This window comes from Zootoca vivipara, chromosome 9 (assembly GCF_965207765.1).
Source record: "Zootoca vivipara chromosome 9, rZooViv2.hap1.1, whole genome shotgun sequence".
Classification (NCBI taxonomy): Eukaryota; Metazoa; Chordata; class Lepidosauria; order Squamata; family Lacertidae; genus Zootoca; species Zootoca vivipara.
Genome location: NC_142592.1, coordinates 63584899 through 63814578, shown reverse-complemented (window position 1 = coordinate 63814578; position 229680 = coordinate 63584899). Strand labels below are relative to the sequence as shown.

Below are 229680 nucleotides of genomic sequence, written 5' to 3'. Positions count from 1 at the left end.
AAAGTTGGCCACCCCTGATGTAAAGTAAGGCTAAGGTGGTGCCTTGGTGCATGTGAAGGGTGCTGTTATCCTTACCAGACAGTCCCCGGATTGACAACTCTGTCCCCGGACAAAATCTGTCCCCGGAATGTCCCCAGATTTCATTTAACGTCCCTGGATTTATATTTTAAGTGTTATAGATTTATTAGTAGGGAATGAATGTTGCGTGGTTGGTTCAATGGCACAAGACACATCATATGGGGACTTCTGGCAAGGCAAAATGGCGGGCGCCACGGCAGCGAGCAGCTCCTGAAGCCATCCAGAGCCAACTGCTCTACCAGGCTGGCTCTGGGCTGCTGAGACTGCCGCTGCCGAGGGGGAGCCGGGGATGCCCGGTGCGTCAACTGGGGGAACCGGTGACTCCACCCCACGACCCAAATTGAGCCGGGAGCGAGAGAGCGCGGCCACCGGCTGACTGCCCAGTGGCGCTCCGGGGCCAGGAAAGCCCCGGAGCTGATGCAGGGAGAAGGAGGAGAGGAGAAGGAGAAGGGAGAGAGAGAAAGAGGAAGGAGGGGAAAAGAGGGGCGCCCCAACCTTGCCGTGCTGCTGCTGCTGCTGCCGCCACCGTGGCTGAGCCTACTGCATGGGCCCAGAGGAAGGCTGCGCAACAGAGGAGACCACAGAAGAGATTACTTCTTTTTTAATAAAAACAAAACAAAACTTTTTTTTCTCTTTTCAAAAAAAAAAAAGCGTCCCCGGATTCTTTGAAAAAAAATCTGGTAACCTTATGTTATCACTTACTTCGCCCTGGGATTACAGGCCACAGCTTCCAGCAGAACTGAGCCCCACCGCCTATCTTCATGAAAATAACTAGGTGGCCTTCTGTGGGAATTAATTGTGGCAGCCCAGCAGGTCCTAGCCTCTCTCTTCTTCCACATCCACCAAACATGGCAGAAGGGAAGGAAGCTTTCTGCACTGTCGGCTCAGAGGAGGACTGGTGTATCATGACAACCAATTCTCGCATTCCCCTAGAAACATAGGAAGCTGCCTTAAATGGCTTAGGAACCTCAAGGACCTCCTCCCCACCCTATAAACCGACCCGGACTCTGCCTTCATCATCTGAAGCCCTTCTTAATGTGCCTCCTTCATGTGAGGTCCGGAGCGTGGTCACATGATAAAGGGCCTTTTCTGCAGTGGCCCCCTGTTTGTAGAATGCTCTTCCTTTTCAACCAAGCTTTTGGCTGATAAATATTCGACAGCCTTTCAAATGTGTTTGTGGCAGGAGGGTTCTTGTATTGTTGTTTCTGTTTTATTTGTGCTTTATCTCGTGTTTTTATCTTGCAAACTCTCCTGAGATCTTTTGATGAAAGGGTGGTAAATAATAATAATAATAATAATAATAATAATAATAATAATAATAATGTATACCAAATCAGACTGTTGGTCCATCCAGCTCAGTAACGTCTTCACTGACTGGCAGAGGCTGTCCAGGATTCTAGATCAGGATCTGTCCTAGTTCTGCCTGGAGTTGCCAGGAATTGAACCCAGGATCTTCTGCATGCAAAGCAGATGATCTGCCACCGAGAGCTACAGCCTTTCCTCTTCTCCCTCTCATCTCCCTCTCTCCTTTTGATAGCCAAGGACAGCTTTCGAGTGGCTGTTTTGTTTGGCACTGCACGCTTCACAATGAGAACATGCGGATGTGAGCTTGTTTCTGCTTATTGGCGGCTCCCAAGGAACAAACCTGTGCCCAAAACAAACAGGCGTGTTACATGAACGGGTACATGCTCGGCCGTGTGGCTTGTCTGCAGGGCTCGATGCGAGAGGTGTGCCCTGCAAAGTGGCGCGCACGCTCCAGAATGAAAGATCTGAACACGTCTCCACTCCAAAGCGACAGAGTGAGCTGCTTAGGCCAACACCTGTCTTTCCACATTAGTCGTTGGCAACTGGTCAGTCCTGGGCCAAGGCCAGCCCAAAAGAGGTTGCCAGCTCTCTCGGAGGTCAAATAAGAATACACACCCACACACACTGTCCTGACTTGCCGGCTAATCGTGCAACCAGCTGTTATTTCTGCCTCGGAGCCAATTCCTTACCAGCAGGGGAAGCAACTGCAGGAATTCCTCTTGTGAATTTATTCCCAGGCTTGCATGAGCACCATTGCCAACTGACCAGATAACCCCCAACTTGGAGGGTTCTGGTGTCCTTAACAGCAGTCGGAGGTGGCAAAAAATCAGTATGAGGAGCATGAAACATGATTGCTAAAGATTTTGCATTTGGTGGCATGTTTTGCTGCTGAAGTTTCTTGCTCCTGTTTTTTTTGGGGGGGGGGGTCTGTTTGATTGGTTTTTGTATAGCCTGTATTGTAGTGTAATTTCCCCCCATAACTTAAAAAAATGACTGCAGTATTCACCAATTCAAAACAGATTTGTGCAGGAGACAAAACTGTTCTCTGAGCTATGCTTGAAAGCAGGGCCGTCTTTAGCAGATGAGCGCCGAGTGCAAATATCTACCCAGCTCCCCCAAATTACCATGGATAGTGAGGGGGGGGAAGCTGCGCACTGCCTGCCATGGGGGGGGCAACTCTCCCCTGTGCCGCTGCAGGAGAGCAATCCCATGGAGGCTTGGGAGGCAAGCTGCATGCCCACCAGCCCTATGGTTGACGGGGCGCAGCTGGCGGGCGTGCAGGGAAAGGGGAGACGGCCGGCAAAGCCGCGCAGCTCCCCTACTTGCTGGGGCGCACCTGAGAAGCCGGCGCCCTGGTGCAACGCACCACTATGCACTATGGGAAAGATGGCTCTGCTTGAAAGTACTCGCAACGTTTGCAACGGCACATAAGAGAGCAGTGTAGCTGGAGGTCTCCTCGGGAGTAGGGAGTGGGGAGGAATTTGATTCCGTTTGTGTTCAAAGTGAACCTACCTAATCCACACTTTCTGACCAGAGGAATGACCACTGGCAGGAACACAGAGAGAACAAATGCAACGGTGTATCTGCAGCAGCACAACCGGACGCCTTTGTCTGCCCCAGCTGGAACAAAACATGTCTCTCCCATATCGGTCTCTCCAGGCACAGCAGGTGCTGCAACCTTCCAAAAGTTTGACAATGGCACACTCCTCCATTGTCTCCCGAGACAGATGGATGCCAGCAAGGAATGCAAATCTAAATTGAGCCATCCTTTGAATTCCACACATCTTCAAATTTTGCAACGTATGTAAAAAACAAAACAAAAAGTATATCCTGAGATGTGCATAAGTATGTATAAAATGCATCTGTTAGTGAACAGACCAGAAAGAATGCATTATATTAGGGGAAATCGCTTTGCAAAATGTCTACGTTAGGCAAGATTGCATAAACAAATGTATATAAAAGGAGAAAAATGTGTTTTTAGGACACATCTTATTTTTATGGTTGTAAGTCAAAAGTTGTTTTAAATGGTTTTTAATACGTATTGTTTTTTAATGTGTGACCTGCCCTGGGAGCTTACAGGGAAGGACAGGTAATAATAATAATTTTTAAAAGCCAGTGCTTTGCCACGAGGACATTTATTATTTAAAAAACCAAACAAACCCACAGACTGATGTGGAAATGAGAAGAACCGGACTTGCGGTCGGAAAAATGACAAATGCAGAGAAACAAAAACTGGCAGATTTATTTATTTCTTACTCAGGAATCTGGAGCCAAGATCATAGAGGGGAGGTTTCTGGATTCACGGGTGTGGGAGCTTGAGAGTCAGGGTGCGTTGTTTGTTTATGCAAGTTCTGGGAATGCCGTATACAGTACTGGGATCAAAGTGAACAAAACCCGGAGCTAGATGGCTTTATTTGCAAATAGGAGTGTACAAAATGTGAAAGCCAAATTGTTTTCCCCGCCTTTGAACTATAACTGAGCACGCCCTGCCACCTAGTGGTGCCCTGGGTAAGTACCGCCATCACACACAAATAAGTTTGCCTGATGGCAGTTGTTTTGCTAAGTTTCCCTTGGGACTTTTCTACCTTGTAAGGCAGAGGGCAGGGACCTGCGGCCCTCCAGAGACCACAACTCCCACCATCCTTGCCTATTGTTGATGCTGGCAGGAGCTGATGGGAGTTAGAGTCCACTAATCTCTGGAGAACCACAGGAGCCCCCACCCAGATTTGCCTTTGATAACCCGGTTCTCTTCCACTTTTTAGGTGATTTTAAAATAACAACAACAACAACAACAACAACAACAACAACAACAACAACAACAACAACAACAACCATGATGAAAGTTCAGGAAACCAAGCCTTGTGAGAGAACAGTTGATGGAGCTGGGTATATTTAGCCTGGAGAAGAGAGGACTAAGAGGTGATATGAATGCTGTCGTCAAATATTTGAAGGGCTGCCACATGGAAGATGGAGCAAGCTTGTTTTCTCCTGCTCTGGAGGGTAGGACTCGAACCAATGGCTTCAAGTTACAAGAAAGGAGTTTCTGACCTAAGAACAGGAAGAATGTTCTGAGGGTAAGAGCTGATTGACAGGGGGATGAACTCCCTTAGGAGGTGAACTCTCCATTCCTGGGAGATTTTTAAGCAAAGGTTGGGTGGCCATCTGCCCTGGATGCTTTAGCTGAGATTCCTGCATTGCAGGGGGTTGGACTAGATGACCCTTGGGGTACCTTCCAATTCTACGATTCTATTATTCCCTGCCTACGGGCCCCACCAGCCCCTGGTGCACCTGCAATTTCTGGTTCCTTCAAATATCTGGAGGAAGAGGGTTTTTGACACTTAGGGGCTGTCTGAGTCGGAATTCCCACTCCCCCCACTGAGCATGCTCAGTGGCCACTGAATGTTGACCATCTACTGCAGGGGAGGGGGAAAGAATGGAGTGGCTGGGTTCTTGCACAGGGGAGCACCCCGCGCTGCAACATTCTGTTGCAGGTCCAACTGATGTCTATTAACTAGAAGATCCTTCCATGGATGTTACCAGCTAGGCCACCCCTGTTCTTTGCTGTTCTCCTTTGCAGCATGTCCCCCCCCCTCTTGTTCTCCCCTCTCCATCCCATGGCCAGGCTGCTCTCCCATAGCACGTGACTCAGTCCGGAGGCAGAGGGCAAAAGCTACAAAGGGAAGCAGAGCAGAGCCTATCCAAAGCCGAGCCATTATCAGAGGATGCCGGTATGGAGAAGCCACTGTTTGCACAACCCCCTAACCTGTGCCCCAACTTGCAAATATTTGCCCGAGTCCAACCAAAGTTAGCATTTCTAAAGAGCCTTCAAAATACTAGAGAGCCTTCTGCGGCTGTTTTTAACTCCTCCTTGAACTTGGTTCGGCAGAGCAGAGAGACCCGCCACCCGGCCTTTATGCTTGCCGTTCCCAGGAAAGGGACAAAATGAAGCCTCTCGCTCGTTTCCTAGTCTTGCTCTTTGCTTTAGAAATATGGGGCTTTGATTTCATCGTTGAAGAAAACCCAGAGGTAAGTGTCCGTTTCCATCCCGGGCCACAACCTTCTAAATCTATGGAGGAAGACAAAGAAAGGGTTGCCTTCATTTCTCCCTCTGCTCTTTCTTTCTTATGAACTTCACGGCACAAGCCAATTGCAGGTCTACACAGAAGTAAGCCCCGTTGAGTTCATTGGGGCTCATTCCCCAGCTAATAGGAACAGGACTCTGTTGCCTTAATCAGCACCATAGCTGTCAGGTTTTCCCTTTTCTCGCGAGGAAGCCTATTCAGCATAAGGGAATTTCCCTTTAAAAAAGGGAGAACTTGACAGCTATGATCAGCACAGTTGCTTTAACTAAGATGTAACCAATTTAACCAGCTGGCAGTGTGATTCTATACATATGCCCAAGCTTGCTTTTTACCCTCTCCTTCTCCTTCCCTTTTCCTCTTGTCTCTTAGGTCAAGTCTCTTTGGTTGTGAGGTCGAAGGACCTCAAAACGGAATACAGGGTCCTCCTTCCAACAAGGAGGTAGTCCGAGGTAGGCCGAGAAGTTAAGATTAGCCCGAGATCACCCTGCAGAACGACAGTTCTCGGAATGCTTGAAAAATCAATCCCATCTTCCCAGGGAGCTCTGGGAATTATAGGTCTGTGAAGGAAATAGGAGTCTCCCAACAGCACCCTGGATGAACTACAGCTCCCAGGATTCCTTGTGGGAAGCCATGGGCACTAAAGTGGTATAACGAGGCTTTAAATGGGGCCTCAATCGGATGGGGATTTGTGCTTCTGCATCTGCGTGTTCTTGGTGAGGGTATATTCTCTTGTTAATAGCTGACTTGTAAAGTTTCGGCACCATCGCAAAATTCGGATATGTGCAAATTTTGAAGTTTTAGATGTGTTTCAGTTTGCTCATCGTTTTGGAAAGCGCAGATTTGATAGATTTTAAATGTGCGCTGAACCAAATGCCTCCTCCATCCCAAATCCCAGAACAACACTCTCTGATTCTTGATAGTGTATCTACGCATAACGTTTCACAGATCAGTCTGCAACGGGAGTAACAAACGCACATCAATTGTACATCCTGCGCAAAGCAAATTGCTGTTGCCTAGTCATCTTGGGTTGCTTGCTGCCTCAGTTAGCTTGACCGTCTTCACTCGCTTTCGGGTGGTAAGTTCACCATTGGCGTGTCTTGAACCGAACACACAACTTGCTCCCCTGATCTTGCCATTGGTTTTCTTTTAGGATCTCCTTGATGTAGAGATTGGTGCGTTCTTTGCGAGATCCCCTCTGCGCCATGGCAGATCCCAGGTACAAGTTGCTCACTTATTTACTTATTTTACAAAGCACAGAAGGGAAAGAAGTATAATGAGGAGGAGGAGAAAAACAGAATAGGTACCTGGCAAAGCAAATAATTTATCTTAGAAGAAATCTGAAGGCAGCCCTGTTTAGGGAAGTTTTTAATGTTTGACGTTTTATTGTGCTTTTAATTTTCTGTTGGGAGCTGATTCCCCAGAGTGGTTGGGGAAACCCAGCCAGGTGGGCGGGGTGAAAATAATCAATTATAATAATAATATTATTACTTAAATCCTGCAAGGTGATCTATTCTTGGAATAAAATAAAATAAATTCCTTCCAGTAGCACCTTAAAGGTAAAGGTACCCGTGACAGTTAAGTCCGGTCACGAATGACTCTGGGGCTGCGGCGCTCACCTCACTTTACTGGCCGAGAGAGCCAGCGTTTGTCCACAGACAGTTTTTCCGGGTCATGTGGCCAGCATGACTAAGCCGCTCCTGGCGAAGCAGAGCAGCGCACGGAAATGCCGTTTACCTTCCCGCCGCTTGTTGTTTAGTCATTTAGTCGTGTCCGACTCTTCGTGATCCCATGGACCAGAGTACGCCAGGCACTCCTGTCTTGCACTGCCTCCCGCAGTTTGGTCAAACTCATGTTCGTAGCTTCGAGAACACTGTCCAACCATCTTGTCCTCTGTCGTCCCCTTCTCCTTGTGCCCTCCATCTTTCCCAACATCAGGGTCTTTTCCAGGGAGTCTTCTCTTCTTATAAGGTGGCCAAAGTATTGGAGCCTCAGCTTCAGGATCTGTCCTTCCGGTGAGCACTTCCCGCCGGAGCGGTACCTATTTATCTACCCTGTTTCTCATATTTTAATACATACCCATAAAATAAGCCATAGCAGGATTTTTAAGCATTCAAGGAATATAAGCCATACCCCGAAAATAAGACATAGTGATAGGCGCAGCAGCAATGCCGGCCGCGGCAGGAGGAGGAGGAAAAAAATAAGACATCCCTTGAAAATAAGCCATAGTGTGTTTTTTTTGAGGAAAAAATGAATATAAGATGTGTCTTATAATATGAGAAACACGGTACTTGCAGTTTGATGTCTTTTCAAACTGCTAGGTTGGCAGGAGCTGGGACCGAACAGTGGGAGCTCACCCCATCGCAGGGATTCGAACCACCAACCTTCTGATTGGCAAGCCCTAGGCTCTGTGGTTTAAACCACCCGCATCCCAAAAGAGACCAACTAAGTGGTGCTACTGGACATACCAATGACAAACATAGTTGGTCTCTAAGGTGCTACTGGAAGAATTTTTTTTATTTTGCTTCAGCTACGTCAGACCAACACGGCTACCTACCTGTAATTGTTCTTGGAATGTTGCGCTCTCTCCAGTGTTTTTTATTTATTTTTACAAACTTTTTTTCTTGGTTTTTAAACAAATGCAAATGCAATAACCATTAAACACTTTTCCAGCAGTTCATCCAATGATGTTTGTTTTATCCATTGTCTCTAGACATACACTCACACATTCAGCATTCAAACATATTACTCAATGTAACCCCTCCACTGAGAATATTAAACGTCTGGTAGAAGAAAGTCTTGATATTTTGGTCATTAACATAGTTAAAGAAAGGGGTCTGTGTTTCTTGAAAGGTGTCTCTAGTCATTATGCCTTTAATTGCCCTCCTGTGTCTGGTGAGACGCTCAGACATTGCTATATCCCAGATATTTTTTTCCCATATAATCAGGGGTATTTCAGGCTGGTTCTTCCGTTGCTGAGCTAATTGTGCTGCGGTCACTTAGAAGCCGACTAGTTTGCTGTGGTGCAGGCTGGAGCCTAAGTCTATGTCCAAAGACAGTTGGGCTAAGCCAGGATTTGGAGAAATGGGTTGGCCTGTAATTGCAGGTAAATTGGAGAAAGGTTGTTTTCTGCTGCTCCAGAGAAGCGGACACGGAGCAATGGATTCAAACTACAAGAAAGAAGATTCCACCTAAACATTAGGAAGAACTTCTTGACAGTAAGAGCTGTCCGGCAGTGGAATTTGCTACCAAGGAGTGTAGTGGAGTCTCCTTCTTTGGAGGTCTTTAAGCGGAGGCTTGACAGGCATATGTCAAAAATGCTTTGATGGTGTTTCCTGCTTGGCAGGGGGTTGGACTGGATGGCCCTTGTGGTCTCTTCCAACTCTACGATTCTATGATTCTATTCCAAAAGTTTTCAACGTAAGGGCATTCCCACCAAACACGAATAAATGAATCAAGCTTGCCACCTCCAGTGTTGCAGGTTAACTGTTTCCTCAATGCCAGATGCAGGTCAGACGGGCACTATTGTTTTTCTGACGTACTTTGGGGGCTTCCTAGAGGCATCTGTGTTTCTTTTGATGTTCTTTAGGTTCTTCCTCCTAGTGCCCTCAATCTGGGAAAGATTGAGAGCACTAGGAGAAGGGGACGACAGAGGACGAGATGGTTGGACAGTGTTCTCGAAGCTACCAATATGAGTTTGTCCAAACTGAGGGAGGCAGTGCAAGACAGGAGTGCCTGGCCTGCTATGGTCCATGGGGTCACGAAGAGTCAGACACGACTAAACGACTAAACAACAACAGGTTCTTACATTCACGCAAGCTTTGTGTGCCGGAGGGCTCTGAGTCAATTCCGGCTATAAAAAGATAAGTTGAAAGACCTTCCTCTCCCCGAGACTCTGAACTTCTGCTGATCAGTGTGACAGTGTAGACCAGTGTATTACTGGTCTAGGTATAAGACAGCTGTGTATGTTCCTATTCATTCAACAATTTTTCACCCAAGGTATTTATACAGGGTCAGATTTAGGTTTGATGAGTCCCTAAGCTACTGAAGGTAATGGGGCCCTTTATATGTCCAGCTGTCCTTTGTCAACAACCAATTGTCACTGTTTTTTGTGTCGAATATATGCTATATGGTAATTTATAGACGTATCTAAAGCCATTTGCACATCACAAAAGATGTATTTTATCAAAGTAATTGTACAATTAAGAAGAAGTATATTAATAGTAAAATACAATTAAGAAGATGTATATAAATAGTGAAATAATTATTAAGCTCTAACTTAAAATGATTTTTTACTCATAACAAACTTAATAATGCAAACACATTGGCATTTGGCAATAACACAAGTTCCTTTAGAAACACAATTTACAAAGACTCATAATCTAGTCTCTAGAAACTTGCTATAACATGAAATAATAATAGCAAACCAGTGATATTTTAGGGAGCAGGCTAGCAGGCGGGGCCCATTACTTACATCATAGGAGCCTACACAACACAAAACACTGTTGCTGCATGTAGATTTTATTTTGTTTGTTTTTTTAACTTATATTTTGGAAATGTACATCCAGGTGGTTTTTTTTTCCTTTAATTTTTTTGGGGGGCCCGCTCTCTTGGGGGCCCTAAGCTATAGCTTGTTTAGCTTATTCATAAATCTGGCACTGTATTTATACAACACAGAAGTATGAAGTCTAAGTCTTGGTTCTCATTTCATTCAACTCCCCCACCCCACCCCCAGAGAAGCACATCCGGTGGTGACGACTCAGGAGAATTGGTGAGCTTGCATATTGATTTTTTTCTCTCTTTCTCTTCTATAATTTCCTGCCCCCACCCTCAACCCAGTTAACCATTAGCAGGAGATCAATCCCACTGTTTGTTCAGAGTCCCCCCACCCCACCCCTTGATCTAGGTACCAGAATATTAACCAGCTGGGGTTTGGAAACAGTTTCACAATATTGTCCCAGGAGGCTGGAATGCAGATTGACAAAGCGCCTCACTTGGGGAGAAGTGTATTTTTCTTTCCAAAATATAATTACAGGATATTACAGTCTTTTGTCTACCTGTAACTAGTCTTTTGTTATTAGCCTGCAATCAATATATTTTTATGTGCCATTTTATTTTAATATGCAATCTGTTGTGTGATATGTTTATAAGATCACTGATTTTATTGATATCTTGCAAAACAGTAGGTTAACTTGCGGGTTGTTGGTTTTTTCACCATCTGATTTCACCCGTAATTGTAACATACGTTCTATATTTTATGTAAACAGCTTAGAGGTTTAGATGATTATGCCTGTTAAATAAATAGGCACCTGGGGTGGCACTGGCTCAATTTGGCTCTCGGCGCCTTCTCATGTGGCTAGTCCTCATTTCGGGATCCCTCTGACAGCAGATCCATCTGTGTCTACTTTCACAAACCTTCTCATCAGGCCCGGCTCGCCCATTGACTCTAGTGGCGTGTTGCACCACGGCGCCTGGGCGATCAGGGGGCACTGAGGGGCGCCCCAGCAAGTGGGGGAGCTGTGCGGCAGCCTCCCTTTTCCCTCCACCAGCCGTGCTGGAGAGCAGGGAGGTAAGCGAGCAGAACAGGGGCACTAGGACCCTGTTCCGCTCTGCAGCGCCAGGGTCATCCCTCACCCTGGCGCTGTGTTTCATTGGTAGAGGCGACGCCACATGGCAGCACCTCCCAATGAAACACAGCGCCCTGTTGGCGGGAAGGAACGCAGCCCCTGTTGGCGCAAGGAAACGGCCGTGAAACCAGCAAGCGCCGGAGTTGCGGGAGACGGCCGGGAAGGCCCCAGCGCAGCGCGGCCTGCCCAGGCACCCCAGCCCGCTGGGAGAAGGGAGGAAGGCCGCGTGGAGCAGCGGCACCCCCTCCCCCACTCAATCTGGCATCGGACAGGCGGCTTCTCATGATCATTCATTGCTGGGGCTGGTGGCAGTTGGATCTGCCATGGGTTGCTTACCCCCTTCTCAAGATCCTCAATGAAGATCGGGGCACTGTCAGCTCAGATGATGATCCCTAGGCTGGGCTGATTCAGGAAAGGCTTCTCAAAACAAGTGCATCACTTGGCAAACCTTCCCCGAATCTCCCCACCCTAGAGATAATTAGCTGAGCTGACCATTCCCCATAGTTTCCATTTGCCTTTTTTCTATGCTGCTTTTGCTTCTCGCTCACCTCCCACCCACTTCTGTCTGGGTCATCCAACGTAGACCGAGAATCCTCCGACCAAGCGAGATCTTTGTTCTCTACGCCAGTGGTCCTCAACCTTGGGCCTCCAGATGTTTTGAGACTACAGTTCCCATCATCCCTGACCACTGGTCCTGCTAGCTAGGGATCATGGGAGTTGTAGGCCAAAAACATCTGGAGGCCCAAGGTTGAGGACCACTGCTCTACGCCACCAAGCACCCCGACAGATTTAAACAAGGGAACTACTTGCTCAACCATGAGAGAATCAAAACATCCATTGAGGAAAGTTCTAGAGATATGCATATTTGAAGTTGTACCAATCGCTTCTCTGGCTCCTGCCCAAATATGTTGATTCCTCCAGGTGGCGGGCGATGACAACATAATCCTCCATAGCTACAAGGTCCGGTCCACCATCACATCTCGACTGGCCAACACGATGGTGCAGACCAAAGTGGAAAACCGAGCCAGGCACCCACAGAACCTGGTCTTCGATGTCCAGGTCCCCAAAGGGGCTTTCATTCACAACTTTACCATGTAAGTAAGAGCTGGCCTGATTCCACCAGTTGGTATATGTGCAGGTGACTGTCTAAAGCAGGAGTGGGGAGACTTGAGGGTATTATTATTATTATTTATTAAACTAGCTGTACCCAGCCACGCGTTGCTGTGGCTCATCCCTGTGACTCACCCCACCCTGTTCCATCCCGACCCATGACCCGTCCCAACCCCATTCTCCCACCACCACCCAGGCGAGCCCTCACCTCCACTCAGCTCAGTCTGCAGTTTCGGTCTTGTCCAGCAGGGGTTCCTTGCAAACCTGAGCTGAGCTGCTTTGGAGAGGGAAGCTTTGGTAGCTGCAGTACCAGTGGAGTCGTCGCTAGAGGGCGATGTTTTGCAACCCCTCCTGTTCCTGTTTTTCTTGTTTTTTTCCAAAAAAGCATGTTTTTACCTGTGACAGGTGTGACATCTGTATAATCTAAGCATATGCAAACACTCCCATATTCACATGGAACGTTGTGTCAAAATTTCAACGCAATCGGTCAAGGGTTTTGGAGGTAGCTGGATGTGTACGAACAGGGACCTTTTACATTTTTATTTATATAAATTCTTTATACCCTGCCACTCTGGGCAGCTTCCAGTGCCTACAAAAAAAATTTAAAAAGGTTTTTTATGTATGCTACTACTGCGGCCTGTGTTTTGTTAGCCCAAAAATGGAAAATGAGCGGTATCCCAGCTAAAGAAGAATGACAACTTAAACTGATGGAATATGCACAGCTTGCAGACTTAACATATAGAATAAGAGAACAAGAAGAACATATGTTTAAAGAATATTGGAAAATATTTATTGAATATATGGGGAGAAATTGTGTACACTTGAAAACGTTGGCAACATTAAGATAAATTCAACAGTGTAAATAAGTTTTGATGGATGTAATAATGGAATACCGAATGGTTTAGTTTATGTAAAATATGCAGGGATTTATGGCATGCAAAATGAACCATGGAAAGAGAAGAATGGAAGTCATTTATATTTTAAGGTTGTTTAAATGAATATTCTAAAATGTAAAACAGAAAAACTTTTTATTAAATTATACAAAAAACTTTAAAAAAACTACTAAAAAAAACCTTGAACCAGGCATGAACTAGAGGCTCCTGCAGAAAAACAGACACCAGTTTTTAATTTTATTAATTTATTTGTGTACATACTGCCCTTCATCCAAATATCTCAGGATAAAAAAATACGAAATACTGTACAAAAAAAACCATAATAAAAACAAGAACAAAACAAACCCATAACCACCACCTCCTCCCACAAGCACATTTATTGCAAAAAAAAAATTCTGATGGCACATTATTCCACATCCTGGGACCAGGGCATCACCATTCTCCTTTCAGACCACAATCGTTCTTTAGAGGTATTTCTCGTGCTGCAGTGACAAAAGAATTCTCCTGCATTCCTCACACCTCCAAGTACCATTCCCCATCAATCAACGAGAAAAGAAATCACCTTTGAGAACTGTCAAATTATTGTCAGAGAAATTTTCATGGGTTTTACAGGGTTTTTGTCACGCTTAGCTTATCGTTCCAGGAGGCTGAGGGACGCTTGGATGAAATTATTTTTGTGTGTTTGTTTGTGACTGGCCTTCTGCCTCTCAGGAATGTCAACGGCATCACATTCACTAGTTCCGTGAAGGAAAAATCTGCAGCCAGAAGTCAATATGCCCAAGCGAGAGCGAAAGGCAAAGCTGCAGGAATATTGAGGTATGGACCTGACTTTCTATCCTTCTATCTATCTATCTATCTATCTATCTATCTATCTATCTATCTATCTATCTATCATCTATCGTGATGGACTAGGATCTGGGAGCCCAGGGTTCAAATCCCCACTCTGCCATGAAACGATGCCTTATGAGGAACGGCTTAAGGAGCTGGGTATGTTTAGCCTGGAGAAGAGAAGGTTAAGGGGTGATATGATTTGCTTAGTCGTTTAGTTGTGTCCGACTCTTTGTGACCCCATGGACCATAGCACGCCAGGCACTCCTGTCTTGCACTGCCTCCCGCAGTTTGGTCAAACTCATGTTCGTAGCTTCGAGAACACTGTCCCACCATCTCGTCCTCTGTCGTCCCCTTCTCCTAGTGCCCTCAATCTTTCCCAACATCAGGGTCTTTTCCAGGGAGTCTTCTCTTCTCATGAGGTGACCAAAGTATTGGAGCCTCAGCTTCACGATCTGTCCTTCCAGTGAGCACTCAGGGCTGATTTCCTTCAGAATGGATAGGTTTGATCTTCTTGCAGTCCATGGGACTCTCAAGAGTCTCCTCCAGCACCATAATTCAAAAGCATCAATTCTTCGGCGATCAGCCTTCTTTATGGTCCAGCTCTCATATGATATGATAGCCATGTTCAAATATATAAAAGGATGTCATATAGAAGAGGGTGAAAGGTTGTTTTCTACTGCTCCAGAGAAGCGGACACGGAGCAATGGATTCAAACTACAAGAAAGAAGATTCCACTTAAACATTAGAAAGAACTTCCTGACAGTAAGAGCTGTTCAACAGTGAAATTTGCTGCCAAGGAGTGTGGTGGAGTCTCCTTCTTTGGAGGTCTTTAAGCAGAGGCTTGACAGGCATATGTCAAGAATGCTTTGATGGTGTTTCCTGCTTGGCAGGGGGTTGGACTGGATGGCTCTTGTGGTCTCTTCCAACTCTATGATTCTACCGTATGATTCTAAGTTCACCGGGTGACCTTGGGGCAGTCTGTGTCTGTTGGCCGACCCTACCTCACAGGGTTGTTGATTTGAGGGTGAAATGGGGAGGAGGGACCTTGAGTTCCCTGGAGAAAAGGTAGAAGTCAAAAGCAATAGTGAATAAAATTGAAAAGGATGAATTCTCTCCTTGAGGGCCTCAGTCTCCAAAGCCCGAACGCCCATTTGAAATGGATGGAGAGATTGGTAGAAAGGCTTAGCTCTCCCAGAAGTATTGGCCTCTGGGGGAGGAGGGGGGAATCTGTTGCCGATCAATGCCTTATAGAACATATTTCTGTGGAATGTCATAGTGAACCATCTGCAGAAATGGCTTTTGAATAAAAAGTATTGGTCACATTGATGAGAGATAGGTGCATCTGTTAACATTAGACATGGCAAGCTGAGCCTGCAACAAATAAGTACTAGTTTATCCTCACCTTTGAACTGGTGTGCAGACTGCCAGCCAGCCAGGCATTCCCTATTCCAGGATACTCCATTCCATGCCCCCTTTCCATGGCTACTATGCTCAGTTTTGGGTTGGGGGGGTTGCCCCTTAGGGCTTTTAAAAACATGTCTTGTAGTTCTGCAAACCTGCCGGAGCGATATTTAGGTCTGTAGGCTTCTTGTTCAAAGAACTACCACTATTATGAACTGTTCAAGAGATTTCTAGGGACAACTGGCCAACCACCGTTGGAAACAGAATTCTGGCCAATATTGGTCTGATCCACATAGGCAGTCCTTATATTTGAATGCCAGAGGGATGACAAAGAATCAGCTCATTGATTCACAGTTCACATAAGCTTATTTTTAATATGGCAGAAGCACAATATGTTGACTTGTCAGGGGACTGGTGAACCAGTCCTCCAAAAGTCTCAGAGGATGATGGGAGTTGTAATCCACCCAATCAGCTGAGGATGGTGGGAGTTGTAGTCCGCCAAATCAGCTGAGGATGATGGGAGTTGTAGTCTACCCAATCAGCTGAGGATGATGGGAATTGTAGTCCGCCAAATCAGCTGGGGATGATGGGAGTTGTGGTCCGCCAAATCAGCTGAGGATGGTGGGAATTGTAGTCCGCCAAATCAGCTGAGGATGATGGGAGTTGTAGTGCACCCAATCAGCTGAGGATAGTGGGAGTTGTAGTCCGCCAAATCAGCTGGGGATGATGGGAGTCCACTTCCGGGGAACTCTGACAACGAACACCTATCTAGAGGATCTTGAGATGCCTGGAAGCTTTCCCAAGCCTGGTGCAACATAAATGATTAGCAGAAAAAGGTTAAATTGGTTATCAAATAAAATAAAATGGTTGTGTGAAAGATTTGTTTTCTGATGAACTAAATGGAAAATATTTTGAAATGCGGAGATTATTATGAGATGTTTGGGGTCCTCTACCTGCCCCTGTCTCAATTTACTGCTGGCGTTTCGGTGGCATGTTAAGGGCTAGAGTGTTTCTCCTCCCCTGTGTGTGTTGATGGCTGAATTCAGGAGCAACACCCTGGACATGGAAAACTTCAAAGCTGAACTCAACGTGCCGGGAGGAACCAAAGTCCAGTTTGAAATCCATTACCAAGAGCCAATTCGGAGGAAACTATCAACGTACGAGCATGTTATCCCCCTACAGCCGGGCAGGCTGGCCAAAAACTTGGAGGTAAATCAAAAAGACGGGGCTGAAATTGTGGGTTTAGAGCACCACTTTAAAGACCTAGTTAATTTAACTTGCTGTCATGTTTCATGAGAAATCTCTCAGCAGTTTGCAGATCTCAACAAAAAGGAATCTGTGTAAAACAACACGAATTCCCTGTTTGAACCAAAGGAGCGCTTGTGCTGTTCCTCTTCCTAATTCTATAAAATGAAATTTTAAAAAAACTAATTGCAATTCCACATTTTAAGTGCCACAAATAAGCATCTCTGAACAATGTACACGAAACAAAACAACGAAGAACCACAAATATAAATCATGCACTAATTATCAGAATATATTAAGATGCATCAAAACGCAGTGTAATTTTGAAGCCATCCTAAATCGAAGATTCTTCCTGGCATGCTTTGGAAAGATGCGCCGCATTTTTCTAGAGATGTTCCTGTTATTCCATTGTTTCTGTGTGTTGCTTCTAACCTCCTCTGCGCCGTGTGGCCACAGGTGGACGTTCGCATCATCGAGCCTCAGGGCCTTCACTTTGTCCATGTCCCCAGTTCACTTGGAGACCAGTTTGAAGGTGTCCATACGATCTCCAAAGGAGAGAAAAAGGTAATGCAGACAGTCTCCCTGTGGGGAGAAACGGAGCTGCTGTTGGGGCAGGATTCTGGGGGCAGGAGCGCAGGGCCCCACACAGCAGGAGAAGCAGGAGGGACCCACAAATGCAAATGGGTGGCTTTCCACGTTTTAAAGGAAGTGTAGTCCCCATCTAAAGAGGAAGCTCTCCATAAGACCACAAAATCCAGACTGGCGAACCTCAGAAATGTTAGAAACCTCAGAAATGTTAGAAACCTGGAAGGTTCAGGGGCTGGGTTTTCATGCAGTACACAGTTAAACTATGGAACTCCCTCCCTCATGAGGCAGTGATGGCCACCAACTTGGATGGTTTTAAATTATGTTTAGGCACATTCATGGAGTTTAAGGCTACCAGTAGCTATTAGTCATGGTTACTAGTCATGAGGGATGCGGGTGGCGCTGTGGTCTAAGCCACTGAGCCTCTTGGGCTTGCCGATCAGAAGGCCGGTGGTTCAAATCCCCGTGACGGGGTGAGATCCCATTGCTCTGTCCCAGCTCCTGCCAACCTAGCAGTTTGAAAGCACGCCAGTGCAAGTAGATAAATAGGTACCACTGCGGCCGGAAAGTAAATGGCGTTTCTGTGCGCTCTGGTTTCCGTCACTGAAATATACTCAGAGTCCTGCAGTGACTTCATGCTCTATTGCAGCTTGTAAAACAGTGAAAGAATTGCCCTCCAAACCTCAGGCTTTTATATACATTTGTCTGATTGGCAGATTCTGCTTCCCTCCTGGGGCCTGATTGGTCTTTTCCTGCAGACCAATCAGTTGTTGCATTCTACGATCCTACCAGCCTAATAGGCTGATTCACTTCTTCCTGGAGCCTGATTGGTCTTCTCCTGCAAGCCAATCAGTTGTTGCATTCTAGGATCCTACTTGCCTATTGTTCTAGGAGCCAAGCTTAGTACATAACAGTCACAGTGTTCCATTGTGCCAGAAGCGGTTTAGTCATGCTGGCTGCATGACCTGGAAAGCTGTCCATGGACAAACGCCGGCTCCCTCATCCTGAAAGCGAGAGGAGCACCACAACCCCATAGTTGTCTTTGATTGGACTTAACCGTCCAGGGGGCCTTTACCTTTTTTTACAAAAAGTCATGGTGGCTATGTTCACTGTAGGAGGCAATATGTCTCTGAATACCAGTTGCTGGGAATCTCAAGTGGGAAGAGTGCTGTTGGATTTGCAGGCTTCCCATAGGCATCTATTTGCCAACTGTGAGAACAAAGTGTTGGACTAGAAGGTGGACCTTCCACCTGATACAGTGGGGCGTTTACGTTCTTAGGGAATGATTTATTTACACGGGGAGTGTCATTTCAGATTGGGGCGAAGCAGATTAAAAGGGGAAGTTTCAGCAAGGCCCTCAAACAATACAATTTGGCCTCTCAGAAGAAGGGATAGGAACCTGAGTCGGCAAAATCCCTTATTTAAAAAGACCATCATTGGCACTGTTTGCAAATGCAGGGCCGGTGCTAGGGTTTTTGGTGCCCTAGGCGAGGTCACCTTCTCCCCCCCCCCCCCCAGTGTGAATGGCAGGAGGGATGAAAAGGGGCACAGAGCCCATGTTGCTGGCCTGGGCAGCAGACACTGTCTCCATGCCGCTGCCGGCGCCGCTTCCTTCCTGCTCTCGGCCGCTTCTGGCCGCTTCCTCCCGCTCGGCCCAGAGGTGCCCGCAGCTTCTGATTGGCTGCTCTTGCAGAGCAGCACACAGAAACGCGGTTTACCTTCCCGCTGTTTATCTATTTATCTACTTGCACTTTGACGTGCTTTCAAACTGCTAGGTTGGCAGGAACTGGGACCGAGCAATGAAAGCTCACCCCGTCGCGGGGATTCGAACCGCCAACCTTCTGATCGGCAAACCCAAGAGGCTCTGTGGTTTAACCCACAGCGCCACCCGCATCCTGAAAAGGCACCTAGGGAACCTTTAACTCTATATCCTCCCAAACTGTGCTTTGCAGTGGAAGGGAAGATTATTTTGATGTTAAAGAGCCTAATCCAGACTGGGACTGCAGCAGGAGGGGGAGGATAAAGCCCCTATAACTCCACTGAAATCCCAATCTGGATCAGCCCACTTTATTTAAACACATGCATGCATAAAATTGTTCGTTTATGCGAACAGCACTGCATGAAACCATCCTGGGAATATAACCAAGGAGCACTGTAAAAACACTTTGGATTGACAGATAATTTTTTTAAACCTGTGTCAAATGCAGGACTGAAAGGGGAAGGGAGAGCTTTTAAAACTGCCCACCGAAGGCCGGTTTGGCATTCAAATTATAGCTGTGGTTTATGCAGATACCATTGGTTGCATGAAAATGCCTCACTTGTGCCATTGTGATCTTCCTTCAAGGCTCATGTATCCTTCAAACCAACAGTGGCCCAGCAACGGAAGTGCCCCACCTGTTCTTCTACAGCAGTCGACGGCAATTTTGTGGTCACTTACGACGTCAACAGAGACAGCAAAGCTGGCGAACTGGAGGTACTGTACATTACCGTGTTTCCCCTTTTTTAAGACACCGTCTTATTACTTTTTTTTCTCAAAAAACCACAGGGTGGCTTATTTTTGGTGGGATGTCTTACTGGTATTTATTATGAGTGAGGGACGGGAGGTGTGTGCGTCCCTGGCCCAGCCCTCTCTCCCCAGCCCTGGGATGTTCGCAAAGGGCTGCTCTCTCTCTCCTCTGATGTGGGGACTCACTTAATAGCAATTTGCTACACTGGAGCTTCTTAAATCTAAACCAGTATAATGGAATCTATCTGTGTGATACAGTCCTAGCAGTAGCCTATACGTAAAAGCAAATAAGAATCTCTACTAGCCAGCTGCCCAAGACTTAAGTTCCAACAGTCTGAAGTTCCAACAATGTACATAGCTGCCAAGTTATCCCTTTTTTAAAGGGATTTTCCCTTATGCTGAATAGGCTTCCTCGCGAGAAAAGGGAAAACTTGGCAGCTATGACAATGTAACACTTTGTAGTGCTATCACTGATAGCAAAGAAGGTACCTGCTGAGAACAAAGAAGCCAGCTAAACAGCAATTAAGATTGCTGACTTGGTAAATGGTAGCAATTAAGAAGCAATTGAGCTAGCGAGGTGAGTTAAATTTTTGTGGGTAAAGGAAGCTAGGACCGGCAGTTTAACTTTTGTGCTCGCAAACAGCAAGACGGAAAAAGTCCTTGATTTAAAAAAAAAGTCCCCAAGGCAAGGACTGCGATCCAGACTACTTACAAATCCTTAAAGGGGCAGCTCCACAGACAAGCAAGCATAAGGTAGAAAGGAAGGCTGCTTTATTCCATTCGGTAAAAGCAAGGAGACAACAATCAGACACAGGAGACTGCCGTCAAGAGGAAATCAACAGGCAACTCATGGGTGGGCGCATAGAATGGAAGGGAAAGGTGGAGGGAAGCGAGAGGTGGGTTCTGTGTGTGTGTGTGTGTGTGTGTGTGAGAGAGAGAGAGAGAGAGAGAGAGAGAGAGAGAGAGAGAGAGAGAGAGAGAGAGAGAGAGAGAGACACGCACACACACGGAGATCGTCCTTAAAGGGAAAACAGCCTTTGCATTCGCGAGGCAGCGGCTTCAAAAGCTCCTCTCCCGTCAAGAGGAAATCAACAGCCAACTCATGGGTGGGCGCATAGAATGGAAGGGAAAGGTGGGGGGAAGTGAGAGGTGGGCTCTGTGTGTGTGTGTGTGAGAGAGAGAGAGAGAGAGACGCGGGGGGGGGGTGTGGAGAGACAGAGAGACGCTCACACGTAGATCTCTTCCTTAAAGGGAAACAGCCTCTGCATTCACGAGGCAACGGCTTCAATCGCCCCTCTTTTCTTCCTCGTGCCTTCATCTCCTCCCCACCCCACTTTTCTCCTCTTCACCAAGTACAGCTTACACAGGGGGTTATTGCTACTGGGTGAAGGGTCTATCAGTATGTCTTATTTTCGGGGTATGGCTTGTATCGCGCAATTGCTTAGAAATCCTGCTATGGCTTATATAATGACTACGTCTTAAAATAGGGGAAAGACGGTAGCTATGCAGGTGGGGAGCACTTTAAGGAGCATGCTTAGAAATGTGGGCTAGATAGTCGTCTATCAATTGGACTCTCTGGCACCAAAGCAAGCGGCTTGGGGAGACACATGCTAAAATATTCCATAGGGAATGAGCAAGTCATAACTGCTTATTACGGTATTTCGATTTCATGACCTGTGAGGGCCAAACCCGGCTGGTTGCCAGGAGTCCTGCCCATTTCAGAACTTCCCAAAATAAAATACCTTCTATGTTCCTTTTCTAGGAAATGAAACATCCAGGTTCCTTCTTTTTATTTTGCAGATCTTCAACGGGTATTTCATCCACTACTTTGCTCCTGAAAACCTGGCTCCTCTGCCAAAAAACATCCTCTTTGTGATCGATGTCAGCGGTTCGATGTGGGGATTGAAAATGAGGCAGGTAAGTGGCAGAAGGAACAAGACATCAATTGTGGGAAGGTTTCATCCATCTTTGGATAGGAGATGGTTTCATTCTTGCTGCTTTTTTAAGGCATCCATTTGTTTCTGGCATAAGGTAAAGGTAAAGGGGCCCCTGACCATCAGGTCCAGTCGTGTCCAACTCTGGGGTTGCGGCGCTCATCTCACTCTATAGGCCGAGGGAGCCGACGTTTGTCCGCAGACAGCTCATGTGGTCATGTGGCCAGCATGACAAAGCTGCTTCTGGCGAACCAGAGCAGCACACGGAAACACCGTTTACCTTCCTGCTGGAGCGGTCCCTATTTATCTACTTGCACTTTGATATGCTTTCGAACTGCTAGGTGGGCAGGAGCTGGGACCGAGCAACGGGAGCTCACCCCGTTGCAGGGATTCGAACCGCCGACCTTCTGATCGGCAAGCCCTAGACTCTGTGGTTTAACCCACAGCGCCACCTGGGTCTCTGGCATGGCCAGAGGCAAAATTCGGCAGAGCTTCATGAAAAAGACCAATGGAATCCGTTTGACCTGGTGAAAGATAATGTGTGTTTGGAGGGGAATAAAACACTGCATGTCCAGATTATTTAAATAAATATTATTATATGATGAACACGCAATCGGGATTTGAACTATGAGCAACAGAAGGGATTGACAGGACAGGTAAAAGTCTCTTTTAACAATGCAATAGCTTGATACAGGAGTTAAGATAAGGAGCTGTTAACCGTTCAGGGCTGTTTATTTTTCCATGCCTCTAAGAGGTTTTTAATGGAAAGGGAAAGTGCGCGTCGGGGTTTATGAGATTCCATAGGAGTTAACACTGGGGGACCAGGGTCCCATCTCTGCATACCTGTAACCCTGAAATATAAACAGATGCCAGAGGGTTTGCTGCATGTCAGGTGTCGGTACATCAGCCAGGGTGGGCTCAGACCCATTAAAACTGAAATTTATCCCATAATAATGAAAAATGTAGTCCATAATCTTAAACACCCTTACGAGGGAGAAATCTCCACTGAAGATGGTGGGGCTTACACCTGAGGAAAATATGCAAGGGATCGCATTTGGGTTTTTTTAAAAAATAAATAAATAAATAAACTTTATTGAGATTCAAATTAAAATAAACACACATATATACTCACACACACACACTTGAAATAATAATGAAAACATACAAAATCATAATAAATAAGAGATCTAAAATTAACAATATTAACAATAAAAATATAAATTGAAAATTAAATTCATACATACAACTTAAATCCAACTCAGATTGTAATACTTGTGACTCTGAAAGAATTACGAGTAAAAGCAAGACAGAAAAAAAGAAAAAAGGGGGGGAAAGATGAAGAAAATACAGACAAAAATTATTCAATCAAAACCAAAATTATTATAGTCATAGTATTCCAAGTACACTCCTCCTATAATCTCCTTTAATTATTTCCCTTTATTTCCACCCCTCCTATTTGACTTCCACTCATCTCTATCTCAGGTTCATCGGATACTATGTTACAATGCTGCTTCCCCATATTTCAACTAATATATACCCTTAAATGTCTTATATGTAGAAATTCATCATCTATCAACTTTCTCAACTTGAAATAAATCTAAGCTATTCAATACGAGATCTAAAAATAAACCCAGGATTTTACCATGGGGCAAGGGATTGCATTTGAGGTCACCATCGCCGCAATTGTTTATGGCCAGATAGCTCACAAGATGAAGAAAATTGCACAATTCGCTAAGTTGCAAAACAGAGCAAAATTTAGTACCTGCCAGTCATTTTAGGCAACGCAGTGCTACAATTGTGAAATGGATTAATGTCCTGTGGCTTTAGGTTATATGAATGGAGAGCGGTAACCATAGTTCTATCTGCGACTGTTCATTTTACAGACGGTTGAAGCCATGAGAACCATCCTAGGGGAACTCCGCTCCGAGGACCAATTTTCAGTCGTCGACTTCAACCACAACGTCCGGAGCTGGAGAGACCAGTTGGTGCAAGCCTCCAGATTGGAGACAGAAGCTGCAAAGAAGTACATTGAGGGAATCCATCCCAATGGGGGTGAGCATGGTACCAAAGTAGGTTTATGGAATGCATCATAGAAGCAATTAAAAGTCGAAGGGAATCTTGCAGATCATCGTGCACAAGTCCTTGCTCAGCACAGGAAGCTTCAAACTACAGCATTGCTGGTAGGGGGGTAATCTATCGTCTGCTTAAATGCCTCTGGTGAAAGAAACCTTCACCTCCCAAGGCAAGCTTTTGCTTTTAATGTTCAGCTGAAATCTGTTTCCATTAAATATGTATTACTTAGATCCCTGGAGAGACAGAGAACTGGTCCAATCCATCTTCTCCATGACATCCTTTTCCGTTTTTGAAGACATCTCCCTTTAATCTTATATTCCCAGACTAAACACGCCTTGCTCGCCCCACCATCTTGGGTAACCCCCTTTTGCAGGACATGCTCTCGTTCAGCCTTCCCCAGCCTGGTGCCCCCCCCAGCTGTTTTGGGCTACAGCTCCCCTTATTCCTGACCATTGGCAGAGGACGAGGAGGAGTAAACTATTGTGCTCAGAATTCACTGATCCAAAATTAAGGGTCCAAAAGCCCCACTGAATACTATGCCTGCAGTACTACGCTCACTTACCTGGCAGTAAGCCCAATCGAACTCAACTCAACTCATTGAAGCCACATTGGACTTGGGTTTACTTTTGAGTAAACATCTATAGGACTGCGCTGCAACTCTCCCATTGATTACTGTGGGGGAAATAGGGACGTCTTTAAATTCAATAGGATTTAAATGCGCCTACTTCCCTCCGCATCTGTCGTTTATTGCCTCTTTCTCATTTTTTGAAACAGGAACAAACATCAACGACGCCCTTCTCCGGGCCATCTTTATTTTAAATGAAGCTACAAGTCTAGGATTGTTGGATCCAAACTCTGTATCCATGATCGTGCTGGTGTCAGATGGAGATCCCACCGTTGGTAAGGATCCTGCAGCTACAATGAATAACTAGCTAGCAGCACCATTGAGTTCAGTGAAACCTGTTGCATGCATGCATGTGCACACACACAATATCCTTTCCATTGCCTATTCATAATTATTTGTGCTCATTCATAATTATTTGTGCTCATTCATAATTATTTGTGCTCATTCATAATTATTTGTGCTCATTCATAATTATTTGTGCTCATTGGGGTGGTCAAGTGTTTGGGGGCGGTTTGGGTTGGGAGGCCAATTCATCAGGGATTCTTTAGCTGTGATTGCAGGGGATCGGAATAGATGATGATGATGATGGTGATGATATTATGATTATGATTTTTATTTTATTTATACCCCGCCCATCTGGCTGGGTTTCCCCAGCCACTCTGGGCAGCTCCCAACAGAATATTAAAAATACAATAAAAGATCAAACATTAAAAACTTCCCTAAAAAGGGCTGCCTTCAGATGTCTGAAGTTGTTCATTTCCTTGACATCTGAGGCGAGGGTGTTCCACAGGGCAGGCGCCACTACTGAGAAGGCCCTCTGCCTGGTTCTCTGTAACTTGGCTTCTCGCAACGAGGGAACCACCAGAAGGCCCTCCGCGCTGGCCCTCAGTGTCCGGGCAGAACGATGGAGACGCTCCTTCATTTGGCACCAGCTGTCAAAGGGGAGAAGATAGCTCTCCTATAAACTACAGTGGTACCTTGGTTCTTAAACTTAATCCATTCCGGAAGTCCGTTCTGAAACCAAAGTGTTCGAAAACCCAAGGCGCGCTTTCCCATAGAAAGTAATGCAAAATGGATTAATCCGTTCCAGATTTATATATATATATTTAAAAAAAACCTAAAACAGCAATTTAACTTTACTATCTAACGAGACCTTTGATCCATAAAATGAAAGCAATAAACAATGTACTGCAGTCACACACAAAATCAATCAGTAGCTGAACTGGGTTCCACACAGTCACAAAAACAAAATGAAAAGAGCCGCAAAAACAAAAATGCAAAATAAATAGCAAAAACAGACAGACCTCAGCGTAACACTCAAAACAGAAGTGTGGCACTCAAATCAGAAGCATAACACTCAAAATGGAGCACATTCAGCTTCCAAAAAAAAAGTTCACAAACCGGAACAGTTACTTCTGGGTTTGCAGTGTTTGGGTTCCAAGTTGTTTGAATGCCAAGGCGTTTGAGAACCAAGGTCTGTACCAAGAAATAGCATCTTGATTTATTCTTTTCCTTCCTTTTTGGACTCACATGCAACACTTTAATGGAACAGTCCTGGATGAATGTGACCATTTCCTTCCTTTCCATTCCCCATCAGGAGAACTTAAGTTGCCTACAATTCAGAAGAACGTGAAGAAGAACATTCGGGACGATATCTCTTTGTTCTGCCTTGGTATCGGATTCGACGTGGATTACGATTTTCTGAAAAGGCTGGCTCATGAAAACAATGGAGTTGCCCAGAGGGTTTTTGGGAACCAGGAGACCTCATCTCAAATGAAGGTGAATTTTCACCCTCTCTCCCCATTATACAAAATTTCATGGAACACAAAGGAGGGTGAGAATGAAAGTTAAACATGACACATCCATCCTCTTTACAAAAATTGTCATCATCTTATCATCTGGTTATCTGTTAAATTCTCTGAGTTTAATAGAACCAAAGACTTGCAAGGGTCATTGGAGGACATCTAAACTAACTTCTTGCAGGTGCAAGAAGTTCAGGATCCCCGAGTAGATGGCTATCCAGCCTCTGTTTAACATACATCCTGTTAAAGTGACCCCGTAAACTCCCAAAGCAATCTGTTCCACTGTTGAACAGCTTATACAATTAAAGGTAAAGGGACCCTTGACCATTAGGTCCAGTCGTGGACGACTCTAGGGTTGCGGCGCTCATCTCACATTATTGGCCGAGGGAGCCAGCGTACAGCTTCCAGGTCATGTGGCCAGCATGACAAAGCCACTTCTGGCGAACCAAAGCAGCACATGGAAACACCATTTACCTTCCCGCTTGGAGCGGTACCTATTTATCTACTTGTGTGCTTTTGAACTGCTAGGTTGGCAGGAGCTGGGACTGAGCAACGGGAGTTCACCCCGTCGCGGGATTTGAACCGCCGAGCTTCTGATCAGCAAGCCCTAGGCTCTGTGGTTTAACCCACAGCGCCATTTTAGCTTGAGGGGCCAGATAACTTTGACAAGTTGGTGAGGCAAACCCACCTGTCCATCACATGACATTCAGGTGTCTCACAGTTGGCAGGTGGATTGTCCCACCTATCTGTTGAAATCTCTTGCCTATGGTTTTCAAACACCCAGCAGCCAGCCAGTTGGCCATTGATCACTTAGGAATCACGGCGCAAAGGGCATTAGCAGCCCTAGGCTTATTGCTATGGGAAAGTGCTTCTTTCTCACGTAAGGGACAGGAGAGAACAAGAAGCAAGCAGTTGCCCTTACCTGGTTTAGCTGCACACTAAAAATAGGACACCTGGAGGAACCCCTAAAAAAATAACTTTTAAAGAATGAATGTAGAGGGTCTTTACTAAAGATCTTCGAATCCCATCTTCTCCTCCCTGTCCCCAGTTTCCCCACTGTTGTTATGTCCTGTTCCTCTTAGGATACCAGACTCCAGCTTTATCTTGCAAGTTTCCCTTAAAAACCAAGCTGTCCTCACTTCTCTTCCTCCTTGGAATTTGCAGAAATTCTACAACCAAGTCTCCACGCCACTTCTCAAAAAGCTAGAGTTCAACTACCCTCACGGAATGGTGTCCGATGTCACCCACAACACTTTCCAGAACTATTTTGGAGGCTCAGAGATTGTGGTAGCAGGAAAAGTAGACACTGAAAATGTGCAACACTTGCAAAGTATGATTACAGCCACTGCTGTGAGTACAGCGTTCGCCCATTTATCTCTTTCCCCAGTGGTTTATGCCGTTGTGGGGATCTTTCTCAGTAGGGGTGGGGGTGAAATTCGAATTAGTTTGTATTTACCAAGTGAACTTACCTAATTCATAGTTCCTGAAACTATATGCAAACCGAATTGCAGTCATCTTTCAAAATTCACATCTGCAACGCAGTTCTCCAGCTGTTGCAACGTGTACAGAGACTAGGTAAAAAAATATTAAAAATTATTTAGGTAGAACATATGTGAGATACGTATCTTAGTGAAAATAATGTGCAACAGATGCATTTTATTCGGGGGAAATTGCTTGCAAAATTAAGTATATTGGCCAAAATTGCATACAAAAATGTGCATTTATTAGGAGCAATTCTCCTTAAAATGCTTTTGAATTTTATTGCGGGCTTTTGAAATCAGGAATTCCCAAACCAATGTGGAAATGTGAAGAACTGGAAAATGAAGAAACTGAAATGGACCGATTTTCCCATCCCTATTTTTGAAGGGTGGGTAAGAAACACCTTAAATGCATCAACATAGCACCTGAGGGGGAAGTTTCTGATATAGGTCTTTGCATCTCTCTCGTTTCCCTTCCCCATTTTTAGTCCAATGCACAGCTGGTCTTGGAGACTCTGGCCGACGTTGAGGGACTGGATGAGTTCCTGAGCAAAGATAGTCATGCAGACCCAAAATTCACTGAAAAGCTGTGGGCCTACATTACCATCAACCAACTGTTGGCTGAGAGGTGAGAGCACTCCGTAGATTTCTTAGAGCCTTCCTGGAAGAATTCTAGCTCTGAAATAATGCTACTGGGACCCAGTGCTAGTGATTCTGTGTACAGTTAGTGCGCATTCTATGGAGTGGGATTGTGATTGACTCTGTTTAAAGGCAAACTTGCTTAAGTCACCCTTTAAGAAGCGGTGTGCAAACCGAAATGGTTTGAGAAATTCTTTTTTTAAAAAAAAAAGTTCACAAATGGATATGGAAATGGAAATGTGGAAAACCGAACAAGATCTGAAAAATACGAAAGGGAGAAAAACAAAATTTGACAGATTCACTCATCCCTTGGTAGTGGAGATGGTTCACAGAATCATAGAAGGGAAGGAACCCGCAAGGTCATCTAGTCCAACCCCCTGCAATGCAGGAATCTCAGCTAAAGCACCCATGACAGATGGCCACCCAACCTCTGCTTTAAAATCTCCAAGGAAGGAGAGTCCACAAGCTTGTGAGGGAGACTGTTCCACGGTCAACAGCTCTGTGAGAAAGTTCTTTGCGATGTTGAGTCGGAATGTCCTTCCTTGTAACTTGAAGCCATTGGTTTGAGTCTACCCTCCAGAGCAGGAGAAAACAAGCTTGGTCCATCATCCATGGGGCAGCCTTTAAGATAATTTGTTTTTATACCACCTAGAAACCTGGCCACTACGGCTGCCCTGAAAAGGAACATCACAAAGAAGATCTTGCAGATGTCTTTGGACCATCACATTGTGACCCCATACACTGCGATGTTGATTGAGAGCCCAAATGGAGACGAGCTGATGTTGGCTGACTCGCCCCAAGACCGCAAAAGAGGATGCTGCCCAGGTTGGTTCCACACTATTCCCGGTTGTCAGGGTACTACACAAAACTACATAGGTCTGTAGGTAAAAGACGTGGGTGGCGCTGTGGTCTAAACCACTGAGCCTCTTGGGCTTGCCGATCGGAAGGTTGGCGGTTCGAATCCCTGTGACGGGATGAGATCCCATTGCTCCGTCCCAGCTCCTGTCCACCTAGCAGTTCAAAAGCATGCCAGTGCAAGTAGATAAATATGCACCTCTGTGATGGGAAGGTAAACGGCATTTCCATGCGCTCAGGTTTGCGTCACGGTGTTCCGTTGCACCAGAAGCGGTTAAGTCATGCTGGCCACATGACATAGAAAGCTGTCTGTGGACCAATGGCGGCTCCCTCGGCCTAAAAGCAAGATGGGCACCGCAACCCCATAGTCGCCTTTGACTGGACTTAACCATCCAGGGGTCCTTTACCTTTATATAGGTCTGTTGTAATTTCATTCCTTTTTTTCTTACAGGTGCTTTAGCTGTTGGCCACCCCAAACCTGACAATTCTATCCCAGCTTGGGCCAAGCCCACATCCAGGGCAAAAGATCCTTCATCTCTCCTCATGGGTCCAACTGCATCAGCCATACATGCTGGTAAGAGAAGATGCGTTCCTGTGTTGTGATCACTCCCCACCCACCCACCCCAACAGTAGTGATATGGGTGAGGAGAATGCAAAACCTAAAGACAGGGGAGGGGAAGCCATTGAAATTTATTAAGCCCCTTGTTATTTAGCCTGGAGAAGAGAAGGCCGAGAGGTGATCTGATAGCCATCTTTAAAAATTTACAAGGCTGTCAAATGGAGAAAGCTTGTTTTGCACTGCTGTAAGGGGTAATATGTGAACCAATGGATTCAAATTGCAAGAAAGGAGATTCCAACCAAACCTTAGGAAGAACTTTCTGATGGTAAGAGCTGTTCACCCTCGGGAGGTGGCGGACTCTCCTTCCTTGGAGGTTTTTAAGCAGAGGTGGGGGGGGGCACCTGCCAGGAATGCTTGAGTTGAGATTCCTGCATTGCAGGGGGTTGGACTAGATCAGGCATCCCCAAACTGCGGCCCTCCAGATGTTTTGGCCTACAACTCCCATGATCCCTAGCTAAGAGGACCAGTGGTCAGGGATGATGGGAATTGTAGTCCAAAACATCTGTAGGGCCGAAGTTTGGGGATGGATACCTGGACTAGATGCTCCTTGGGGTCCCTATGATTCTGTGACTTTCTTTGCTGCAGAGTTTTGTCTGTGGGTTAAGGGGAAGGGGTTGCACTGTGACTCCGTGGCCGACCCAACGCACAGCTGAGGCAGTAGATGGGCAAGGATGGTGGGCAGGGGGGGAGACTGCTGAGACAGTCTTGCAGCAGATTAAAGGGCGGCATCCACGAAAGGGTTCTTGCTCAGTACCAGCAGGAAGCAGCAGGAAGAGGGAGATGGAGTGAAAGTGAAGGTAAACAGAGGAAGCTTGGAGAAAGTGAGAGTGAAGAAGGAGCCAGGAGGAGAGATGAAGGAGGAGGTGGAAGGGAACCGGACAGGCTGCGAAAGAAATTAGGCTGCCACAAGGAGCCTACTGGAAGGGAGGAAGGGGGAGAGAAGGAGAAAAGGGAGGTCTGTGATGGCTAGAAGCAGACGTTGTGTAAAGAGGAGAAGTCAGAAACTGAACTGGCCAAGAAGGCTGGATGAAAACAAATGAAAAGAGTGGTTCCAGCAGTGAAAAGGAGTAACAAAACTCTTGAAATAAGACCCACCCCCACCTGCTGGTTCTCTGAAGGGGGAGAGACCACCTGTGGTTCTCAGGGCTCCTGCAACCTTTGCCAGGTAGCAGCTGACATGGGCCTTACAATGCCTGGGTATTTTATTTTTATTTATTTATTGCATTTCTATCCCAGAGCTTTCTGGGGAGAAGGAGTGGTTGTTAATCCACTCTGGGAACTGTAGCTCTATAAGGGGAAAAGGGGGTCTCCTCACAAGTCTCAGCAAACCCTCCGCAAACTACAGTTCCCAGGGTGCTCTGCAGAGACGACTCTTTGAAGCGTTATATTACCTCTTTAAATGTATAGTCCAATCCCACACAAAGTAAGAAACGGTGTCAAAATAAGTATTATTCAGGACAGCGTGCTTATCTTCTGATATTGGAAGAGAAAGAAAGAGAGAATTTGAGCAAGCAACATCTACACTGCCCTGTGCTCAGGAATGAACCCAGGCAGAATCTGGCATTCATCGGCTGTTCTTCACCAGATATTCAACCTGGTTTAAATCCTTTTCTGAATCTTGGGGGGGGGGGGTGTTTGCAGGGGAAATGGAAGCGAGAAGCTGAAGTGGCCTTGAAGTGTAGAGTTTGGGGTCAGTCACCTTACTGACTGCGAGGAAGAACTCAAGCCGGGTGGCGTAGGAGTCCCATTTCCCTGGAGCCGTTGTGTCAAATTCCTCGATGTGGCCCTGGGTGGCCATGACTTCCCCTCTGTGATCTGCCTAGGGCTGGGGTCGGCAACCTGAGGCTCCGGAGCCACATGCGGCTCCTTTACAGCTTTGCCGTGGCTCTCTGCCCCTGCCTGGCTCACGCAGCCTCTTTAACCCTATCGGGGCTTCCTACTCGCCGGCTCCGAAATGGTGGACATGCCGAGGCTGGAAGAGTTGGGTGACGGAGGCACGGATAGCCCAGCCCTGATAGGGTTAAAGAGACACGCTTGCTGGGAAAGAGAGAGGCGGGCGCGGCTGCGAGAGGAGCCGCTGAAATGGTGTTGTTGCTGCTGCTGCTGCTGCTGCCGCCTCCTCGGGAGACGGAGGTGGGGCGAGCGGGAGAGGTGTGTAAGGGGTGGGGGCTCGTCTCTTTCCTAGGGGGGAAAGAGGGGTAGGAGGGTGGTCGAGTGCTCTTGGTTCGCTTTATTTATGAGTTCTGTGTAGCAGAGGGGAGCTGGCACTGGAATTTTGTGAATCGGTTAAAATCTCAATTTTATATTAATTGTTAAAGTAAAGCCTCCTTGCTGGCTGCTTTTCGTTGATCAGTCCATTGTAACATCAGCGGGTTTGGAATGCACACCTATTGTCTTATCTGATCTCTCCCAATTGGGAGTGTCAATTGAAAGTGTAAACACATAGCACCTTTGAAGTCAGGAGCTGAAAAAGGGGTTTCCTCAGTCTTAGAGTCCCATCTGTTACTCATTCATAAAATGTATAAGGTCCTTTTTCCTGCCCCCTTTTGATGACAGGACGGAGGAAATAACAATTAAATGTTGGGGTGTTTTGACCTTTTGTTTGAATGATAAAAAAGTGGTTTCCTTTAACAAGATCTACCATTTGAAGTGTATTCCACAGGATGCAAGGCTGTTTTCCAATCCAAACCTGATAGTGACTTTTCTCTTTTATTTTCTCTTTCCACCCCTTTCCCCATGCTTCTCTCTCTTTCCCCACACTCCTCCCCCCCAAAAAATTCCTTTTAGGATTTTCAGTTTTCGCTTCACTCCCCCCCTCACGGTGTTTCTCTCTCAAACTGGTCCTCCTTTTCTTCTATCCCCCCCCATCCTCATTGCATCCTTCTTCTCTCTGCCCCCCTTTGCCACACACACACACACACACACACACACACACACACACACACAGAGAGAGAGAGAGAGAGAGAGAGAGAGAGAGAGAGAGAGAGAGAGAGAGAGAGAGAGAGAGACTGTTTGTTCCCCTGCCCCCTTTCCTTGCATGTCAGAACTGGAGCTTGAATAAGTTCTTCTTTCTGCTCTGCTACAATATAAACCTACCCTTCACATTCTTGAGCACTGTTCTTTCATTCACCCCCCTTTTTTGCTTGCTTCTGTTCTATAGCTGCAATATCAGCTCTCTCCCCCTTCAATACATACTTCAATACAGTAAATCTCTTGCTGATTGGTGCTGATTCAAAGTCTCTTGGAGGGCACCAGGTTGACAAAGGCTGCTTTACACAGCCAGCGTTCTACACTTCCCCACCTCTACTTGCTCCCCTGTGGTTTGTGTGTGTGCCCCGCCCTCTTCGCCCGCTCTGCCTTTCCCCCCTCCTTCCCTTTGGAAAAGGGAATACTCTTCCATGCCTTTTTTCCTGCTCTGTAACTGGATTAGTTTTGAGCATGGAACAGCTGTATTAAAAATCCAGAGAATGCAATAAAGCATCACTTAATATTTGGTTAAAGGATTATTTCATACAATCAAAGAATTGTAGAATGGGAAGGGTCCCGAGGGTCATCTAGCCCAACCCCCTGCAATGCAGGAATCCTGCCCACAGCTGTGAGCCATCCCTGGGTAGGCTCGAACCACCAGCCTTGTGGTTAACAGCCAGACGCACTGACCCATCAAACTGTAAAGAGCAACTGGTTCTTATTATTAAACAATTCCTGCACCCGACATACAGAGGAAATGAATCATAAGCTATCTCTGTGCTGTGAAAAAACAACAACACCTCTACAGTATTGATTGTTAATTTCTGCCAGGCCAGACTGTTGCTCAAAGGAGCAGGAGTGGTGAAAGAAGTTTGCAACCTTAATTTCATATGAAAACAGCTGTCTGGCAAACTGCTTTCTGAAGCACTTTCCCCCTCTTTTGAAAAGGCATGGGGCTTGGGCCAAGCAGGGAGGGGAGGGACTTCAGGCAGGGAGATGGGTGAGGGGCTGGGTGAGGTGCAAAGAGAGGTGGGTTTCGGTTAGGACCGTTAGGTGTAAAGGGGGCAGGGTTTGGTGAGCTGTGGGGGAAATAGGGTTGGCAAAGGGGATGGCGAGTGGAGCAAGCAGGGGTGGCAGCCTGTATAGGATGAGAGGCTTACATCTAGGCATGCTAGGAAGCCGCTACCCCTTTGGACAGTTTTAGAAATGGAGTCAGGGAACTAGGCTGGGAGTGGAGAACAGTGTGTTCTTTAGAGGCTGCTGGATCAGGCCAATGGCCCATCTAGTCCAGCATCCTGTTCTCACAGTGGCCAGCCAGACGCCTGTGGGAAACCCACAAGCAAGACCTGAGCACAAGAACTGTTAAGTGAAAGTCCTTTTTTTCTTCAGATTGACAGCTGACTGCACGATCCTGTATATATAGCATTAAGTTAAGAAACAATATATGCAGTGTTATATTTGTTTTAAATGTCGCAATGGTTTTGCGGCTCCCAGTTTTTTTTTTCCTTCAGAAGCGGGTCCAAGTGGCTCTTTTTGTCTTAAAGGTTGCAGACCCCTGGCCTAGGGGCTGCAGTCAGTGATTTCAGCTCAGCTGAGGCGACAGCTCCCCAGCAGTGATTTCAGCATTTGGAAGCTAGCAAGGGCTGCATACCTAGCCTAGCACCCCACCTTCATCGCCAGTGAAGTGTAGGTGGGTTCTCACGAGGCAAGACACAGCAATAACAGCAAGACCCTTTATTGAACTAGGGACTGGGAAACAGGGGCAAAGCAACTGCTTATATACATTCCGGAAAGCCTGGGCGACCCCCACTCCCAACGTGATTGGCTGTCTCAACTTCCAAGCTGCGAATCACGACTCAGAGTTCAAGGGCCAATGGCAGAGGCCCAAATCCTGAAATGTTCTGTGACTGGACATCATGTACCGAATCAGAACACAGGAGCTCAGTATCCTTAGTCCAGACTCAAGCTCAGGCAAACACAGACCACTGAAGACATAACAGGTCTGGTCCCAGTGGCTCTGCTGCTGGCTGAGCTTTGCAAGGTGTTGTCTCAGCAGGGAGGTGGGGCCATCTGAGAAATGTAGGAACCAAGGGAGCTGGCAAAAGAAGTCTGATCATTGGCCCATTCGGTTCAGTGATGTCTACACTGACCGGCAGCAACTCTCCCCAGAGTTTCTGCAGGTACAGAACAGTTTCTCTTGGAAGGTGATGGACCCTCCCTCCTTGGAGCTTTTTGGATGGCCATCTGACATGGATGCTTTAGCTGAGATTTCTGCATTGCAGGGGGTTGGACCAGATGGCCTTTGGGGTCCCTTCCAACCCTGCAATTCTGTGATCCTAGGCACTGACTTCTGTTCAGAGTTTTAAACAGTGCAGAATCGGCACCATTACTGATGCCACAAAGTCATACGTAGGAAATCGATTCTTTTAATGTGGCAGCGCCTGCACTTTGGAACTCCCCGCCTATTGATATCCAGCAGGTGTGTTCACTGTACTCTTTTTGGCGCGTTTTTGTTTTAGACAAGCCTACCCAGGCATCTAGAATGCTGGTGTGTTCTTTAGTTTATTTCTGCTTTTCATTTTTTGAATGTTTTGTCTGTTTTGAATGTTTTGTCATAAACTTACTGCTTTATCCTTTCTGAGAACTGCTTTGAGGTTCTTGCTGTTGTTTACAATCAAGCAGTACATAATTTTTTATGAAATTAAAGATGAATAAGCAACAGAACCCAGCTTTGCCCACAATGGGGCACCCAGTTTTGTCCGAGTACTGCTGTTTAAAAACAAATGAGAAAAGCCTGACTAATTATATGCAAAATGGTACAGGTACAAAAGTATATTATATGTATTGAAGATTCAAGTCCCATGTAGCCCTGCAGTCCTGCAACATAATTTCACAAGTATTAACACATATGTGTTTTATACGTGTATATGCCTTGTTGTTATGCATCTTTCAAAGTGCCGGTTTCTTTCGGGATAACTGGAGTATATAATATTATATGTATCATAAAAGGTATGGCGATGCATGAAATATGCCAGAATTGTTCCTATTTCTAGTAGAGGTGATTTAAGAAACACACGCATTAAAAACCTTGTTTCTTATCAGGTTCTTGGGTTGCGATGGGAATTGGAAGGGGGGAGAATAATTGACAACTTAAGTGCATTGTCCTATATTGTTTTAGAATGCCTTTATAAGATGGCTTTATTTATTTATCTTGTAAAATGTGTAGATTCATAGGTGTATCTAGGGGGGCAGGGGGGCAGCTACCCCCCAAAATCAAGTAAATACTGTATTTACTCGAATGTAATACACACCTTTTTTGGCCAAATTACATCGCAAAAATTAGCACGCACATTAGATTTGATGGCGCATTAAATTTGATTGCAAGCTTGAAAAACACCGCTGACATAGCAAAAGCTTTCTTGGTTTCAAGGTTTTGAAAACTGAGGTGCGCATTAGATTCGATGGCGCATTAGATTTGCGTAAATGCGGCTTAGCTTACTGATCAATCACTTTGCAGATAGCTGCGTTCTGTTCCCCACCCCAACATAAATCCTGGCTGCTATGCTCATGTGTACACTGGTCAACTGCAAAAAAGAAAGAAAGAAAGAAAGAAAGAAAGAAAGAAAGAAAGAAAGAAAGAAAGAAAGAAAGAAAGAAAGAAAGGTTTATGAAGCACAATTCTTCCTTTTCTCCCTGTCCTGACCAGGGTCGTCTTTACCCAGGGGTGCAAGGGGTGCGGGGCACCTGGGCGTCAAATTTGGGGGGGGGGCACCAGGCGTCCGCTGCTGAATCGGCCTAAGCTCTTAACTATCTCCCTCCGGGATGTCCAACTGGTCAACCGCGATCGCCGAGTCATTTCTGTTCTCTTTTGCGGAAGAGCTGCAGAATCAATGTATCTGGCGTCCACTCTCAAATCAAAATTTGGGGGCATTGGGTGGATCTTTGCACCCCAGCGGTGCATATGCTAAAGACGGCCCTGGTCCTGACACACCCTTATGGTGGAGAGAAGGATTCTCTTGCCAGGTGTCTCTATGGCCATGCGTCAAGGCAGTGATGGCCGGTACCCTTTGAGGCTAGTTGGGCAGAAGGCAGGGAGACCAACAGCAGCTGGAGCCAGAGGCAATGTCTTAATTCTAGTGCCCCCCCTTCTGCCCTGCTGAGTTCCACAGGAGCCGCACTGAGACTTAAAGGGGAGGAAGCCAATAAGCAGTGCAAACCCTCCATAGTGGTTGCAAGGAAGGAGGCAGAGCAGGTGAACCGAGGGAGGGTTCCAAATGGACCAGCCTCCGCTGCTTCAAAGTTTGCACCATTAAAGCGAAACCCAAATGCTCTATGGACAATGCGCTAATTGCACATGACAGTTATCTTCTGGTTTATCTGAACAGGATCCTTAGTTATTGGCCCAGCACCGACTGACAATTCCATCCCATCTTGGGCGAAACCTACGCTGAAACCTCAGGGTCCGTTAGCTGCTGTCATGGGTCCAACTATTTCTGCCCTACATGCAGGTAACAGATGTTGGACTCTCTCCCTCACCCCCTTTTTATTGCCATCTGGGTTTCCTCACTTTCAGGTGGCCGTGTGTCCTCCTTTACAAAAGGCAGTCCTCTGTCTGAAGGGTTGTTGGCCCAAATCTAGTTTAAAGATACAGGACCAGAGAGAGCATCAGGGGTGTTAAAACTTACTCCTCTACCATTAGCATCTGCACAGCAGTCTGAGCATGTGCTAATTTAGAAATCGTTACTGTGATTTAGATGCATCTTGTCATAATGGAGGAAACTGTGACGAGGGGCCTTGTCTAAGCTGCTCAGACTGCAGATACGTCCCGGTTTTCCAACACATTTTGCTGCCCAGTTCCCATGTGTTCAGGAAAACCCATTGATTGACCATTGACACTTAAATGATGCATTTTGTTCCAGTGATATAAACATGGGCCATTTTAATGAGCATGGGGCCATTTAAAAAAAAAGACACTTCAAGAATTAATTGCATTTGTTTAGGTGTTGTTGTGTTTGTTTGTTTGTTTGTTTGTTTGTGTGTGTGTGTTTTTAAAAAAAGAACAACAGCAGCCATAACTAAGAAATATGCAAGAATTATGCCTGCATTGACATAAGAACATCCCCCTTTATATTGTGCAATAAGGAAATTTTTATATTGGCAACATAAAACCAGGGTTTGTCGTTGTTTCATAGAGACCACTGATATCCTTGAGATAGGACGTTTTATTTTGCATATTTCTTACCCTGATATAACCCCCATAATAAAGCATTAGCTTTTAGGATAAATCAAGACAACAATGCCCAGCCATGAATGAAGATGGCAATTAGTGCGTTACTAACGATGCGGTTGGTTCTAAGTCATCGTTCTATGGCCAACACCTCCAGCATTGCCAAGGACACCTTTGCTGCGATGAGTAACTGAAATGCAGCTGCGGTTTCCATTCTGACAATATTTCCTTCTTCCAAAAAGAGATTGCTGCTGATCAGAAGGGTAATTATATTTCCCCGATCTTCTCCCACAACAGGACCTTTACTTTTAGGCCAGTCCAAGCCTGGTCATTCCAACACTTCCTTGGGCACAAAGAACCTACCTCAAAGCGGGATACATGCAGGTAGAAGATTATTGTGCTGGATTTCCATCTTACTGTCTCTGAACTCAGCTGGGAGGAGGGCAGAGGCAAAACTAGAAATAGTTGCCTCTCTGGCTCCACCTACTGTCAGTCCTCCTGCTTTCTGCACTTGGCTCTGGCTCCACCTACTGTTGATCTTCCTGTATTCAGCCACCACTGTACAGGGGTGAATGTGAACATGGGAGCGACATAGTTTTTAGGGGGTTACATTTGAGTAGGGGTAAGAGTGTCCTTGGTTTCAGCCTGGGGTGTATATGTTCTCTTTTTATTCTATATCCTCAGCTAAACCAGGGGGCGTCCCGCTGACATGAATAGAAATGATGCAAGGAAATCGGATCTTTCCATGTGTTGCAATAAATCTGTGCTTTATTTAGTAAATCTATGGGGTAAGAGTGTGGAGTTTCAGCTAGTCCAGCAAAGATGGATGTGCTTTGTCTGCCAAATTGTCTAATCCAGGCATCCCCAAACTGCGGCCCTCCAGATGTTTTGGCCTACAACTCCCATGATCCCTAGCTAACAGGACCAGTGGTCGGGGAAGATGGGAATTGTAGTCCAAAACATCTGGAGGGCCGAAGTCTGGGGATGCCTGGTCTAATCCAGCACTGATGGGTACACAGAGAAGAAATATCTAACCCTCTTCCTTTGACAATGAAGCTCTCCCCCACAGCTGCTACTCTCGGGCAGGAAACTTCCATGGGGGTGGGTTTCAGAAGCATGGAAAGGGTTAACTCCTTGCATGCCACAATCCCAATTCTTTTTGCATCTGTGGTTGCATATTCTAGCAATTCGAAAGAAGGAAGTCCATTGCCACTTCCGATAGTTTTGTTTTCAGAGGCACCACAGTGGTGCATAGACAAGTCAATTGACTCGAAACTGGGTGTTATTTGTAAAGCGTTGGAGCAAAAAGCTCCAAGATCAAGTTGATGGTTTTGCAAAGTTTCTTTTCTCTTAGAGCTTCCTTTGGTGTGGGGGTGGGGATTGTTTTCAATTAATGCAGTTTTTGAAAATAGCAAAAACCCATTTGCAGGTGCGATGTGTGTCTCACAGGGCCTGATTTAAGAGTGGCGTTGCGGGGTGATAATTCACAATTGCTCTGTGTATTCTCTTTTGCAGTTCAGCCTTGAGATCCCCCTGCCTGATTCTCGCCTCTGTCTTTGCCCTTTCGCCATTGCTTTGGGCAGTGATTCCCAAAGTGGGGGGGGCGTACTGCCCCCCCCCCCGAGGGTCAACAGAGTTACAGGGGGGGAGCGGGAGGTGCCAAGAGGCAGGACGGATGGCAGGGAGCGCTGCACATAACAGACTTGACAAAGGTGGCACCGCTGATTCAAGTTCATCAGTTTTGTTGACTTAATTAAATTAAATGGCTTTATTGCAGCTGACGTTCGGGGTTGGTGGTCGTACGACAGCACCCAGAGTGAAACAAGGACTGAGAGATTGCCGGGGGGGGGGGCGGACATGGGGCTCGTTTAATCTCACTGTAAACAAGTGGTACAGTGACAATAAAGTACATTTATTATTTATTTTATTTATTATTGACTGGATTTTGAATGAATGGCCAATTGATTGTTACTGTTTGGGGCTTTGTTGTGTTATTACTGCGGCTTGTGCAAGCCGCTATTCTAGATAAGGCTTTTTACAGGGTAGGGGGCGCTGGGGATGAGTTCATGGAACCAAGGGTTAGGTGGCCCCCAAAAAAGGTTTGGGAACTATTGGTTTAGGAAGTGGGTGAGGTTTAGGATTTAATAGTAATAACCATAATTCCAAAATGCAGTATTAGATAATAAGTGGGGAAACCATTAGTTGAGGAAGCGGGAAGTCTTAGGCCAGGCATCCCCAAACTTCGGCCCTCCAGATGTTTTGGACTACAATTCCCATCTTCCCCAACCACTGGTCCTGTTAGCTAGGGATCATGGGAGTTGTAGGCCAAAACATCTGGAGGGCCGAAGTTTGGGGATGCCTGTCTTAGGCTGTTGTAGCCAAATGCTTTCTACATTATATATAAGTTGAATGTCATGTTTGAAAAGGAAATGGGTGAGGAACTTATTTGCAGGCGATTGACAGCTTTAGGAAGGACCTCAGTGGAAATTGTGGCTGGGGAAACCAAGCCAGATGGGAGGGGTACAAATAAATTATTATTATTATTATTATTATTATTATTATTATTATTATTATTATCATCATCTACATTCTATTGCATAAGCAATGGAAGATTTTTTTTTACTTTGCAAATGCTTTTGGTATTCACCCATGCATCAGTCATACACCATTTGTTTCCGTCTGCAGTGGACAACGACCCCCACTTCATAATCAACCTCCCAAGGCAGCAGAAGAACATCTGCTTCAATATAGACTCCGAACCCGGAGCGATCCTGAACTTAATTTCAGATGCCGAGTCCGGTAAGGGAGAAAAAGCACCATTCTGTGGCTATTTTGCGCATTTGGAAACAGTCATAGAAACGGGGGGTTGAAACGGTAAGAGACCCAAGAAAGGCCAGCCTGGATTGCAGTCCGTCTGCAGAAACGCCAACACTGCTTCCCTTCTCTTTCTCTTTTATAGGGATTGCTGTCAATGGGCAGCTGGTTGGGGCCAAGAAGCCCTTGAACAACAAGCTGCACACCTATTTTGGCAAGATCGGGTTCAATTTTGAAAAGAAAGGCTTGAAGATTGAAGTCGGCACCGAGGGCATCAGCCTGAAGGACGGCTCCTCCAGCACATCCCTTTCCTGGTCCAATTTAGGAAGCCTCATTCGAAGGAGGTAATAGTACAGTATAATATAATATAATATAAAAGGATGTCATATAGAGGAGGGTGAAAGGTTGTTTTCTGCTGCTCCAGAGAAGCGGACACGGAGCAATGGATTCAAACTTCAAGAAAGAAGATTCCACCTAAACATTAGGAAGAACTTCCTGACAGTAAGAGCTGTTCGGCAGTGGAATTTGCTACCAAGGAGTGTGGTGGAGTCTCCTTCTTTGGAGGTCTTTAAGCAGAGGCTTGACAGACATATGTCAAGAATGCTTTGATGGTGTTTCCTGCTTGGCAGGGGGTTGGACTGGATGGCCCTCGTGGTCTCTTCCAACTCTATGATTCTATTATTCTAGTAGAAATCGGATGAGCATTAGGGCTTCCCTAGACTTGTTGATCTCCCTATGTGGGGGAAGAGTTATTTTAGGCTCCTATTGGAGTATTTGTGTTTCAACCCACACCCACCTGCCCTACACCTGGTGGTGTCATAAATGGCCTCAGGTGTGGGGCAGGGAAAGAGACTTCCATGGCACTATGCGAGCCCCCCAAATCAGCAAGTATTAATGCCACAATACAGCTGGGGAAGATGTCACAAGGAGCATGCCAGTCTGTAAAAACACAGCTCAAAGATGCAGTTAACTCTTTATCAGCGAAGCACCATCTCCACAGTCTTGGTTGAGTGTCAGGCCTAGTGAGCAGAGCAGCTCATTCCTGGTGCTCTTACTGCATGAAAATCAGCTGCCAAGGCCGAAAGTCCCATCCTCCTCATAGCTGTTTAAGTTCACTACTCTAGCCACTTCCCCAAGGGTAGTCAACATGCAATCCTCCAGATGTTGTTGGACTACAATTCCCATCAGCCTCAGCCATCGCAGCCAGGAACGATGGGAGTTGTAGTCCGCCAAAAGATATGGAGAGCACTGCATGGGCTATCCCTGCTCTACACCAGGCACCCCCCCAAACTCGGCCCTCCAGATGTTTTGGGACTACAATTCCCAGCATCCCTGACCACTGGTCCTGTTAGCTAGGGATGACGGGAGTTGTAGTCCCGAAACATCTGGAGGGCCGAGTTTGGGGGTGCCTGCTCTACACCATATGGCCGAGACTGCTTCTTGGATAATGACACCATGTTGCAGCCAAGACGGCGTTTGACAGGTTTGTGGGACACGACAGCTACATTTTGTTTGGTCCACAATGAGACGACCAAAGCCCAACCAAATGTGTATCTGAGTAGAGAAACTCAGGACAAACTACTCATTTGTTTCTCCTAGAGTGCTGGTCTCTGTGAAGAGCGACAACAAAGTCAATATCACCGTGGATGGGGACCTGTCCTTTGTGGTTGTGCTTCACCGTGTATGGAAGAAGCATCCAGTCAATGTTGACTTCCTGGGAATCTACGTCCCTCCTGCAAGCAACTTCTCCTCCAGTGTGCACGGCCTGATCGGTAAAGTCTCCTTGGAGGCAGGGAGTGGGGCTCGGTGCTGCTTCTTGCTGTGTATACATGGGTCCTTGTGAAAGCGATGAGCTTTAGGGAAAATAGGAAATGCTCTTTTGGGTGTGGTGGGCGGAAGTTAAAGATGGTGGTTGCCCTTCCGAAGAACAGAATTCTCACCTGAACCATTCTGAATGTTGTTACTGTGGTCATAGGAAACCACAGGAGGGGGGAAGAGTGCTCTTGTGCTCAGGTCCTGTAGCAATAGAATTGTGGAGTTGGAAGGGACCTTGAGGCTCATCTAGTCCAACCCCCTGCAATGCAAGAACTGTCCCAGCCATACGAGAAAAGGATGCTGGAACAGATGGGCTGTTGGCCTGATCCACAGCATGCTTTTTTAGAAGCTGCCTTCTACTGAGCTAGTCCTTTGCATCTTAGGATTGTCTACACTGGCTGACAATCTTTGCACCTTAGGATTGTCTACACTGGCTGACAGCTCTCCCGGAATTGAACCCGAGACCTTCTGTGTGAATTATGGAACCTAGGAAGCTGCCATACATATACCAAGTCAGATCACTGATCTATCTAGCTCAGTATTGACTGATTGCAGTTCTCCAGGGTCATTATTATTATTATTATTATTATTATTATTATTATTATTAATTTCATTTCTATGCCGCTTTATATTTTTTAGAAAAACCTCAAAGCGGTTTACAGCATATTAAAACATCAATAAGACAACCCAGAATCAAACATTTCTGAAGAAAGTCAAATATATACAGTCAAAACAACACAATTAACAGAAAACTAAAATATTATCTTAAAGATTTCAAAAGAAAACATTTTAAAGGAGGTAAACTACAGAATACATATTTAATATAAAGAAAGTTAACCAAAAAAATCCTTAAAATTAAAAAAAACAACCCAACACATTTGCTAAGTGAAGTCGAATATAAAATGCACATTTAAAACAGCATAATTAACAAGAGAATAAAATATTAGAAGCATGACACGGCTGTTTGGCAGGCACAAAAAATGGGGCAAAAGGATCCAAAAGTTAGGGTTTGGTGTCAGGCAAAGGGCCTTGCAGGGAGTGGCCTCCACGACTCAGAGCACGTCTCCTTGTCCCTACCTAGAGAAGCCAGGGATTGAACTGGCGACATTCTGTGATCCTCAGCCACTGAGCCATGGCCCTTCCCACCTGTCATAAGTGTATATGGTACAGTACACAGGCAGGACCAAATTCAGGTTTGATGAGTCCCTAAGCTACTGAAGGTAATGGGGCCCTTTATATGTCCAGCTGTCCTTTGTCAACAACAAATGGTCACTGTTTTTTGTGTTGAATATACGCTATGTGGTAAATATGGACCTCATGGGTATCTAAAGCCATTTGCACATGTTGCCATGCAGCCAGTCCATGCAGAATGTAGGCAGTAGAAATGAGCAAACCAGTGATATTTTAGGGAGCAGGCTAGCAGGCGGGGCTCATGACTTACATCATAGGAGCCTACACAACACAAAACACTGTTGCTGTATGTAGGTTTTATTTGTTTTTTATCTTATATTTTGGAAATGTACATCCAGGTTTTTTCCCTTTAGTTTTTTTTTGGGGGCCCCCAAGAGAGTGGGGCCCTAAGCTATAGCTTGTTTATCTTACATGTAAATCCGGCACTGCGTCAGCCACTGAGCCATGGCCCTTCCTACCTGTCGTAAGTGTATATGGCACATGGGTTAAATTGGCAACATTTCTGTGTCCAGGGCAGCTGTCTACCAGCTCCATCTGGTACGCAGGCTGAGACCCTACCTGCCTGCGGACTGTCTCGCCAGAGTGGTGCATGCTCTGGCTATCTCCCGCTTGGACTACTGCAATGTGCTCTATGTGGGGCTACCTTTGAAGGTGACCCGGAAACTACAACTAATCCAGAATGCGGCAGCTAGACTGGTGCCTGGAAGCGGCTGCCGAGACCACATAACACCGATCTTGAAAGATCTACATTGGCTCCCAGTGCGTTTCCGAGCACAATTCAAAGTGTTGGTACTGACCTTTAAAGCCCTAAACGGCCTCGGCCCAGTATAGCTGAAGGAGCGTCTCCACCCCCATCGTTCTACCTGGACACTGAGGTCCAGCGCAGAGGGCCTTCTGGCGGTTCCCTCACTGCGAGAAGCAAAGCTACAGGGAACCAGGCAGAGGGCCTTCTTGGTCGTGGCACCCGCCCTATGGAACACCCTCCAATCAGAGGTCAAAGAGATAAACAACTACCTGACATTTAGAAAATACCTAAAGGCAGCCGTTTAGGGAAGTTTTTAATCTGTGATATTTGATGTATTTTAATGTTTGTTGGAAGCCGCCCAGAGTGGCAGGGGAAGCCCAGCCAGATGGGAGGGGTATAAATAATATGTTGTTGTTGCTGTTGTTGTTGTTGTTGTTTAGTCGTTTAGTCGTGTCCGACTCTTCGTGACCCCATGGACCATAGCATGCCAGGCACTCCTGTCTTCCACTGCCTCCCGCAGTTTGGTCAGACTCATGTTCGTAGCTTCGAGAACACTGTCCAACCATCTTGTCCTCTGTCATCCCCTCCTCTTTGTGCCCTCAATATTTCCCAACATCAGGGTCTTTTCCAGGAAGTCTTCTCTTCTCATGAGGTGGCTAAAGTATTGGAGCCTCAGCTTCAGGATCTGTCCTTCCAGTGAGCACTCAGGGCTGATTTCCTTCAGAATGGATAGGTTTGATCTTCTTGCAGTCCATGGGACTCTCAAGAGTCTCCTCCAGCACCATAATTCAAAAGCATCAATTTTTTGGCGATCAGCCTTCTTTATGGTCCAGCTCTCACTTCCATACATCACTACTGGGAAAATCATATCTTTAACTATACGGACCTTTGTCGGCAAGGTGATGTCTCTGCTTTTTAAGATGCTGTCTAGGTTTGTCAATGAGTTATTCAAGCCCCTTCATGGATCAATGCCTTGTCGTGGTGAAGGGGCTTGAATAACTCAGAGAAGCTATGAGCTATGCCATGCAGGGCCACCCAAGATGGACAGGTCATAGTGGAGAGTTTTGACTAAACATGATCCACCTGGAGAAGGAACTGGCAAGCCACTCCAGTATCCCTGCCAAGAAAACTCCATGGACAAAGACAACAGGCATATTATTATTATTATTATTATTACTACATTTACAACAGGTCCCCGATCCCACACCATTTTCAAAATAAAACGAGTTGGGGAAACAATGTGTATGCTAGATCTGCAACCGTTATGACTTCCGCCTCCAAATATTTGGGGCAGGCATCCCCAAACTTCGGCCCTCCAGATGTTTTGGACTACATTTCCCATCATCCCTGACCACTGGTCCTGTTAGCTAGGGATCATGGGAGTTGTAGGCCAAAACATCTGGAGGGCCGCAGTTTGGGGATGCCTGATTTGGGGTTTATTATTGTGCAAGGGGTAATCCCCTCTTTAACGAGTGTTTCCACATATACAAATGCACTTGTGGGGGGGCACACCCAGCCCCCCCAGGACCGCCTAATGTCATGTGATGATTCTCCTCTACCAGGGCAGTTCATGCTGGAGCCGGATGTCCACATCTATAATGAGCGGCCTGGACAAGATCCGGGGAAAGCTGATGCTACCATGGAAGTGAAAGGCCACAAACTCACTGTCACCAGGTAAACGAGGCAGCTGACACAAAAGCCTCTCAACCCTGCTCAGAAGAGAATGTAAAGATGTAGTTTTGCTTACAGTGACTCTCTTTGTTCATGGTTTATTGTGGAACAGGGTAGGGCAAAATTTCACACTGCAGCGAGGAGGAAAGCTGCGAGTGTGTACAATATAAAATCCAACCAAACAGCAGGTTTCTTTCAGGGTCCTCCAAGCTTTGGCAAACACGTAGTTTATGAGTTCTTTTTTCAGCTGAACTCGACATATTTTTATACTGAATCGAAAGTTCCAAATCCTGCAAGGTTTCCCATTTCGGGGGAACGGAGGTTCTGCCAGCCACTAGCACCCTTGTCAAGAGTTCATGAGAGCTGACACTTTTCAACCGATTGTCCCATAGATTTAGTAAGTAAAGCTGCGGTGAAGTTGGAATGGGACATTTTGAGTATTTCGGTCATTCCTTGACCATCCAGCCTCCAGACCTGGGCAGCCCCACCACAGGTGGAGAAAGATTCCTCTTTTTCGACACATTAAAATGGTTCAGTATACCTGAAGGAGTGTCTCCACCCCCATCATTCTGCCCAGACACTGAGGTCCAGGGCCGAGGGCCTTCTGGCGGTTCCCTCGCTACGAGAAGCCAAGCTACAGGGAACCAGGCAGAGGGCCTTCTCGGTGGTGGCACCCGCCCTGTGGAACACCCTCCCACCAGATGTCAAAGAGATAAACAACTACGACTAGGAGACATCTGAAGGCAGTCCTGTTTAGGGAAGCTTTTAATGTTTAATAGATTATTGTATTTTAATGTCTGTTGGAAGCCGCCCAGAGTGGCTGGGGAAACCAAGCCAGATGGGCGGAGTATAAATAATATTTATTATTATTATTATTAATTATTAATTATTATTATTATTATTATTATTATTAAGGGACCCCTGACCATTAGGTCCAGTCGTGACCGACTCTGGGGTTGCGCGCTCATCTCGCATTATTGGCCAAGGGAGCCGGCGTACAGCTTCCAGGTCATGTGGCCAGTATGACAAAGCCACTTCTGGTGAACCAGAGCAGCACATGGAAACGCCGTTTACCTTCCCACTATAGCGGTTCCTATTTATCTACTTGCATTTTGATGTGCTTTCGAACTGCTAGGTTGGCAGGAGCTGGGACCAAGCAACGGGAGCTCACCCCGTCACAGGGATTCGAACCGCCGACCTTCTGATCAGCAAGCCCTAGGCTCAGTGGTTTAACCACAGCGCCACCTGGGTCCCATATTATTATTATTACTATTAAACTATTTCCCCCTAACAAACAGCGTCCTGGCAACTGCAGATTAGTGAGGGCAGTGAGAAGACTTTCTTCCATTCTGCTTTGTTGCATACCACAGTGGTTTTATTTATTTGGTTTTCCTTTTCCTGCAGAGGTGTGCAGAAAGACTACCGCCTGGACCGTGTGTTTGGGAGTGGCGTTCGTTGTTGGTTCGTGCACAACAGCGGGAAGGGCTTTCTCGACGGTCACTACAGAGATTACCTCGTCCCCACTTTATACAGCTATCTGAAGCATCCTTGAAAGGGTGGGCGAGCCTAAAGCAGAGGCAGGAGATGCCCACCATCTGATTGGCCAAGGCTCTTCTCCACCCGCCCCACTGGTGATATGCTTGTGAACCTGACTTTCCAAGAGAAAAGCCCTGGAAGGCTAGATGCAGCCTGCAGATCCCGCACTGCCTAACCCAGCACAATGAAACCTTCTCCCCCCTGAAGACAGCAAACATCTCTCTGCTCATATCTGGGTGTCTTGGAAAAGCAGAAAAGCAACTGGCATACATTGTGGAGTTTGAAAATAAGAGATGGCCATCATATATATGAAGATTTGCCGTCCTGGTAGGAAAAATATATTTTTCAAAGAGAATAAAAAGCTTTCTTTTTGGGATGATGATGTCTGTTTAGTTTCTTTGGCATAGCCTCCAGGGTTTCAATGATGTCAGGGGGTTCTTGCGACTACTCTAGAGTAACGACGCTCCTCAGGTTACTTTTCCATAACGTGTTTATTGGTGCTGCTATGTACAGTGAGGAAGGTGCAGAAACATGTCTTCTTACTCCGATGCAGAATCCGGAAGTGCCCCTCGGCGCGAACGTCCCCAACATAAAAGTCACGGGACACTGAATCTCCTCCCCTTTCTTCTTTTACGTAATTCCGGAACCGGAGGAAAGGGTCTGCGTTCCATGTTTTCCCTCTCCCCCTTGTCCCCTTCTCTCTCCTCCCGTTAGACTGGGCTCTTTCATCCTGCCTGAGCCCGGGCACTCTCTCTCCGTGTCCTGACTTCCCTCCCCCGAGCCTGTGCTTCCTTCGCTGCTCGGGGAGGAGCTACTCTTGATGATAGGGGGAGGTACTCTGTACTCTCTGCCCCTTACAAATGAGGTCTCGAGCAACCTCTTGGGAGCCTGGAGCCGAATGCCACCACTACAGCTGGGACAGAAGTCACACGGTATTAGCTACAAATCTAAACTAAAACATCCATTAAATCACTACAGGTATGTTTCCCTGCTGAGAGTACCACACACACACAGAGGTCCCCAGATGGATCTCTGAGCTATGTCTGTGTCCCACTTCCCACACCTGACACATGTACACAAATAGCGTCTCAGGGCAGCATTTGCTTCAGGAGGACTTATGTATGTTTAGCAATTTGGGGACTGAATTTGTGGGGAGTAAACACAGGCCCGCTTTCTGAAATTAGACTTAGGCTTGCCCAGCTGCTTATTGGAAAAGAAAACCTCCAATTATTTCACACTCTCTGCTGTGGCGGAAATATATATTCTTAACTCGAGGAGGTCCAATCGTCGTGAATGCATTGAGGAAAAAGGTCACACGGTCAAATATCTTCTTTTATTTTTAAACAGCAGTAAAAAAAAAAATCACTGTACAAGTCATTATACATTTTTTACAAATCTACTAGAGGTGACAGAAGAGCATTTTGAAGGGAGGGTGGAGGGCTAGATGCAGAAAACAGTGTGGAGATAGTCTGCCGTATTCCCTATTTCCAAAAAAAAAACCAAAACAACCCACGTCTGTATCACTGGTGTTACACCACCCATTTCGTTCAAGGATGGGGTTGAGGTTGAGACGAGAGGATCCAAATGGCTATGGGGTGCCCCCTTCTGGGGGAGGTTTCGAGGATGTCCCCCATCTACACCTCAAGACCTCCAAACAGCTAACTGAGAGACCGCTTAGGAGCCAATGTTGCAGCAGGAGGAGGGGCTGTAGAAGCATGGACCCCGTGTGTTTAACCACTTGGACCCTAGGCAGGCTCTCCCATGGTCCTCCAAGTGTACTTTCATTAATCACAATAGGGCGGTGATGGGGGAACATGGCAAAATCTGAAGTGAGGAATGAGCCAGCACCCGAAAATGCCTCTTTCCTAGACCGCTTAGCCATGAACTGAGCTGGCTGGCAGGGAAAGCGAAGAAAGAGGGAGCAAACCATCAGAGAGAGCTTCTTCCTCTTCTAACTCAACTATTCATGGGTGTGACAGCTCGAGAACAGACGAGGTGGGTCATCTACCTTGATATCAACTTGCACAAACGGTGCATAAGGAAGTCCAGCCCTTCCCAGGCAGGCCAAAATCTGCACCAATAACCTTTAACCCTGTTGGCAGATGAATCACTCCTTGTTGTTCGTTTCGCCAAGGAATGTTAGCTACCAATAATTCTACAAGTCAACTGGAAGGTTGCAACTGTTTATAGCTGGCGGCAGATTATAGAGAGGGCTTAACGGAACGACTGCTTACCATCAAATGCACTGGGCAATTTGAAATTAAATATTACACTGTTGCAGAGCTTTGATATGTAAGGGATTTAGGCAAAAACCCTCATCAGTTCATTGCATAAAAATAAAATAAAATTCTGGTTTTTTAAAACACAAATTCTAAAACTCCGACACAGTGGAGTTGGATGCATCAGGGCATCCTTAGGTAAGGTTCCTCCCAGTTCGTCTGCTCTTCCAATCATCTCAGGCCAACTTGGAAATGTCTTCATAGGGAATGCCTTCGACTTGACGTCCTTTCAGAGGCCCCTGGGAAGGGAAGTCAGGCAAAAGGAAACCTTCAGTCAGGCAGTTGCTAGAGGGACTTGCTTATGTGGAAATGCTATGACATCTGGGGCTTCCTAATTTGAAAATAAAAGGTGAGTAAGGGGGGAAATGAGAGAAGGATATGAAATTCTGCATGGTACTGTATAGAGAAAGCGAAGGTGAATAGTGGGAGATTCGGGGCAAAGAAGAAGAAATACTTCTCCATGCTGCAGGTAGTTGAACTATGGGATTTTCTCCCACAAAATTTGGTGATGGTCACTGACCTGGACAGCTTTAAAAGTGGATTAGAAAAAACAATGCCGGATAAGGCCATTAGTATACCACCCTTGCAATCAGTTGCTAATGATGCTGAATAGGATGTTGGGCTAGATGGGAATTTGGTCTGAGCCAGCAGAGCTATTTTCATATTCTCTCCCTGTCAAACTGCACTGCTTACTCAAGAGGAAAGCTCACAAAACTAAAGTGATCAGAGAAGGGAAAATAGGATAGCACGACAGGCAAGGAAAGAGATTCTTTTGTCCATTAGGCAAACAGTACTGATGACACACACATCTTAAACGACATTAGCAGTAAATAGAAGCTGAAATGTTAGGAGTTTGCCAAGCTTTGGAAAAACGCACAGGTTAGGCAACCTTGGCAAAGCGTTATGCAGGATTAGTGAGAAGATCGATCAAGAGCTCTATTTTAAAGGGGGGGTTGCATTATGGGTTGTGGGAATATTTTAATACAGTATTTCATTTACGGTGCCGAAATACCCAAAGCGAGGCTTTGGCAGCATTCCTGTGCAATATTTACCTGGGAGTAAAACCCTCTGGACACAGTGGGGATTACTTCTGAGTAAGCGCAGGACTGCCTTGTTAAAGTCCCAAACGACACAGCATGAGACAGCAGGGGTTAAAAGATACTTACAGTTTCAATGAGTATCGTTGCCGAAAACTTTTTCTCATGGATGCTCTCTAAGGTAGCTTCGTTTCCTCTATAGCCCCCGTTTAGAACCAGCACCCTTTTGCCTGAAACATGAATATGTGTGAATCTGCTTTAGATCGAGTGAAACCCTGGGTCAGCCTACAGCATACAAATCAATACTGCTAACATGATTCAAAAACACCCACCCCACTCACACATGAAAACAAAGTTCACCGCAACCAATCACAAACAAACAACCTTCTTATTTGGCGATCACTCGTAACCAAGTAAGATTGTCTTCCATAAACACAGTTTTAACAATGAGTCCGTAAGTGACTGTGGAGGCCAATTCTGGATCCACACGTCCTTCCACAGTGGGGACATTGGTTTCTGGGCGGGAGTTGATCACGGTGTGGATTTGCCAAGCGTGCCTTCCTCTTAGCACGTTTCTCCCTTGCGTCCTGAGATTGAGTGTCTTCAAAGCCCATGACACCTTTGGTAAAGGCTGTTCTCCAACTGGAGCACTCGCAGGCCAGTGTTTCCCAGTTGTCGGTGTTTATACTACATTTTTTTTAGACTGCCTTGAGATAGTCTTTAAACCTCTTTTGTTGACCACCAGCATTACACTTCCCATTTTTAAGTTTGGAATAGAGTAGTTGCTTTGGAAGACGATTATCAGGCATCCGCACAACATGACCAGTCCAACAAAGTCAAACAACCACATCCAAGGCCAACCCCAACAACCTCTCTCACCACCAAAGGAACACAAGCGAATAGTAAAAAGAACCCACACAAGCGACGCTACGCTGACACAAAACCCCACACATACATTAAGTAGAATAGAAAAATCGCCACCTGACCCCACCCCCACTCACCAAGGCCCCCTCCACCTCTCTCCCCCTTTTCTTCCTAATGTAACACTAATGTCTCAACAAATGAAACTGATCTACCGTATAGAAAATGTAACTTGAAAAATGAGACATTGTACATACTTTTGTAAACCAAGAAATCTTTAATAAAAAATACGTTTAATTTTTTTTTTAAAAAAGAAGAAGGTGGGATTTGAACCCAGAGCCTGAGAAGGAGAAGCTAAGGGCAACTAGGGATGGAGGAAAATTTTGCTCAGTCCACATTTTCACGTGAACCGACCTAATTTGCACCCCCTGAATTAATACACGGACCAGAATAAAGAGATGAGATACAGTCATACCTCGACACCAGAACACTTCGACTTCAGAAGGTTTTGACTTCTGAAGTCGACAACCCCCGGAAGTCTTTTCACCGTGCGCCTGCGCAGAAGTGCAAAATGGATCAACTCATAAGTCGAGGTACCACTGTAGCTCATTCCAGAAGATGTTTACAGAAATCTTGGGCATTCACTGCAATCCCACAGTGGTTTACCTGGGAGTGAGTCTCATCACCCTCAGAGGGGCTTTCTTCCAGGTAAATGTGGATTAGGAATGCAGCCTTAATATCCTGGCGGATTTTTTTGGGGGGGGGGGCTATGTACACTGCTGACCTTGCTAGACAGAAGAAAAAGGCTCATCCCCGAAATGTTAGTTGGGGTGCCTGCAGCAGCAGCAGCCTTTTAAGTGTTTGCCAAGAAATTGTGAGGACTAGATTTTTTAAATAAAAAAGGAAGCGATATTTCAGGTTCTCATTGCTGAGCGCCGACCCTGCAGGCCGGTGCTGCTGGGCGCTGACCGGGCAGGCCGTCGGATCGAGGAGCGCCCAGCAGCTCTGCACAAAACATCGCCTCCTCAATCCAGCATCGCGCTGCTGGGCGCTGACTCTGCAGACCGACTCCTCGATCCGGCACTCTGCGCGGTGCTGAGCGGCACCGAGCCCACAGGCCACCTCCTTGATCCAGCACTCTTCAGGACACCTTTCTTTTTGCCAAGGAGTTTGCAAGCAGTTTAACGGCGCAGCCCTGTACGTGTGCATTCGGAAGCGAGCCCTGGACCGCTCGAGGGGCCTCACTTCATCTTGCGCAAGGAGGAGGTGGCCCTAAGCATTGCCGTTTTCTCGGCGGCAACAGCCGGTCGGCACGTGGGATCCACGGGCGGGGGGCGCCTCCGCTCTGGCGTCTCTCCCCTGGGCCGTTTCCTTGGCAACGGGGGATGGAAGCCGCGTCTCCCCCGGGAGCGGGAGAAAGGGCGGCATGGCGAGAGCCGCCCACAAGCCCCGGCACCGCAAGCTCCTCAGTGGCAGCGCGATGCCGCAGTGGCTGATCAGTCTCCTGCTCTCTCCCGTGCCCGGCGCTGGCAGGCGGCGGCATGGCTTATTTTCGGGGTATGTCTTATATTTTACAAAAGCTTTAAAATCCTGCCATGGCTTATATTATGACCACGTCTTTAAAAAGGGGAAACACGGTAAATCAATAATTCTGTCATGTGAACTGGGCCACTGTTGCATTTGGAACTGGAAATTGGTGGCCTGAAATAAGAATCTAGCCTACGAAAGTCTGCCAACTGACTTCATAAACAGAGTTCCCCCTTCTGCTACTATTTTAAATTAAGGGTTAACTGATAGCCTAACTTTCCATCTACAGTGGTACCTCGACTTACGAATGACCCGACAACCGAATTTTTCGACTTACGAATGGGGGTAATGGCCACGCGCTTACGAATGTCGCAACATCCGAAAGAAAACCGCGGCAGTTTTAGATAGGGATTTTTCGACTTACGAATTTTTAGATAGGGTTGCTTCGACTTACGAATTTTTCCGTTTCCAATGCATTCCTATGGGAAATTGTGTTTCCAATGGCGTTTTTCGACTTATGATTTTTTCGACTTACGAAGGTGCCTTCGGAACGGATTAAATTCGTAAGTCGAGGCACCACTGTGGTATCATTCCGCCTGGGCTTCAAAGTGGTTGGATTCAACAGAAAGCAGCGGCAAGCAAAATTGGGCATGTGATGCTTGGCAGCTACAAAATCACCATCAGTTTTCTTAGTGATTGGGGCCCTAAAGCCAAGACTTGAGTAAGATGTACCGATGAGCTCTACCTCAATTCTCTGGTTCTTAGAAGCCTGAGGCGATGATAAGTGTTTGAAAGTTTAAACGCCTAAAGACTTGAAGGAGTCTAGGGGATGGGAACTGGAAATCGTAAGATGTTGGCTACTAGGCATTCTGGCCAGGCTCTACCTCCCGTTCCAGAGGCAGCCTGGGAGGCAAAAACTGTGCTCGGATCCTGCTTTCAGACTTCCCATGGGCCTGATCCAACAAAGTCTTCTCAATGATTCGTCTGGCAAGACGGCTTACCTGGTGCTGGGATCACCGTCTCCAGATGTGTTTGGTCAAGCTTCAGTTTATCTCCGGAGTCAATCACCTTGACAACTGCTGTGTATTTGTCAATTACTTCCTATAATATTAACACACATTATTATTATTATTATTATTATTATTATTATTATTATTATTATTATCATCATCATCATCATCATTATTTCAGTTTATATACCATCCTTTATCCAAAGATCCCAGGGTGGTGTAGAACATAATTTACACAGCATAATAGTAAAAACATAATACACAGCATAATAATAAAATAATCATAACAGTCCCCTCACACAAATATAATGGGCTATAGATTATTTAATGGCTAAAGGCCCGGGTAAAGAGGATTGTTTCCACCTGGCGCCTAAAGACATGCAGTGATTGCACCAAGCGAGCCTCTCTGGGAAGAGCATTCCACAAATGGGGAGCCACTGCAGAAAAGGCCCGTTCTCTAGAGGCAATGAAACACTTGCCAGGGTGAGGTGGGTGAATGGAACGGTGGATTCCTGATTTATTGTATCAGCTGGGAAACTTGGACTGAGCAGTGAAACTCTCCCAAGGCACCCGAATTTTCCATGGCGCCTGGCTTTTCTAAAGGCACTGGATATGAACCTGGCCCTCGCAGGTCCAATGTTTTACCAGGGCTCTCTGATTCATCAAAGTGGAACCTGCAGCACACCCAGGGCATCCCAGCCTGGCCAGGAATGATGGCAGCAACATTTGGAGGGCCACGGGTTCCCCATCCCTGCCTAAAGTCGCAGCAGCCCAGTGGGGATGCAGAGCAGTGCCTGGGAAAACCCTGAGCCCTGCAGCGCAGCTGCTTCAGCCACGTCAAATACCTCGCCTCTCAACCATAACAAACTCGTTTGCTGACACATAAAAGGTTGGCGGGCTCACCTTGACAACTGCCTTCTTCTTGTGGTATTTCTCACCAAGTTTCTTCGTTATAATTTTGACCACAATTTCCTGGAGAAGAGAGCAGGGAAAGGCTATTTATGTATGCCACTACTGTGGCTTGTGTTTTGTTAGCCCAGGGACCCCCAAACCCGGCCCTCCAGATGTTTTTGGGACTACAATTCCCATCATCTCTGACCACTGGTCCTGTTAGCTAGGGATCATGGGAGCTGTAGTCCCAAAACATCTGGAGGGCCGAGTTTGGGGGTGCCTGTGTTAGCCCCAAAATGGAAAACGAGTGAGGTCCCGACTAAAGAAGAATGGCAACTTAAACTGCAGCTTGCAGATTTAACATACAGAATAAGAGAACAAGAAGAATATACGTTTAAAGAAGATTGGGAAATGTTTAATAAATAGATGGGTGAAAACTGTGTACATTTGAAAACCTTGGCAGCATTAAGATAAATTCAACAGTGTAAATAAGTTTTGATGACTGTAAAAATGGAATACCAAATGGTTTAGTTTATGTAAAATATGCAGGGATCAATGGCATGCAAATTGAAGCATGGAAGGAGGAGAAGGGAAGTCACTGGTATTTTAAGGTTGTTCAAATGAATATCCTAAAATGTAAAATAGAAAAACCTAATAAAAATTATACAAAAAATAAAAACAAAAGCATTCTTCAATCCCTTCATATTACCACCACATGCAATTTTTCTCATTTGTTCGATTCAAATTACAAATTAAAATAAATTTATCTGATTCATTTGGGGGGAGAAAGAGATTAAAAAAGGACAAAATACATTCAGGTAGGTTGCTCTCCTTTCATTTCTCATGGATCTCAGCAGATGAGGCACTGCAGAAAGACCCAGGCTGCAACCCAGAGGCCCTGTTTACTGCACAGTGGTACCTCTACTTACAAATTTAATGCGTTCCGAACACATTTTTGTAAGTCGAAAAAAATTGTAAGTTGAATCCCATAGGAATGCATTGGGAGAAAAAATTCGTAGGTCGAAGCAACCCTATCTAAAAATTCGTAAGTAGAAAAAAACCTATCTAAACCGCATCCAAAATGGCGGACGGAGCTCCATTTGTAAGTAGAAAAATTCGTAAGTAGAGTTATTTGTAAGTAGAGGTACCACTGTATTTGGTTAACCGCTGTGCCACAGACTGCGGTCACAGCTGCTCTGGCCTTGTCCCATTGTCCACCCTTCCCTAATGCCCACAGAAAACTAGCACTCCCAGCACCCTCAAAGAACTACACTTCCCAGCATTCTTTGAAGAAAGCCCGTGACGCTTTAAAGTGGCATCATCCTACTTTAAATGCATCGTGCAGATGGGGCTTGAAAGTGGGCTCTTTAAAAATTCATTCTGAACCCAGATTAAAAATAAAGTGCTACCCTTCCAATACTCCACATTGTTTGGTCCAGACACAAAACCAGCACGCGGGCAAATCGATCATCTATTCCATTACGGAGTATCGTTTGGATGGAACCAGCCTGAAAGTGAAAATGCAGCTTGCACCTCTTTGGATACTTACAGGTTGCAGCCAATGGTCTGTCCGGGAAGATTTCTTCTTCTCTTCCTCAAACTAAGAGAGGAAAGGACACATAACTGGTTCAAATTTGAGATCAAAAGAAGAATGATATTTAAATTGTGTTGCTTCCATCTTTATTACCGTAATAGACCAGCATAAGTGGTGTGGGGTGTGTGGTGTGTGTGTGTGTGTGTGTAATCATTTAAAATCTGCAAAAGGTTTTGGAAAGCTAAAATTATTAAAACAGAAGGTATATATACAAAACCTCTAAGAATCTAAAAGCAGCTAAAAGAATCTATTAAGAAGGGTTAAGAGCATTAAACAGATGTGGAAGAGCATAAGAGGTTAGTCTATAAAAGGTTATGGCTATCAATTTACAAAGAACTCTGATATGAGTGTTCATTAAATCCAGTTTGTGGCACAGGGCAACATCCAATGAAATTTGAGCGCTGCTATACAGAACCTGGCAACATTATAGCTGTTGTCGCAGGGTTAATAATAATAATAATTATTATTATTATTATTATTATTTATACCCCACACATCTGGCTGGGTTTCCCCAGCCACTCTGGGCAGCTTCCAACAGAATATTAAAATACAATAATCTATTAAATATTAAACACTTCCCTAAACAGGGCTGCCTTCAGATGTCTTCTAAAAGTCTGGTAGTTGTTTTTCTCTTTGACATCTGGTGAGAGGGTGTTCCACAGGGCGGGTGCCACTACTGAGAAGGCCCTCTGCCTGGTTCCCTGTAACTTAGCTTCTCGCAGCGAGGGAACTGCCAGAAGGCCCTCGGCACTGGACTTCATCAGACCTGATGAGGGTGGAGGTGCTTCTTCAGGTATACTAGACCGAGGCCATTTGGGGCTTTAAAAGTCAGCACCAACACTTTGAATTGTGCTCAGAAACATACTGGGAGCCAATGTAGGTCTTTCTAGTCCAGTGTTACGTGGTCTCAGCAGTCACTCCCAGTCACCAGTCTAGCTGCCGCATTCTGGATTAGTTGTAGTTTCCAGGTCACCTTCAAAGGTAGCCCCACATAGAGCACATTGCAGTAGTCCAAGCAAGAGATAACTAGAGCATGCACCACTCTGGCTAGACAGTCTGTGGGCAAGTAGGGTCTCAGCCTGTGTACCAGATGGAGCTGATAAACAGTTGCCCTGGACACAGAATTGACCTGCGGCTCTATGGACAGTTGTAAGTCCAAAATGACTCCCAGGCTGTGCACCTGGCCCTTCAGGGGCACAGTTACCCCATTCAGGACCAGGCAGTCCTCCACACTTGCCCGCCTCCTGTCCCCCCAAAACAGTACTTCTGTCCTGTCAGGATTCAACCTCAATCTGTTAGCCGCCATCCAACCTCCAACTCCAACCTCCAGGCACTCACACAGGACCTTCACCGCCTTCACTGGTTCTGATTTGAAAGATAGGCAGAGCTGGGTATCATCCGCATACTGATGAACACCCAGCCCAAACCCCCTGATGATCTCTGTTTTTGAGAAAGGGGGCTTCTTATTACAGTGAGAAGTGTGAATGAACGGGCTCCGGGAGAGGAGATCGGGACTGCTTTGCTCCTCCTGGTTAGCTCTCTCCAGACCCACCATGGGCTGGCCATCTACGTCCGCCCTAATGTTTATGGGTTGTGGTTTGTCCAAGAGGGCGAAACCACAAGCCCAAATTTGAACGATGCACCAAACCATGGCTTAACAAGATGCAGCAGCAAAATGCAAAGCAGCTGCAATCTCCTTTTTAGAAACTCAAAGGTTGGTGCAAAGCCATGATACGGGTTAGTGTGAAGTGTAAACCTCTTACTTTTTCGAGCTATTCATATGGAAATCTTAACCCCACGTGGCTGCTTTATGTTTCTTGCATATCTCCATGCTTTGTTGCCTATTTTTTTTGACATTTGCAATTTAATTCTGCAAATTTCATCTCACTGCACCTCCATGATCTCGTCGAGGGCTGTTTTCTTCTTCTTCTTCTTCTTTTCTTTCGATTGCTCTGAATTCTGAGGCGTTTCTTTCCGCTTGACTGTGGGTGCTGCTCCCGCCTCCTTCAGTGCGCTGGATCCAAGTGCGCTGAAAAAAGAGAACACAGGTGAACAATGCAAACCTAACCGGTCTACTCAGAAGCTAAAGGTAAAGGGACCCCTGACCATTAGGTCCAGTCGTGACCGACTCATCTCGCATTATTGGCCGAGGGAGCCGGCGTACAGCTTCCAGGTCATGTGGCCAGCATGACAAAGCCGCTTCTGGCAAACCAGAGCAGCACATGGAAACGCCGTTTACCTTCCCGCTGTAGCGGTTCCTATTTATCTACTTGCATTTTGACATGCTTTCGAACTGCTAGGTTGGCAGGAGCTGGGACCAAGCAACGGGAGCTCACCCCGTCACAGGGATTCGAACCGCCGACCTTCTGATCAGCAAGCCCTAGGCTCAGTGGTTTAACCACAGCGCCACCTGGGTCCCTCAGAAGCTAAGTCCTAGTGAATTCAACAGGGCTCACTCTCAGGTAAGCGGGGCTAGGCCTGCAGCCTTAAGACTGCAAGCTTTCTCACAGAAACATAACACTTAACAGGGGCTGCAAGGGCCCGCCTCCCTCTCCAAGCAGCAGCTTGATTGGCCCAGCAGAGTGCCAATCCCGTTGCCACTTAGGAACTCAAGTCCTGTGCTCGGGCATTAAATGCTGCTCTATACCTCTGCCTATCATGCTCGGTTCATTCAGTTCCCAAGTGAATAAGGGCTGGATTCAATAGAATTCTACTCAGACCTACTGGTATCAATGAGCCTATGTTAGGTATTCCTATTAATTTCAATTGGTCTACCCTGAGTATGGATAGCATTGGATACAATTCTATGGCCTGGATCAAGCATAGGCAAACTTGGCCCTCCAGATGTTTTGGGACTACAACTCCTGCCATCCCCTTGCTAACAGGACCAGTGGTCAGGGATGATGGGAATTGTAGTCCCAAAACATCTGGAGGGCCGAGTTTGCCTGTGTCTGGCCTGGATTCAACAAACATGGCAGTAGAAGGCAATACAAGGGCTTTTGCCAGCACATCAGGGCTGAATGATCACAAGAGCATGATGTTGAATTTCTCCCTGTATTTTCAAACCACCCCTCCGATTTCTGGTCAAGAATCAGGAAACGAAGGTTGGCGATGGTGCGACTGGGTTTAGGAGTGTTAAGAGCCCACAATGACATGAAATGAAGTTATGGAAGGAGTCGGGGAGATGGACAGGAGGTGTCTTGAAATTCCACCCCTCCAGCACTGACCCGTATTCTGTGCAATGCTGAAGGCTGACACCTGTTCCAGATTTTTTAAAGGAAAGCAGAAGCTGGCAAGATTGCCATGCCGGGAAGCAACTCCCAATCCCAAAGGTTGTTTTCCTTCCTCTGAGGTGTGAGGGGAGAGGCAGAAAAGTCAGGTAATGGGGGGCAGCCTCGTGGAACAAACCTTTTGACTGGCAAAATATTCACAGTCCGAATAAGGGCAGATGAGAAACAAAAAATGCAGACTGGAAACACACTGACCTGGCTTTGGAATGAGACGCTGTTGAAGTGCTTGCTCCTTTGCACAAATTAAATACCACTGAAATAAAGGGAAAAAAGATGTTCCCTCTTATTTTATGGTCTCCAATCTCATGCTTGCCAATTGGTTCCCGCAAAAGCCTTGCCTGGGGAAATCACAGGGTTACATATCCATTTACCTTTCTCCTCCTCGTTTTCTCTGTTCAGTTCTGTGTAGACTGGTTCTCCCTGCGACAGGATAACAGAGCAACTTCAGGGCTTAGTACACCACTGACAAACACAAGCCAAAGCAGTGCTGGGAGTTTAAACTTAACAGTGACAGAGGATGAAGGAGGGAAGTTAAGCAAGACTGTACAGACCAAGTGGAGCTCTTTTAGAGAGCAGGTGGCTTTTGGGCAGATGAAAGTGGCAAGATCTGCAGCAGGTTGAGGACGCATTGGGAATCAAGGACAGGAAGACAGGAATGATGGTGGATGTTGCCACCAACCCAGGAACCACTTGCCAGTGGAGCAGAGCAACTATGCTACCGTGTTTTCCCTTTTTTAAGACGTAGTCATAATATAAGCCATGGCAGGATTTGAAAGCTTTTGTAAAATATAAGACATACCCCGAAAATAAGCCATGCCGCCGCCTGCCAGCGCTGGGCACGGGAGGAGAGCAGGAGACTGATCAGCCACTGCGGCATCGCGCTGCCAGAGACTCGCAGCCACTGAGGAGCTTGCGGGCGGCTCTCGCCTTGCCGTCCTTTCTCCCGCTCCCGGGGGAGACGCAGCTTCCATCTCCCATTGCCAAGGAAACGGCCCAGGGGAGAGACACCAGAGCGGAGGGGCCGCCCGGCTGTTGCCACCGCCGAAAATGGCAATGCCTAGGGCCGCCTCCTCCACGCGCGAGATGAAGCTTGCAAACTCCTTGGCAAAAAGAAAGGTGTCCTGCAGAGCTCCAGATCGAGGAGGCGGCCTGCGGGGTCAGCACCGCTCAGCACCGCGCAGAGTGCCGGATCGAGGAGCCGGTCTGCAGAGTTGGCGCCCAGCAGTGCGGCACTGGATTGGGCTGGCGGTGCTTCGTGCGGAGCTGCTGGGCGCCGACCCTGCAGGCTGCTTCCTCGATACGGTGCTCCGCGCGGTGCTGCTGGGCGCCGACCCGGCAGGCCGCCTCCTTGATCTGGAGCTCTGCAGGACACCTTTCTTTTTGCCAAGGAGTTTGCAAGGAGTTTGCAAGCAGTTTAATGGCGCAGCCCTATCCCTGCACATTCGGAAGCGAGCCCTGGACTGCTCGAGGGGCCTTGCTTCATCTCATGCAAGGAGGCGGCGGCCCTAAGCATTGCAGTTTTCGGCAGCGGCAACAGCCAGGTGGCACGCGGGATCCGCGGGCGGGGGGCAGCCCCTCCACTCTGGCGTCTCTCCCCTGGGCCATTTCCTTGGCAACGGGGGATGGAGCAGGAGAAAGGGCGGCAAGGCAAGAGCCGCCCGCAAGCCCCAGCGCCGCAAGCTCCTCAGTGGCTGCAAGTCTCTGGCAGTGCAATGCTGCAGTGGCTGCTCAGTCTCCTGCTCTCTCCCATGCCCAGTGCCTGCGCAGCTGGGCGCCAACCCGGCAGGCCGCCTCCAGGATCCAGCAGCAGCAACGCTTACAGTATTTTTTTAAAAAAAGACACCCCCCGAAAATAAGCCATAGGCTTGTTTTCTTGGGTAAAATAAATATAAGAGGGTGTCTTAAAATCTGGGAAACACGGTAGCTTCCCAGCAGGTGGGTTACTGTTGCTTATCGGGAGGGAGAGCAGGGAGGTGGCGGGCAGGACAGCAAGGTGCAAAGGCACCACCAGGAGCAATAGATTCACTCTATCAGTGTGTCTGCAGCTCACCGGCTTTGTGGCTGCCTTGCCATCCCTGCAGCTTACCAAGAGAGAGGGAGGCAAGGCAGCAGGCAAGTCGATGTGCTGCAAATGCACTGGCAGAGCAAAGCTGGTGGCCCTGCTGAAATGTTTGCACCACGCCAACTCCTGCTGCTTACTGGTAAACAAGAAGACCCATCTATCTTATGAAGCTAGCAAAATAGCTCCGCCCCAGTTTGCGAGCCCCTTCTGCACCAACCAACCTCCTTCGGCATTCTAGTTACACCCAATGACCTTCGCGCATCGCAACTGATGGAAAAGAGCTTTGCAGACCTGCTCTTTCCCCTCCAAGCCTCTCCGGACTTGTTCTTCAATGAACCGGGCCGTTTTCTCTTCATCATCCAGGTCCTGTTTCTTTTTCTTCTCCTGCTCTTGCTGCCTACGGATCGTCTCGGGGTCTCGGTCGATATATTGGATGTACCAGCCTTTGGGAGTTTCGTCCACTTTGCAGAAGCCTTAAAAACACACAATGCAAGAGAATGGCTATGGTCGTTACAGAAACAAGAAACGGGAATATACGTCCAGGAATTGAGATTTGGGTGTCCTCCACACCCTTTTTCAGTCAATACAAAATTAGTCACAGGTTGATGCTGTGGCATGACAAGCTATCAAATCTCTGTTGCTGTATTAAAGAGAGCTGGGGTACTGTATTGGGGAATAAGGGAATGAGCCAAAAACCTCTACAGTAGTTCAAATCTCTTCTTAGTTACAAACCGAAGAGAGGGCACATAACCCTACTTTCAGCTGCAAATCAATTCCCTCTTCTCCCACACCTGACCATCTGCACTGTAAGATGGTTACAATCATATGCACTAGCCTGCCCCAACACGGTACCCTCCAGGATTTTTGGACTACAGCTCCCATCACCGCAAACTAGCACTCCCCAACATTCAAGGGTTATAAATCCATCTGTCTAGAGAAGGTCAAACCGTGTGAAGTCAAACCACTGTGTTAGCAGCACCGAAGTGACCTTCCCCAGGGCACAAGCCTGGGTAGTGTGTCTGGAGGTCCTGAGCTGCCCAGACGACAAGACCCCTTCTCTTGGCCTTGCTGCTGTAGTCCAAAGAAAAGCAGAGCAAGACATCTGGCACCAGCGTGGCTGCAGGAGTTGCCAGAAAGAGGCATACAAGGCGCTATCCAACCGTCTTAGGGACTCCGCTCCAGATTTGTGTAGAGTTTACCTCTCTTGAAGATATTTCACAAGGCAGCGGAGGTTTAGGATCAGAGTTTTCCTGCCCCTAGATGGGCTACTTTCTCAGGTTGATGAGCCCTCTCTGCTCCTCACTTCTCTCTACAACATGTGCAGAAACCGCCTTCTTGACCGTTGGACCCACTATTTGTCTCATCTGCTCAAACCATCAGAGCCTGTATTTGCATGTGGGGTAAATCCCTAACTCATTGAGTGCTTGAGACCCATCGGCTAGGCCATTACTTGCGCACTTTCAAACATACTGTCACAATCATTAAGTACTAGCAACTTGTTGCTGCTTTTTTAAAAAAAGAAAAAAGAAAAGAAAGATTAAGCCTGTGCCCAACTATCCATTATATGACACTGCTGCTTTGGATTAGATGAATTTGGAACAACTGAATGAAAAATAGAATAATTCACAACAGCAAAATAATGCTCTCAGACATTTTCAACACCAGAATTCCTAGATGTTTCTTGGATTCCTTTTTGGAAGCCATCCATTCACAAACAGAAGACAAAATTACCTTCTCTCCCTAGCCACTTGGTAAAATCCGTCAGAGTTTCCCACTGAGTAGCATTCATATGGATGTGTTCTCGGTGACTAATATATTCATTATATACTATATTATTGTGGACCCTCTTTGTTCCTAGAAGGAAAAAGAAATGCTCTTAATAACAGGTCTGAAGTTAGATAGAAAGCACTCTGAATTTTAAGAAATGTGGTTCTGTTCCAGCCAAGTGATTTACCAAATCTTCTTCTGAGAAGTTCTAAGAAATCATTCCGGAATTCCCTAGGGAAAAACAAAAGGGACAATTGCAGCAAATGTATGTCTGACCATATACATTAACAAAATTAGAATATGAAGATAACTGCTTCCATTTGTGTGCAAGTATGCTAGCTTCTGAGTAACACAGAACTCTTCCTCGGAAAGAGGCAGGATGCGACTTTGATCTGTTCATTATGCTGAAATTCTGGCACATGAACAGGAAGGTTACTTGGTCACAATCACTGAGGGGTAGATCAACCCCCCCTGGGGGAAGCCTCCACTATGCTCCAGTTTCATTCAACAACCATCCACATATTGGAAGTTCTTTGTATGTCCAAATCACCACACTGAAGAGGTTGTGTTGCTTGCTTAATTGTTTTCGTCCTGGTTTATAAGAGGGTTTTCATTTTCTTTTTTTGGAAAGTGTTTTAAAAGATTATGGATACAGGTCAAATCTACAAAAAAAAATGCAGAACCTTAGAACACTATGTAGGGAGAGTAAAGGGAGGGAATCATTCTGTGAGGCAAGCTGAAAAACATGCACTGACCAAATGACTTTCCTAGCATCACACTGAATTCTGTGATATGCGTTTGTATGATTATAATATATAGCAGGCATATCCAACAGGTAGATCGTGATCTACCGGTAGATCACTGGACATCTGTGGTAGATCACTGATAGATCACTGGCTCCCCCCAAAGAAGCTCAACAACTTTGGCTCCCCTAAACAACTCTGACCTGAACCCCTAAAAAACGGGACTTCACCTTCCTAAAAAAAATCTCAACAACTTTGAGCTGAACCCGCCAAAAGGGTGTAGATCACTGCCAATTTTTAACTCTGTGAGTAGATCGCTGTCTCTTCGGAGTTGGCCACCCCTGATATATAGCAATAATTAACAAACAGCAGTAAAAACAGTGCCAATATATTGGCCAAACTCACTCTGAAAAATAATCCATGAATTGCTGAGGATCTTCAGACGCCAGCAGCAGCTGCCGCTGGTGAGATTCGGACATGCAGTGACATTTAAAGCCATTCTAGGGGGGAAACAAGATGGTTGTACTCAAACATGACAAGCAACTTGCATTAAAAAAACCACAATAAAACTTTAGGTGGAAATGCAAAATGTGTGAAGCTTTTTCCTTAACCATTTTCCGGAAGGACGTTGCTTATGTACCCAGGCAGAAATATTTTAGGTTACTACTACTACTACTACTACTACAGTAATTGAATTTATATATCACCCTATACTCGGGGGTCTCAGGGTGGTTCACAGGATATCATTATTATAGTATGCTTATTAAAGGTCCATACTGCCCTTCATCCAAATATCACAGGGCAGTTTACAACATAAAACACAAAACACAGAAATACACACCATAGTAACAAAAACAATAACCCCCACCTTCACAGATACAGTTTAAAAGGCCGTAGATGATTTAATTAGCCAAAGGCCGTAATGGTATAAGTTCCAAGGGCGCATGGTATCCTAAATTATCAGAGATATTTAACCTGAGCGGATTTCCAAAGCATATCTTACTCAAGAACAACTCCAGAAGATACACAAGAGTCCTTTCTTGCAAAGGTGATGAACCATTAATGTCAAGCAGAGCCCCCCGTATCCAGGGGCAATGTACCTGCGAAGCTTCACCTGCCGGCCAGTTGCTTTTTAAATGATGCGGCTTTTCAAATGTTTGTGGGTGGGGATATGCTTCATTTTCGTTTCTGCTTTTGTTATGTATTTTTTGCGTTCTCACTTTGTATTTTCTTTTTTCTGTTCTGAACCGCCCTGGGATATTCGGGCAAAGGGCGGCAAATATATGCTGCGCCTGGCTATGGAGGCTCTACTGGGCACCCTTCCACACAACACCCCCCCCCCAAAAAAACCTTCCTCTCTCACCTCATCCCGGCACTGCTTCTGGCACATCTGGCAGTACCAGCGCAGCTTCTGCAGCCCCTTCGACTTGATGCGGTTGGCGATGGCCTTGGGGCTCAGGAAGTCCGTCTTCCCCATGGCGGCGGCGGCGGTGGAGTAGCAGGGCAGCAAGCAAGCAACAATCCGGAGCCGCTTCCGGGTTCTTCCCCCACACACAACCCAGAAAAGGACAGGAAGCGGAAGTGACGAATACAACAAACCTTCATGCCCCTAGAACGGGGGCGACGGAAAGTCTAGAGGAGTAGACAGACGCCGACTTCCGCTTCGATTTTTGGAAACAAGGGCGGCAGAAATAAGGACGGCAACAGTTGCTGCAGTAGAATCAGATGCGTTTTTTTAAAGACGATGCTAGAGCATGCGGAGTTTTTTTAAAAAAATAATTGTTATTGTGTGATGTACAGTCACACTCAAAGCAGACCCGTTGAAATAGAGGGGTTTAAAGAAAGCTGCCCATTCATTTCAATGGGGCCTGGCCTTGATACGGCTCAGTTGCATTGTTACAGCAATTCTTGTAATTATTATTATTATTTGCTAAAAGCAGTGGCAAACAGCTCATCTATATATCTATCAAATGTATTTAGTATACATACATTTGACGTTAGCCGCTCTGAGCCCGGTTTTGGCCGGGGAGGGCCGGGGTATAAATAATAATAACTATTAATATATCTTTCTCATATATATATATATATATATATATATATATATATATATATATATATATATATATATATATATATTGGCGATCACTCGTAGCCGAGTAAGATTGTCTTCAATAAACACGGTTTTAACAATGGGTCCTTAAGTCATAGAATCATAGAGTTGGAAGAGACCACAAGGGCCATCCAGTCCAACCCCCTGCCAAGCAGGAAACACCATCAAAGCATTCCTGACCGATGGCTGTCAAGCCTCCGCTTAAAGACCTCCAAAGAAGGTCTTTAAGTGACTGTGGAGACCAATTCTGGCTCCACACGTCCTTCCACAGAGGGGACATTGGTTTCCAGGCGGGAGATGATCATGGTGTGGATTTGCTAAGCGTGCCTACTTCTTAGCACGTTTCTCCCTTGCATCCTGAGATCAAGTGTCTTCGAAGCCCATGTCACCTTTGGTAAAGGCTGTTCTCCAACTGGAGCGCTCGCAGACCAGTGTTTCCTAGTTGTCAGTGTTTATACTACATTTTTAACGATTTGCCTTGAGAGAGTCTTTAAACGTCATTTGTTGACCACCAGCATTACGCTTTCCATTTTTAAGTTCGGAATAGAGTAGTTGCTTTGGAAGACGATCACACACACACACACACACAAAAAAAAACATTTGATAGATCTGCGCATCTATAGCTATATCTAGTGTATTTAATCTATATAATATATATCTATATATTGTATCTAATGTATTTATACATTATATCCAATACACGCACACGTACGTAAAATGTGTTCATATACTCTTTCTCCAAAATATATTTATGGACCATCTCTATGGATCACCGGGGAAGGGCGCCGCTCTCGCCCCTCATCTCTATGGTCCACCCCTGAGGGGTGTAAGTGGTTAAACCGTAGAGTCCGTAAAACCCGACCGGTTTGCCCTTGTGGCGGACCATAGAGACAAACGTAGAGCGAGACTCCAAGTTCCGGCGCCCTTTCATCCGGAAGCTGTCCTTCCCCCCGGCCTTCCGTGGCCTTCTCCTCCTTACCATTCGCCCCGTGCCCGAGGTGCAGCTCTTGCGGCGCATGCGTGGTAGGGACTCTCTGACCTTCAAGCCGCCGGGTCCGGGCGGGCAGCGCGCGAGGGAAGGAAGGGCCGCGTCTGGAGGGGGAGAAGAAGAAGGGAGGCCGCAGGCGGGGAAGGAAGGAGACGAGGAAACGCCAACGCCGCCATGCTGTCCCGGGGAGCCGCCTTCGCCGCAGCCCTCTCGCAGCCGCAATGGTAGGTGAAGGGGAGAATGGGGGAGGGCACTCTGCACATGCTCAGAGTTCCCACGAGCCACGGTTGACACCTGACATCATTTTGCTGCTGCTATTATTATTATTATTATTAAGCGGCACAGATATGTCCAGTTCAACCTTCCAATATCTTCCCTCAAGGTTACAATTATTTATATTGCAGGCTGCTAATTGCATTTTCTCGTCAGAATGCAAAAGAAAAGAAAAAAGCACCTGGTCTGTGAAGCTCAACCTGCATCCTCTTCTTTTCCTCTCCTCTCCACATCCTGGGGAGGGGGAGCGTTTATAATTATCTTTCAATTTGTTCCCCCCCCCCCGGCTTTTGCTGTTGCACTGCAATGCTTAACCTGCATTATTTCCACCACTTAAACTGCATTCTTTTCATTGCCGGCCAGTCTAAGGAGTGCAGTGGGGTGGCGCACCCGTATATCTGCGCCAAATGTCTCTTTTCCCTTTGCCTTCCTGCAAAAGGAATGCCAGGGTTGCCCCACTCCAGTCAAGGTTTCTGCCCAGTCGTTTTGGCATGGGTTGTCCGCTTACCAGCTTGTTTTTCAGCCTCCTTGCTTGGCTCTTTATAGTGGGACTCTAGTTTTCTCCCTATAGCAAGCAAAATGTTGCAGTGTGCAGTATTCCTAGTTCAGCACGTCAGCTGCTTCAGTCCCATAACAGCAAAGCACCAGTGCTTTGTGACTACTGAAACTCAGGCTGCCTTGGCGGGGATCCCCCCAATAGATTTATATATTTTTGTACATCTGCCAACTTTGGGGCTTTCTCGTGCCTGCTGGTATCTGCCTCTCATGTATAGATGAGGCTGTTTTGGTTGCATAGGATTTGGCACCCAAAAAATGAGTTCACTGTTGGCATGTATATGAATATGATAAATATATGCAGGCCATTCTCAGCTTACACTGGGGTTACAATCCAGGGATAGCAGCTAAAGCCAAAATCACATATAGTCAAAAAAACATTGGGTTCAATGGCAGGTGTGATTGCCAAAGTCTTTCTCCCCAGATGCCTGCTCGCTTTATTATTATTATTGCCAAGTACCACCTGCGAATTTAATTATTTTTTGGTACCCACACCAGTTCTTTAGGTCGTCAGATGTGCCTCTGAACCCAGAAAAGCTGTGAATTACTGTTCTACCAGCGGAAAATAACATTTAAAGAAACAAAGTATTTGTTTTGTGTTTAATTTTTCAGGGTCCAAGTCAGGAATATGGCAACTTTGAAAGACAGTAAGTATTCCGTTCTATATGCATACCCTGAAATGTAAAAAAACTACTGCAGAGAAGGTAAACCTGTGATCTTCTAGGTGCTGTTCATCTCCTCCTGTCAGCACAGACAGTGGTCAGGGGTGATGAGAACTGTAATCAAACATCTGGTTATTCATCCCTGCACTGGTAGATTTGGCTGCATAACACCAATGCTCTACAGATGGGTTGATTTTAACTTGTTACAGAGACTAGTGCTCAGTTAGATCCTTTTTTAATGCTACTTTTTCTCAGTGTCTCTTTGAAATCATCCTTTTGTTCATTCACTCTCATCTGTGCAGTTACCCGGCGTTTAAAGTCCATCAAGAACATCCAGAAAATTACCAAGTCCATGAAAATGGTTGCTGCAGCAAAGTATTCCAGGGCAGAGAGAGAGTTAAAGCCTGCCAGAGTTTATGGAATCGGGGCATTGGGTAAGCAAAGTTGCCTCTCTTGTGGCTGATTTTGCAGTAGTAGCTTTTAAATCATGGGGGGTGGGGATTTGGGGGGTGGGGTGGGATAATTTTCTGACCTATAACTTTCTGATGAACTACTTCTAAGTAGACTTGCAAATCATTTTTAAAATCTGCATTTACTCTGGACCATTGGAATCGATGATATGTTAAATTAGCTCAAAAGTTTGATTTTTCTATATATCTATAAACCCCTGGTCCTTTAAAGAAGAGATAAAAAGCCTGCCTATGGTCCTCCAGATGTTAAACTTCTTCCAGCCATAACCAGCATGACCGGTGGCCAGATGTTGGGAATTGTGGCTAAACAACATCTGGAGAGCCACAGGTTCCCTACCTCCTTTCTTGTGTACTTTTATATATTGCTTCACACATTTAGAGATGCCCTAAAGTGATTTACAATAATAAAATGCAAAACTCATAAACAATTCAAGAAAATGATACCAATATAAAATACAGTACCAAGTTTTCTTTTAAAGAAAGTACAATCATGCCTCATGTTACGTCTGCTGCAGGTTACGTCTTTTCAGGTTACGGAGGTGCCGAACCTGGAAGTCCCAGAACGGGTTACTTCTGGGTTTGGAGCATGCACAGAAGCGCTAAATCACACTTTGCCGCATGCACAGAAGCGCTGGATTGTGTCACGCGTGTGTGCAGACGCAGCGCTTCAGGATGCGGCCTTTTCATGTTGCAAACAGGCCTCCGGAACGGATCCCTTTCGCAACAAGGGGCACCACTGTAATCTAAAACAGCATTAAATACTTATTGTTCTAAATAAATTCAAACTTCCAAGCCAAATTCTACACCAAGAGAAACTGAATTCAACAGCCTCCATAAATGTATGGAAATCAAGCATATTTGCATGTATTGGATTGTTCCTAACAAAGTTGCCCCATTAGTGCAAAGATGTTTGGGAACCCCCATAAGTGGGTGGGGGTGTGTGTGATGACATGGCAGGAGAGGAAATGAATTTGAAGTTATGTTGTGCAAGCGTCACCAAAGAACTTCGTTGGATACAAGCCATTGTAATTTTACATTGTTTAAAGTATTTCTACTACAAGGGGTTGGTAAGAAAATATTCAAGATGTTGAACCACCTACCCCTACACTATTAGAAATACTTCTGAGCCCCCTTTGGTTTTAAACACTTTGCTAGGTATTGCTCACACACTCGAGAACACTGTATTCTGACATTGACATATTCTGTGTTTGTGCGGAAAATACCTTGCACTCTTTTTGTCCTTGATTGCGTAAAGTGTCTCTCCTGCAGTTACTAGGGGTGCAACACTCCCTTCATGCTGATGGAAGCATGTAGGCTGTGACTTAATCTCAAATGGTATGTGCTGCAGTTTTGCTAACTCAAACACTGGGTCGTCAACAAGCTTTCAAAATGCAGAAAAGTAAATATCATGCTGAAGAAGCTTATAGTTTCTGTTGCATGATCGTGATCCACCCATTGGAATTTGATTAAGTAACAGAGGTGGTGGAGCAGTATTTCTTGTGGTTCTTAGTGGAAGTACTGGAGTTCATAGAATCTTAGAGCTGGAAGGGACCCAAGGGTCATCTAGTCCAACCCCCCAAAATGCAGGTACCTCAGCTAAAGCATCCATGACAGATGGCGGGAAGGAAGGAAGTTCTACCACGTATCTTTGATGCCACTGTGTTTCGATGGCTGCTAATGATGCCTGCTGTTGGCTGTGTCCCCTCTTCTCTTTACTAGCTCTTTATGAAAAAGCAGAAATTAAGGCCCCCGAGGACAAGAAGAAGTACCTTATCATAGGGGTGTCTTCCGATCGTGGCCTCTGCGGTGCTATCCACACTTCTGTGGCTAAAAATATCAAGGGCCAAGTCGCCGCCCTCACAGATGCGGGTAAAGAGGTCATGGTAGTCGGAATCGGTGACAAGCTGAGAGGCATACTTCAGAGGTAATGGGAAACAGCATCCCTTTCCTTGAATTTGAACCTTGCTCTCCACTGGGGTTTTTGCATTAATCCCAAAGGCTGTAATGAGCTTCCTTCTGAGAAAGCTTAGGAGCAACTGAATATGCTCAGAATTGTAATGTAAGGCAGTGATACTTACCCGAAGGCTGCTGAGGGCGAGCTGATGTGTAGGATGCATTCGACAGGATCATAGGATCATTGCAGCTACATTTAAGGGCTAAGGCTTAATTGCTCAGAAGCTGGAAGGTCGAGGCAGGTTTAAGCCCCAGAATATAGTGGATGGTGAAAAGGATGGAGGTGCTCAGTGGGCTGGAATACAAAAAGAAAAGGGGAGGGGAACTGGGGGGGGGGGAGAGACAGGACCACCTTGGTGATGGTGCCAACACGGGGGGTTGCCCAGTCGGTGCTAACCTGTGACAGGACCTTTTCAGTGGTGGGTCCCCAGTTGCACAATGCCATCCCTAGTGGGGAGCATCTGTCTCCATCATCATCATTAACTTTCAGTAGGTATTCGTAAACATTCCTGTCTATGCCGTCGTTTCAGTAAGGGAGAATCACACTAGCAATGGGTGCAGCCCTCATTAGCTGCTGCATTTATGAGCCAGGGGAAGTTTCTGGGCACTTCTCAAAACCAGCCCCGTATAGAACACATTGCAGCTGGGTAATAACTCGTGTGTTTCACTGTGGCAGGGTCTACTTTACATGCGGGCTCGTTTTAATTTTAGGACACACAGCAAGAACTTCTTGTTGAACTTCAAGGAAGTGGGAAGAAAGCCTCCCACCTTTGGAGATGCATCGGTCATTGCCCTGGAACTGCTGAATTCTGGATACGAATTCGATGAAGGAGCAGTCATCTATAATCGGTTCAGGCAAGAGAACCTGCAGAATTTAAAACATAAATTCCATCATTTCCAAGGGGAATAAAAGAATTGGGTGGGGAGAAATCAGTAGATTAGAATATAGTTTAGCGTTTTAATGTGGGTTTAATTCTGCTTGGTAGCTCCAGGTACCACCAGGATAATAGAGGAAGTTCTGCATGCTGCTTAAGTGTGTCTGGATTTTAACATTTGGCAGGCAGATATTCTCGAGCCATGTCACTAAAACTGTTCAGCAGAGCTTTCTATTTCTTTTAGGTCCGTCATCTCCTACAAGACAGATGAGAAACCCATCTATTCTCTTGAGACTGTTTCTGGTGCTGGTAGGTAGAATTTGGCTAGTTAGTGGAGTAAACAATTGTATTTTTAGGGGCACTTCCCTCTTGTGTGTTATTGCTTCTTGTGCTGATTAAAGTTTGTGTTTCTATAACTGCTTAACTGCAAAAGGCCAAACCATTGTCCTCATCTATCACACTGTGTGTAGGAAGCAAAGAATTTTGGTCTAAAATTATCAATGCTGTATATAGACACATTATTATTATTATTATTATTATTATTATTATTATTTACTGTTAATTGCGTTGTTTGCCTCTTACTTTGCTTTTTAAAAGGCAAGATTGGAGCTAACAGTGTGCAAGTGCCAACTGAACTTTGTAAAATAGAAATTGCTTGTAGCTGGAAAGCTAAGGATTTCCTGAGTGTTTTTCTTTTTTTAAAAAAAAAAGCTGATTGCTAATCTACAGTTGTTTTGAAATTCCATCATATATGCGCTTGGCTTGCTATTACTGTATCTGATAAATGTTAACTAATAAAGCACCTATATCTTTCTGCTTCATTTTTCAGAAAGCATTAGTATCTATGATGATATTGATGCAGATGTCCTGCGAAACTATCAGGAATTTACATTGGCGAACATCATCTTCTACTCATTAAAGGAGTCTACTACTAGTGAGCAAAGTGCAAGGATGACTGCCATGGACAATGCCAGCAAGAATGCCTGTAAGGAACTCTGCATGCAGTTTACAGTGTACTGTGATAAGTTAGCAGCAAAAGTGGAAACTACCAAAATTTAGATAAGAGTCCCAGTGGAGAGCAGGCAAGATTCTGTTTACATACCAGCTGAAATAGCTGCCTTTTAGTTACAGTGGAACCTTGGTTCCCAAACTTAATCTGTTCTGGAAGTCCATTTCAAAACCAAAGCATTCCAAAACCGATGCATGCTTTCCCATAGAAAGTAATGCAAAACGGATCAATCCATTCCACACTTTTAAAAACAACCCCTAAAACAGCAATTTAACATGAATTTTACTATCTTAACGAGAGGACCATTGATCCATAAAATGAAAGCAATAATCAATGTACTGTACTATAAAATAAATAAGACAGTATTGTAGATGATAAAAAGTAAAATAATTCCCCCCCCTTACGTGCACCGATGATAGTTATTGTTTGGATGGGAGGCTTTTATCCATTTCCACAGTCACACAATCAATCAGTAGCTGAACTGGGTCACACAGTCACAAAAATGAAGTCACAAGCCATAGTCACAAGTCCCATAAAACGAAGAACAAGTCACAGCCAAAAAAACAAAAATGCCACACAAACAAAAATGCAAAAAATAACAAAAACAAAAGCTCCAAATATCACCTCTTGTGTTGTGTGGGTGTTTGGGACTCAACAGCCAACAGACTCAACAGGAAGCCTCTGATTAGCAGCAGGGGACTCAAATTACAAATGGAACACACTCGAGGAAGTGGAACATGTTCAGCTTCCAAGGCAAAGTTCACAAACCAGAACACCTTTGCAGCGTTCTGTTTTCAAGTTGTTCATAAACTAAGTTGTTCTAAAACCAAGGTACCGCTATTTACAAAAAGACCTTGACTTTGTTCTAAGACAAGCCTACAGCTTCAGTCCTAGGCACACCTTACTTGGGAGTAAGCGCCATTGAACTTAATATGACATGATTCTGAGTGTTGTAGATAGGACTGCATGGCACTCGCCTGAGGACTAAGTTCATTATTAAATGAATAATGGAAAGCGATAACAGAAATTGTTGTGGATAGACAGTTGCTGGTAGAATCCTTGATGCTGTACCCTTTCATATTCAGCGATTCGCAATATTTACAAAATTTCAAGTTTAAAGTAACTGAAGTCCTTGGTTATGAGCAAGCTAAAAAGTGGATTATATAAGGTACTCAAAATGCTTCCTTACTTAAAACTGGCGGGCAAAGTAAAATGGTTGAGTAGCTTAAGATTTATTGATACTTTTGTCGTTGAACTTCTCCCGCCTCCCTTTCTAGCTGAGATGATTGACAAGCTGACTCTGACATTCAACCGCACCCGCCAAGCTGTCATCACCAAGGAGCTTATTGAGATCATCTCCGGTGCTGCTGCTCTGTAAGTATTGGCATACAAGTTTCTAACCTTTAGGCGTTTTGTTCCATGCGGTTGAATGGGGCAGCAAATTTTCCATTTGTGCTTTAAAAAAATCAGTGATCAGTGCATGGCACAGTTTGGCACCACCCCCTCCTTGTTAATTCCAAACTTACAGCAGTGGTTGTTGGCTAATACTGAAGTTTTCTTGCAGGATATTGCTTTTCTCTGTGTCCTGCACCTGAGTTGATGCACATGTATTTTTTGGAAGGGTGCTTTTTAAGGCTGCATGCAAACCACATTGCGTCCAAGTTCCCATTGTTAGGTCCTGGGTGGGTGAGGAAGAATGGAGAGGAACCCTGCTTGCCTTTGGCAAGACAACAAATAAGAACAGAATGCAACAGCCTTCAGTGGTCTTTGCTCCCCAGCAACTTACATTCAGTGGTATGCTGCCTTTGAACACAGCGACTCCATGTAACCATTATGGTTAATAATCATTAGTTGGATGGCTGTCAGTGGCTGTCTCCATCTCTTGTGGCAGTGAATTCCCTATGTCGGTTCTATGCTGACTTAACCTTTTTTTTCCCTGAAAAGCTCAGTCTGCAGCTTTCCTTTGGAGCAAGCTCTCTCCACAGAATGCAGAAATGCATCTTCAGCATGCCTTGAAATCATGCAATTAAGCTGGAGAAAAATGGCATTTTGTATAATGGAAAGCAATTGTGACTTTAATCCATGTGTTAATCAGTATATCTCTTCAGCTGATCTGACTTCCAACAGTGCTTTTGCTATGCATTGCATGCTTTGCCTTAATTTACATTGCTGATTGCTTCACTGCATGTTTTTGTGTGTTGTTTTTTTACCATTCCACAACTAGGAACTAAGGGGTAATCAGAAAGTGAGAGTCTTCCAAAGTCAACAGGTAAAGTGGTGCTGGAAAATAGATGTTAAGGGTGGTGGAAAAAAAATAGAATGTAGTTTAAGTATTTAGGATGTTTGTTTTAGAAGTTTTATGAATGTCTGGTATTGCATGAATAATTGCATCCTGCGAAATTTTGCTTAAAATCAATCCATGCATTTGGCAGAAATGAAATCAAAGTGCAATGTGTTTCTAGACAACACGAGAGATATATGATGGAAGGGTGTTGTAGAGACATGTTTGATAGTATCTTTAACTGTGTAGTTTCAAATGTTCTGGAAATACTACACTGCAGTTGTATTTAAAATTCCATAGCAATATGTTTAGTTGTCTCATCCTTGAGGTGGGATTCTCAGTGGAGTTCAAAAAATTACTGGGTTGCAAATAACCGAAAGGCAGTTTCTTGCTTCAAGATAGTCCTGCCTCATCTTTTCCCAACTCATGAAGCCTGTGCTAAAGTGTCTGCAAAGTGGGAGTTTAGAAAGTGCCTTGAGGAAACAAGCAGCAAAGTTTCAAGCAGGTGGTCTTTGGTCATGGCATTTACAATGACCACGTTGCACAAAGGCAAAGGATTTCCTTCAGATCAGGCTGGTCTTTGAAGTATAGGAGTATCTGCTGGTATATTTCCACAGTTACTTTTTATGGGTTACCTTTTGCTAAGGACTGTCACCCAATTCCAGAAACAGAAATGAATTAACCACAATCATCTCTTAAATCTGCAGACATTTTCATATGGCAATACCTTTGACAAAAAAAAAACCCCACATATATTATGTCTCTTCTGAGATGATGCCTTCCAAAAAAAATTAGTTGCATAAACATTTATATTAACAACAACAACTTTATTGTACTGTACAATGCCTTGTATACAGCTTAAAAGGTTCAATAGACCGGGATCAGTTTGATATAAATACTGCTTCCCTAGCTTAAATTACTTATTAGGCCCATTGCATTCTAGGAATGCTTTACAGTGGTGTTGTGGTCTGTTTAGAATTTTAAAAGTGAAACTTTTAAAAAAGGACTAACACAGCAAGGAGAAAATGAGAAGCCGTTCAGGTTCTGCAGCAATTTAGCAATTAGTAAACAAAGCTGCAGATTCCGTCAGAGTGACATTCAAACTTCCCTTAATGCAATGTTTTTCTCTTTAGGTAAAGAAGAAAAGCTGTTCTGGCAAGCAGTTTATCCCGCTTCCTTTCTAGAGAGACAAAATTACTGGTCTGTCATTCTGTGAAGGATTTTCAGGCAAAGAATCCCAACTGTTTGTAAATCATATTATAATAAAGTCCTACATGAAAAGAGCTGGCATGGTTCTTTGGGTATGTGGAACTGGGGGTGGCTGGACTGCAATACAAGTAAACAACAGAGTCTTATGCTCTCAGCCAGCATGCCAGTCTCATTAAAAACATTCTTCAAACACCTTGAGAGAGGGGTGTGTGTGTGTGCAAAAGCCTCTTTGATGTAAATGAGAGCTGTGCACAATTATGGTAACATCCAAAATCTCTCCGTTGTAAGTTGGAAAAAACTTTGTGAAATATTTTGATGTTAAGGTATTACAGCTTCAATCCTAAACTTGGTAACCTGAATCTGCCCACCTGTCAAATCACCTGATGTCACAATGAAGCTGGATGACCAGTCGTCACTTTTTTGGTGAGGCTGGAGCTGCCCCTACAGATGAAGATTTTTGAAGCCGGCAATTCAGAGGAAGAATCGGGAAATCGATAAGCATGCTCCCAATCTGTTACATGAAGAGGTTGGAGCTTTTGAACTCGGCGCTGCCTTCTGTTCCCATGCGGGGCTCTAGAGAAAGCCACCAGATTCTAAAAGTGTAGACCTCTTGATGCAAAGGAAGAATAGGGAGCATGTTAGCTTCATATCATATGATGGCAGGTGTGGGCAACGTGGTTGTGGTTTGCAGTCCAAGCCCTGAGACTTGCTGGGCTAAATTAGGGCTATGGGGGTAAAGGTTCTGCACTAGAACAGGAAGCGAAAACGTGTAACCTTCCAGATGTGGTTGGACTCCAACTCCCATCAGCCCCAGCCACCTTGGCCAATGATTGAGAATGATGGGAGTTATTTTTATCCGGCAATATCTGGAGGGCAACAGGTTCACCAGCTGTGCCCTAGGATGAAGACAATGCAATAAGTAGGTTAGATGTTCTCACGCTCCTTCCCTATGTTCGATATACACCTCAAGCCACAGATTCTCACTGAATATCGTTATGGAAGCATGGGAATGGCTAATATAGATATAAAATTTGCACCATGTTACAGTTTTAAGAGAAAATTATATGAAGGTGTTATATAGATGGTAGACAGGCAAAAATGTACAGTATAAACCAAAATTGAGTAAGTGTTGGAAATGTAAAGAGAAAGGTACATTTTTTCATATGTGGTGGTCTTGTAATAAGGTTAAAACTTACTGAGAAATTATATATAATGAATTGAAAAAAGATGTTTAAGATAACATTTGTAAAAAAAAAAACCAACTAAACCAAAAGCTTTTCTCTTGGGAATTATAGAATCAGAACTACCTAAACAGTATAGAAATTTATTTAGCTCTGACATCTAGAATACATCAGTGCTGTATACATTTAGCAAGAAGAAATACCATATTTTTCCGTGCATAAGACTGTTTCTTTCCTAAAAAATAATGTCCAAAATTTGGGGGCGTCTCATACGCGGATAGATCTCCCATTTTCTTAAATCAGAGTCCCCCCAAATAGGTGGTGTCTTCTACATTGGGGGTGTCTTATAGACAGAAAAATACAGTACTTAGTCCAACTGAGGGCCATTTCACAAACTACCAGGCACTTACCGTTGAACATTTTGACTTCACCCCTAAAGGCGTTATCCTCCATTGTCTCCTGAGAAAGACTTGATACCAACCTTTCCAGCTATATACAGTACAAGCCTTCCCCAACCTTGTGCTGTCCAGAGCAGTGGTTCCCAACAGGTGGTCCGGGGACCCCCAGGGGTCCGCGAGCTATGCCAGAGGGGTCCGCAAGATGCTATTAGAATAAAAAATATATTAAATATATTTCGTATGATAACAGATTTTTTGTTTTGGCCGCTTCCTGCATGAGCAGAGTCTAGCGCAAAACTAGAATTAGATAGAGGCAGTAGTTCTGCTGTATGCCGTTAGGTGGCGCTTTACAAACACTACTGTTTTGCAAAGAGGCAGCGCGCGCATTCTACTAACGCTCACCTCCCCAAGATGCTTTGCGCGCGTCGGCTTCATTTGTGCGCTACTGCGCAGGTACCCTGTCTTCTCCATTCCCCTCCCTCCTCCCTGGCGCACGCTGCCTCTTTGCAAAACAGTAGTGTTTGTAAACAAAGCACTGTTTTTCGCGGAAGCTACAGTTCGTGTAGTTAAAAATGGACCGTTGGTTAAAAAGTGGTTCATCTCATTAAGAACTGAAAATTAAAACTAACTGTATACTGATTGAGTACTCTGTTGTAACTGTAAAAAACGTATAAATATAAAATATAAAAAGACTCTTAATTTGGCTCTCACTTTTTAATTTTAGGATTAGGAATTAATGGGGGTCCTTGTCACAATAGCGGCTCGATGAGGGGTCCTCGAGAAAATTTTGTTGGGAACCCCTGGTCCAGAGGTTTGGAGCTACATCTGTTATCCCTGACTTGGTCATTGGGGCTGGGGCTGGGGATCTGTGGCAAGATTGGGGGTATATATGGTCCTTCAGATGTTATTGAACCACAGCTTCCATAATACTTGGCCTTGTTGGCTGTGGTCGATGGAATCTGGAACTCCAGGAGATCTGCAGGTTTGTTATTCTTCATCAGTGTGCTATTATGAAACATGTGACATTCATACTATGTCTTGACATTTATGTCTGACCATTGTATGAAGTGATCCATGGTTATTTGCAGTTAGGGGGAATAACAGGTGTCAGTAATAAATAACACTGAGTAAGTGAAGTTGACTCTTTATTAGAAGAAATAAGGTCTGCCCAGGGGTGCCAGGCCTAAGGAGCATGGCGACTCTTCTCAGTAGGTCTTGCAGTTGTAGAGGCTGAAGGTCCCTGCCTTCCGACAGCTGCCTAAATCTTCACTGGATTCTTCCCAAGTAATCTGAGACTATGCCAACATGGCTGCCTCTGCTCCTCCCTCTTCATACCTTCTTCCCTTGGCGGTTCCCCAGCTGGTGCCTCCCACCATTCCTTGGCATTTAGCTGGACCATGACAAGTTTGGGATCAGAAAGTTTCCCTTTTACCTCTCAGGTAATCTGTTCTATCCTTCTGGCCTTAGCACTGAGCTCTGTAAACTGCTGTCTGGGCTGCAGCATTTCAGCAGGGAATGAATGCTTACCCCTGTTAAAAATTACATTCTACATTTTTTAGAAAATGGCATGTCGGGAGTTAAGTCTAGGCTTGAACCCTTCTTGATATGGTACTGTAGTTTTCTATGTACAGGGAGTATATCTTTTATAGGGAAGAGTATTCAGCCATGCAAAGGTCCAAGTGGTATAGCCTAGAGCCCTAGACTAGTGGGGTGCTGTGGAATTAACTAGAAGTGAGGGGCAGAGGGGCACTGGAGGTGTAAATGACTATCTTGACTTCAACAAGTTTGTATCACTGAATCAAGCTAACCAGTTTTGTTGAATTAATCAGCCTAAATACCGGTAGTTTAAACTGGATTTTGAATACCCAACGTCTGAGAGCCTTGGTAGAAGATAAGGACCCCGGAATTACGACCAATGTTGCTAAATTTTGTGTATCTGCTATTAGACATAGGAAACAAGAGCTACTCAATGGCAATTGGCAGGGGAATGCTAACACTTAATTTCATTTATGTTTTTTTTAACTTTAAAGCGTTGTTGTTTTATTTGCATTGAAATTGTCCCCTGTATCTTTCCATGTTATGCTCTGCTGACTCGTTGCATGAGTCAAATTGGTCTGTGACCGTTTAATAAATTTGATTTGATTTGATTTTGAATAAATATGCAATTAGTTTTTACTGTTTGGGATTTACTGTTCTCTTCCTAAGTGGATCTTGCAAATTACTATTCTGAATGATGTTTTTTTTAATAGGGGAGGGTGTACTGGGGATGAGTTTATGGAACCAAGCGGGTGGTACCCCAAAATGTTTGTGAACCACTGGCCTAAACCCTGGTTTACCGCCTCCGTGGATTGCTTAGGTATTTGTTACGGAAGCAGCTATAAGTGAGTTGCCAAGATGGGACTAATTGCCTCTTCAGAGTGTCAATTTGCCTGCTGCTGTCGTCAATTGAAACCCAATTGTGAGAGATGACATTTTTACCAGGCTTGCCCTAAACTTGGATTCAAAATGTAATGCAGACTAGAAGGTAATTGTTCCAGTCCAAGCATGCTTTAAAATGGGACATATGCCCAGCTTTATAGTTGGCATGGGGGGAAAGATATGGATAGCTAATGCCGGAAGGGGGGGAGTTTTGGCTAACTTCTGCACCTTTTTTAAATATTAGAGAAATATATATATAATCCTTCATGGAAAATTAAGGCTGCTTCTTCAAGAGAGAGGGAATTGGATCCTCTTAGTGCCCAAACTATCCAGCAGTGAATGCGGCTGCTGATTGCTGCTCTCACATGCATATGGAAGAGAAGGGTCCATGGGCGTACCCAGGATCAAAACTAGGGGGGGGGCAAGGGGAGGGGCCAAGGCACGGAAGGGGAGGGGCCACAAAGTGGGCGGGAACAGCGAACTCGCGCTCCGCCGGGCTGTGCCCCTCCCTAGAAGCAGGGCTGGTGGGCGGAGGCGGAGCCCAGCCCAGCGGAGCGCGAGTTCGGCGTTCCCGCCCACCGCGCCGCGCTCCCTGGTTCCCCGCCGCGCTTGGCCTTGCCTGAGGGCGCGCCGGGGAGCTGGAGGGAGGGTGCGGCGCGGTGCGGCGGGAATGGCGAACTCGCGCTCCGCCAGGCTGTGCTCCGCCTCTGCCCACCAGCCCTGCTTCTAGAGTAGGGCAGCTGCCCTAACTTGCCGCATGGTGGGTACGCCCTTGGAAGGGTCTCCTTAAAAACTCCCCTTGTGCTCTTGTAATTAAAAGCCATTTTGTTTCTTTTAGCTTTGGGGCTGCACAGATGTATTTTATATCATCTGAATGTTATGTAACCTGGAAAAGTAAGGTACCAGTGTTCTATGTGGTGCAGTGGGTAGAGTGTTGGACTGGCAGACTAGGGTTCGAATCACCACTCAGCCATGAAGCTCACTGGGTGACCTTGGTCAGGTTGCTGTCTTCTCTTAGTCTAGCCTACCTCACAGGGTTGTTGTGAGGATAAAAGGAGGAGGGGAGAACCACCTTGAGTCCCTTGGAGCCAAAGCTGGTATATAAATGTACTCTAGTTGAGCCATATTAAAGTGAGAAGGTGCCATCGGCATACCTGATGACCATCTTGGCTGCAAGTCCTGGAAGACCTTCCAACTCTATTATTCTGTTATTCTAACTTGGTGGCCATCAATGCCTCTTGTGGCAGTGAGTTCCAGAGCTTAGCTACGATCAGACAACAGCAGCATCCATATAGTTGGAAGGGTCCTTGAGGGTCATCGAGCCCAAGTCCCTGCAATTCGTAAGGTTAAAAAAAAGGGTAAAGGACCCCTGGATGGTTAAGTCCCGTCAAAGGTGACTATGGGGGTCGCAATTCGTAGCGCTTTACATAGTCCTAAGACACAATGGGGATGCGGGTGGCACTGTGGTTTAAACCACAGAGCCTAGGGCTTGCCGAGCAGAAGGTCAGGGGTTCGAATCCCCGCGACGGGGCGAGCTCCTGTTGTTCGGTCCCAGCTCCTGCCAATCTACCGGTAGCAGTTTGAAAGCACGTCAAAGTGCAAGTAGATAAATAGGTACCACCGCAACCCGAGTCATCTGTGACTGGGCTTAACTGTCAGGGGTCCTTTACCTTTTTAAGATACAATGAGATTCAAAGGAGCCTGCTGTGATCCGCAGCAGAGACACGACAGCAACCTCAAATAAAAGCATGTTTAATGTTTTGTTATGATTTCATATACTGTATGCTTGAAGCTGCATAGAGTGGGTGGGGCAACCCAGTCGGATGGCTAGGGTATAAATACTGTATTAAAATTGTTGTTGCTGCTGGGTATAAATGATAAAATTGTTGTTTTTGTTGGATATAAATGATAAAATTGTTTTTGTTGGGTATAAATAATAAAATTGTTGCTGCTGCTGAGTATAAATGATAAAATTGTTGTTTTTGTTGGATATAAATGATAAAATCATTGCTGTTGTTGGGTATAAATAATAAAATTGTTCTTGTTCTTCTTCTATTACTATTATTATTGACGTCCCTATTTTCATCCGAGAAATGTTGCAGGCCATGCATTTGCAGCAACCTCCAGCCGTTTTTGCTTGAATAAAACGCCGCTCTCCTTTTGCCCGCCTCCTTCCCTCCGTCTTCCTCGAGCGAGTGAAGAAGAAGAGGAGGAGGCCCGGCGGCAGAAGAAGGAAACGCCCCTCTTCTCGTGACGTCACGCCCCTCCCCCGTCCTCCTAGAGATAGCCGACGCCGGAGCGAATCGAGCGAATCGATCTTGCTGCCCGCTCTGGGCTCGGCTGGCGCGGTCTGCCCGGGCGACCCCAAGATGGCGGCGGCGTCTTCGTCGTCGCGGTGGGCGCTGGCGGCGGCGTTGACGGCGGGACCCCGGAGGGCGTCTGCTGCTGCTGCTGCGGGGCTGGCGGCGTCTCCGGCGTGAGGAGGAGAGGCCATGGCTCCGGGGGCGTGAGGATGTGCGAGAGCTACTCGCGCTGGCTGCTGCGCGTGTCGGCGGCGCAGGTGTGCCAGGCGCTGGGCTGGGACGCCGTGCAGCTCTCCGCCTGCGACCTCCTCACCGACGTCCTGCAGAGGTACCTGCACTCGCTGGGCCGAGGCTGCCGGCGCTACTGCGAGCTCTGTGAGTAACGGCCGCGGGGGTGTGTGTGGAGGGGAGCGAGGGGGTCGCCATGGCGACGGGGCTGTCACGGGGAGTGGGGGCGCACGTGAGGTGATCTTGGGGGAGCGGGCCGTGGGGCTGGCGTGACGTGGCCGTGGGTCTGCAGCGGATATGGGGGATGTGGCTATGGGGTTGGCATGGAGATGTCACGACGTGGCAGTGGGGCTGGAGCGGGTGTGGGGTGTGTGGGGTTGTCGTAGTGTGAGGGGCAGAGGAGGGTTATCATAGTGGCACGGTGTAGCTGTGGGGCTGGAGTTAAGGTAGGGGGAGCGTGGGGCTGGCACAACGTGGCTTTGGGGCTGGGGCGGATATTTGGGGGGACGTGGATATGGGATGGGCATAGAGGTGTCAGGATGCGGGCATGGGGCTGGAGCGGATATGTGTGGGGCGTGGGGTTGTTGTAGTGCAGGCACCCCCAAACTGCAGCTCTTCAGATTTTTTAGCCTACAACTCCCATGATCCCTAGCTAACAGGACCAGTGGTCGGGGAAGATGGGAATTGTAGTCCAAAACATCTGGAGGGCCGAAGTTTGGGGATGCTTGTTGTAGTGTGCTAGATTGGGTAGGGGGGGAGTGTGGGGTTGGCACGCCGTGGCTTTGGGGCTGGAGCGGATATTTGCAGGATGTGGATATAGGGTTGGCTTGGAGGTGTCACGACGTGGCCATGGGACTGGAGGGCACTGCTTCTTTTAAATTGCTTTTATTTTATTTATTTTCAACTATGTTTTCAACTATGCCCTTTTAAAATGTGTTGGGGGAATTATTGGGTTGTTGTTGTTTTGGTTATGTATTTTGTGGTTTTATATACTGATTTTATCCTGTAAATTGCCCTGGGACCTGCGGGTATAGGGCGGAATATAATTTCAATAATAATAACAAATATGGGGGGGCAGGGGGTTTTTGTCACAGTATGGGAGGCAGAGGAGGGCTGTGGGGTTTGCTATTCATTTATTTACTTACTGAATTTCTATACCGCCCTTCATCTGAGAACCACAGGGTCGTCTACAGTATAAAAACCGCAAAAGGCATACCACAGTGACAAACAAAAACAATACCCCTTCCACCCAAACACACGTACGGTTTTAAAGGCTGTAGATTGTTTCATCAGCCAAATGCCTGGGAGAAGACGAATGTTTCTGCCTGGCACCTAAAGATCTGGAACAAAGGTGCCTCACAAGCTTCCCTGGGGAGACCCCCCCCCCAGTTGGTTGTTATAGTGGTGGTATGATATGGGCATTAGGCTGCAGTCGATGGACATATGGTGTTCTGGAGAGCGAGGTGACTTGAGTCGTGGACGCTGGTGTACCTTGGAGTTGTTATGGTAAGAAGTTGGGGAGGACCATAAGGTTGTCACGGTGAGAGAGTGATGCCCATGTGGGTTGTTGTCACTTGACTAATACTGAATGTAGGGAGGGGAGTAGGATCACTATAGGGTTGTCTTCGGAGGAGGAGGCCCATGGGTCTGTCAAGTTGATGGAGTGAAGGGCTGGAGTTGTCGTACATAAGAATATATGAAGAGCCGGCTGGATCAGGCTATTGGCCCATCTAGTCCAGCATCCTGCTCTCACAGCGGCCAACCAGGTGCCTACCAGAAGGAGGAAAAAGGGGTTGTTATAAAGATGACAGAGAAGGGGTGTAGTTATGCATTCCTGGACTAGCATTTATTTAACACTGTAGTATTTATATAGCCCTGCGTAATCCTCAAAGCACTTCACAAACATTATGTTGGCATTATTTACAAGAGTCCTTTATGGTACCACCGTATGATTATCTCGGTATTGCAGATGTGGAGCTGAGGCTGAAAAGAAGCAGCCTACTTAAATTCGCGTGTGCTGCATCCACAAGCATGATGAAAGAGAAGTAAATCCCATGGAATTAAAAGAGGGACTTCATCCCAGGAAGATGTGTGTAGGATTAGAGCCTCCATGAGTTTGTGACTGAGGGAAGATTTCACATTTCAGTCTCTTATTTATTTATTTTAAAATTTCAGTGCCACCTACCACATTGGTCCAGTATACATAATTTTTAGATGTAATATCAGCATTAAGATCAATCAGAAATAAGAATGCCGTTGATAATCCAGGGCAAAATAAAAATCTAACAACCTTCTGGAATCACATGGGCGAAGGCCTGAAAATACACATTTTTAGTAGGTGCTGAAATGTCATGAGGGTTGGTGCCTGCCTGAGATCAGATGGGAGGTAGTTCCATGAGGAGGGTGCCACCGCAGAAAAAGACCTCCACCTGGCCACTGCCAATTGAACCTCTACTAGCAGGTGTGGGAGTCCTCTGGCCTGCAGAGCTCATGGGGTCTACCAAGCCTCAGAGATTGGCTTACCAAGCAGTGCTAGAAATGAGCCCGGTGGCAGGCCCATTTTGCAACTGGTGCGGGTCCAATTGTGACCACATGGGGACCTCTGGATGTCAGGTTGGCGACCGAGGAAAGCAAAATGTCACTTAGAGAAGGATCTGAAATATTTTCCCTGAAGCTTGAATTTGTTTTATTCTGGATTGTTTTATTTTATATTTTAATGTGTTGTAAACCATTCTTGAGATTTGTTCTTTAAAGTATAAAGTGGTATAGAAATGAAAATAATAAGAAGAATAAACCCCATTGCAAAATAATTATAATATGCGCCTAGATGTTCCATTGCTGCAAACATAACATAGATTTAAAGCGCCATTTGGCAATTAGATTATATACAGTATCTGAGTTTCTAACACTGTTACCAAGCCATTTGCGGCAACACATACAAACTAGGCATAAGAAGTTCAAGGTGCACTACTGAAGGGCCTTGTCAGCTGATTGTAGTAGTGATCAAATAGGGGTGCGCTAACTTCAGGTAACTTGGTCCCAAACTGTTTAAGGCTCTATAGGTCGGAACTAAAACTTTAAACCTAGTCTGGTAACTAATTGGCAACCAGTGTAACACATGAACAGTAGGAAACCCCAGTATGGCCCAGCTGCCATATTTTGTAACTAACTGCAGCTTCTAGAATCGCTTTGCATAGTATGTCTTACAGTAGCCCAATCTTGAGTTTATCAATACATGATGTCACAGTGGCCAGGCTCTCCTTTAGCTCTTTAGTTGCATTTTTGGGTATGGAGTTCAGTTTTTACAGAGGGGATGGATAGGAAAGTGGTGCTAAAGGTAATTGATAGGGCTATATTCTCTGTAAGTGGTGGACCAAAAACTGGGGCTTGTCACGGCCTAGTACAGTATCCAGTTTCCCCAGTTTCCCTGTTTGCTCCCTATTTGGGAATTATGGTTGCAGGGGAGAGAAGAGATGAGGATTCCGTTAGATGAAGGAGAAAATGGGTGCATTTAATGTTGGAACAGGGTTGACTGAAGTCAGCCTAAATACTAGATAGCTCCAAAGCAGCAGGCAAGCCGGCAGAAAAAAGGCTGGGTAGAAATATTGGTGGCTCAGCAGCCTTCTACTCTGCCAGCTTGCTTGTTTGTCTTGAAGGAGGTAATCGTGTAAGAGGGGCACAGATTTAATTGCCGTGGGGAACATTATTTTCCTTTCTGGAAATAGCTGTGCTGGGCATGGTAGGGATTGGTTCCTATTCTCTTCTCCAGTTTTGAGGGGTGTATGGAGACTTACTCTCTCTCTTAATATAATTTTGTTTATAGTTTTTATTTATGTAAATCACAACAATTATTTAACCATAACTTTAACATTTCCGACTTCAACTCCCTTCCTCCTCTTTCTGCGGTTCTTTACATTTATTTCTGTCCTTTCCTGCATGCTCCAAATTTTCTTAACTTACTCTTTTGCTCGTCTATTCTCATATGTATTCTTGAAACTGCAGATTTTTACAATAATCCTGCCAATGTCTTGATCTGTTTACAGTTTATTTGTATATACTCAATAAACCATTTCCATTCCTTTCTAAAAAGTTTGTTCTCTTGATTTCTTACTCTTCCGGTAAGTTTCGCCATTTCTGCATGGTTTCCGTAACCATTCTTCTCTCGTTGGGACCTATGGAGAGTTATTCCCAGTTGATTGGACTTTGGATATGAGGTTGGTGGAGGTGGTCAGGGTTTGGGCAAGTACACAATTTGACTGCCTGTCATTACCAGCCAGTGTGGTGTAATGGTTAGAGTGTTGGACTGTGACTTGGGAGAACAGGGTTCGGATCCTTAATCAGCCATGAAGCTCACTGGGTGGCCTTGGGCCAGTCACTGTCTTCTTTCACAGGGTTGTTGTGAGGATAAAAGGAGGAGAGCTGCTTGGGAGAAAAGGTGGTATATAAATGCAATAAACGCATACACAAATATTTGTGGACCTTTTGTAATTGAGATGGGAGGAATAAATGTTGCAGCTGTCAGCTACTGTCAGGAATGGATGGGGTGCCCTCTGCTGGTGGATCTGGAGATTAACAAGGCAGTAGTGCATTTCTAATGAATGAAGAGGATAATAGAATCATAGAGTTGGAAGGGACCCTGAGGTTCATCTCATTGGGATAACTTGTAGCATTCAGATTGTTAGAACAGATGCCATGTTTAAGAAGGATGCAGGTTAAATAGGATTCTTAATGGACTTGGGTTATCACAGGGAAAGCAATGCTCCCAAGAGACATACAGGGGAGTATACATGAACATAGAACGGTATGAAGTTACAAATGCAAAAGAAATGGCTCATTGTAGAAATAAGTACCAATTCAGTTGATGTAGGTTGAGGGAATAAATCTATAATGATTAGTGCTAAGTGCACTAAGAAGGTAAAAAGCAGATCCTTACATTCTTCTAAGGACAGCTCATCTGTCCCAGGGATAGTGGAGATGTTGAACTGTTATCTGGCCCAAATCAGTTGTTTTGTAACTTCTCATGGAGCACCAGAACAGGGGCCACATCCCTTGCTGCCCCTGTCCTCCACCATCCACATGTCAAGGGGAAGGCCTGACGAGGGGAGTCTCCTCTGCTTTTCTAGGCTCCCCACCTTGATTTCGTACCCTCTTCATTCAGAGCTCTAAACTGGGGTGGGTGGGTAATGTGCCTAGAGTAGACCTCTTCCTTTCAGACCTTCCCCTGGCACTGGGGAGATGGGACTAGCAGCGGATGTGATGGTACTCCATACAGATGTTCCAAATAAAACTAGTGTCTGTGGTGGTGGTGGGGGAACAAACAAGGGTAAACTGTTCATATTTATATGGCTGCACAATAATGTATATACTTTCAGCTGCTAAAAAGGATATGGAAACTTACGTAAAAGCAAAGGGGGGAGTTGCCTTTACACCCATAAGTTTGCGCCCACCAACCGAAGTAACAGTTCTGAGTTCATGGGGCAAGGTCTCTGTTTGGGTTCAGGTGACTGAGGAGTCATGCGTGCTTACATGAGCCTAAGACACCCGCAGCCACATGGACACCTTGTTGTCTTTAAACTCTACCACATGGTGAAATACCCATTTTTATATCCCTGCAACCAAATGGGTTTCCCAGAGGGACTCCATTGTGGAGGTCATGTCGATGGTGATGGAGGAATGCATTGGAATTAAAAGGGACGGGAAGTCTTCCATGTCCCTGCCCGTCCCCCACAAATTATCACGGGGCATCACTTTTTTCTGCATCTACACATAGGTTGAGCCACTGGCATGCTGCCTTGCTTCTGTAATTCTTGGCCACCTGAGTTTGACTCACCATCATGTATGGATATAAATTCTTCCAATGTCGCTGTAGCCTTGTGTGCATATATTTTTAAAGTATGAACCAGAAGTAGAAACAAATATTTCAAATGCTAGTACTTCAAATTAGGTGTTTAGGACCTAAAGAACCCTGTGAAAAAATGTCCATATTCCTAGTTGTCAGAGTCAGATTTTTGGACACCCAGGCAATGAGGCAGCTGGGACTTTTCGTGACAGTGATTTGCTGCTTTTCCTTTTAAAGCTGCTAAATCAACATATTTCTTATGCACTTGCAATGTTTGTTTTTAAAAACCTTTCTTGATTCCTTTTTTTCTTTTCTTTTTTTTAACAGATGGCCGGACAGATCCAATTTTGGAGGATGTAGGTGAAGCCTTCAAGCTTATGGGGGTCAACCTGCATGAACTGGAAGATTACATACTCAATATTGAGCCAGTCACTTTTGCGCATCAAATCCCCTTATACCCTGTCAGCAAGAATAATGTCCTGCAGTTCCCCCAGCCTGGAAGCAAAGATGCAGAAGAGAGGAAAGAGTATATTCCTGATTACCTGCCACCCATTGTCTCTTCTCAAGAAGGTGAGAAACTAATAATTTATTTGCTTTGTTTTTATCTGCTTGTTTTTGAGCAGTAATTCCTGCTCGCTTGCATTTCAGGAAGCTTGGAGTCTGCTACCTTCTGTGTCGCATCGTGAGGATATGTTACTGCTAGCAGCAGAATTGAGTATCGCAATAATGTGTAGTGGCATGCAGCACATTTTGCTGTTCAGGTTTACCATGGTAGTTCCACTGGCTTCATTGACAAATGGTTCAAAGAGCTGCCATGTAGGAAATGGAGCTGGGTTAGAATCACTGCTCAGCCCTATTTGTTGTTGTTGTTGTTGTTTAGTCGTTTAGTCATGTCCGACTCTTCGTGACCCCATGGACCATAGCACGCCAGGCACTCCTGTCTTGCACTGCCTCCCGCAGTTTGGTCAAACTCATGTTTGTAGCTTCGAGATCACTGTCCAACCATCTCGTCCTCTGTCGTCCCCTTCTCCTAGTGCCTATTTGGTTTGGGGCAATTCACTAACGTCCCAGCATCGGTTTCCCAGATAAAAGTTGTGAAGAACCTGAATTAAAAACATTGTAGGGTTAAGATTGGTTATGGGATTCATAACAACTTGGCATGTGAGCTAAGCGTATTGGGACATGGATTAATGAGCCAAATTTCCGTGCAGACATTCACCTGGTCACTATGGGTGAGTAAGAATAACAGGGAAGTGACCAGGTTTTGTACCATGGAAAAAGTAGGTTCTCTTCTCCTCTGCCTCTTTACAGGAAGTTAATGTGCTATGAATTGCTTCAAAAGACATGGCAAGTAGGTAGGCTGGTGAAAATTACTGTGAGCTACTAACTTTAGCTGATCAGTTTGGAACGCTGAGTGAACTGTGCCTCAGAACCTTCTTACACAGGTGCAAAGTGAGGATAAAGTGGTGCAAAGAGTCCTTGTATCTGAGAAGGTTTTAGTTCCAGTGATAGGAGTACTATTGTAGGGTTCTATGTTTGCTCCTCTTGAAATGTTGAATAGGGTTCATGAAACCTAAGGGGCGACTGTGGCTGCATATTTCATACAGTTATCTTGAAGATAAAATAAAAAGTTAGAAATGTTTCCTTTTTCTACAAAAATCAAACTGTCCCTTCCCAAATCAAATGTCTACATATTTTTTATAATTTGGCAGCTTTAAGCCACTTTTGAGGGGCTGCTATGCCTGCAAATTTCATCCACTTCTGTCTGCTTTAATTTCCCATCAAAGTGAAATTTGTTTTCAACAAAGCTGCTTCAGATCCCAAGCATGAGTCAAATTGGACAGAGCATAGAGCAACTCGGAACAGATTGGGCCATTTCCTAAAATGACAAATACAAATAGGAACCAAACCTTGTGCCCTGTGCAGATTTTGTGGTATTGGTTGTTGCGTTTTTTGTGAGTTATATAGTATTAGACATCATTGGATAGGAATTTCAGTTATTTATATTATATTTTAGTGTTTTTGACACCTGCTTTGAACTAACAATATGAGAAAAGCCAAGGTAGAAATAAATAAAAGTTCCTATGGACTGTGTAAAATTTGCATCCTAAAGGCACATAGTCGTCATACAGTGACATTCAGTTCATCTGAAGCAAAATGTGGCAACTCTGTATCATATGAATTGGCCTGGACCATATGATCTTTGTCACAACCTGTCCTCTGAGTCCCACCATGACCAGAAAGGGGACTTTCCTCTATAACTGATACCCTGAACAGCAAAATGTGCTCCTGTCTGCCACTACTCATTATTGTAAACTTTCCTCATATTGCTCCAGCTCCCTGAGCATTTTGATCACTCCTTTCTGCGTCTTTTCAAGGCCAGTGACACCCACTTTGCAGCGCAGCCACCAGAACTGCACATAGTATTCCAAGCATGGCCACACTATAGATCTGTGTTGTGTATTCATTTAATGCTCCAATGTTGCAGGCGCATGGAACCGACACACAGAGAAATGTTGCCAACAACATGACACACCTGTGAATTTTTGCAGGTTTCCATTTCCAGGTACATAATTCGGAATCTGAAGCGCTTTCTGCCAAATAGAGCTGACCGTGGGTTGCATTCATTGTTCTGCACATGCGGCTCTGCTGGCATAATGGGACTTAACGTTTCCTCTCCTTCCATGCATCACAAAATCTCTGGGGTGGGTGGGTTTCTCAACCCCCAAAGCTGGTTTTTAAGATATGGGAGGGGCCTGGAGGGGAGAGGAAGAGGAAGATCTATTGGCAACATGCAAGTCATTTGCACCAGTGGAGTTCCAGTATAGGATACAGCCTCACGTGACATTCCTTGAGCCACTGTCGGCTGCGATGGTGTGTGACTGGCACTTGAGAATTTAGTTTTTTATACGTTTGGCATGGGTGAAACTTGATAGCTTATTCTCACTTTATTATCTCTCTCAAATATTTTGTATGTGTGTAGCTATTGAGAAGTGAAGTATTTGTTTTTAGTGCCTATTGCTTGGATAATTTTTCTGTAGTAGAGACTTTTGTGTATTTACTATAACCCATGACCAGCAGGTGTTGCTCTCCTACCTTATAAATGACTCGGGTTAGCGCTCTTGTCTGCCTGCCTGTGCTGGTCTTTGTGAGCTGAAATACCACATTCAAGCTTAAACCAATTGCTGTCTTCAGGATATAGAATTAGTGTATTTTGCTTGCCATTCGACATAAATAGATATGATCGCCTCCATATCTAGGGAGGAACAGATCTTCCCTTTTCTCTGTCGAGACAGAGATTCTGTTTTGTATAATCCTGATTAGATCAAAGATAGCTGCTTTGTTTAGCATGAAAGGCCATGGCAAGAATGGAGGACCATTGCTAAACGGTGCATTTAGATTCATATACTTAACAAGCTTGTAGTTGTTATGAGCACAGTGCGTGAGGAAATATAGCGGGGGGACATATTTCATATATAGTGTCTTGAGTGGTCTCCAGTTGAGTTATACTTAGAGTAGACCTGTTGAAATTAATGGGCCTCAGTCATGTCTTCAGTTTATCTGGGTCTACTCTGAGTAAGACTAACATTGGATAATACCCATTGTGTTTTTAGGGTGTCTGTCTTGATCATAGGCAAGAATGAGGTACCCTATGAAAGCAAAGAACATGCCACTGTGTCAAATACCAATTCTGTCATTTTGCTGGAAAAGCAAATTCATTAGTAATTCAAGAAAAGGGACCAATCCCCAAGGCTGGTTGTTACCTAGCTACCTCTCTTCAGTTGTTGGCTAACCTGTGATGAGAAAAGAAGCCCAGTGGAATGGAAGGCAATAGTTTGAGAGAGGTAGTGACCAGGGGAATCGGGCAGAGAAGGAATGGAGTTTGGGATTGAATGTGATGGGTGAAAGCAGACTTGGGGAAAGAAAGGTGCAGGAAGTAGCAGATATAGGGGAGCAAAGTAATGATGAATCATGGGAAGGGTGGGTGGAACAGACACAAAATTGGGGAAGCTGAGATTTATAAAAACAATGCAGCAGCTGTTGGTGGTAGAGTAGGGTTGAAATCTGTGTGTCTAGGGTCTCTGCAGGAGAGCTTGCTGAGCTGCTGTTATGTGTCACAATGAAAACCTAACATAGGCCAAGTGGACAAAAGGGGTAAGGTTATTGCCCGCCTATGTGACTTGTTTTTGGGAGACGCAAAGCCACCATTACACAGAAATACCTGCATTGTGTGTCACCCTTTGGAAACAGTGAGGAGTGCCCATTTCTCTAATAATAATAATAATTAATAATAATAATAATATTTATACCCCGCCCATCTGGCTGGGTTTCCCCAGCCACTCTGGGTGGCTTCCAACCAAATATTAAAAACAATACAGCATCAAACATTAAAAACTTCCCTAAACAGGGCCGCCTTCAGTTGTCTTTTAAAAGTAAAATAGTTGCTTATTGCCTTGACATCTGATGGGAGGGCATTCCACGGGGCGGGTGCCACCACTGAGAAGGCCCTCTGCCTAGTTCCCTGCAACTTTGCTTCTTGCAACGAGGGAACCGCCAGAAGGCCCTCAGCGCTGGATCTCAGTGTCCGGGATGAACGATGGAGGTGGAGACACTCCTTCAGGTATACAGGACCGAGGCCGTTTAGGGCTTTAAAGGTCAGTACCAACACTTTGAATTGTGCTCGGAAACGTACTGGGAGCCAGTGTAGATCTCTCAGGACCAGTGTTATGTGGTCCCGGCAGCCACTCCCAGTCACCAGTCTAGCTGCTGCATTTTGGATTAATTGCAGTTTCCGGGTCACCTTCAAAGGTAGCCCCACGTAGAGCGCATTGCAGTAGTCCAAGTCTTTCTCTCTTCTCATTTTGAATCATAATTTTAGTAGCCATGATAGGCTGCCAGTTTTCAGGCAGCATGTTTTGGAGGCAGAGAAGCTTTGCAGTGCTAGCTACGCTCTTAAGTCTGTATTGTATAGCCAGCCTCCCTGTCTCCCCATTCCCTTGCGTTTCTGGCTAGGAGGCCAGCCTGAAACAGCTTCTCCTGTCAACTACCCATGCCTGGTGGTTAAGTACTGTAAAAGTCTGTGTTAAGTTCCCTCTGCCATTCCACTTGTCAAGTGCCAGACACTGATTGCTTTTTGTACAAATGAGCTTCCATGTATGCATCGACCTAGCAGGGAGAAGCAACAGGAGAAACGGACAAAATGAGAAAGGCAGCCAAGCTTGAGAAGCAGACAGACGATGCCGTTAGAGAAGAGCCAGTAGGGAAGACAGATTTCAAAGGGAGAATAATATGGGATGTGAGCAGAGGTTGGCAGGTGAGGGGGGGGGATATACTCAGTATTGAGTATATCCCCCCCCCTACAGAGTGTCAATCAAGTGGTCCTTTTGAAAATATTGTTAAAATTTGCCTGAGATCTTGCTTGATGTAGTTAACAAGGAGAATACTGCAAGAATATTTATTAGAAGGATGTGTTTGCCTTAAAAACACAGCTGAAGGTGCATGATGAGCCTAGATAGGTAGCTACCTCAAGACTATGGGAAATTCAGGCTATTAATCAATGTATGGGATAAGTACAAGTGAGGGATGCAGCTTGTTGCGACTGTAGCATAATTTTGAATAAATTAGGTGTTGCGTTGAAGGTTAGGCTTAAGTCTTTGCAGTGGCTGGAATTTTTATTTACTTCCATGCAAATTCTTTAAAATATTATATGAAAATTGCCCGTTTAATGCCTATATAAAAGGACACAATTTCAGAGGGAAAGCGTAATAGTTTTTCAGTTCAGCCACCTGCTGGGGGAAAAAACCCCTGTTCTATGGAGCATAAAACCTGCTAATTAGATCCTGAATTATTTACATTGAAGGAGAAATTGCACTGCTGAGATACAAAATGCTGTTTTAGTTTCATTGTCATGAGGTCAAGAATAAAGGAGAAGAACGTGGACCGAAAAAGAAGCCCATTATTCCGTATATTTGGGGCTAATGGAAAGAGGGAAACCAAATAGTCCATTGAACGCAGATGTTACCCACACAGTAGGGAGAGCATTTTAATCTTTATTTAATTCTTGGAATAGCTTGGCAATGAAGTGTCTGCAAGTAACCTTCCCTGATATTAAGAATACATCTTAATGCCTCCAGTTACAGAGGGCAAAGTTAGAAAGCTTGTTCAGGATCTGGCTAATACAGTGGTGCCTCGCTTAACGAATGCCCTGCTTAACGAAATTTCCGCTTAACGAAAGGTTTTTTCTAGCGGAGGTTGCCTCGCTAGACGAATTCATTTTACGAAAAATTCGTCTAGTGAATCGCGGTTTCCCATAGGAATGCATTGAAATTCAATTAATGCGTTCCTATGGGCAAAAAAAAATTCAATACATTCCTATGGGATTCGCTAGACGATTTTTTCGTTATAAGAAAAGACCCGTGGAACGAATTAAATTCGTCTAGCGAGGCACCGCTGTAATTGCATCTCATGAGGATATGATAACCCCCCCCCCAAAAAAAAAATTGTATACAAAATATTAAGTGGTGGGCCCCAGTATTTGCAAAGCTTTTTACTTTTTTGTAATTCTGGTAAGATTCAATTTTGATGGGAGTCAAGCTTTGTATCCATTCCAAGAGAGACCCAAGAATTATCGCTTCATAAGTCTTTTGGATTTCATATGTAACATTTAATCCCTATATTGCTGAAATTAGCAATTGATGCTGATGAGCAGATTATTGTAGTGGAAGAATAGAATGGATTCTTTAAAGGAAAGCCAATAATTCATTGGTGCTCTGTTTTGTTCCATATGTATCTAGAAAGGGTCTATAGCTTTATGAAAACATAAAAAGAGTTGTGTAGCACCTTAAAGACTAATACATTTTCTTTGACATAAGTTTTTTTGGCTCAACTGACACAACTTGGGTTCATGCGGCATGCCATAATCTGTGGGTCTTTAAGGTGCCATGAACCCTCTGCTGTTTTTGCTGGAAGAGACTAACACAGCTAACCCTCTGAATATGTGCAGTTTTAGATCTGTTTTCAGACTTTGATTTGTCAGACAGAGACTTGGTTTAAATGGTTCAGTACAAATGTTCAGTACAAAGAGAGTTACTAAATTTAATTAAAAACCTTTCTTCTTATGCTGACCTTAAAGCTAGGTTTGGTTTAACAGTCCCTGCTCTGAGGATCGTAGGACATTGATGGCTGTGCCATTTTTGTTTAATCTTCAAAATCTTCAGCATTTATCTCCCACATTTTTTGATGACGAAGTTTCCATACTACTTTCTGAAACCAGTATGGTGCTTGTATCCATTACAGTGATAACTATGAGGCATCTTCGTAGAGATTTTGGATCTTTCTGTAAAAAGGAACTTCTTCCTTTGAGCTGTGCTGATACTAGGTTTAATGTGATTTGATAAAAGGCCCAAGCCACATAAGCGGATGATGGATAATATTAAAAACCTTAACTTGTTCCCTATTAAGTATGTAGGGATTTTGTTTAGGCAGAATCATATGAGGGCAGGGCACCTGGAATCGACAAGACTTCTAATGGTACAAGTGACTAAGACCCTGTTAAACTTTGCCCACTTTCAAGAAGGTCATTTTTTAGACAAGATCTTAGACAAGTGGCACATGTTTCAGAAGCGTGGGGTGGGCAAATGTCATCAAACTGGAAACTACCCAAATTTCTTTTTGCTCTTAAACCTCCCACATGACGCTCCTGTTCTCATGATGAAGTTTGAGGTTGGGTTTCCTTCAATATTACCCACAATTTGTACAGTTTTGCTTCCATAATGGTTAAATTAAAGCATATATGCTCTCTACGAGGTTGCCTAAAAAATGTTATGCGGAGCAAATTTCCAATAGATATTACGAAATTGTTGCTGTTGTTATTTAAATTTGTATTCTGCCCATCAATTCCATCCATTTGTATTCTGCCCATCAATCTCAGGGAGGTTCACAACATAAAATTACAATATAAAACCCACAAAATACGTAGTAAAAATAACAACAACAACGAACCAATAATCCTCCCCTCCCACAACAAATTTAAAAGGGCATTGGATGTCTAGCAGCCAAAGACCTGGTTGAAGAGGAACATTTTCACCTGGCGCCTAAAGGTATGTAATGAAGGCACCAGGAGAACGTCTACAAACGGGGAGCCACCACAGAAAAGGCCCATTTTCGTGTTGCCCTCCAGACCTCTTGTGGAGGAGGCACACAAAGAAGGGCCTCAGAAGATGATCTTAGGGTCTGGGTAGATTCATTTGGAGAGAGGAGGTCATTGAGGTATTGCGGACCTGAGCCGTTTAAGGTCAAAACCAACACTTTGAATTGGACCCGGAAACTAATTGGCAGTCAATGCAGTTGGGCCAGGATCGGCGTGATATACTCAAACCATCTTCTGAGCAGCCTGACCACCAAATTCTGCACTAGCTGAAGTTTCTGAACCGCCTTCAGAGGCAGCCCTATGTACAGCTGGGCTAAAAATGTGAAGCTCTCATGCTTAAGTATGAACTGATTATCAGTGCCTATTGCATTAAAATAAAGAGCTGGACCTTTTGTTAAATAGATGTTGTTTTCAAATTAGGCAATTCTCACCATTTTATTTTTCTGTTGAATCTGATTGTGGTCTTCCAGACAATTTCCCCCCACATTTTGTGATGAGAGCATATATTGCTTTGATGCGTCATGCTGTGCTCACAGCATATGTTTAAGGTCTGTGTGTGCTTATTGTCATCTTTACATTTGTGGCCAGAGAGAAGTAGAAGATAATTTCCCATTATATATTGTATTGCTGCCTGTATAATTCCCCTTGGGAAACGATTTTTAAAGAGATTACTGGGCCAGTTGCTTTTTTGAACGGTAGTGAGATAATCTGTTACTTATTGGTTGATAGGAGTAAATATATTTATGTACAAAGGTTCTGTGTTTACTTTATCAGCCCAATAGATCAGACAAAAATGTATAGCACAAAATGGAGCCCAGTGTAAAAATGTATACAGTATTGCGTATATTTCCATTTTGTAATGACCACTGGTTTTTAGCAAATAAATTTGACTCTTGGGGGGGAGGGGGCTAATGATTTTAGTTTCATAGCATGATTTTTTTTATCCCGTAATTGAGCCATCATTCCATTTTGTTCTCTCCCACTGCATTTCTTGTTAATGTTTTGCTTTATTTGGTGGTCACTTTGCTTCCTGTACTGTGTACAGCTTGAGGATCTCATTACATTTGGAGCATCAGGAACCTTTCTCCCCCAGAATCCATCTGTTTCAAATTAGTATAATAAGCACAGTCCACAGGGAACTCCCTTGTTCTGTGTATAGAGCTCTTGAGGAGTTCCTATTCATTTAATAACGTCTGTTGATAAGTTCCAGGCAGATTGTGCCCATTGTATGGTGGAGGCATATTTCCCTTCTTTGGTTTCGCACAACATTTTTTTAAAAAATATATATATCTTATTTATATATTTTTAAATAAGTGGGTGTTTGCTGGGTTTCACTTTAACAAATAAAAAGTAAGCGTGAGCAATTAAAAAACAACAACAGTAAATGCAGTGGGCAACTGATTTTGAAAGGAAAATCATGCATCAGTAGTTTTTTGCAGTTCCCTTTCATTTTTGCCCTATTTTCCTTGCCAGTCCCAGTTTGCATGTTTTGCGTTTCTGCATGTGCCCCTTCCCAAAGGCCTTAAGGTGTTCCAAGCCTGCCACCATCTTCTGCTAAAAGAACAGGAACAGAAAACCCCAAATTCTGCAAAAACCCACACTGAATTGCATGAATGAAATAACATTCAGATTACTGCACTGTTTTCTACTTGTAGCATATGTGAGTTGTGCATGGGGTTTACATGTAGACTATGGGGATAAAAATGTAATTTATTAACCACCACTGCCACCACTGATATGTAGTTACTACATTGAATTGCTAGGTGCCGTTTCTTTAAGGCTCATACATGTTGATATAAAGCCGCCTGCTTTATTGAAGAACTGAAGTGTTCCATAAATTGTCTCCCCCTTTATTTCTTGGTGTTCCATGAGCCAGCAAGGATGTATTTGAGCTTCTTCAACAGAAATGTGGCATATATGGGAATATTGCACCTTAAGTGGATGGACACATCACACCTCTGATTTGGAGGTTGAAAGCAAAATGCACGAGCAAAACGCACCTGTATACAGTGTTGTGGAGTAGACAGTTGCTTTTGCTGCTGGGGTATACTGCCAGCAATGATCCCACCAGAATATGAACATAATCCAACACAAATGGGGTTAAGTTATAAATTAACTAAGGAAGTCAAGGCATTAGCCGGAAAAGGAGGAGATGGTAACTTCATAGTGACATGGCAGAGGGCCTTCTCGGTAATGGCGCCCACCCTGTGAAATGCCATCCCATCAGATATCAAACAGAAAAACAACTTTGTGACTTTTAGAAGACACCTGAAAGCAGCCCTGAATAGGGAAGTTTTTAATGTTTGTTTTATTATGCTTTTACAATCGTACCTTTTTACAATCGTACCAGAGGGTTACGTAAACTTTGGGATGCGCGCACGGCAAACCCTGAAGTATTTCACCTGGTTTCGCCCTGTGCCGTATACACAGAAGCGGTCCTCAGGTTGCGGAAACCTCGGGAGCCAACCGGACCTCCAGAGCAGATCCCATCCGCAACCAGAGGTACCACTGTATATGTGTTGGAAGCCACCCAGAGTGGAACAGTTCTTTCCCCCAAGGAACCTGTATTTGCAGGGTGGGAAGTGGGTAAATTTGGTTGAAAAATCAATAAAAGATATTTTTGAAAACCCAGTGTTCAGTTATGGTTGTGAGGAACATTGTGGTCATGAGTGTCTGTGCCTGGAAGAAGGGAAAGGGTCACTCTGGAAGGTGCTTGGCTAATGCAGTTGGTCATTTTGGATGTGCCAGAAGAACACCTTTCTGAGGGCTGACTCGGGTAGGTTTCCTTTTTCCTTTTTAGGTTGGGATACAAAGCATGCATATTTGGAAGCAGGTTCTTACTGAAAATTAATGAGGCTTGCGAACGAGGAAGTGTGGTTGAGAATTGAGGGTGTTGGGTTGCTCCCCCACCCTACTCAACTGGATCGGGGCAGGTTACATCATTTCCTTATCTCATGTTAAGCTGCAAGAGAGTTGAGTTGGCCAAGACCACCCAATGAGACTCCGGGATAAGCAGGAATTTGAACCCAACCGTTGCATGGCAACTTTCGCTATACTGCTTGGCTTCCAGTGGGTGGACTGGAAGATCCCCCTGCCAGCTTTTTGTGCGTTCCCCCCTTATTTATTGGAATAAATAAGTGGCATTTTGTTAATGTTCTGGTGTCTTCTAGATATATGTGTGTGTGTTTTCTTTTGGCTTCTTGTCAGTATCAGGCTGGCTTTGTGATTTTAAATATCGGGGGGAGGGAGAGCTCATTTTCGGATAATAAGAGTTTACAATAGTCCTTATACTGTGTAAAGTACTTTTTTCTGTGTTAGCTTTTGGTCCGCCCCTCCCGCCCCCCCCCCCGCCCTGTATGTGTGCCACTCTAACTCGGTCTGACAGACGCAATTGGGAATACCAAGGAGGAAATGGCAGGTTTCGCCCAGTCAGCTTTGCTCAGGAAGTCTCCGTGCCATAGGAAGGGAGAGAAACTCACCTTTCATTTCCCCTCAAGTCCGGCATGTTCAGATTAACTTTAAAGGAGAACGTGGTGCTGTTTGGTGGAGTTGGCCTCCAATAACGCTTTGCCTCTGCGTGGAGCCCATCTCAGCAGGCGCTGCTGAGTCCCTGGCCAGGAAAGCTCTTTTAGCTAAGCTGCTGGGTATCCTATTGCAAATTAAATACGAAACAAAGCAATGCTTGATTTTGTATGGGAAAACTTGAAAGCATCCATTAAAGAGGCTTTTATTTCTCTGCCATGTGCCTTGAAAGCCACAGCGGCACCGAAGGTGCAACGTTTTCTAGCTTTTTTTGGGGGGGGGAGAAAACAGTATCCGCCAAATGACGGAATTTGCATGCGTAGCAAATATATATATATGTTGTTAGTGCAGAAGCCAGTGTTTCAAGAATTGGAAGCGCTGCAGAGAGGAAACAATTTTCTACATGATTTTGGGTTTTGTGAACCTGACCAAATCTTCTTAAACAGCAAAACGACGAAATAGAATGACATTTGGTGAAATAAGACCTGCTGGGTTTTAGTAATAACACCATAGTTATTATTACTTAAGAAAAGTGTGTACTGCCTTTCCATTTATTAGAGAAAATCATCAAGGTGTCTTACAAAACAACAACAACACCCTCACAAAATACTAAAATAAAAAACAGACTGAAACAAGGACCAGATGGCAGTACTTAATTATAAGATTGATATATTTCCTTAGGGTGTTCAAAGTGTTTCATCAACATTGCTTAAGTAATTCCTCACTGACCAGGCTCCAGACCCAGATTCAGACCTGATCATGCCATGGGATTATGCCCTTCTGGATAATTGTGCAATGCACAGTGATCTCAAGTGTATTTGTTTGGTTTGTGGTTTTTTTGGAAGCACATAGTAAAATATGTGATTGATACTGAAGGGAGACTTTCCTCCTCACCCGAAATAACCCATGTTTGCCGACCTTTAGGGCATATTTACATTTTTCTCTGTAGAGAACTGTTTGTTAGGAAAGGCAGAAACTTTCTGTATTTTGCTTTTTGTTAGAGATACAGAATGTGAGGCTGATCATCCTTTTTTTTTCTGGATGTGAAGGAAATCTGCAGACCCTGACTCAGGATAAGACCCCTTGGTTCAGCGGTTACTGTACTTCTGTCTACTACCTCACCACCTAACCTCAGGTGGTGGGAGGACATTTTTTTGTGAAAAGCTTTAAGGACGTAGTTGAAAAGCAAAACCATGGTTTCGTAGAATTGGAAGGAATCCTGAGGATCATCTAGTCCAAGCCCCTGCAAATCAGGAATATGCAGTGTGTCCCATACGGGGATCAAACCTGCAACCAGTGGCACTGCTGCTAGGAGGCTGTGTTACTGTGCCCCACTAGGGCAGGCCACTCCTCTTGAAAAGCAAATGCGAAAATTCCAAATAAATCAACCTACAGAAAAATGTAAGGGAAACTGAGGCCAAGAGGGAGTTTTTAATCCACCTTGCAGAAGTGAAAAGTGAGGCTGTAATAGACACTTACTGGTGATAACCCTGTAACGTTCTAATTCTACATTACACATAGGATGTAGGATGGATGTCCGTGCCGATAGGCCATGTGCCTATCTGTTGGTGCAGTTAATTGCACTGCAAGATGTCCTTCATAGAGGAAGGTTTAGAAGTTGAATGCACGGGACTGGTCTGCAGTTTTACACCCTCCTGAGCCTGCACATTCGACAGCAAAGCAAATATGAGTGATAGCAAATGAATACGATTATTTATTCACGGATTTATAAGCTGCACTTTTGTAATAAAATAAAAACAACAAGGTGGGACGCAACATATTAAAAACAGAGTTGGCAAAGATATCTAAGAACTTAATTTTAAAACGTTAGTAAAGACTGATTGGGTTACAAAGAAAATGCATGTTGCAAAGGCCTGCCCAAACAAGAAAGTATTCAGGAAAGGGAGGGGTGGTGCCTTTCTAGCCCCTGCTGGCTAGGAGTTCCATAGGGCAGGGTCAGCCAGACTAGAGGCTCAGTGTGAATTCAGTTACTCTAAACCGACAGTAGCCAACATGGTGCCTGTTGGATTACAACTCTTAACAATTGGCTATACTGGCTCCGGCTGATGACTTTCCTTGCTCCAAACAATATATGCACCTCTTTAACCTGGCCTTTCATACCCAAGATATGTGTTTTTGGGATCCACCCTATTCCCGTGGCTGTTAATTTGTTTTAAACTATTTTCAATGTTGAATTTTAAATGGTTGTAAGCAACCTGGGACACGGGTGGTGCTGTGGGTTAAACCACAGAGCCTAGGGCTTGCCGATAAGAAGGTCGGCGGTTTGAATCCCCGCGGCGGGGTGAGGTCCCGTTGCTCGGTCCCAGCTCCTGCCAACCTAGCAGTTCGAAAGCACGTCAAAGTGCAAGTAGATAAATAGGTACCGCTACAGCGGGAAGGTAAACGGCGTTTCCGTGTGCTGCTCTTGTTCTCCAGAAGCGGCTTTGTCATGCTGGCCACATGACCTGGAAGCTGTATGCCAGCTCCCTTGGCCAACAGAGTGAGATGAGCGCTGCAAGCCCAGAGTCAGTTACGAGGTCAGGGGTCCCTTTACCTTTAACCAACCTGGGACCTGCTGGTGAAGGGCGGGAAATAAATTGATGCTGTTGTTACATTGTCTTTGTAGTTGTTGTTTTCTATACAGTTCAACAATATTTCAATATGTCCTGATATAAATGTCTGCATCCAAGTCTGATCACTGGTGCTGACTTGCTAAAAACATCGGTGGCATTTCTCTAGTCATATTAATATCGAGCCCACATGCTGTATATTATCTCTGTATAATATTTGTCATCTCTGTATGACTCCACATGTCATTTATATTCCAGTAGCACATTTTCAATATTATTGAACAATAATTAGGCATTTTATCTAGCAAACATTGAACTTGGGGAGAATATTTTGATGCGAATATTTTCTAATATTGTATGGTCTGTGGCTGATCTTTTCTTCTCTACCACAAACATGTAACACCTGTTGTAAAAGAACTGTACACTATTTCCAAATTTCTTAGTTCAAAGTTGCTACATACCTCTTCAGTTGAAACACGTTATTGGCTAGGTCCTCTCAGAAGGGTTTGACTTAGAATTTTCCTACCCGTAGAATGGCAACAAAACAAATGCGAGGCTACTTTTCTTGGCAATTGTGACATTCAAAGCGACAGTATTCATTTGTTGGAAAAATAACCTCTGCTGCGCTTGTTCTGGCCAATGCAAAGTAATCAAAGTTTGTTCTATGGTGCTTTCCTCAATTGGGACCTGTGTGGCTTTGGGAGCAGCGAAGGAGGAAGAACACCCGTGTTTGGGAGCTACCCATGCAGAGTTGTGTAAGAGCATGTGCTATTTAAGCATTTCACAACATGCAAGTTGGCACCGATGCCTGTGAAACACACAATTATTCTGAGGTGGCGCCTGTAGTTTACTAAAGGCTAGGTGGACAGATACTTTCAGATTCTCTAAAGTTCGTATTTCTAGAGCTTTTGGGCCAACTTGCAGGATGGAGAGATGAAAAACATCATCCTTGGTCTCTCCCAAATTGTCCTGCTGTGCAAATCAATTGTTGTGGTGTAGATTTCTGTTGTTGCAAAGAAGTGTTGTGGCCAGAGGGGAGCTTTTGGCATGTGGTGGGCAGCAGGAGTTTTTAGGTGGACCACCATAACTGGAGTCTGTGTTGGAAAGACAGCCTTGCAGGTTGCCTGACAATGATGTTGTAAGGGATGCCATGGGTCCTCTATGCCAGCAGTGGGAAATCATGAAGACATAGGTGTATTTTCATGTTAAGGGCTGGAGGGGAATGGGTGTTGTTATTTTTAAAGGCTGGGTCCAGGAAATGGTCTTGAAAGCAACACAGGCCTGTCCCTGCTTGGATGAGAGACCATCCAGAAACCACATTGAAGCTTCTTCAGAGGCAAAACAGCATATAAGCGTGAAGAATGCAAGTACAGTGGTACCTCTACTTACGAATTTAATGCGTTCTGAACGCACATTTGTAAGTCGAAAAAATTTGTAAGTCGAATCCCATAGGAATGCATTGGGAGAATAAATTCGTAAGTCGAGGCAACCCTATCTAAAAATTCATAAGTAGAAAAAATCCTATCTAAACCGCATCCAAGATGGCGGACGGAGCTCCATTCGTAAGTAGAAACATTTGTAAGTAGAATTATTCGTACGTAGAGATACCACTGTAGATTCTTCTTTGTTAGCAATATTCCTGAGTTCTCAGGGCATCTTACAGCAAGGAGTTAGTATGCAGGTGACAGTCATCTCTATTTGTCTCTGTCATCTAAATCAAATGAGGCCACGCAGATGTGGCTTGGCTGTAGCATTGAGCTGGATAAATTCAAGCTAATATCCCAGCAAGATGGAGCTGCTGTGGGTTGGTGGCTTGCGTGTCTGGGAGTTGGGTTAGAGTCCTGTTCTGTGCACACTTGCGCATGCATATGTGCACACACAAAGGAACAGATCCATAGCTTGGGAACATTTCTAGATCGAGCTTCATGCTCTGATAAGCTCCAGGCTAGATTACTGAAATGCACTCTACTTGGGGCTGCCCTTGAAGATGGTTTGGAGGCTACCCAGCTGGTGCAAAATGCAGAGACCAGAGTGACTGGTGCTCAGAACCTTAAAAAACAAACAAACAGTGGTTCAGAATAGTCTGAGCCAGCTGACTATACCCACTGAACCATACTCAAGGTTTTAGAGCTTACGTAGAAATCTCTGAGTGAGTTTGGACCCAGTTTTCCGATGGAGCACCTCTATCAGCATTAATCTGCCTGGGCTTTAAGACCAGCCAAGGAGGCCTCCCTTCTTATTCCATCATCAAGCAAATCTCAAGGTGTTTTGGGTCAGGATAGGACTTACTAGTGGTGGCGCTGACTTTTCCCCTGAGGTGTATCTGGTTCAGCCGAAAACCCTTCTATTCCTCCAGGCTTTTGGTGGGAGTGAGAGATATTGTGCCACCTGATAAGTGGTACATATAGGAAGCAGATTACTTATTTAAAGAATGCATATACCACTGAACCGTGATTGTCTCTAAGCAGCTTGCAAAGACACCACAAACAAAAGATATACGCTCTAAAAAGATTTAAGATGGGCATGCTTTTATTGACTGGTTTTGTTCTGTGTTTTGCGTTTGCTTTATTTGAATGTGACTTGGCCCTGAGATTGTTTGCCATGAAGGGCAAGGCTATCAATTCGATAAACAAATAAAATTCAATAACCGATTCCACAGAATGAGAGCCGCAGAACAGATGAAGCTCTGTCTGAAAAATAGTGCAACCCATTTGAGGGGGGTTTGTTTTATGCTTTGAGCACCCGTGTGTGAGAAAATTATCTTACCCTGTGTGTTTTAAAACCTTTGCACCATTGGTTGTTCAAATGAAAAGTAAAATTTTCATTCACTTGCATTATATGGTTTCAAGCAATATGCTATTAAACCAGTAGAGGGCACTGTTGTAGCACTGGTGGCTGTTGGAGTTGTCATCAGAGTTGGTTGTGGGGATTTTTTTGCTACACCCCCCCCCTCCAGTTTTGGAAAGCGTTTAATGTTCTCTCTGTAATTAAATTCAGTTCCCTGAATAATTAGCAATGGAGCCTTATTCTTTGTGCCATTGCTGTGGATAGTGTTGTTTTTCAGCCTGTTTGTCTTCACTCAATGGAAAACACTGTTGCTCATCTAAATGTAGAGGTTTTGTTGCACGCTCTCTATCAGCTAAGCACTATCTAAGGCGGAAATACTAAACTTTATGTATCGTTTAGGTGCCTAGAGTGAAAAACAGAGGTGCAGAATTCCTGCAGGCACTTTTGCAACGATGCTCTTAATGTACATTTGTTTGTCTTGGCGTTCAGATGTTCGAGTAATACCGGGGAATATTCTGTGTATGAAGAGGCACAGAATTGTACATGTGCAGAACACATATATGGTTTTTAATTAAGTGAGAAAGCGAAATGCCCTCTGCTCTTACCTGGCACACTTTCCCTTCTAATTTGCTTCATCTGCATTTTTTGCAGAGCAGTTATACAATATTGTTCAAGGCGTTCAGCATACTGAAATCTAAATTATACTACACCCAAGCGTAATTAACACTTGTTTAATGAACAGCATAAGTAGTTATTATGGCTATAAACTAGTTCACTTTGAGGCATCTAAATTCCCCTAAACAGCCTATTATTAATAATTTCAAAAAAATATTGGTGCTACGCCCTCCCCCTCCCCAGGGTATGCCAGAATAGCACATAGTGTCTTACGGGCTTGAAGAGGATACAGCACACTTAGATCTCGTGGCACATTTTTTACATCATTGCAACATTCACTATAACCTTAAGAGGGTTTTTAAAAATAAAATAAAAAATCAGAAGTTTTGCTACAAGTCAATCTTTTGATTTATAACTGCTGCAGGATTAATTTTTGCAGAAAGGTTCTGTTATCTCCCCCTCTCTTAGCTTAAAGAAAAACTTTTCAAAATACAGTAGCTGAACTCTGCTCCAGAGAAGTTTTGACAATGCGATTGAGGTGGATGACCTCTGGACAGCGAATTCTCTTGCATTTCCTCTGCGAGCTTTTAATAAATGAGGCATGGAGGAAGCTGTTTAGATCATAAGCACGGAAACTAAAAGTAGAAAGAATTAACCAAATATTATTCTTCCGGAATCTCAGCCTGTGCCCCCAACAGTATAAAGAGAACATTTCATGGGAACGGACAGAAGCTTGAAAGTGCAGCAGGAGATAGTTCTAGGAAATCCCCAAATTGGACCATAGGCTGTTCGAATAGGGTGCTCTGAGCTCTTGTACCTTTTATGAAAGTCACATATGCTCTTAGAACACTTTGCAATTGGAACTTGGTTCTTTTGTGCTGTTTCCCCCCAAATAAAATGCATAGCGTTTTAAGAAGACCTCTCTAGCTTTTCCCCCCCAAACGAAAACAAAGGCTTTTGTTTTTACCCATTTTCCGATTGCAAGGAAAAAATGCTTTCTTTGGGAAAAGTTGGAACTGCTTTCAGATTTTAATTAAACGGACTTTGGGTTTGTTTGTTTTTAAAAACTGTCAGATAGTTACGGAAGAACACTTTGCACCTTGTTCAAGACTCTGCTTCTTGTGGCACCCTAGGGACAGGGTTATTTTTATTTTATTTTGCAGGGTGCCTGGGCATCTGATGGGATTGGTAACTTTTCACTTAGGACTCCACACAGACTCTTCAAGTTTAGCAAGCTTCATGGTTTTTTCTTTATTTTTATTTTTCCCCTCCTTTGATAAATTTCTGTTCTCTATGAGTAAATGGTAGTATATGTCATTCTGGGTTAGGTGGAAGAGTGAAGGTAAATTCCTATTTCATCCAATACATTAATACTCATGTACTGTTCTATATCATCTCTGTGTTATCTCTGTGTGTCTATTTCCCCCCACAAGGGGCTATCGTAGGATTGGTTGTGTGGTATGTGTGTGTGTGTGTGTGTGTGTGTGTGTGTGTGTGTGTGTGTGTGTTAAGTCCAGACTGTTCGTATTTGACAAGGTCAAGATAAGTTTTATCTCCCTAGATAAGTCAAGTGCTTTGCGATCAATACTGTTACAGTAAAATACAGTGGCCATATTTATTGCCAAGATTCTAATGAATTTTTAAAGCTTTCAGGAATCTGTCTTTGGTAAGTACCTTGTTTGGAGAGAGAGAGAGAGAGAGAGAGAGAGAGAGAGAGAGAGAGAGAGAGAGAGAGAGAGAGAGAGAGAGAGAGAGAGAGAGAAGCAGCTGGCAACTTAAAATATATACCAACATGAAAGGCTCCTCATGCATAGTTTTTTAAACTGAGTTGCTTGAATCTTTAATGAATAATTATGAGCTCATTCCCCAAAATGCTCCCCGACATTGTGAAAAAGGCTGTCATGGGTGACGTGGATTTTTCTGTTATTGCATTGAGTGTAAGAATTGAACTTCCTTTTCCATTGTCATTCCCTTACCTGCCTCTCTTTGAACCTGCCACGTCACTATAAACAAACCAATCATCTTTTTATAACTTCCGTCTTTATAATTTAATACCTCTGTCCAAAACTTTATAGCTAAATATGTTTGTGATTCAGGAAATTTTTTATTTTTCTTTACTGTCTTCATTGCACATAGTGTTGTGGTTTTTTTTGTGGGAGTGTTTCAAATTTAGCGTTCAGGTATTGCGGAGAAATGGTTCAGTAACTGGTAAAAATGATTCCTGGCTAAAACATCCAGTTTAGTCAGCTCCGTGTTTCAACCTTTTGCCAAGCCTTCCAAGCGCTGTTCATGCAACTATTTCCATTCCTATCCTGCTGTTCTGCCCATGGCATTGGAAGTGGCTTGAGTTGTCCCCAGAACAGCTATGCGTAAAGACAGAGATGGAAGACAGTGTCACTCTGCACTCAGCACCTGGCAGATTTTGCCACATGAGTAAGAATCTCTCGGCTCGGGCGCCGCTATGTGCATCTTCCTCCACTCGCCCCCATCTGTTTTATGGGCATAATGGGTTTGCCATCTGCATAACTGTTTTATTCCCAGAAATTAAAATCAGTATTACTTAATGTGATCATGTTGGGAGGCAACTACGTAGCTTCAGCTCATTGTTACCACCGAGGTTTGATACCTGACACTTTTAATTTAATTTAATTAGGAAGTCAGAACCCCATCTTGGTGGTTCATTAAGGGGATTATTCCTCAAAGTTATTGCTTCCTTGATGGAGAATAACAATATCACTCGCAATGGCTGGTGTTGCTCCCCTAATTATACTACTTTTCTACTATTTTTCTCTCCAGGGCTTTGTACTCAAGTCTCTTAGTTAAATGTTTTTAAATAGAGGAAGATGTAAACTTCTGGTGCTGTGGATTCATGAGTACCGTGTCTGCACATAGCAAACCATTCCTTCGTTTTGCTTACTCACTTAAAAGGCATTCAGAATTTGCGGCCCATTTACCTGCATGTAGGTGCAGTTCCCTGTGTGGTAGACCTGGGAGAGGGCTGGCCAAAAGTGAGCTGACCAGTCTTGTGTGGTCTTCTCTCGTTGTTGTTTTTTGCTTTACTATGATCCCTGAGACCCACTGCTGTGTGTTTTAAATTTACAAAGTGATGATGTCACCAGGGAACTCCTCACAGTTCAGGCAAAACTATCTGTGCCGTTCTCTGAAAGCATGCATTCTAGCTCAAGGGCATGAGGACCTGCTTGCTGAAGGAGACCCAAGTCCTGCAGCCAACAGGTCTAGGCGGTCCACCCGAAATCGGGCAGTTGACCACCACCTACTTAGCGTAGACCCACACACATCATTGTGCGCACAGACCAAACGTTGTGCACATTGCCTCTGGAGCAAAGTTTTTGCGGGGTTAAGGAGTTGTTGATGAGGACTTCTGGGATTGGGCAGGAACTTAATGAGCGGGTGGGGAACCAAATACCACCAGACTGTTTTGCCAAAGTTATCTTTTGTAACACAGCGCCTTAATCCAATATTCAGAAAAAAACGAGAGCTTTAAAAATAGGAACAATCGTCCTTTTCAAAATGTAATGAGTTTTCTTAATTTACCCCAAAGTATCTGGTGTCTGTGACTCAGGGAAAAAAAGAGGGTCCTTATCTCTTAAAGGGGGGCAGATAGCATTGCAGAAAAGGTGACAACTTTTCCCCCCTCTCCCCCCACCTCTTTCCTTGGAGAACATTTTAATTCCACTTTAATCAGCCTGCCAATGAAAGCACACTTGGCTTTCAAGGGGGAAACAAATCAAAATGTGCATTTTATCACTCTGAAGGCAGAGCTCATGCGCTCACAACCGATGAACTCCGAAGGAATGACACCACCAACGTGAGCAGGCCGCTTTGCTTGTTGGCTTTGTGCTATCAAAGAATACAACATCCCCCACCCGACACTTGCTATCTTTTCCTACCACACCCACTGTTTTGACTGTCATCCTTAATCACTAGGCCTTTCAAAGGAAGATGGCTCATAATTGTTGCTAATGGTTAAAATAAAATAAAAGTGGAGATAAGTAGTGATCCTGGTGTGCTTTCTTAAATTTATATGCTGCTGCTGTGTTCGTAACTATAGTTCGACAATGCTAGCAAAGACAAGGGACAGAGAAGGAGAGGTTGCTAAGAAACACCACCATTGTCACAGGATGGAGCCTCTCAAAGGGCATGTCACAGGGTCAATCTTATTAAAATAAACTTTATTTTCCTCCAGAATAGAGGACACTTAGGTTCAGTATTGTTTTGTGCAGGAAGGGACTCTCTCCCCCTGTTCAGATGTGTCTGTTCTGCTGAGAGAAGAGAACCCAGGTGAAACCAAAGTTTTTTGAGGGCTGTAGGTGCCTGAGTGCTCAAGACAAGTTGCTCACTTGTTTTCAGGATGCGGAAATCTGTAGGAGGAGGGTTACTTTAAAAAAACAAACCACTTTTAAGTAGTCAATAAGGGTCAGACAGAAACACTACACCAGCATCCCCAAACTGCGGCCCTCTAGATGTTTTGGCCTACAACTCCCATGATCCCTAGCTAACAAGACCAGTGGTCAGGGATGATGGGAATTGTAGTCCAAAACATCTGGAGGGCCGCAGTTTGGGGATGCCTGCACTACACTGTGATTGCTGTTTAAAAGTGCAATAATGTACCCAAGCTGGAATTTTTCTAGTGGGTGAAGTTGCCTTTAGAACGATGCCGGCCCAACTAGTTCACAATTCTTCACTCACAGTTGCCAACCAAGCAGGACCTGAACGCAGAATTCCCCTTTGGCGTTCCCAGCAACTGATATTCAGAACCATCCTTTGGGCTGAGCTGGCTTGATGAACCAATGCTGTTGAATACATACTGGGCAATTTCATTTGTGTGTGTTCTTTAAAACAGCATCCTCTTCAAGGCAAAGGGAGCCCCACACCCCATATGCCCCCATGCAGGAATCATGTCTGTTCCTGCATTTCTGCGATCGTGACTCTTGAACGCATCATCACAAAGGAGCAAATTGTCTTGGGCCCTTTAATTTCAGGATTGCCGCTGTTGAGGGCAAAGCCTTTTCATGTCATTTGTGAACCACAGGGGGTGAGACTTCCCAGTGATGGTTCTTCTGCCTGTTGCCAACATACTCTCTCTGCAAACCTCCCAGGCTTCCCTCACTTTATCCCATAACTGAATACTTTTAGAGCAGTTAGTTCACAGAATGAACAAGGCAGGTAAGCTGATTTCCTGCTGAGCGTTCTGGTCAGATCAGTTGCTGTGTGTTCTGGCATAGCATCTAGTTTATGAAGTCAAGTTGGTAGAGTTAGTAAACGCTTCGAGACTCGATGTCTAGCTGCCCCCAGTCAATTTCCAGGGATTTTCCATTTCACCTGTCCTGCTCTACCAGTTTTCTGACCCACTGTTTCAACAAGCTTCTTTGCACCGAGTTTGTTAATGTCTTCTCTCATTCTCTGGCATTTAGGAGAGTACATAAAAATACTGTTTGCTGTTGACCTTGCAATACAAACCTGGCTAAAGTATGGGCTGGTTAAAAATTATTTTTAAAAACAGAAACAGGGGAAAAAACCCCACAACTCTATATGGCTTCATTTTGGTGTGTATGTGTTTGGCAAAGCCTTGTGCGCAACAAACGAAGGTCTTGCTTCTGTTGCTGCTTAACTGGTTAGAACAGTTCTGAATAATTGCCAGGCCTTCACAATTAAAAATAAAACTGAAGCTGCGCAGCCAATGAGGCTTCTCTTCTGTAAATAATAAAAGCGTATGGGTTAATGCTTTAGTAAAATGCAGCTAATGGAGAGCTGGTTTTACAAAATATCTTGGCAGCTGTTGCTTAGATACCCTTTATGCATAGTAGTAGCTGCAGATAGCCTTTTCCTTGACGAATTTGTCTAACCCTCTTTTAACGCCATCCAAGTTGGCTATCACTGCCTTTTGGGGGAGGGAGTTCCATAGTTTGACTATGCATTGCATGAAGAAGTACTTTCTTTTATCGGTCTTAAATCATCCAAAAACTGTTAAGCGATGTTAACTAATTATCATAAATATGATCAATACCGGTATATAGAACTGTATATTATCTGGGGGTTCCCCCCCCCGCCCCAGTTAGACAAAGTGATGCCTAATTCAACATGTCAAAAGACTAACAAGTTTACCCTTATCGCCTCAACAACCCCCTTTAGTGTGTTTATTGTTATTATATCTGATGGATAACCTTATGCATAGTAGTTTTCATCACCATCATCACAGAAAAAACAATGGTCGGCTACCAAGCAGCGTTCAAAATTCACCAGGCACATTTCACACCTGGCTATCAAGTGAAGAGGCCCCGGCACCAGGATGGCGCCTGATATCTCCCCATCTGGAGGTGTGTGTGGGGGGATCCCTGAATTTTTACTGTTTTCACACACTAGAATTCTCTCCGTTATATTTTATCTGCACAAACCAGAATGATCCAAGAAGTTGTATTGAAAAATACAACTTTCGAGCTGCCTAACCCTCAAATGGCAACTTGGCATTCCGTTTTACCAACCTTAACCCTGGTTTAAGAAGCCATTTGGCACCTAACTTATATATCTGAGTTTCTAACACTGGGTTATTATTATTATTATTATTATTATTATTATTATTTATGGAATTTATCTTCTGCCCTATAGCCAGAGGTCTCAGGGCAGCTCACAGAACAAAATTTAGAGTGGCAGAATAAGACCACAGGTGCAAAGCCTGACTCAGCCATGAACTTCACTGTGTGACCTTGAGCCAGTCACTACACTGGAGCCAAATGGAGTCACATTTAGAGTAGACCACTGCAATTGATGGGACTTAAGATTGTTGTTGTTGTTGTTTAGTCGTTTAGTCGTGTCCGACTCTTCGTGACCCCATGGACCATAGCACGCCAGGCACTCCTGTCTTCCACTGCCTCCCGCAGTTTGGTCAAACTCATGTTCGTAGCTTCGAGAACACTGTCCAACCATCTTGTCCTCTGTCGTCCCCTTCTCCTAGTGCCCTCAATCTTTCCCAACATCAGGGTCTTTTCCAAGGATTCTTCTCTTCTCATGAGGTGGCCAAAGTACTGGAGCCTCAGCTTCACGATCTGTCCTTCCAGGGAGCACTCAGGGCTGATTTCCTTAAGAATGGATAGGTTTGATCTTCTAGCAGTCCATGGGACTCTCAAGAGTCTCCTCCAGCACCATAATTCAAAAGCATCAATTCTTCGGCGATCAGCCTTCTTTATGGTCCAGCTCTCACTTCCATACATCACTACTGGGAAAACCATAGCTTTGACTAACGCTTTGACTAAAGCTTTGACTAAACCATAGCTTTGACTAAACCATAGCTTTGACTAAACCATAGCTTTGACTAACCATAGCTTTGACTAAACCATAGCTTTGACTAAACCATAGCTTTGACTAAACCATAGCTTTGACTAACGCTTTGACTAAAGCTTTGACTAATGGTCCAGCTCTCACTTCCATACATCACTACTGGGAAAACCATAGCTTTGACTAACGCTAAGATAGCGTTGACTAATTTAAGTCCCACTGATTTCAATGGGCCTTTCCTCTAAGCATGACCAAGCCAAGAGTCTGCCCACTGTCTTTCAACCTAACCTGCTTTTGTGAGGCCAGAGGCCAGCAGCACACCAGCACACCATGTATGTTGCCTTAAACTTATTGAGATATAAATAGAATCAAGATTAATAATAATAAATCATTGTACACTAGCATGCACATCTAAGTCATTATTTACCGTACTTTGAGGCTCATTTTCCACTTCCCTTTACAACGGGTGAAATCAGTTTTATACATTCAAGTTACACACAGACCACTGCACTCTTTTCCTGGCTCTGCCCCAAAGACACAAGCCCATTTACTAGAAAAAGTGGGTTTCAAGCTGAAGGCAATAATAAGATCACAGAGGCCCAGTTAAAGTTTCACGGCTAGCCGGCAGCGTGCAAAACACAGCCAGGAGCGCCGCGAGAGGCATTTCACAGGAAAGCTTGATAGACACAGTGACAGACCCAATGCTAAAATTCAAGTTCACTTGACCCTGAGGTTACCACCACACTGCGGGCTACTGCTGTGGTCTGCTTTTTTGAAACTCAATGCAGCCAAGATAAAAACAGGGGAAAGCAACCTTTCCCAGCTTCATTTGCTTTAGGAAGCTGAAGCCCAGATTAATTTCACACACAGCCTCGTGGGCTGTCTTAACTAACATTTAGAGAACACCAAGGCAAAATGTAACACATGTTGTTCCATAAAGTTTGCAAGTTAAGAAGTTCTTGTTTAAGGTAGCTCTGCTGTGTTCCAATTTGAGAAAGAGAGAGAGAGAAATTTTGGAAAGGGCTTTACAGGAACACCGCATATGCACCAAAGCTAGGTCTAGCCTTCCAGCCCTAAAAATAATCCTGAAGTTAACTGGTCACATTGCATTACTCTTCAAAACATGCTGTTGTGTCATCTGCTTTTGGCCAGAAATTACCATACTCTAGAGTGCTACAAAAATATATATTGCTCTATAATGAGCCAAGAATCTTCCTTTAAAAAGGGAACCTTGCATACATGATAACATTTTAACACGCAAAATTCCACATCAGGTACTTGTGTAGGTTTCCCAGCTTAGCAGGAACTCACAGAAGTATTCCTGTCTCTGAAAATGGGCAATGAGCAGGTAATACAGCACTCTGTTTTACAAGGTTTCCAGGGTTCTTTATTAATTCCTCAGCTTTAATAAATCATCATGCCTGCTACAGGCCTCTCTCCTCTCTCCCAATGACATTACGCACATAAATACATAGCGTGGAATCATACAGAGAAACCGTCTTGCTTACACAGACTAGTAGGGTTTCAGACAAGGTTCTCTCTCAGCCCTACCTGGAGATGCCAAGGATTGAACCTGGAACCTTCTGAATGTGAAGCAGATGCTCTACCACTGAACTATAATCCTTCCCATAATCCACTAGGAGCGGGGACGTCCTAAATGAGTGGCTGCCATGGCTCCTAAGAATTTGATATTAACGGCACCAAACTATCTTCCTCCGTTCTCTACGGGGCCAGTTCCTCAAACAAACAAGGCTGCCTCCTAGCAATTTCAAAAGTTCTGCTGTGCATGTTTAAGGGGGGGGAGAGAGAGAGTCATTTGCTTGGAACACAAACCACGCTTCAGCAATTGGGAGTGAGATGGGAGGACTTCACATGCAAGGAGGGCTGGGGGGAGGGGCTTGAGGTTGTGATCCTGCAGCCCACTCCAGATCACAAATCGTGGTTAGAAGTATTTCTTTGCAGCCGCCGCTCAATGTACCGTGTTTCCCCTTTTTTAATACGTAGTCAGAAAGTAAGCCATGGGAGGGTTTTTCTAGAAGTAAGATAAGTAAGACGTACCCCGAAAGTAAGCCACCATTGTTCCTGTCACCTCCTCAGCCCCTCCTGTGTGCTCAGGGAGCCAGCGAACCAGCGACAGGCGTGGGGGGGAAACGCGCCTCTCAGCTGATTTCTCCACCGCCTGCTGAGCGCACAGGGAGAGGGGGGGGAAGCCTCTTCCTGCCCCTCTGGAGCAGGCCTGTCTTTCCTATTGGGGCTACTGGTGCTTTCCTTTTCGACCCTGGGAGGCAGCGAATACATCCAATGGTCAGGGCGCTTTGGGGCGCCCATCTCTCCCCGTCTGCACCTTTTCTCCTCCTTCTGGGCCAGCACGCGCCCTCTTTTGCTCGCTCCCTGCCTCTCCCGTGACAATAGGCAGCGGCGGCGGCAGCCACAGCCGGCTGCAAGGCAGAGAAGCTAAGCCCAGCAGAGCCAAGGTGCTGTTGAGCGGCTGCGGGCTCCCCTTTGGCCGGCCTTCCTTGTGTGCGCCTGGCCGTGATGCGCCTCCCTCCTCCTCCTCCTCCGGCGTAGCAACGGCAGCGGGAGGCTCCTCCTCCGGCAACGGCAGCGGCGGCTCCCGCTCGGGTATGCACCCCTCCAGCCAGCAGCCGGCCAGGCGGCTCCCACAAGGGCTGCAGCGGTGGCTGGTGGTGCAGCAGCGGGGAAGGCCACATAGCCAAGCGAGTGAGCTGTGCGCCCTCTCCACCCGCCTCCCTTTTTCCACCTCCTCCGCCAGCCAGCCAGCCTCGCCGCCGCTTTTGGGCGCCTGCCTCCGTCTTCCTCCTGCTGCTGCTGCCCAGCTGGGCTCCAGCTGTCGCTGCCCAGCCGCCTCCGCGGCCCCCAGGGGCTAGCAGCAGCAACAGCAGTGGGAGGACGAGGATGACACTGCTGGGTCCCACTGCCTTGAACCGAGTGGCGCTGCTGCGCGCTTTGTTGGGGCTGCAGCAATCGCTGGTTCCAGGCGCCTGCCTCCTATTGCAGCGGCCAGCGTTGCTGCTGCTGGCTCGGTACTCTCCTTCCGCGTGGAAGGATTGCTTTTTTAAAAAAAACCAAGATTGCTTAATAAAAAATAGATTGCTTAATAAAAAAACCAAGACACCCCCCGAAAATAAGCCATAGGCTTATTTTCTTGAGTAAAATAAATATAAGACGGTGTCTTAAAATGTGGGAAACACGGTAGCCATGATGACTGTGCTCTGCCTCCTCAGTTGGAGGCAACAATGCTTCTGAATACTGATTGCTGGAAACCATGGGAGGGGAGAGTGGTTCTGTTCTCTTCGCTGGTTTCTCACAAACATCTGCTTGGCTGCTGTGAGAGCAGGATGCTGGACTAGATGGGCCATTGGTCTCTAAATATTGAACATAATAAATAAGACAATGGATATTTCAATGCACACATTTGGCACACATTTTCATTATTCCTACCTGAACATATTACTAATATTTTTTCCTAAATATATTTTATATTTAAGTCAATACCATATGAGCTTTACTACCATTTTCCTTTACTGGTTAAAGTTTATTATACTTCCCCCAACAAGCTGTTGTGGACAAATGAAGGCGGGCCTGTTCAGGGAAGCTTTTAATGTTTAATAAATTATTGTATTTTAATATTTCTGCTGGAAGCCACCCACAGTGGCTGGGGAAACCCAGCCAGATGGGCGGGGTATAAATAATATATTATTATTATTATTATTATTATTATTGAATCATTTGTGAACAAACAAGTGTTGATTTGAGTGTGACTAACATGGCATATTTCCCTATTAGTTTAAGAACTTTATGTGAGATACATCCGAAGCTGTATTCAACTTACAGAGCATATGGGGCTGCTGGGATTAGTCACCTTCCTTTTGACAGCCTGGCTTACTGATTCTTTTAGTTGATTTCTGAAAAGGAAGAGTATGAATGACCAAGAAGCCAGCGGCGGCTTTATGAACTCCAGAATCGGAGATGCTATGCCTCTGAATACCAGTTTCTGGGAAGCATGAGTGGAGGGAGTCCATCTAGTTGGCTCCCAGTATGTTTCCGAGCACAATTCAAAGTGTCGGTGCTGACCTTTAAAGCCCTAAACGGCCTCGGCCCAGTATACCTGAAGGAGTGTCTCCACCCCCATCGTTCAGCCCGGACACTGGGGTCCAGCGCCGAGGGCCTTCTGGCGGTTCCCTCCCTGCGAGAAGTGAGGTTACAGGGAACCCAACAGAGGGCCTTCTCAGTAGTGGTGCCCGCTTTGTGGAACTGCCTCCTATCAGATGTCAAGGAAATAAGCAACTATCCTACTTTTAGAAGACATCTGAAGGCAGCCCTGTTTAGGGAAGTTTTTAATGTTTAATGCTGTACTGTGTTTTTAATATTTGTTTGGGAGCTGCCCAGGGTGGCTGGGCAACCCAGCCAGATGGGCAGGGTATAAATAATGAATTATTACAGTATAATTATTACCGTATTATTATTATTATTATTATTACCACTGTTGGAAGAGAATCCTGTGCTTAGTAGGCCTTTGGTTTGATCCAGCAGGGCTGGTTGTACGTTATTGTGAGTACTTACAATTCTATGGCATTTTCACATTACAAATTTAAACCAATTCGAAGCCAGTTTAGCAGAATTAGAAGACCAATATATATATATAGGGCCAACCATAATTACCACCTAACGTGGGTCCAAAGGCTGCCACATCCAGTTAGAACACACACCTAAGTTCCCCGGTGACAGTGGGTGAAAAAATCTTCAAGATGGTGCTAGATATCAAGTATGTGCACATTCTTAGACAAGTCTCTTGTACATGTGGAATCGGTTTGGTGGTTCAGCTCCCCCACCAGCGCCCTCTCCCTCCCATCATGCCCCAATCTTCTTCCCAAAGGGGGCCTAGCTCCGTCATAAGGCCAGCCTTGCATGAGAATATACGGTATATATTCTAAGTTGGCTTATACTTCTGCCAGTTTCCTCTGGAATTAATGAAACTAGTGGCTGGGGAGCTTGGAGAAGTGCAGAAATTTGTACGGCCTGATGATTTCTTTAGGAAATAAAATTTGAAAACATGCTGAATTTTTGAAGATTTCCCCCCCTGTGCCAAAATATTGCTTTCCTTATCAGATAAATGAAATGCCAGATGAGCCTGCACATTCTCCATGTTGTTAGAGGTTTCTGTGTCTCAAGAAGTCCTAACTGTGGTTGATTGATTACAGAGGTATGGAAAACATTCCTTCTAAAAATAACAAAAAGCAGTCCCCCCCTTTCCTGCAAGCACACACCCCTTTGTGGTGTTGATTGAAAAACAAAACTTCTCTCCCCCCCCCCCCCTAAGATGTTTGATTATGGCGTAATGCAGCTAATTTAAACATCTGTTTATCACTGCCTGGCTACTCTGAATGTGAAATTTCAATTGAATTACCTCCCAAGAGAGCTTTTGAGCTCGGAGGGTAAAACAAATCATTTTCCCTCCGCTCCCTTGGGATTGGCAGTCAAAAGAATTCATCTAAATAGTTTACATGCGATTTGAAAACGTTGCATCAACTGGCCTGGGTCTTTGTTGTTAGTGGAAAATTGCCAGTGTAAATGGCATATCTTGCGCTAACTTGACCGCAACAGCGTTACACGCTTCTACCGTGTGTAAGTAGTGTTAGAGCCTTGAAAGCCTTTTGCGGTGAAATAATTTGTGTTTGATTTTTTTAAAAAACCTAATTGCGTGTTCTATTGTAGAACAGAAGGTAGACTATAAGACTGTGACCTTGAGACATTGGCTTGTAGGAAAGGGGTTGGGTCTTCACTTCCATGGCAACAGGCAGCACTGCAAATTATTGTGATGTGGGGAATGTTGTCCCACTTTCAAGGGTATCCTTCTCTTCCTACTTTCTTCATTTTGCCTTCCTAGTTACTGATATTTTTTGCTTCCATTTTGCTATCCTTCCTGAGATGTCTTGAAGCATTATTAGCAGCTTTCCACAATCTACACATGGATGGAGACTTGGTGCCAGCATTACCGGTTGTATCTGAGCTAGTAATGCCCACCAATTTCTACTCTGGTTATGAAATATTCGGATACAACCCTATGTCTCTTTAGGCTACTGTGGGATGAGACGTTGTAAGCCTGCCCTTATATGTAAAAGAAATCCCCTACAAGTAGAAATAGAGGGGCAACTTTCTGTCCATTTCTCTCCTTACAGTGCTAGTGTACTGCCTGCAGGGAGTTGTTGTATTTGATATTAATATTAATATTAAATAAATTTATTTATCGCCCTATACCCGTAGATCTCAGGGCGGTTCCTGCCAGCACTCTGAAATGCTTCTGTCTGTTTTATATATCTCCATAATGAACAGATCCCAGCCCAAGTTTACATTTGTTCACAGACAACAGTTGAGGATAAAACTTCCTAGAGGATCTTTGAACTCTCACAGAAACCGAAAACTGGCAAAGTAGGATAGCTGAAGATGTTGTGAGCCCTGTGATCCCAAGTTGCTATCAATGGAGGAAGAAAAGGAGGAGGGCACAGAGGGTGCTGTTGGTGGGGAGCAGCCTGAGTGAAACGAGCCCCCCCCCCCCGTTTCTTTTTCTTTAGAGACCCAGGGGGAGAGAGGCAGTCCTGCTGGCTCCATGTCCTGTCCCATTCATGGAGTGGAGAGATTCCTTAAAAGCAGGGGAGCGCATCAGGCGGTAAGGAGGGGAGGCTGGGCAGCTGGAGGAGGAGGCGGCAGAGGGGATAACCTCTGTCCCATCTCTGCTAACTAGGTGCCACTTCTGCCATTAGGAAGAGACCCTTGCCCCTTGGAGAGCACACCATACCCATGGGGAGAAGAAAAAAGTCTCACGAGTGAACACACTACATCTCAGCTTTAAAAGCAACTTTTGTCCCGTCCCAGCCTCCCTGATGCTATTCTCAAAAGTCTCTAGTCATGCCTCAAATAACATTTTCTTTCTTACTGACACCTAAGGGCCTCCGTTGCAGCATTTGGGGTGGGAACCAGGACAGAAGCGGGGTCTTTGTATCAGGTGGTGAGGATGTACAGTGAGGGAGGGCTCTTGCCTTCACAGCCCACTTAGAAACAAGCTGGTTGTCCAGTGTAGGAACCCGAATGCAGCACAATGGCTCTTTGTACATTCTTGCATAAGTGACGGCCCAAGGAACACAAGTGATCGGATGCATCTTGCTGGACTCCCAACTCCTATCGGTCCCAGCTAGCACTGCCAAGAGTCGAGGGTGATGGGAGTTGTTGTCAAACAGCATATTGAAGGACCACAGGTTTCTCATCAGTGTTGCATAAGGATAACCAAGTACCAGTGATTTTTTGAAAGAGGATATGCGGTAAGGCAGCCCAATTAATAATTGGGGTGAAATGACCCCTTCATTTGGTCATTGTTTCCTATTCCTGTCTCTGCTGCCAGTCTTGTAGTTAAAGGGCTGTAGAAGAGAGAGTGAGTTATGTGTTCAGCCGCCATAGCTCCACTGTGGATTTAGCTGCCAGCTCATTAATACTCTTGGAAAGCAAGAGAGATGTAGCTCATCTCTGTCTTGTTTAGCACATAATTGAGCTGGTAGGAAGCAGAGGGCAGAGCATTTATTTCTTGCCTCCAGAAAGAGAAAGGGCCAGCGGCTACTTAACCAGGTGCGGGTGTGGTTCCAAGTGTACTTGTGCATCCTTTGGCTAGTTTTGGTGCTGAACACAGAGAATTACATTCCCCACAGCAGACCGAATGAAATGTTGCTTGTCAGTTTGTTATGTCTGTGTCAAAGGGTCTACACTGAATGTACCTAACATTGGATACAGGCCAGAATTGTGCTATAGACTTGTTGGATGTTGCACACTCTCTAAAGGGCTGCTTCATTTTTTTACACAAAGGGGCGGAGACGAAACCCACCGTAGGTGACTAACAGATGTCAACGTGGCACTGAAGCCACCCTTGAAATGCAATGGCAAACTCTTGCCGTGTCAGTCCCAAATGTCAGTACGAAAATTGTCTTCTACCTTCTTCATGTTGAGAAATTTCCATTTTAGGAGGCAGATTTCTTACATCTTTCCATAGTGCCTGCCTTTCTGCTACCTAGCAACACTTCTCCTTTCCCTTTGGCCATGCATGTTCAATGCTGCTATGGAGCACAGTGGGAGCTGAGTTTTAATTTGCAAGCCTTTCAAGCAGTCTTTCTCCTAATGCACACTTTGCAAAGTGCAAGCAAACCAGAATCTCAGTCTATCATGCAACAAATATAGCATAAAACAAAAACAACCCCCAATTGTTGTTGTTGTTGTTGTTGTTTTTTAAAATCCCTTTGTAAACTGCTTTAAGGTTTGTTTGTTTTTACAATCAAGTAGCGTATAAATTTTATGAAATAAATACAATAAACAGCCACAGGAAGCTTTGACAACACACTAATAATAGCATCATCTTATTCGGTCAAAAGCATGGAGAAAAAGAAGTCTTTATGTGGTGCAGGAAATATGTTAGCGGAGGTGGATCTCACTAGGGTATGTTCCGCAGATGGGACGCCACTGGTAAAAAGGCCCTCTCTTGTCATCTTGCTTCAGTACACAGAATGGAGAATCTTGGAGATTTGGCTTTAAGTGGCAGCTTTTGAGAGACTGTGTAGGGATTGCGTATTGGGGATAGCAGTTCACAGCTTCACTCAGCTAAGTCTGGGACCCTAAGATAACATTTATCCCTGTGAGTATTAAGGTGTTAAACTGTTGATTCTAGGCTGCAAGGGCACATGGTGCGATTATGACTTGAAACACTACATACCTTAGTTTATCCAAAAATGTGAGCAGGAGAAGGTGGAGGTATATATAAGAAAATTATCAAACAGTACTAGGGTTAGTTTTACTCCCATTTACAAAAGCTAGAAGAGGCCCGTGGCAGCAGAAATCAGGAGTTACCCTTGAATGCAGCTAATTACCCCCAGGGTGCATGTTGTTCACTCTTTAAAATTCTTATAAAAACAAGGAAATTAATTATCCAGTATAAAAATGGCTCGTATGTCCACTGGCAAACATTCAATTAACTTTTTAGTGCTTGCTACTTAATGTTGTGTTTGACCACCCAACCATTGAAAACGACTTTCCTTTGAAACAGACACGGTATTGCATTGCAGCTGAGTTTTGATAGCCTGTTGCTATTGGTCATCAACATTTTTTCCCAGGATCTTTCAGTCAAGTTTAGTTATATTTTACTCAGATATTGTGAGGTGCTGTTTATTTCTGGAAGTGTGTCATAGAGGAGAACAGCATCTTGTTTAAAAAACTTATTATACGGGGTTGGTTTTTGAGAGAGAGTGTGTGTGTGTTTTCTTTTTGTGAGGCCCAGCTAAATTGGGTTTAATCAACTATTGAAGCTCAAACATTGCCAGAACATAATACTTTAATTCCCATCTCTGGCAGACGGAAAATATGGAGACCACTTGAGCTGATTTGAATCTATTCTGATAAGCTTTGTCTTCACCTTTTCATTTATAATATAGAACATATGCAGATCATGTTTTCCTTGCCTGTCTTGCTTTATTATTGCACTTTTGAATATGCTCCAAATAATGCGTTGTAGAATGGATGAACTTGGCCATGAGTCTTTACCAAACTATTAGTTTGCTTTGGTCTGTGGTGCCTGATAGTTAGCAGGTCAGAATCTAAGCAGATCCTGGAAACAGCCTTATTATTCTTATTCTTATTTCTTGTACTCTGCACATCTGACTGGGTTGCCCCAGCCATTCTGAGTGACTTACAACAGAATGTACAAAAACACAACAGGATACAGTATCACAAATTAAAAGCTTCCAGATACAGGCATGGGCGTACCCAGCGAGGGGCAGGGGGGGCAGCTGCCCTCCCCAGAAGCAAAAAAAAGTTAAATGGTTATAAAGTGATGAAACAAAACAAAATTAGGTAGGGCGATGGCGAATAATCAGTTGTTTACCACACTGAAATGGTGTAAAAACCGAGAAGTATCTAGAGCCACCTAGCGACTGGTAGAGGAATCTATGTTAGCGCTGGATAGGGAGTGAAAGAAGCGGGACGGAGGGAATGGTTGAGGCGGCGTGCTCCTTCCCTGCCGTGCAAGACGCCCGCTTCGCCTCTATCCGGAGGAGACGACGCCGTGAAGAGCCGCCGCGGAGCAGATGCAGCCGACCACGTGAGCAGCGGGACAGCTGGACCACGGTGGGGGCGTCCGGGCTGCTCTCCCTGCAATGGTGAGACCTTGCTCCTTCTGGGCTGCCTGTGCGCGCGAGCACCGACTTGTACGTGTCCAATTCTCCCCAGTTGCTTTATTTCCGATTGCTGGTTTATTTTATCTCTGAACCTCTTTTCCAAAAAGGAAAGTAAGCCAGAGTTGCCTCTCCTATAATTATATATAATTTTATTAAAATTTTGCTTTCATTCGCCTTTTCCGTGCTGAAATGTCACAACCTGAATCACCATGGCTTGCCCCCCCCCCCCCTAGTTTTGATCCTGGGTACGCCCCTGGATACAGGGCTACCTTCAGATGTCTATGGAAGGTAGTATAATTATTTATCTCGTTGACATCTGATGGGAGGGCGTTCCGCAGGGAAGGCGCCACTACCGAGAAGGCCCTCTGCCTGGTTCCCTGCAACTTCACTTTTCGCAGTGAGGGAACTGCCAGAAGGCCCTCGGAGTTGGACCTCAGTGTCCAGGCTGAACGGAGGGGGTAGAGGCACTCCTTCAGGTATACAGGGCCATGGGTGTTTAGGGCTTTAAAGGTCAACACCAACCCTTTGAAGTGTGCTCGGAAATGTGCTGGGAGACATTGTAAATCTTTCAGGACCAGTGTTATATGGTCCCGGCAGCTGCTCCCACTTTGGAGAACCTCCACTTTGCAAAATTTTACTGGGATTCTGTATGGCGGTTTGTCCAGTATTGTTAGGCATGCATTTTATTCTCCCCTTGGAAAGCCCTTGTGGGGACTGAGATACCTGCTTAGTCATGGTTTCTCAGTTGGCCTCGAAATCTCTGGCAAACCCCTCCCCCACCTGCAGTCTCCCTCAGCGGTTCTGGGAACGCACTTTGAACATGAAACATGCTTAATTGCAATTATGAACACAAGTAACATTAATAATGTGTGCAGTGTGTTCTGCCAATTGACACTTGAGAGTTTTTTATAAATTAAAAATACACAAAGGTGTAATAACACCTTTGAAAAATCAGTCAGTAGCAATCATTATGAGCCAGTCTCTTAAGGTGCTTATATGTGCAGAAACCTTAATTGCCTCTAAATGGAGAAGCAGAAAGATGCTATCAGTGAAGTAATGGCTTTTTAAAAAAGCAAGGTATATAATATAAACAGTTTAATAAACATATTGCACTTGGTTTGTGGGGAAGATGAGCCATTCTTTCGAATGTAATTGGCATCAAGTTGTACTTTGGCGTAGGAAATATACAGTGCCTAATAAGTCATAACCTTGACTCTTTTGCACAGTCGGGTTCTGCATTTTCCATCATTCTTGCCTTCTGTGAAGGTGGTCCCTGTTCCTCTTTACTGTCTGGAGTTCCATACTAAAATATAACCACAGAAAAACGTTTGCTGCCTACCAGCGTAAAATAAATTGGCGTGGAGCAGGGAGTAGAATCTGTGGACAGCTGCCAATTGTAATGAGGTTCTAGGAGTAGGCAGGGGTTTGCAGTAGATAGAATCCAAAGCCCTGTGTGCTGTTTATTCCTTTCAATGGCAGCCTCTTAAATGCTAATAATCCCCTTCACCCCTGAAGGATTGCCACAGCACCATGCAGGTGGCCAGTTGACCACCACTGGAAGAAAAGGTCGGCGACTACCCCTTGCTGGCTGCTATATAGAAGCTTTTTGTGCATTCACACGAGTCTCTTTGGATCCCGGCTACAAAAAGGAAGGAACCCAATTAAGTTTAGGAGTTTGGTTCTTGCCATAGCTACAGGCTTTATACTAGGTCTGGGGGAATGGTAAGCCCTGTAAATGTTCTTGGACTCCATCTCCCATCAGCTCCAGCCAGCATTCCCAACGGTCAGCAATGATGGGAGCTGTAGCTCAGCAGCATCTGGAAGACTAAACATTCCCCAGCCCTGATTCTCCACTTTTATGGCCTTTCTGAAAATGCAGCCTGTGAAGTGACCCTACTAGTTATCTCGCTGCATCCCTAAAATGTTCTTCATTGGCTGGAGCGTAGCATCCTGGTTTGCCACTTGAGGCAAAATGGGAAATGTGGCCCGGCCCTGCTTCTGCCTGCACTGCCTGCCCCACTACCTCTGCCAGTGGCGAAGAGGCACCAACATTGGCAAGATCTCGTGAAGTTTTGGCAAGATCTTGCCAGAAATTGTCACTGACGCCAGACCCAGTTCTCTACCAGTGGCAGAGGTGGCAGGGCAGGCAAGGAACCCTCAAAGGTTTCTGCTGTCTGAGGCAGAGGCTTCACCCTGCCTAATGGCTGGGCTAGCCCTGCCTGGAGCATGTTACGATTCTCCAGTTGCAAACTGACCACTTCTTTACATTTCGAAATTTATCGACTGTTAAAAAATAACTCTTGTGTTCCTACACGCTGCATCTTTTACATTCAGATTTGACTGTGCTGCTGATCAAAATACCTACTCATCGTTGTTGTTTTTTAAAATAAAATAAAATAAAATCTTGTGGAAGCACAATGCCAAGCTGCGATGTATGTTCGTATATTGGAGTGATTACATTGCAAGGCAGCAGGAGTTCTCCTATAAACAGGGCAAATCATCAGAGTAACAACGGCTGTGAATGCAAAGGTTGGTCTGTGGAATACAAATAAAGTATTGAGCATGAGGTTCTGCCTCATGGAGCTGGCGCTTTAGGAAATGTGGCGATAAATGCACTGATAAATCCAAGGGAATGAATGCTGTTGTGAAAGCCCTGATGAAGGCTAGAAAGTGTCCAGTAAGTAGGAATTGTACCGCTTGGTCAGGCACAATGAAATTAAATAGAATTTGCTTTAGTGAAATTGCATCAAGGTTGATTAAAGGGGCTCCTGGGGAAAGGTGCTGATCGCTTTTCTCTGTGAAGCCACTTAAGTAAGTGAGTCCCCGGCTCACTATGCCTGATTCCCCCTCCCCTTTCCCCTCGACTCATTTCCATGTCCTCCTGCTCCCCCTTCTCATCATTCTTCTCCTTTTATTTCTGCGAGGCTTGCCTAATTCCCCTTGGCCTGGGCAACTTCATTTTGGAGTTGGTTCTGCATTGGTTTTTATTCTGCAAAAAGTGCTGTGAAAACAGAATGACTGACAAAACGGAGTGAATCCACCTCGGTTGTCTCAGGTGTGAATCAGTTATACCATCTGCACACACCCCTCTAATAATAATAATAATAATCTCTAATGAAAGCTCTTGAGAGTCTCATGGACTGCAAGAAGATCAAACCTATCCATCAGAAAATCAGCCCTGAGTGCTCACTGGAAGGACAAATCCTGAAGCTGAGGCTCCAATACTTTGGCCACCTCATGAGAAGAGAAGACTCCCTGGAAAAGATCCTGATGTTGGGAAAGATTGAGGGCACAAGGAGAAGGGGACGAGAGAGGACGAGATGGTTGGACAGTGTTCTCGACACTACGAACATGAGTTTGACCAAACTGCGGAAGGCAGTGGAAGACAGGAGTGCCTGGCGTGCTCTGGTCCATGGGGTCACGAAGGGTCAGACACGACTAAACAACAACAATGAAAGCTTTTAGAAATAAAATACAATATGCATTGATAACCCATTGTTAAGGGAGCCCACAGGCATATATATTACTCAAGAGTGGAGTCTTTTAAAAGCATGGAGCTAGCAGCAGAGAGTTATTTGCAGGTAGCCTGTTACTGAATAATTTTCTTCAAATCTCAACCATGCAGAGCTATTATGGTGTGTGTGTTTGTGTCTGTGGAATCCTGCTGAATCACTGAAAGTGATAGCACTTAGTTTTAAACCTGGAGCAGGTAGTTAAACCAACATTGCAGCTTGTTGTATTGCCATCTCATTGCATGGCTATCTCAGCATTAAGGAAGCTTGAGTTTAGCAAGGAAAGAGCTTAACCAGGAGCCCAGAGTCAGACAATATGCTTAGCTCAGCCTTGGCTTAGCTCAGTGTGCTGGGAAGTGAAAAAGACCAGGGAAGAGCAAAGCCATCGCAAGCCTCCTTTCCAGGAGTCCCCATGTTCATGTGGTCCTAGTAAGCCATGGTTTGGCTTAACATGTCATGCGTACTAGGCCAGAGACCTGTTTTTAATCTCTGCACAGCACTTAGCAAACTTTAGGCATTAGAGGATGATAAATAACTATGTAGACTGATGAAATCTTATAAATCAAGTGAAACCACTCAGGCAATAAGATTTTAGGGAGTCTTAACAAAAATTTGCAGGGAAGTGCTAGGTCGGTGTGTTTCAGCCCTGAAAGAAGCAAATCAAAGAAGGTAGAGAATGTTAGGAAAGGAATTGAAAATAAACCTCTATGTAAATATCTTGTGCCCACTTCACAATATTGTTTTTTTAAAAAAATATATTTTTATTAATTTTCCAATTAAAACCAATTATATCACATTCATTATTTCAAATTATACACATATATATCAATCAAACCGAATGTTATGCCAAATCATCTAGAAAATTTTTTTTGGGTTCCCATGCTTCAAGAAATTGGGGATTCCTCGCAACCGTCCACTGCCATCTTTTTTCTAAAGTTCAAATCGTCTCTCCGAGTTCATAATAATCCAGATCTTTCCCTTACAGTCACATAGATGTTTTCCTCTTTCAACCGATTATTTCCCAGCTGCTGAGATAAATGTCAAACAAAGTTTCACAAATGTTCTTTCTCTTGTGTGAGTTAATCAGTCCAGCCTCCCCATAAATCTTCTTGGTCTGGAGCGTCCCTATTGCGTCGATTCTCAACACGAAGCAGCGCCATCTTAAAAAAACTCAAATCACTTTCGTTTTCTCTCATAGATTAACGATCTTTATAAAATTTACAGCTTTTCCAGGCAGAAGAACCAGACCTCACACCATGCATAGACTCTTGGTAAATTAATGGATCTCCTTGCCCTATAGCTGAACTTAGCTTCAGGTCGCTGCTCCAATTCAAAGTGCGTCACAACTCATAAATCCTCCGAACGCGTCCAGGCACTCCTCCCATCCAACTAGAGGGGGGCTTTTCTCGTCAGCAACTCCTCATCTTCAAAAAATATACTCAATAACAACAGTTTATAAAGTTCAACTCACACAGTCTTTTGCTTCTCTTTCACTCCAAACAAGCCAGGACATCACGTCTGGGAAGGTACGAAGTAACTCATATGAAAAAAAATATAAAAGAAAGACTCGCTTCCCTTATCGCTCCGTCCCCATCAATCCTTCTTCCAGATGAAATACAGCCTTTAACTCCTCACCCTCAGCAGCATAGATTTCTCGGCAGTAAACAGCGCTTCTGCCCCTCCTTCTGAAGTATGTCCATAGATTTAAGCCTAATTATCTTCTTTAATCATGGAAATCCCCGCCATGCAGATTAGCGTCCGGGAGTCCTGGCCCTCGTAAGTGCTTCAGCCCAAGCTCCCCCCACTCCATAAACAGTCGGAGTGGGTCTGGGGGCATCGCGGGCCAGCGGCCCCTCTCCGTAACCCCCGGAGAGGGTAGGGGGTTGCCATTTACTCCCCTAGCAACCGCCAAATTCCTCACGAAGGTCAGAGGGATGGAAAACAGGTCCGCCATTCCTGCAGGCGGAAACCGGAACCCCCACCACTTCACAATATTGTGTGTGATTCTCCTTACTCTGATACGTGACCAGGTGATGGGAAGTGTGAGACTTTTTTAGTATAGAAAAAAAAAGACAGAGGTTAGAATGTGTGATCCATATAATGGAGAAGTGGTTCTCAAACCGGTCACTAGTCACAAGGATAGCCACAGAAGATTCACGGTAAAAGCAGATGCGGTCACAGCACAGTGTGATTCTGTGTGGTAAACCATTGCATTGGTGGACTCATCAAGTGCCTTTGTTTTTTGTTTGAAAAGTCCCCCTATCTCAACACACCAGAACTTGAGGTTCGTTCCATGAAACTGATTCAGTGGCAAGTGTAAGGTAAACCAAAGGATGGATTTGTCTCCTCAACCGGGAGCTAACCTCTGGAACTCCTTGCCACAGTATGAGCGGGATTTGGGGGACAGCTGTCTCCATCCTACTCAGACTGTGAGTCTGAATGGATAATGGTTGGAAATTGCATGCTCTCTTGGCTACTCCTGTGGCCTGAACCTTCATTGTAATTCTTATGTTCTTAACCAACTTTTGAAATATATATGTATGTCTTTTAAAACATGCACAATCTTGGCTGCAAAGTTAAGAACCAGTTGTTGGCAAACTTGATCAAACGGAATAGTTTTCATGTCCTCTGCGCTATTTCACAGTTGGAGACACTTTTGTCCTTTCCTGTGATGCGTAAGATCCTAGTTTTGAGGCATATAAACAGTACTTTACCGCTTTTGCCCGGACTTAGCTGGAGCGCCATTTTCTACACATCCCTTTGGCCCTTTACCCTTACCGTTCCCTGTTAGCAGTTGTCGAACGAACTAATTATTTTCACAGCTTGAAATGTATTAGAGCTCTCCTTGGAAACTGTTTATTTTATGGGCACTCTTTGATGTCATGACCTAAACTTCGCTCAGCCCTCCTTTGCTCCCCTCCAATTAAGGACACAGAGGAGAAGCATAATAGAAAGGGCAAATGGGATGCGGAAGCAGTGGAAGGTGGGTGGAGCAGAGTCAGTGTTGTAACTACAGTTCTCTCTGCAGCTCCAGATTTCTCTCTCTAGCAACACCATGCTGTGAATCTCCTTGAGTTTCTAAGGGCAATGGAAAGTGGGCCGGCGAGCAGCCGCTCTCCATAGTAGGCCTGCCCTTCTGTAATTGTTCAATATGTCAGTGGAAGTTAATGCTCCACCTAACAAGATTATCTTCCACGCCATGCCTGTGCAAGCTTCCTGTTTGCAAAGGTGTAGATGGAGGAGAAAGAACTGCAAAACTACGCATGCACACCAGAAGAGCCAGCTGGCAGGCAGATTCCTAGAGCTGTTTTCCTCTTGTAGCTTGAGTTGGAAGGGACCACGAGGGCCATCTAGTCTAACCCACTACAACGCAGGAATCTTTCATCCAATGCGGGACTCGAACCCACAACCCTGAGGTTAAGAGCCCCATGCTCTGCTGACCGAGCTATCTGGGCCACACCAAAGAGAGAGCCCTTGCATGCCCCAAGAATTGATTGGCAGTAGAGCTTCTTACAGACACCCTTCATACGCTTCTGAGTTTGTGCCCATTAAATTGCCTGGCATGATGGTTTGCCACTTACTGACAAATTGTAACTCTGTGTTCATTGCTTGATTGTGCTCTTGAACCCCACAAAGGTGCACAGTTTTCCTGTCAAGTTGGGAAGGAAGGCGACTCGTAGGCAAGGGCCAAAATAATGCTTCTCAGGGAGGAACACAGTATCCAAACCTCCTCCTTAGTTGGGCTGCATCTGCCACAATTCCTTCCTTGAGCTGCATCTGGTGCTATGACATAATTCACTGCAGCGGTTCAAAACCCGCTGTGGGCTAAATCCTGATACTGAGTTCCATTCAAACATAAGATAAAAATTCTCACTGTGCAGATTTCCTTGGTGCTAAGGACCTATTCAGAATATTTTTTTCCTTGGAATTTCTTGTAGAACAGCTAAGTATTCCCCATTTCCCGCTGTATTCATTTCTTAAATTTCTCTAAAAGACGTGCTTACAATTGCTCCTTGCGCTAAACAATAATTTTTCATGTACCAAGGTGTATAATTCCAGGTCTCTGCCCGGAGGCAACCCAGTAAGTACAGCTAGACCTCAATCTACTGAAATCAATCCCAGCTGTGTTTGTTTCAGTGTGTGATCTTGTATATATGAGAACATTCAGACCCCAATCGGTGTCTTCCATTTTGCTCTCACGCTGCATGTTCAAATAAACTCTTCCGCGTTAAGAATAGGTAATCAATCACAGTTTGTTCCCTTTTCTTAAATCGGAGGAAATCCTAAGGAAAAACCGATACTAATATAACTTTATAGCTGAGAACTAAACACACACAGAGGACAGGAAATTAAGTTTCGTAGCTGCTGTACCTTTGGCTGCATGGCACGTAAAACGCCTTAGAGGGAAATTCTGCTCTGTGATCATACTCTGGCTTCTGACCTTGATAGTTTGCTCCTGGTATACATTAGAGGTTCACTGATGTCAGTGGAATGAACTGCTCATGTAAAGAAAGCAGCATGCCATAGATTTAATGGGGAAGTGTTTGCCTTGTAGGACATGATTTCTTTCAGAAGGGCAGAGAGCCCACAAAATTTATCACAAGCTTGCAAGTGCAAAGAATTGTAACCACCGATGATTTATGCTGAAAATGCAACCAGCACTATGGTGGGTTGGGTTTTTTTTGTTTTGCTGTTAGTTCTGCTGATTGGTTATTTTTGTAAACCTAAACCATAAATAAAAAATTAGAGATGCTAGAGCAGGGATGAGGAACCAGATTTTTATGGAGTACAGCAGATCCCTACCCCTTGAGCTGGATCCTTCTGAGCCTCCCTACATGGTACCCTGACGGTTCGCCTAATGCCAGCCATACATGCTTCTATTAGTAGTGCAACATTTCTTCATCCTTAGATCCCTATCTGTCAGCGCACCCAAACACCAGCTTATTTCCAAACTGCAGCTATTATCATCATTATTTATTGAATTTTTATACCACCCTACATCCAAAGATCACAGGGCAGTTCGCAACATAAATATGCAAAGTAAGAACACAAAATACATAATAAAACGAAAGCAAAACAAACCCATAGCCCCATCACACAGAAACATTGTAAAGGCAATAGAGTGTAGAAATGTTTTCAACTGGCGTCTGAAGATGAAGGTGCCAGGCGAGCCTCCCTGGGGAGAGCATTTCACAAATGGGAAGCCACTGCAGAAAAGGCCTGTTTTGGAGGTGACACGAAAAAAGGCCTGAGATGATGATCGCAGGGTCTGGGTCAGTTCATATGGAGAGAGGTAGTCCTTGAGGTACTGTGGTCCCGAGCCATTTAAGGAACTATACATGCCTTCATGGGGTCTATAGTGTATTATTTATTTATTAAATTTAATTTGTATACCACCCTTCATCTGAAGATCACACAGGGCAGTTCACAACATAAAAATGCAAAATGAGAACACAAAAAGCATAATGAAAGAAAAGCAAACCAATAACCACTTTTCCCACAATCACATTTAAAAGGCCATAGAATGTTAATCCGCCAAAGGCCTGGTGTGTGTATTTTGATTTATTTATTACCACTCTGAGAGGTGGCTAAAGCCCCTGACCCAAGATCACCCAGTGTGCTTCTTAACTGAATGCGGATTTCAGCCTAGATCTTTTGCCACCCGCTCTGTTCCATGCTCACAATTTTAAGAACAAGTACAGAAAAGTAGTGACATCAGGATGTTCAAGTCCAACGTTAGCCTCTGTTGAGTGTATATTGGCATAATATTGATTTGCCTGGGAGCGTAACAGCACCGGTGTCAGACTACCACAGTATCCTTGTGACTGTTTTGAAATGCTTTTAAAGGAATATCCAGTAGTTCCTCCTCCCCTGCCCTCCCCGTACAGTAATAGTTTGCTTACTATGACAGAACTAATATAAACAATACTATGCAAAAATTGTTTCACAGATATTTAATGGCTTTAGTTAGTCAGAAACGATGGAAGCCCCTTCCCCATGAAATTCATTCAAGCTTGAGCTGGAATACTTTCTTGAAAGAGCTGTGAAACTTTCCTGTTAGGATTGGTATTCAATGGCCAGGGTTAATCGGGTGTGGAATAATCTTTATTTAATTGGCTATTTTGTCTTTTATTGTTTTGCATGTTCATTTAATTTCGAACTGTCATTACTTGCATTGAGTCTCTGGGAAGAGATGGGATGGAAACGAAGCCAAGTAACTAAATATTGCAAAGAAAAATGAAAGTTTCGTTTCTTTCCTTCCTTCCTTTTTCCCCCTCTCCTTTTTTTTTGTATAATGTTTCCTTTAAATGGAGGATCTGTGTCTAAAGAGGGCTGTAATGCAAATTAAATGGTGACAGTAGACAGTGATGGTTTGCATTACAGCAATAGCTTTGCAGGTTCATTTCCGTTGTATATCTTACTTGAGTTATGCAAACGTGCAGGGGGAGTTCTGCAGGTTTTTCTGTATACTTTTTGAAAGACTTTTGTTTCTAAAGATGTAGAGTGAAAAGAACGCCATTTCCACACAAAGGGAAGAAATGTTTATTTTAAGAACACCCAAGTACCCTGCAACGGTATAGCTTGTTGGATTCCAGATTGCCACAGCTTCTTCACTCCGAAGATGAATTGGTATTTTAAAAGGATCCATTCCATAGGGAAACATCCAGCTTAAAAGTTATAGCTTACATTCCCTTCAGTCCTCCTGGCATTACTTTCTCTGTAAGTTTTCTGGGGGCAGGTTTTGTTTTTTGTTTTTTAAGAGGGGGTGGTCTTTTGGCTTTGCAATGCCTATTTGTACTTGCTTAATAAGATACGCTTAAATTTATATTTTTTTTTGTTTATGCATCTGTACTAACCTGGAGCTCTGCCAAATAAGAACACATGGGAGGTTGGAATAAAAACGTAACCGGGGGGGGGGGGCTGCCTGGGTCTTGGTATGAGAGTACTTGTTGTCATTTTGCATTTGGGACCCAGCTAGAAACACATTGGGTGAGGAGAGAGAAGTCATATTGTTTGTAGGAAGTTTTCCAGTGGATTCTCCTGCTGACATTTTCAAGCCAAGCCAAGCCAAACTTATTCCAAATCCCCCCATTACACTAATAGTTGTCACCAGCATTTACCTGGTAATCATTTAGCTTGCAGAAAGGACTCAAAAGGAGATGTTACATAAGCGGTTTTGCAGTTGATTTTTATGTATGGATACCGGTGAGTAACTAAGTTATGACGAGTTACACACAGCATGTGCAAAGCTCTTTTTTCATGTCATTGCTTCTGAACATGCAGTGAGATCCCTCAGATCCTTATAAATTACTCTTTACAAATCCTTATGTTTGTGACCTGGAGTCCAACTTTCAGCTCCACAGTTCACATTATGGAACAAATTCTCATAAGCAACATTCACATCTCCTTTCATAGCTATACGGTTAAATGGAGTTTCATGCCCGATAGCCAATTCTTCACATTCTGACTCAATGTGAACATCACACGAAATCGTGATCTGCAGTTAACCATAGGTTAAGGCTTAAAAGCATGGTTTTGCTTCCAAATGTTCAGGTACATCTTAATTTGAAGATTCTAATCTCCTTTCATTGACTGTCTGTTCAGCTCTCCTGTTTCTGTAGGTGGAGCAACAGCGGTAACTATGGTATGTCAGAGACTGTGTTCCCTGGTCAGTAATTAATGGACATTTTTTTTAAAGTCAAAGTAGCCTGTAAAACACACACACACACACACACACACACACACACACAACTTCAAAATGATAACCATTAGATACTGGCTTCAGAAAACATTTGTTGCATGCAGATGCACATATTTATTTATATATCAACGTCTATCCAATTTGTTAAAGTCATTAAACAGGGGGAGTAATCTATTGGCCACTTGCCACAATGTTGTTTTTTTATGAAGCTATGATTAGTTGTTTTGCTCTCGTAATAGATTCACATTTAATTCATAGGATACCTTGGTAAGATACGTATTATGCCAAATCCATCATTAGCATAAACCATGTTTTACAAACCCTCATCAAACCATGATTTCTGATTCTGTGTTTCTGGCCGATTGCAAACAATTGCTTGTCAAGTCTCACATCATATTAAACCATAGTTAAACTTGCTTCACCATGGAATTTGTGGGGTGTTTGAATTGGGGCAATATTACCACTTCGTCATGTGGTAAGAGTAGTAGTAGGGGACCCAGGTGGCGCTGTGGTTAAACCACTGAGCCTAGGGCTTGCCGATCAGAAGGTCGGCGGTTCGAATCCCTGTGACGGGGTGAGCTCCTGTTGCTTGGTCCCAGCTCCTGCCAACCTAGCAGTTCGAAAGCACATCAAAGTGCAAGTAGATAAATAGGAACCGCTACAGCGGGAAGGTAAACGGCGTTTCCATGTGCTGCTCTGGCTTGCCAGAAGCGGCTTTGTCATGCTGGCCACATGACCTGGAAGCTATACGCCGGCTCCCTCGGCCAATAATGCGAGATGAGCGCGCAACCCCAGAGTCGGTCACGACTGGACCTAATGGTCAGGGGTCCCTTTACCTTTTTTAAGAGTAGTAGTAAACTTTAATACGGTCAAAGACCAGCAAAAGAATAATACAATACAGTTCATACATTATAATAATATTGAGCACTACACAATTTTAAAATTTCATAACATATTACATGGCTGTTATATGTTGATCAGATAGGCAGCCTTTGGAAATAGTTACATCCATTATCGTCCTTGTTAAGAGAGATTCCATGCCCAGAGGGACCTAGGTAGTTGCCTCTTCGTTACCGGTCTTATTTAAATACTACAAACATGCTCAGATGGCTGCGTTCTAAAAACAATAATGTGCTGGACAAAGATCGTCTGTCTTTTCCACCTTCTTCCAGATGCTGAGTTCTATTCCCAGAAACAATGCTCAAATTACATTGACTCGGGGCCTGTGGTTTGGGAGTGTGGGAAGGGAAGAAGAAGGGTCTCTTTTGCAACTGATGAGAAGACTGAAGTTCAATTGTTAACAGAATCTTGAGAAAAGTTAGGTCGGCATCTTATAGAAGGCACAGCAATATCAACTGTTGGCTGTAAGCCTGAGTAAGCGCATACTGAATTTTTAGGTACATTGTCGGAAGTTTTCTGTTTTTTTAAAACCCCATAATTTTTCATTGAACATGTGGCTTTGTTTGCAAGACAACCTGCAAGGTGCTCCTCATCGAGCATTTGAAACAGACGCCCCATTATGCTGGTCACACCACTAAAACACATTTGTATGTATTCCGCCCCCGCCCCCCATGTCCTTGGGGAGAAAAAAAATCCTAGTACAGAACAATTATCCATGGAGAAATTCCTTGGCATTCTGCCGGATTCAAAGAACTGGTGTAGCATAGCACATGGAAGTTTGAACTCGGGACTGCCCAGCTCAGAACCTCACCTCCACCTTGATCTTGTCACCTTCACGCTGTTTCTGCAGGCCTCACATAGCTATTGTTTGGCTGCTATGGGCTGGATGTCCAACTGGCCCTCTATTCTAGCAGGATTCCTATTACGACTCTTTCCATTCTGACATTATTTTATGGCATTCCTTGCAACAACCCCAGTGTAGCTAGAAGACTTTGCCCGTCAGCCACCTGTGACTATTGGTAGGTCACAACTTGCCATGTGGACGGTGGTTGGGAGTGGCGCTCCTGAGTTTGCTTGGGAGAATCGCAACAGGGTTTTCCGTTCCTTCCAGATCTTCCCTTCCCGAATAATGCTGCCCCCTGCTTCGAGGAGGAGGTACCTCAGAAGTGAAGCTGCCCTGCCAGCACCTCAATAAACTTCCCTTTCCCAGCAGATCTGACCAAGTAAACTGCTAAAAATACATCTCATCTAGGCAAGAAATGACTATATTTTAAAAAGTCGCTGGGATCAGCTCAAATCATTTTCATTGTCCTTGATTATGAGGGGAAGAGTTGTTCCTAAATGGATCCTGTGAGTGCATTTACTGCAAATAAAGATAATATATATATATATTATACCAGTCTGTTTTTATTTAGTTAGTTTTAAATGATGCTTCGAGGGAAGCAGGCAGTGCTGTTACACGCCTGTTTTGTGCCAGTACCATTTCCAGCTTTTTTCTAAGCACTTTCTATTTGCCGCATTTAATACAGCGTAACCTCCAAATTCAGAAGGTAATGCAAATGTATGTAATGCGTTTTGTGTGGTGCAGAAAAATACATGTGTCATTAAGTTTTTAAAGCTAGGCTTTTGACAGTATATTGGACTAATGATTTTACAGTATAATCATTTTAGCTCATTTGAAGGCAGGTATACATCCAACTCATTCTGTTTTGGCATAGCAAAGTTTGCCATTGGTATTAAATCTCCCCCCACTCCCCTCCCATGATAAACAAACTTTGTGAAACAGATCCAATGTTTTGCATCCAATGTAATTAGTCCGTTTTTGGGTTTTTTTTAAAGGTTTCCCTGAGCATTCAATTGATTTTTGAATACCTTTTGAAAGAAGCTAAGGAGGGAAATGGTTGGATAATAATAATTCTTCTCTGAGCAAGTTTGGTTTTAATAAAATGACTTCATTTTTAATGTAATTAAATTGGGCTACACGGGTTTGTTTTCAGCTGTAAATGTGCAGAATTGAAAACATATAGGAGAGACGTGTTAATTATGAAGTTCTGCAGTTACTCTTAGTCTGGCGCTAGTAGAGATCTCGGGTTTTAGATTACTGTAATTTCATAAGGGGCACTTGAGAGAGATCTCGCTTTGCTTCGTGAAGTGGAAGAAAAAATAATAATATTTTTGTGACCATATTAAACTATGCTTGTTTCTGCTCTTGCCTCTCTAAAGAAGCCTGCCTTCAAATATTTATTAAAGTGGAGGTGGTAGTCTTTTGTCCTTTGTCGCTGCATGCCAGTTTAATTGTAAAGAGGTTGCAAACATGCAGGCTGTAATGTTACACGTGGGTATGAAAGAGCAGATGGCAGTCAGCTGGGGTTGCTGAAACCAATGCCAGTCTCCCACTTAAGGTGAAATGTAGGAAAGAGAGATTGTCACTCCAGAGTGATTTGAAGCTGCCTTCTCCCTTGCTCGCTCCTCCCCCCCCCCTCTCTCACACACATAGATATATACACCTACCTTCCTTCCCCTGTGGTATAGGATTCCTACATGAGGGCACATGCTGGCGGCTTTCATCTCCAAGGAATTGTTTTCTTGACTGCCGCCATCCACTGTTGAATAGCATAGCATGGCTTTGAAAGGTTCCTGTCTTATTAGTAGTCTAAACAGTCTCTTGTGTCTTTTGTGTCCGAATGACAGAGAGGTTTGGAAATGGTTTTGGTGCCAGGCACTCCTTCAGCAAAAACACTCGCCTCTTAAGGCGAGGCGCTTCGTAATTGATTTTTTTTCCTTTCCAAATTTCATTTTTGCTTGTCCCCCTGCCTGCCTTTTAAGAAGTTTGATCCAGATATTCAGAATAGAGATCTTAACACCATCCCATCCCACCCCCGATTTGCAAAACTCTGCAAGTATGTTTACTATTTGTTTGATATATATATTAATTTACCCACTACCACCAATGTTTAAGGAACACTTTTAAGTTCCTCCAGTAAAGAATGTGAACTTTGCAGTTTGATTGCAGCAGAACACTTTAAATAAAGCTTTTTGTATTTCAAGGGTAGAATCTCCAAGAGTGCAATCTTATACATGCCCACTTAGGAACTAGTCCCAATGAGTTTGATCAGACTCACTGGGAAACTGGGTTTAGGACAGCAACTTGAGTTATTTCTGATATGCACAATTTTCAGGCGCAAGCATCATACTTGCAGTTTTTGTATGTTCAGAATTGTGCCACTTTCCAAACAGCACATTCCTTTACGCGCACAAAATAATGTTTGTGCTTTGTTGAGGTTCTTTTGCTTGCTTCTCTCCAGCTTCCTTGTCTTAAACTTATGTAAAGGACACCAGAAATTATTTTCCCATGCACAGCAACTGGTTGTAAATTTAAAAAGTATTTAAATGATTTCCCTTTTTATCAAGCTGCTTGAATCATCTGAAGTGTTGATCACTCACACAAACTGTCTTGACATTAAAGTTTTTAAAGTTTACTGGTGTCACTGTATTGCAGTTATTTACCCCTCTGAACAACTTTGTGAGTTATCTCTTTTTTCGGTGTTAAAAATTACAGTTTGCAATCTGCTTGGATTACACAAGCCCTTTAAAACACTCCAGACAGGTTGTGTTTTTCACTCCGTTTTAGGTACTTTCGACAATTAGATGAACTAGGGGCTCGCTTTCTTCTTGTTTTTATTGCTATCATTTATCAGTTGCAAGATGTAAAGTTGTAGTCTTCTCTGCCTGACCCAAATAAAACCAGCTTGTATTGATCCTTGCTCAGGACATAATGAACTGGCAAATAATCTCCGGCCATCTCCTCGGTGTTCATCAAAGCCATTTTTAGGGAATAAAGTCTGAATATGTACAATCTAAAAGCCTTATCTCGCTTACTTGATATACATGTGCAGGTTTAAAGCCAGAGACCCGATAAAAATCATAGCTAATTGTGTGAGATAGTACCTTTTTATTTTCATTATGGCTTCAATACAGTAGCTGCAGCTTAAAAGCTCTCAGATATTGCATGAAACTTTCTGGATATTAAGGTTAATGTTTCTGGGGGCAGGGGGTGTTTTTCTCTACTGACTGGGCTTTCCCCCTCATCTAGTAGCAAATAGAACAAAATTAGTTTTCATTCATGTGTCAGGTTAATGATTTTCTTTTTAATTCTTACCCCCCCTTCTCTTTTTTTAGAGGAGACGAGACTACTGCCGATTTTTTCGAAAGCCTTAAATGTTAGCTGACCTCCCAGATGAACCCAACTTTATGTAAACAGTTTCTTGAGATGGTTCGAGGCTGGGCCAGCAAATCTGGATGACATTAGTGCTGCTGTGTTTGAGGGAAGTTGGAATCCCTGGGTAATTCTCAGGAGCTTTTTTCCAGGCCTGGGCAGTCGTCGACTTTGCTTTCTTGTCGATTTTGTAGGGTTCGTTGGTAATGCTCTGTGTGTCTTTTGGAAATGTAATTAGTGAAATACATAATTAGTTTTACTTTGAAGTATAACATCCCCCATTTTGGACCAGCTCTGCTATACTCTCCAAAGTGAGGTTTTAGGCCAGTGTTGAGTATTTGTTTTCTTGGTGCTGTGAGATTTCAAAGATAACATCATTATTAATATTACTTTTTAGTGTTTGGATGGCTATGCAACCTGGGTTTTGTTTCCTGTGACTGGACACTATTGTCTCTCCCCCCCCCCCAGGAGAACCAAGACAAATAGAGCAACCTTATACATATTTACTCAGAAGTAAGCATTGCTGTGTTCAATGGGGCTTACCCCCAGGTAATTGTGTGTAGGATTTTTTTGATGGTTTGACCAAACTGGAAGTTAAAAACTGAGATCTAGTTCACCACGCCACACTGCTGGTTTTTTTTTTAAAAGAACTAGCATAGCAGAAGAATTTCCCTTACAAAATGTTTTTACGTCGCCAACAAAGAAGTTCTGCACTGATATACCAAAAAGTAAAATAAACATCCCAGGTGCTTATTTACAGCGGGTTTGAAAACTTTCATTTCGGTGAGACTTTAGGAATAAACTGCCTATTATTAGTTTGAGGCACTCTTGTGATGTTCTATCAAGGATGAATTGCATTTGAAAGACAAAACTTGTCAAGCAATTAATATATGCGGTGTGATTGTTTTAGATATTCCACCGCTGTAGGGAAGTTTTAACATATTGCTTAGCTAGCGCTGGGTGTTTTTTTTTTTTGGCAAGGATAATTTCATAAGCATTTCTTCACAAAAGCAACCCTCAGCGGTTGCTCTGACATGATTAACTGGGACATGATATTTAGGACTCATTTAACACTAGCTGAGCCTCTCAAATACCCCCGTGTGCTCAGGACTTGTTCTTGCTCAGGATAACAAGCTTCTAGCTGATCCGTTTTTTAGGCAGGTGGTCTTGATAGCCAGCAAATGTCAATCACTTTGGTGTGTCTTGGTTACCCATACTCGCACGCTCTGGTTTGCATTACAAGGAACTGTGAAACATTCATTTTGTTTTGTACACCAGAAGAAGGGTGCACATGGGTGAGGCTTTAACTTGTGGTTAGCTGACCTGTTGTAAGTTCAGCTTCCCATCAAAATGCAGGTTTACGGCATGCAGCGTGGATGTCGCATTTGCTGGCATTCCTCTTCTTTGCCTCTGTATGTTTTGCCTGATTAACATGCACCCCAAAATTTGCGGCTCAGATCAGACTTTTGTATAACAGTTAACAGGTGTTCCCCATTTGTACTGAGCATCTTCTTGTCCCTATGCATTGAAATGAAAGTTATCCAAACCTGTTCTGCAAACAGGGTTGTGAAATCTCTCTTTTTTTTAAGGGGGGGGGGCGGCTTCCTAGCTGTAAGGCATCGAACAGTGCACCACATAGAAGCTTGTCTTGTTATTTATTAAGTATATTTCTCAGTTTTCTGTTAATCTATCGGGGCAGCATTTCCTATGGCGCTTAGAGACCAAGACTGCAATCCTATGCACGCTCACTTGGGAGCAAGACCCATTGAAAAATAGCTGTGCTTTATTCAATATAAAGTACTATTGTTGGTCCAGGTAGAAAAGATGCCTTTGGGGAGCCTCAGCAGGAAGAGGAAGTGATGGAGGGAAATGATACGTAGCTTGGCTTTGGACTGCTCCCAATCTCCCCACTCCAACAAAAAAAAAAAACCCATCCCTTTGCGCGCAGGGGCGGGGGTACTCATAAAATTTGCAGAGGAGAAAACCACAGCCAACCTGCTTTGCCTATGCAGTGTCCTCATGACATCATCAGCCTTTGCATCAATCTCCTCTCTTCTCTCTCAAGGGTTTGCATAAGAAAGGTCTCCAGCACTTATCTTTCAAGCAGCTGACCTGCTTTCCATGCTGTTAATGCAGAAGATTATCTAGTTAACCTCTCATCTTGGATATGGGCCGCTGTTGCCTCTGACATTGGCCACTTGCTCAACTTCCTTCCCCTTTTTCTTAACACACAAAGCACTGTTTGCCTCCATTCCCTCCAAACCAGAATTGCAAATAACAGTTTAAACCAGATTGTCAGTTATGGTTTGAGCAAACCATAGTTTGCCAAATTCAGGCAGCATGACAGCCTATGGTTTGCTGAAACCAGGACAGGAGGAAAGAAATCCGAGCATAAGGGATCTGGCAGTACATGAGCCAGAAGCCTATTCATCTGCCATAACCAAGGTCTGGACCTTATAACTCCTTATTGGTCAGTATGTTGCATATTGGGAACCTTACAACCACATTAAATGGAGTTTACTGCTTTTCAGATTCTCTTGAAATGATTCTGCCCTCTGTGACCTCAAACCTCCAGTTTCAATCTTAATTATTTTGATCACACAATCAAATAATTCTAACTTCTCTAGTTTCTCCTTGTGAATATTTTTTCCCCTTACATTAGATCTTTTTTGCTATGCATTACTGACTCACTCAAGTGTATTGTGTTCATGAATGTCCCACATTTTTGTCACTTGAAATAGGGTTTTGATTTAGCTAACACCCCCACACACCAGAATTTATTTTAAACCTACAAATGTAGCTAAAGTGTTTATTTTCTTACCTTAAAAATGTTAGCTGTAGCAATAATATGTTTCCTGTTTATCAGCAAAGTACATTTTTAAAAAATCCTTTTTTCATGACACGATTTTGAAATGGAACCCCTTCCCCATGCGTCGGTTGTACAGACATCACTTTTTGTGCTAAACACAATGTGTCGTGAGTGATGATAAAATTGCTGTTTAACCCAAATATCCCTGACTTCTCCTCAAATATGCCAAATGAATTGGGCAGGTGGAGAAGAGAATAGTTTTGAATCAATATACAAACATCGCTGTCTGTAAGGTAGGCCATTGTATTGCCACAAATGGGAAGAATATATTGAATTTATGCACACATGGTTGACTTTTCATACAAGCGGGCTCAGGTTAAACATCTCGAATGTGGAATATGAATAGAGCTAACATTCTCATAAAAAGCAGTAATGAAAATGAACAGAGTTCCATTTCGACTGCTAGCAAAGAACATTTGATACTCCAAGGCATGAAATGTGTTTAGTACTTGGGGTTTTGTTCGCTTGACAGAAGCCAGGAAGTGGGACAGTATGACTTCTCTATAAAGGCTTATTCTGTACCTGATGACAGACTCAAGGATGTAACTTGCTCACAGCAGCCGTGCTACCCGGCAGCTCTTCATTCCATGCAGCAGACGGCGAAGACATTCCAATAGCTGCATGTCATCAGTGGACATTTCTCCGAACATGTCAGTCGTTGGGACATGCCGTTTTGTTTGCTGTTCTGAGGTTGGCGCCAGGGTGGGTGAATCCACAGGGCAGAAAGGGAAGAAATTCTGCACCATAAGCACATGTTTTGACTAAGAGTGAAATTTGGACTGGGAAAGAGGGTCTGTGTGACCAGATAGTCGTAAGAATGTATGAAGAGGAGCCTCCTGGATCACGCCAGTGGCCCATCAAGTCTAGCATCCTCTTCTCACAATGACCAATCAGATGCCAGTGGGGAACCCACAAGCAGGAAACCCACAAGCACAAGAGCACTCTCCCTTTCTGTGGTTACCAGCAACCAGGTATTCAGGAGAATTACTGCCTCCAACTAGGCAGGCATTTATGTTCCTTTACCCACCCGATTGGTGGGATGCAGGTGGCGCTGTGGTCTAAACCACTGAGCCCTGGGCTTGCTGATCGGCGGTTCGAATCCCCGCAAAGGGGTGAGCTCCCTTTGTTCAGTCCCAGCTCCTGCCCACCTAGCAGTTCGAAAGCACGTCAAAGTGCAAGTAGATAAATAGGTACCGCTCCGGTGGGAGGGTAAACGTTGTTTCCATGCGCTGCTCTGGTTCGCCAGAAGCGGCTTAGTCATGCTGGCCACATGACCTGGAAGCTGTCTGCGGACAAACGCCAGCTCCCTCGGCCTGAAAGCGAGATGAGCGCACAACCCCAGAGCCGTCCGCAACTGGACCTAGTGGTCAGGGGTACCTTTACCTTTACCCACCCGATTACCACACACCATATGTGCGGTGGGGAGGGTCCTAACTTTTGCTCTACCATCCCTCTTATCCCAGCCTCATTAATCTGCGCCTGGGTGGGATAAAAATGCTTGCGGTGGCTGAGTAGGAAGAGATAAAGTGGGGAGAATTCAGCTTCTCTCACCTGTGTACACAAAACTAAGTGTGTGCCTCCTCCACCACCCTACTTTATAGATAAAAATGTGACACGTACACATTTGTTTGCCATATCACTTCTAGTTTGGCCCTTGTTTTAAAATGCACATTATGGGTTGGATGCAGGCTTAGTCATTCTTAGAGGAGACTCGTTGAAATTGATGGAACGTAAGTTAATCAAGAGAAGCTTAAGTCTTACTCACTTCAGTGGCCCCAATCATGACTTAATCTATCCAGTCCTATATCTCTTTTGTGAACCCAGTGCTACCCCCAAAAAACATCAGCCCTGTGTCCAGTTCCCCTCTCTCTCATGTCTACTTAAACTTACACTAGGTCCTGACAACATGACTTTGTGTGTGTTTCCGTCCTTGCTCCTTGTCGTGGTCTGGGGGGGGGGGGGAATGCAAATTATGACTTCAGAATTCAGGACATGAGGAGCTAGATCATGAAAATAGATGTGATAGTATTCATACTCAAGTATTTAAATTCGCAAATAAAATGTCTGTGGGTTTCAAAGGAATTACCCCCACTGTAGCTTGGGTTTGTTGGCATCTTAGCTTCACACAAGTTGTACTTCCATCTAATAACACATCACAGTGGTGCCATCTAATTGGGCAGTTGGTTTCTTGGGACAGTTTTAAAGCGAGACAAATTCCAATTGCTGTTGAGTCTGCTTTTCCAACGCCAAATACAACCGTGACCTTTGCGTGTCTCGCTTTTCTCTCCTACCTCTCTCTTATTTGTGTTCCTCTTTTGGTTGCTGTTTCTTTTTAATGATGCTAAATGTCATAGATGGCGAATGCTTTGAAAGACTTTACCTCCCATTTTAAGAGTTCTTTTAGAAAAACAAATTTAAAAGAGCTATTTGGGGGTGGGCAGATGAAACTAGGCACAGCAGAGAAGAGATGATGCCTGAGTCATCCAGGTCCTGTGTAGGCACAGAGAAACTTTCCCTGAATAAACACTCACTGGCCCACTGGAGGAATTCCTCTGATCACTGACTACAAGTCCCTCATAGCACTGCACTGCGTACAAAAAAGCTCTGGTTTCAGCTGAACATACATTCTTGATAGTAACCCTGTGCCAATCCAAATCGGGACTTTACACATTCACTTCCTGTAAGGGAAAACTTATTATTCATGAGGGCACAATCAAGTCATGAAATACAGGGCTTGTTGGTCTTCTGGCGCCATTTTCCCTCCGGACCTTTTCATCTGTACTTGCAAGAGGTCAAACTGGAGCTTCCAAATAGATGCTACAGATAGAGTCCCAGGTGGTTCAGAATTGAATTTTAAACAGAACCGCGGAAATGGGCAAAGGAGCACACTCTTATTATTGAACAGACTGACTCAGTGGTGTGTTGCCCATGCAGAATAATGTTTTGTGTGTTTTGGTTTTTTATGAGGCTAGTCCTTGTCTATTATAGTTTCTCGCTATAGGAGTGGTGATTATGTCCAGGCAACTGGTGGCCGATACACATGCAAGGTGCATGCACTCTTTTTGCCCTCTCAGGAGAAAGCGCACACACACATGCAGCAACCCCTGGATTTATCATGATAGAAACATGACGTGTGGGCAACATGCTCTGGTGCATACAGTGGGAGGAACAGGCAACCAGTGTTGGAGTTATCACATCAGTCATTTTTGAGGCTGTATTATTCACCTAAGTTAGTGACAAGGAACCTTTGGTTGTCCAGAGGTGGTTGCATTTCCAGCTCACATCTGCACTAGCCAGCATGGGCAATGGTCAGGGATGGTGGGAACTGTAGTCCCCCCAAAAAACCATTGAAGGCCACAGGTTGCCTACCCCTGCTCTAAATAATGTATGATGGTGTCTAATCCTGAAGTTCTTAATGTTTGATTTTTTTAATGTTTTAATATATGCTATAAGCCGCCCAGAGTGGCTGGGGAAACCCAACCAGATGGATGCGGTATAAATAGTAAAGTTATTGTTATTTCATTATTAATACTGTTATGTCAACTATCAGAATTAGGAAGTTGTTCTGAGCTAGTATGGAAAAACCTGTGGATTTTTAACGTATTGGATGTGGTTTGAATCATTTCCATAGTTATTTATTTGATAGATGTACGCTACTGGCTGGTTACAGTTACAGGGTGGCAAACAAAAACTGATAAAATACATGCCATCAATATGTGGAACAGCAGAATAATAAATTCCAGTAGAGCCAATTAAACCATCAGTTAAAGGCAGTTTCCGTGATGCGCACAAATAAAAAGTTCTTTGTCATACACCAGATGGGCACTAGGTCTAGGACCAGTAGAACATTAAAGGGAAACGGTGAGTTGAAGTAGCTTTGAGGGCCAAACTACATGTGGTGTTAGTAAGATGTTTAAACAAGTGACTTAACCTGGGCACTTTTATTTGGTATGGGTGAGGGGAAGTAACCTTGGAACCCCCCCCCCCCAATCTGGCTCAGGGGCCCACACAAATAGTGCTGAAAACCTCTCCTTCCTAGGTGCTCCTTCCCAGAAGTACTTTTGGGGCATAGAATAGCAGCTGGGTAGAGACACAATCTGAATTGGGGGGGGGGGGGCACAGCTACTTTGTTTGCCCCTGGGTGTCTGTCTGAACCCTGCTTGGGACTTGTTCAGTGAATTATATCAATAAGGTGCCCTTCTCTATGCACCTTTAGTAGTGTCTAAACAGTTGGAATCCCTTATCAATAGGGCTTCCAAGTTGAGAGTATTTTGAAAATCACTAGTCGTATGAAAGTCATTAATTTATCAACCTGTAAAAAAAAAAATTCCAACACCTGTGGAGGGTTTCAGAAAGATAAATCAATGGGAGTATCCCGAAACTCATTTAAAGCTCCTTCTGAATGGAGTCCATTTATTGTGCTGATTTCCATCTTTTGGAACTGGAATTTATAAGGGTTTCAATTATTTCTTATGGCAGGAAGCACTAGATTATATTTGCTTGTTTCTCACCTGAAAATGAGAAGGTTGTGTTTGTGCAAACTTTTTTTTTAACACCCTTCCTTCAGACTAAATCTGATAAACTTCATTCTGATAGAAGGCTGTAAAGCTACTAAAAGCTGGGGGGGGGGCAGAATTTGGAGTAGGATTGTTGCAAGTGTTTCAACTTTAGTAATAGAACACTTTTTATTCTTAAAAAAGAAATTAAAGGTGTTCTCTGAATTTAGTGAATTTGCCAGTATTTGTTTTCAAATTGTATATACGTTTTAAAAGAGATAAATTCTTGCAGTTCGAATGGTGCCTGATCTCAAACCATCATTTTTAATGTTTGTATGGAAAATCCTCTGATACCTTGTCACACTTTTGACTGTCAGACTTGCTTGGTATTTAAAAAGGGAACATTCTTTGTTAGATGTGGATGTTTGCATCATTGATACTTTTGAGTTGTGTCTGTAAATTTCATTCATCATACTTGCATAAAACACACCAGCAGAAGGTGGTGGCTGATCCCCTTCTGTTTGACCTCACCACCTGTGATTCGAAGGTATAGTGCTTCTGAACATGGAAGGTCAATTTAGGTAAAGTAACCTAGTGACGCTTGATTAGACAACTTCATGGAGAATAGATCTATTTCTTTTTAAGGACTCCTTAGCAGTGGCTATTGCAGTGATGATTAGATTTCTTACTCTGGCCCTTTTACCAGGGCAGGTTGCTGTAATTTAAAAGCACAACATTGTACGTTGTGCGAAAAAGAACTTCGCATGTAGAGAAAAGTCATGTCTTAACTGCATTTCTGGGGAAGAGCAGCAGTTCTCTCTTAAGCCTTAGGGAGTGCAAATTCAGAATTATGTTAACTGTCTGCTGATATTCTTGAGTACATCCTGAAAACAACCTCTTGTGGTTCTGAAATAGAAATCACATAAGTAGCATTGCAAAAGGAGGATAGTATATCTAAGAACTGGTCCTACCCGCCTGCAAGCAGTATGCACATCATCACAGTTTCTTGAAAATACAATATTATCATGTGTTTAAAAAGAGTTTCCTCCTGAAATTTATAGTAATATTCATTATTTAATCGGTTTTAATGTATTGTAAACCACTTTGATGTTTTTTCTTTAAAATATAAAGCAGTAATACCAGGAAACATACAGTACATGTTTACTTTCCACTTACTCTTAAACGCTAGTTTTTCACTATCTGAAAAGTCATACAAGCTTGACTTTTGTAGAAATGTAGTTAGGATGGCTTGCAATTTATTTGGGGAGGGGGGGAAATGGATTAGAGAGATCAGTACGGTTAGTAGGTAGTATTAGTGTTGTGTGGTGTGTGTTTTTCCTCTGCTGGGAATGTAACAAATTGGTTGGCTGCTGTAATTTGGTTTTTAAGTTTGTCTGTTGAATGAGGACCAATTTGTATAGATAATATATTGTGTGTTAAATTGAATGCTCTGCTTTTGTACATTCCATTCCATTACGAAGATGAGACTTTGGATAACTACCTAGTTTCAGATAATGTGGAATCAAATCCTTTAGTGAGCCGTAGTGTAGCAAATCAGCACAATGACTATTTTATGTTTTAAGTGGAGATCATGTTTTGAGTGCCTGTAAATGCCTCGTTAGAAAAATCAATTCTAAGCATCCCCTTTCTACTCTCTTTTTGGTTTACTTTATTTGAACTGCATTCTGACACTTTAATCCACTCTCCCATATATATAAGTTTCAACTCCGCTGATTTCAGAGAAAACCATATCAGACTTGGGTCATTGTAACTTGGCCAGCCCATTATTGATACTGTTGCAGTTAAAAAAGGAAAGAAAGGTCTAGATCCACCTGTGAAAGACTGACATAAATATGTAAAATTGGTATGACAAAAATGTAAATGGTCTGTTGTGGGGGGGGGGAGCGTTATTGCAGATTAGTCCGCAAAGGTTACTTTATCCCACGAAATTGCAAGCCTAAATTTCAACACTCATTCAACTCGTTGCAAGGACATTGTCAGCTTTAAATGGGATGGGAGCAACTTTGATACCTGCCAGATCATCTGGTAGCAGTTCTTATTCACCACAGGTGATTAAACGAGTGGCCTACAAGCCAATTTAATGTGTCATTTCCCAGTGCTTCAGGCTTCTAGCACTATCTCTATCTCAGCATCTTTCTCCCTACGGGATGCTTTGATAGCTAATGGTGCTTTTAAGAAAGGTGCATTCAAAGGAGCAGTTGTATTGCCTTTCTGCATGCCCATTTCCATAATCAGTCTGAAATGGTCATAATTACAGCCCAAAGTGATAACAGCTGAAATTTGCCCATGTGAATACTTTATTCGTCCCCAAAATATCTGCACGTATAACTCCTTTGAGAAAGGATGTGAAATACTTTTTAGTTTAGGTTACAGGTTGGGTTACTAGTGACTTTGCTATGCTAGAATATGAGCCTGGAGGAACTTGTTTTGACTCTTTTTCTCAGATCAAATATGCCAGTGTAATTTCACTGTTCTTGGTTGAAAAGTCACTGATGCTTTTAAATGCTCTCTTACTTTGTGTGTAAGACATTGCAAAGAGATGCTTTTTGTCTAACACTTATTCATAAACTGCTGTGGGGGAGCGCTTGTTATGCCATTTTTTCCTGCTGATTAAGGGCACCAGCCACATATTTTATTTCCTTTGCTATGTGTAAGAAGCTCAACAGGAGCTGTGCTTTCCAGGTTGTCTCCCTACTCTCAGACATAAAAAAGAGGATCACTTACAGCTTTAGGAAAAAATGAAAAAGACACCTGAACAGATGGATGTGGCTTCCAACCTGTTTCGAGGGAGCTCTTTATCAAGATTTTTTTATGCTACTTAATAAAAACCTGGACATTTTATTTTGTGCTGCAGCACACGAAAGCACTTAGGAGGAGAAATAGACAGCTTTAGGGAGGAACAAAATGGCAACCTGGATCATGATAAAATTACTGGCGGTGACAAGACACAGCTTCATAGTAGTCGGGGACTTTCCCTTCCTCTCTGACTTCCCCTTCCCTTCCCTTCCTTTCCTTCCCTGCAGTCCCTCACAAACACACATATCCATCTTCTTCTAGAGTCCCCCAACCCTCCAAAACAGGCTTGGGCTGCAGGTGGGCATGAATGGAAGCCTGTTGCACAAGCAGACTGACGCCATTGGATGTCACCCAATAAAGGGGAAATGATTCCCTACCTTTTTGAGAGCAGATACCTGTCTTTACAAGATGTTGCATGGCCCCAAGGAAAAGGAAGGTACTAAACTTGAAGCATGAAGGAGCATTGATCTACACTTTATTTTATTTTTATTTACTTTATTTAATATTTCTATCCTATCGTTTAGGGCGGGGCAGAAAAAAGTGTTAGACTGAAAAACTGAACAAACGTACCAGTAAATGCAAACATTTGTAGAAGGGCAAAAGTAAGATCAGTGAAAAGTTAAAAGCAAAATTAAAAAGTTCTTAACGACCACTTCAAAGTAGTGAGTGGCATTACGGTAGACGTCAGAAGACTGGTATTTACTGGTAGGTTTTAAGAAAATCAAAAATTCGCCTATATTTGTCAGTGCACATCAGGTATTTTTCAGAAGTGCAAATGCCATCCTTGTTTGCTTAATTTACAGAGAAAGGACAACTGTTGTGCTGCTGATGGGAATATCTGTGTGCATACGCACATACACATGCACACACACATACCCAATCACAACACATTTCTGAGAATGTTTTGGTAAGCTCCATATTTGCAATCTTCACATCGACTATTGCACACACATGCACATCAGTTAGTCATTCTGCTAAACCAGGCTTCCTCAAACTCGGTCCTCCAGATGTTTTGGGACTACAATTCCCATCATCCCTGACCACTGGTATCATGGGAGTTGAAAGCCACAAACATCTGGAGGGCCGAGTTTGAGGAAGGCTTTGCTAGACTTTTTTTTTTGAAGTTTGTCACTTTCTCATTTTATTTTGTTTCCTGAGAAAAATAGGCGAGCCTCGAAATTTCAAAAAAACTGGAGATGTGGGTTGGATCCTCAAATCACTTTCATCGGAATAGCCTTATTGACCCAATTGGCAATCCTCCAGAGTAAGCAGTTTGAAACTTGCAATCCCCAAATCTGTGTTGGACTGTGTCCTGCAAATGTTTGCATTTCTGGGAATGGACATATTAGCGATATCAGTAAAAATAACTGTGCTGTATTTAAGCTGGCCAGAATAGGGTGAAAATTTCTGCAGTGGGAAGAAGTATCGGTTTCCAGGCTGGCCAGAAAATCATATTTCTCCTTCAAACACAGCACAAGAGCTCATTGAGCACCAAAACGGACCGTCTAAGCTCTGAGTCAGTCCACCAGGGGAATGAAGTCTCAGTTTAAGAATACCTTCAGATAGCAGGAATTCTGGAAGTCCTAAGGACAGAAATATTTTGGCTCAACAGATGAGCAGAAAAGTTCCCCCCACCACCACCCTCTGGAGAGTCTGCTAGGCAGCAGCTGCGGGTCTTTAGTGAGGATCTGCAGGGCTCCTCTTCTCCATATTCCCTGCGCTAGTTGCCAAGGTAATTCCAAAAATAAAAAGGAAGCTGTTATTCATATGCATAACCCCAGCCTGGCAGGAAGACAATGTGTATCAGATGCTGATACACATTTCAATGGATATGCTGTACAAGCAAGACCTTTCAGACTACGGCATTGCATTCCTCCAATACTTAAGCCTTTTGACATTGAGTATTTTAGCTGTGTAAGAATGCTTCTTGGAATATTGATTTATATGCAGCTGTTGCGTCCTCTTCAAGAAATTATTTGGCATCTGTAAGGTTTTCAAACATATCTAAGATGTTTGTCTCATTTGTAACTGCCCTTCAAGACAGCAAAACATGAAGATGGTCCATTAAAGAAGAAAGAAAAAAAACATCTACCACAACCCTGTGAAGTAGGTTAGACTGGGTGTTACTCACTGAACGTCATGATTGACCAGGGATTTCAGCCCAGGTTCGCCCAGTCAAAGTCAACACACTGTTGACTACCCCACCTTCGCTGCCATACATTGCTTATTTTATACAGTGGCACACCATCGACCCAGGGCAGCTGCCCCGATCAGTCAGCGTCAATTAAATTCTGTTGCACGGCATGGCAAAAAGTTTTGTAGTCAAAGCCTCGCAATGATTTTTCCGCAGCAGCAAAATGGTTGAAGCTGCTCAACTCACAGAGTACCTTCCCAACGTGGAGCCTAAATTCGGCATTACAAGTTTGGACAAAGCCATATTTGAGCCAATGAGGAACTTAAATGTTATTTCCCATCCTCAAAAGCTACTTTTCTGATAGATAACATTGGGAAGGATAGTTCCAAAGATAGGAGCTTAGTCAGTGGAAGAGTAAAGATAAGGTAGTATTAAGAACTTCTACAGACTTCTTACCAAAAATCAATTCTATCTTTTATAGTTCTCTAGAGATAATTCTTCCTTCTCTCCACCCTAATCTTCAGAAAGAGGGGGGAAAGGACAGGAGCAGAATGCTACAGCTATTAAAACTTCCAGAAAAGAAGTGCCAAAGTCTGTAGAACACCTTTCTGTGTAAGCACTTCATCTAAGCCTCAGCAATAGGATGGCGAGCGTTTCTGAATTGGCTATAACTCAAACGCTAGCACATTGCTAACAGACCTAATAAAATGAAAGGAATCAACACATTTTTTCCAAAAGGCCTCTCTGTGCCCAGGGGAAACTGCAAGCGCTTTCTTTAAAAAATATAGATATATATCTTGATTATTTAACATGTATGCTCTTAGGGGGCTGTGCAATTTTGATATCTTTCTCCTTAATTGGGAATTGAAAAATGACTTTCCCCCCACAAGCCACATAGTGTGATATTCAAATAAAAGGTGCAGGGCAAAGACCACTGGCATAGTAAAGGCTGAGTAAAGTAGTACCATTTTGGGTGGGAGGGGTTTTTCTTTCTGTTAATACTTTTATTGAAGATTTTCTGAATTTTACACACACGCACACACACACACACACACACACACACACACACACCTCCACACAACTACATCACCTGCATGAAACCAGTAGTGCTATCTTCCAGGACTAGAATATAAAATAATACAAATTGAAAAAGAAAAGAAAAAATATTTTCACACTGAAGAGTTAACATAGTTTTATTATTTATTTATTTATTTATTTATTTATTTATTTATTTATTTATTTATTTTATTACTTATACCCCATCCATCCAGCTGGGTTTCCCCAGCCGTTCTGGGCTGTTTCCAGCAGATTATATATTATTTATTTTGATATTTTAATTATTGAATTTATATACTGCCCTAAACCTGGAGGTCTCAGGGCAGTTTACAGAATAAAATCAAAATATAAAACCACAAAATACATAATCAACATAAAAGCAACCCAATAGCCCCCCCGCCCTGCCAAAACCCACATTTTAAAAGGCCATGGGATGTCAGTCAAATCAACCAAAGGCTTGGTTGAAAAGGAACATTTTTGCCTGCTGCCTAAAGGTGTATGATGAAGGCGCCAGGCGAACTTCTCTGGGGAGAGCATCCCACAGATGGGGCGCCACTGCAGAGAAGGCCCTTTTTTGTGTTGCCACCCTCCGAACCTCTCAAGGAGGAGGCACACGAAGGAGGGCCTCACAAGAGGGTCTCAGGGCCTGGGTAGGTTCATCTGGAAAGAGGCGGTCCTTGAGGTATTTTGGTCCTGAGCCGTTTAAGGCTTTATAGGTCAAAACCTTCCGGGCATTTTTAATTGGGCCCGGAAACTAATTGGTAACCGCTTGTGCAATGGAATTTCTCCTCCCTCTCCACTGCCCCTATGCCGCCCAGATCTGTTTTGGGGTTTCACCAACCCTATGGAGCAGATTGGTGGACGCGGGGAGAGGAAAAGGTAGGTGAAGCTCGGTTGTGCAAGCAGAAATTCTTGCATTAGCTGAAGGACTTTATTGGAGACTTCCATAAGTAGCATATCCATTGAGACTGGGGTTTGGTTCTTTGTGATCACTTGGACTTGCTATTATGTTTTGCCCAGTCAAAATGTATCTCTCTGTATATTTGCTTGCTCCAATCCCCACTCTAGCCTTCTTCTTGTTGTTTAGTCGTTTAGTCATGTCCGACTCTTCGTGACCCCATGGACCAGAACACGCCAGGCACTCCTGTCTTCCACTGCCTCCCGCAGTTTGGTCAGAGTCATGTTGGTAGCTTCGAGAACACTGTCCAACCATCTCGTCCTCTGTCGTCCCCTTCTCCTTGTGCCCTCAATCTTTCCCAACATCAGGGTCTTTTCCAGGGAGTCTTTTCTTCTCATGAGGTGGCCAAAGTACTGAAGCCTCAGCTTCACGATCTGTTCTTCCAGTGAGCACTCAGGGCTGGTTTCCTTCAGAATGGATAGGTTTGAACTGCTTGCAGTCCATGGGACTCTCAAGAGTCTCCTCCAGCACCATAATTCAAAAGCATCAATTCTTTGGTGATCTGCCTTCTTTATGGTCCAGCTTTCACTTCCATACATCACTACTGGGGAAAACCATAGCTTTAACTACACGGACCTTTGTCGGCAAGATGGTGTCTCTGCTTTTTAAGATGCTGTCTAGGTTTGTCATTGCTTTTCTCTATCTAGGTTTGTCATTGCTTTTCTTGCCTTCTTACCTACTGTATTTTTCTGTGTATTGGACGCCCCCATGTATAGGACACCCCCTATTTTGGGGGACCCCAAATTAAGAAAATGGGGGGGGAATTGCCCAGACTTGTTGAAATTTGGGGGGGGGAGGATTGTCCAGAAGCTAACAGCCCCACACGTCTAACAGGCCGCCTATCAGCTGTTCCCTCGCCGGCAATCACTGAGATTGGGGGGGGGCAAAGTTGAGCTTTTTGGGGGGGAGTGGTGAAGCTTTTTTTTCAATTACTTTTAGCACTTTTCGCCTTTCCTGCAGAGCCTCCTACAGCTGGGAGGGAGGCTGTAGGCAGTCCACTTTTGCTGTGCGGTGTCTTCACTCAGCTCCATTTGTGCACGGGCAGCGCAACGTTACACAGGAGGAGCGCGGCGATTGAAGTAATACCCCCCTCTGCGCCCTTAACATCAGTGAAACATTGCGCCTTGCACTCCTCCTGTGTAACATTGCGCCGCCCGCACACAAATGGAGCTGCGCGAAGATGCACAGAAAAAACAGATCACACGCAGCCTCCCCCTCGCAGCCTCTGCCTGTAGGGCGGGCAAAGTGGGAGGAGGCAAGCAGACTGAGAATGCCCCACAGGAAAGGCGCGGAGAGGAGAGATATCTTCGATCGCTGCGGCCAACTGGAGAGGCAGTGCCTTTCCCGTGGGGAACATAAGAAGCTTCCTTATACTGTGTCAGATGGCCCATCCAGCTTAGTATTGTTTATACTGACTTTCTTCTGCCTTCCAGTGTTTCAGGCAGGGGACATTCCTAGCCCTACCTGGAGATGTCAGAGATCCTCCACTCCTGAGCCATGACCCTTCTGATAAGGTTCTTCCTGGTCCTTCTCTGTGGTATTAGGGCAGCTCGGCCAGTTGCTGCCAGAGACTTCATCAGTACCGCCGTCATATATTTTTTTAGTATATTACAATGTGAGCTGTCACCTGTCATAAGTCTCATATGGGAGAGATGACCAGGATGTGTTGATGTTCTCTACATGTTAGAAAACAAATTGACGCACATGGTTTTTAACTAGCTGATGAGGCTAGTAAGACCTACTTGAAAGTGTAGATTTGTTTTACGGTGTGCTCCTGGGTGAAACCCTCTTCTGTTCCTAAGATATCTGTAAAAAGACATCTAGATGATGGATTGCCTAGGATACATTGGTTGGGAAAAGAAATACAGGTCTTTTAACTTTTTATGTGTGGTGAGAATGTTTTCTAAGGACTTGAAAATAAGATGGGCTTTTATTCCGCTTCCACCATGCTACACACACACACACACACAGCCCTGTTTAGGGAAGTTTTTAATCTGTGATATTTGATGTATTTTAATGTTTGTTGGAAGCCGCCCAGAGTGGCAGGGGAAGCCCAGCCAGATGGGGGGGGTATAAATAATATATTATTATTATTATTATTATTATTATTATTACACACACACACACCTTGTACACTTTAAAAATAAAGTAGTCTTGCTGGAAACTCTTGTCCAAAATTTCCTCTCTGCTTTATTTTGACTTAAAAGATTATTAACTATTTGGTTTTGAATTAGTGTTCGCCCACACATTTGGTTTCCTTGGTTAGTACAAGCCAAAATAGGCAAGATTCAAATGTTTTTGGAGACTTGTTGTTGAAAGAGAAAGTTGGCAAGGCAACCTCTGTTTCAGTGTTCTGAAGAAACCAAATAACTTAAAATATTGAAAGACTTTCACTTAGGGTTTTTGGGGGGCGGGTGTTGTGTAAAATTTTCAAACAGTTATCTACACGCTCACCTTAAATAAACAGCAAGTGTCATATTTTCCTAACCTTTGATACCACTGTTCTTTTTTTCTATCTTAATACAAACCTCTTGCCTGTTAAGAACTTGGGGTGAAGTCCTCCCAAACATTAGTGGTGACTGGAAGCAATGAGCACATTAGTGGTGACTGGAAGCAATGAGCACCATCCTTCCCCTAGATAAGTAGGGCTGGCGCTGAAAGAACATCTAATGGTTTCTGGAACACGTGAAGAAAACTGCAAGAGACAAGGTCAAAGTTTCAGCCTGTCCTCCAGCTTAGCCACCAACCCAGCAGCAAATACTGCCTTGATTTATGAAGCTGCTAAGGTTACTATTTGCACTTTGCATTTGTATGTTCTTTGCTGAAGCATTCCAGACAAATTGCGGGGGGGGGGGGGGGGGGTTGGAGGAAGTGGGCAATGGCATATTGTTGCTAATAGGATTTGATCAAACTGCTGCTTACTGTTTGGCATGTAACTAGATTAATAGGTTGGGTGTTCCTCAACATGGCAAGCTGCAGCAAGAGGATAATCTCCCTCCCCTTCCCCACCCTGGTTTTGAGCCTTGCTCATCAGGAAATTGTAAAGCAGTAGTGGAGGTTGGCTGAGCAGCCTCTGCAGCGCTCTCTTATCCATTAAAAGGGAAGCTTCCCAAGCAGTGGCTTTAATCCTAACTTGGAAGAAGTTGCCCAGCTACGGCTGAGAAGATTCACTCTTCATTCTAACCGAATCATGAGACTATCCACAGTTCACGCTCCATGCCATAAATCTCTTCTCCCCTCCCCCCCCCAAATACGTTCAAGAAGTATGCAAAAGAAGAAATATCTTCCAGAACTCTACATTTTTAGAGTCAGAGTCTGTGGACAAAGTCTTGTGTGCCTTTCACACACAAATGTCCAACCACCAATCATTGGGAGTTGTTTTTTTATGGGGGTTGTTGTTAATTCCTACTGGTGAAAGACTTGGGATGTGACCCACAGAGTCATGTGGAATCTGCCACCTGGACATGAGCGAGGACTTTTCGGACTAGCCCTTCCAGTGGCAGTCTACCTGAAAAGGTCCATCCCAGAAGGTCAGGGAATCCTTGGGACTGGCTTTTGTTGAGTAATTAGAGGGGGCTGTCAGGAGAAACGGGCACCTGCTCTCTTTGCATGAACACAGAAGTGTTTTGCACATGCAGAAGAGCATCTTTGGATCATCCCAGACCAAAAGACTCGGCATCATGTTCTCACAGTGGCCAATGTTTTTGCTCAATGCTCCTTCCAGCCTCAGGAGCCAGCAAGGAATTGATTTGTCTAACTCAATCCTGTTGTAACGGTGAGGGGCGTGGATATTAAGGAAAAACAGAGGGAGGGGCAAGGCTATGCTTGCAAAGTCCTACAAGGCGGGACAAGAAGGAAAACAAAACATTATAGTGCACCAAAAGAGTCCTGCAAGACCTTAAAGTTTGTTTGTTTGTTTGTTTGTTTGTTTGTTTGTTTGTTGCATGGACTGTTGTGGACTCAAGCCCACTTCATCAGATGCCTGAAATGAAATCTGAGTATAGCAATTTGCAGTATTTGTAGTCTGAAAGGACTGTAGCCTAGTTTGTACCTTCTCAGTCTCTCTCTTCTGGAAGGGATTTTGCTTCAGGATCCATGTACAGTGGTACCTCGGTTTACGACGACGATCCGTTCCGGGGAGACGGTCGCTCCCCAAGTCCGTCGCTCGCCGAAGGCACGCTTCTGCGCACACGCTGCGCAGATCGCTTCTACGCATCCATGCGCGCAGAACCCAGATGTAAATACCGGTACTTCCGGGTCCACGGCGGTCGCTCTCCGAGTTCGTCGTAAACAGAGGCGGTCGCAAACCGAGGTTCCACTGTATTATAGCAGGTGTTCCACAAAAACACACAGCAGGTAAATAAATTAGTTGTGAATAGGATAGAAGAAATATTTCAGATTCTTTTGTCGCTGGTATCAGTGTTTAGGCTGTTAGCCCTACAGGGTGGTAAACCGTTTCAGGTCTCTCTCTCTCTCTGCCTTTATTTCTTTTCTAACCCTGATGACTGTAAGCTATCTTGATACATCTCTTGGCTGAGGCAGTGGGTTTAAGGCGTTTCCCAACTGCTAAGTGATTTGTCCCTATTGTTTAGTCAATGAGGGTGGATGTTTTTCATTAACACACTCAAAATTGTGCCTCTGTTGAGATTTGTTGATATGTATATATATTTCAATTAGTTAATTAATCCAGTCTCAGCCAGCTACTACTCACTGGGTGGCTTCGGCAAAACCCTTATCTCAATCTTAAGTTTCCCATCAGTGCACGGGGGCGGGGGGGGGGGGATCGCAACGTACATTGCAGGGATGTTTTGAGGATAAAATAAGTAAGGAGATTTTTGCCCACCCAAAGGTTTGTGACATGGGGTGGGCTTTGAATCTCTTTTTTTAATATTTAAAAATGCTTAATAAGTTCAAAGACAAGACAGTTATGTGATTAAAAAAACAACAACTTCAGTTGGCAACTGATATATTATTATTATTATTATTATTATTATTATTATTATTATTATTACCCTGCCCATCTGGCTGGGTTTCCCCAGCCACTCTGGGAGGCTTCCAACAAAATATTAAAATACAATGGTCTGTTAAACATTAAAAGCTTCCCTAAACAGGGCTGCTTTCAGATGTCTTCTAAAAGTCTATCTAAAAGATAATATCTTGGACTAATGATCCAGTATATAAAAAGCAAGGAATAAAAAAAAACCGGGAACAGTTCTTGAGGCATTCAAAGGTATAGATACCTGCTCATGGTTTCTTGGTGGCCAGCAAGTATGATTTATGAGATGGAAAGGGAAGACCAAGTAAGCCAAACAGAAAGCTTTTGAGAGTCGGGTTGTATAGGTGGGGCAGCTAGATTGTGTGTTCCTGCTCCACCAGTCAGGCACCTCAAAGCCCATCAGATATCCACACACAGGTGTACTGTTTGTATGGAGCTGATACCTGTTGGTGTTGACTTGGACAGGCCCAATGCAAGTGTGATGCCTGCTTGTGGCTATTCCATGGGCCCTGGTGTTGGACAGATGAGCCTTACTTATCCACCCCATGTAGCCCCTGTGCACAGTGGAGTTTGTCCAAGCCACATAGGAGTGTGTTCACAGCTCAGCATGTCCACCTATTGAAGATTTGTTTGTTGGGGTGCCAAAGCAGCCATAGTTGTGTGCGCGCACAGCTAATAGTGTGAAAGAGAATGTGAATCCCCATTCATCAATGTCTCTCTGGCATTCCGTGAAGCCTAGGTAGATATTCCAATTTGGACATATTCCAAGCACAATTCAAAGTGTTGGTGCTTTTAACTATACTTGAATACCTGGAGGAACATCTCCACCCCCATATTATTGGAATGGGAGACAAAGGATGAGCAAGTAGAATCCTCAATGATACATATATTGGTCATAATATAGATATGGAAGCACGGGAACGATTGTGGAATATGGATATAAAATTTACAGCATGTTATGGTCTAAGAGAAAATCATTGGTATATGAAAATGATATATCAAAGGTATCTAACACCGAGTAAATTGGCAAAAATGTATAAATCTAAATCAAATAAGTGTTGGAAATGTAAAGAGAAAGAAGGTTCTTTTTATCATATGTGGTGGTCTTGTTGTAAGGTTAAAGCAGGGGTAGGCAACCTAAGGCCCTTGGGCCGGATGCAGCCCAATCGCCTTCTCAATCTGGCCCGCAGATGGGCCAGGAAACAGCATGTGTTTACATGAGTAGAATGTGTGCTTTTATTTAAAATACGTCTCTGGGTTATTTGTGGGGCATAGGAATTCGTTCATCCCCCCCCCCCAAAAATAAAGTCCAGCCCACCACATGGTCTGAGGGACGGTGGACCGGCCCACGGCTGAAAAAGGTTGCTGACCCCTGGGTTAAAGCTTACTGGGAAAGGATATATAATGAATTGAAAAGAAACTTATTCATGTATGCAACTACAGCAGCAAGAATGTTACTTGCCCAAAAATGGAAAGAAGAAGTCGTCCCAGCAAAAGAAGAATGGATACAAAAACGTATGGAAGGATTATTGTGCAGTCATACCTCGGGTTGCGGACCGCGCCAAACCCAGAAGTACCAGAATGGGTTACTTCCGGGTTTCGGCGCTCGCACATGCGAAAAAATGCAAAATGACGGCATGGGCAGAAGCGCCGAATCGCGTCTTGTGCGTGCACAGACACAGCGCTGCTGCGGGTTGCGAACGCTGTGGGTTGCGAATGTGCCTCCTGCATGGATCACGTTCGCAAACCGAGGTATGACTGTAATAACCTGCAGTTTCATAAGAGTATATATTTAAAGTAGATGAATAAATGAACCAGTTAATTTGGATATGCAGAAAATATAAAAAATAAATTTAAGGAACTGCAGAAAGAGGGGGAAGGAAGTCAAGTTTTGAAATGTTAAAATGACTGTAAAATTATTGAAATGTATAAACCTGAAAATTATAAATAAAATAAAATAAAAAGGAAGTTTTAAATGTTTGATGTCTTACAATGTTTTAATTTGCTGGAAACTGCCCAGCGTGTCTGGGGTAACCCAGTCAGATGGGTGGCATATAAATAATACATTCTTCTTATTCTTTTTATTCTTCTGCATTCCTCCATTAGGACCCCTAAAGTGGCAGGAGGTTGGGCATGCAGGCTAATCCATCTAGGGAACACCCCGCAGTCTAGGTGTTTTGCTCTGCATGAGCAATTCATGCCGATTGCTGCCTTAAACGTCTCTTCTCTCTGGTTTTGTTGGTGGTTTCCCCTCCAGGCAGCTAGTGAGTAGCATCAGGGTCTTTGCCCTCTGAGGAGCAGATTTATAAAAACTCCTTAAAGCCAGCTTGGCATGCATCACCTATTTTTTCCTTCCTTTCTGCTCTCCGCTGTGTTCACACGCCCCATTATAATCACGGAGGGGTGTGTGCGTGTTTACTCAAATATAATGAAGGGATGGAATATGCATCTTTAATATAGCGGGCAATCAATCATAGAAATTGAACTAAAATAATGGGCTCCCTCCCCCTTTTAAGGTGAGCAACTCAGTGAAGACAGGGGAAAAGACAATGTTTTACATTGCCTGAATGTTTCAGGGACCACCACCATACAAGCCCATCAGGAAATTTCTTGCTACCCTGAAAATTCAGATTCTTTAAGGGACATCTCTATTGCGTGTTAAATACTGTACTGTCTTTCCTCTACCATGCTCTGCATGTTAAGGCCTCATGTCCTCTTTAACGTATTTACTAAGAATAAAATTAAGTTGGTTTTAAATAGGATTTAGAATCATAGAGTTGGAAGAGACCACAAGGGCCATCCAGTCCAAGATGGCTTCTAAGTGAGCTCACTTAGAATTGTGGACTTTCTCAAATAATCTCTCTCTCTCTCTCTCTCTCTCTCTCTCTCTCTCTCTCTCTCTCTCTGTGTGTGTGTGTGTGTGTGTATGAGAGAGAGAGAGAGAGAGAGAGAGAGAGAGAGAGAGAGAGAGAGAGAGAGAGAGACAAGACAGACAGACAGACAGACAGACATTTATTTGTCCACCAGCTTTTCCTGACTTTGGAATCTGAACTTGTTTGGTAACCCACATGCAGATGTGTAGCTTTAGGCGATATTATCTTCTCGTGTTTGTGTGTGTGTGTGTGTGTGTGTGTGTGTGTGTGTGTGTTATCACCACTGCCAGAAACATCATGGCAAAATGCAATTTTGCGTTCCTTTAGCTGGGAAAACAACACCTGGAGATCATCCGCCTGGGATCTGCTTGCCATCATGGATGATTTGGGGCATAAGGCTGATCAGACTAGATTCTTAACTCCTTACTTTATCTAGCTGGTCCCTTCAACAGCCTAATTAGCTTTCTAGAAAGTGGAATGTGCTTTCCTTTTAATTTCTCCTTGGCAATCTGAATGTAGTTTTGTGTTGTGCACAGGCACAACTTGACTTAGTTGGATGCAGTGCTTGAGCAAACCTTGGAAAACAATTAGGGTATCTTTCAAACTGACTCAATTTGATTGCATAATTACTCAAATAATGGTCAGTAATGGAATACGTAGGGTTATCTTCTGGCTAATCCTCAAGTAATGGAATTGTGTATCTCATTTTTTTTCTCCCTCCCTCCCTCCCTCTCTCTCTCTCTCTCCTTCTCAGCCGTTCCCAATGTGCAGGGGAAAAACTGAGACACAAGTGATTATGGGAAGTAGGGAGAGCCACTGGAGGCCAGCAAGGAAAAGGAGACCTTATCTTAAGCAATTAATCAGGAAACTCATATTGTAGGACAATTATTCAAAGCTCATTCTAAAATAGTTTTAGAGCCCCAGGTCCTAAGATACTTTCCCGCCTCCCCCACCCACCCACTTTTCATTTGTCAAGGTCACTTGGAGCACCAGGGGCCAAGCCTTGCTGCAGTTTGAAGAGGGCAGTTTTTTAATTGTACTGTTTTGGACACCTTATCCTGTTTCTCTTTTCTCCCCTTTATTTTAAGTGGGTTACCTTCTGTTGCTGTCGAGCAGTCGCCAGTTTAGGAGCCAGCCATCATTTTCTTCAAGCAAAGTGGAGCAGCAGTTAAACAAAAGCACAGATTAGTGTGTTTCCCCCCACCCTGTGGCAAGAGGAATGAATTCTTTGCAGATCTGAATCTCTTGCATCTCAGCTTGGGAGAATGCTTGCGTGGGTTCTTGCTCTGATATCATACAGGAAGTACAAATAGAGGAAGGAGGAATTGCTCCTTGATCCTTTTGTATAACATCCCTAGATGCCCTTAGTCTTGCAAGTTCCTAAACATTAACGTGGATTCCCCAAAAGAAAGACATGTAGAAACCATGCTAACCCTTGATTTGTTTTACCTATGGTTTGTTTCACAGGCAAGCTAATAAGTAATGGCTTAGCTGTACGAAACTTGGTTTGTTTCCTAACCGTTCTTCCTTGTGCCTCTTCAGCGGTCTGAGATGTGGTAAACAAGCAAACTGCAGCTAGGCAAGGTTGTTGGGTTTGTCCACATCAGCCCAATTAACCCATTGCTAAGTGAGAACAGGCTTTGTCCCTTCTTGAAGCTAAGCCATGGTTTTGCTTAGTGTATCAGGGGTGGCCAGCTCCCAAGAGACTGTGATCTACAAACAGAGTTAAAAACTGGCAGTGATCTACCCCTCTTTTGGGGGTTCAGGTTTTTTAGGGGTCCAGGGCAAAAGTGTTACAAAGCGCAAAACAGAAATATAATAACGGCAAAGGCCTTAGCAAACAACCAGGTTCTTACGTCGGATCTAAATGCCCACAGCATGGGAGCCACCTGAATTTCAAGAGGAAGTGGGCATCAGAGCTTGGGTGCCACCACGGGAAAGACTTGTAGGTGTCAAACAAGGATATCCCAGCACTGGGACATTTTAAGGAGGGCTACCTTGACTGACCTCAGCTCAAGGGCAGGTACATATAGGGAGAGAGTCTCCGAGTGTTTCATTTTATTTTGCTTCTGAACTATTCAAATGAAAACTTAATTGACCAGTATTGTAATCCAGACCTTAGAAAATACATAGATAGCGTGTCCACCGCAGAAAACGCCACTTCAACTACTGGTAGTGCCCTTGCTCTCGACCCTCCTGCCTCTTCTTGCAGTTCTGCAGCCCCATTCCCGTCGCAGTTGCTCAGTTTCTAGGATCAGATTTATCAGAAGGCGTTGCACTGATGCATGAGGTTCTGGGAGGAGAAGCGGTAGATCTCCGCAGCCCTCCTCCACAGAAAAGCCTAAGGTCATCGTAAACAGTGAGAGTCCTTCGAGTGGATGTGGTTTTAATTTTTCTCATGCCCTCTAAATTTCGCTGCTTGCTTGAGTGAGAAAACTACCCGCAGAATTATTACTCAGCATGATGGCCCGGTGCTCTGGTAGCACTTTTCCAGGGGTGCTGACAGCAGCGTTTTGAAGCTGACAGAGAGTAGGGCTCTCCTCTCCAGTTTCAAATGGCTGCTGAGTGCCGCCTGAGAGGTGCTACTGTGTAGCTGCATGGAAGATCACACTACCTGATAATTCCCTGCCTGCCTGCCCGCCCGTCCCCTGCCCCCACTCCTCAACTCCCAGTCCTAGGGGCACTTGACGCGGAATGGGTTAGAAGGAGAAAACACAAGAGAAGGAAGGAGGCCAGCTGAGCATGGAGAGAAATGAACAGAGTTTTTGTTGAGTGATAAAACGGGCAGGGGGAGGCTCTTTTCAAAGCTATGATCTACCCCTCTTACAGTCTTATGTTTGGGAAAAAAACATAGGGGGAGGGACTCCTACCGTATTGCCTCCCCCCCCCAAAAAAAGACACAGAGCATTTTATGCTTTATTTTAACTTGTGCATGCAATTTCTCTCCCCCTCTCCAGTTACTTAGTATAAATAGTGTTCTGTATCTCTGCATGCATATGCTCAGGGACTCTTAATCGAGGCTTGAAAAATTCCAGGGCTGTTCGCATGTCAACCATTTCAAACTAACAGCGTCGTTGGCACCCATCAGTCTCTGGAGACAATGGAGTGCACCTCCAGGGGTGAAGTCAAACTGCTGTGTTAGCAGCACCAAAGTGACCTCCCCAGTGTGTATGGAGGTCCTGAGCTGCCCAGATGACAAGACCCCCCTCTCAGCCTTGCTGATGTGGTCCAAAGGAAAGCACAGCAAAATGTTTGGCACCAGCTTGGCTGCAGGAGTTGCTGGAAGGAGGCATACAAGGCACCATCCAACAGCCTTAGGGACTCCACTCTGGATTTGTGTAGGGTTTAGCCCAGGGGCCAGCAAACTTTTTCAGCAGGGGGCCGGTCCACTGTCCCTCAGACCTTGTAGGGGGTCGGACTATATTGGGGGGGGATGATACAAGAGCACCACGAGCCCTGGTGGCTGCTTACCTGTGTCTTGTGAGCGGCAGGGGCTGGCGGCAGCGGAAGGGACAATGAGCAGAGCGCGAAAGGGCTCCGGAGAGGGGCTGCTGAAAATGGTGGCTGCTCGAGCGCTGCTGCTGCTGGCACCAACAAAGCCCAGCCCCCTTCTTCCTCTAGGCAGGGCGGGGAGAAGCCAGGAGGAGGGAGGGAGGAGGCGCCACCGCCGTGTGAGGGAGAGGGAAAGAACACGCGTGCTGGCGATTCACGCAGCGATTCCCAGACCGTCCGCGGGCCGGATCCAGAAGGCAATTGGTCACCAAGTCACCAAAGCACTTCAGATCTGAGATTGCTGCACAATTGATACAAACCAGCCACCATGTGCCTCTACACTGCATTCTGTATTTTTCCAGGAAATGCTTTTTAAAATTTTTATTCTATTTATCAAAGCATTCCTATCCCAGCCTTCTGGTACAAAAGCACTGCTTCCAGTACTAGTTTGCCTTTCTTCCCAAGTGATGTGTAAATCTATTAAGGGCTGAGGAACAAGATCATACCGTAACAGTGGCAGTTCTGCCCTATAAAGTTGCTCTTTGCAAATCTAGCTCAGCCTAGATCTCGTCTACCCTGCGCCAAAAGATACTTGGCTAATTGAGCTATGAATACCTTACTCTGATGCAATGTGCCAGAAGCGAAGCACCTGTATTGATACTTTTTTAAAAAAGTGCATTCAGTTTATTTTAGTGGGGGCAGAACAACTTGTATGCGCACATAAGCAATTTGTCTTTTGCTGCCAATTTGTAGGAACACCTGGCAGGGGTGTGCTGTGCAAATTTCAGTATCTTTCCATCTAGGTTTTCATGCTGCCTCTCTCACCATGATCTCTGAAGCTAGCTTTGAACGAGAGCGTATTGAACAAGAGTGTGAATCCAGAGTAGTATCATTAGCAGCCTGCTATGGAAGCAACCAGGAAGGAATGTTGCCTTGTGTTTAGGTAGGGAATTTCATAAGGAGCCTGCAGAGGGTGTAGATACAGGTGAAACTCAGAAAATTAGAATATCGTTGAAAAGTGCATTTATTTCCGTAATGCAACTTAAAAGGTGAAACCAAAATATGAGATAGATGCATGACATGCAAAGCAGGATATGTCAAGCCTTTATTTGTTGTAATTGTAATTATTTTTCGTTAGGCGGCTCAATTATAAATGGAATGTTTATTTTTGTATTATTGTAACTATTTGTTTATTACTGTGGAATTTCCAAAAGAAAGCATTTGTAAAAATTAAAAGAAAATTAAAAAATAATAAGTTGCATTACTGAAATAAATGCACTTTTCGACGATATTCTAATTTTCTGAGTTTCACCTGTAGATTGGGACTTACTGCAGCTTACTTACTTGCTTACTTACTTACTTACTTGCCTTTTCTCTCTCCCACTCTCTTTTTTCAGTAGCACATCCCTGTCCTTGAAAATATATGGCTGGGGCAACCAAGGGTCATGCCATATTATTTTCATTAAGCTTTACACCTAATACGTTATACCAAGTGTACATCCAAGGGTGGAAATGTGATAAACCTGTTTGCAAACACTTTGCCAGGGAGCCTGATTGACTGCCATCTCGGCTTGTTGGCAGATCCAAGTTTACTGCTGTCTTCTCTATTTCCAGACTAGGGACGCACCTTTAACAAAGGCATACATGGGAGGGGGGTGTTTCTTCTTTTTAAATATATATATTTGTATATTTGTATGGTGGTAGTGCTGCTGTCACAGACCATCTTAGATCGGACCACAACCCAGTAATGCCATTGTGTAAATCAAAAGCAGGATTTGTGAGGTAGGTCCAGGTGTATTACATGGATTTGTGTTTCCTTGCTAGGGAAAGAATCATAGAGGACCTTGACCTCTTGTTTATGTGTGCTTTAAGTGATCTCTTTACCAAAAATGGAGGCAGGGAGATGAGCGGGGAAGATTGGAAAGATGACAGGTGAGAAATCCTCTGTCTCTGAGGGTTTGGACATGGCATCCAGTTTAGACCAACCTTTGGATAGTCTTATGCCGTACTGACTTGCTTTTATTTTTAGGATTGTGCTGTTAAAATTGTCACCTAAGGCATGCTGATAGTGATTTTGCAGGGTGTGTGTGTGTGCAAGCAGACCCCCTGAGCTCAACAGTGCTCTCCCTCTCCCCTCCTCAGTTTACAGCAACTTGTATTCAGAAGCACATTGTCTCTCACCGTGGAGAGCCATCAATAGTCTATACTTCTGCTTTGCTACAGGTCTCCTACATTCCCTGTGGGCTTCCCTGGTGTCAAATAATAGGGAAGGGGCAGTTGAGAGCAGGGGAGATAGATAGCCTTGTTGCGTTGGGTAATGCCTGTTTGCATCTATGTTTTGAAATGAGTGAATTTGGGGGGTTTATTTTAAAATAAGACGTCGTCAGTGCTAACACGAAAAGCCCGTTCTCCACGATATTAAATAAGTAAGCACAGACTGGGGAAACTAACTGTTTACTTGCCATCCCTCCCTCCCCGCCAGCTCACTCCAGTGGCAATACACTTGAGAAGTGTAAATACTGCCTGGATTCCCAATCTGCAGATCGTAAAACATGACCTTTTGTCAGAGGATCGGTGGAGGATTTTAGATGGCTCAGAAATTTCCAGCCCAGAAGCACTTGAAAAGGGAGATTATTGAAATACTCCAGATAGTGACATTGTCTCGGATGATCTCCAAATTCATATTTCTTTTATCGGGAACGAGCGGGTGTGAGAAATCTCACCTTAATGCACACTATTACCATAGCTGTGCCCCTATTATACTATTGTAATCGGGTCTGAACCAAGAGCAGTGATTAACGATGGCAATTTATTGTATCTGACGAGGGGAGAAAATGGGAGATGTTGTCGTTATCATAAATCATATCATAAATAACCAAAGAGAAGCCCTCGGAAAGCTTGTGTGGTGTCAGCAATGAGGCACTTTTCTGCGCGTTCGCCCAGGATGGTAGCCATAGAAACCCCAAAGTCATATTGTTATCTTAGTCTTGCTGCAGTTATGTGATACAACCATATTAACATATAGATTAGGCCATTTATAATACTAGGTGTCATTTCAGGTTAGCTTGCTTATATAGCATTTTAGGGCTCTCTCCTTTTCATTCTGCAGAATGTTAGGGAAAGGCTGCGTTTTTGCAGGTCAGTCTCGAGCCATTTATAACCCATCAGCGTCACACAACTGTCAGCCCAGTTAATATACTCCTGTTATTGATTGGTTGCAGTGTGCAAGTTGTCACTGCCTAATTACCTTGTCTTTGCTAATAATTTCATTTTTAACCGGGGGGGGGGGGATGAAATATGTTTAAACAAGGAATATAGTGCATATACTTTACTGAGTTCTTTGGTCCAAGAAGCCCGATTTATTGCTGAGGTGCAGACAGAGTGGGGGAGAGAGCCTGTTGCAAACATCCTAGGAAAACTTGCTCAGCTTTGCAGTTTGTTTGTTTCTGATGCTGTTTGACACTGTGCGATCCCCCCCCACACACACACACTGGTTGTTGCTGTTCTTCTAAGGTGAGATGCAGTGTAGGCTGCAGCTTGCAGAGGAAAAAGGGCAACTGGACTGTTGCCAGCATAGCAAATGAAATTATTTAGAATTATATGGGATTTGTGCATAGCTTCATCTCTCTCTCTCTCTCTCTCTCTCTCTCTCTCTCTCTCTCTCTCTCTCTCACACACACACACACACACACACACACACACACACACCATGTTTCCACATTTCTTCCTTTAAAATTGAACTCTGCAACTCACCGATGATCTCTCTTCTCCGGTTTACAAATCTTAATTGAGCCATTGGCTTGCCAGGGATATCGGGCAAGCGACTAACTCAGCCATTGCACCTCTCCCCCTTGCCTCCACAAAAAGAGCCCACAGTATGGGGATAACACTACTGGCCTACCTTGCAGGATTATTGCAAGGAACTCTGGGTTAAATACCATATGTTTCCTTGTATAAGACGCCCACATGTATAAGACGACCCCTATTTTTTTGAGCCCAAAATTAAGAATATTTAATGGCAACACTCTGTGTGTATAAGACGACCCCCAATTTTAAATTTGAAAAATTTGGGGGGAAATATAGTATTATACACGGAAAAATATAGTATATATGAGACATTTTGAACACTTTAGCACACTACTTAAATGCTGTAGTGTTGTTGTTGTTGTTGTTGTTGCTGCTGCTGTTGTTGCTGTTGTTGTTGTTGTTGCTGCTGCTGCTGCTGCTGCTACTAGAAGCTTGCATCAAATTCCTGTTCAGTACCAATGTTCTCTGCCCATCTCTCTGTGTCTCCCTTTCCCATGTGAGCTCAGTCAGTCATCTGCCACCCAGTGTCCTTTTCTCTGCATGCTGCCCCCATGTCTGGCAGGTATATGGGGCCTACCAGTATCTCCCGTGTACCACCCATTTATCTCCCTCCCTTTCTCATTGCCCGTTTGTCACTATTGTGCTGCGTTTTCCATGTCTCTTGCATGTGTGTTGCTCGTCACTGTGTGTGTCTCTTGCATACTGCAATCTCTCCAAGGTATGTGGTGGTCATGGCAAGGCTTCCCCACCCGAAGTACTGTACAGCACAACATAAGTTTTTGGGGTTTTTTTTAAGCGAAGCTGGGTACTCTTAAAGCACAGTATAAATGCATGGTGGTGGTTTTGGTTGTTACTGTATTCTTATCACATTTGTCAGCTGAGGGTTCTTAATGGTACCAAACAGGAAAAACAGCAACCCAGAGCAGTATTTTGGCACTACCATGCAATAATACATTTTCCCCCTCTCTCTTCAGAAGCTACCCATGCAGAAATTAATTCTATTTGTTTTTTTACATTCGAACTTTTCTACTCTGTGTTATCCATTACTGTTAAGGGCAAATAGCAAAGTTTTTAAACCCAAGTTTTTTTAAAAAAAAAATCTACAGTCAGTTTTCCTTCTGATGTTTAAAAGTCTTCTTTAAAATGAATGCCCTGTTTGGAAACTCCAGAAGTGATATTTTAAAAAAGAAAAGTGTGTGCACAACACAAGCCGATAATTACATCTGCAGGACCTCTAGCTGTGAAAACTTGCAAAAGGAAGGCATGCACTGGAAAAAGTTGACGTTTTGCTAGTCTTATGCTGCTGTCTGTTGTACTGTAATCTTTTTGATGACGTTTATGCTTTTAAATTTGTATACTTCTTGCATGGTTTCCCGGCAGGAAATTACTAAGTAAATAAATAGTAAAACAAACCAGGTAGCCTCAGTGAACCTTGCAGACAAGTAAGAAACAACTTATCACTACCTCGTTCCCCCCCCAGGAGCTTGAGCAATGACTTGCCTGGAAGGAGATGGTAGTTTTTCTCTTAGCGAATGTCTAACCAACAGCCTTGGAGTAATAAACCCTACACAAATCCAGAGTGGATTCCTTAAGATGGCTGGATGGCGCCTTGTACACCTCCTTCCTGCAGCCAGTCTGTTGTCAAACATCTTGCTCTGCTTTCCTTTGGACCACATCAGCCAGGCTGAGAGGCGGGTCTTATCACCTAGACAGCCCCAGGACCTCCATACGCACTGCCTAGACCTGAGCCCCGGAGAGGTCACTTAGCTGCTTCTAGGGGAGCAGTTAGGAGTTACTGGTCTCTGCAGCCACAGCAGGCGCTGTGATTCTCCAGTGGTTTGACTTCACCCCAGAGGCACACTCGTTGTCTCTTGAGACAGATGGATGCCAAGAACAACAACAAACGTATCCATATGGCACCTCAGAGTGTTCGAGGGACTTCTCGTTATCTTGTGAGCCTTTTAACAACTCTGTAAGGTAGGTCCCATATTGCAGTTGAGGAGTTGAGGATGAGCGAGGATGCCTTAATTTAAGCCAATGGAGAATTCATGACAGAGATGGGATTCAAGCCAGCAGCTTCCCCATTCGTAGCTCAAATCTCTTCGCTGTTACAGTGCAGCATCTTCCTGTCACAGTAGCTGCCAATCAGCTGGCATTCTGAAAAGGCCAGGGATCCTAAAGGATCCTTCATTGGTCACTACAAAGATTCGGGAACCAACATTCCATGGCTTTTCCCCCATATTGCCGTCATAGCACTTGGGAATCTGACCTATGCTGGGGGGTGTTTGTGTGGAAACAGCTGTGTACGACCTTTGCTCCATGGGAGAGGAAGTTAAAAAATGTTGATTTGTGATGTTATTTAGAGTGATGTTAGTCTGAAAGTCTGAAAGTCTTATTTTCTGTTTAGGCAAAGGGTGAGGCAAGCCAAATATTCATACACTCCCACATTTTGATCTGCAAGGCTAATTTTCTATGTGCTAAGTAAAGTTCTGTTACTGTTCATCCATATGACTCTTTTATGCTGGTTTTAAGTTTCACTAATGTGGTAAGCAGGGCTAAACCATCTACAGTGGTGCCTCACTAGACGAATTTAATTCGTTCCACGGGTCTTTTCTTATAACGAAAAATTCGTCTAGCGAATCCCATAGGAATGCATTGAATTTTTTTTTATTTTTTTTTGCCCATAGGAACGCATTAATTGAATTTCAATGCATTCCTATGGGAAACCGCGATTCGCTAGATGAATTTTTCATAAAATGAATTCGTCTAGCGAGGCAACCTCCGCTTGAAAAATCCTTTTATTAAGTGGAAATTTGGTTAAGCAGGGCATTCGTTAAGCGAGGACCACTGTACAGTATCACTTCTCTATCTTTAGTTTCAATGCAAAGCACAATAGCTCAGTTGGTAGAGCATGAAACTCCTAAACTGTCGGGTTATGGGTTTGAGTCCCACACTGGGTGAAAGTTTCTACATCTCACAGTTATTAGCCAGGATTGCTTGATGCTGAGAAACTACAGTGGTATTTGTTTGCAGATAAATATGGTGGCAGTTACATATGCCTGGAGAGAAAGTTCCTAGCAATTCTAAGATTGTGACAAGTCTTTAGAAGTGTAAATTGATTTTAAGTTAGATGGAAAGGTGAGAAAATGCAACTGCTTACAATACCATAGTTGCTGTCGAAACTAATTTTACTAGATTCCATGTCCCCCTGTTAAGGCATCAACTATCAGACGAGTACAGAGAATTCCAGCCCGGGTTTCTGGGATTCTCCAAAACGAGAATCTCAATGTGCAGCAAATACTTTGAATGACCACTATCCCACTGCTCCAGGGGTGGGGAACCTCAACCCCAGGGGCCAAATGTGGCTCTCCAGGCATTTCTATCAGGCCCCCAGGACTCTTCCCAGGCCACATGCCCCCTCATCAGGCCACCCTCCTCACCAGCCCTTATCCCACCCTCATTGAATGTGTGCTTTGAACTATGATAATGCCTCCTGCTTACCTGGGAAGAAGTAGTGGGAAACTCTTCCTTTTTTTTGCATGGTTGGAATGTGTTTTTAACATTCTGTTGGGAGCTGCCCAGAGTGGCTGGGGCAACCCAATCAGATGGCTGGCATATAAATAATAAAATTATTATTACCATTATCATTATTATTTGTTGTTAGTCCATCACCCTGCACACTTCTGCTTTTGGTTCCGCTGCCGAAAGTTGCCCATGTTGGAATGCAGCCCTTGGGTAGAAAGAGGTCCACACCTCTCGGCTACAGCATCACTAATATTGGCTAACGTTTTGCTTGCTCAAGCTCTTCCATTTTAGTAGTGGCTTTTCTGAGGTTGCTGTGAAGGCATCACTACGTTTTATTTTGTACTGTTTTATTCTGTACTGTTGAATGTGCTCAGTAGGAGAATATGACCTTCTAGTTCTTCACCTCTCTGATCTTATTTGCCTGGCATTTATGGCTGCCACTGACCAGTTGTGAATGGCTGGTCTCCAAGCACTTGAAGACATTATCAAGAAATTTGCAGCAGTTCCTGAACCATAGTTTTCAGGCAGGGCCAGTTCTAGGTAGATGGGTAGCTGGTAGGTGGGGCGCTGCGCGGCAAAGCCGCGCGGAAACCATGCTGCGCCCTGCGGGGGCGCCGGAGCAATCTCCACCCCTCAGCGCCAGGGCGCCCGACCTGCTCGAGACTGCCCTGTTTCCAGGCCATGTGATTCTAGAGCAGTATCAGGCTAATGTTGGAGCTCCTTTAAGGGCAGCTTTTTCACAGGACACCCCTTCTGATATAACAGCAAAAGCTTGCCAGGTGTGTAGCACCTGAATTGGAAGTGGCATAGTAAGTGACCTTAATGATCTTTGCCGTGTTCACAACCTCCTTGTCTCTTCTCTGGACAAAGTACAAACAGGCAAGGGGTCCTCCAGCCAGCTTTACAGGGATAGCGCAGTACTCAAAGCTTGGGCTGAGGTGTATGTTGTAGCTATTTTAGTAGTGGAGGAACCCAGGCCTTTAAGAAGTGTAAGGCACTCCATTACAGCCCGCCCCCTTCCCATGCCATACAAAATGGCTAGGATTTCTTTCTCTCTCTAATAACTGGCTTCTTGTGAGCTGTTATCAGATTGTTGGATTGTAGCACCGCGTTCATTCAGGGTATAACCTGGAATTATTTATCAGCTGTCCTGCGTATTGAAGAGTGGCAATGCACAATTACTCAAGTCTAGTGCTCACAAAGAACAGGTGAAGTGGTAAACCTGTTTTGAGGCTGCAGGCTACAGGTGGGGGCTCATAGGATCGAATGGTCCTGCATCCAGAAATATTTCCTGCACGCTGAAAACTAGCATGTCAGAGAGAAGAATTCAAACTTAGTCTTTCCCCGACATTTGGTTTTCTACACGTACAGTGCGTTTAACAGAAACCCAGAGAACGTGAGTTAATAGGTAGCCTATAAATCATATTCATAAATAGTAGAAATTTTTGTATTTTGCTGTGAAGGAACATAATCATGTGAAAGCTCACCTTTTGTCTGAATTGATACAGTCTAGAAAGAGGTTTAGCTTTTCAGATGCTGTCAGAGGGCCTGGTATGGCTACTCTAGAGTAACGACTCCAGCATGGTCTTTTAAGGCTTTTATTAAGTGCTGATTATTTACAGTGTTCAGAGCAATAAAAATGCATCCTTAAGGTGAGGTGTCAGAACTCCCGAATGGCGATTGGCGCGTTTTCTTCCAGCACCACAACTTTGGCAGACCCAACCTCTTCCCCCTACGTTTGCGTCGCAATTCGGGAGTTGGGGGGATTGGCCTCCCCCCCGTGCGTCCAACTTCCTGTCCCACCTGAGGCATGGGCTCCACAACCCTGCCTGAGCCTCGGACACCACTTCCTGACTCTCCGCTGGAGGCAGAGCTCTCCTTACTCTCTCCAGCGCTTGGTGATGGGCTGGAACTTAAGATGGGAGGGACTTCCCTGTATCCCTTGTCCCTCACAGATGCTCTTGTAAGAACGCAAGATACTGTACCTAGAATATATTTGGCTTTTAGTAGGCCTGTCAACATCTGCCTGAAAAACTTTTCAGAGAACTTGTTAATAACTCTTGATGGACTGTCGGAAGGAGGAGCTATTGAATGGTGTTTTTGCGGGTGATCAGAGGTATCTTCTGAACTGGGGTAGGGAAAATCATAGTTCCTTGGGCCCCTTGGAATTTGATGCAGGGAACTAAGCAACGCGAAGGCATTTTTCCAGGCCTGCATTGGGCTGACATCTATAACTTGGAAGCTGTTCCCTATGAATTTGAAATGTTTTTCCAGCACAACCACACATTCCCCTCTTAATTCATACCATTATAGGGCAAGAAAGCATATTTCATTCCCATAATACATCAGATAATGATTGAACCAGATTTGAGAAACCTGCAGCACAAAAACTGGCGGTTCAGTCTATTTCTAGCAGGTGCCGACTCAGTCAAGAGTGATTTGCCTTTTTTTTTTAAGAGACAGAAATGTGCATGCCCATCCAAGCAAAACTGAACTGCCTAACACTTTTCTGTTTTTCACAGAAGGCTAAGGCTTTATCCCCGGGCAAAGTCTCCACTCTGGACTGGCTGCTGTAAATCCTCTGGGCCTTGGCAAAAGCTTGACTTGTTAGCTCGTTTTACTTAATTTGTGATGCTGGCACTCATTCATGCTTCAGCCCAGGGCTCTTGACTCAACTCTCTCTAAATCGGGGCATTGACACATTTTAGAGGGAAGTAACATCCCCTCCCATAGCCTGAAAGGAAACTCTTCCAAATGAGATTCTTTAAGTTGGATTCAGAATAAAGGAAGACTTTGCACAGTTTCAGAATAATATTTTATTTAATTTTTTTTAAAAAAATGTTTGTTAAAATAACAAAATTGCATGCTCATTCCTCCTTGCAGCCACCTTCCAAAAACCGAATAATTCTGGGTATTTCTCACTAATGGCATCTACAGGTTGCTTTCATGCTGGAGTTTTAATTTTTTTTGCAATTACCAAGCTTCAAAAGCAGCCTCTTGGTGGAAGAGGATAAACGAGGGCCGCTATATAGTGTCAGGGGACCCTGGGTGGGGAGCAAGTTCGCCCAGGGACAGGAACTAAGCGGACCAGACGAGCAAGAGGAGGGCTGGCTGCAGCACGAGCCGGAAGGCGGTGCAAGGGCTTTGAGCGAGGCTGAGGGGTCTAGGGATGCTACCAATGCGTGTGGAGGAGAGTAGGTGTCTGAAGGTACTGCGGCAGGGGAGGTATCGGAAGTTGGGGAATCGAGGAGGCTGTTTGGCAGTTTGGGGGAGGGGTATGGCCCCGCTCCCTCCCTGGAGCAAAGAAGGAAACGAGGCGGGCCGAGGTTGTTTTGCTGGCGTAGATCAAGACACGCACCAGTTCCAGATTCTGACTCTGAATAGGCAGTCATGTCTTTCTGAACTCTGAACTGTACATGTCTATATAGCATTAAATTCTGAAAAGCCATCACGGAGCCTTGCTGGTCTTTGGTCGTGGGAAGCTGCACACCAGCCCTGACATATAGTTAAGCGAAAGACGAGTGTGTACTGCGCCCACACTTGTGTTGCTAAGGTCAAGCCAGACAGACTTTTTTTTTATGAAGTTGGGTAAATGAATATACAGAGGTTATTTAACAGTAGTAGAGCTAGAGAATCATTCTGTGATTGAACTGTTGGTTGTATCCAACCAAGTGCTACTCAGAGTAAACCTACTGAAATAATCTCATTCTTTGATTTCAGTTGGTCGACTCTGAATATATCTAACCTCCCTGGGCTCCTTTGGGAGGAAGGACAGGAAAAAAAACATTGACTACAACTCCATGTAGCTACATTGATTTTAAAAAAGCTATGCACCCTGACATAAGCAAAAAGTGTCACATATTAGGGGACATTTGATTCTAGATGACCAGCTATATTTTCTTGCTGCTACATATATATGTATATATATATATATATATGCTTGCACAATGGAACGTTCCTCCTACTTTCCCCTGTAGCTTCCTGCACACATGCATAATCTGTTCTAGACTATTGGGGGACACTCTGGAACAGATATTTAGGGGTGCTTAGGGAGAGAACCCCTAGGAGAGAAACGGGAAATCTTGCTGTGCTAGTGAAAATCCACTCGCACAGCACTGGATAAAACTCACGGTGGTCAACCAGAGTTGTTTATGTTTTGCTTTTTATTTATTTGGTCCGCTCTTGCTTCCTTGCTACTTTACACGTAACTTCAGTGAAACTCAGTAAAAATCTTGTTTCAGGTTGGTTGGTTGGTTGAAGGAAGGAAGGAAGGAAATAAGACATTTCTCTCTCTCTGAGGATATATATTTCCTTGGCCCTCTAGCAAAATCTAGCACACCTAGAATCTCTCCTCTGGTTGTGATATTTTGATCCAAAGAAGCAGACAGTCACTTGACATGGAGGGAGATGCTGCAGTTGGCTCCAATTGAAATGGTAGATGTAGTGGATTTTAAAAAAAGCAGTAGAGTGGATTTCTCTGAAAATATGAAAAAGATACCATATGAATAAAGTGCTGTTGTGTACCATTTAATCTGTATATTGTATCTGATAAGTGAAATGCTTTGTTTTTGTACATTTCTTAGACCGAGTCATTCAATCCATGTGAGCTTACTTCTTGTGATCTCTTTATAGAAAGCTGTGCCATTATCTTAAGTAAGCTAACAACTTTTCCTTTACTTGTTTCTTGCAACAGAGGAAGAGGAAGAGCAGGTGCCCACTGATGGCGGGACTTCGGCAGAAGCCATGCAGGTACCTTTGGAGGAAGAGGGAGAAATGGAAGAAGAGGAGGCTGTCAACGATGAAAACTACTTGAGCAAGAGGCCATTAGAAAGTCCCGAATCTGAGGAAATGCCTGCCACGAAGCGGCCAAAACTAGCTAGCGTGAAAGGAGATAGTCCAGACGGGATGGTGGAACCGCGTGAGCCTCTTAGTTCAATCAATGCCCAGAAGGTGCCCCCCATGCTTTCCCCAGTTTGCGTTCAGGATGGTGCTGACGTGGCTCCTCTCTCTCCAGAACCGCCTGTACTGGCTCCCATTGCAAAATCACAGTTGCCAGTTTCCAAACCGTTGGAGCCGAGAGCATTTACACCTAAAGCAAAGGTGAAAACGAACTCCCCAGGGCAGAAAACTAAGGTGCCCAAAGTTCCTCCATCACCAGCAGTAGCCGGAAGCCCCATCCGCTCTCCAAAAACTGGACCCAAAGAGAAGAAATCGCCGGGCCGATCTAAGAGCCCCAGAAGTCCTAAGAGTCCAAAGGTTCCGGTTCACGTCCCTCAGGTAGCAGTTAAGCAGGAGACCCCGAGTAGAACGCCCTTGGCAGCATTAAGTGAAAAGATGGGGAAAGAGGATATCCAAATAAAACAAGGGCCAACCCCCGTTGACCCTGGGAAACCAAACAGTGAGAATCCGGCAAAGAAAGTGGCCGTGCTCGACAAGACAATTGACGATTCCATTGATGCTGTAATTGCTCGTGCTTGTGCTGAACGGGACCCGGACCCATTCGAGTTTTCCTCAGGGTCAGAATCGGAAGGGGATGTTTTCACTAGCCCTAAAAGAATGCCTGTGTCAGAGACTACAACCCCCAAAGCTTCTGTTTCAGCCAACAGCAGCTTAAATAAAGCAGGAAGCACCCCAGTTCCTCCCTCTGGTGGAACGTCAAGCTCAGACATTTCATGGACGATGGATGACTCCATAGACGAGGTCATTCGAAAAGCAAATATGGGTCCTCCTGCCAATTTGCCAGCAAACTTCCCTTATTTCTCATCTCCCTCTGCTTCTCCACCAACTCCAGAGCCTCTGCTCAAAGTTTACGAGGAGAAAACAAAGCTGGCTTCCTCAGTAGAAGTTATGAAGAAGCTGACGAAAGAGTTGAAAACAAAAATGAAGAAGAAGGAGAAGAACAAAGACAAGGAGAAGAATAAAGAGAAGAACAAAGACAAGGAGAAAAACAAAGACAAGGATAAAGACAAAGACAGAGGCAAAGAAGTAAAATTTCCTTGGAAGGACTTGATCAGAGATGATGACTTGGATCCGTACAAGTTCAAAATTAAAAACTTTGATGATGAGCCAAAAGTGAAGGTAAAAGATGGCAGCACCAAGAAAGAACGAGAGAAGCATAAAGACAAGAAGAAAGATAAAGGCAAGAAAGATAAAGACAAGAAAGACAAAGAGAAAGTTAAAGAGAAAAATAAAGGCAAGAATAAATCTTCATCGGTGCCTCTTGTTCTGCCTCCCAAAGACCTGCCCCTGCCCTTGTTTAGCACCCCAACTGCCATGAAACTCCCGTCGCTGTTGCCGGCCCTCCCGACGATACTTCCTGAAAAGCTCTTTGAGGAGAAGGAGAAGCCCAAAGAAAAGAAGAAGGACAAAAAGGAGAAGAAGAAGAAGAAAGAGAGGGAGAAGGACAAGGAAAAGGAGAAGAAGGAGAAAGAGAAAGAAAAGAAGGAGAGGGAGAAGAAAGAAAAGGAAAAAGAGAAACACAAACATGAAAAAGTAAGCAATTGGTGTATTTTGTGGTGGGGTTCTTTATTGCTCAGCTTCCCACACCAGATCCCTAAATCCACACCTTTTCTGCAGTTTTCACCTTTACCCTACCCTAAGTCTTCTTTTAAAATTTCAGCATGTTCAAGTTAATGCACCTGTACTATTCATATAGGGCAGGCATGTCCAATGTCCATTTTGGGGGCCTAATCCAGCCCACTGGTCGGTTTAATCCGGCCCCTGTGGCAGTTTATTTCCTGGGGTAAAATCCAAAAAACACCTCAATAACCTCAATACTAAAAGAAGCTCAACAACTTCACAACTTAAGTCCTAAAAAAGGTCAACAACTTTGGTTAGCCCTCACTTCATCAAATCTGGCCCTCTTTGAAAAAAGTTTGGACACCCCTGATATAGGGGGACTATATCAGTTTCCGAAGCATTACTTGAGGTTACATACACAGGCAAGCTTGCAGTCTAAAAATGAATAGGACAATAGGGGTGTTGGAGGCAAGGGTAAAATTGAAATTGTATTTATGACCTCTGTCTTTATTGGTCCAGCACTGCATCTCCAAAAGGGTACTTTACATTTTCTGTCTTGTATTCCAATTTCCAAAATAAATCAGTTCTCTGTACATCTAGCTCCTATTTTTCACTGGCATTAGATTGCTCCCTCCTCTATTATAACTACTACTACTACTACTACTACTACTACTACTTTATTTATATGCTGCCCATCTGAGCGGGTTGCCCCTGCCACTCTGGGCAGCTCCCAACAAAACATTAAAAACACAGTAAAACATCAACCATTAAAAACGTCCCTTCAGGGCTGCCTTCAGATGTCTTCTAAAAGTGAAATACCGTATATTCCTGCGTATAAGACGACTGGGCGTATAAGACGACCCCCAACTTTTCCAGTTAAAATATAGAGTTTGGGATATACTCACCATATAAGAAATACGACCTGGCGTATAAGACGACCCCCGACTTTTGAGAAGATTTTCCTGGGTTAAAGTAGTTGTTTATCTGCTTGACATCTTTGGGAGAGTGTTCCACAGGGTGGGTGCCACTACCGAGAAGGCCCTCTGCCTGGTTCCCTGTAGCTGTTTGCCTTGCAGTGAGGGAACTGCCAGAAGGTCCTTGGAGCTGGATCTCAGTGTCTGGGCTAGACGATGGGGGTGGAGACGCTCCTTCAGGTATTCAGGTCCGAGGCCGTTTAGGGCTTTAAAGGTCAGCACCAACACTTTGAATTGTGCTCAGAAACTTACTGGGAGACATTGTAGATCGTTTAGGACTGGTAACTAGTAACTGCTCCCAATCACCAGTCTAGCTGCCACATTCTGGATTAGTTGTAATTTCCGAGTCACCTTCAGTGGTAGCCCCACATAGAGCACATTGCAGGAGATTACCAGCGCATGTAGCACTCTGGTGAGACAGTGCATAGGCAGGTAGGGTCTCAGCTATGCCCTGGACACAGAATTAACCTGTATCTCAGCTGTCCTGGTTTGAACAAATACCCTGTTTCTCCTATTTTAAGACGTAGTCATAAAATAAGCCATAGCAGGATTTTTAAGCATTCAAGGAATATAAGCCATACCCCGAAAATAAGACATAGTGATAGGCACAACAGCAATGCCGGCCGTGGCAGGAGGAGGAAAAATATAAGACATCCCCTGAAAATAAGCCATAGTGTGGTTTTTTTGAGGAAAAATATAAGACAGTGTCTTATTTTTGGAGAAACACGGTAGTGCTCAATTTCATAATAAGTCAATTTCAAACCATAAGTTATAAAGGAGATTTATTAAACCGATCATCGTTTTAAACCAGGACCCCTAGCTGGTACAATAATCTGAAACTCGGATTCTTTAAAAATGAATCAAAACTCAGTAGAAGTTCTCCTGGCCATGCAGGAGTAGGAGAGGGGATGGGGCTCTCTCACTAGCACTAAACAATGGTTTAGCATTGCATGTAAATCAGGCTGCCAATACTGATGGCTGTTGGCTCCCCATAGCCCAACCATCTGCAGCGAGGGCTGAATTGGAGATACATTGGTGAGAGGCATCTGCGTTGTCTCAGTTAATCTAGTCCCCAGTTTCAAAGAGGCAGCAGTCCTCCCCTCTGAGAAAAGAGGAGGTCCTGGGGAAAGAACAGGCTTAGGCAAGGGAAGTTTGTCTCAACTCAAAGATACGCAGTCTGCTTGGGAGTAGGTGGGTGACAGGGTGGTATCCTTAGTGAGAAAATCAGGTCATTTGGGTTTTGGCAACTGCGTGCATCTTTTCCAACCTTTTTCCATCCACCCCAGCCATTTGCCTCTTCACTCTCTATCTCTCTACTTCTCTTTTTATTTTATTCTATTTAGCTTGCAAGCTTTGGGGTAAGAAATCACGCTTTAAATCCCCTTAATAACCAAACTAGGTAGGGAATTATTCTTACCCAGTGAAAAACCACCTATAAATAAATATGTATAGATGACAATAGTTTTTGACTAATTTGTCATAGCCATGGCCTTTCACAATACAGGGCGAGAGGTGGATTTATACCAAAGCCATGCCATGCGAACAAACTCAAAAATAATTCCCATGAATGTAGTTTTCCACTGCCATTCCATAACTGGTTCTTGTCTAGGTTTTGTCTCCTGGTTTTTTTAGAATTCGGTGTAACATTAGGAATATAATGGAACAATACCACCTATTAAAAGTCTATTCTTCATAGTCCTAAAATATATTGTATTATAGGGAAAGCCATATAATCTCGGGCAGATTACATTGACAAAGCTTCCTGTTACCTTGGTGAAAAGTCCCTGTCAAAAGATAAACTTTAAAGCCAGGCTGCATGAAAGAGTCCCTGGATAGAATTAAAATTTAAACTGATCTAGACAGATAAGCTTTATATATATAAAAAAGTCGAAAAAGTCCACCTCTTTGCTGCAAGTCAGGATTTTGAAAATAAATTTCCCCCCTTTTAAATCTCTTGAGTGATTTTCATTTTTTGCAAGGCTGCTCTGCTGGTGTCCTGGAAAAACGGAGAGTTTGAGCTTTATCAGTTGGTGCCCTGAGGTATGTGGCAAAGAAGCTAAATCCTTGAAGATTAGCAAAAAAAAAGAGGGGGGGAAATGCAGCACATGGCAATAAGGGGCTTATATGACTACTAGTATTAGTTCAGGTGAAAGAAGTATTGCTTATACATAAAACTGGACAAATCCACTGACAATGTATTTTTAGTTGGCTACAAAGGAGTCTTATATTGCTGGACTTTACTTCTTTGGTGATTTGGGAAGCTTAGTAATCCACTGTAAATGCTCTTCTGCTGGCCCGATTTTCCAGTATTATTCCAGAATTGCAGTTCTTTAATTTTTAACCAATGAAAGCTCATGTTCCCTTAACATCCACCTTTTCCGTAACATCCACCTTTTCCTGCTTCTCTTGCGTTTGCACGCATCTATTCTCTCTCACACACAGACATACAGCGGTTCTTCTAACCTCCTGGTTTCCTGTTAAATGCAAAGACTCAGGTTACCATTTGGAACCTTTCCAGATTGTGACAGTTGGACAAAAATTAGGAGACCCAAAAGTTAACCCTATAACTAAGCAAGCTTTTGGGTGGGTCTCCATACTTGAAAACTAGTCATTGGCGGCGGCGGGGGAGGGGGGGAGACACATGATTTCTGTTAAGATTTTTTTTCTGATTAGATAAAATGTCTACTGCAACTGATGCTGACACTTGAAAATTTATTCCTTAAACAGTGTTTTTCCAAGAGTTGTTTATACAGTGGCATCTTTAGTGGCTGCAGAACATCATAAAGCAACAAGCAGTAGGCTATATTTAAGGTGCAAACTAAACAGCACACTGTCACACAATGTTCTGCCTTTTCCATTTTACTAGAACGTTACCCTCAGAAGCTGAACAGCAGGTCCTGAAGTCTCAATAGGATGTATTTCACCATTGTGTAGCTTAGTCACAAGCACTGGTGACAGCTGCCAGCTTAGATAGTTTCTAATAAAGTTGGCGAATTCATGTAAGGCAGGTATATCGATGGCTGGCTGTATTTCTGTGCCACTTCCATTCAAGCAAATCCCAAAGTGGCCTACAAACCATAAACCTCACACTGCAGCATCACCGTTGACAGCACACGGTTGACTTACACAATTGGCAAATCATCACTAAAACAATTATAGATAATTACAATCTATAAAACATTGCTAACAAAACAGCAGCTCAAAAGCTAAACATTATTAAATGGCCTCGCCTCTACCCCCATTGTTCAGCCCGAACACTGAGGTCCAGCTCTGAGAGCCTTCTGGCAATTCCCTCACTGCAAGAAGTGAAGTTACAGGGAACCAGGCAGAGGGCCTTCTCGGTAGTGGCACCCGCCTTGTGGAACGCGCTCCCATCAGATGTCAAAGAGATAAATAACTACAGTGGTACCTCGAGTTACAAACGCCTCAGGTTACAAATGATCCAGGTTACAAACTCCGCTAACCTGGAAGAGTTACCTCGAGTTGAGAACTTTGCCCCAGGATGAGAATGGAAATCGTTTGCCAGCGGCACAGTGGCAGCAAGAGGCCCCATTAGCAAAAGCACGCCTTTAGTTAAGAACAGTTTCAGGTTAAGAATGGACCTCCGGAACAAATTAAGTTCATAACTAGAGGTACCACTGTATCTGACTTTTAGAAGACATCTGAAGGCAGCCCTGTTTAGTGAAGTTTTTAATGTTTGGTGTTTTATCGTGTTTCATTATTCTGTTGGGAGCTGCCCAGAGTGACTGGGAAACCCAGCCAGATGGGCGGGGTACAAACAAATAATAATAATTACTTTCACACACACAAACATTGTTGTTGTTTAGTCGTTTAAGAAGGTTAAGGGGTGATATGATAGCCATGTTCAAATATATAAAAGGATGTCATATAGAGGAGGGAGAAAGATTGTTTTCTGCTGCTCCAGAGAAGCGGACACGGAGCAACGGATTCAAACTACAAGAAAGAAAATTCCACCTAAACATTAGGAAGAACTTCCTGACAGTAAGAGCTGTTCGGCAGTGGAATTTGCTGCCAAGGAGTGTGGTGGAGTCTCCTTCTTTGGAGGTCTTTAAGCAGAGGCTTGACAGCCATCTGTCAGGAATGCTTTGATGGTGTTTCCTGCTTGGCAGGGGGTTGGACTGGATGGCCCTTGTGGTCTCTTCCAACTCTATGATTCTATGATTCTATGGTTTAGTCGTGTCCGACTCTTCGTGACCCCATGGACCAGAGCACGCCAGGCACTCCTGTCTTCCACTGCCTCCCGCAGTTTGGTCAAACTCATGTTCATAGCTTCGAGAACACTGTCCAACCATCTTGTCTTCTGTCGTCCCCTTCTCCTTGTGCCCTAGATCTTTCCCAATGTCAGGGTCTTTTCCAAGGATTCTTCTCTTCTCATGAGGTGGCCAAAGTATTGGAGCCTCAGCTTCACGATCTGTCCTTCCAGTGAGCACTCAGGGCTGATTTCCTTAAGAATGGATAGGTTTGATCTTCTTGCAGTCCATGGGACTCTCAAGAGTCTCCTCCAGCACGATAATTCAAAAGCTCTTCTCAGTCTATCAAGATACACAGCCAGTATATAAGAGGACCCTTATCCAAAGGAAAGACCACCAACAGAATGGAACTATAACAGGTGCCTAGTATCCCAGACACATAGGCATGTGTTCATGGACAGCGGCCCTACTCCCATCCAGGGTGGTGTCCCCCAAAATTCTTCTGTCACTGAGAGATCGGATATAAGCACCACACACCCCTTTCCTTTGGACTCCCTATGAACAGTAGCAACCTGAAACAACAAACAATGATATTAGCTGTGAGTCAAATGGAACTTCCCAATATAGTATATTTCTGAATGCCAGTTGCTTGGAACAAACAGAATAGGAAGACCCCCGTCTTTACTCCTTGTTTTGAAGCGCATGAGTGCCTTGGGTTGGCTGTTAATGAAACAGAACACCGGACCAGATTGTCTTTGCTCTCAGCCCAACAAGAAAACTCCTGTGTGCATGTTTGCCAACTCCTGTTATATAGCGCATTGAATAAATGACAACAAACAATGACGTAGAAGTCTAGCCTACTTTGTGAATGTCTGCACTGAATCATAAAGCCAAAGACTGGAGAGGAAGGTGATTAATGGTGTTTATTAGGCCACCTTGCTGATTTATCCACTGGCTCTCGGCCAATTAACTTTGAATGCATTTTTGCAAAATATCAGTGCCTCTTAATGATTCTTAAGGAAAGGGACAGTTTTAAATGCAAAGACATAAAAAACAGAGATGGGGAAACTACCACTTGTTAGTAGAAGGAAAAACCCTATCTCTATCTATCTATCATCTATCTAAGAAATATAGAATATGAGGTTTTTTATTGTAGAAGAACACACCAGAACCAGGATGACTTCAACATGTAAACAAGTTCAAGGTCCATCAGCACTGTTAGGCCTATTGTATTGATTTCAGGTGCACTTTAATCTACTACTTAGAATCCTTCCAAGGTTTTCCTCTGACTGTCCTTGCCTTCTGAAGTTAGGTAGGAGGTGACCAGAGAGGGGCTTTTTAGTTGTGGCACCCAGTGTGTGGAATGCCCTCCCCAGGGAGGCTCACCCGGTGCCAAATCCATCTTCCTTTTGACACCAGATGGCCTTTATATTTGGCTTCATCGCCTGCATTGAAGGGGGTTGGACTAGATGAGCCTTGGGGACTTTTCCAACTCTACACTCAGAAGGCTCTGATTCCTGGTCCTTGGCGCCATTTAGGTTTCATTTCAAACCAAACTTTTGGACTCCAGGTACCTTGGGGGTGGCACTTTCTGTCTATTTACACAGTGCAATGGCATACAAAGACAGTACAGTTAAAAAATTTCCAGGTAAATATCACACTTAAACCATACTGTTCATGAGGAGTAAATGCAAAATCTGCTGTGCAGCCTTTTCTCATTTTAACCCGAATCTGTTTCATGGTAAAGTTATATGCATCCTTTCCCGTAAAATAATTTCCTGCATAGTCCCACTGTCGGTGTTACATTTCTCTTTAGGAGATTCAGCACATTTAACAGTTAAATGTGTTCCCTTTAGCAGATGAAAGTGGAACCTGTTGTTCCTGCGCCGTCTCCCGTGATTCCGAGGCTGACGCTGAGAGTGGGGGCTGGTCAGGACAAGATGTAAGTATAAAGTAAAGCCCATTTGATAAAATCTTGGTGGTGGGTGGGCTGGGTGCAGTGTCATCCCATTTGTTTATTTCCTCCTTCTGGCAAATCCTGTTTAATGAACTATTCCCCGATTTCTAATGAATATATTGCCTAGACAAACGTGCATGCTAATTGGCTTCTGTCATGATTTAAAATGTTTAATTTTGCAACCAAATAGAGCCTTTATACTATCCAGGGGTGCCATCTCCAGTCATGCAGCCTGCGTGCATAAATTCAGGGCTTTGGTTTGTCTCTCCCTGTGCACAGACAAGGACACTAAGCAAGAGCTGTTACTTGAAAGACTAGGTGCCCAAGTGTTTTCTAGAAATGAAGTCTGGTGGTGCAGCCTTCTTTTGTGAGAGGGAAAGGAAATGTCTATGCCAGTGTTGGGGAGTTTCCAGCCCATCAGCCCTGTTAGGTTTTCCAGGCCATTTGGAGCAAATCCTGCCCTCCTGCCAGTGGCCTGACATCTTATATGACGTCCGGTGAGAGAAGGTTCAAGCTCCCAGTGGAAAATGAAAGCCACAGCTAAAAGCAAGACGCTTCTGGAGCATCCAAATTCTACATGCCTCCCTTGCACCACATTCACACTGTCACGTACGGGGTTTGCTGTTGTTGCTACTTGGAAGTGGAATTATCCCCGCAGCCGCACTGTACTGTGCTTCCAAAGGGCAGCACCGCTGCAGGGACAACTCTCCCTCCCTCCTCAATTCCAGGTTTGAGAGGAACGCATTCCAGTCAGTGGGAGGGCACACTTGCCATAGTAAGTGGAGCTGTGCCTCGCTCCTGTCAGCAATCATGCTATAGCATCCGGCACCAACTGCAGCTTCCAGATCATGCACGAGGGAAGCCCCACATGCAGTCCCTTGCAGTAATCCAGTCTGGAAGAAACCAACACATGATTTACTGTGGCCAGGTTTTCCCAGGAATGCCACAGCTGTTGAACCAGTCGCAATTGGTAAAAGGCCTTTGTAGCCACGGAGGTTACCTGAGCACCCCCAAACTGTGAACCTTCTCCTTCAGGGCAAGTGCAACCCCATCCAGGGTTGGCAACTGTCCCAATTTCTCGGACACAGGAACTATTCACCCACAGTGCCTCCATCTTGCCAGGGTTCAAGACCGGCTTGTTGAGAACAAACCCCCTAAGGTAGCCTTACTTCCAGCTCAGGCATTTTAGGGCAATAACCACCACGACGTGTAGAACTAACCTCTTGGTTTCTGTGCCTTTAGCATCTTGTGTTGTCAGTATTTACAGAGCATCTTTCAACTTTGCCATTTCATTAGTATCTATGTGGGGAGGAGGGAACCGGAATGATGTAGAAACATCTCTTTAAAAAAAGATAAAGCTGAAAAGAAGCAGGTTGATTAGAGGGGTTTATGCACGCTACCAGAAGGATGGAATTGGAAATTCTTTGCACCAAATAAGCAGAGCAACATCACTGTGGCTCTGCATCTCTCAGACTGTTTCTATTAAGGTCCGTCAATCCTGTCTTGCAGAGCCTTTCTGTACAGATAAGAACGTAGCTTGCTTTTTCGGTATTTGGTCGTCTCTGCTTAGACAAACAGCCAGCAAGAGATGGAGATTTCTAATTTCTAACATTTATTTAAAATGTCGATCTAAATTCTTGGCTTTGCTTCATCTAAATGGGTGCTTTGGTGCCCAGAGCAGGGATCTCTGTTTTCACGCGCTTCTGCATATATGCCAATTGCCTATTTAAGTCTGCACTTCTTAGTTCCCCTTCCTTCTGTGACCTCTAGCCTCTCTTCCCTCCTTCATCTTGGAGGTGAGGTCAGTAACTTGCTCTCACAGGCGTGGAATTACTAAAGGTCTCCCTGCCCCTTCCTTTCCTGGTCGCTTATTTCAGATCACATGCGATTCTTTCTCGGGAGCACCTAAGCTGTGGTATGAAAGATATAACAAGTGTTTCTGAACAGCTTAGAATTGGGAACCTTAAGGTCCGACTTCTCCAGTTCTTCCACCTGAACTTGCCTCGTGTCTTAAGATAGTCATCAGAGGTGGATAATGACTGGGGGAAAGTCTCTAGAACTCCACCCTCAAGATACTCACCAAACCAAATATCTCTTTGACCACCAAGTGGACATTATTCCTGTCCCCAGGCTTTTTTGATCTCATGGTATGCTAGTCTGTTGTCTCCCGAGCTGCTAAATTGTATGGTTCCTCTTTTATTGTTTATGGATTTATTTATTTTTTAAATTGCTCTTGTAAGCCACTCTTGTTCAGATTGAACACTGCTGGATCAGGCCAAAGGCCCATCTGGTTGGTTCTCACAGTGGCCAACCAGATCCCTATGGGAAGCCCACAAGCGGAACCTGAGCTCAGCAGTGCTCTCTCCCTGTGAGATTCCCAACAAGGTGCCAAGAGATTTCTAATAACGTACGCTGCTTTGGGGCAGTTAATCTTCAGCATGTCCGAGAATGGGTTTGGACTTTGCTCTGAGCCTCTTGCCATCTCTCTCTCATACATACATACACACACACTCACTCTCACACACAAATTTCTTGGCCCACACTAAAATCCACTCTTCCTCAAGGATGGAAAGCCTTCAGCTCCAGCTAGCATGGCCCTATGGTCAGCGATGATGAAAGTTGTAGAGTCCATGTGCCTTTGTGCAAACCCCATTATCTAGACCAGGCATGTCAAACCTGCGGCCCTCCAGATGTTTTGGCCTACAACTCCTATGATCCCTAGCTAGCAGGACCAGTGGTTGGGGAAGATGGGAATTGTAGTCCAAAACATCTGGAGGGCCGCAGGTTTGACATGCCTGATCTAGACAAATGTCTTCTCTACCGCCCTGGGCTCCTTTGGGATGAAGGGCAGGATATACATTTGATAAAGCGTCTCCACCCCCATCGTTCTGCCCGGACACTGAGGTCCAGTACTGAGGGCCTTCTGGCGGTTCCCTCGTTGCGAGAAGCCAAGTTACAAGGAACCAGGCAGAGGGCCTTCTCGGTGGTGGCGCCCGCCCTGTGGAACGCCCTCCCATCAGATGTCAAAGAGAAAAACAGCTACCAGATTTTTAGAAGACATCTGAAGGCAGCCCTGTTTAGGGAGGCTTTTAATGTTTAATAGATTATTTTATTTCATTTTTCTGTTGGCAGCCGCCCAGAGTGGCTGGGGAAACCAGCCAGATGGGCGGGGTATTAATTATTATTATTATTATTATTATTATTATTATTATTATTATTAAGTTGCTACTTATTTACTTGTTTTATTAGGGGCACCTTTTCGATCAATCAATGAGGCAATATTTTGTAAAATAATGGTTAACCATTTATGTATTTGGATAAGCGGCTGGTGATATGCACCATCTGAAAATAGGCTTCTGTTTGTTTTCAGCAGTTCCTTTTTTCACACCCAAGGGATTGCTTATTCCAAGATGGTGCCTGCTATGATTCATTATATGCATCAACTAAAAACAGATAGAGCGCCTTCATTTCATAACATCTGTCTTATCCACAAGCAAATGCATAAAGTCCATCTACTGAGTCTCATATAATCCCCCTGTAACAGCTCTGCCGTTTACTCCAGCCTTCCCTGCGCAGTCTTCCAGGCACAGTTGGACTCTTTTAACTTCCACCAGCATGGGCATTTTCAGGGTTGGTAGAAATGGTAGTCCAAAATACCTGGCGAACCCCCAGCTGGGAAAGGCTGACCTACTCCATTGGGTGAACCACCAGCAAATAAATAAATATGCACTAACGTATTTAAAAACTTAATTTTCTTTGTAATAATTTAAATGCAGGTTTGGGTCACAATATTCAAATCTAGCTGTTACATCCCAGGTGGTGGTTTCTTGCAAGTGCTTTGACTGCACACTTAAAACCAAGTGGAAAATAGATTATAATCAGAGCATTTCTATCTTTGTAGTAAACAATTACAGCAACACTTGCATAAATGCCACATTAGAAGAAATTTACTGGATTCCATTCTAATGCAATTAGAGCTAATTTTGTTCTTTAAATGAATAAAAGGTCAACCAGTAAATCTATTTTATCTCAAGCCCAGGCCTCAATAAATTGTTTTATTTAATTTATTGTGAAAGATCTTATCCTTAATGGATCTGGGACTTATTAGTTTGCTGGGTTTTAGAGAAATCTATGACCGTTTTTTATATGATTTGAATGATCTGCTGGTGCATATGTGTATGTTTTCCCGTGTTATCAGGCTACAAGATCACTAATTCAGTCTCTTTGGGGAGGCATTTAAGATTGGTTATCTGGAAAGGGCTTGTGTGGACTTCTTGAACTTAAATTGCCAATAGATTTTTGAGCAACTAATGCGTATTGTCACAAACTGGCTTTTTAAAAGAACTATTGTCTGATTAACCTTTTTGCCAGATATATTAATATTTCACACAAAGTCAATGTTTTTCTGCCAGTGGGATTTCTTTGGCATCCCCATTCACTACTGTAGTTTAAAAAAAATTAAAAATGTTTGACGCAAACCACTGGCCAGTTTCTGGTGGGCTACCAAATGATTGCTGGGAAACTTGCAAAGAATGCTAGACTCAGTGGACCTTGAAGCAATCATTAAGCAAGAGTTCAGCATCCAATTTAGTTGTACTTTAATCATTGGTGTCAACCTGGCTCTCTCCAGATGTTATTGGACTTCAGCTTCCATTATTGACTGTGTTAACTGAGGATGTATAACAACATCTGGAGAGTGCCAAGTTGGACATGCCTACAACTGATCCAGTGCATTCTTTGAAAACTCAAAGCACACCAGCTTGGAAGAACATGACCAGTAATGATAATACATAGCATTTATATGACACTGTCAAGTAGTCAAAACTGTTCAGAAAACCTTGCAACAAACTTTGTAAGGCAGGTTGGGGTTATTGTCCTCGTATTGCAGAGAGAGAAACTGAGGTTGAAAGAGAATTGCTTGACCAAGAGGTGAAATTTATCACTATAGCACAATAATTTTCGATGCTCGTACAGTGTCTGCCTTCAATAGAGAGAATCATGAATGAGATTTGTGTGACTAGAATACAATTTTACAAAGCTTTTACAAAGTTTATGAAATATTTTAAATGTTTATATTTTAAATTTTAAAATGGATTTAAATATTTTAAATCCATATAACAATGCATGGATATTTCACAGGAGTACAGGGTTTTTTTGTCTTTTATGGGATATATATATATATATGCGCATTTCTGCATTGCAGTGTCTGCACAATGTAGGAAATTTAACATGAGCAGAGCCTGAAATAATTTCACACCCTGTTCAGCAATTGCATTTGCCATGGGTGCAGTAGAGTTTGCTGTGGTCCAACACACAAAGTGTGACAGGTTGGCAGAGTGGACATGCGCCAGGGGAGCTATGGCAAATTTCAGGTCCCTAATGCCTGCACCCCAGAGTTTGAAGATATGAATTTACCAGAAGAGAAAACTCCCAGGGTGAAGTTGTGCTAAGGAAATATTAAGACTTGAGAAGCTTTGACTCTGACTCAAAATGACCAAGACTGGGCAATACAAAAAGCAGAACAATCATAAGGGAAATAACTTGATCCTTATAGAGGAGCATATAAGATTTGGGGGAGGGGGTTTAAAACGCAGTGTGTGTTACGCTCAGGTGCTACAGAGCAGTGTAGTTGTAGTCCAGCGTTTCTTATAAATTTAAAACACTCAGAATTTGTCTTAGGAACCCTTCTTCGTCCTAGGCTCCTGGTGGGACAATGGTCCTCCTCTGAAAGGGCGAATAAGTAAGCCATTGTAAGGTTTCTTTTGAACTCAGTGTGCCATTTAGCGACAAGTTATTCAGACTTTGGTAATTTAGATTACTGGCTTCATAGTGTTTGCCCACAATAGCCAAATAATGGGGCTCATTAAGCTCCCTGTGTAGGCCTATCCAAATTGTGTTTGCCTCTAACCTTGGCTCTCCATGTGTGGCTGGGGAGGGGAGGGTTGGCTCTTTATTGACTTGTCAGGCAGCGGGATTCCGTTACAGGCCAAGCCGCCCACGACCCATTCCATTTAGTTCCTTGTTTTGTGGTGGGGAAACAGGTAAAGGGATCCCGCTGGAAGGCCCCTCCTCCTGCACGTTTTTATGAATCGGACCACTGTTTGCCGCAGTTAGGGCACCGTGACCAAATCTTCCACAAGCTGTAATGCAAGCAGGAGGGAGCTATTGTGGGACGCAGCTGCGGGCAGTGTTGGTTACCCCGCAAGACACTTCCCATTCAGCAGAAAGCTCTGGAGGAGAACTTGACTGTGGAATTAAATAGGAAGACAGGGAACAAGTGATACTTTGGGGTGGGGGGAAGAGAGAGAGAGAAAGCAGTAGAAGGCTTTAAGGCACAGCTGGGGCGGGAGACAGTGCGGACTTGGCAGCGAGTGTCTTCTGTTGATTACAAACCTAATGGCGAGCCCAATTATTGCACAAAGGAGCACTTAGCAGTGAATGGCTAAGCGCTAATGGTGGGATAACAGAATTGAAACTTTAGTGTGTCCCATTTTTCGGCCATTCCCCTGGATCTCGAAAAGAGAATAGACTGGCTAAAAGCTACTTATTGATAGAATTTTTCTTCTGGCTGGCATCTTTTGGGGGAGAAAAGGTGTTAAGCTGACAGATTGCGTGGTCCCAACATTTCACATCGATTCGGTTCATTTTAATTTGTCTGCTTTGTGGCTGTTGTGATAGAAGTCATGGAAGGCTTGGGAATGTTCCTCATGTGTGGACCTTCCCCCCCCCTTCCTTTCCTAAAAACATGCAGTTAAGTGAACAGAAAGAGGCAGAAGACTTGGATCCGTTTCCTTTTGTCTGGCCTTTTCAGTGCACAGCGGGAGTGAATGCTCCTCATTGTAGGTGCTGTGCTGAGGGTATTAGCAAAGTCTGTCCTATCTCATCGGTATATAGAAAGTTCAAATAGACATCTCTGGCTGCTGGTCAATGGCCAGCTCTGTCCGTGTGATGTCTAAAAAGGGGGTTTCTGCCTAACTCCTCTCATTCAAACCGTTACCCTTGAGATCAGTTACAGGTAGGTAGCCGTGTTGGTCTGAGATCAGGTTGGTCTATATGCAGGTGGAAGCTTCTTTGAGTCCTGGAGAAAAGTAGATGTCTTATTCCAAGAGACTCCAGGGATACCCATTTCTCAGAACAGGAAGGGCTGCTCTCCATGACTTGTAGACAAGAGGGTTTGAACCTTATCCTCAGAATTATAGCTGTCTACATGTATCCTAAGGAGAGAGGGGAGATGCTATTGAGTGCTTAAATGGTGACTGGGAGTGGCTACTGGGACCATATAACACCGGTCCTGAGAGATCTGCATTGGCTCCCAGTACGTTTCTGAGCACAGTTCAAAGTGTTAGTGCTGACCTTTAAAGCCCTAAACGGCCTCAGCCCATTATACCTGAAGGAGCATCTCCACCTCCATCATTCAGCCCTGACACTGGGGTCCAGCTCTGAGGGCCTTCTGCCATTTCCCTCGCTGCGAGAAGTGAGGTTACAGGGAACCAGACAGAGGGCCTTCTCGGTAGTGGCACCCGCCCTGTGGAATGCCCTCCCAGCAGATGTCAAAGAGATAAATAACTACCTGACATTTAGAAGACATCTGAAAGAAGCCCTGTTCAGGGAAGTTTTTAATATTTAATGCTGTATTGTTTTTAACACTCGATTGGGAGCCGCCCAGAGTGGCTGGGGAAACTCAGCCAGATGGGTGGGGTATAAATAATAAATTATTATTAAATTATTATAGAACACGGGCAAAAAAGGTGTAAAGTATAACTCTTTCACTCACCTCCACCACACTTTTGTTTACCAAATAAAATTTCCCAATAGAGATGGTTAGTTTGCTCCAGGACGTTATCAACTCTTAATCTCAGGGTCATGGGTTTGATCCCCACATTGGACGAAAATATCCCTGCATTGCAGGGGGCTCACCCTCGTCGTGCCTTCCAACTCTGCAGATTCTATGGTTCTGTTATCTCAGAATGTGTGTCAAGATGCAACTTTTGGAAATGTACTGTGAAAGCGAAGGCATGAATGGGGGCAAATTATACAATGAGCGGTTTTCTTTCCATATTAATCCCAGTACAGTCGTACCTCGGGTTACGACCACCTCGGTTTGCGAACAGTTCGGGTTACGAACTGCGCAAACCCGGAAGTGTTTTCGCCCCGCGCGCGTGCGCAGAAGCCGCGCACGCGATCTGCGCATGCGCAAAATGGCGGCGCCCATCGCGTTCGGTTTGCGAACTATTCGGGTTACGAACTGCGATCCGGAACGGATCGCGTTCGTAACCCGAGGTATTACTGTATAGAAATATCAGCAGTCTACATTTGTGGTAAGCCATATATATTCAAAGCTTGGGCAGGGGAGGGAAATTATTTATATATATTTTAATATATGTAGCTTGTCATCAGCATCCATTATTACCAGTGTTCGAAACTCCCATTGTTCTAGGCTCATTTTGCAGCAGGGAATTTCACTAGCGTAAGCAGTTTCTGAGCTCTTGGTACAGTACTGCGCCTAGGATTTCAGATTAAAACTGCAGAGTGGAAGGAAAGGAGGACCATTTTCTGCCTCCTCACTTCCAGCCACTCTCTGAAGACTGGAGAAGAGACCCTCTTAAGAATATTAAGTGGGTGGGCAGGAGAAGGACTAGACCATGTGAAAAATGAATGTAGTATTTTAGCTGGAGTTCATTCATTTTCAGCTTTGCATTCTTGTTATTAAAGAAACGTGCCTAGGCATTCTGTTGTTGCGCCCATAACCTCGGGTTTAAGGTGCCATTTAGCTCCTAGCTTTCATATCTTGGTTTCTAACACTGATTATTACTTTATTCTTAAACTAAATGTGACAGGCATGCTCCCCACAAATCCATGATCAAATGATGTCCAATGGGGGTGGGTGTTTCAGTTAAGGAAGGCATTGCTTGTTTGCATGTTTAGATTACTGAGGAACCCATAAAGGTGTGAGCATCCCTAAAGTCTCTTCCCAGCAGGCTTAGGTCTAGAGTTGCTCAAACCCTGGGTTGAATCTGGGTCAGGAAAGGCAGCCTCAGAACTGATAGGGCCTGCCACTTCTGACAAGGGCAGGCTTTGCTTCATGCAATAGTTTTCTCTGTCTTCCTCACACAATGGTAAAGTGTGAGGATTGCACATAGGCTGCTCAGGTAGCAGGTGAGATGCTTGCAAGGCCTGCAAGATTTGTTATCAGTAAATCACAACTCTGTATTACTTCCCAGTTATACTTGTGCAGATGTTAGCTGTGCATGTTGTTGTTGTTGTTGTTGTTGTTAATACCTCGCCCATTTGACTGGGTTGCCCCAGCTACTCTGGATGGCTTCTAACACATCTAAAAACATACTGAAACATCAAACATTAAAAATGAGAGAGAGAGAGAGAGAAAGAGAGAGAGAGAGAGAGACCACACACACACACACACACACACACACACACACACACACACACACACAGCAATGTGCTTAATTACTTCAGTCGGGTATTTTATTGGTATAGCTTTTTATTCTATACCTGCCCAGCTTTGGAGTTCGGTAACACACCAAAGTGAATGTAGCCCACCAACTGTATTTGGTGGTTCGCCAGGGCTTTTAAATGCCCAGCATTCCTGTAATTGCAAAAACAGGAGTTGCATCAATCCTCACTTGCCCCCAAAATCTGTTCCTCTCTTGCATGATTCTGCCTCCTTTTGCTTGCTCCACTCCCACTCCACCACACTTCCCTTTCAGTATGTGCATACCTGAAAAAGTACATGTTTTCCCCTCTCCCTTACATCAAATCTCTTCTCTAAATCCCATATTTTCCACATGGCCTTTGGCTTTAGCCCTTTATTCCTAGTTCCCTACTATAACCAATTTTTCATTGTGTGTAGTTGCATTTTCCCATCCCTTATTGCCCTTGACTCCCCTTCTTCATTATTGATTTTAGATGGTTTCCATCCTGTGTTACTTACAGGAACATTGGCATGAAAATGATAGAATCAAATAATGGCATAAATGATATAAAATAATGATAATTTCTATTCTTTGGTTGCTTTTTCTGTGGGAACATTGTAGATTTCATCTCCAGGGGGGCACAAGTCTCGTTTTGGAATGATGCACCTACTCTGCGTTGTAGAGACAGTAACAGAAAATTCCCCATCTTAACACAATTGTCCTTATTATTTCTACGTTAGCTGCTGGACACACTTGCTAGTGCTATACTTGCCTTTATTATTTCTTTCTTTGTTGTTGTTGACTATGCATTGCCCATACATATATACTTACAAAAGTCCATAGGAACATTCATTTTAAAATATTTGGTGGGCTGTGTTCAGCTCGGGGAATCATTTATTTGCCAGTCCTGAGAAAGTTATTCACATCTCAGTCCTTTTGCAACCAATTTGTTACACTGACTTCTTTAACAAAGGCAGAACATCCTGTTTTGTTTTGCCAGCAACCTTCATCTGGATTGGGGCCTGTATACCTGGAGTTGGACTGATTGATACAGTCAGATGCTTCCACATTCAGAGTCAACTGGAACTTATCAGGACACTATGATAGTCATCATCTTTGTATGCCTGCTTTCAAGGGAGGTGCAGAAAGTTTTGACTCTCTGTTTCTGGAATGCTCCCCCTCGGAAAGCACACCTGATGCCATCATTGTCTGTTTTTAGACACCAGACTAAATCATTTCTGTTCACCCAGACTTTGACCATCAATTTGGAGCTCACCAAGACATGTCTTTGGCCCATCTATAGGGCTCCTCTCATGGCAGGAGGGAGATTGGATTTCCCCCTTTTTATAAATATTGATGGGTGAGCATTTTTTCAAGTATTTTGTTTTATTATTTTTCAACATGGCTTCAGTGCCTTCCATGTAATTTAAATTCCATGTAATTCACATTCTATTAATTTGCAAGTTGCTTTGGGGACACTTCTTTCCAAAACAAATAAATATATTAAATATATAACATCACTTCCCATTTTGCAGAAGTCTGCATATTATGCCTCGTGAGCAAGAGAACCAGGCCACCTTTTCTTTCTAAGTAGATGTTGGCAGTAAATTATGCTGTTGTAGATAACGTTGCCATTTCCAGAAGGTTTAAATAATCACCCTTTTAGCTTTCTCCTGAAGGCAACCTGGATTTTAAGCGTGAGAACATGTCCCAGTGTTGATTTAGGTCCTCTTCCCTCCTTTTAATTACAGAAGCCACCACACCAATTATGCCGCTGGGTTGTGTTAGGTGGGGGAGCAGGTGCAAAATTATTTTCATTTTGTTGTTGGGCCGCACTCAAGCAGTGACTCCCAAAGTGAATCCATAAAGACGTTTGAGTCATTGGGAAGAAAAGACCAATTACTTGGATGCAAGATTCTTTGATTCTGCTCTCTGTTGCACAAGAGTGACGGAGGCGCGCTTGTGTGTGATGTGTACATCTCAATTATAAAAAATAATAATAAATGAGAGAGCTTCAGGCAAGTTGAGACATATACCTGCCTGAGCAGAGCTCCATGCACAAACGAGTCGGAGCCAACCAAACACTTACCATGCCAAGGCCACAGAACTGAAGGTGGATGCCTGCAGGATTTCTTCATTACAAGCTTGGTGGCACAGGGAAGAGCTCTCCTGACATTCCTCCCTCAAATGTAGTTATGTTACCTACACCTACCAATATGGTGTGGCTAAAGGTACTCGAGAACAGCTTGAAACATGTTTGCTGGTACACATCAGTGTTTCCTGCAGGGCAAACACAGTGTGGGCAACAGACAAACATACGCACAAATCTTTGGTTCCTTAGTTACATATGTCTGGGAACCAGAATTGTGCCAAGGCCCCCAGCCGCATATGCAGAGGTGTGGGCAACATTCTTGGGCTTGCTTCAGAGAAACTCCCAGAAAATTTTTGCAGAGTTTGCATTCAAGCACAGATACAGTGGTACCTCGGTTTACAAACAGTCCCGTTTACGAACGCCTCCGTTTACAAATGCTGCGGACCCAGTGTTTACATCCAGGTTCCGCGGCATCGGATGCGCAGACGCAATCTGCACAGCTCGTGCATGTGCAGAAGCAATCTGCTCAGCGCGTGCACAGAAGCTCTCTATCGGTGCTTCGCGCAGAAGCGTGCCTTCGGGGAGTGAATGCCTCCGTTTACGAACGCCTCCGTGGAATGGATCGCGTTCATAAACTGAGGTTCCACTGTATATTTTTGAAAGGGCACCACATCACACAGCAGGGGTATTTTATTTTACTTTGTAGAGGTACAGGATTGTGGTTTTCAGTGTGTGCGGCTGGTCTTCACATGAAGACCTGGCAGACACTTGCAGGAGAGTGATGTCTCTCAGTTGACCCAACCTTCCTCCTTGATTTGTGTACCTTGATTTGGGTATGCGTTGCTGTTTATAGCATGCAGGTGAGCCGCTGGGCACCCAGGTACACTGGTGCCAACATAGTATTTCTTTAGGCGTCAGACAAAAAACTTTCCTCTGTAACCACATCTTTGGCCTTTAAGTATCTGTGGCCTTTTAGAAGTGGGTGGGATGCTTTTAATGCGTTTCTCCACCTCCCTGGAACCATAGGAAGGTCGGAAGCTGCTATCTACTCTTGGTTCATTTATCCAATTCACTGACTGCCAGCGGCTGCCCAAGGTTTCATTTGGTTGGGGACATTCCCAGCTGCACCTGGAGATGATCAGAGATCGAACCAAATGTTCCACCATTGAGTTACCACCCTTCCCCAAGGACTCATGGTCTTATACCACCTGCAACCCTCTTATTGTCAGCCTACTTCACCCCAAACCCATGTGGAGAGAGAATGTCATATCCCAAACACTTGACTTGTGTGAACAAGCATCCATGTTGTAGATAGCTGCTATTTTGGAGCTACACTTTGACTTTTGAAAGCATACTTCTAGAACTGATGGCGTTCAATTGCAGGTGCTAGGTACTTTTTCAGAATGGCTTTCTGCCTTTGACTTAAAGTTCAGTTCCTGAAGCATGAAGCAGTCCCCTGGCTAGTTGGATTGTGTCTTAAACAAGAACAGAACAGCAACAGGAAGTTCCAGCCCTTCACCTAGATACAACTAAGTCCATTGCCGCCTCATGGCTAAACTGTATAATGACACTTTAAAGTAAAGCGAGTTGAAACATCTGGTGGTACACCCATTCAGTCACTCATATCTTTAAAAATCTAAGGTTTCTGAATAACTCAGCAGGAGCGAGTGGCCTTCTGAGTAGTAACATTGCTGACGGTCCTTCAGGATGGCTCTGGCAGAATCTCCGTAAATAATCTTGGAGTTTGGGAAACTACTCGTGCATTTGGTGTTTGTACCTTTTCAGGAATAAGACGATGGCGTTGGGTTTCAGTTTCACAGTGTTGATATCTCAATAGAATATTATCTGTGTGTTTCCTCATTTCTTCCATGTACTTGGAGTTTGCTATGCTCTGAATATTGTAGTTCTGACACTAAATTCTGACACTAAATTACAGCAGTTGTACATTACAGCAGTTGTAGAAATGTTCGTTACCTTTCCTGCATAATCTGAAACAGCATTTTCCCCCTAGGTCAAGCCACTTTAGAACGAGATTCTTCTGTGGAGTCGGAAGCCTTGTTCCTATTTATTCTTTCATTAGCTACTGAATATAGCCCAGGGTTGACATGTAACTTACATGAGAAATGCATGGGTCATTCTGTCTCTCTGCAGTCTATCTAGCTCTCTATTGCTCACCTTTTGTTTGAGTTCAATAGTAAAGGCCGGTGGTAATGTGAAAATTGTAGGATCTCTGGAACGCCTGGAATTCTGATCCTATAATAGGGTTTGATCACTGCAGATGGTGACAGCAGTCACGAAATTAAAAGACGCCTGCTTCTTGGGAGAAAAGCAATGACATACCTAGACAGCATCTTAAAAAGCAGAGACACCACCTTGCCGACAAAGGTCCGTATAGTTAAAGCTATGGTTTCCCCCAGTAGTGATGTATGGAAGTGAGAGCTGGACCATAAAGAAGGCTGATCACTGAAGAATTGATGCTTTTGAATTATGGTGCTGGAGGAGACTCTTGAGTGTCCCATGGACTGCAAGAAGATCAAACCTATCCATGAAGGAAATCAGCCCTGAGTGCTCACTGGAAGGATAGGTCATGAAACTGAGGCTCCAATACTTTGGCAACCTCATGAGAAGAGAAGACTCCCTGGAAAAGACCCTGATGTTGGGAAAGATGGAGGGCACTAGGAGAAAGGGACAACAGAGGACGAGATGGTTGGACAGTGTTCTCGAAGCTACCAACGTGACTCTGACCAAACTGCGGGAGGCAGTGCAAGACAGGAGTGCCTGGTGTGCTCTGGTCCATGGGGTCACGAAGAGTCGGACACGACTAAACAACAAGAAGAAGGCTAGAGTGGGGATTGGAGCAAGCGAATATACAGAGACCCGACTAAACAACAACAACAACAATAGGGTTGTATGGTCCGTCACAAGTTCATCCACCGAAGCAAACAAAAGTATTTTTCAATTGAGCAACAAACACTACAGCAGGTAATTTCAAGAAAAGGGCGTATATCAATATGCATTGAATAGTAATCAATAACAGCTGAATAGTATTGGCATCCCAGATGCGCAGTGGCCAGCTGTTGAGTAACAGTGTGGTGATTAAAGGTTCCTTTTGTCTGTGTTGATCTATTTCTTTGGCAGTAATCGCAAGATAAGATTTTGTTCTCTATGTCATTTCCAGTATCAGGCCCCCATACTTTCTGCTTGGCTCAGATAAGGACTAGGATTTCCTTCAAAGATTGTGACACATCAATATGATTTCCTTCTGTTACTAAGTAGATAGATAGATAGAGCGAGCCTTTAATACATTCAGTAGTCCATGGTTAGCAAAGTACTTTCTAGTCATCTCTGAAGTATTCCTGAAGTATCCTGATTTGAGTAAGATTTCTTGAAGTTCTGGGCCTCCATGAATAGCCTGTTTTCAGTTGCTGATGAAGAAGCATGCACAGCATGGACAAAAGTATTAATGTCCTCCTTTGATTTGTGTCTATTTGCATTGTGCAACTGTGTGATGAGGTGTCTGCTAATGACCAGCTTCTTTCTTATTAGAAGGCACACTGGTACTGTAATTGTGCTTGGTCCAGTTTTCCCTTAAACAAGGTCAACAAGGATTCATGGACTGCGAAGAGTCTTCAAGAAGATAAATTGCATTGGTATCTGTAGAAGGCTTCACTTGCCCACACTCTAGGAAGATACCCCTTTTCAAGCTACGTTTTGTGCTTTTCTGCTTTAATAACACAGTTCTGCGACTATCATCATTCTGAACCTTGCACAAAAAGTAGCATTTCACTTTGTAGCTGCTTGCTTCAGCAGTAACCATTGTGGGGATTGTTTGCATCCTAAAGCTAAGACTGAGGTATTAAACCTGGTTTCCTTTTTCTTTCTAAAGGCAGCCTCTTGCTTTGGTAGACATGCTAGATTTCAGTAACAGGTTTAGTGATTGTGCCTCTGCGGAGAAAGATACTGTGCAATTTTCCCTTAGTCTTATTAGAAATCCGTTGGTTCAAAACTTGGACTTCTGACTTCTTCTTTGGCGATCACTCGTAGCCAAGTAAGATTGTCTTCCATAAACACAGTTTTAACAGTTGAGTCCATAAGTGACTGTGGAGGTCAATTCTGGATCCACACGTCTTTCCACAGTGGGGGAATTGGTTTCCGGGTGGGAGTTGATCATGGTGTGGATATGCCAAATGTGCCTTCCTTTTAGCACGTTTTCGCCATGCGTCCTGAGTTCGAGTGTCTTCAAAGCCCATGACATCTTTGGTAAAGGGTGTTCTCCAATTGGAGAGCTTGCAGGCAAGTGTTTCTCAATTGTTGGTGCCTATAGTACATTTTTTTAGATTTGCCTTGAGACAGTCTTTAAACCTCTTTTGTTGACCACCAGCATTACGCTTTCCATTTTAAAGTTCAGAATAGAGTAGCTGCTTTGGAAGACGATCATCAGGCATCCACACAACATGTCCAATCTAATGAAGTTGCTTCAACATTGCTTCAACACTGGTGATATTTGCTTCTTCCAGTACACTTCTGGCATAGTCATGTCATAGAAGGCTAGAAGACACATCAGTCAGCATGCTAGAGAAGAACTTTATCACCTCTCTTAAACAAGAAGTGGAAGCAACAGGAAACTTCTGGCGCTACTCAGGAAATTGGCCGCTGCCACCTAGTGACAAAACCAGGGCTGTGAAACAAAATGGATTCTGTGGGCCATTTTAACAGGTGTACAGGACCTCATATGATCTTAGGTGGTTGCATAGGCTTATCTTCAGTCTTAGCGCTAAGCACCACAGTGCTAAGGTAAGTTTTACTGCTGTGGTGCTTAGTGCTTTGACCAGAGAGAAGATATTCCTTATATCTTACCTTAGTGCTTAGATCAGAGATAACAGGTCTCCACACCTTATATATTATGTCAGGGGAATAATATGTTGGTGTGGTTTGGCCAAAATGGCCTCACGGGCCAAACTTAGTGACTTATCAGACCTAATTAGGAGTATGGGTTTGAGGTTCCCTGCTGCTGCACTAAACTATATAATGTCACTATCCACAAAGGCAGACATGCACAGCTAATTCTCTTTGTGTATTTGGTGTTGATAACTATTGAAATAGTTCCTCAAGCTGTCATTTCTCTGAGTCTTTCTGAATAATCAAAGCACGCCCAAACCCATATTTTCCCTTTGCACAAGGCTCCCACAAGTCACCTTTTCAGTCACGATTGTAGCTGCATTTTCCCATGTAAAAGCTGTTTGCTTGCAGAGCACTCAGAAAGTGCAGTGTCCATGGAACAAAATCATACTCTTGAGAATTGTGAGCAGTGTGAGAAACAATTGCATATTTATTGTGCAGTGAGCTCGTTTTTTGAAAGACTGTAAGCGGGCCTCATTTGGACAGAGTTTTGAGAACCCCTCGCTTACTAATGTATGTGGCTTGCTAGTTTGGCAAGTACACGAGACCACTATTTATCTCCTGTTTGCCATAATCTATATAGCTTTTCAATCTATGCACATGTAAGTTATATATTAAATCAGCGCCAGCTTTGGGTAATCTTTTAGGGCGCTTTCTGTGGTTGTAGAGAGCTGAGTTGAGGTATCATATTTAAGCAAGAACACGGAGATTTTGAAAAACATAGTTTTGCCATTTATCCCCGCAATCAGATAAGCTCAGTAATAAAACTAAGGTAAATGCATGTCTTTGAAATCCAGCATTAGTTGATTGAAATGAGACTTTCATAGCTGTAGCGTTAAGGAATATTGCAAATATTCAAATGTTTCAGAAGTTAGCATTCTAGGCTAGGGTCAGAAGGGGTTTGGGGCTGTTGAGGAGAAAGGAGGTCAGCAGGAAAGGCAAGCAGTATTGAAGTAGTATTGTTGGTCAGCTGCTACCCTGCATTTGTGTGTACAGTATTTATAAATACAACTATTGCATGGGTGTGTGTAAGACATTGAGGGCAGAATGGATATAGGAAAGGCCTTGCCCACAAGCACACATTTACAAAGTTACACGGGTTTCTACTTAATCCAAATAATGACCACAGAACAGAAATAATACAGAAGATTACCGGTAGTAAATTTACAAAACTGCCACAGACAGTTCTTTGCACAGAATTTAGATTTATTTACTTATTTAGATGCAGATCTTAAATATTTCTCAAGGGGGAAAACAGAACGTTTACGCCTTTTCGGTAATGCCTCACACTTGCACTTGTGGATCACTTGGCACAGCAGCCTTTGAGGCCTGGGAATCAAATCTGACTTTCAAAAGCTGCTTCCTTTTTAGCGTTTGTGGGGTGACACTCTCCCCACCCCCGTTTATTTTCATCAGTCATGATGCTTTGGGCCTGCAAAGGATGAGATTGAAATCAAATAAATTGCTTCCAAAGATAGGAAATCATTTCACATCTCAAGAGTCTTGCTGTGCCTCAGATGCAGCATGTCACGGCTTGCGTCTGTGCAAGCCAATTACATCCCAAACAATCTGCCTGCCTGCCTGCCTACCTGTGGCATCATAATGACTGGTAGAACTCGCTCTGCCCTTGCAGGTTTAAGACTTTGCCTTCCCTGGGAATGTGTCGTGTGGGGAGCTCCGTTCTGTAGAATGGAATGAAAGTTCCAAGTCCATGCTGAATATGATAATAACAATTTGCCCTCGGCTACTTTGGGAAAAGGCTGCACTCAGATTTGGTGTGCCATGGCAGGTAGTGTTTTTTTGGCTCTGGACACAGGCAGCGCAAGACAAATGTCAGCCTAAGGCAGGGGCAAAACTGGGCTTTATTTCACCAGGTCAAAGACCCGGATTGGCACACACCCCACACTCATTTGCTTACGCACACACACACACACACACACACACACACACAGCCTGGGAGCTTCAGTGGCACCCCTCTGGAGGCAAACAACAACAACCAACCAGCACCCCCCCAAAAAATAATAATAATAATAATTACAGCACTGCCCAAGGTAGCCATAAGGAAAACCATCCACTTTGTTTGGAATATTAGATCTTGTGAATTTGTTGGGGAGGATAAGAGAGCACCTCAACGTAGCAGTTGTGATGCACACAGAAAGGGTGCCCTCCCATGCTGGGTGCCCTCTTTGGTGAGCATGGCAATGATTTGCATGCACAGAGGGTGTATCCCCCAAGATGGCGGTGGGAACACCCTTGCGTACATAGAGCTTTCAGTAGTGCCCAGTGACCATAAACCGTTTTGTCTGATACCACAGCGGAAATGTATGAAAGAAATATCCATACTCGGTTGCAGCGTTGGAAAGTCTGCTGCTTGTGTTCCAGTACCCCCCCCCCTTTTCAAGAAAAACGATGAGAAGTGTACTTAGAGCAAGACCGTCTCCTTGCCAAAGTCTTTCTTCCATTCCCACATCACAGGGGAAGGGAGCGGTGTGTGTGTGGTACCTTGTTAACTTTGGGTTGATGTGGTTGCTTGGGAGACTCATCCCAAGAAGGCTTCAAGGCTTTTCTCACATCCACCTTCGTTCTGGGGTGGTGATTTTTGTTGTTGTTAATTTACTTTTTATCTCTTAATGAAGGGTATCATTGTGTCAGAATAAACACTGCCTGGTAAAGCAACCCATTGAGGAGCTAATCTGTGATCACAATGCTTTGAGCAGATTCTGTGTGGGCCTGGTTGGTTTTGGGGGGGGGGTTGCTGTTGTTGTTGTTTTTAAAGGAATTGTCATTCACTACACATTGAGAGATTCCCATGCTCACTCCTACCGGTTCAGAAAGAATGTGGCATGGTGACATGTTGGAAAAGCAACAGCGTTTTTATTTGGGGGGGGGCGGGAGTCTCCACCTTCGCCATGCACTATGGAACCTGGCGCACAATTACGCTTTCTCTGGGTTTTACTTTAAAAATGAAAAAGGCCATAGTCCTCATGACTGCAAACTACACATGTGGATGTTACCTGCTGAAGGCTCTGGAAGCAAGGGTGGTTTGTGGAAGAGTTTTATGAGTTTGAAGTAGAACCTGTAGCATTTTAGCCCTCGTGCAGATCTCAGTCCCTCCCTCTGGTCTTTAGCCAGCCAAATGTCTTCCATTTCCAGTTATTACCATAATTCTTGCAAGCAAAAAGAAAAGGAACGTAAAATAAGCAGCGACAATTAAAATAGTGCGTATGAGCACTCTGCATAATTTTTTTGTTCTTTGTATTTGTTTTGGACAATATGTATTGTACACCAATGTTTGGGGATGTGATGCAGCTTAGGGTTTCTGACTGGAAGCCGTTTTTATCTGCAGACCATCTCTGCTTTCGGTGTGTGAGAGCTTTCTACCTACATATAAAATGAGCAGCAGAATAGTCTCCACAGAAAAACGGAGTATTCTTGCCATGTATGGGAGCAGCAGTGCACGGGCTTGGACATTATTTAGTTTGCTGTAATATTAGGTTTGCGGTAATGAAGGAGCGTCTCCACCCCCATCGTTCTGCCCGGACACTGAGGTCCAGCACCAAGGGTCTTCTGGCGGTTCCCTCGCTACGAGAAGCCAAGTTGCAGGGAACCAGGCAGAGGACCTTCTTGGTAGTGGCGCCCGCCCTGTGGAATGCCCTCCTATCAGATGTCAAAGAGAAAAGCAGCTACCAGATTTTTAGAAGACATCTGAAGGCAGCCCTGTTTAGGGAGGCTTTTAATGTTTAATAGATTATTTTATTTCATTTTTCTGTTGGAAGCCACCCAGAGTGGCTTGGGAAACCCAGCCAGATGGGTGGGGTATAAATAATAAATCATTATATTATTATTATTATTATTATTATTATTATTATTATTATTATTATTTATGTTTATTTCAGAAATTCTGTGACAGGATGCATCATTATGATGAATTAAGATAGTTTTTAAGGGGGGTGGGTAATTGTGTATAAATTGTGTGAGTATAAGCCCTAAGACTGAGGCCTGGTTCAGATGTAGCAGGAAACTATGGCTTTCAGCTGCAAGAATGAGCCTCAGCCTTGTATATTTCCTTCTCCTCCTCCTCTTTTTCATGAACCTCATAGGGTTTAGTGAGGATGAAATGGGGAGGAGGAGAACCATGTACACTACCTTGAGATCCATGCAAGATAAAGGTGGCATATGACTATAATGAATAAATATATAAATAAAGGATTTCTAGACCAGATCGGCAAACAGTGCAGCTCTCAAAGTGGAGGTGTCCAATGCTGTCAGGATCTGACTTGTGTCACCAACTTTGCTGCAGCATTCTGCAGTAATCCAGTCTTGAAGTCACCCATGCCTGATCTACTGTGTCAGGCTCTCCTGGTCCAGGATGTGTTGCAGCTGTCATACCAGGTGCAGCTGGTAAAAGGCTCTTCTAGCCCCAGAGGCCATCTGGGCCTCCGGTGGCAGCACTGGGTCCAAAAGCACCCCCAGACCGTGAACTGAACGTGTTCCTTCGGGGTGGGGTGGGGAGTGCAGACCTGTACAGAGCTGGCAACTAATTTCTCAGACACAGGACCCCATTACCCATTCACCCACAGTGCCCCTGACTTGTAAGGATGCAAGATCAGCTTATTTTCCTTTCTTCCATCTCACCACTGCATCCATGCACCAGTCCAGCCCCTGCACGGCCTCTCCTGATTCAGTGTTATGGAGGAACAGAGCCAAGTGTCGTCAGCACACAGGTTGCGCTTTGCCCTAAAGCAGGCATGTCAAACTTGCGGCCCTCCAGATGTTTTGGACTACAATTCCCATCTTCCCCAACCACTGGTCCTGCTAGCTAGGGATCATGGGAGTTGTAGGCCAAAACATCTGGAGGGCCGCAAGTTTGACATGCCTGCCCTAAAGGTTCCAATGACTGTTCCCGCTGGCTTCATGCAGATATTAAGCAGCACTGGGTATAAAATAGCAGCCCGCAGCACCCCATGGCGTAACTGCCAGGGGGCTGAAAAGCACTCTCCCAATTCTGCATTTTTGGACTCTGTCCTGCAGGTAGGGCCAAATCTGGTGTAACGCAGTGCCCCAATTACCATTCCACGGACCTGGGGCAGGAGGATGCCATGGTCAATGGCATCGACAAGCTGCAGATAGATCAGGAAGCAGGAGCAAGGTCATCTGCCAGGGAGCCCCACGGCAGCTAAGTCCCGTGGCACTGAAGCCAAGATCAAAGGAACCTTATTTATCATCATTAGACTTGGCTCTGTCTCCTCCTGCATGTTGCCACACTCGCATCCTCTGCCTTCAATAGGATGATGAGAGTCACCATCCCCCTCTGAGATTGCCCCATCGCAATCATAATGGCGTAAGCCAAAACCATTTCTCTGCCTGCTGTGCCAGAGCTCATTAGCTGAAGGGAGTGGTGGCCAGGCTGCATTGGTGCTCTTTGTAGCGCAGATCTTGAATGTGATACCTGAGATAAACAGGCCAGGCGTGTTGTTGTACACATGTTTGAAGCCTGCACTTCAAACAAAGCCAGTCAATCACTTCCTGGTTAGTAAACCTTGCGGACATGCAAATCAAAAGTTGGGCATGGGAGAGTGCAGAAGTAGGTCCCTGCACATGGGGAGAAGTGAGCAGGTGTGCAGGGAAATGTCATAGAACCCCTTGACTTCCACCACACCCCAGAAAAGTGACTAAGAGTGAAAACTGTGCATGCATGTTCAAGCCTTCATCATCATCATCATAAACTTTATTGCACTAACCAAAGGCCATGGCATCATTCACAATGGGAACAAAAAGAAAAGCAACAATAACCATAAAAAACATCAAGCACTGCAGATATAATAAACCACAATCACATCTCCTAAAACTTATTTGTTGCATACGCTATAATAGCAAGGGGTATGTTGCCATCATGCTGGCAAAGAAGTCTTCCAGCAAAGAGCAAGGAGGTTCAAGCTCTCTTGTTGGCTGAGTTGGGAGTTAACAGACTACAGGGAAGCAAACTGGGTGCTACTTGCTTACCTTTAGCCTGGGACCTGCACTATGGGGAGGGAGGGATTGGGCTGGAAGCAGGTGTAGCCTCAGGTGCGCACCCATCCAGCCCATGTGCCTCCATTAATAAGCTCCTTTAAACAGTAGGGGGGGGGAGATTCCTTGCCATCTTTCGGATCTGGGGGAGGGATGGGCCTCAAAGAACATTCACCTTCCTGAAATTATTTCACCTCGTTTGTGTTCTAAAAGGCAAATTGGGTTCACTTCCAAGAGTGCAAATTATATGCTCTGCACGGGTGTGCACTCATATGCTCCTCCAAGCACACAGTCAATTGCAAACAATGCAGGGCTGACACTTCTCAACACTGCACATTGGAGTGCAGGTGCTAACCATCTCCACGGCATTCTTTTCAACCAAATTTGCACATGGCTGAGTGTTACAAGCAGTTTGGTGCAAATGTTATTTGTTTACAGTGGTACCTCGGGTTAAGAACTTGATTCGTTCCGGAGGTCCGTTCTTAACCTGAAACTGTTCTTAACCTGAGGTACCACACTTTAGCTAACGGGGCCTGCCGCACCGCCCCCCGCGTGATTTCTGTTCTCATCCTGAAGCAAAGTTCTTAACCCGAGGTACTATTTCTGGGTTAGCGAAGTCTGTAACCTGAAGTGTCTCTAAACCGAGGTACCACTGTAACATGCATTTGCACTTTACAAACAGCAGGTAGCATTCCCTAACCCCTAAGAAACTTTCAATCTAAAATAGACAGAGTGATACAATAGGGGGAAAGGGTGTTCAACAAAGTCCTTCTCAAAGTACTAGATTCAGGTAGGTAGCCGTGCTGGTCTGACACAGTAGAAATATATACCAAAAAAATGTCCATTAGCACCTTAGAGACCAGCTAAGTTTGTTCTTGGTATGAGCTTTCATGTGCATGGTATCTGAAGTGTGCATGCACACAACAGCTCATACCAGGAACAAACTTAGTTGGTCTCTAAGGTGCTAATGGACAATTTTTTTATATACTTCTCCAAGTAGACAAACTAAAATGAATAAGCCTAAGTCAGCCATGCCCCTTAACTTCACAGGGTCTTCTCGGAGTAGGACTAGTGTTGACTACCACCCCATGTGATCATGTCAGTTATATGGCTTAGTTACAATAAGTCAGGCATCCCCAAACCTTGGCCCTCCAGATGTTTTGGACTACAATTCCCATCTTCCCCGATCACTGGTCCTGTTAGCTAGGGATCATGGGAGTTGTAGGCCAAAACATCTGGAGGGCCACGGTTTGGGGATGCCTGCATTAAGTCATAGGGACTAGGGGGACAATCTACAATCATCCTGGGAAATGTGAGTTTTGAGGAGAGGCTTGAAGGAATTGAGGCAGGTGGTTGACCAGAGGCATTTCGAATGGCAGCTGCAGGCAGAAGGAGCAGCATGGGAAGATGGGTGGAGCTGTTTCAGCCAGCAGGAGCCCTTTGGATGGCTGAGGGAGGCTGGTGTAGATACATAGCATGTGCACTCAGTTGCTCACGTCAAGTACATTGGCATATGCAGCAGAACTCTTTCACACATTTGGAATATTGGTTGATCGCCACTTAGCATTATCAATTTTGTAAGTTGCGTTCGTGATGACACCTGACTATGTAATTTACATTTTTGTAACATTTTTCCTGTAAGCAAGACGTAATTAAGCCTAAGCTGGGCTTCTACCTTTTCTCCATACATATTTAGATCTTTCTGGCTGTACTCCAACAGCTCAGGCAGATTACACTGAAACCTTACCTTCATGTATCCTATCAGGCAACTTCATACAGTAGATTGCATTAGGTTGAATTGCCCAATCCCCATCCACTCATTTGGTTTCATAAGTGAGTTCTGCATGTCGGTCTTTCACATCAGATGCAGCACCATGTTCGCTTCTTCTCCAGACTGTTGCTTGCAAGTTATATTATCAAGGCCGAGAACGTCCTGCACAGCTAACTAGCGTGCATACTAATGACTATTCAAAATGTATTTCTGTACTCTGTTCAGACTTACCAGGTTCTGAGGACCAATCTTGGACCTTGAGCATGAAGTTCACTATAGACACTGGTTGCTCACTATAGACACCAGGAATCCCAGAAGGATAGGATACCTGTTGAATGCAATTTGCTCTGTGTCATACCTGATTTTGCATCTCCTCTGTCTCTTCTATATCTTCCTAATTGCTTTCCCTCTTGAGTTAGGCACATCATAGCAACCAACACTGAAGCTCTCACACACTCTTAATAAGAATACATCTTGGAATCTCCACTTCAACCCACCCAACAGGAGTCATGCTGTCTTGTCTACTAAAGATGATGGTCTCTGTTGGAGCTTGCTTGGAGAAGGCATTCCACATTGAGAAAAGTCCTCCTCTTTCTCTTTGCTTGTTCTAGAATTGTTCATACCTGCGAATGACTCTCTTCCTCCTCAGCCTAGAATTTGCAGAGCGCTTGTGTTTGTTGCTGCTGCTGTTTCAGCAGGGCAGCGGGGAAGCCTTCTGCTTCCAAAACTTGACAGCAGCATAACTTTTTTGTGGTGGGAAGATATGTGTGCAAATACCAGAGCTGGGCAACCATCTTTATATCTTTAGATGACAGGCGAAAACATTTCTCTATAACCAGGCCTTTGGCTGATCTACTAACATTCCATGGCCTTTTAAATTTGTTCATGGGTAGCTCTGGCACCAGGGGGGCAGAGAGCAGGTGGGGGCGGGGCTGGCAGCACTCCCCCCACCACTCCTCTTCCTCCGCCAGTGGAGGGTGATTAGGTTGTTATTGTTTTATTATACATTTCGTATTCTCATTTTGAATTTTTATGCTGTGAACCACCCTGTGATCTTCAGATGAAGGGCGGTATCAAATTTAATAAATAATTATTTTATTTTATTTTTCCTGGATGCAGGTCTACGTCTGAAGCTTTTAGCCCCACTGTACTTTAAGCTGCACAGGAGAATAGCTGTAGTGTAGTGTTGTCAGCAAGAGTTAGTTGTGTCATTAAAGGATCCCTTATCCCCTTTTAATGAAAATATTCCATGTGCGTTGGTAGGCATTGTTCTGTTTACTTCCTCGCAAAACAAAAGTGGGATTTTGAGGCATTGAAAATCCAAAGTTGAGTTAGTTCAGCATATCGTCTGCTATTTTTATGCACAGCTACTACTACTAGTAGTATTTATTGATATTGGGATGTGTCAAATGCTATTAGACCTATGGACATTGATAGGCGTGACTAACTTAGGCCCATTAATCTAATTTAGCTGGAAATAATCTTATCATTTATTTGTCCTTTGGGCAACCCATGTTGACTGGAAACTCCAGTCTGCTTCCTGTCTTCCTTCAGTTCATGCTTGGGATCTTTTTCTTTCCGTTCATAGACAAACATTGCAAAATCAGCATCGTTGCCCTGCTAGCTAAGCTTTCGGAATCAAGACAGGATTGAGTGCTTGACTTAAGCTCATTCTCATCAGCTAAATGAGTTGACCGTTTGATAATCTTTTGATATGGCCTTTGTCTTGATTGTTATTTTTATAAGCTGCTGGTTCTGTAAGCTCCACCCTAGACAAATCTTGTGGGTTCTCTCCTCTCCACCATCAGTTCTGGTCTTCTCTTCCATTTGGTAACTTGTCTGCCTGTTGCCATGTAGGAAACAGTTGTCTATAAATAAATATTGATTGCATCAATCCTCTGGCAGTGCAGTGCTTTACTTCTAGCGTATATTTACCATGACAACACCCTGTGATAGATCCCATCGAAGGCAGCAATTAATACCTGGGTGCTGATTATATATTGCATATATACATTATTGATCCTAAACAGAGATGACTGCTTTCATAGTCATCTGATGAAAGCCATAATGCAGATTTTTCCAATTTTATTTATCATGTGACTTTTGGGGCATTTCGATATAGAGCACCTAGAGTGAGTTCTCCAGCCTGTTCCCCTGTTTTAGGAGCAGCTTTTCCATTCAAAGAGACCCTCAAAGCAGTGTGAAAATAGCAATCAAATGCAGTTTTAAAAATCAGCAAGATTTAAGCAAGCAAATTTTCAGTATTAGGGTATTTATGTTCCCTCTCCCTCCCCTCCATATTGGCAGAAGTTTAACGAGGCTGCTGGCTTTTCTGGTTGATTTTGCTCCTCTTGCTCACCCCAAACCCATGAAATGCAGTGGGGTTCAAGTCTGCAAGTTAACACTTGCCGTTGTCGTCCGGGAAATTTGGTTTTAGCACTATATGGCCTCATGAATGGCAGGGGGAACTATTCTAGGGCTATCTTGCCTTGATAAAAATCTGTGGCGGGTTTTCCTCTGTTTTTTTTTCTGGGCATCATTGTAGTGCACTGTTACATCCATTCTTTTTCCCCCTTTTGTCCGACAGCGTCATCAGCAAAGTGGTGTCGGCACCGGAGGCTAAACCATCCGTCCTGGCTCGGCCCAAGACACCACCGCCTCCACCATCCCCGGCACCAGCTCCTGTCCACGTGACGCCTCCTCCTCCTCCTCCGGTGGTTCTTCCTATGCCTCCTGCTATCATTTCCCCAGCTGCGATTCCACCACCGTCTCCTGCAATGCCTGTTGTGGGAGGCTCCAAGGGTCCCGTTAGGAGTGTGGTGACGGAGACTGTCAGTAATTATGTGGTATGTACATGGATGCATTTCAGTACAAAATGCTTGTCAATTTCCCTCTTGCGGGAGGCGCCTTCATTGAACACCTTTAGGAGCCCAGCGAAAATGTTCCTTTTCAACTAGGCCTTTGGTTGATTCACATCCGGTGCCTTTTTATTTTACACCACACACACACACACATGCATATATACACACATATAATTTTTGTTAAATTTTCTGTTATACAATTTAGAGTATTCATTTAAATAACCTTTAAATACCAGTGACTTCCCTTCTTCTCTTTCCATGGTTCATTTTTCATAAATCCCCGCATATTTTACGTAAACTAAACCATTCGGTATTCCATTATTACATCCATCAAAATTTATTTACACTGTTGAATTCATCTTAATGCTGCCAACGTTTTTGAGTGTACATAATTATCCCCCCCGGTATATTCAATAAATATTTTCCAATCGTCTTTAAATGTATGTTCTTGTTCTCTTATTCAATACGTTAGGTCCGCAAGCTGTGCATATTCCATCAGTTTAAGTTGCTCGTTTTCCATTTTTAGGCTAATGAAACACGGAAGGGATTTTTGGGTTGTCTTTGTTGTTGTTTTTTAATGTATTTTGTGCTGTTTATATTATAATTTTATGTTATGGGCTGTCCTGAGATCTATGGGTATAGGGTGCTATATTTATTATTATTATTATTATTATTATTATTATTATTATTATTATTATTATTCCAGTTGGGGGACTCTTTGATAGCATGTCCATAGGTCCACCTGTTTCCAACAAATCAGTTCAATATCACATAAATAGTTGTGGAAATGAGACTTAAGAGCTATTAATTTTTATGGCAAACTGAACTCAAATAGCCCATGCTAAGTTTAACTTATTTGTTATGAGATCGTGTTCAGGCTTTGATGACCTCCTTCAAAACGATTTATGCCAAGTTTATTAAACATCCTTGTTTTCATGTTTGTAACCTTGTGAATAAAACTTAAAGTGCTATTTTGCTTTGAAGCACTTCCTGGGCTTTAGAAGGGATACACTCTTTGTCCCACTTTATTTGGCTTTTGAGTGTTAAGCAATAGCCTATATCGCCTTATGAATAAAAGAATTTTATGTGCATTGAAAAGATGGTAGTAATCTTTGCTTAAGCTCAACAGCAACTAAGATTCAACAGGAATGTTTATTGTGAATGTTTATTGTGAAACAGGAAACTTTACTTAGGCTTATTGGTAAATGTCCAAAACAAGCTATGTGAGATATGCATTGCTGATGTTTACTAATAAATCTGAAGGCTGACCAAGCACTTTGGCCAGTAACCAGATTTCAGCCTTATTCAGGTAGAAGTCCAGCGTTTGCCATGATAGATTCACCATATTACCCAAACCAGATTTATTTATTTATTTTTCCATCTTGTTTTCAGCATTTACACCTGCCCTTCGGTCAGTGACAGTTATGGCAGAAATTAAATCTGCTTATTTACCAGAGGCACGTTGTTGGCCTTGAAATAACCAGTGATTTTTCCAGGTTTGAGGCACTTGGCGCCAGCCTCCTTAAAAACCTTAAGAATTCATAGCAGATATGATCATTCACAGATTTGGACACTTATCAGATGTCTGTATGCATGCTCGTGTATAAACCTGTGTGTGTGTGTGTGTCATTTAAAACTGAATGGTAGAGCAGATATAAAAAAGGAAAAGTACACAACTGTATGACAGAGGGTGGAGCTTTATATGCCCAAAATATTAATGCACCTGTTTGATTGTGAAATCCTTTTCATAGTTATGAACTTTTAAGTAATGCAAGGCTTGTGGGATCTCATTTTTTTATTACTTTGCCCTTTTAAGTACCTGTAAGAGAATTCAGATCTCTGCATTTCCAGCTTTTAGCGCCATACTCTCCTTCTCTGTTTGCAGCAATCATGCTTCCACAACTCCATTGGCATTTCTTATAATAAGCACATAAAGGGTGAAAAGCAGATCTGTAGCTCTAAACAGAGTAGGCTTGTGCTGGGAGTCCTGATTGACTGCCTGTGTTTGCGTAATATTCACATTTCACATGTAAACATAATTGCTGTGATGTGTTTAAGAACAAATGTTTAGCCCTCCGGGTTATACACTCGGGATTAGAGCCAGGGCAAGTTAGTTGCACCCATTGAAGATATGTTAGTTATGAATAACTTTTCACATTGGTTCCAGTAGGACCTAAGTGCAGCTAACCTGCTCTGGTTGCAACCTAGAAACACATAAACACATCACTTAAACACACAACACACACAGCAGAAATACTAACGACTAAGCAATCCATAAAACGAAACCTGAATGTGTGGCTTTTAGGATTTCATGAGGTTTTAGCAAACGACCACAGCTCTTTTTGCTGGGTGCCATATAAACCTGGCTCAAAAAATATCAGACCTCAAAATGAGGTCTAGGCAAAGAGATTCAGAGAGAAAGGAAATAGTAAATAGGAGTGTGGAAGAGGAAGGAAGTTCCCTCCCCATGTCACAGGTGAACAACTGAACCACAGGAGGAGTTACTGATCTTGTAGCCAAACAGGAAGTCTGAGGTAGGGATTTAGCTCCAGTCCATGGCTTAATCACAAAGCTACCATCTCCGTCAGTGAGAACTATGGTAGAGGGACTCAAGGCCCACTTTCTAAGCCTTCTCAGTTTGTGAAGCAGGAATGAAAACCTTGCAAATCAGTTGCTTGTAATTGATCCTTGTTTGCCTTTGGCCACAAAGACCCATTTTACCCAGCGTTTCCGTAACACAACTGGCCAAGCAGGTTAGACACTTCCTCGGCACTCCTGTGGACTACAGTCATTCTGCGCCTGCAGTTTTATGCTTTCCAGCATGTGAGGCTTTCCTCCTTCGCTAGCAGACTGCAGTGTGATTTCGGTATGTGATCCAGTAAACTTACAGTAATATGCTTCACTGGGGGACCTTTTGCCTTTGAAAAAACTCATTGTAGGTACCCATTCCATACAATCAAAGTTCCTTAAGATGGATATTGGTTGAGGAGGCACCATAGGCTGAAGGTAGAGGCTGCACAATCCCAGGTAAAAGGCTCTGAGGAAGAAGGGGAAGGAAGGCCTTATGCCATGCCCGTTAGAGGAAACATTATTGGGCTAGATGACGGGTGGGGGATCTATGGACCTACAACTCTCATCATCCTCTGATCATTAGGCATGCTAGCTAGGGCTGATGGGACTTATAGAGGCACTCCATCGCTGCACTAGAGTGACCAGTGGCCTTCTTAAGTATAAGGCGACTTGATTTCATGCGAGGGTTCATTCATTCATTCATTTCATTTCATTTTATGCCTTGCCTTCTTTCCATCTTGGAGCCCAGGGTGTCATCCATTGGGGTCTCCCATCTGAGCACTGACCAGACCTAGAATAAGAATAAGAATAATTTATTACTTGTACGTCGCCCATCCAACTGGGTTGCCCCAGCCACTCTGGGTGGCTTCCAGGAGACTATTAACAACACATCAGACAATAAAAGCTTCCTGGTACAGACCTAGGCAGACATAGTGGTCGCTTCCTGTGCTTACATTTACATCCCCTGCCTTTCCTCTAAGGAACTTGAGACAGCCCACGTGATTCTGCCCCCTTTTTACTTCCACAACAACTCTGCGGTTCGGGTTAGGGTGAGCGACTAGCTCAAGGTCACCCATCAATCTTTGGGAAGGAGTGTGGATTTAAATTTGTGTCTCCCCAGCCCCTAGTCCAGCACTCAGAGACCCAAGCCAGAGACCCAAGTTTTCTTTTTCCAGTGAGAGCACTCAACACCTTTTGCGTTTGCATCTATAGAAGCATTTTAAACTCCCCAAGTTATAAAATAAAGCAGCCAAGAGGAAGGGTTGGCTGTGTAGCAAAAAGGACACAAATATCTGTGTGTTTTCATTATTATCTGTATCCTTTCCAGCATGTGAAGCTTTTCACATAAGTTATGAAGTCATCTAAGTCTAAAAAGGGGTGAATTTCATGATTTCTATCAGATATTTATTCAGTTAATACTTGCCTTGTCAACTATTTTGTAAACCTACCCTATAATTTCATTTATCAGATTGATCTTTATAGAGTTTTATTTATTTTGTAAAAAACAAACTTTTAAAAATTGATGATGTGAAAAGCTATACACGTGCTATAGAAATCACCAGAAGCAGCTTGCTATGGAGACAGCTGCAATGTACGGCATGGCTGGAAACTTCGTTGTTATTTTGTCTTATTCTGAATATGCTTCCATATTGAATGGAATAGGCAGATTCCACCAGCCTGTTTCTGAATGCTATAAACCTTCTATGTCTCTCTCTCTCTCTCTCTCTTTTTTCCATTTACCCTTCAGTAAACGGAGCCACGGCACAAATGTCAAAGGAATGGAAAGTTACTCAGTAACAATTTTTATACCCTTGATCTTATCAGTTAGTTGAGCTGGAAGAGTTTGGCTAATAAGTAATAACACAGCAATACCTGCACCCCAGACTGTATATATTAGGGACACGTCATCAAGATTGTCTTCTGCAGTGGGAGGGAGGGGCTGATGGAAATAAAAGCATCTTATTTCCCACACTGGCACCAATCCCTGTTTGTGCAGCGCTTGAACCACTGGAATAAACAAATGGAGATTTTTTTCATTCACTGGGGCAAGCAAATATCAAAGCTATACCCCAAAACAGTTAGTGGTGCCTCTATCCCACCCACCAGTCAGAAATATTTTGCACACATATCGATACACAGGCAGAGATGCGAGATGCGGGCATATATGGGTCGTGATCTTTTATGGGTAAAGAAGAGCCACTCCCTGACTTACAGAAGATCCACCACCAAGACCTTCTTTCTCTTTCTTGTGTGTGAAAAGGCAATGTCCCCCTGCCACAGCATTCATTACATCTCGTGGGCAGCTTACTGGCCTGGATTATGAGATAAAATGCCACATCACAAGCTTCTACCATTAGTTTTGGGAAGTGAACGTCCCGTTTTTAGACTTCTAATAATCAGGATATCTTGGGCTTTGTGTGCACCGGATTTCTACCTTCCTGGAAGTGACATGGAAATACTGCAACTATTTTGGGGTTAGGGTTAGGGTTAGGGTTCTGGTATTCAGGAGGTCTGCACAGGTAACCAGATTTCAGCTTCCTGAGTCATGTGGAAGTGCAAAACCGTTATGTATATATAGAAACAGTTTATAGTGGAGGGGTGTGTGTGTGTGTGTGTGTGTGTACACACATTCAGATATTGAGTCTTATGTAAATGAGAGTGTGGTGGCACATAATCTTCTCTCTATTGAATAGCTTTGGGAAGTAATTGGCTCCATGAAGTGCCTTTAAAAGCACACACACACACCTCTAAGCCATCAACTTTTCCCTGCCTTTTTATCCCAGATCCGAGACGAATGGGGGAACAAGATCTGGATCTGCCCCGGCTGCGAGAAACCAGATGACGGCAGTGCGATGATAGGCTGCGACGATTGTGACGATTGGTACCACTGGTGAGTGCCTGCCAATTAAAGTCAAGCTGGAGAATAACTTGTATCTCTCCTTTGCTACCTCTCTCTCTTACAATCTTCCATGCCTTATATGAAGAAGCAGGCAGTATTTTCACCTGCTTTTGAATCCGGCCATTCTTGAGGCAGCAGAGGTCAACAGTGTGATGGCTCCAATGTCCCAACCAGCCGCTGTTTGACTTTTAAAGAGACCAGATTGTCAGTAGTGACAGAGACGAGAGTTGTGTGCTGGCTGCCTGCCCTATGTGCAGTATTGAACTCCCTTCACACAGTCGGGATATGAAGCTACTGTATCTGAACTTAATTCTACGCTTAGCCAAATCTTAATGGTATTTTTTCCAACTGCAAAATTAGACCCGCTCCACAAGTTGGGTGACTGGATCAGTTAACTGATATTCTTAACCATCTTGTGCATTTAGAGTTATAACTAATCCGCCCAAAGGGTACAAAAGAAGCCTAAAATGTTTTTTTCACTAACCTGCGTCATCCTAAAATAAGAGGATCAGCTGCTCCAAAGTGGGTGGGAGTTTTGAAGGATTTCACTAAAGGGGCAATAGAGCCCCCAGTTCAAGTGAATTCTGGGGAGTGGGTTGAGGGGAGAGAGGGAAATGCAACACAGCACAACCAATGAATTTGGGGTCTGAATGGCCAAAATATAATGTCCTAAAGAAAATTATATTATTTAATTGCAGGCACACATTTTGAATACATATAGCATAGTTGTTATAAAGGACAGCTACAAAACTACTCATAAACTACAATTCAAACAAGGTACCATAAACTTAATGCATTAATAGAGTGACACCGTGCCATTTAAATAACTTTTTTAAATAAGGGAGTAACTTGGGCTGACCTTAATTTTACCCATTCAGTATCTTACTTTATTCATACCCAAGAAGGGTTTAAAAGGAAAGGGAATAATAGTTCATGAGTTATTAGGTGTATGTGAGAAATTAAGATGGTTATTATGGAACCCAGATATCCCTTTATCATAAGCAAAATAATGCATAATGCAGTGCCCAGAGGCTTTAAATAACAGGAGTTATTTATGTCATTGGGTTTTTGATCTGTGATTTAATTTGTCTGTCTGACCCCAGTTTTAGATTAGTGAGAGGGTCCCCTCCCCGCAATATAACTGGGTCAGATCTGCAAAACAAGCTTCTGTCAATTCCTTCATTGCAAGAGTTTGGACTAGATGACCCTCAGGGTCCCTTCCAACTCTTCCATTCTAGGATTAATCGCAAAAGAGTAGAGCTTGCAGCCCTAGTTAAAAACGACAGTTGGTGTTTCACTTATTGGAAACCCTCGTTCATTTTCTTACATTTGCCTCTTGTGTTCTCCAACGTGCAGGCTTTGTGTCGGAATCACGGCTGCTCCCCCGGAAGAAAGCCAGTGGTTCTGCTCCAGGTGTGCCAGCAAAAAGAAAGATAAAAAACACAAGAAGGGGAAACACAGAGCACACTGAAGCCACTGGGGAGACCGGTCGGACTGTCGCTGCAGCACTTCAGCCCTGACTCCTTGCGTCGCCATCAAGTTTCGAGGATGTGCAATTCTTGAGAAGATCGGGGACAAACACACACTGTCCGCCCTGAGCTGGCTGCTGCTCCTTCCCTCCCCGCTGCTCCTTCGTCAAACGGTGTTGGCCTAGATCAAAAATTCTCTACCACGAACTCACCGGCTGAAGAGCCAAGAGAGTCTATGGCCAAAGAGAGCTGTGTTGATCAGCCAAGGCTTTGGTGACACTTGTAAATATTGCTGCCCTTCTTGCAGCTGCTTCCCCCCCCCCAAACACACACACACCTCTTCAGAGTTCTGTCCTTTCAGAAACAGGGAAGACTTCCCAAATGCAGGCGGCTGTCCCTTGGGAGCCACTCAAGTTGATTTCCCCACAGCTCCCTCTTCCGCATAGCCAGATAATCATTAAAGACACGGGGTGGGGTAGCTTGCTGGTAAATATTTTTCTGACAAGAATATATGGAACCTCTTTTCTTCTCGCTCCTCCTCCTCCTCCTCCTGCCCCTCCTTGATTTTTAAGACCTAACCTTAATAAACATGCTTGAGCTTTTTGTGAAATAACTTCTATTTTTTTAAAAGACGGGAAAGTTTCTATGGTGGCCAACTTCCTTCCTTTGTGTGTGTGTGTGTGTGTTTTTGCACTCCTTGAGCCTCTAATAATGTGATATAGACTCTTTCCCCCTCCTGCCTCCCATCTGAGTTTATTCTGTCCTCTTTGTCGCTTGCATATTTCACAGATGTGTCCAAGTTATTTGCATAAACAGATTTTTCCTCAGGCAGATAACTCTTGAGGTTCTGTTATTTTCAAAGATTGCAGCAGGACAGTTTTCATTATTTTTAAGGTACAGCGTAGCATTTTCTAGAATTCCCCAATAATATACTGATGGGGCATGGGGTGGAGCTTAGAAAATGCTTACCCAGGTGTACCTAGTTTTCAGTGCGGCTTCTCAAGCTATGCTTTAAATTTAAAGATTCAACCTACTGGGTTATTCCCTTACCTGAAGATACTTGCAGATGTGAGAATGTCCGTTGGGTTTAAACAGCAGAATCCATGCACAGTGTTGACAATTCTGAATGGTGCCTGCATACTTTCAGTGACCTGGAGCCAATGCTTGCGAAAGGACTGGGCCTAGCACTTCCTTGCGTATTCTGGGAAACACGGTCATTTAAGCACACAAGCAACATTTGCAATGGGTAAATGCCATGCAATAGCTTCACTGCAGTTCAAAAGAGTGCGTTGCGAAAGAATGGAATGGTGCATGCAGAAGATACGGTTTAGGATGAAGAAGAAACTGAGGATCTGAGGAGGTCCATCTCTTTTCCCTTCCCACGGGAAGGCCGGTCTTCTTCCAGCCAACTTTACGTGCCCCTGTGCTGTTGTTCAAGGATAAATCAGGGGTCGCCACCACAGGCACGGCTTGAAATGTGTCTCTGGGTGAAGACTCCCCACTGCTGCTCTCAACCTCCTGCACCTTCTATATCTGCAATCTTTATACGGTTGCCCTCGGTGGGTGGGGAGAGAGATCAAAGTGTACAGTTGCTACCAACCATCTGCCCACAGCCCTGCAATGCCAGGAGGTTGTTCCAATGTCCCAGCAACCTCTCAGCTTTCTCTCCAACCTGGAAAGCTGAATGCCACATGCTGCGGGGGATCCACTGTGCGTGAGGCCTTCAGCATGCTGCTTCTCTCTGAATGGCATCTGCTGCCCGAGCTCTGACATATTAGCACATGCCTCTTTAAAAAGTTGACACCTGCAGTTTTCAAATATGGTCCGCCAGTTTCCTGTATATAGAGCCCCAATGCCAGAAAGTTCACCAGCTGTACAAAAGGAGAGTTTACCAAATTTAATAGTACCAAAAGAATTTTGAGCTGGGATCACCTCCCTATTTCCAAATTGTTGTGTAAGTCATCAGGCTTGACCGCATTCATATTTGCTTGAGTCAGCACCGCAGCCACCACATTTCCTCCTTTGGAGCTGTAGTTGTTTTTACATTGATCCTTTTTATTTTAAAAAAAGGCAAATGCAAAGTGTTCATGAGGTGTATGTTATCTATGTCCATTGTCGGAGAGCAAGAAAACTAAGGTTGCCATAAAACTTGTAAACGTTACTGGACATCTCACTGCATTTTTTGAAGAGGTAAATAAACTATTGTAAAAAATGTGAATCCTACCTCCTGCATCGCATTTAAGGAAACCTAAAAGGGAGAGTTTATAACCTAACTGCGTTGTTTTTCTATAAGAATCTGGCTTCTCTCTGGGTCGGGAATCTTGGTCGGGAATCTTGGTGCATTCAATATCACTTGGCATTGGTACAGGTCCACCATGAAAAGTAAATAAATAAATCCCACTTTGGTTGGCAGACTCCATTACCATCACATCTTTTCTTTTAAAGGGTTGTGGCTGCCACAAAATGTGGGTAGATTCGAGGACTGGGTAGCCCCAATCATTAGAGACCACGTGCAGATTTTGGGTCTGTTGTTGTTGTTGTTTAGTCATTTAGTCGTGTGTGACTCTTCGTGACCCCATGGACCAGAGCACGCCAGGCACTCCTGTCTTGCACTGCCTCCCGCAGTTTGGTCAAACTCATGTTCGTAGCTTCGAGAACACTGTCCAACCATCTCGTCCTCTGTCGTCCCCTTCTCCTAGTGCCCTCAATCTTTCCCAACATCAGGGTCTTTTCCAAGGATTCTTCTCTGCCAAAGTATTGGAGCCTCAGCTTCACGATCTGTCCTTCCAGTGAGCAATCAGGGCTGATTTCCTTAAGAATGGAGAGGTTTGATCTTCTTGCAGTCCATGGGACTCTCAAGAGTCTCCTCCAGCACCATAATTCAAAAGCATCAATTCTTCGGCGATCAGCCTTCTTTATGGTCCTGCTCTCACTTCCATACATCACTACTGGGAAAACCGTAGCTTTAATTATACGGACCTTTGTTGGCAAGGTGATGTCTCTGCTTTTTAAGATGCTATCTAGGTTTGTCATTGCTTTTCTCCCAAGAAGCAGGCGTCTTTTAATTTCGTGACTGCTGTCACCATCTGCAGTGATCAAGGAGCCCAAGAATGTAAAATCTCTCACTGCCTCCATTTCTTCCCCTTCTATTTGCCAGGAGGTGATGGGACCAGTGGCCATGATCTTGGTTTTTTTGATGTTGAGCTTCAGACCATATTTTGCGCTCTCCTCTTTCACCCTCATTAAAAGGTTCTTTAATTCCTCCTCACTTTCTGCCATCAAGGTTGTGTCATCTGCATATCTGAGGTTGTTGATATTTCTTCCGGCAATCTTAATTCCGGTTTGGGATTCATCTAGTCCAGCCTTTCGCATGATGAATTCTGCATATAAGTTAAATAAGCAGGGAGACAATATACAACCTTGTCATACTCCTTTCCCAATTTTGAACCAATCAGTTGTTCCATATCCAGTTCTAACTGTAGCTTCTTGTCCCACATAGAGATTTCTCAGGAGACAGATGAGGTGGGTCTGTAGGTCCCCTTTTTCTGATGGAGGGATTCCTTTCTTTGGAAAAAGTCCCTTCCATTGGAGGAAGGGAACCTTTGCATACAGCCCAAAGAGAAATTTCAACAAATGTATGGCCCCGTTGCAGAGGGTTTAAACTCAGATGGGAAAAAGAAAAATGGTAAAGAACCCCTGGATGGTTAAGTCCAGTCAAAGGCAACTATGCGGTGCTCATCTCACTTTCAGACCGAGGGAGCCGGCGTTTGTCCACAGACAGTTTTCCAGGTCATGTGGCCAGCATGATTCAACCACTACTGGCGCACGGAGGATTGTGGTGAGAGCCAGAGCGCATGGAAACGCCATTTACCTTCCCGCTGCAGCAGAGCCAGTTTATCTACTTGCACTGGTGTGCTTTCGAACTGCTACCGGTAGGTTGGCAGAAGAAACTCAGGTGAGTGCAAGGGCCCTAATACTAGATCACGGGGGCAACACCTGTAAATTCAGGGTGGAAATGCCATTCAGATGCAAAACTTCACCTCCGTTGGACACAAGCAAACATTGTGGGGGGATGACAGATTGTTGTGGCAACGTTTGCAAATATATTCATTTGTTACGTTTAGCAGGAAAGTTACACTGAGCGGTATTATTTGTATGCCGCTATATTATCAGTGGCTTACAGCAATGAAACAAAACCATACAATAAAAGCCGTAAAAAGTTAAACGCAGGTTAACCATTGTTTGGAGCATGTCTTCTTAATTGCCTGTACAGGCCTGGCGGAATAGAAAAAAATTTCAGCAGATGTTTGAAAGTTAGCACAGAAGGCACCTGCTGAATCTATGTTGGCAGAGTAGTTCATAGGACTGGGCTGATGACACTCAAGACTTGGATTCTTCTTGTCGAATGAGCCTTTCCAACTTGGGGAACGACCAGTGGTTGTTGCATGTAATCTCAGTGATCAACCTGGGATTTGTAAATTAAATCAAGAACCTTGAACCCGTCTCGGTAGGAAGTGGGCAGCTGTTTTAACAGTGGTGTCACACATTTTCTTTCTTTTTTGTTTTACATATTTAAAATTATAATCACACCACAACTTATCCACAGTTAAAAGATTCCTCCTAATCTCTGGACTTCCCATGGGTTCTGTTTAACATTTTTATACTGCATCTTTTTTCAAAAATTCATGCTTTTTCTAACTCCACTATGTCCATATTTCTCGTTACATTACAAGTGTTAATGCAGTCCTGCTAATGTTTTCAACTGCTTGCAGTGGTCTTTAAGGTAAATTATTAATTTCCCCCATTCCTTATTAAAGTTTTGGGCTTTCTAGTTCCTGAGCTTTCCGGTCAGTTTTGCCATCTTGGCATAGTCCATCAACTTGATTTGCCATTCTTCTCTGGCAGGGACTTTATCTTCCTTCCATCTCTGGGCTATATAATAATAATAATTTATTATTTATACCCCGCCCATCTGGCTGGGTTTCCCCAGCCACTCTGAGCAGCTTCCAACCGAATATTAAAAACAGTACAGCATCAAACATTAAAAACTTCCCTAAACAGGGCCGCCTTCAGTTGTCTTCTAAAAGTAAAATAGTTGCTTATTGCCTTGACATCTGCTGGGAGGGCGTTCCACAGGTCAGGTGCCACTACCGAGAAGGCCCTCTGCCTGGTTCCCTGTAACCTCACTTCTCGCAATGAGGGAACTGGCAGAAGGCCCTTGGAGCTGGATCTCAGTGTCCGGGCTGAATGGTGGGGGTTCGAGACGCTCCTTCAGGTATACAGGACCGAGGCCATTTAGGGCTTTAAAGGTCAGTACCAACACTTTGAATTGTGCTCGGAAATGTACTGGGAGGCAGTGTAGATCTCTCAGGACCGGTGTTATGTGGTCCCGGCGGCCACTCCCAGTCACTAGTCTAGCTGCCGCATTCTGGATTAATTGCAGTTTCCGGGTCACCTTCAAAGGTAGCCCCACATAGAGTCCATTGCAGTAGTCCAAGCGAGAGATAACTAGATCATGCACCACTCTGGTGAGACAGTCTGCGGGCAAGTAGGGTTTCAGCCTGCGTACCAGATGGAGCTGGTAAACAGCTGCCCTGGACACAGAATTGACCTGCGCCTCCATGGACAGCTGTGAGTCCAAAATAACTCCTAGGCTGCTCACCTGGTCCTTCAGGGGCACAGTTACCCCATTCAGGACCAGGGAGTCCTCCACACCTGCCCGCCTCCTGTCCCCCCAAAACAGTACTTCTGTCTTGTCAGGATTCAACCTCAATCTGTTAGCTGTCATCCATCCTCCAACCGCCTCCAGACACTCACACAGGACCTTCACCACCTTCACTGGTTCTGATTTGAAAGAGAGGTAGAGCTGTCTTTCTGCTCCCTTGGAATTTCAGCACCTACAATTCCTAATTTTTTAAAAAAATGGTGTCACACATTTTCAACCAGATGCCTCCATCAGCAGCCATCTGGAGCTTCCGAATCAGACCCAAGGGCAGCCCCATGTAGAGCACATTACGGTAATCCAGCCTCGTGGTTACCAGCGCATGGACTACTACAGTGATCAACCTAACCTTGTTCACGAACTGCCATTGTTGGTGAACCAGATGCAGCTGGTAAAAAGCACTCGTAGCCACAGAGGACACCTGGGCCTCTATTGGCCAAGGTATCTCCAGGAGTATCCTCAAGCTACACACTTGCTCCTTCAGAGGGTGTGCAACCCCATCCAGAGTAGGTAATTTGCCTATTTCCCGAGCACAAGAACCACCCACCCAAAGAGCCTCTGTCTTCCCAGGATTCAAGCACAGTTTATTGGCCCTTATCCATTAGGGAAGCCCCTAATGCTTTGCTTTATCAGGGTAGGGATAGACCTCTCAACATGCCACGGCCAATTTCTCCTCTCCCCTTCCTTGGCTATACAGTGGTACCTCGGTTTAAGTACACAATTGGTTCCGGAAGTCTGTACTTAACCTGAAGCGTACTTAACCTGAAGCAAACTTTCCCATTGAAAGTAATGGAAAGTGGATTAATCCGTTCCAGACAGCTCTGCGGAGTACTTAAACTGAAGCGTACTTAACCTGAAGCAAACTTTCCCATTGAAAGTAATGGAAAGTGGATTAATCCGTTCCAGACAGGTCCGCGGAGTACTCAACCTGAAGCGTACTTAACCCGAAGTATGAGTGTAATTGGTTCTGGAAGTCCGTACTTAACCTGAAGCGTACTTAACCTGAAGTGAACTTTCCCACTGAAAGTAATGGAAAGTGGATTAATCCGTTCCGGACAGGTCCGTGGAGTACTTAAACTGAAAGTACTCAAACCGAAGCGTACTTAAACCGAGGTATGACTATAAATGCCAGCAATTTCCTTCCATTACACAAGGAGAGCCAATGGCAGGGGTGATGGAGTTATAGTTCAGCAACATCTGGGGGGCCGCAGGTAGCCCAATCTTACACCACACCTTCCTTCACATGCCCAGGATCAGCTCTTGGTTTGCTCAGCAAACTCTGATGCCCCTCATCCTATGTGGGTGGACCTTTGTGGCCACCATCAGAGCTACATAGCCAGGAGCCACCATTTATATTTCCTACAATGCTCTTGAGTGATCTTACGGAAACCTGCAGAAACTTCCTTTTAGGGTTGCACTTGCTGTTTGTCGAGGAACTTTATGCCAAATCCAATTCCAACAGCCCAATGGGATTTCCCGTCCGATATCTCTTTCCCAGCTGTTTTGGCATGAATTTCTTGTTAAGATCCACACCCAAAAAGGATTTCATACATTTCACTTAATAACTCTGCTGTGTGTGCTTCCCCCTGTAATCGGTGTTTTGAATTCCATGGGTTCCTTTAAATGACAGAATCTAGAGATTAAAGTCAGAGCTATATGTCTAAACTGTTGATATTGATACAATGGTGGTCTTACTTGTCCCGTATCGTTGAAGATAGCAGCAGAAGTTCTAGCAGCTCCATCCTTCATTAACAAGCTAAATTCTGCCAAATCGTGATATTTTCCAAAGAGTAATGCCCCTTAATAAGTTTCCATCTTGTATTTCAATATTATAATAGGTTGCAGTAAAACGTGATAATCCTGGATTTAACCTAAGTTTGTATTCCAAATCATAAATCTTCCATAGTTCAAGCACAAGAGCATTCTCCCTGTGGTTTCCAGGAAATGATACTCAGAAGCATTGCTGTCTCCAACTGTGGAGGCAGAGCGTAGACATCAGCTAGTAGCCATCAGCAGCCCGCTCCTGCATAAACTTCTCTAATCTTTTAAAGTTGTTGGCCATCACTGCCTCCTGTGGAACAGAGTTCTATAGTTTATTATATACAGTGGTGCCTCGACTTACAAATTTAATCCGTTCCGAAGGCACCTTTGTAGGTCGAAAAATCCGTAAGTTGAAAAACGCCATTGGAAACGTGATTTCCCATAGGAATGCATTGGAAACGGAAAAATTCGTAAGTTGAAGCAACCCTATCTAAAAATTCGTAAGTCGAAAAATCCCTATCTGAAACCGCTGTGGTTTCCTTTCGGGTGTCGAGA

The 229680-nt window shown here is 44.2% G+C and overlaps 4 protein-coding genes across 10 annotated transcripts; 3 read left to right on the top strand and 1 right to left on the bottom strand.

Annotated features, from left to right (window-relative positions):
• The first annotated feature begins 5183 nt into the window (after positions 1 to 5183).
• Positions 5184 to 48033, top strand: ITIH2 (inter-alpha-trypsin inhibitor heavy chain 2). Of its 3 annotated transcripts, XM_060279209.2 has the most exons (23): positions 5185 to 5409; positions 6616 to 6681; positions 10198 to 10233; positions 12011 to 12183; positions 13804 to 13908; positions 16371 to 16533; positions 17026 to 17133; positions 19499 to 19627; positions 21461 to 21577; positions 23478 to 23646; positions 24442 to 24567; positions 25890 to 26071; positions 27259 to 27444; positions 28061 to 28200; positions 28864 to 29036; positions 29518 to 29640; positions 37038 to 37160; positions 38177 to 38263; positions 40565 to 40678; positions 40839 to 41037; positions 42293 to 42465; positions 46007 to 46118; positions 47520 to 48033. In XM_060279209.2, the coding sequence occupies exons 1-23, from the start codon at positions 5326 to 5328 to the stop codon at positions 47665 to 47667; spliced, it is 3036 nt and encodes a 1011-aa protein (XP_060135192.2). In that variant the 5' UTR covers positions 5185 to 5325; the 3' UTR covers positions 47668 to 48033. The 3 variants fall into 3 exon arrangements, with proteins under 3 accessions (XP_060135193.2, XP_060135195.2, XP_060135192.2); XM_060279210.2 differs by lacking the exon at positions 17026 to 17133 and having other exon boundaries at positions 5184 to 5409; XM_060279212.2 differs by lacking the exons at positions 37038 to 37160; positions 38177 to 38263 and having other exon boundaries at positions 5184 to 5409.
• Positions 48034 to 48965: 932 nt separating this feature from the next.
• Positions 48966 to 66261, bottom strand: KIN (Kin17 DNA and RNA binding protein). 2 transcript variants are annotated; one of them, XM_035128230.3, is made up of 13 exons: positions 66076 to 66261; positions 65118 to 65212; positions 64157 to 64200; positions 63934 to 64056; positions 62494 to 62675; positions 60512 to 60560; positions 60336 to 60393; positions 58744 to 58879; positions 56806 to 56856; positions 55269 to 55337; positions 54357 to 54456; positions 51097 to 51197; positions 48966 to 50261 (listed from the first exon to the last, which is right to left on the bottom strand). In XM_035128230.3, exons 1-13 carry the CDS (start codon positions 66187 to 66189, stop codon positions 50205 to 50207), a joined length of 1179 nt encoding a protein of 392 aa, XP_034984121.1. In that variant the 5' UTR covers positions 66190 to 66261; the 3' UTR covers positions 48966 to 50204. The 2 variants fall into 2 exon arrangements, with proteins under 2 accessions (XP_034984121.1, XP_034984119.1); XM_035128228.3 differs by having other exon boundaries at positions 48966 to 50169.
• A 1602-nt stretch (positions 66262 to 67863) lies between these two features.
• On the top strand, positions 67864 to 77169 carry ATP5F1C (ATP synthase F1 subunit gamma). Of its 3 annotated transcripts, XM_035128296.3 has the most exons (10): positions 67864 to 68034; positions 69251 to 69285; positions 69603 to 69734; positions 71490 to 71694; positions 72435 to 72578; positions 72843 to 72907; positions 73428 to 73583; positions 74885 to 74981; positions 75832 to 75876; positions 77022 to 77169. In XM_035128296.3, the coding sequence occupies exons 1-9, from the start codon at positions 67985 to 67987 to the stop codon at positions 75836 to 75838; spliced, it is 891 nt and encodes a 296-aa protein (XP_034984187.3). In that variant the 5' UTR covers positions 67864 to 67984; the 3' UTR covers positions 75839 to 75876; positions 77022 to 77169. The 3 variants fall into 3 exon arrangements, with proteins under 3 accessions (XP_034984187.3, XP_034984188.3, XP_034984189.3); XM_035128297.3 differs by lacking the exon at positions 75832 to 75876; XM_035128298.3 differs by lacking the exons at positions 75832 to 75876; positions 77022 to 77169 and having other exon boundaries at positions 74885 to 74985.
• Positions 77170 to 83439: 6270 nt separating this feature from the next.
• On the top strand, positions 83440 to 223860 carry TAF3 (TATA-box binding protein associated factor 3). Of its 2 annotated transcripts, none has more exons than XM_035128439.3 (7): positions 83440 to 83772; positions 89792 to 90034; positions 178673 to 180471; positions 187543 to 187625; positions 214430 to 214688; positions 220058 to 220164; positions 221530 to 223860. In XM_035128439.3, exons 1-7 carry the CDS (start codon positions 83607 to 83609, stop codon positions 221642 to 221644), a joined length of 2772 nt encoding a protein of 923 aa, XP_034984330.1. In that variant the 5' UTR covers positions 83440 to 83606; the 3' UTR covers positions 221645 to 223860. The 2 variants fall into 2 exon arrangements, with proteins under 2 accessions (XP_034984330.1, XP_034984329.1); XM_035128438.3 differs by having other exon boundaries at positions 187540 to 187625.
• The last annotated feature ends 5820 nt before the right edge of the window (positions 223861 to 229680 follow it).

What these genes read in the sequence shown, in the direction of transcription:
- ITIH2 (XM_060279209.2), top strand. Translation starts at nt 5,326, where the DNA reads ATGAAGCCTCTCGCTCGTTTCCTAGTCTTGCTCTTTGCTTTAGAAATA. An exon ending in GTATGATTACAGCCACTGCT is followed by an intron (nt 27,445 to 28,060) that starts GTGAGTACAGCG and finishes CCCCATTTTTAG; the next exon opens with TCCAATGCACAGCTGGTCTT. An exon ending in CACAAACTCACTGTCACCAG is followed by an intron (nt 46,119 to 47,519) that starts GTAAACGAGGCA and finishes CTTTTCCTGCAG; the next exon opens with AGGTGTGCAGAAAGACTACC.
- KIN (XM_035128228.3), bottom strand. Translation starts at nt 66,189, where the DNA reads ATGGGGAAGACGGACTTCCTGAGCCCCAAGGCCATCGCCAACCGCATC. An exon ending in GCTTGGAGGGGAAAGAGCAG is followed by an intron (nt 60,561 to 62,493) that starts GTCTGCAAAGCT and finishes ATCCTGTCGCAG; the next exon opens with GGAGAACCAGTCTACACAGA. An exon ending in AGAAGAAGGCAGTTGTCAAG is followed by an intron (nt 54,457 to 55,268) that starts GTGAGCCCGCCA and finishes TTAATATTATAG; the next exon opens with GAAGTAATTGACAAATACAC.
- ATP5F1C (XM_035128296.3), top strand. Translation starts at nt 67,985, where the DNA reads ATGCTGTCCCGGGGAGCCGCCTTCGCCGCAGCCCTCTCGCAGCCGCAA. An exon ending in TATGGCAACTTTGAAAGACA is followed by an intron (nt 69,286 to 69,602) that starts GTAAGTATTCCG and finishes TCATCTGTGCAG; the next exon opens with TTACCCGGCGTTTAAAGTCC. An exon ending in TGAGACTGTTTCTGGTGCTG is followed by an intron (nt 72,908 to 73,427) that starts GTAGGTAGAATT and finishes TTCATTTTTCAG; the next exon opens with AAAGCATTAGTATCTATGAT.
- TAF3 (XM_035128438.3), top strand. Translation starts at nt 83,607, where the DNA reads ATGTGCGAGAGCTACTCGCGCTGGCTGCTGCGCGTGTCGGCGGCGCAG. An exon ending in CCGGCGCTACTGCGAGCTCT is followed by an intron (nt 83,773 to 89,791) that starts GTGAGTAACGGC and finishes TTTTTTTAACAG; the next exon opens with ATGGCCGGACAGATCCAATT. An exon ending in AGAAACACAAACATGAAAAA is followed by an intron (nt 180,472 to 187,539) that starts GTAAGCAATTGG and finishes TGTTCCCTTTAG; the next exon opens with CAGATGAAAGTGGAACCTGT.